The following is a 258,806-nucleotide window of genomic DNA, read 5'->3' as shown; positions in this document are numbered from 1 at the left end:
TTAATAAAAACTCTTACTATAACATCCGAGCTTAAATAAATTTCTAAATTCTTAACGTCAGTTTAAACCGTGACAAATTAATATTTTTATGAATTATTCGAAAAAGACTTTGAGCCGCTTAATAACAAATTTTACCTCGCCGAGAATGCCTCAAAACAAGAACATAGTAACACTCGCACATAACAGAGATCAGCGAACAGCAGGGCTGCTTTGATTTACAAATGCAAAAGCAGTCAAGATGTAATGGCGCGTAGAAGTACTAGAAATTCACGGATCGCCACGTATCTTGAAAAGCCTGGGCCGCCAGGCCCACCGACGCAGCTCCTTGTTTTGAGGAAATCAAGTAGAGTAGTTGTCAACTTACCATTCATGGTAAGATAATTCAAAACCGCCATTAGTAAATTGTAAACCATGGGTATGAGTTCCCAGTTTTATCTCCAGAACTGTGGGCGCCAACATGGCCCTACCGTCTTAGCCGGTAACGCTTTTGCACCTCGTTTTCTTTCTCATCCCACAAACTTGTAGCGGGATATTATAAACAAATAAACAAGTGTCCCTTTCTCAAATCCCACCGTCCCATTTGATAATCGTTTTTTTAATGACAAATCTATGCTTTGGGTTTGTTAGGATTACATCCAAAATTCAAGATTAACATGAGTAACAATATTTTCATATTTGTTTTTAACCTGGGACGCGGCACACACTTTAATATCTTTGTGAAATATAATTGTATAATTTATTTTTAAATTTTTTTTTTGAATTAAAAAATTTAGATGTTAAATTTTATTGAGGAAAAAAATTCTTAAAAACAAGTCACGGAAATATATTTTCTAAGAGCAGTGAAATGTATGTCAATATTTTTCTTGTAAAAAATTATGAATTTTAACTTTTTTTATGATATATTTTTTTATTTTTAAAATAATTTATGTTCTTTTAAGCAGGACCGGACCGAAATTATATTATGGGTTGAACAGAACCGAAATAATTTGGTCCGAACTCAAAAGAACCGAAATTATTGTGGACCAAACCAATAATATTAATTAACTATTAATTTATTATAACTAAATCAATCATTTTTTGTTAGTTGTGTCATATATACTATTGAAGATACTCGATGTAATTAATTAAGTTAAAATCATATAATAATAACACGGACAAAAAAGGAAAAGATATAAGAGGGGGTTTGGAAATTACAAATTATATATTTCAAATAGTATTCTTTTGGTTGTTATTTGAAATCCTTAAGTCTATACTGATAGCTGAATATTTTGAATTACAAATAAATCTAAATTTATATTTTCAAATAAATAATTTGTTTAAATCTAAAATTTCAAATGACAAATTTTAAACAGATTATAAAAGTATTAGTTATATTTGTTCCCACAAAAAAAATTGTGCGTGTGATATTTGGGGAACGATTACCACAATCATTTTCATCATTTATCATCTGTATATTTTATAACATCGATTTAACTCGACGTGTTAGCTTTAATTAATTCGTAACTTCACATGGATAATTTTATAATAATTACTTATCATTTGAATTTATTTAATGTGATAAATGATAGATAAGTTATAAATGAAAAGTGGAAATTTGATATTTATATATGTTTGAATAATTTTTATTGTGACTTATTAAAATTGAAATAATAAAACAAGTGTGATGATTTATTTATGAAAATGATGATATTATTTTTTCATCATATAAAATTATTGAATAAAACAAGTTATTGAAAAAGGTATATATTAGCTCCCGAATATAGGTTATACCTTACAAAAAATAATTTAACTTACACAATAAATATTTTTTAAATTAAACTCAAGAATAATTAAAATCCTTTTTCAGCTCCCGACAATGGGCTTATAGTTATCGGGCTAAAGCGGAGGAGAATACTAAATAATCTGGGCAAGAATGATTGGGCTGAAGTGTGGAGGAAAATACCGAGAAGGCCAGAATTACGGGTTAGAGCGATTCAAATAAGAAAAAGTTTAGACTCTGTTTGACATTATCGTCGAAGATAGTAAGAAAATTTTTCCTATTAAAAAATATGTAAAAGTTTGTTTTTTTTTTTTTTGACAAAATGCGAATTCACTCCATTAAATTAAAACAAATCTAGTTGGGACAGATCCCCAACTGACAATGCAATCAGGTTAATAAACAATAAAACGAGCTAAACAAATAGCCGCATTGTTTCCAGACTGCTTAACACAATGAATCCAATGATTCTTGAAACTGAAAATGAATACAAACGATTCTCGAGTAATCCAGCCTACATCAATCCCGAAAATGGTAGCTTCACAATTGACCTTCACAATAGTTCCATGGCTGTTTCGGTGTTCAGGCGACTCAGTTGTAAAAACTAAGCAATGAGGAACAAGAATCCTCGAATAATGAACAACTATCATTTGTGAAAAGTGAGCACATGCGATCACCACCGTTCCAAGTATACCCCAGCTATCTACATGCCGGGAGCCAGCTATAGACATGCCGAAAGTATTAATGATGCGATAAACCAGATCTCCCAAAACTCCATCCCAATCATTCACATTGATAACGCAGGAAGACATAACAAACCACAAATATAACACCCAAAAATTGGGTACTAATCAACACACGCCAAAAGGCGAGACAGAAAAACACAATCGGACCTTTGATTTCAAAAGATCTGATTTATTCAGAAAACAATCAAGTCCGCGCTCAAATCCGAAACAGATCTGAAAATAAAACTCGATTGGAATCTTCGAGATTTAAGCAACACTCGATTTTATTGAAAAACAAAAAACTGGTAAATAGTGGAGAAGATGGGAGATCGAAAATGATTTGGTGGATGTAGAAGATGAAGGTGAAGAATGGAGAAGTTACGGCTAATTTTGGGAGTCGACTCTCAAAACCCTAATTTGAGAGAGAATGGGGCTTGGAAGCTATGTAAAAGTTTGTTTAATAAATTTGAAGAAAGTCTTTTTGAATTATAATTTTAATTAAGATAGGGAAAATAGATTTTTTTGCCACTCAGCTTATAGTGTTTTTAGAAATTTACCACCAAACTATTTTTTTTCCTTCTTTTAGTCACTAATGTGACAAAAAAAAAAGCTAAATCTAACACTAGTGAGTAAAATAAAAAAATTATAGCTGAGTGGTTAGTTTCTAAAGACGTAATAAGTTTAGTGACAAAAAAAATATCATAATACTAGTAACCCAATCCGAACCTAAGTTGGTGTGGCTAAAAAAAGGAAAATGCTTGGTGCACATAATTGTATACAAAATTGTGTACATAATGACATGTGGGAGGTTTAATTGGAATGGCCCCCTGTATTCACATCAACCACCCCAATTAAAACCCTACACCTCAATTGCCACGTCATTATGTACAAGTTTTATGTACACAATTATGTGCACCTAGCACTACTCCTAAAAAAAACATCAAATCTAACATTAGTGTGTAAAATGAAACAAAATTTAGTTGGGTGATAAGTTTTTAAAAGCACAATAAATTAAGTGGTAAAAAAATCTATTTTCTCGATTAAGATATCATGATGATGGGCCTTTCTCTGTACTATATTAACATGTCCCTACCATACGCACGTACATATACACATTTCCCATATTCACGGATAAAATCTACTTATATATATAATAGCTTAACAGGTTCGTGTTAAGCCTCCCTCCTGAGCAAATAAATTACCTAGCTCCGAACCTGAGCCTAACTCCGAACCTAGCATCTTCTCATATATATAAAAAAAAATATTATTCATAAGACTCGAACTCAGGACCTCTAAGATGCAAATACATCACTCAAACCACTTCAACTACACAAACAATTAGTTTATTATTCAAAAGCATTAACCACATACTTTAAAGTTTTTGTATTTATATTCGTTTTAATATCTTATTTATTTGAGACAAGTTATTATTTCAGTTAAGTCTCATATATTGTTTACATGATAGATTAATATCTATGAATTAATTATTTACGTGAATAAATTTAAAATTGAAAAAGAATATAAATAATCGGGTTCGAGCCATGATTCAGATTTCTAAAAATAGATATAATTCATATTTGAATTAAAATAAACGAATTCAAATCTAACTTAATAGTTTAAACGAGTACCGATACAATATTATAGAATTTTTAAGTCATGAATGTGAGAAATAAGCACACAAACTGAGGTTTAAATTAATTCTAATAAAATATAATTAATTCTGAATCGGATAATCTGACGCGATACGGTGAAAACTAATATCTGATTAAAAGGGACTAGAACAAGAATAGTTTTTTCTTAATTCAAAATATCGGATATATGACTTGATCTTTAACAATTGAAAATGATATGCCACATTGATCACTCCTAATAAATATAAGTATTAAAATATTTAAAAATGTGAGTTTGCACAAAGCTAAAAAAGTAACTACACGACTCATTGAACTAAATAGTTCATGGTTTTATGAACTTCATGATGCCTAACTCATATCTACTCTCTTTTTACTATTTGAAATTCCTAAAAATCATTTGTTTGGGATCTGGTTTATAACGATCACATGAAAAATTATTAAAAGTCTTAATCGACAAGCTCAAAAAACTAATTATAAAAAATTAAAATTTTATAACGAGATAACGTTATAACATACTGTAGCAAAGTAATAATCATCTAATATTTTTAAATTAACAATAAAAATATAATACGTTAAAGTACTATATAATTGATATGAAAAATAAAAGGATAAGACACATCAAAGGTGTCGGAAATTTTTGGGGTGCAATTATATGGTTAGTAGTTCAATTGATGCTTTTATAATAAAATAAGATATGTGTCTTTTTACATTGAACATATGTTTCAATTTCTATTTATACAAAATGTGTGCAACATATACTTTTAATGAGTTTATTATATTTAAAATCTAAAATATCAGTATTAATTTCGAATATAATTTTGAACATAGATAATATGATAATGGTCTCTATATCCTAACGAATTTGAATACAGAAATATCCATTCAAATGTAGTTTTTGATCCATAAATTTTTTTAAAATATACTCCCTTCGTCCCATTTTAAGTGACCTTATTTGACTTTCACGGAGATTAAGAAAAAATTAGTAAAAAAAGAGTAAATTTAGTTGGAAAGTGGGTAAAGTGGTGGAACATATCAAAATTTAATAATAGATTTGAAATAGTGGAGGTAAGTAGTAAGTGTAATAGTGTTTATTTAATAAAAAAGAGTATAAAATAGAGAAGTAGTGGGTGTAATAGTGAAAAGTAGTGTTTAAAAATAGTAAGTATAATAAGTTCATTATTTTAGAGATGTCTCAAAAAGAAATAAGAGTCATATAAAATGGGACGGAGGGAATATTAGTACTTATTATTACTATTAATGCTATTAGGGTGCAAATATTACATTTTTCATATTTACATATTTTGTCAAAAAATAAAATGTAATAGTTACGCTCGAAACAATATGATGACACACGGATATTATTTAAAACACAATACAAATTGAAAGCTCGTACGAGAACAATATAATGACACATGAATATTATTTAAAACACAGCAAAAACTAGAGCCCCGTGCCTCGCACGGGCTTTTATGCTAGTTAATTATGGTACCGGATATACATTTACTAATGTACCAGAGTTCTTTTCCACCTGCATCAACAATCAAGGTACAACTTTTTATATCCAAGTACATGTAGTCTTTTGATCTTTTATCAGAGGTCCTGGAAATCTGAGATTATACACTGTGTACGAATGTATAGTAAGAGGGAGTCACGTTTATCTTTTTGAAATTTTTATTAGATAATCTGAAATTCATAACCAAAAATATAATCAGGGGAAGATTTGAAGTTTGAAATTGTATATTTTCGGGGGGAGTGTTTACAACACTCCGCTCGTTTATATTTTTTTTGGAGTCTGCATATTCATGGCGTTTCTAACTTTTCTTCATGATTTTTCACATGATAACTGATGCATCCCGTTGGAGATGCTCTAATGATACATATCGATTATAGATTTCAGTGAGTTGATAAATATCACCAAGAATATGTTTGAATGTGCATGAGAACCCAAGAACAAAATATATAAACTCAGATAAACCAGAAAATTACATACATTTTCAACTTAAAAACGACAAAAACACACTAGGTAGCTGGACACCAAAATGAACGATAAAATTATTAATTGTGGAGAGGATCTGAACCTGTAGGAACCCTTCTCTTAAAATCTTCAAACCTCCTTCGAGCACTTCCACTGCACCCAGAATCCTCTCTCCCTCGATTCACACCGCTACAATCTCCGAGCTCGCTCGCAGAATTCGTCTCATAAAATATTCGAATCCCGTCAACCATACCGTGACTGCACATCCATATCGGACACACCGATACAACCAGAGCAGCCACCACAAGTACCAAACTCCTTCGACAACCACCCATTGGGCTAATTATTTCCAAGCATTCAAACAAATGTAAATAGAGAAACAAGACAGTGAAATACTATGTTGTTCGTTAGTTGTTGGGGTATTTAAGGTGTAGGGTGGGAGTAGAGTTACGAGAAATCACATGAAGGGTGATAACTGTTGTCAGAGAAATGGTTGAGTGTGGGATGGAGTTTTAGTAGTGTAATTTTGTCCTGTTTTTCTAGCTCTAGCTATCTATGCCCTCCGTTCTCTTGGCGTGTTTCTTGCAGGTTACCCGAATAGAAACTACAGTATTTACTTCTCTCGTTAATACCTGGGTCTAGTAATTTTTTTTTTCCGACTAACCTGGCTTATGAGCCAGAGTCGAACCCGGGAACTGAGCCAACAAGATAAGCCGATAAGTCCTTGACCACTGGACTATCCAATCGGGCTAAGTTAATTTTATTTTATTTTAATCCGAGTTCAACAAATATCATTCTTCTTTCTTTCACATGAAGATCATTTTTAAGTGTAAATTTGTCCTTGAATTAAAAAAAAAAAATCCTCGTAAATATGTAATGCAGATTAATGATCATTTTGTAATTGTTTGTTCTAATTTTGAAAATTCAATAGATACTTCCCCGTATTTATAATAAAATTGTTCTCATTTTAAAACTAAAGCAAATATTTCACTGTATTTAAATTAAAAGACAGAACCATATGCAATTTTCTTATTAACATAATAATTCAAGGTATTTTATGACGAAGCCCCTTGATTCTAATATATAAATGTGTGTTTGAGTTTATAAATTTTAAATCTAATATTTTTGAGATCCAAAAGATACATATATTGTGTCACGGAGGGAGTATATAATATACATAAGCAGCTCTTGTGCTAGTTTCCAAGTTGATTGTATAAATGGTACGAGGTATCAGTTCATCACGGATGAACAAAATGTGTGCCTGTGATGTTGGAAACAAGCAAAGGTTAGATAACGTAGACTAACATTACTCCTTCCATCCCAAGTTAAATGGAGCTCTTTATCTTCGGACACACACTTTAAGATGCATTGATCGCACAGTTCCATTTAAAATTTAATTTTTCTAAACAAAAATTAAAATATGAAATTTTTGTTTACAAAAGAAAAATCATAAAAATAAATTTCAGAATTAGCCGGTCAATGCACCTTAAGTTATGTGCCCAAAGTCAACTAGCTATTGTAATTTGGAACGGAGGGAGTATTTTTTTATAAAAAAACATTATTTTATTTATTAATTAATAAAGACCAAATAGTAGTGTATATATGTTTTTTTTTTTTGAAAATGAGAATAAATCTCAACGAGAATCGGCAATTCACCGTGATAATTCTTTCATTCAACAAAGCTTATTATCTAACCGTCGGACATGCAAGATGACCGGGGAAATTTAGACAATAAAACTTTAATGTCCGAAAAGAAAACCGGCCTTCTTCCAAGAATCCTGAAAATAAAACAAGAGAAACAAAAAGAATATAAGTCGATATATTTGACAGGTTACATCAAAATATTCCCACAATCATGATAACTCATGATTGAGATAATTAAACTCTTAATTAAGGCATAATAATAAAATATTAATATCCTTAATTAAGACACAATTAACGCCCTCAAATAAGGCCCAATTAACGCCCTCAATAAAAAGGCACAATTTACGCCCTCAATAATTGAGGCACAATTTACGCCCTCAATAAAGAGGCATAATTAACAAGGCACAATTACCGCCCTCAATTAAGGCACAATTAGCGCGCTTTCCTTTCTGAAACCGGGTCCCGTCCTGAAACCGTCGTCACCGCCACCATCGGCCACCACAGCTATGCTATCGATCAAATTGCCTCGTTGTATGCGAAGCGAACAACGAAGCGTATCACATGTAACATGAAAAATCGCCAAAAACACCAAAAACCAAACAAAACACAGGGATTAAACAAACAAACAAATACACACAAACAAACAAGATTAAAATCAACACCTTTCGCAATTTCACTCAAAATCATGAGAAAAAGAAAGAATATTGTAAATAATTGTAATAGAAGGGCATACCAGTTGAGCCATGAGGAACCCCATAGGATTTGAAAGCAGCATCATGTGACAAACCCATCTTTTTAATTGCCCCTCTCTCTCGATCTTTTTCTCTTCACGCAGAACAAGATATAAGATGTTATATCAAGCTTTATTAGGCTGGACAATAGTTGCTCGGGTGCCAGAGGATTGAATAAACAGAGACCAAACAGGGGTGAGTGAATGTGGATGAGTATGAGTTTGAGTGAGAGAGAGAGAATTTGAACGCAAGAAATTCTCAATTTGAAATTCTGACCCAGGAGGAGTAGGAGGTTGAAGCGGCAGAGCAAAGGAAGTTCTGACCTAGGAGGAGTAGTGTATATATGTTTAAATGTTCACAAGAATCGTTTAAATGTTGTCATACTTTCCCGAGTTTCGGAAGTGTAAAAAGGACGGGTTCTATATTTCTGGGCCTATGATTGGCATCAGAAGTGCTGAGGCTAGATTTATCATCCATCGACAGTGACAGCCCAGTGGGCTGCCAGGGCTCTTCTAGCTATTGGTTAACTTTATGTACGAATGTAGTAAAGTGTAAAGTGTGTAAAGTGTGTATGGTCTAATAGTTTCCTAGCTTTAGACACGCATGAGAGATCAATTTGCTATATATCAGTATATGAGAACGATGGTCTCTCGTTCAACTTGTGGCTCCTACGGGGTCAACTCATGAGTCATTAGCAAAAATACAATGGTGATAAGTAAGTGTTCGGAATGTTATTTTTCAGGGGGGTTGGGTTGGGTACGAATGTGAGCCGTGAGGTGTTTTGAAAAATAAAAAACCAACCATATAACTACTTAAGCTGACATTTGATCATGTTCATTGTTGTGGGCTTAATCACAACTGATAACATAAAGCCTTCTCTGACATATCCAAGTCCCATGTCTAGATGCCACAACTTCCTCACCCTCCCAAATGGCTTATAAATTCTAAATGGAGTATCATTATTTGTTGCATCATCCTCAGTCAGGTACCTAACCGGACTATACTGACTTTCGACGCTGACTCTCTTCCTTAGCACCATATTTTTAAGACGCTGGTTTAGCTGCTCATCCCCCATGACAACCATCACATTCAGTGGCGGAGGGAGCCATGTGGCTGAGGGGTCAGCTGCCCCTACTTAAAAAATAAAACAAACTGTGTATACATATATAAATTGCAAACTCATTGGTCATTGGTCCTATAGGATGTCTTTTGTGTTCCTTAGTTTCTCTATGGTATGCTTGCCTGTGTTGATCGATATGAAGTCTATTGTACTGGTTCTCTATTAATGGTTTTATTCGATTAATTAAAAAAAAATTATTGGTCATTAGTCTATTAAAACTCAATGAAAAATAAACAATATACTGAAATGTAAAAAGGTTGAGTAATTAGTAGTATAAATTTTCATGTAATGAAGTTAGGTCATTATAATATTATGTTCTCTTCGTCCCACCAGATAGTTTACGTTTATTGTTCGCACGCATTTTGAAACTTCTATAAAGTATAGTTTGATAGCGTTTTTTTAATTTATTTTTTTTAAAATAAAAGTTTAAAAATCAAGCTTTTATTCATGAAAAAAAATCAGAAAAAATATTATAGAACTATACTTTATATAGGAGCCCCAAAATGTGTGTCAAAAAATAACGTAAAGAACCTGCCGGCTGCCGGGACGGAAGGAGTATTTATATGGCGCACCTCCCTGCATGAATTTCTAGTTCCCCCTGACCGCTGATCACATTCCTTTGTCTATTATAGAACTCAAATTCCACCGATAATCATTTATCATGTTTTCCAATAACCTTGCAAAGAGTTCCATGGATTAAAAAACAGGACGATGGGATAACTTATGCAATATCTTGTCTAATTATCAAGCAAAACACGCTGATTTTTTTATTTTTATTTTTTGACAGAAAGCAAAACACGCAGATTGTTATATAATACTCATATAATACACTCCCATGTTTTCAAAAATTAATTTTAACACACAGGTTCTGAATATATTAATATTGAATATTTAGTTAAATTTTATATATTTAATTATGTTTTTATAAATTAAAGTATAGATTTGATGTTTTCATCATAAAAATCGAAATATAAATTTTAATACATGTCAAAATATCAAGTCTTGGTTATTGAAAGTGAGAGCGAATATATATATTTTCCTCCGGATTAGACAAGACGGCAGTCACGGCACTCCAATTTTGAAAATCAAAAGCTTTAACTTAATTTTCAACTGACTTCCGTATTCGGACATCACATCTTTATGAATAAATTAATGTTTCATCTATCAAATCCAACCTAACTTGACATCTTAACTGAATCAAACATACGTACATATATACACAAGCTATTACTCCTCGTATCCCAACTCAATTTCGCCATTAATTGCATTTTCTTAAGCCACCTAGGGTTTAATCGATCAGGAACTCAGAAGCAACAACAATGGGGAAGCAAGCGAAGTTCTCGGAAGTCAGCGAACAAGTTCAGAAGCTTCTAGATGCTGACATGGACAATGTTTCTGCTAGGCGTAGTGCTCGTGAGGCTTTTAAGCAGATTCAACTTTCTATTGATCACTGCTTGTTTAAAGTATGTTGATTCTTCTTAATTTTTTGTTTTGAGATTTGTGTGTTGTAAAGTTTGAATTTTTTGTGTGTTGCGAAGTAAAGTTTGAATCTTTTTGTGTTTTGCTGAATAAAGTTTGAATTTTGTTTTCTTGATTCGATTTGTAGTATTTTGGTGAATTGTTGTGTTGAGTATTTGTATAATTGTGCGTATCAAGGTTTGCTATCGAGTTGTTATGTTCTGCATTTTGTGAATGACAATGGCATGAAATTTTGGAACTAGGGAATATTTGGTTAGAAATGTTATTGTGTAGGAAGAACTGCAGTGAATTTCAATGGAAATTGAGTCGTTAGACAGTTTGTAGAATTTTGTGCATAATTTAGCGCTTGTTCTTCATTGTTCTGCCTTATTGCTTTCTCATTGTTTATGAACTTCGCTTTATTCGCTCATCTTGATTCGTATTGCGTCCCCATGAAATTGAAGTCTGGTTCCTCAGCATCATTTTTGTAGTATAAATTGTCAACTGCCTTTGCACTGTAAGTTTACAATTTATGACTTGGTGGAGCCACATAACAATTTTATATGAAAAGACTGTTTTATTCTAGTTTCTTTTGTTCTGCCATCATCTCGTGTCCTCTGTTCAACTTATAAGTTTCATTTTTGACTCGCTGATCAAGTTATTCAAGTTGGGACATAGGTCACGCCTTGGAGACTAGGCGACGTAAAATGGCTAAGCATCCGACCTGCCTTAGTTTTCAAGGCATAGGTGACGCCTAAAGCTGCCCAAGTCCTCTAGTTCCGCCTAGTTCCCTAATTTCATTTTGACCCAGCCCAATATAATTTTGACGTGGTCCAGCAATAAATTAGTTATAAAAAATATTTCTGTGTTGTAAACATTACTGCACATGTAAAATAGTCCACAACAATCTAAAGGGGTGCCAAAAAATTCATTTAAAAATATTCTATCAGGTTTTTCTGTTATTCTTCTTTTAATCGTTACAAACACATCCACGTACATATATGTATAGTATATACATGTTCCGTTTTTTGTATAGAATATTTCAGGAGTATAACTACAACTTTTCTGTTTAGTATGGCCATTAAATGTATGTACGTGAAAATTAATTAATATATACAGTTAAATGTATAATCCGCCTAATGGCGCCTAACCGCCGAGGCAGTTATAACAATTGTTCTGACAACCCTGTAGCAGCTTTAAATGTATATGAGCTACTTTACAAGCATGCCTGTTCTGAATTATTAGACTTGTATCCTGTGTCGCTTTTTATTCATACAGCTCAGCTGATCTCGGATAGAAGCAATTTGCGGATGGTCAAAGTTCTACCTTCTTCCCACTATATTCAATTTTCTCCTAGGTTATAACATGTTAGTGTAGAGTCTTATGTTATATTTGCACAGAGCTATAGTTGTAACTCTAATTATTGCTAAATCGTATTCATCACATATATTAGCTTGATTATTCTACTGAGATTCTCTCTGATCTTTGAGCGTGTTCTTTTTCTGCATTACTTAATTAGTTAAAAACTTAAAATTGAAGTTCACAATAATATGCTCAATTTTGGGTGTTTCTTGAGACTCTCTTTTGTTGTTTCTTTTTCCAAGTTTAAAAATGCACCAACTATGGGCATAACATGGTCTTCTTTCATTTTTGTTGCAGATTCCTTACGATGGTGTAAAGATGAAAGAGGTATAAAGGACTTGATTATAACATCTATAGTTTCTTTTCTTACTGGTGCCTAAACTTTAGTTTCAAACGTCCGAGCAATAGGTTATTGGTCTCATTAGAAGACCGGTCTACAGGCAAACAGAATGCGCCTGTTCTTTCTATTTTAACAGATAGACGCTCCATATTAAACTTAAATTTTCTGACTCATGTTTGCTGAGATGGAGATCCATACAAGTCATAGCATCTCATTAGCATCTTTCCCAAGTATATTCAGACATCATGCTATTCATGGTTGGCATGTCTATTATCAGGCTTTTTAATTATTAATAGAAACTGAGTACTGAGAAGAAGAAGATGCATTATTGCATCTCTCTTTATCTGTTTTTTAATAGTTATATACTTATATTGCAACCTTTAGTATTGCCAGAAAGCAAATACCTATTATCTTATGCATATTCATAATCTTGGTAAGAAACCATCTCAACTGCAAAGATATATTCTACCACACTAATTATTTACTCATGTTTTAAAATAAAATTAAAAGCAATAAAATAGTATCTATAAGTTTGCATCAGCTTATTGTCTCATGTTGGCAAAAATTTGCTATTGCCTTGATGTGTGTTAAACAAACTTATTTATACCAAATTAATGATGTGAGATTCTTTCATAAACAGTCATATGAGTTGAACTCCAGAGGCTTGGAGATTTTCTCTAAAAGCTGGCTTCCAGGGACAAGTCCTCCCAAAGCATTGATTTGTTTTTGCCATGGTTATGGGGACACTTGCACTTTTTTTGTTGAAGGCATGTAGCTCACTATTATTAAAATTACTCGAATTGAAAGATTGTAAGTTGGAATTAAAGAAACTTACTTCTATAACATATTGCTCATAGGGATTGCTAGGAAGTTGGCTTCCTCTGGGTACGGAGTTTTTGCCATGGATTATGCAGGATTTGGTCTTTCAGAAGGTCTTCATGGTTATATACCAAGTTTCCACAAGCTGGTTGATGATGTTGTTGAGCATTACTCAAAAGTTAGAGGTACTGCTCACCTTGATTATTTTCTTGCATAGCCATTCCATTACCCATTGCAGCTATGTATACTTTTCAAAATTCATTTTATCAATCTGTAACCATATCCGGAGCTTAAACTGAATTTTATCTCTTTCAGTTATCCCCCTCCCCTGGTAAGCAGTTGTTTGTGCTCTTCGCAAACTAGCTTAATGTTCTTGGTTATATGCAGTTAGCACTTCTCTTTTGTAAGATGAAGAGTATGTCTGTTTAGCAGATGATACGAAATAGCATATCTTTTATACGAATAACTACTTCAATGATCATATTTATCCCCCTTTTCTGTTAGTATTCTGATTGTTCGAAATTGGAAGGCCGAATTTGCACGTGCAATCTGTGTAATATTCCTGATAAAATTTTTAAAATATTTGAGTAGAATTAATTGGATGGTCTTTCTGGTTGTAGAAAACCCGGAGTTTCTCACTCTTCCAAGCTTTTTATTCGGGCAATCTATGGGTGGAGCAGTGGCCCTGAAAGTACACTTGAAGCAACCTGATTCATGGGCTGGTGCTATTCTTGTCGCACCAATGTGTAAGGTACTATTATTGATTTTTCTGCTGGCATTCTCATTTAACTTATATATTAAATTGTTTGGAACATTTGTAGATTGCAGACGACATGGCTCCATCATGGTTGGTGACCCAAGTTTTAATTGGTGTAGCAAAAGTTCTTCCAAAGCAGAAGCTCGTTCCCATGAATGATTTTACTGCAATGGCATTCCGAGACAAAAAGAAAATTCCTCTGGTTATTATCTTTCTTTTTACAAAAAACATAACTCTGGAAATAGTTCAAATGATTCTAAAAGTCTATCAGCATAATGATATATTTTCCCATACCTTCCTCTGACTGTTTTAAATATTCTATCACGTGGCTTAATGCAGGCAACCTATAATGTTATTGCTTACAAAGATAAGCCACGTCTAGGTACTGCTTTGGAGTTGCTGCGGACGACCCAAGAGATAGAAAATGAACTTCAAGAAGTATGCCACTACCTTGATTATTTATTCTTGTATTTTGTGACCTGGGCATTACTTAAAACTTTGAGCTCTTTTTATGAGGCCTACTGCTTTTTTGTCAACTATGTCTTATATAAGACAATTTTTGGTTATATATCCCGTAAATGTAATTTGTACTATACCTTGCCTTGTAAATAGAATATGTAACGGCTGATTATGCAAATATACTTGTAGATTGCTCTATTGTTACAGAAATCTAGTAAACTACTAGCTTTATGGTGTCGAATCAGTCAGAGTTCAGTTACATATTAGCATTTTACAGTTTCCGTAACAATATATGAACCTTAGGATACTATGTAGCCTAGGCTGGTTGTCAAGCTTTTTTTACACCAGGAAAGTCAGTACTTAAATCTAGTGTGAGATGTTGTAGATGCAAGCCGAATACAGCACCAATAAATTTCTGACAGAGTCATATTTTTTTCAGATCTCACTTCCGTTATTCATCCTACATGGGAAAGCTGATGTAGTGACTGATCCATCTGTGAGCAAGGCTTTATACGACAAAGCTAAAAGTTCAGACAAGAAACTTAATTTGTACGATGAGGCCTATCACTCCCTTCTTGAAGGCGAACCAGATGAGATGATACTTCGTGTTTTGGGTGATATCATTTCGTGGCTTGATGATCATACTAAAACCACACCTACGGACCTACCTATTCATGATCCAACATTTTGAGGTCTCGTGAATAACTGTTTCAGATCAAGTGGCCCATCTCCAGTGAAATGCTCAATTATTTCTGTACTGAAAGAAAATATTGGCTGCTGCAGTATTCCTTGGTAACTCCTCTCGCTTCTCTATATTCTTAGTTTATGTGCATAAAAACATTCCAAGCTCCGAATGGTCGGCCTTTATTGCTAGTAAATCATTAGAACACTTGTAAAATTTTACAATTAGCTTCAGCCTTCAGAAGAAACTGAAGTTCTTGACATAAAGGTCAAGTCTAAACCCTCATTTGATTGGGGTGAACACCATTTTTACCCCTCTTTTTTTTTTTTTGTAATATAGTAACATGAGTATCTTTTTTCAGTTTTTATTTGTCATTTTCGCCTATGTGATACGGATTTGGCATCGACATTCAGTAGAAATAAAGTTGATCTATCGGAATAGCAATCTTTGGAAACATTGAGGGGTTGGATAGATGGTTTCTTGTTACATGGTTGATTTCTTTTTCTGGTTACCTGCATGGTTGAATTCATTGTCTATACTGTACTGTATGACAATGAAGCAAACATGTTGCCTAATAACATGTTTGTTTTTATTTATGCTAAATTGCCTAATAACATGTTCGTGTTGCATTAAAAAGTTGAAAGTGGGATACATCAGTGATGAGACAAGAAGACAACCTTTTCCTTCCACTAGCACAATTGTATTAGATTTATTTTTTCTTGCTAATTTCTGTCCTACTTTTAACGCATTATTAACTATAATAATATCAATTAATCTGTATCTAAAATTTTCAAGAATTTAATGCAAAAAACCTATCTTGCGAGTTAATATCAGTTCGTGTATATGTCACTGCCGTACCATTTTCTTCCCAAGTTTGGAGATTCAAAACCAAAAAAGTGCACCCAACTAGTAATTACTCCCATGCATTATTTGACATGTATTTTAATATATACACATATAATATAGTTTTATAATTTATTTTTAAATTTTCTTTTTCATAATTATTTAAATATTAAATTTTCATTTAATAAAAATAATTAAAATAAGTTGTAAAATTCTATTTTACCAAAATTTTAAAGTGCGTGTTAAGTCACCGTCCATACTCAATAGAGAGTATTTATTATTACAACTTTTGATAAAGTAGAAAATTTATAGTTTTATGTCATTATAACTTCATGCGGGACACCTCGTAACAAATGATCCATAATTGGCGGAATATAATTGTATAAATACAAAAAAATTCCTATATTATAAGTTTTTATAATGAAAATGGTAACGTAAGGGGCACAAACTAAGAGAAAACAACCAACACAAGCCACTGAGCTATCGAGATGGTCAATATTCATTTGTCCAAGTATCTACTCTAGTATCCTATTAGTACAATTTACAAGAGATTATATATTATTAATTTATTATTTTTTATATTTTATAAACTTTTGATGCTACTATTTAGGAAGTGGCCAGTTGGCAATGAGCTAATGAACATGGCCACCCCAGCTCTTTCCCACTTTGAATCTTCTTGTCTGGTACTCAAATTTCCCACTACACCAGGACTATCTTTACGATTTCTATTAGCGTGAGTACACTCGAGAATAATTACGAGAAGATAATTAAAATTTAAATCTATTATCATTTAGGCATGAGCCTATTTATGTAAGGTGTAACCGAGTGAAAAGACATTGTGATTAAACTTTTTTATTATTGCAATCTTTGTTCACTAATTTAACATTTGACAGCTGATGGCTTCCCTGTCTTGCCTCTGCAGTTCTCCTCTGTTTCTTAAGGTACGTGTTCTGTGTTTGCTGTTCATATAGTCTCAATTCTAATCATGCTTGGAAACTCGTTATGTGTTTGCTGTTCATATAGTTTCTGTTTGTATTCGTTAGATTGTTAGAAGATATAATATAATCCTGATAAGCACTCCTTTCAACATCTCGAGGTTTTGGGAGAACTGATCACTTGACATAAGTGTTTGCATGATTTATTCCCAGGGAGGGCGGCAAAACCCTGATTTAAAGGGAAAACTAACCCAGCAGTACTACAGATCATAGTTATAAATAGGTATCATTCAGTAGAAGAAAATTATGCAATTCAGTTAAGCAATTGGATCATGAATAAAAAAGGACGGTGATGAGTTCACTTTTCATTGTAGTTTAGGTTTTGGCCTTTATATATGTTGTTGTCATAGTTCTTGGTATTGAACTCCAGGTTTCAGAAAAGAATTTCAAATTCTATAAGAATCTTAAACTGAATTAGTTGTACGAGTTATGTGAGAAGTTCAAGTTTGAATCCAGTAGAAGTTCAAGTTTGAATCCAGTAGAGTTTATTCGCTTTGTTAATTGGACATGTTTTTACTAAAGGTAGTCGGCCTTTTGATCAATGATCTATCTCCGTTTATAGTAGAAAATATAACAGACTTGATGTGAAATTTAGCTAATAGTTTAACCTTGCTGTGATTTCTATAATAGTGAATAGTCTTCACTCTTCAGATATCTTGTTGGTGATAACCTTGTTTCTGCTTTAACATTGTAGAACGACGAATCAAGACTGGCTAACAAATCGTTATTAGCCTATACCAGAAAGGACCGGATAACAACTTATTGTCTTAATAGTGTCGAAACTGACCCTTTTAGTCGACATCCACATAGCATAAAGACAAAGAGATGGAGTTTCAAAGGAGGATCGAGGGTGATCACTGGACCCAATATTCAAAGATTTGCTTGTTACAGAAAAAGCTGTGGAGTTTATGCTTTATGTAAATTCCTTTTTCACAAATAACTTTGATTGAGAATTTTAATTTACTATGCATACCCTAAGCTGTTATCCTTGGTATCTTCTATATCGAGAATTCTTCTTATCCTTTAATAAAAAAAATTGCCATGCGCTCAATATTGAACTGCTTTTTGTGACCTTGCAGGGTTGACAAATCCTCAAATTGCAAGTAGTGCTTTCACCCTGGGAACTGCAGCTGTTCTCCCCTACTACACCCTTATGGTTGTAGCTCCAAAATCTGAGCTGGTAAGCCTAATATGGTGACAGCTTTTACTGAATTGCAAATACTACGATCCATTCTGAATCCAAAATGTTTTATTTTCTAATAGTTGAGCTAAATTACTGATATGCCTGATGTTTACATGCTTCGATATTCAGACCAAAAAATCTATTGAAAGTGGCATACCATATGTTGCGCTTGGTCTTTTGTATGGTTACCTACTCTACCTCTCATGGACACCTGATACAATGAAGATGATGTTTGCAAGTGAATATTGGCTCCCCGAGGTGTGTTTGAACTGTGGGAAGAACACGCGGTTTTTCTAATTGCAGAAATACTTTGTTTAAAAAAAATTTAATTAACATATTTACATTCTGACAGTTATCTGGCATAGCAAAGATGTTCTCCAGTGAGATGACACTAGCTTCTGCATGGATTCATTTGTTAGCTGTAGATCTCTTTGCTGCAAGGTCCGTTTCTCTCCCTCATTTCCCGCGAGCCTTAACTCTTATACCATGTTAAGTGACCAATTCTCCCAAAATTTCAAGATGTTGGGGGAGGGGCTTACGAGGATCATATTTTATTCTAACAGTTCTAACATTTGACGTATTGTGATCCTATTAATCAGGCAGGTTTATCAAGATGGACTGGAGAACAAGATCGAGACTCGGCATTCAATTTCCCTCTGCTTACTTTTCTGTCCTATAGGAATTATATCTCATGTAGTCACCAAAGCACTAACCAAAAGTACAGAGTAATCCAGTAAGTAGCAAGATTCACTTGTGCCTAAAGCATGCTTTTCATTTGACTACAGAAGTACAATGTTTGTTACTGCAGATTCCCTGGTTTTGCATTTCACAATTTTAGTCGGCTTTTCCATGATATATTGCTCACAATTGCTAACTTCTGATAACGAATTACAGAAGAAAGTAGATTAAACAGTTGTCAATGGCAAACCAGCTGACCTTGAAATATCATGCATGAAGTTGAACATTACATTTGCTGCAACCACAGCAAAACAACAAGTAACAAAAGACTACAAAGAAGTTGAACATATGAATGCCTCACAAATAGCTCGGATTTTAAAATGAGGGGTCACAAGCAAATTCGGATTGAACTTCCTAATATAAGAATTCTTAAAATTCTACTTTCGTAGATTAAGATGGGCAAAAAAAGATCTCAACCTATCTTGCTAAAAAAAGGTACAGTAAACGTACAAGGATCATGTAACTGTTTGTTATTTCCTTTAGAAAAAAAAAATGACATAGAATTTAAAGGTTTGGAATAAAATTAGAGATTTGGGATATTTTAAAGGTTTGATCATTTCAACCGTTGATGTTAATATATTTGACGGTTAACGCAATTGAATGGAGATTTGGAGTCAAAAGGCTAATTTTTAATAACGTATTTTGAAGAGTTGTTTATTAAACAGTTTTACAAAAAACCGTTAATTCAATCCGCTACTCAAAACATCTATTGAATCAGCTAGTCAAAACACCTAATTCAATCCGCTAATAGTTTAACGCTACTTTCCATACTGGACCAATATTTTATTCAAAAATATTTTCGGCATATATATTAGGGAATTTATCAAAGCTATCACTTTTGTTTTTTTTCTTTTTTGCGATTTTACTATCTTTTGAAAATATTACAGTTACCTTTTAGAAAATATTTATAAAAATTCGATCTCCAACCAGATTCAATTTCGGTTAATTAGCCCCATAGGGAGTATTGTTGAATGCGGTTATAACAGGTTGCATACAGTGTTCTCGTAAATATTCTCAAAAGATTGATATGTTTACAAAATATTTGGAAAAAATATAATATTTTATAAACAATATTTTGAACTTAAACATTTATAAGAATATTCGGCTTCTCTGATTTCACTTACCAATTTACATACAACCACAATACTCCAAAACCTTTGTTGACAAGTCATAAGTATATATATCAATTTCGGCTCAAACTTGTTAATTACCATTTACCAGGTTGTTTCATCAATTGTATCATTATCTAATTTTTATCTATTATTGAAATCATTATATTCTAATGTTTACGTGAATTGATCATCCAGAAATTGTTTTGAAAAAACTAAAATTAAATATGGGTTAAACAAATTCATAGAAATGTCACTAAAACAACTATATATTAATCCTAAAATAAATAACAGAATATGAGACAAATATTATAAGCTACGCCATTTGATGAAAAAATTCAGTCGGAATGAAAATTTTATAAACATTTTAGGACAATGATTTGTATTTCTTTACACAATTTTATAAATGCCGAGTATATATAAAATTACAACCAATCAATCAAATCTAATCAAAAGAGTCCTTTTAGGAAAACAGGCCCAGCCCAGCTGAATCGATAAATTACACAGCACACTGGGCTGGCCCAACTAACTGTGCAAACATCATCTCAGCCGTCTATGTAATTAGGGCTTGATGTACCCAAGTCATTTAAAACCCTAGTCGCCCCAAACTTCTCTCACTCTCTGCAACTTCTTGAGGCCGAAGCTCTAGGGTTTTGTTCATCAGCCGCTTCGCAGAAAGGTGTGAATTTGATTTAATGGGTCGTCTTAATTTGCTTTCTTTTCAATTGGGTTCTCTTTACTTTCTTGAATTTGTTAATATACACAAAATTGTGTTCATTTTATAGTCTTGTTTTCTTGAATTCTTGAATTGTTTATAAGTAATTGAATTTTGTTGTAGATCGAGAAGATTGAATTTTTATGCTATGTCATGTGAGTCTGTATCAAAATTCTTGGCTCTGTTTTTATGTATTTTTTTACATCTGATACATGTGTGTGTTTATCATGTTTTTTGAAGTTTTTATTTAGGCTTGTTAGTTTTGTTATTAGCCTAATGTAAGCGTGAATGTTTGCCACAAATTAGTAGTGTACACAATTGCTGAGTTGAAGCGTTTACATTGTAAATATCTATCTGATTAAATAAGAATTTGATTTATATTTAATGGGTTTCGATTAAAAGGATGCATTTGATACAAACATTTGTTTTATTTATGATTAGGCATCATAGAATGTTACCTGGCCTTTTGTTGTGCTGAATTGAACAGTGTCAACATGTTTGAAAATTCACTTTCGAGTGCTAATTAAATTTAAGGTTTCTGTTAGTCTCTTGTTGTTTATATGTACTGATATGGGATTTCTTGCTGTTTCTGTACTTTAAAGTGTTTTTTTGTTATTGCTCAGAGCTGTCAAAATGTATACTGCCAAGAAGAAGATCTCGAAAGACAATGGGCTTGATCCATCGGAGTTTGAGGAGTCTGTTGCACAGGTGATTTATTTGTAGCACTGTGGATGTTTTTAGCTTGTGAATCAATGTTAACCTCATTAGTAATATCCCTGTTTCAAATGTGTTCTCAGGCATTGTTTGATTTGGAAAACACCAACCAGGATCTTAAAAGTGACTTGAAAGACCTCTACATTAACTCTGCTTCGTAAGCTATTTTGCATTATGCATTGTTTGACTTGTCGTTCCACTTTTTGTCATTAAATTAAATTGAAATGCCTCTACTGTTCTTGCAGCCAAATTGACATTTCGAACCGCAAAGCTGTTGTCATCCATGTGCCCTATAGGCTGAGGAAAGCTTTCCGCAAGATTCATCTTAAGCTGGTTAGGGAACTGGAGAAGAAGTTCAGTGGAAAGGTAATTTTGTTCTTTCTTTCAAATTTGTGCAACCTTAAATTCTGGAGAAGGGAAAAAGGAAAAAGTATAAGGGGTAGGCCTTCTGTGGATAAAATGCAAAAGATGGGTAAAGAAATTGAAGATAGTAGTAGGAATATTTTGTATGCAAATAATTTTCTGTTGTACATTGTTTTGGAATGTCTTGAAAGACTTTGGTTTTCTTTATTTGCCAATCATGTATATTAAAATTTAGTTCAAAGCTTGCCTTTTTAAAAGAAAGAAAACTATAAATGTTATCATGATCAGATAATATATTTTTTCTCATTAATTGGTTTCCTTCAGTAAGGAGATACCCCTCTGCCTTGTTTCCTGTCCTACAATCATATGTTTTATTTACCTGTAAGCTAAATGTATGAGTTACTGACAGGATGTGGTAGTTATTGCCACCCGAAGGATCTTGCGCCCACCAAAGAAGGGCTCTGCTGCTCAGAGGCCTCGCTCCCGTACACTAACAGCTGTGCACGATGCTATGCTTGAGGATGTTGTTTATCCTGCAGAGATCGTTGGAAAGCGCATTAGATACAGAATTGATGGTTCAAAGATTATCAAGGTTTGTGAGATCTTCTATAATTGAATTCTATAGCAATATTCCATGGACATGCTTTGAGTATATGTATTGTGCATGGCAGATCTACTTGGATCCAAAGGCACGTAATGATACCGAGTACAAGCTGGAGACATTTGCTGGTGTTTACAGGAAGCTTTCTGGAAAGGACGTCGTGTTTGAGTACCCGATGAACGAAGCTTAAGAATTATTTTGCTTCTTGTTTGCACTTTCATCAGTTAAAGATTTTATGTATTTGTGATAATTGTTATTTCAAATTTTGACCAAGAGATTTGGATCTTTGATCCTCTTTTGCTTAGGAAATGCAGGAAAACTCGGGTTGAATTGCCTTTTAGACATTATCTAGAACCTTATTCTGGGTTTTGTTGATTTTGAACTGTGCAAATCAAGTTTTTTTAATCTGCTGTTGCTATTGAATTGCTTGTTCTTTCAGTAAAAGGATTAGAATATGTAGAAGTAGGTAGTTTCTTCTAAATAAAATCCAGGGGTTTGTATTCGTTTAGGATTTGTTTGTGTGAGGCAGGCTTGGGTGTCTTCGTAGCTTTTTTTCCGGAATTTGTAGGCACCGCCTTTATTTTGGTAGTGTCTTTATTTTGGTAGTGTCGAACTTTTGTTTTTCTTTGTGCTTCATATCTGTATGCAGTCTGAGAACTCAAACCAAAGATAGAATGAATAAATAGCCAAGCTAAAAGCAAGTTGAACTACGGTTGAAGTGAAGATACGAAAATAATGCTATTTATGTGTTTTGTATGCAACTTTGAAAATGCAGTTTGATATATTCGTATCTATCAAATGGAGTGTTTCTTATGTGAAATTCTCTTGAAGTTTGATATATTCGTATCTATTAAATGGAGTAGGAGTTCCCGGAAGCAGAACCATATGTCTTCTCAGTTTTGTATAAAACGTCTGGAACTACTCCCTCCGTCCCTCTCATTTGCTTAATTTTATTGTTAAATATGAGATAGTAGGGGAAGATAGTGAGTGTAATGATGAGAAAAACTTAGCTTAGTTTTATTGTTAAATATGAGATAGTAGGGGAAGATAGTGAGTGTAATGATGAGAAAAACTTATTATTAATGATGAGAAAAATTTATTATTCATAGTAACGTAACTGTAAAGAAACGAGGGACCGAGGGAGTATGTCTTATGTGTTAACCATTAGTATTTTAAATTGAATACTCACTTTTCACATTGTTTTTTTCGGGAAAAAGTGCTTGTCATTTTTTGAAACATCTTTTTCAAAATATGCCGCTGATACATATAAATACAAAATTTATAACTATTAGAATTTATAATACAAAAGATTTGACTAAATGGGTCTATAGACCTTAATTTATTACATGTTTTGGGTGATTTTTTTGGTTATGAATTAAAACATATTTAAATATTTTCATTGAAAAATATATTTTAAGTGATTATTAATTAATATTTTAATGATTTGATTATTATCAATTTATTTAACATGTTAAATAAAAATTTATTAAACAAATTAAATAAAAATATGCCAAGCCAAACAAGTTTAATAATTACTTAAACACGTTTTTTAATAATGCATATTATTTTAATAAAATAATTTTTTCATAATAAAATTTATATTGAAGAATATATGATAAAATAATAAACATTGTCACAATTTAATATATAATGTTTTTAATTTTTATACATGGATATATTGAATTGGAAGTAAAATACATAGAGTAAGAAGAAAATAAATATCAGGTACAAACTAATAATTATTTTTTGACATGTTAGACAAATTTTTATTGATTTTAACCTTATATTAATAATGATGACGCATGTATAAATATTGTAAATTCTTTCTAAAAAGACTCCTGATGAATTTAATTTTTTTTTATATTTTTTATAAAAAGAAAGAAGAATTTCTTAAATTTCAAAGCATATTGAAAACCGATTACATCAATAATTTTTGACATCTTTATTAGGTTTTTTTAGAATTAGAATTTAGTTTGAAGAGGCGAAGAACTAAGAAGAAGCTCTCAGCGCTGTCACGCTGTGTACAAGTATAACTGCAGCAAACACCCCCCTAAAAACAGATAAACCCTTTTGCAAAACTAGGGTTTTGTTGCCAAAAAGAAAGATCTGAAAATCAAAATTGAAGGAAAATATCATGGCGGAAACAATATGCAGAAGCCTTCGAGACGGAGCTTTGGAAGGCGAACATGCTGCAGCTCTCACTATCAAGGATTCAATCACCTCCCCTTTTGGCCCAGTCGTCTTCAATCACGTTCTCACTCAACTCTCCTCCTTCATTTTGGCGGGAAAATCTCAATCCAGGTCTCTCTCTCTCTCTCTCCCCCTCTCTCTCCCTCTCTCTCTCCCCCCTCCCCCCCTCTCTCTCTCCCCCTCTCTCTCCAGCTTTCCCAGCTCCAGTATTTATCCAATGTATCCTATGTATACCAACCCTCCATTCTGTTCTAATTTGTATTGCATATTTGTAACTTTAGGGGGCTCGTACTGATTGCACTAACACAAAGTCCATCGTTCTATGCCAATTTATTTAAGACCAATGGAATCGAAGTTGCCTCATCGGATAAATGGTTAGATTAATTGATAATGCAGAATTGCAGTGTGTGTGTGTGTATAAACTCATTTTTAACTTTTGAATTGTCCTTATATAATTGGATTATCAGGCTTAGGGTATTGGATTGTTATACTGATCCTCTCGGTTGGAAAGATCAACTTGCCAAGTGTGGGGGCATTTCAAATTCTTCAACCTCAACGGCAGTTAGTTCTAGTCTATGCAAGGATGTTAAGAATTTGGATAAACTTTTCACTCTGCTTCTTGAATTAGGAAGAGGTATTGTAATTGCTCAATTAAGTTCTATGGTGACAAATATAGGATACTATATGATCACTGTTGTGCTGTAATTTTTTTGTGAGTTTATCAGTGAAAAATAGGATGAAGTTAGTATGTTCTATGGATACTCTTCTTATTCTTGTTCTTGGTTCATGTGAGTTTAGGTGTTATTGGAGCAGAAAAATGTCGTTTTTCAGTTGCTATCGACTCGGTAAGTCTACTATATAATCTACTTTATAAGTTTAGTTGGAATGTTGATGACAATGTTGACTGTTGCAAATATACATTTAGTACACAAATACTCAAATAATGTATACCTATGATGATCTTACGGCAAAATAAAAGATAGATGCAGAGCTATCCAAATTGGCAAACTTTGTAGTCAGGAGCTAATTTCTTGGACTGGATTGTTGATGGGGCTACATATGAATCTGATTAAAAAGCTCATTGTAGCAACCATCTAGAATTTTCAGCATGTAATTTTTGTGACTTAGATGGACTCTTAGTTAACTAAAGCTGTTTAGTAAATTAGCCTTTATTTGTGCTGTAAGTATGTAGTCGTGCTGTGTGAAATCTGTCCATTGCTTACTTGTTCATTATTTATTTATACAGATTAGTGTGATGTTGAGGCATGCATCAATGGTTTCAGTTGCTGGATTTTTGAGCAATCTACGGAGCCATGGTATGTTGTATATCTGTATCGTCTCTGTAGTAACAGTTTAATGTATGTGTCCATGAATGATAATTATGTAATCTGTAATTATTAAGCTGTTTGTATATTAGTAACCCGATTTATACATGTGCTTCTATAAGGTGAAGCTACAAAATTTTTACTAGCTTCAAAAATTGCAAAAGAGTAAAATATAAGGTACATCATGTCGTTCTTGAATAGATGGATTAATATTAAATTAGTAAATGTGTATTTATGAGCACATCATATGTTATCCCTTGTACATGATCTGCTGTACACTTTCATCTCTGGTTGGCATATTTGGATGGATTTATCATAGACTTTTTGAAACATTGCCCAGTACGTGTTGCATGATGAAATGTCATGTGAAATTTATACATATGGTTACAAATAGAATCAGCAATCAGCTTTTATATGGACTGTAGCCCTTTCTCCATAGCCATCATCCACGAGCTGTTAAGTCATTTAATCTGTCGAAAGCCTAACTCCGAATTTAAAACCTATCAAGCATCACGAAGAATGAGAAATTTAATGTACCCACAATATTCTTTGTACCTGTAAAGTTGTGAATTTCATATCGTTAACATTTATGCATGTTGCACTGTTAATAATTATTCTCTTCATACAGGCGAAATTTCTAGTGTCTTTTGGTTATTGCATGAGGACCTTCATGAATCCAAGACTTCTGCGGCACTTGAATATATGTCATCTATGTTAGCCACCATAGAACCTATGACTCAACTAGCAAATGGACTAATAAGGGAGAGTACCGAGAGCATTTCATTTACTGAACAAAATTTTGATAGAGGGAAATTCAACACACGTTTTAAGCGCCGAAATGGCCGTGTTAGAGTTGTGGTATGTTGTAATTGTTGTTTTTAGTTTTTCATTCTGAAGTTGCTAGTTTTTATTTGAGACGAGCACATCTAAAATATAGAATACTTTTACCAGTGTGAGGAGTTCAGTGTTGACCAATCTGGCATTAAGTTCAAATCTTTCTCATCTGAAGATGCAGTTGCTCAGAGCATTGTACCCAAGGTTAGGTATCTTAATACAGATTTTGCGTATTAATTAAATGTTTACTTCTCTTTATAAATTATTATTATGGACGGGCACTGCAAAAAGTTGACATTTAGCACCCTACAGTGCCTCATCCGGACATAATACTACGTAACCTGGTAGCCATGAAGAATTAAAGAAACTGATGAGTAACTTAAAGTATTCATGTGAACATATGAGATATACTGTGAAAGCATTTTTTACATTCTTTTGGCAGCTGCAATTCAACCTTCAGCTTTCAGAGAAGGAAAAAAATGACAGGGCAAAGGTTGTACTTCCGTTTGAACACCAAGGTTAGATTGCATTTTGATTTGGACTATATTCATGGAATAGATATTGGAATAAAACGAAGTTACTAGTATAATGGAGTATTAAATGTGCTTATAGTTCCGAATTTTAGTTATTTTTATTGCTTCCCAGGAATAACAGTGAACTATTCTTGGTACTTGAATTGTTATTTACCCCGACTTCCCAATTGATCTGTCACTTCCTTCAGGAACTGGAAAATCAATTGAAATTTATGATGGCCGGAAACCCCTCAATGATGAAAAACTTGGTGTAAAGCCTTCAAATGCCGCGAAAGTTCAAACTAATGTGGCATCAGGAGGAGGCGAGATTATATATTTCCGTGATTCAGATGATGAAATGCCGGATTCTGACGAGGACCCTGATGATGATCTGGACATATGAAGTGCACTGCTGCTTGGATGTTAGGCTGGCAACATAGCACTCTTATTGGAGTGGTTAAAAAAATCGTTTTCGTTGTGTTTTTCAGGCCCGGCACTATCTTTGTTTCAATCTGCCCTCGTGTGACTGGATGCTTTGTCCGAATATAAAGTAGCCGGAACAACCTTTAAGTGTCACCATGATACCAGAGATGGTGGCTAGGGCAGAAGCTTTTGCCAGGAAACGAGGCTCAGAAAAAAGTAGGGATCTGATAAGAGTAGCTTACTAGAGCTGTTAATTGACCATTGGTTCTCTAACTAACAATAATAGCGTTTGTAAGAGAGAACTGCTAGAGGAAAGTTCCATTGACCATTTCTTTAATACGAAAAGATCGGACAATCCACTCTTTCTTAGTTTCTTGCGCCATAGATTATCTCTATCTCTACAACAGAATTTGTAGGTATTTAAATCAACATGTTAAGAAAAATAAATAAATTGTACAACTTTTTCTAATACTTGTTTTCTAGATTAATTTCTTTAAAACTTTAATTAGGCATCAAATACCAAAAAAGCGTGTTTAGAAGTTAAATATTAATTATATGAATAGATAATTAATTATCAAATGACAAGATAAATTTGTGCAAAAATAAACAATAATCAGAAAATGTAAAAAAGAAATACAAACTGAAGTTGTTGAATAAAATAATGATTGTAAAGTCGGAAATCAAAAATAGTCGGTTATCCAATATTATTATAGATTATCAGAGATTTTTATAATTAATCAGAAATTTTAATATAATTAATAGATTGATAAAATATCTTTGAAAAATTAATCAGATGTTTTCAAATAAACCCGATTCACGATTATACCCTTACCCTCTTTGTAAACCCTGGTAGGCGGTAGCAAAGCAATCAGCCCCAGCCTCCTCTTCACTTGTTCCGCGCCAACACTCCCGAGTCTTGTAATTCCTGCCTTAAGCATTCACTTAATCACCGCAAATCCACGGTAATCTCACGCTTTATTTTCCATCTCCACCGCTTTTTTATTAATTTTATGAATATTATTCTTTCGTGATAATTCTTTAATTCGAGGCTCATTTGCTTGATTTCACATATCTGATAGAACAGCGCAATCTGATAGAACAGCGCAAACCCTAGGTTTTAAGTTTTCGATTAGGACTATTACTTATTGAAGATAGTTTAATAATCTCGCAATTCGCTGTTGTACTTAAATTTAGTGTTTAATTTTGGATTGGATAGATATGAATATGGAAGACGACAAAGAGGTGAGCTCGTTTAAGGAGCTTGGAGTATGTGAGCAATTGCTCGAGGCTTGCGATAATCTCGGGTGGAAAACTCCGTCCAAGATACAGGCTTTAGTACTTCCTCATGCTTTTGAAGGTATGCGTTTATATGTTTTTCAGCAATTTGTGTGCTTGTTTCATGTGATTATAGTACCTGGACTATTGGCCGATTAGTAATCCGTTATACGTCCTGGTTCATTTTCGTGTGATTAGTAATGTTAGGGGAATATTGAGGTTAAATATTCTACAACCGGAAGGGACTAGGTAGTGACTAGTGATAAAAAGTGGTCCGTTGTAATGACTGTGTCATGTTTTGGGTTAATATGACTCACTGTTTGTTTAATGCGATAATAACGGTTTGTATATATTTAGGGAAGGACCTGATTGGGCTTGCCCAAACTGGGTCTGGTAAGACTGGAGCTTTTGCAATTCCCATCCTTCAATCACTTCTAGAAAATCCTCAAGCCTTCTATGCCTGTGTGCTTTCACCAACCAGGTTTGTTATGCTATATGTTAATTAAATCTCGTGGGTTGAGGCATCTTTATATGCTCTCTAAATATTGTGCCTTCAATCCAGGGAACTTGCAATCCAGATTGCTGAGCAGTTTGAAGCATTGGGATCCGGTATTGGTGTAAAGTGCACTGTGGTGAGTCTCATGTTAATTGATTGTGTTTATGTATGTCCTGTTAATCTTCCGAAAGCATGTGCAAGCTTGTTTGTTTTTGGCCATTTATTTTATGCTAATAGGCAATAGCAGTTTTTTTGAAATCTTCACATTGCTTAATTGGGTAATGTTTTATTCTGTAATCATCTTCAACTAGCTTTCGTTACCTGCTCATTTCCAATGCCTATATTTCAAGAGTCACTCTTGAAATAACAGCAGCCAGCAGCAGTGTTTTTTTTACTCACAAAATTGCTTAGTTCGGTAATGTGTGATTCTGTCATCCTCATCAGCTATCTTTCACTACCTGCTCATTTTCTATTCCTATATTTCAAAAGTCCAGCCTTATATACAACTATCTGCAGAAATGGGTAGTTATTCCTTAAATCTGAAACTAAATGGTCTTACTAGTTATCGACTTTTAAATGATGCAGCTTGTTGGAGGGGTGGATCAAGTGCAACAGAGCATTTCCCTCGGAAAGCGGCCACACATTATTGTAAGTTTTCAAGTTCTAGTGTGATTACTTTTTGAACTTACTACCTTCTGATTGCAATCGATAAGATCAAAGAATCTTTTCCAAGTAGTGTAATTCTTCTTGTAAAGTAACATGTCAATTGAACAACCGCTCAACTGTATTATCTAAATGAATAGGAAGTAAAAAATGGACAGTTATACAAGGCACGCTATGGATGTAGCTTTATCATAATCAGCCAACTGTATACTAGTTCGTTGTGTATCTGTGTAGTTTTTAGGGTGATGCTGTATGTTTCTAATGCATCTTCTGCAATCTGCATATTATTTAAAGTTCAGGAGAGAATCATGTACTTTTGATAAGTAATGTAGGTTTGTCAGGGACTTAGGGTACCTACTATTGTTTGATCTATTTTATCACCACATCTTATGTCCAGTATTAAATATATGCAGGATTGATTTGCCACTAAAAACATGTGATTCCCCATAATTCCTTAGTAAGCTATTTGAGGATCAAGTCAAATATGGTATTGTCCTTACTGTGTATTGAACTAACAATATTTGCATTTATATACTTCTTTTACACCAAATCCTTGGTCTCGATAAATGCTTTTTACAAAAAGAAAACAATCTTTGCCCTTGGGGCAGAGCATCTCCTGTTGGCCAGGAGAGGATAATGTAATATTACCAAATTAATCTCTGATGTAGTTAACTCCTTAATATCTTCCCCAGAAGCAGGTGTCTTGATAATGACATCCTGCGAATAAATTCTTTTAGCTATTAACCAATAACTTATGTAATTTGGAGTCTCTCTAAATACTCTTTTTTCATTAATGTTGAAGTCTTGCTAAACTAAATAACAGGAATGTAGAAATGAGGGCATAGTATAATTTTTGTTGTCACTTATGTGTCACGTTAATTCTTCATTGCAGGTTGCAACTCCTGGACGCCTTGTAGATCACCTGTCCAATACGAAAGGGTTCTCACTTCGTACATTAAAATACCTGGTAACAATATCTCCTTTTATCATTTAATTCAACGGGACACTAATTTTTTTGATTTTATATGATGAAAAGTTTGAATGAGGTATTTTGTAAGAAGTGCAAGATCCTAATCAGGTTGTCTTTTAAGAAATTATTTCATGTTAGTTACTATACCCCTCTATGATCTCTAGGCCACTAGTTAAATCATGTGGACCATGCAATGAGATGATACCAAGTAGAAAGATATTAACACACGCTTTAGCTGACACACTGAATGGTTTTCGGTGTATCATACTATCATTTATAAAAGAAACTGTTGGAAGAGTTTTTACATGATAAAGAAAAAAATCTGATGGAATTCTTTCTGCCTTGTACATATGTTACTCTCATATTCACATGATAAAGAAAAAAATCTGATGGAATTCTTTCTGCCTTGTACATATGTTACTCTCATATTCACATGGTGAAGGCCTTTTCATTATTACATTATCTTCGGTGACTTCTAAAGATACTGTGTTACAATAGTGTAAGATCTAGTTGTTCCCAGATAACTTATGTGAATGGAATGTATCTCTTAGTGAAAACAGGATAGAACACAAATATATCTGTGCTATTTTATCTTTGCAATTTTAGGTGAACTATATAATTTCACATGTTCTTATTTTTGTGTGTGCTTCAGGTGTTAGATGAGGCAGACAGGTTACTTAATGAGGATTTTGAAAAAGTGCTAGATGATATTTTGAGTGCTATACCTCGGGAGCGAAAGACATACTTGTACTCTGCTACCATGACAAAAAAGGTATGTACCTGCAGGACTCGAATGGTTGTGAAAATATTAGTTGTCCGCAAGGCTTTAGAAGTCATTTTTTGTCTTTCACCTGGATACCATAGCTAATACCTTAATATTTGTCTGAAACTAGGGCTCTATCCTACTTCTAATGATATATTTTATTTAAAATACCATTTACTTTTGAGTTCACTGAATATTGCTAAAGCTATAATTAGCTATAGTCATCTTATAATCATTGAGGTTCTAAGCCTTCTTGGTTTGATTAGAAGAGTGCGTTGGTCACTCGATTTTGGTGCCTATTAGAAGCAGTTTTCTTAGTGTTTCTTTCTGGGTGGAGATGTCTTATTTGATTAGAGTGCCTGGTGAAGTGTTGTGTAAATGATTGGAAAGTGGCTAGTCACTTCAGAGTTCAGATGCAGAGTGGTGACTGGTGACTCGCTAGTTAATCATCTCTCTCAATATGCTGTATAGTTATTCCTACTAATTTACGGGAATGAGCCTAAATGTCTTTAGCAGCCTTGGAGGAGGTGAACGAGTTTGTTATGCTCTTTGTGTGTGAGAGTTGTTTGTACATTGATATATTAAACCTATTTCTTTACATAGAGACTACTAAAAGTCTATTGAACCTATTTGGAAATATATGTTAAACTCATGAAGTATTTCGCCAGCATGAAATAACTTTAGGCTGAATATCTGATCTTCTTACGATATTACTTGATATCTACTAAATTGTACATGAAGGATATTTCTTCTTCCTTCAAGGACCTCATACATAATGCACTATGTATTTGCAGGTTCAGAAGCTCCAAAGGGCCTGTCTGAGGAATCCAGTAAAGGTATGGTAATTTCTTTTTAAACTTTTTTTTTTCAAAGGTTTAGTATGTTCATGACCTACTAAATCAAGTCTGAACTTTTAGATTGAAGCTGCATCCAAGTATTCCACTGTTGATACACTGAAGCAGCAGTATCGGTTTGTTCCTGCCAAGTACAAGGTTTTCTCTCTCTCAATACACTGTATTTATAGTTGTTGCTGATTGCTGAATTATAAGATCCATATGTTGATTTGACATTTTCAGTTGAAATAATAGACATGAAGTTCATGATGGCAGGATCATAACCCCCATACAAAAGTTACTATTATTCAAAACTAGATTTATTACCCAAACACCCACAAGATATATGTGTGTGTGTCTGTTGTAAATCATGTAATATACTCCCTCCGTTTCAAAATACATGTCCACTTAAAAAAAAATATTTGTTTCAAAATACTTGTCCACTTCAACTTTCAATATAAATTTATATTTCCAAAATCAACTCTCCTTCACATATTACTAATTTATATTTCCAAGATCAATCATACACCACATATTATGTTCAATTAATGACTTAAAACACCTCTTTTTTCTCACAATCCACTTTTCTTAAACTATGTGATTTTTTTAAAGTGGACATGTAATTTGAAACGGAGGGAGTATTATATATATGTGTGTGTGTGTGTGTGTTCTTCTACGCTAATTAGAGACTCTTTATTATTTATTTAGCTAAAGTACAGTAACTAAATAATGCAATTTGTTAGTCCTACTTCTGGTATTGTTAAACACTAGCCTGCACTTTTGAGGGTGGGAGTTACTATCCCTTCATCTATTGCGACTTCACTTTTTGATATATGTATGTATCTATATCTGCTGGGGAAAAGGCCTTGATTGATTATCTTCTTCTGTTCATCATTACTATTATATTATTTAACTATTTTTTTGTTCGGAATCATTGTTAGGACCAAAATTTTGATCTGCACTTCTAAATGAATTAATTATTTACAGGACTGCTATCTTATCTACATTCTGACTGAGATGTCTGGGTCTACGTCGATGGTTTTTACTCGGACATGCGAAGCAACACGATTCTTGGCTTTAGTTTTACGGAATCTTGGTTTTAGAGCAATTCCAATTAGTGGGCAAATGACTCAGGTATTTTTATATTTTCTTGAAAATCCTGTGCAATTGCAAGTGATTTCTCTTTCTTTCTTTGTGTACTCTCTTTTTTCTAAGGGTGGGGTGTAGGAACATAATTGGGATATGATTTTAAATTTTTCTTTGTCTTTTGAGTAAAATAACGCTAACATGAACTAATACAATTTGTTTTGATTTGCACAACAGGCAAAAAGACTTGGATCCTTAAACAAGTTCAAGGCTGGGGAGTGTAATATTCTCATCTGCACTGATGTTGCCAGCAGAGGACTTGATATCCCTTCCGTGGATATGGTTATTAACTATGATATCCCGACAAACTCTAAGGTGGAAAATTCTAAGAATAGTTTAATAATAGACTCAAGCTACAGCTGCATAAAATTTGGAATGAAAGTTTTTTGTTAAGAAATGCCATCTATTTTCCATAAGATCACCAGAATTTAAAAATGCAATCAATTGTAGGATTATATACATCGAGTGGGAAGAACTGCTCGTGCTGGACGATCTGGTGTTGCAATCTCGTTAGTGAATCAGTATGAGTTGGAATGGTATTTACAGATAGAAAAGCTTATAGGTGGGTAGCTTGTTTAATGCTTGTTATTCTATTGTAGTTTTCCATATCTTTTGCTGACAGTTATCTTCCAGGCAAGAAATTACCCGAATTTGAAGCTCAAGAGGAAGAAGTCCTTTTACTGTCGGAGCGTGTTTCTGAAGCCAAAAGAATATCCATAATGGTATAGTTCTCTTCTACCTGTGATGACAAAGAATTTCGATAGATTCATGTTGTTAATATACACAAATATCAGATGCCAGCTATTGTGCTAAACTAATATTCTGGTGTGCACATTGGAGAAACTGTTTCCACTTTTCCATTTTATTCATAAATATATCTCTAGTTGTAGTTTTTCTTCTTTTGAAATTCTGTTTGCAAGGAAGACCCAGAATATGCATTTCTTGTTAAGAGGTCATCATGTAACACTCTTCTCTGATTATCTGCAGAAAATTAAGGAGGAAGGAGGGAACAAAAGAAGACGAGGCGGAGACGACGATGAAGAGGAGATACAAAAATTTGTGGGTTCGAACAAGAATGGGAAGTTCTCGAAAAAGACGAAGAGAAAGTAGTGAAGAAAGACCATGAGAAAGTAGTGCAAGTTCCATGTAAACAATTTTGCTTGATCTTGAACGTAGAATTACTGTAGTATCTAATATCTTTTAAATGGATTACCAGAGCAAAACATGAAAAACCTTCTATTGAGCTTTTTTTCAGTATGTTAGTTGAACATTGGAAATTGGAATGTATTTTTCAGAAAAATATTCAAAAAATTACTTTGAATAAAATAAACAGATATTTTGGAATAAATTATTTTTTAGAACGAGACGGGTAAAATGGGATAGAGCCAGTATTATGTAACTATATATAATTATAACTATATCAGTAGTCCGGAGTTGTAAAGGGGATATGTGATAATATAAACTAACTATATTAGAGCAACCCCAACGGTGTAACCTATTTTGAACCCTTAAAATATAATAAATTAATGTTTACTTAAAATATAAGTAATCAAAATGTTGTTTTACTCCAATGGTATCCCCTATAATTATCTTTATATTTGAAAAAATAATATTTTATTAGAACTTTTATTATGATGGGGGAGATAAAAAAAGGAGGGAAAATGAAAAGGGAAAAAAAATGAGAGAGATAGATGAGGTGGAAGAGATAGGGGCTTACTAGGGGTTTTGTTTTCTGTTTTCTCTCACCTAAAAATTTTAGGTAAGGAAAGGAGAGTTGGAGGGGGCAATTTTTACTTGAACCTCTGTTTTTGTCCACATAGACACATTATAGGTGAGGGAGATGTTGCTTTGGAGTTGCTCTTAGTACCCAATCTATCACATTAAATTTATTTTATTACAAATCTGAAATGTTAAATGGAATAGATTAAGGAAGTGCCATTCAAACTGAATACACGTAAAGGTAGTTCAAACCTTTACTTGCATTACCTCTTGTGATTTCTTTATAAGGTTTCCCTAGAACCAGATGATCCATGGCTACTGATCTTTGCTCCAGCGAGCCTCCTCCTGTGACGAGCCCTCGCATTTCATTCTCTCACAATCTCTCGCAATCCGACATCAACCACCAGCGTCTCCTCTCGCGCCCTGCCCCGTCCTCATCCGTTGATTTCGACTTCTGCATTCGCCAGAGCAATGTGGATGAATCATCCTCTGCCGAAGAGCTCTTCTCTGACGGTGTCATTCTTCCTATTGATCCACATTTGAAACACGAAACACCGATAACAGTACCACCAGTGCCGTCACTGCAACCACATGTGAATCAAAGTCATGCCGTGAAATGTGATCAGGACTCGAATGGAACAGTAGTGTCGAATTTGTCAGAGTCACGTGATCAGAAACAGAAGTCCGCGAAATCTTCCTTCTGGCAGGTCAAGCGGAGTAGTAGTCTGAATTGTGGCAGTGGATATGCGCGAACATTGTGTCCAATTCCTCTTTTGTCGCGCAGTCATTCCACTGGTTCGGCCTCAAGTCCAAATAAATCTCAATCTTCTTCAAAAGAACTTCATCCGAATCTCAAGCAGCACGCTCAGAAGAAGAATTCTGTACCACTTGCACCGATAAAACAGTCAAATTCTCCACCAGGTCATCAGAAGATTCCGTCGAAAAAGAGTGGTTATGGTGGAATTGGGAATGGATCATTCCACGGCAATGGCAATAGGGCTCGTGTAAATCACGTATTAAATGTTTCCTCTGGCAATTTATTTGGTTTAGGTTCAATTTTCTCCGGAAACAAAGAGAAGAATAAGAAACAATGATCAGCTCTGATAACCACTCCATGATCATTAGGAAGCTCGATTTCGGTAATTTGTTGCAGTTACTCTGAGATCAAAGCAGTAATAAGTAAAAGGAGAGGAGAGGGGCCAATGTATGTTACACACCACTTGCTGATGATGCAGAACAATCAAACAATCGGGTAACATTTCCTTTCATGGCTGTCACATTCCAATTTCCCCCCTTTTCCTTACTTTTGCGATGTTTTTTTTTTCAACGTTGTTTTAATGTGTTTGTCTAGATAGCAGACATTCATGGTCCATGGATCGTGTGTCTTCGGATAAGATTGTTAACTTTTTACAAGTTGCCGTTGTGGCCTTGTTGCTTTTATATGTTGGACCTGAGATAAAGTTTGTGTTATCATATGGTGTGTTTGAAATACGATACATTTTCGTGTTGGTTGCTTTCTTTTTGTTGGAGGTCAAAGGCTAGAAGACAGATTAGTTTTGTTGTAATGTGAGTGAAGATTTGAAATATTAATGTTTCTGGTTCTGGGGATGGGGACTGAGAGATTGGGTTTTGGTTGCTTATTGTTGGGAGTTTGGAAGATATGTTTGTTTTGTTGTGTTTATTCCGTTATTATCACAAGCTTGTTATTTGATTTGGAATGAGTAATGCCAGATATCCCAATTTGGATCGCGAAATGAATCATGACGTAAATCATTTCAAAGAATAATGAGTGTGTAAAGCTAACGAGATCAGATTAATATTATAAAATGTGATCACTTTGAAGAACTTAATTGAATATACAAAGGACACTGTGCGGACTTGCCAATGTGGGAGACACCATGTTAACTTCGGAGTCTAGTACACTGGATACGATCTCTTATCCGTAGGCCATATATCTGATAAGTTCTTGTGATTTCATGATCAAGCTCTGGTAATTTTGTCTTGAATGATGATAAATGCCATTTATGAAGTAGTGCAGTACTATACTGACAGTAATAATGCAGGACACCTTAAACTTGTCCTATAAAGTATAAGGTCAATCAAAAATAATGCTGGGGAGTTATAATCGGCCGGCAAAAATTTGCTGTTGAGGAAGAATTTGTTAGTGAACATGTATAAAAGTTCGATTCCTTTCTAGGGTTTAATATATATGACCTAACGGATAATAAATAGACATTTGACGATAACCCGATACATACAAGCTGTAAGTATGGAGATAAAAGTAAGAGGCATGGACATCAAACGTTAGTCACATGTAACTTCTAAAGTTCTACTGTACTACTTTGGCAAACAAATGTACTATCCAAGATCCTCACTCTTTAAACACTCATAAGTCATAAGGCATAACAAGAAGCAAAATATAACCGGAAAATAAATAAATAAATAAAGTTCATCCAGAATGTTAAATGGACACCTCTAACGAACAACACTATATATATATGTAGTCTACATCACTGTAACTGCACAGAAATACTGTAACCTTGAACACCAGCAATGAAACCATAAATTTGATAATGGATTTTTATATTCTTTTCGGGTTTAATTCAGCTTACAAAATATTGCAAAATATAAGCTAAACATGTTACCACTTAGTACTCTATATCATGTGCTCCATTGAACTTTTGTCCATTCCTCTGTATAAAATTTGAATATACATATAATTATATTTCGAAAAAAAACAGGTAAATTGTTGCTTGTGACGCCTAGGATTTTGACAAGAACACAAATGTTTGTCATCCTCTCAAGTCTCCCCATGCTAGGCAGGACAGTGCATGTGTAACCAAAAATACCACTAACTTCTTCTACTATACTGTCTGAACTGATTCTTGTTATGTAAGCTTATACTAAGATAGTAAGATTTATTAATATTATGGCAGCTGGCCTCTGACAAGTGATTGTTTGCAAGACTGCAACCATCTTTAACTGTTTTTTTCCCGATCAGAGATGGTTGCATCAATAGCTTGTCAGGGACCCGACCCTTGATATTATTATTTGTACTGGACTCTGAATTCGCACCTATGTAGTCAATGAGCATGATAAAGCTTCATCAGCAATAACAATAGAGAGAGAGTTGTCTGGTCTAGTCCTCTGACCTCTGGTATGTCAGTGCTTAAGCTCTGTACAATATAGTAATAGTACATTCAAGTTCACGTGTCGGTGCAATACTCTAATGTATTTTACCACCATTGTATTTTGGGTCCGGATGTCCGGGTCTCTGTGTTAGTAGCATACGTTCAGCAGAAAAAAAAAATTTGGACAACTTAATCCTAAGTTTTTGATATATACAGAGAGGGTGCTACAGTATCATTCAGCGGAAAATCGTCTCTAGAAGAGTTCTTCACATCCAGCGTTTTTTTCTGTTGGATTCATATGTTCCGGACCATACGCCTTGTATTTTACATCTATAAACAGTGCTTTTCCACTACATTTTTCATCTTTGCAACCTCAGCAGAATGCCCCATGTGACATAAAAATGTGCAGTCATATCTACACTTCTTACTCTTACCATCACTTTATTCCCTCTTTAATTTTACCAAGATGTGTGGTTTAATGTTTTCTGAACATTTGGTAAAGATCTTTAGTAGGACTTTGCTGTTGTGATATCAAACACTATTATTACTGTGTAGTAGCTTCATTCCAAAAAGCTTCCTGTAGACATTATTGCTTGTCATTTTTGGGTGAGTTCGAATTTTGTTTTTTGTCTATAGATATCATTTTTGTTACAGAGATAGGCAGTGTGGATTATTGTGTATGGGGGATTAAATTTTTTAGATTTATTTTTGGATGAAGTCAAAATTGGGTTTTTCGAATTGTGCATAAAGAGAAAGTAGGTTGATTTATTTTCTAGGCTGGAAATTGAATGATCGATCAACGGGCTCCTGGTCCAATGATATCTCTCTCGCGTGCTGCGTATGACTGGTATGAGTGTTCCAGGAGAGTTTTATTTTGGGTTGCTAAGGGGCTTGTGCATGAATAGCTAAGATTTTGGGATGTGTGTGCTTATTGCTTATTAGGGTTTAAGATTGTGGTTTTTCCAGGGAGAAATGAGTGATACCGTGTCTTCCTTAGTAGCCATTACAGAGAAAAAATCTCATAAGCCAAGTAGTTGCACTAGTGTAATCTTTCAGCTCTTTCACTGGAACCGCAGGATCACGAAAAAGAAGAAAATGCTTACCCAAGGTTTGTATTTCTTCGGAAGTTAATACATGTCTGTTATTTTCTTCTTGTGATTAAATATGAAAATAAAGACAATAATGCTTTCTATTCTTTTGGCTTAATATGGTCTTAGCTGGTGCAAAGCAGGCGTCGAAGAAGTTTGGATCTGATGACAAGCTGCCCCGGTTTCCATTGGTATTTATTCACTCAGGAATTTTATTAGTCTATTGTTAATTGTTAGATTAACTGATATATTTGGTTTGCAATATTTGATATATTTTTATATTTGTTAGATTACTGATAAAAGCATTACGGTACCTGATTCCGGAAAGAAGCAGGATATGTTAACTCCAGGCTTAGTTGCTAGGCTTATGGGTTTGGATTCTATGCCCGCTGTACAGAAAACTTCTTGTTCTGAAATCGGAAGTGGTCTGGAAACAGTTGAGGACTGCTTATATGGTAAACATACTGAGAATTCCGAAACTTTCAGCAGTAAGCATGAATTGAGGCCTCAGAAGCTTCAGAAGACTGGATCATCTGGTGCTGGCAAATATGCAGTGACTGGATTTGGAGCTGAGGCTGCACCAGTTAAGAATATTTTGTCAAGATCAAAGAATTATCATCAGAAATTTGCTCCACCGGTAAAGAGTTCAATGAGCTTATCTGGGAGACACGCATCTAGACTGATTGATGCTGCTACTAGAATTTTGGAACCTGGGCTAAAATCGAGGAATAGAGCTAAGTCTGTTCTACATGATAGTAGTAAGAAGCATCATACTTTTGCTAATACAGTTAATACTGAGGCGACCAGAGGTTCAACAGATGGCTTGTTGGAAGGTTCTTACGTCATGAATGATTCCAAGTCAGTCAACAGGTGTCACAATCCGCTTAACATTGTGAACTCTAGGCAAAATTTGGTAGGACAACCATCTGTTTCATATTCTGTTAACCACTCTTCCCATGATTTTAGTAGAGTTAGACCAAGATCACCGATGTCTTCCTTTGAATCGGAAAAGGAAAAAGTGAATCAGGATAATCAAGAAAAAATCACTGCTGCAGATCAAGCTATGCATAATGCGTCATCTTACACTGGATCTATTTCATACCGGATGCCTCTTCACAGGAATGTCCGAAATCGTTGGCAATTGACAAGCCAACAGAGCAAGAGCCAACAGGATTTGAATTGCTTCAATTCCTACAAACAGAAATTTCCCACACAAAATCAGGTGAATGTGGTGAATTTGCCAAGGAGCAATGAGAGCAGGGATTCTGTTGGCTTGAATCGGAGTTCTAGTGGTCTAGCACAGCAACATCTGCCTACTGAAGTGGATATTTTTGAATATGACACAGAGAGGCGTGCAAGGGACAAGGCAGATTCTCATGTACCTTCTGTTCGACAGAAATCTTTGAAGGTCATCAGAAAAGGTGGAGGTTCAGGTTTTCAGCATTCTGGAAATCAAATGCATACAAAATCAGATGCAGTTAGTGGAAATGGTCAATCACGGGTCTGCAGAGAAAGCAAATTTACTTGTAAGCAAGAAAGTAATAAAGCCACTGGCAGGGTCAGCGTGCAGAATGATGTTATATCCTTCACTTTCAGTTCCCCCATGAAGCAAAAAGAAATCCCTGAAGAAACAAGTAAAATGGGAGATGAAGTGTTCTGCAGCAATGATGTCATTGAGCATATACGCTCGAAGAAAACATTACTGCTGAAAGGAGATACTTTAGGTACACTTATAGAAGAAAAACTGCAGGAGCTGACAGATCAAGAGATTGATGAGTTTGCATCAGGGAGCACTCCAGAACGAACATCATCAATGATTCTTCAAGAGCTTATGTCTGCCTTAGATAGTGAAACGCCTTTGTATCATAATAATCTGGTTGTTGAACCATATGGGAGAAATGCTACATCCTGCTCTGGCCATCCACCAAACTTACACGCGAGGTTCCAGGTTTGTTTTCCTCTCAAATAAATATAAACACGTGCCCAAGCCGGACCTTAAGCACCACATACCTGCCAAATCATATCTCCCTATGGATTAAGCGATACTGTTCTTTAGCATTTAGCTAAAAAATCTTCATTCTTCTGCAGCCCAAAGCGAAGAGAATAGGAGATCTGCAGAGCTACTCTAATGACAGCAACTATGGTGTGAGCCCAGTATCTGTTCTTGAAATTAGTGGCCTTTTCAGCTCTACAAATTATACCTCAGGTAAGTGAGTACAAATCACCTGTGATAAATAATTTTTGATGTTAGATTCCAGATAAATAAAGTGAGAATGGTTATGTCTTCTAACAAAGTGAGTTATATCTTATAATTACAGTGCATCAACATCAGGATGGCTTGATAGAGTTGCTCTGCAATAAACCACAAGTACTAGAGCCATATTATCATCCTACAATCTCATTAAGCGAAGGACGACCTGGTCTCCCGCTGGTGACAGATGTTTTCAGCGATGCTTCTGAATTGTTATCCAGGGTTGGCAATATTGGCTCTAGACTAGGAGGAACCGAGCTTGACTATGCAAAGGAAGTCATTTTAAATGCTGAACTATTGCTCGGGAGTTCAGTGCAACGTGATAATGACATGAATAAAGGGTTTTCCGTATCCCGTTTCCTTACTGATGAATTGGACACTCTTGCAAGTGTTTTATGTGCAAATAGCTCTTTCAGATTCGACAACAAAAGAACTTCACTTCAAGGTTTTCTTTTTGACTGCATTATTGAGTACCTGGATTCAAGATACGGTCCTCACTTAAGGTACAAAAACAAAACACCGAGAAACCTGCCATCATGCATTAATGCTGAAGTGCTGATTAATGAGATTGTCAAGGAGATAATGAGTTGGAAAGCCTTGGCTAGCTTGATTCCAGATGGTCATATAGAGAAGGAGATGAGTTCTTTCCTGGACAGATCTTTCGAGACTGAACTATTTGAAACTGGCTCTGCAATTGATGAAGACATATTCCAGATTTTAGTGGATGAAATTGTAATTGACTTTCCACTAACCATATTGAACTTCTCTTATTAATGTAAACCTAATCTCACTCTTTTTTTAGCCCTAATTAGGTGAATACTTCTTATCCTGTAAAAATCCCATCAGTGTTACAAGCCATTGCAGTTTTTTGCTTTTAGAATGTCATTTAAGCTTGCGTTTTACATGTTGCTAAAGTTCTGTCTGAAAATTATTAAGGAAAATGCTAGGTACTCCAAAAATTCTACTCTAAAACATTGTTACACTATTGTAATTTAGCACATAAAAGCAAGTACCATTTACTTATACTATGCTGTTGAAGCTCAGCTAAAAATCTGAATCACCATGATGATTCTATTGGAATTTCAAAGCAATCCAATCAAGAACATCTGAACAAGGCATCCAAAATGGTAAAACTTGCATCAGAGGAAGCAAATTTTTATTGAGATACAATTATACAAACATAAAAAATCAAATCAAATAGTATCTTGCAATATCAACAATCAAACTCAAGCCAAAGCTCAATACCATATAAAACAATTCTCCTAATGCAGAACAAAAAAAAAACTTCACCTATCTGGCTCATTGTTGAAAATTGAAATAAACGAACTTTCGATCTTCATATAATCATATCCCCCCACCCCCTCCCCCTCTAAACCAAAAAAAAAAAAAAAAGCAAAAAAATTATATATAGATAATCATCTGTTTTATAAGTATGCTCAATGTTTATAGCCCAAAATAGTCCTCCTCCCTCCTCTGATTTCGCCACCATTATTAATCGCATTCGCAGCTGCATACGACAACCCCTTCAATTCTTCCATACTTGCATAACTTTTCCTCCCCATTAGGCCTCCACCATTTCTTTTTTCACCCGAATTAACCGACTTGCTCCCACAAGATTTTGATCCAACTCCATACATTCTCCCACTTTTCGAGCCTGCTGGCGGGGTCCTTGCCTTTTCGATCACCGGTGTCATAGGCATCATTGGCTTCCGATTCTCCTTCCTCACTACAGCTGCAAAATCAGGCACTGATTGAGCTAAAACAGAGGAGACTTTTCGCCTGGGAGGGCCTGGAATCAAGCTCCCCTGGAACTTGACTTGTTTTCTTGGTGGAGTAAGTGGAGGTTCTTGATCCAGTGGGGGGAATTTGTTCTTTGATCGGAGCTTTGATTCACGGAGATCAGCGTATGCTTTGTAATTAGGCCCTCTCTCCAGGAAAATGGACTCTGTTTTGAGGTGTAAGAGGTTGTGATCGGACTGGAATTGGGAGAGGATTATTGATGTGGGGTCGATGATTGTGAACTGGGGTTCGAGATTGTGGGATTTTAGCGCTGCCATTGTTGTTGAATTGCAGAGCTTTGGGGGGAGAGAGAGGGGTTTGAGCTTTGTTTATTAAATTGGAGTGTGTGTTTTTAAATGTGTTTTCTGAGGTTCCAACGGTCTAATAAAGAGAGAGAGAGAGAGAGAGAGAGAGAGAGAGAGAGAGAGAGAGAGAGAGAGAGAGAGAGATATTTTAATAATCTGGAGAGAGGCGGGGTATACAAGGTATTTGAGTGATTGTAACGTTGTAATTGAAGGTGGGTCCGGGTTGGATCCGAAAGGGTTGAAAAGAGGCATTAGATTCCAAATGGCATCATAATTTAGGGTTTGATTTGGTCAGATTTGGAAGTTTTGCTTTGTGATAATGATCCTTTTTTGTTTAGGCATAATCACGGTTTATCCCTTATGATCCTATGAAATGGTTATGGTTTTATAATCGGCAGAATTCTTATTTTTTAAAATTGATACCTGAGTTCGGGATAATCACAAAATCGTTCGCATTGTATCATAAAATGTAAATGTGGCTTTTAATTTTCGTGATTTTAATGTTTTCTTTCTGAGATGTCTATAAATCTCGACGTACAAAATAGTTTAATTATAAAAATTGATGAAAAGGACTCCATATAGTTATCACGTATAATTATTAAGAATTTTTTTTAGTCAATTTGTAAACAATGTAAGAGCATCTCGGTAGTATTGGCTATAATATTTGGCGAAGTTGGACTTTTAAGACATTATTATGCCGGTAAGACATTGTGCTTTAATAGTATAACATAGTATAACTGTTTGGCTATATTTTAAAAATAATATGTTATTAACATTTTAGATTGTTATAAAATAAAACATATCAGTTCAAATGATAACAAATGATGTGTAATCTCCCTACAAATTTCTTATCGTTTGTAGATGTTCGACAAATATAGACATTGTCGTTCATAGAATATTGATTGTAATTATAGATAAGAGGAGTGTATGGTTGAAGTGTCAAATTTTCAACAAATTATCTGTATTTTTTATATTTGATATGCTAACTCATTTAACTCATTTTATAGCTAATGTTTTTGATGGTGGAAGTTGCTACAATTAAGAAGGGACAATTTTTTCCTCTTCAATTTTTTTCACATAGTTTTTACCTGTTTTTCAACGGAAAACAAAAAAAGAAAAACCCTTAGTAACAACAATACCAAATGGGGTAAGTACTTGCAGGAAGATCTGGAAAATGGATAGCAAAAATCCAGTTTCCAAGATGTAAAGAAGACTTTTAATAAATAGATAATTTTTTAAAACACGAATAGAAAATAAATAAAAACATTTGAGGTTGCTTATCATCAAAACCATAAAGATTGATGACGGCCCGAGATCAGCGAGTCTTGCTGAAGGGAGCAAGGAAGAGCCTGCGTGAGTTAAAATTCTTTAACAACACTACTTTGTGCCTCTTGTTTCTGTCCTCTTATATTCATGCTATTTCGATAAATTTCCAAAAATGAATATATGTGGTTAAATCTCCGCCAACACTTTTGTACTGTACCGTAGCAACCGTCCCGAGTAGCTGACATAACGAGAATGAGAACACAATCAACCTGGTTCCCTCCTAGGTTTACTAACTTCATTAATTTAATCCCTCGTTAGTTTAGTTTCAAACATTCCTAATTATCGATCGGATTTTCTAGACTAACAACCGTTTTTTAGTTTGGTGGCTTTTTATTGGTTTTCCGCCAATAAAGATCATTTACTTAGATGTGTACACAGGCACGCACTAAAAAGACCCATTGCAATGTTAACTTGCATTTATAACTCATGTTATTGTATATATACCTCCTAGTACTTCCTAGGCTCCTATGATATACATGCGTGCATATGTTGTTTTTGTTAGGGAATTTTCGAAAATGCAGGCATCAAGTTTTGGTCCGAAAGGAAATTTGGGATTTGACTTTGAGCAGCTTGGAGTTCATGTAGAGTCAAGTAAGAGAAGCTCTGTTCTTTGCTTCGTTCAGAGAGACTCTTTACTTGGCGTTGGCTTGCCCCTTCATAGTAGAGGGAGTTCTTCGTTTGTTCTTCCCACAAGAAGTGTTGTAAGTTTGTTCCCAACATGGGTCAAGCCCAGATCGATAAAGGCTCGTGCTGCAGGTTTCTTTTTTCTGCTGATTCCGGTTCATAATCCCTGCTTATTCTTTCTTTGTTGTAGATTTTTTGACTTTAATAGTCCTTATGTGCTAGGGCTTGCATGCTTTTGGTTAAATATATGTGGTATTATATGCTCATTGCATTGCTTTTATTCACATTGTAATTTCACAGCAAGGATCACACTTCTGTTCTTCTCCAGCAGATAATATTTTAAAAAATCCATTTGTGAGCTAACTAGTTTATCAGTTTTCAATTGTAGAAGGAGAATTTGAGGATGTTGCTCCCACAAAATTGCAAGGAAAATCTTTTGGTTCGGTATTGCCTTTTGTTGGAGTTGCTTGTTTGGGGGCCATGCTATTCGGATACCATTTAGGGTAATAACACCTTTCATTTTATTATTTTTTTCAAAATGACATACCTTTCGTTAATAAAATATGATATATTTTCTGAGAAATTTAACATGATATAAGTGCAAACCGCGGTCCTCCCTCACGGGGATTGAACACCTAACCACAAATTCTCCAACAATCTCCACAATCACCAGGCCACCTCTTGGGGTTTTAGTATGACCCCAAGATTCCCATCTAGTAATTGAAATTGTGTACCGGTGATCACCGAAATAGTGATTTTATATCACCTAGTAATTGAAATTGTGTACTAGTGATCAGCGTAATAATTGTTACCGGAGAACTGGTAACTTAACTTTTTACCTTCTTTTGTGTTGCAAGGCTGGAAGGGTTTAAGTTGTATAGAAACTGGTCGTCGCATTTATAACAGCTTGAGGTCATTGATTAATTTTACCTTTGTAACTTGGTTTCTCCAATTATCTATCATCAAACAACATAAGTTTCCTAAGAATGTTCCTGTACATCAACTTCAGGGTAGTCAATGGCGCTCTCGAATACCTTTCCAAGGATCTTGAAATTGTTGAAAATGATTTCTTACAAGGTAAGTCTTCTTCATGGGGTTCTGATGAGATTACTGTATAATTCTGTTTTCCGACAACTTCATTCAGACAAAACATAAGGCACTTCCCTGATTAAATAACACAGGACCTGTATCTCTTTGGTAAAGCTATATAATAAGCGTAATATTAATCCTTGTCAGGCATGCTGTCTACAAGTAAAATACTTGATCAATTGCCATATATTATGTAGAAGTATCAGTTAAAAGGATAATATTTCTGTATTTACGGTGTAATTACAAATAGGATGGGTTGTCAGCATACTTCTTGCTGGTGCTACTGTTGGCTCATTTACTGGACGAGCATTGGCTGACAAATTTGGCAGAAGAAAGACGTTTCAAATAGATGCAATCCCGCTTGCAGCTGGTGCATTTCTGTGGTCTGTTTCTTTTTTCGCTACTGGGCTTCATACTTAATGTTAATCCATTAGTCTGAGACAAGTCCTAATTTTCCAGTGCCACGGCTCATAATGTTCAGACGATAATAATTGGACGCTTACTTGCTGGAATTGGTATTGGCATCTCATCAACCATTGTGCCACTGTACATATCTGAGGTAGTAGCTTTTAAGCACAAATTTCTACTTGAATATATGATTTATTTTTTATATCGATTTGTCAATATTGGGGTCAGATATCACCAGCTGAAATACGTGGCACTCTTGGATTAATCAACCAGCTGTTCATTTGTGTTGGTATTCTTGCAGCATTGGTGGCTGGAGTTCCATTAGAATCAAACCCTCTATGGTATATCCTGATGCACATTTATATTTCAGGAAATAAATAGGAGTATAATTTTTTAGCTACTTAGCTGACTGAATTGTGTTGAAAACATTACGTAATCAAACACTGATCTAGGCCAGCCGTTAAAATATTTCTTCTTCATATGGATATTATGATTCTTTATTTACTTGTGTTAGGTGGAGGACTATGTTTGGGATTGCAGCCATCCCCTCTGTCCTATTGGCAGTAGGAATGACAGTTTCTCCAGAAAGTCCGCGATGGCTCTATCAGGTTTTATTACAATTCCGGGCATGTGCTCTTTTAACATGAAATGTTAAGTGCATATTTATATGCCTTTACCATGTTTGTTGAATGTTACATAGCTAACTGTAATGCTTACTCAAAATCCTTTGATATTGCAGCAAGGAAAACTTTATGAAGCCAAATCAGCTATAGAAAGATTATTTGGAAAAGAAAGAGTCGTGGAAGTTATGAATGATTTAGATGCATATAGTCAAGGTTCTACAAAACCAAAAGCTGGATGGTTTAATCTCTTCAGTAACCGGTACTGGAAAGGTACAAATTCAGAAAATGAAAAATGCACATGTTCGAACTGGTTGGAAAGAATTATATAGAACATTATTAGCGCCCTAATGAATTTAGGGCCTTTTGAATTGTTTCTGAAAGAGAGCTCCTTTTCAATGATGAACTCTATAATGATGCCGCGTTATAAGTAGAATCATGTGACAGTTTGGATGCTGCTTCTAGTCAATTATCACGTTAATTCACCGATTAGTAAGAATACAGCACTCTGACCTCTAAATTTTTCAGTGCAGTTGTCAATGTTGGTGCTGCACTCTTCCTGTTCAAACATTTGGCTGGCATAAACGCTGTTGTATATTACTCCACGTCTGTGTTTTGCAGTGCTGGTAAAGTCTCTGATGTTGCAGCCAGTGCTCTGGTTGGGACATCAAAATTTTTTTGGTTAGTTTATAGAAGTTTTAAATATCTTTTTAAAGAAGGCAATGTTCAAGTGATTGGTTTGCAATTATGTTGCAGGCACAACTGAGGCATCTTTTCCTATGGACAAGCGAGGAAGGAAAAGTCTACTTGTTATAAGCTTCGCGGGAATGGTATCATAGAATTGTAGTGTGCAACTATTTCTCATACTTTTAGGCATGTAGCTCATAGACTTGCTCAAAGAAATTGGATTAAGCCTAAGATCTGTTAAGAATCATCATCTACGCTCTTTCATCCTCAGACAATTATAATATCTTAGTATATGCTCCTTTTTAGCAATCTGGGGAAACCTTTAACCAAGTTTTGTAACACATTTCATCCAACTTTTCCTAATCTTTTTTGAAGGTTGCTTCAGTGTTGCTACTTTCAATCTCCTTTTCCTGGAACGTTCTTGCACCCTATTCTGGCACACTAGCTGTTGTTGGGACTGTTCTGTAAGTTGTATACCGCTCTTATCATTCTCCTTTAAGCTTCTTTATTAACAATGAGCTTTGGTCTCAGTATATACCTGTGTTAGATAATGGACTATTATCTTTCTCTTATTGGTCTGCTTCAGTTATGTGTTGTCCTTCTCTGTTGGTGCTGGTCCTGTCCCTGCTTTATTGCTTCCGGAGATATTTGCCTCCCAGATTAGAGCAGAAGAAGCTGCCTTGTCATTGGGCATGCACTGGGTAGGTCGATACACAAAGATTTCAATATCTAGTTACCGCACAATTTATTGAAGGTCTCATTACATGACCTCGTACTTCAATATCTAGTTACCACACAATTTAGTGAAGGTCTCATTACATGACCTCGTATTTCTTTCTGTCAGGTATCCAACTTTGTCATTGGCCTCTACTTTTTGAGTGTTGTAAACAAGTTCGGGATTAGCAAAGTGTATCTGGGATTTGCGTCCGTCTGTGTGCGATGTCTTGTACATAGCCTCGTAATGCTGTAGAGGCTAAAGATGGATCATTGGAGGAGATTGAACTTGATCTCAGAAAGGCAGCAACAATAGTATAGCCAGAGTCTGCAAGCACATACAGTTTGTGGCTTTGTCCAGCATCTTGGTTTTGGTCCCAGTCTCCTTGTATCTGTTGAAAGTGTTCCATATTGTAATTATGATTTTATTTATTTATAAACTTGAATTTATTATTATAACAAGACATGCAAGACACTAGGTGAACTTGAATTTATTAATATAACAAGACGTGCGAGCACCAAGACCCAAAGACAATCCGTCCCTTCTACATAACCTAACAATTAAATGACCAAATATTGAGAGCGATCGAAATAACCCATATGGTAAAATACTGCTCTATTTGTCCCCCTCATTTCTATACATTTTTTTTCTTTTTGACAATTCAACATGCACTTTCTATAATTTCTTATATTAAATTTTTATTCACGAAAAAGAAAATCTTACAAATAACTTACAAAAACTATACAGGAACATTAAAGTGCGTGCCGTCCATCCTCCAATATATGCAATTCAAGAGGACTAAGGGAATAGTAATTTGCAAGGTTTTAAGCTTGACTACTGAAAAGCAACAAGTATTTATTCACCACTTATTCACCAAATTTGTATTCATGTATAACCTTGAGATTCTTAAAGATACAAATTTTAAGTACTCAAGAAAAAGATTCTAGGACATATATCCTTCTTAAATACATCCATGGGTGATGTATAACATGCAGTTACAGTTTCCTGAGCTCATGTTCGGATTGCTGCAGTACTCCAGACTCCCTCTGACATAACTGAAACATGGTTATCAACATCTTGTAGTGCTCTTTACATGAGCAATGGGCCACGAGGCAGAAGAGACATATATGTGAACGTGTTCAACTGACTGCGCAATTCTGCATTATCTGCAAGAGGAGATGCAGTTACATATTGGATTTCCTCTCCCATCTTTCCTTTGTGTCAAGCCTGCAGTATTGGTGAAACCGAGAGAAATATCAGAATCAGAGAAACAAACAGGCAACTCTTTTCCATTGTTACAGGAGGGCTGAAGGCTGAACGATATAAAAGCACTTGGCACTGGTAACCTAATTTAAACTGAAGCGAAAGTTCAAAGATAAATTATACCCCCAATGTAGCTTCCGGTGCTTTAATGCTAGCTCTTTTGGGATTTCCTGTTGCTGAGTTAAACTATTGTTGAAATTGCTCTCTACAGAAATCGAAGCACAAGAATCCTCAACTGAATCAACTGCACTTTCTTTAACATGGTCTTTCCCTAAATTAAACGACCCCCATCAATCATCAGAGCAAACATGCAGAATAAACTTTACCAACAATCAATTTTATAAATTAAACCATACGAAACCAGCCAACAAACCTTTCGATTTTTTCTTAGTCTTCGGTTTTGATTTTAATTGCAAGCGCCTCCTGTGCAGCTCCTACATATTAAGCCAAAAGAGTTTAAAAACTTAATCATAACACCTAACTCAAAAAAAGGAACAGATGCATAAAACCCTAAACTTTCTGTTAATATACAACAGCACAAAGACACAGTAAGAAAGTTAGTTACAGAAGGTGACGAGTTAGTTACAGAAGGTGGTGTGACAGCTGGAGTACAGCTGGATAGTCTAGATACATAAGTGTGTATATAGTTTCTCTATATAAGTTGTTCAGTATTGTAACTCAGACATATTCATTCTTGTTATGAAAATACAGTTTCTCTGCTCTATTATTCTCTCTACTTCATCTTCATTCTCTAGCTTAACTGTATAGAATTCATAGACTATCATGGTATCAGAGCATCCTCTATTTCCGCAAATCACATTTCTTCGTCAATTTTCGTTAGTTTAGTCTCGATTCTATCCAGTTTTTCTTGCGATTTTGCTGTTCATATCGCAAATTCGCTGTGAAAATACATTTACACAACTCGATCTGATATATTAGGTCAATTGTGTTGCTGTTCATCTGTTCTTGCGAGTTCTTGCTATGGTGTCATACTCGAATGTTACATCTGGATCTGTGATTGATTGCAATCATCCGTACTTCCTCAATGCTTCAGATCATTCAGGTATGATTCTAGTAACAGTTACTCTGACTGATTCCAACTACAATCAGTGGTGTCGCTCTATGCGTATTGCTTTATCAACAAAACTCAAATTAGGTTTTATTGATGGATCCACACCTAAACCTAATTCTACATCTCCTATGCTGATTTACTGGAATCGATGTAATGATATTGTAATCTCCTGGATTCTGAATACTGTTGCTCCTGATATTCGACAAAGCATCATGTATATGGACTCTGCCTTTGATATTTGGCATGATTTTAGCAACTCGCTTCTCTCGTACTAATGTGCCTAAACTGTTCAATTTGCGTACGGAGATCTCGCATCTTACACAAGGCACTTTGTCAATCTCTGCATATTTTACAAAGTTTCATGCTCTTAATGATGAATTGGAGGCAATTTCAGAAATGCCTAAATGCACTTGTGCAAAGTGTACATGTGACATCAACTCAAAACTTGTTGCCTTTGTTAAATCTGTTATGCTGTCTCAGTTTCTTATGGGACTGAATGAGCAATACATGGTTATTCGAGGTCATGTACTGATGATCAATCCACCTCCATCACTGAGTGAGGCGTATGGGATCCTTCTGCAAGAGGAACAACAAAGGAACAGATCAACCTCTGTAATTCCTAGTGAGAACATTGCAATGGCTGTTAAGCAAGTTGATACTGGAAATCGAAACTCCAAGACTACTAGAAAGTCTGCTGTTGACTCTTCTAGCCTATATTGTGATTTTTGTCATACCTCAGGTCACAATCGTGATAAGTGTTTTTGTATACACGGCTATCCGGATTGGCACAAGCTGTTTGGTAAGCCACAGCCTAAACCTAAGTCACAACAGCAGAATGTGAAGAGCAACACTCAGGCTAATCATGTGACTTCACATAAAGGTGCACATACTGGTATTGAACCTCAAGAGTCTGTTTCTTCTACTGTGGAGTCTAAGCCTGCAGGTTTCTCTGATGCACAATGTCAACAAATTATGAATATGATTCAAGCTGGATTCAGAGAATTTACTCCTTCCACCAGTGCTACTTCCTCACCAAGCTGGAACACATCTACTCATAATGTGGTTTCAGGTATAGACTTTCCATTTGTTGCTTATACACAACGGCAACAGGCATCAAAATCAATAATCTGGATCATTGATTCTGGTGCCACAGACCATATCACACCTCACTTACACATGTTAACAAATCCTCAACCCTTACATTCTACACTGCACTTACCTAATGGTGACTCAGCTGCTGTGACACATATTGGCAGCCTAAAATTATGCAATAATCTGGTGCTTGATAAAGTGTTGTGTGTGCCTTCGTTTGTCTATAGCCTTCTGTCTATTACTAAACTTGTTGATACAAATAGTTGTTCAGTACTGTTTGACCCTGTTGCCTGTTACATACAGGACCTTACCTTGAAGCCTGTCAAAGAGATTGGTAGGCAACAGGGGGGTCTCTATCTTCTCCATCAAGCACTTCTTCCTGTAGGATCTTGCAACTCTGTCTCCAGTGCAGCTGATATCTCTCTATGACATGCAAGACTTGGTCATCCATCCTTGTCTTCCTTGAAATTTGTACCTTCTGTTTCTGTGAATTCTAAGTCTTCACTTGCTGAATGTGAGGTGTGTCACCTAGCTAAACAAACTAGAATTGTTTTTCCTGAAAGTACAACTGAATATGCAAACTAGTTTGACTTGATACATGTGGATGTTTGGGGTCCCTACCATGGTTGTCACGTCGATGAGTCGAGTCGAGGCGAGTCGATAGACCTCCTGCTAGTCTCTAGTCGACTAGTCGTGGACTAGTCGTAGACTAGTCGCTAAAAAATATATATATTTATTATAAATTAAAAATATATTATATACATAGAAACACATACATATATTTGTATTATGTACCTTCCATAAAATTTTATTTCAGATTCTAAGGAATTAAGAATCAGAAACTTGAAGAGAATGATGGAAAAGCGAAAATAGTTAACAACAAAGCAAAGTACACACGATCACGTAAAATTTGTATCAAGCTAACAATCGATAAATATCAATTATGTGATACTGACGTGATGTGATGTGGCAGTATAGTAAACAAATAACAAAATTTATGCAGAATTAATTATGCAGAATGCAAATTGTAGAAAAACAGTCGACTAGTCGATGGCCCAAACTCGACTAGTCGACTAGTCGTTGACTAGTCGACCGCTTAGTCGACCAAGCGACCGAAATATTGACATTCACCTAGTCGACATGTTGAGTCGACATCCATTCACCGCTTAGTCGACTAGTCGTCGACTAGTCGCGACTAGTCGACCGACATGACAACCATGGTCCCTACAAGTACAAAACTCATGGTCACTGTGCTTATTTTCTAACTGTAGTTGAAGCTAAGTCCAAAGCTCTTTGGACATACTTGTTTGCTGACAAAAGTCAAGTTGTATCAATACTTATTGCGTTCTTACAATATGTGCACACCCAATTTGCAACTACAGTTAAGATACTTCGTAGTGATAATGGCTCAGAGTTTATTAATCGTACTTTATCCTCTCATCTACAATCTTTGGGTATACTTCATCAAACTACTTCTCCTTACACACCCCAACAAAACGGAGTGGCTGAAAGGAAACACAGAACAATCCTTAACACAGCCAGAGCGCTTAGGACGCAGACTAACCTACCCATTTCTTTTTGGGGAGATTGTGTTTTAACAGCCACGTACCTACTTAATCGAACTCCTCTTGCTTCTCTAAATGGAGTGTCTCCATATGAGATTCTGTTTAAGCAACCACCGTCTTACAATCATCTCAGAACCTTTGGTTCTTTATGCTATGCCACAAATCTTGACCCTCATCGAGACAAGTTCTCTGATCGATCTGTCAAGTGTTTGTTTCTTGGATACTCATTTGGTAAGAAAGCCTATACTGTTATGGACCTTACTACTCGAAAAGTTTACACTTCTCTAGATGTGACGTTTGTTGAAGATGTTTTTCCATTCAAACATCTTACTATGGATACGCCTGTCACTCCTCTGTTTACTACTGTTGAAAGCTTGTTTGAAGAGAGTCCCATCTACACTACTGAGTTGTCTAATGCAAGTAATCCAACGGATCATCACACAGAGCACACTACAACTGATAGTACTACATCTAACAGAATTGATAACTCACCTCCTGCTATTATCAGACCTTCCAGAGTAAAGAAATTACCTGCTAGACTTCGTGACTGTACAGGCTTACCTTCTACGCTTCATCAGTCCGTGTCCTGTACTAGTCCACTTTACCCTCTGTCAATTTCGTACAATCATCTGGCCATACCTTATCAACACTTCTTAGCCAATATCTCTAAAGAATCTGAGTCACATACTTATAAACAGGCTTGTCAAAGTCCTATGTGGTGCCAGGCTATGGCTACAGAACTGGCAGCCCTTGAAGCTAACCATACATGGGATTATGTGCAATTACCACCAAATAAAACAATTGTGAGATGTAAATGGCTGTTCAAAATTAAGAGAAAACCAGATGGTACAGTGGATCGCTACAAGGCTCGACTTGTAGCTAGGGGCTTCACTCAAACAGAGGGGATGGACTTCTTTGGAACTTTTGCTCTTGTGGCCAAGATGGCCACCGTTCGCACTTTATTAGCTTTAGCAGCAGTATTTTGATTGGAATGTTACGCAGCTCGACGTAACTAATGCCTTTCTCCACGGGGAACTTCATGAAGAAGTTTACATGTCCATTCCTCCAGGTGCAATTGTTCCCCCTCATCTTGCTCATCTGCCTAATCTTGTCTGCAAGCTAATTAAATCTTTGTATGGCCTGCGGCAAGCTCCCAGAGAATGGTTCTTGAAATTTTGCACTGTTCTTCTTCAGTATGGCTTTAAGCAAACTCACTCAGATCATAGTTTGTTTGTACTTAATCAGAACAACTCCATGGTGGCTGTTCTGGTGTATGTTGATGACATACTTGTCACTGGCAATGATCTTAACCTCATCAATACTGTTAAGACCCATCTAGCTAAACACTTTCTTATCAAAGATCTTGGAGCTCTTCGCTACTTTCTTGGCATTGAAGCTGCTCGGTCTACTGCTGGTATTTTCCTTAACCAACGCAAATACACAATTAAATACCATCAAAGATTTGAAGTTTGATCAGGCTAAGCCATCTCTTATTCCAATGGAGCAACATCACACACTGCTATCCAATACCACTTCGCCATTTATTGATAATATCAAGACTTATCGACAATTGGTTGGTCGCTTGATTTACCTAACAATTACTCGTCCTGATATTTCATATCCAGTGCACATTTTTTCTCAATTTTTAGTAGCTCCCAGGGCTTGTCATTTGGATGCTGCTTACAAAGTCGTGTGTTACCTAAAACATACTATTGGCCAGGGTATTTTGTTGTCAGCCAACAGCAGTTTGTCCTTGACTGCATTTGCTGATGCAGATTGGGGTGCTTGTCCAGTTACTCGCCAATCTCTTACAGGGTATTGTGTAACGCTTGGCCAATCTTTGTTGTCCTGGAAAGCGAAGAAGCAGCAAACAGTATCACGCTCATCTGCAGAAGCAGAATACCGAGCCATGGCTGATACCTGCTGTGAGATTCAATGGCTCCTTAATTTGTTCAAAGGCCTTGGCTGTGATAAGCTCACTCCAGTCACTCTCTACTGTGATAACAAATCTGCACTCTACATTGCCTCAAATCCGGTTTTCCATGAACGTTCCAAGCACATCGACATTGACTGTCATATTGTGCGTACGAAGCTTCAAAATGGAATTATCCGGACTGCTCATATTTCCACTAGCATGCAACCTGCTGATTTGTTCACCAAGTCATTGTCCTCAGGATCACTTACGTTCTTGTTGTCCAAGATTGGTGTTGCTAACCTGTTTCAACCCTCAATCTTGAGGGGGGATGTTAATATACAACAGCACAAAGACACAGTAAGAAAGTTAGTTACAGAAGGTGACGAGTTAGTTACAGAAGGTGGTGTGACAGCTGGAGTACAGCTGGATAGTCTAGACACTTATGTATATAGTTTCTCTATATAAGTTGTTCGGTATTGTAACTCAAACATATTCATTCTTGTTATGAAAATACAGTTTCTCTGCTCTATTATTCTCTCTACTTCATCTTCATTCTCTAGCTCAACTGTATAGAATTCATAGACTATCACTTTCCAATAACAACAAGTCAATTATCCACTGGAAAAAAAAATTGGTCAATACTTCCTCCTTATTCCCGCCCCAATCACGAATAGATTAACACAACATGTATTCCCCTCTCGAATAAGCTGTGACATGTCTCGGAAGCTTAATTTTGTTTTTTTTCCCTTCAATAATCAAACACGCACACCCGGTCTAGTAAAGGTTTGAACATTAACATCCCATAAACGGAGTAAGAGAGATATCATTGGATCAAGAGGCCGTTGGTCTAAGACGCTTAGTTGAGCAACAACATAAGAAACACATTGTTCCATTGAACAGTGTAATATCAAACACCAAGTTCTAATAATTCAAACAAGTGCAAGAGAATTTCTTTTTTTTTTTTTTGTAAGGTAAGTGCAAGAGAATTTCAAATGTAATAAACTCATCATTTTAGCATGCTAATTAGATACTAAATAAAACAATATTAAACATTTAAACACGAAAAATTAGAGGAATCGAGGCAATTACTTGGAATTTGGCTAGCTGAGATTGGGTGATTTTGGTGTCGTTGGGCTTGAAATCGGGTCGTAAGGAAGGAGTTGATGCAATTGCAGCTTCTCTTCTCGAGTCGTCTTCTTCCATTTTTACCTTTTCAGTGCCCTAGAATCACAAAGGGGGGACTTTTGAATATGGATTCTTTCAAAGTTTTTTTTATCTGTTTTTCTTATATTTCTGGGAAACTTATTTGTTTTGTGATGAGAATTTAGATGGCATATTCGAATTATTATTTAGAAAAATTAATACTATGTTTTATATATGAATACATTTTGTTGTCGATTTTCTGAAGCGACCCATTTTCTTAATATAAATTGTTGTCATGAATTTTTAAAGTGACCCATCTTTCGGTATAAATAGATTAGTCAGAAAAATTGTGTATAAGTTTTTTTGTCTGGATTTTAGACTTTAGTTCTCATTTCCTGTTTTAAACTTAAACATATTTGTTCAATGTCATGAGTCGGAAAATTGATATAAAATTATAAAGAACTCAAATTTAAAATTAGGAATTGATAAAATGTATCTTTCAAAAAAATATTTCTTATTAAGGAATTTTGTATATATATACTTTGATTTTGGATATTTTATAAAGGTATTATTTAATCTCATCACCGACTAAGAAAATCAACAACTAGATAAAAAAGATGTTAGAAAATAATTCAAAAAGGATAAAACGGCACATAAAAAAATTTAAAAGCATTAAAATATTACATAAAAATACTAATTCTCAGAATTAGTATATTCTTCTTACAAATACTCAATTAGTGCATTTCGAAATTTAAGAACAAGGGTCCACATCCCAAACTCGAACATTTGAAGAAGAAATTCTAACGATCTCAAAATAACAATTATTTTATGTATTTTGATTATCTCGGAGGAATATGAAATGATTTAGCCTACGACTAAATCGATAATTTAGTTTTTATTTAGAGTTGTATTATCATTTAATTATCTATGTTGTATTATTTTATTTCATGTTTCTATTTTTTACCTATTTAAAAATTTCAATTTATAATTAATCGTCGTTTTAATTATAATCTAATCTATCATTAATAATATTAACAAAATCATCCAATAATAAGAATAAAATATTTTAATGTTAAAAGATTTGGATAAATAATTAATAGCGATTTAAATTTAGATCAATATTATTCACCAATTCAAATTCAATTCACTCATTCTTTGGTTCACGGTTGAAGCAATCTGACACAAAACTCTTCCAAATCTGCATTTTTGGATCATACGTACCCAGGGGCCAGGACTCCCTCAATTTTAAACCGACATAACACATGCTCTAACACTGCCAACTACCAAGTGGAGTACATAATAGTACTCCAAACCGGTTGACTTGTAGGCTCTAGGTGCTAGTGCGGCTCATTGTTTTGATAGGGACGGGTCACGGGTCATACATCTTTCTTTTGACAGCAGGGAGATGCGTCAACAGGTCATGCCGTCAAATTTTTTTTATAGAAAAAGAAAGTGTTTTCTTTCCGATATTTTTCTCTGAAAGTAAGAATTTTAAAATTTGGATAATTAGCTTTTTTGTATATTTTGAAATTTTAAAAATGATTGTAATCAAGAAAAACAATGTATTGCTCTCAAAAAAAAAAAAAAAACAATGTATAATGAAAAGAAAAATATGCAATATTATTTGATGGTACTTATCTTAGCTTATTTTTTCATATTTTATTATATCAATAATATTTTAACTCTATACTCCCTCCGTCCCTCCCATTTCTTTAGTTAACCTCCGTGCCCAACCCAAACGATAAGAAATGGGAGGGACGGAGGTAATTGCTGTTGTAAATTTCATAACCAAATGGTGGTGCCGATGATGGTACTTGTAAAGTGAAACATAGACAAAGCGGGTCAAGAAGCCAAAACACATGTGCAGAGCATTTCCCAGCTTTAAGCCGAATTTCCCAGCTTGTTTTTACTTTTAGTCACCAGGTATTAAAGTGATCTATAATAAATATTAAATAAGTAGTTTTAAATAAGAAAAATTAAATAATATATATTGAATTTTATATATTATTATCATAATCAAGTATCAAGTTTGTTGAATTATAATATTTTTGAATGATATATTTAAAATCTAAAAGATTACTTATTATTTATTTTTAAATTAAAATAAAGAAAATAATGATTAAATCTAAAATAAATAGTAACTTTCTAATCTAAACATTTCATCTAAAGTATTAGAATTCACAATTGTTTACTCGATTGTCATAAAATTCAAAAGAAGTGTGTAAAATACAATTAAAATTATTACTCAGTGAACACATTATTTAGAGGCATATGTTTAAAATTTATTATGATTTTATTGGTGAATAAAATAGTACATGATTTTCACTTCAACAAGCACCTAAATACACAAAAATTGAATTTAGTTTTCAGTATTCGGACATAAAGTACCCAACACATAAATACATGATGAATTTAGTCCCGAATCCAATTTTTAAAATAAATATACGATCGACACAAAAATACACGAGCTAAATAAATAAATCAAATTTCAAAAATATAGTTGGAGCCTCATGTTCTTCTCGAGTAAAGTTCTATGGAGACTATTTTTATTGGAGATCGTCACTTATGTTCTGCAATCAAAATACTATAAAATACATTATTTTGTAAAATATGTTCAACAAATATTATGTATGCATTAAAGTTGTTGAAGATCGTCTATGTTTCATAAGTATATAATGTATGTTTTGCAAGTTGAACAGTGTTCTGCAAACAAAATATATTTCGTAGAATATAACATTTTGTAATGTTGTACATGCGAAACTTATATGATATTCAAGATTTTAAAGTTAAATAATGATTTTGTACAACATGATGTGCAAAATTATACGTTTTGCAATGTTTTTATGCAATATTTCACTTGTAGAACATAAGTGGTCTCCACGGTCTCCAATAAAAATGGTCTTCATAAAACTTTACTCTTGTGTCATATACGCATCCAAACAAGAATGAAATATTAACTTAAGAGCCCTGAAAAAAAATAAAAAATAATATTAACTTAAAAGCAAGTATAAAGAATAATATTCTTGGAGCTGAGACTCTTAAATTTGTACTAAATTACTAGAAGTCTAATATTTTATACTCCCTCCATCCCAAATTAGATGGCCCTGTTGATTTTGGGCACACAATTTAAGGTTCATTGACCGCTTAGATACGTGACTTATTTTTAAAATTTTATTTTTACAAATAAAAATTAAAATATGAAATTTTCATTTATAAAAGAAAAAATAAAAAAATAAATTTCGGAAGTAGACGGTCAACGCACCTAAAGTTACGTGCCCTAAGTCAACGGGGACATCTAATTTGGGATGGAGGTACTATTATATTTAAGACGAAGATTATCGCAGATGATCTGTATTATTATTATCTGCAGTCGATTCCAAGAAGAAAAAGATATTCTTAAAAAGTTACATCAAAATTCTGAAAAAGACACATACCAACTCCACAACTCAACACCTGCTTTCCCTCGTCTTTCCCCTCTTCCAAAACTCCCTTTCACTTCACTCCCCCCTCCTCCTCTGTCGGCGCCGGACCTCCCGCCGTCTCCCAAATTCCGGCCAAAACATGGACGATTACGGCAAGCTGTTCGTCGCCGAGACGAGTTTCTACAATCGCATTGTTCTCGGAGGGCTCTTGCCGGAGAGACTGTGGACCCCACTTCCCCACTTTCTTCAGGGATGGCTCCGGAACTACATTGCCGGAACCCTGCTTTACTTCATCTCCGGCTTTCTCTGGTGCTTTTATATTTATTACTTGAAAAGAAGCGTTTATATTCCTAAAGGTACGATCTTTACATCTTTTTCTTTTGTAAATCTTGATTTGTCTTTTGATTTAATTTTTTTAAATTTTTTGATTAATATTTGTGGTGTCTTTTTATTTTTTGTGATTTGGGTGTTGATTGTCTTTGATCCTTGTATTTGATTGTTTGATTTAATGAGGTTTGTTTCTGAATTTGCCATTTTCTATCTTTGTATGTAAATGTGTGTGATGTGTTGAATGTTTCTAGAATGTTTGAGTTTGACCCTTTTGGATTTAAGGTTAGATTGCAGTTATGGAGTAGTGAGTTTTTAGTTTGACAAGATGTCTGAACTACATTTAGTAATTCTCTGCACATGATGTATCTACTGATGTTAGATGGCTCTTTACTGTATTCTGGTTGATTCTTGCTTGGTCCCCCTCTCGAATATGTTCCTTAACTCGGTAATGTGGTTATGTCATTCAAGTAATGGTTTTTATTCTATTAGTGGAAATTATATGGATCTGATGGTATTGTTAATGCTTCTTATTTAGGCAGGAACTTGATAGCTAAGATTCATCTAATCACATATAATTGGCACGTTGAATTACTTTCATACGTGTCTATATATTGCATATGCTTCCATATATTATGATAAGGATGAGTATGGTAAGGAAGATAGTGTGGCTCTGTAGGAAGGTAACGTGCGATATGATTGCTATGTATTATTTGTTTTTTATGGAAATCGGGAGGAAACAAAATAGAAGATTTGAAAGATATGTGAAATTGTCACATATTTAAAACTTAAAACATGTGGAGATTAATTATAATATAGCAGATGTATGGTGACCCATCAGCCCTAATAATGATAGCGATAACACATTTATTGTCACTAGACAAATTACGTTAACTATAGTTTAATTGTATTCAGATTTTCCTCATACTAAATGAGGGTGTTGGTGGATATATGGTACTGCTATTACTTAGTTAATTAAATATTTCTCTGCTGCCAAAGTCACCATGCAACCATGCTCTAAATGTCGTTTTCTCCTGAAATCAGTTATCCCTTTTACTTTGTAAAGTGTAAAGGTGAAAACGTGACATTTATAAAGGTCGTAAACGCATGATGTCAGCTTGAAACCACGTAAGAAACTCAAAGGGGCAAATGAGGATGCAAACATTCTTGTTTTGTTATCTGTTACTAAAAGTAAAGTAGAAAATTTAGAGTTACTAAAGCAAAACCAGACTTTCTGAACTCAGGAAAACAAAAGACGATCTACGTAGATAACTCACTCCTTGCAGGATACCTATTGTAATGTCATATGGGGTATTTTTTCTATGTTTGCTCATTAATAATATGAAAGTTTACCATGTTCAATCAAGTGACAATGTTAGTTCGCCATTGATCTTTATGTGCTCCATGAGACTCAGATAAAACTATGTCTGTCAGACTGTCACTTGAGATTCTTGTTTCTCTTGATGCTTACTCATGGACATTTTTTTTTAATATATCGTGGTGTGTTGATGCATTATTACAGAAGCAATCCCTACTAAAAAGGCAATGCTCTTGCAAATAATTGTTGCAATGAAGGCAATGCCATGGTATGTTTCTCTTCCAACAGTTTCTGAGTACATGGTTGAGAACGGATGGACGAGATGCTTTCCGAGTATTAGCAGCATTGGTTGGCTTGACTACATCTGGAACTTGATTGGCTATCTTGTATTCGTGGAGTTTGGTATATACTGGATGCATAGAGAGCTGCATGATATTAAACCCTTATACAAGTATCTTCATGCAACACACCACATCTACAACAAGCAAAATACCCTTTCTCCTTTTGCTGGTTAGTTCTACTAAACTGTGAACACCTTGGTTGTGTCTGCTCATGAAGTTTACCTTATATAGCAGTAAATTATGTCTTCTACTTAAAAACAGTTCATAAGTTTTTTGGTTACATATTCTAATGTATTAAGCATAGTAAGTTTTACTTTAACCAATTAACCGTCCATCCCACCTTTTCCAACTCTGTATTAAAAAACCCAAAACATAATAAGCTTAAAACCTTTACTCATGTATAGCTTGTTGTATCTGGTTGGTTTTTGCAAGTCCAAGTAATTGCCACATCGTCAAATCAGTAAATCACCGACACAGTTATTTCTGTTGTCACTTGTGAGGTCTTGCATAGATAGACATGTGTTAAAATAGTATATAAATATTTATGTAGTTTGTGGGTTGGGTCTATTATAATTACAGTGGATTTATTCAAACAATAAACTGAAAGCTTAAAAACTACGTGTCTCTTTTGATTACAAAATCTTCCACATAGTGTAGGCCTGTCTCTCTATGGGCATGGCCTCTCCCTGGATTCAGTTCGGTGTGGAAATCTCTACACAGACACAGAGCACCACCTTAAATTTTTGAGTTTAAGAAATGATATACATCTTCTTTCCTTTTTAAAATCTGACATCTTCCTGTAAAAAAAAAATAAAAAAAATCTGAATCTTTGCTGCAAGTTCTCTTTATTTTTTAAACTAAAAACTTGTTTCTTTCTTGTTTTCTTTTATTCTCCGAATCTATCCTTTGCTTAGATCCTTCTTGTTAAAGTAAATTTTGTGGCACTTATCAATTTAGATGATATTTCGGTGTGGGACAATTTTTTTTTTTTGGCTGTATATAGGATGCTTAGTTTTAAATAGATGGGTTTTAAACATTCGCAAGAATAACTGGAGAGATTCTGATGACTTGCATTGAAATTCGTATTGTCCTATGCCTATATAACTGAAGAAAAAGCTCTTGTTTGAGATTCTGTGATAGCCTAGTGACAAAGGCTCATTCCCCACCCCTTCCCCAATTAGAAAACCATCGTAGAACTATGGGATGGCACCCTCCCCAACCACGGACAATAAACAAATATTTGTAGGAATCTTATTTATGCCATTGGTTAATTATACAGTTTGTTGTTTCTGTGCCTGTTTCAGGCTTGGCATTCCACCCACTAGATGGGATTCTGCAGGCACTTCCTCATGTCATAGCTCTTTTCCTGGTGCCCATGCATTTCACAACCCATGTAGCCCTCTTATTTATGGAGGCCATCTGGACAGCTAACATTCACGACTGCATCCATGGTAAATTGTGGCCTGTAATGGGAGCTGGTTACCACACTATTCATCACACAACATACCGTCATAACTATGGTCACTACACCATATGGATGGATTGGATGTTTGGGACTCTTCGTGATCCTATTGAGGACGATGCAAAGAAGATATGAACCGAAGTACATAGAATTGTGCTGTCAAGTATTCAGTTGCTTTAATCTTTTGAGCCTGGTGCTGAAGATGACATGTATAACCTTTCTGTAAATTAACTTTCAATTCTACCTATTTCGTTTTGTTGGCGTCAGAATTGTTTTCTTTTTTAGGACGGCCATTTCCTTAACTTTGTATTGGTCTTATGAGTACAGGTGGGATGCAAGTTATCAGCTTCAGGGATACCAAAGAAACTGAAAAGGGCAATATTGAATATAAAATGTTTTCCCTGCAAATTTTATTTGTCATTTCATTTACATGTGTAATTATCTTACAGCGACTACAGGCAGGAGCTTTGGATGCAAAACGTATTGTTTCATCCTTCTCTGATGCCCCACTAGTCTTATTTTCTTGATCACTAGCCCTCTCTCTCTCTCCCTCTCCCTCCCTCTCTCTCCCTCTCCCTCTCTCTCTCTCTCTGGGAAGCAAATAGTCTATGGGACATTTTATTATAAGCTGTACCTGTGTAAGATAAACCTGTGATGGGTAGAGCCGGTCGGGCGTTTCGAGCCGAATTGTGTCGGTTTAATGGTGGGCTCTGTGCTCATTTCTCTGGGCACTTCGCTGGGCACTGAATTGAAGGCGGCCCGGGTCGTTTTAGGTTCGTGTAAGAAATCTGAACTGAATGCGGTCTGTGTCGTTTTAGGTTCGTGTGAGAAATCTGAACTAAAGACGGCTGACCCATGTTGTTTTGAGTTCGTGTGAGAAATCAAAATTGTAATTGATATCGTGAGTTAGGCGGTTCAATATTTTGGTTCGGGTGAGAAATCAAAATCAAAATTGTAATTGATATAGGGAGTTAGGCGGTTTGATTTGACACGTGACAAGTGAGTTGCGCATTTGAGTATAATATTTTTTCCAGTTTTGAGTTGCACAGTTGAGTATAATATTTTATTTTTTTCAGTTTTGAGTTGCGTAGTTGAGTATAATATTTTTTCCAGTTTTTATACAAAACTGTAACGACATTCGATACGTGTCAGGTTGGACGGTTCGGTATAATATTTTTTTTCAATTTTTATACTATTTTAATACCACTTGTACATTTTAACCATCAATTAATAATTATTAATAAGTCAATAAGTTTTGAACTTATTAACATACAACTTACTTAAACATCCAAATTTTTTGCTTAGCAAAGAGGAAAAGGAAAAATATCGGACCAAACTATAATTCCAAGTTTTTAAAATAAACATAATATTTGATTACATTAATCTTTTTATTAAATTTTTATTTGCTGCTTAATTTTAATTAATAGTTTAATAAATTATTATCATTTTGAATTTTTTATTTTTTCAAAAATAAAACAAAATTGGCAAGCCTCCTTATCTTTGCGACTCTTTCTGTGATACCAGCATGAACTGCAGCCAGGGGGATATTTTATGCGACAGAGTGATAGTAAAATCATCACCAGTTCACCTTTTTCTTTCTTCAGTGCCGTCAAGATTAGATTTTCTTTTCTTGGATAGATGCATTTTGCAAAACTCAAAAAGATCAAATCTTTATACATTTCGACTATCAATTAAAAAACTATGACCTCCATTCTTTTTCTTCCTCCATCATCAAGCTCCTCCACTTTTCTTCACAATTGTAGCTCAATTCCACCCAAATTTAGCTTCTCTAGTGGCTTTAATCACAGCAAAAAAGATGATAAAACAAGGGCTAAAGCTTCTGATTCTGATGATTCTTTTTCAGCACAGCCCAATTTGAGTACTAGATTGCCTACACCTCCATGGATGAAGAGAGGCCCTGTTCTTGGTGATGATATAGAACCCTCAAAATTAAGAAAAGATAGGAACTTTAGCAATGATAGAGGTGAAGAAAATGAGGGTGGGCAGTCATTGACTAAAAGGGTTAAGGGTGGGAGAGGAAAGAAAGCAATGGGCAAGATTTTTCGGAGTATCGGAAAGCTTCAAGAAACTTGTTTGGAAGAAAGTGAAGAATTTAGGAAAAGCCCAGATCAAATTAAGTTGGATTTTTTGATGGGAGGGGTTGAGGAGGATGAGTTTTCTGGTTTCGGAGAGCAAATGCCTTGGGAAAGAGATGAGAGAGTGTTTTTTAGGAGGATGAAGAAAGAGAAAGTGGTGACTGCTGCTGAATTGAGTCTCGATAGTGGGTTACTTGAGAGGTTGAGAGGCGAGGCTGCAAAGATGAAAAAGTGGGTCAAGGTGAAGAAAGCTGGGGTGACTTGGGATATTGTTAGTCAGATTCGATTTCTTTGGAAGAATAATGAGCTTGCCATGCTTAAATTTGATATTCCCTTGTGTCGGAATATGGACAGAGCTCGAGAGATTGTAGAGGTTTGGTTTTTCTCTCTATCTGTTTTTTGGCAATGTAGGCTATATAAACTTCTAACTGCTAAATATATTCCATGGATATCTTATATTGTTTCTATGCTCTTGGCGCTGGTAATTCTTAGTTTATTTTTGAACCCTTGATATTTGACTATGAGATGACAAATATGTGCTTTGGTTGTAACCATTATATAGAGTTATCGTCTCACGTTTAACATAGGCATTATAATTTCAAACATTACGTAGAGGCTTGAAGGTTGTGTATAATTGCCACCTTGACTGATACCTTTGGAACAGTTGAAGACTGGAGGTTTAGTTGTGTGGAGTAAGAAAGATGCACTCGTTGTCTACAGAGGATACATATATCAATATCCAAAACCTTTTATCAGGAAGAATGACAACTTAGGTAATCATCTTGAACTTGTTTATCACATATCCTGTATCACAACACTTTTATTCAGCTAATCAACTCTATAACAAAATTATAGGGAAAAATGATACTGAAGAGGAGATCATACCAATAGAAGGATCACTGTATGAAAGGGAAGCAAATAGATTATTGGATGGCTTGGGACCTCGTTTCATTGATTGGTGGAGACCAAAACCTTTGCCAGTGGATGCAGACTTGCTTGCAGAAGTGGTTCCAGGATTTAGACCACCATTCAGACTTTGCCCACCAAAAACTAGATCAAAACTGACTGATGATGAACTTACTTACTTGAGGAAACTTTCTCGCCCTTTACCCACACATTTTGTTTTAGGTATTTTCTTCCCTACATGAGGTTTCTAAGCTATGAAATGTTATGATGCGTGTTCTTTGTAGAGGAATGAATTTCATTAATACAGAAACCTTCTTTATAGCTAATGATATATTTGCTAGATTAACCATTGGTAGATTTACACTAGTACCTTTGAAGATCAAACTGAAGTAGCTTATGGACTGTGATGCCAATTTCCACCACTTCCTGAATCTGACGAGGTGCCTGAGTAACAACAGACACAGAAGTCAGAATCTGGCTAATGACTATAATTATTAGGGCTAAATACATGTAGAGAGTAATTAAAAAAACTTTGATGAAGCCGAATCCTATATTAAAACAGGTTTTTGTTGCATTCACATTATTTGGCAGGGATGACAATTTTTACCAATCCGATGGATACTCAACATGTACCGATCCGATTGGGTTTTACTGAATCAAATTTCGGGTTCGGGTTTTATTTTTGGAACCTGAACTATTTTTTGATTGGGTTTGGGATTTAACCATACCGACCTGAAACCCGTTTTCAACCCGAATCCGAAACCCCAAATAAAAACATTTCAAGTTACAAGCTTATAAACTTTGCTTTACGTGATGTCGAATCTACTTCACTAATCACTATCTGAAAAACAGGAGAGCCTGGTGACTGCTTGTCATGGACATGCAAAGTTCTCATAATTATAATAATGTCCCAAGTTTTGTTGAGAGAATTATGCTGATTCTTCCTTATTTTCTCTGTAGGAAGAAACAGAAATCTCCAAGGCTTGGCTGCAGCCATTTTGAAACTGTGGGAGAAATGTCATATTGCGAAGATCGCTGTGAAGTTGGGAGCTCTTAATACAAACAATGCTGAAATGGCAGATGAGCTCAAGGCAAGTTGAGTATCATAAAACATATATATTATAATCTTATTTAGGTGCTTGCTAGTATGTTTCTCATATGAAATTGCTGTTGATCTGACAACAATGAAGAGGTCCACTATGTAGGAAAATTCTGTATGACTTGGATTCTTATATATTGCTGTGATGTTATTTGATGGACTTACGTGAAGTGTAATTTATCGTGCAGTGTCTGACAGGAGGAGTTCTGTTATTGCGTAATAAATTCATTATAATAATTTACAGAGGCAAGGACTTTCTTCCTTGCAGAGTTGCGAACCTTGTGGTAGAGAGAGAAATAGAGCTTAGAAGCTGCCAACTTCAAGAAGAAGCTGCACGCGCTGAAGCAATTGGAAACATTTGTTTGACTGTTGAGCCATCAAATTATGACAGCACTGTTGGAACCCTGTCAGAGTTCCAGGATATTCGGTCAAACCGTGGGGACCTGGAAGGTGAAGACATGAAGGTGAATGTTCAATTTGAAGCTGAAAAGAGAAAGCTAAAAAAGGAATTGAGAGAGCAAAAACACAAACTCTCAAAGGTATGTATCAACATTAAAACATATCCACTCAAATTGTGTTAATATAAGAACAATTGTTTATGAATTAATAAGGAATTCTACAGCTTAAATTGAAGATAGGGAGGTCAAGTAAAAATCTACGGCAAATAAATTCGGCATGGAGACCTGCTGAACTGGATGCTGACCAAGAAATAGTAACCCCAGAAGAGAGAGAATGTTTAAGGAAGATAGGTCTGAAGATGGATAGCACTCTGGTTCTTGGTAATCTATAACTTTCTCTGTCTTGCTACTACCTTATGTTATGTTTGTTTAAGAATCTGCAAAGAGTTATACTTGTTCTTAAACACAATGGTTACTCATCAATTTTGATTTTGGCTCCTTAATTTATTTATTAATTTGGCTTCGTATTTTCTATCTGGCTGAAAGAATTTACTAGGATGTGAAAATATTTACTTGATGAAAATTGATACTCATTATGTATGCAGTATGCTTGAAGCATGATAATGAGAAGCAGTACGAATAAAGACCTAATTTTTTTGCGAGAAATCTGGGTAATAGCCCCGGGTGCTTGAAATTTGAAGATGTTGTCTTGTTTGATGAAAGCCATCAACAAGACCATCTCCATTACTAAATTTCTTGGCATTCAAATGCAAAAGGGATACCATTCTTTCCTTGAAACAATCATTATTGACTGTAGTCACTTATTTTTTAATGGCTAGTTTTTCTTCATTATAGTTCTTACTTTTGAGGTTTATAAATTTAGGTATGGTAGTTTCTATATTAGTCATTTGGTTAAGTGCGGTAAATTAATTCTTTTCATTTAAAAAACTGATGCTTACCAGGTATTCTTTATTCTTTGTTTTTTCTTCTGGCTGCTGTTTAGCTTATTTACTATGTGCCTTTGGTGGGAATACACATAATTCTTAGTACCTTCAGCTTGATAATGTCTTCAGGAAGGCGAGGGGTGTTTGATGGTGTCATAGAAGGATTGCATCAGCACTGGAAGCACAGAGAACTAGTGAAGGTGATTACAAAGCAGAAAGTGTTCTCCCATATTGTAAATACAGCAAGACTTCTTCAGAGACAAAGTGGTGGAATACTTATTTCAGTAGAGGAGCTGAAAGAAGGCCACGCTATAATTTTGTATCGTGGGAAAAACTATAAACGCCCTTTAAAGTTGGTATCGGAGAATCTTTTAAGTAAAAGAGAAGCACTAGAAAGGTCACTTGAAATGCAGAGAGTTGGAGTAAGTATATTTTCCATTTTTCTGCTTCTTTACCCTACAAATTCCATTTTTTTTTTATATCATTAATTCATCTTGCATCAATGGGAACAAAGCTAATTGTTGTCTCCTTGTATATTCAGTCCTTGAAGTTCTTTGCAAATCAAAGAGAGAAGGCAATTTCAGATTTGAGAAGAGAACTAGTAAGGGATCTAAACTTCTAATTGAGATAGAATTACCTTTGTGCATTAAGTTTCTTCTTTGAACTAAAATTAATCTTTATCAGTCACCATCATATTCCCCCGTAATGGTGGTTACGTACGAATCAGAAATTAACCTTTTCAAGCTGCAAATACCAACTTTTTATTCTTCTTTTAAAACTGTATTGCTTTATCTATCTTATGTTCAGAAGTCTGTTAATATGCAGGCTGAAGTGCCAGAGAAAATAGGATTTCAAAGAGAACCTGAAGAGTAAAGACCTTGTAAGTTGTAAAGTTGTAAAGCCTTATGTACAGATATGTTATGTAAATACTGTTCTTGAATACAAAACCGCTTCCTCCAGAAGTAATACCCATATAAACTAGAATCGATCACACATACAGCAAGCAGTCTTGTTGTGTGAATGCTGTCAGGCTTTGAGAAGTCGAATAGGACTCCTCTGATTGCGGAACTTGTAAGAATCATTTAAAGAAACTAATCCTGCATTTGTCTCTACATCTTTGTATATCTCAAGAACAGACACCAAATTGAATTCTAGCCAACATTGTTGTTTGGACTATGATAAATTCTGGCATTTTTTGCATAGAATTTGACATAATATACATTATTGATAAAAAAAATCATCAATATGCATGAATAATTTTATCAAAACTAATATACATTCACCCAATCCTCCAATATTGTACAAAAGTTACCGCATAATTGCTAGAAGGTACTTCTACCAGACGACACCATGAGTCCATGACCAAGCATAATTAAATAAACAAATCTGTCAGAATGATATGAAGATAACTATGGTTGTTGCAAGCTCTGATAATTACATGTGTATGTACTATAGCTTTATGTCAGCCTTCGATGGGAGTTTCGACTTTTACATCACTCGAACCATCTGATATCGGCTTCATTTGTACCCAGTGTATAACCATATCTTATTCACTATGAATAGATGTAGAGTTGCTAATCCATTTGTCAGCCACTGAATCTGGTGAGAATGAACCTTCCTTACCCTTTAGCGGTGCAACTTCCTCCACCCGAATGTCCAACACTACTGCTTTCTGAGCATCTGAATCTTCACACTGTATCTCCTTCAAGGTGTCCACCACTTCCTGCATTGTAGGTCTTAGATCCTTCTCCTCCTGTAGACATCGGAATGCTAACTCTGCAACCAATGTGGTCATCTTTTCGACTGATGCGTTGCTTTTGAATCCAAGTCTTGGATCAATTAACTCGTTTATTGTCTGGTTCTGGATTTTACTGATAGCCATACTAGCCAAATTTATATCTAATCGGTCCCTGCTGCTGTCCAGAGCTGGTAATGATGATATAAGCTCGACTAAGACCACTCCGAAGCTATAGACATCACTCTTATCAGTGAGCTGGAAAAGCTTGTAATACTCAGGATCAACGTATCCAGGTGTACCTTGTGGAGCTGTCGAAACGTGAGTGGCATTATTTGGATTCAATCTAGACAACCCAAAATCAGCAACTTTTACACAGAAGCTGTTGTCCAGGAGAATGTTGTTACTTTTGACATCACGATGAATGATACCGGAGACATGCAGATAAGCCAAGGCTTCAGCTGTTTCTATAGCAATCTTCAACCGGACAGACCAAGAGAGCAGACCTGAATTCGCTTGTTTACCATGTAGATGATCAGCTACCGTTCCATTTGGTATATATTCATAAACAAGGAGGAGGTCTCGGCTTCGCTTGGAAGTGCATCCATACAACTTTACTAGGTTTTTATGATCCAACTTTGTCAGGATTTCAACTTCATTCATAAACTGCTGTACCCGCTTAAAATTGTTCTCATATAGTCTCTTAACTGCCACTACACGACCATCTTGAAGCGTGCCTAATCAGGATAATTATTTTTAATAAGAGCTCTTACCATAGCATACAGTACCAACTGATATAATAAGAAAGAGGTCTTACCATAGTATACAGTACCAAAGCCTCCATCTCCGAGTTCTCTGGAAGGATTAAAATTATCAGTGGCCTCTTCAAGTTCTGCGTAGTCGAAGACCTGAACTCCAAAGTAGGTGCTTCCCTTTCCCGACCCGAACCCTGAGGAAGTATAGGAAGGAATGCTTTTGGTGAAATGAGTTGATGTTGCGGTAGTAAGAGATTTGGCTGAAGTAGCTGGATGGTCTTTGCTCTCAATGTGTGTTGCAGACTGGGCAGTTTTTTGTTTTCTCCTCTGCCACCAAAAGAAGTATAACCATGTAATGGCAGCGCCAGCAATAACAGCACCTACCACAGAGATGACTGGAAGTGCAAGACCGTATTAATATCTTCTGAAAATATAAATGGCGAAAACAGGATAACAGAGCTCTACTGCAAAATAAGCTTTACCTATGCTTAGTTTTGGAGTTGATTTACCATGTTTTCCTGCACATATAAAAGACATTTTAAGAATTAGCAAAGCATGACTAATATACTCTAAACAAAGTCTATTGACAAGTGTGATTCCAACCAAATGTTTTACAATGAGACCCTTGAATCAAAAATCAAAGACAATGTGAATTAGTTCACTATGTCTTTAACTTTTGCTTATAACAATGTCACAGAAATAGAAAAATCTGGCTCCACTATATCCAGATCGAAATGCTTGGTTCAAATTTTATACTTTACATGCTAATACAGTGACCGCACCAGGGGAATCAATCAGGGTTAATTACATAACCAGATACAATATGTTCACAGACCTTTTCTAATTTAACTAGGTCAGCCAACATAAATTTCGGATTCAGTTAGACTGCTTTCCCCGTTACATTTGTACCAGTGAGCTAAAGAACTAAATCTCAGGCTAGCTATTAAAATGTAGTCTACTCCAACCCATTAGCTATTGATAGTTGATACACTAGGATCCTGGTAAGCCCTGCTCCCAACACCTTGAGATTTTATGAGAATGGGTCACTTTATATAGTCTTAGAGCTTAGGGGCTCGTGGGAGACTCAAATTCGTTTTCCTGTGACCCCAATATTCTCATAATTTATTAAGAACACGAAGGCAAGCTATTCTATAAACTTCCAAGTCATTCTAGATCACGTTCATGTGAAATAAACTGTTCTATCAATTATAATGCGGTAATCTATAGTGTGGCAAGAATGTTTGGTATGATAACAATTAGACTTCTCTAGGTTTATTTGATGAATACGAAGCCTAAGAAAGTACTAACTAATAATTCTAAATACGATCCATCTAAAACACACGATTACAACAAAAAATGATTCAGTATATGAAACGATCAGATACCTGCATCAACACACAGTTTATCTTGACAAATGCAAACAGGTCGGATCGGATTAGCCAAAACCCCACATTGCCCACCCAATTTACTACAATTCAAACACTGATCACTAAAAGGATCACTATACTTCACTCCAAACCCCGACACCAAAACATCGTCCAGAGTAGCTAAATTACTCCTCAATCTCTCTCCCGCTATCCCGAGTATCGGAACCACAACACTGACAGCACACTGAATATAATTGATCACCGGAACCAAGCCAACAAAGTAATAAGCATCACTAGACTCAGCACCATTCACATTACAGCTAAACGCCTTCAGTGACTGAGGAATTATCGATAAAAAACACCCGTAAAACAAATTAAGCTTCACATTGTCGGAATCAAGAGTGAAGATACTGGAATTGAGAGTAGTGTTGATGAGCTTTTGAGGACAGGGGGTGTTGTAAAGATCTGATCTGGCTAGGGTTAGGGTTTGTTGAGTTTGATTGATTGCGAGAACTCGGTAAGTGAGTGAGTTGAGAGTTAACTCGGGGTGAGTGGTGGGGTTGAGACAAGTGAGATGGAATTGAGGTGGGCCGCAGTAAGTGGGCCGACCGCCGCCGGTGAATGGGTAAGTGAGGTTGTGGATTGGGCCGCAGGAGAAGGTGGTGGAGCAATTGGGGTACGAGGCGGCGGTGAGCGACGGCGGAGCGGCCGAGATGAGGAGGAGGAGAATGAAGGGGAGGTGCATTGTGAAGAGTGAGAGTGAGTTTGCACGGTGAGTTTGAGTTTTGTGTGGAGCCCAACGGGTTTTTCGAATAATGACATGGCGGGCTGTCTTTGTTTGACTTTTGTTTGTATGGGCCTTTTCGCGGTCTGCGTGTGAATTCTCAATTCTATATTCATTCGCCGCACACTGTTCTTTACCTTACTTTTTCTCTAAAAATACGTATAAACAATGAATGTAAATTATTTGTTGGGACGGAACGAGTATAATTTTATAAATTATTTATACAGGAAATTTATTTGAAAAAATATGAAATATATTGTATACATATTTTAAATAGGTATCAAATAATGTTAAAAAGTCTGTAAAGAAATAAGAGAGACGGATGAGTGAGTAATATTTTCTAGTAGTTAGGAAATCAAAATAATAATTCAAGCCGAAAAATTAATTTTGAAAGAAACATAAACTTATCAAAACAGTTGATTTTTATTCAAAAGATTGCTATAAGTTAATAGAAAATAGTGAAAACTAATTAAATAATTATTTATCAAAATTCAAAACAGCTTCATAGAAAACAGTTAACTGAAATTAATAGCCAAAAAAACATAAATGAAATTAACAAATCAAGAAAGAGCCGCCTAGGTTCCATATATACACGCGCAGTCGCACACCTGTCTGTATCTTGTCTTTCCTGTTAACAGTACTACTGTACACCAATAAGAAAGCCTTAACCAACACACAACTTTAGAATCGTTAGATTTGAATTTCAAAGGTGTAGATTCAATTTTTTTTTTTTTTGCTTTCCGCGGAAGGGAAGAAGTCCGATCCGTGGAAAATTATAACGGATGGCAAAAAAAAAAATTGCTTGAATCTGGACCTTGAAATATAGATCCAACACCCTTGGATTTGTATGTTATATAAACTCTCTCCAGCAACCAGTTGTCGGGGATCAGGACCCAATAAAAAATTAGACATGAGAATAATGGGAGTGTTCTATATTTCAACTTGCATGACTTGCAACTAGATCTAAAATCCAATACTTTTAATATATACTGTGGATGACATCAAAGACCCGGTCAATTTTGTCACACTTCTGTTCACCCCATCTATGGATATCAAAACTAAAATGAGAAACAAATAAAAATTCCCCTAGTGCACCTTTGACACAGAAAACTGATAAATAAAGACATGTGTTTTGGTTGATTCACATTCACGACAGAGACCCCCGGTTGTTATGGTCTCAACACAGACCAGATCCTGCCAAAATAGTCTAGTAATTTGACAATCAATCGAATGTTCTGGGTTGAATTAGCGGAACTTAGATGAATTGAACTACCAGATAACAAGCAGACACTTAATGGTTTTGCGGATCACAAACTTCAACCGTGTTGCGTAATTATAGTCAAAATAATTGATTGACGGACAAGAGTTGAAACTAATACAAGGTTTACAGAAGTACAGAAAGGGGACTTACCATTACCTGAGTCGATCAAATTGCATTGTCGATCAGAACAATAACAAGCAAAGGACGAGGTACTTGAGTTATAGCCGCATCGTCCACCTGGTCGAGCACATTCATTGCAGATGCTGTCGTTTGCATCCCACTTCAACCTGAAACCAGCTTTCAGAACTTCCTTAAGGTCATTTTCTGACGAACTTGCACTGCTTAACGCGTCAGCTGATGTCTGATTAATAGGAACAGTAATTCGGGTATCGCAGGTTAGCTGGGCTATATTAGGTGCAACTAAAGCTGCGTCTCGTGTAGTGAAATAACTGTCACTGCGGGCACCATTCACCGGGCAATCAAATTTAAACAGTGATTGCTGGCCTAGGACAGAAGCGCAACCATATGACAACGTCAGGTTCTGATCGTCAGAAGGATGACTAAAAAGAGTATAATCCAAGTCTGTGTTGTTGATAGGGCTTGGACAGGTATTGTTCCACAAGTCTTCCCTAGCAACGGTAATAACCTGAGATCTAGTATCTACTCCAAGAACTCGATACTGTTTTGACCGTAAATTTATGAAAGTGACGTTTTCCTGGCAATTTAGCTGGAACGCTGGATGCCCACAGTAGGACTGTCGATCGCCTCCCCAAAAAGGGTAGTCAAGATTTGAGAAGTTGCCACATCGGAAACGCTTGCCGCACTCATTAAATTCTCGGTAAACCTGACAGTAACTCGCGGGCAGATGGCCTAGAGTGAATAGTAAGATGGCAAGGTAGAGAAACGGAGCTGGAAATCTATAGAAAAGCATATCTTATAGAAGAGAAAGATGTATGAACCATATAAAGATTTGGGAGCTAGGAACTCTAATACATAGAGAGGAATTGAAATAATTTTTTAACTAAGGTGTCTCAGAGAGGATATAAAAATTGTTTACTAACTTGGAAGCTTCTGTTGGAAATTGCTACATTCTTGACCAAAGCTAATGCTAAGATCAACTCAATAAATATGTCCAAAGTTGCGGTATTAAATATATAAATATAAACATTGAATTATTGTCTGCTATACCAGCTAAAGTTGAAGATTTTTATTTATTAGTCAAACACACGGAGAAATTCCTATTCAAGGGACTGAACTTCTAGAAAAGGGTCCTTCAGATTTCAAACCATTTACAAACAAATGGTCTCTACATCCCCTCTGGAAATCATGGACTTCCAAGAAAACCAGGAACCTAGAAGAGAGATGGCATGACCTTAGATCTAAGGGTGTCGCTCTGACTGTTCAAGTCGGATCGACTTACAGGTATGACAAATCGCGGAAAGAAAGGTGGTGAATCGACTCTTCAGGTATCCACCTAAGCTTCTAGATACAGAAATTTCACTAGAGAAAGATATACCCCAGCTCTCGCGCATGCACAACAGTTGATCTCAAGCGACTGTTTTCCTTCAAGAATTTGAAGAATGGTAAGAGTCATAGCAATATCAGTCCTGAGATCAATAGCTACTGCCTATACAGATACCCTATTGCAAGGAAAAGTCTGGTCTTGTGTTGTTCCTTAGCAGCACATTCTGCCAAAGAGATTTCTTAGCTTTGAATTGAAGTTATTATATGCGTAACAATGATAAGACTCAAGTTCAAGGTCCAGAAGGCCAGAACCATCACTGGAAGCAGACAAAGGGTTTGATGGTTGTATTAAAGTTGCTGGACAAATCTGTAAGGGCATCTCTCTCTACAAAAATTAACCAAAATGCCTAAACAAGAAGTCATCTAACCGTACTTAATGTCTTTGGCAATCATTTCAAATTTCAGAATACTGTCTATTACCTTGAGCTATGGTGCTTATATAGAAGAATCTCCTACCAGTATATATATTGTTCCTAAAATAACTGTCATATATTCATTGCACCATCAGATCACGATTCATAGATTGGATAGCAATAGCTGTGCTTTTCAACAGTAAATTTATTATTTGGGAATAGTACCATGAAAGTAGTATATTGAAACAAAGGAAAAAAAATTTCTTGACATTATGTCAAACTAAGCAATTCCAGAATATAACATTCTTTGCCTAGTTGCAGCACCTATAAATTATCCAACTCCTATAGGACTCAAATGTACGTACTAGATTTGATAATTTTACACATTGTATCTTTTTACTCGAGCTACAATTATGTACCTATCAACATGCCCATATATATGCACTGCTGAGTTATAGCCAACATGTCTGTAGAAGACCTGAAGTGGGAGAAAATAAGAAGCATTTTTTATTAAAAGCATCAGAAGCAGAGACCAATAACCAAGCCTTACCTGCTACGACTAACTGATCTTAAGTCAGTTAAAATATGCTGTGGCGATAAGCCGATAACAATGCAACCTATAAGGATTATGAATAAAACTTTGGTAGGAAACTTGGCGATTAAAAAGCAATGTGGTAGGTATATATACAACACCATACAATCTGGCATTAGATTAACAACCTTTGACTTGCGCTGGGTTAAACAAGACTTGTTCCAGACAGTTAGAGCACCAGAAAATCATGAAAAGAAAAACACAAAAGTTTATAGCAGATTGCATGTTTTCAGGTCGGGACAGAGGTTATTGCATACCTGGACCAGGCGAAGCTCTATTAGCTGCAGAGCAAGAATCCGAAAGATATGGTTGGCCAGGGCAAAAGCAAGTTGTTTGATTAGTAGAAAAGCTGTATCCACAGCGTCCACCTGTACTGGTGCAGTCGCTGCATGCTTTTCCGTCCATTTTCCATCTGACTTCAAACCCCTCTTGGAGAAGTTGATCCAAATGTGTTAAACTGACTGATCCTTCTGCACCTGCTTTTAGAACTGGAACAACAACACTATACTTGCAGTTTCCAGGGCCATGAGCTCCAGAAACTACATCGACGCTATCGTTCTCTTTACTCCCACAAGAAACACTGCTTGGACTTTGCAATTTGACAGAAACCGGACACCCATAGAGAAATGTAATATTCATATAAGCAGAAGTAAAATCATAGACTGCGTAATTGAAGGTCGTGTTTACTAGCTCCTGTGGACAAGTTACATCCATTACATCCTCTCTAGCTATCTTCATAACCTGGGTAGTTTGATCGATGTTTAATACACGATATGTCACATTCATTAATCGAATAGTAGTCATGTTGTCTTGGTCACATTTAAGCAAAAAACTGGGATATCCACAATACTCGGGATCTCCATTTCCACGAAAAGGATATCCAACTCCAGTTATAGCGCCACAGCTGAATGTGGCACCACAACTTTCGTACCAATCATCTAGGTGACTAGAACATTCAAAAACCAGAGTATTTAGGAACAATAGGACAGAATACAAATGAAACCATGAAACAAATTGAAAATCCATGTAGAAATATCTGGCGAAACTAGAGGAAGCGGCTGACAGAATATTACAAATTAGAAATAGGAAGAATCAGAATTAAAATATAAAATGATACTAGAGGGAACTTGCACTTAACACTATATTCAAAGAAAGCGATAGAAGGATATTAGGTCTTCGCCTTGAATTTCTGTATGTATGATTATTTTAATTTAGCAAATTTATATACCTCAAATTCACTCTTGCTATGTCAAACAAAAAAAACCTACCATCAGCAGAACATGAAGTTGTGGATAGAAAGACGATTAAATGATTTCCCCAGTCTTCAGCTCATACTACCTAATTATATACCAACCAACTACTCCTTGAACATTAAGTCCATATGACATGAATTCAAATGTAGTTCATCTGCAGTTTTACTACAGAGAGCAAGTTCAGGCCCTAGTGTAATCTAGATAATCACACTGTTGACTTGAAATCAACGACTTAGTTCTAGTTCTACATCATTAGCTTAAAAAAAAAAAATTCAGTTGCTCATTTGTGCATGCTGAACATGCTTACGTAGATTTAATCTCAACTTCAATCAATATTCTGACCAGGACTCGCAGTATATTATGAGGATTATATATTTTAAGCATATTTATCAAAACTAAGCTTCTGCTTTTAATCCTAATATTTCCAGCACCATACAAAATCAGAACGGAAGGGAGAAGTGACCACCATATTAACATTTATGGTAGCTCAAGGTGCAAAACAGAGGTCATCTTCATGTGTTTTGGGTCATGGAAGATCATGAGCCTTCAAACAAGTACAGAAATTATCGATTTTATGTTACGTTAAATGTTTTAAATATTTCGACAGAAATTATTAGGTCCCAGCATTGGCACAATTATATTAGATAATGTTGGATAATCACCGCGTTCAATCAAGCAAAAATACAGATCAAGAAGAGAAGGAAAGGATCTAAAATATTGAAATAAACGATACATCATTCAGAGTGATCCTTAATTATTAAGGACATCACAGCAAATGAAAACAAAGCACTTAACCTAGAACACAATCTGAATCAAGAATCAAGGTCGTTGACCACACCATGAAGTTTTCTTTCCAGAACATCAGAACATAACTGTCCCATCATGTGATAAAATGACATGAGATCCGATAACTGTTCAATGGACATTTTCTCTATCACATTTTTTGCTAACCTTTCCCTCTCCGCATTTACCTTCAGTTTCTGGGAGTAGGATGATGCATTTCTCACGGTTGCACCCATCTGCTTTAACCTAGTCTCTTGTTGCAAACTCAGAGCTGTGTTTGACTGCATGTGAAAAACAAACCAATAAGTCCTAATATCTTTCAAATTTTAAGATTTCATTTTTGTTATTAGATAATACTCCATTTCTCTATCTCTGTGTGATACTAGGTTTATACCTCCAGAAAATCAGCCCCGGGTTCAAGTTCAGAGTCTTTGAATGGATTCCTCTCATTTCCAGCTGCGTATAAATCTCGTGCCAGGGAAAAACTTCTGACTATAACTTTCCTTTTCTTTTCCATTTCCTGATCCAGTTTAAGGGATCTTGGCACACTTGTTGTTCCATTAAGCCTCTTCTGATAAGCTACCACTGCTTTGACAAACTCCTGCGAAGTTAATATAATGCACATAATTAGAAGGGGCTTATATATTTGCACTTTCTTATTGAAGTTACATTAGCTTATGCCATCAGCGAAGTCGCTTTCTCTGTTCCACTTGTCACTTGGGGGTTTTGGAATGGAAAGACTTGCATAAATATAATACAAATCGTTTCAATTAGTCAACTAAATAATGAATAAAAATATTGCCCTCGCGAAATGTACCTTGTAAGCAGCAGGGCATCCTGGATAATCAAACTCATCAGAATCAGGCTTCCTCATTCGCTCGGGGTGAAACTGCAGCCCCATGATAAACTTACCCTCTTCCGGATTGTAAGCATCAGGATCATAAAACCCTTCAACCAACCCATCAGGTGCAAATGCCATAGGCATGAAACGCTGAGCCAACTTCTTCACTCCTTGATGGTGATAACTATTAACCCGAATCTCCATTTCCTCATCCTCCAAAGAATCCTTAAACCAATCGCTCAACGGGGTGTTCCTCAGCACCTTAACCACATGCCTATGCCCATCATAATTATCATAATCCATATGCACCACCCTTCGATCCTCAGAACAATTCCTTGTCAATTCCTTACCAATGTCCTGATAAAGTGTGCCCCCACACGCAACATTCAAGACCTGCGAACCCCTACAAATCCCCAAATAAGGGATGTTCCTCTCGAGACAAAGCTTGGCCAGGCTCAACTCAATTGTATCTTTCTCTTTATCAATAGCTGTATCACTAGCATGCACCTTCCTAATCTCTTCCAACTCCTCCAACGACAAGCCACCCGTTTCGGCTTCATAATGTGAAGGATCAATGTCCTCTCCTTCACACAGAAGAACCCCGTGAATCGGCTCGAAGCTGTCCAGTAACATGTGGACCCCAGTCACCCGGGGCACAATCACAGGCACAGCTCCATACCCAACTATAAGATCAAGATGATATTCACCTAACAAATTTTTCAAAAAACCAAACATTGCCAAGTCAATAATAACTCATATCAAAATTTCGATTGAATTTTAATAACACAAAATATTCAACTAAAATCATCATAATAGCACATAATGACTACACATATATAATCATGCTATTCACATCCTATGATGTACACACAATATCATAATTTCAATAGGGCTTTTATCATCTGCGTACATCCTACCCTCCTTGACCAGGAACACACAATACCATAATTTCGATACGGCTCTTATCGTCTCCGTACATCCTACCCTACTCCACCACGATAATAATACCAATATGTAATAATTATATTCTTGCATCATTTAGAAGGTAGGTTTGTGATTTTTATCACAGGGATCATATAATATTCTAACAATCGAAATTTGTCGTATACAAATTTTTAAAAAGGAGGAGAAAATGCATACCAACAAAATCTACGAACTTGTTCTTGCGAAGGCTTCGTCTAGAGACAATTAACACACGAGGCAAAATCACAGACAGGTCCGATGACATCGCGAAGAGCTTTTGGTTTTGTCGATTAAGGAAGAAAGTAGGTTTTGTGTAATATGCGAATATGCGAGTGTGTGTAAAATGTGAGTATGTGTGTGTGTGTTTATATAGCTGTAGAGTGTTCCGGTCCTGATGGAAACGTACATAGGCGCCGCGTATATCATATGATATGTCACATGTATGCCTTGGCTTGTCTATTTTTCAGAAATACTTTATTTTATTTTATTTAATATAATAAAAATATTAGTATAATTTTAAATTATTTCTTAGGATATGACATGTTTGATTCAAATTTTCCTCCAAGAAAATTTAAGTGTAACTAAATTTAATTTTTGTTTTTCGGCAAAAAATTAATTTTTGTTTTCTCGAATAGAGTAGTAATAGGAGTATGGTTGGTGGTGAAGGGTGAGATGGACACGTAGCCGACTTAGAAGTGAGGGAAGCTACGTGTGAGGCGAGTCAAAGCCATTCCAACTGGATATGCATGCATCGCTTATGTGATCTGACGTGTATCATGGGTCTGTTTGTCTGGCCGAAATCACCAATACTAACTTTTTTCTCACAACTTCCACTTCTTTTTCAAACATTTTATGAACTTACTTCTCACTTCTACTTTACTTTTTTAATTTAAACAAAAAGTCAATTTTTTTAAACTATCCCAAACGGCCCCTATATTACTAAATTAAGTGGAGGAGGCTTTTATTTATAACTGGAAAATTTAGAATTTTGCGTCTCTATGTTTTATTTATAATTTATCTGGAGGAGGTTCTACTCAGTAATCTGTACTGGAGGAGGTTATGGCTATTAAATTTAGGTCACTTCTCACGTCAGTTTAAGTCAATACATGAACGCATTCTTTCTTGGATACTTTGATGATGATTTTTTTTTTCTCGCTAATTAGGATACTTTGATTTTGTTCAAGTCTTTCTATATGAATAACTTTGGTAATACTCCCTCCGTCTCTTATGTCCATTTTGTCTTTTGACCAGTCAAATTCACTATATTTTGATTGTAATTTACATGTATTATATAATTAAAAAAAATAATAAAAATTATTCATTAGAAAGTATGTTTTGTCTATTTCAATATACAACTTTCGGATTTTAAAAATAATGAATAGATAATTTGTAATGTTTAGTCAAAAATTAGTCAATTTAACTTATCGAAAAGCAAAATGCACATGTGAAAGGGGACGGAAGGAGTATATCAGATCTATATCACCGAAGTTTCAAATAAATCTCTATTTAATATCACCTATATTTTAAGTATAATTTTAAATTCTAGTCGAATACTACTAGATTTTGTAAGATAATTTAGAATTTTATAATTAATATCTCAAAATTCTAATATATAATTAATAATTTAATATCCAAACTGAATATATAATTTCATTAACGTATAAAAGAATACTTAGAAACTCAACTGAATACACGAGAGACATGACACATCAATCTTTTGATACTTTTAATTCCATAATACGATCCAGATGTATAGTTTAATACGATATACTATATGAGAGGTTTTCTAACTGGCTTATGTTTTTAAAAAAAAACACGAGGTTTGCTTTAAAAAACACACAAGGTTTAATGAGGTGGGAATCTTATCTTGAGATATTAGTAGAAAAATTGTATTGTTCCTCAGAAATTTTAGTTAGCTGTCGAATGTAATATTGATCAAAATGAAGGCGCCCATGTACGTAATGACGCGCATATTATTATACTATTAATGTAGGATAATATAAATGGTTGTAAAACATGCATGTATTATCACAAATTTGACTTATGAGTCATTTGGTAGTAGACGATAATAAGAATTTGAATTCGCTGCTGACTGTAATCAGAACATAATAATCTGAATTTCTGGTAGAAATGTATGATAACTTAATATAGTTATAAAAAACGTACCAAACGAGACTTATCCAAATTAGTGCATAAACATATGATCATGAGTGAATTAGCAGCATCTACAAGCTACAACTAATTAATTAAATTATCACCATGAACTTCCAGCTAGCTTGGAATCAAAGGCAGGATAATATATATAACGTGTACTTAAGTTGTTTAAATCTTTTTTTTTTTTTGAGAAACAAGTTGTTTAGATCTTAATCACGGATATAAAATCGAGAATCAGAATTAAGAATTTTATTAGAGGTTTTTTCTTAATATATAGGAAATTTTAGTAATTACTTGGTAAAATATTTTTCTAAAATTTAATCAGATATTTTTGAATATTTTTCAATAAATTGTTGAGTTTTAAAACAATGTTAATATTATTTCATATGATTTAAAACTGTTTAATAGGGTGTGAGCAGCAGCACTCCACGTACAGTTTGTGTGTAATTGCTGGAGATCAGTAGATTGTAATGTTAACGTGACTCATTTACTTTATACCATGCCCGGCCTTGACGGCAACAAGGCCGACAATTCACGCTTATTAATTAGAACACACGAAATTAACTCATATATTTAATTGAGAAATTCTCAATAGCATTCTTCTGTATATGAACTTTTTAAATACAAATTTGCACATACAATTGGCATCCTTAAAATATGTGATTATATAATGTAGCATTCTTTAATACAAATGTTAATGAAACATTTATCTTTTTAATTTGTGTAAATTAAATGAATTATTTTAGTCTTAGAATAAATATGACCGTTGATCTATTAAAATCAGAAACCAAGCCGTCGATTTATTTGGAAGTTTTAATTTATCTAATTTATCCAATTTTAGTTGATCTATTAAAATTCATGTATTTAGATAACTCATTCATCTGGATCACAATATTTTACCCTTTTTCTAAAACAAATTTATTTGACACCTAACTTCCATTCTTGTGTGATATAGAAAACTTTTTTCTTTGTACAGAATCTGGCCGAAAGAACAAGGCTCTCTGCCGAAAAAGCGACCGTGCTACACTCAAAAATTTATGTGTTCGAAAGAAAAAATCGAATAACATTTTATTAGGATACATATATATTAACTATTTAATAGATATATAGAGATAGAATATTAGAACCCATTGGATCGTATCATTAACTTCGTCTTCGATACTGTTATTAACAATCACAAAAGAATTAATTTTAATCAGCTGAAGTTGTACATATTTGGTGATTTACCATGCAAAATACAATGAGGTTCGATTTACCTTAATCGAGTCATCGACCATACGTAGGCATGTACAAGAGGGTGCGGCTATGCAGCCAAAAAGGACAAAATTGATTATGCAATATTAGGGAGTCATAAATTAATCTATTTGTTATTGCTATTATATGAATATATACATACCTCTTGCTGCTTCCGAAGGGTCATATTTACGGGTCGTCCCCGACGTATGATAAATAAAATTTATAGGATAAGTTTGTGTATTACGAACCCAAAACGGAAAGAAGTTTCGATAACTTTGTATTTTAAAATAAGGAGTTTCAAAAACTTGTTTATTCTTTTTCCTGGAAAAATAACACATGCTTAAAGTACTATTTTTTACTGAATAATGAAAGTTGAAATTATATAATGATATATTTTTTAATAAAAAAAAATTTTCATTCCAAATATTTCTTTATACCTTAATTTCCTTTATCGGAGTGTTATTTATTTACATTTCAATTTTTTAAAATATAATTAGTTTTTATAATATAAAAACTAATCTCACCCACTATTTTTCAATATTTTTCACAATATATCAACTAAAATTCAATTAATATATTAATATATCCCATCAGCCAATAAAACAATATTACCAGCCACGAAACCTTTCTCGCACAAAATATTCGACCGTTGACGCTTGACAGTAAATAACTAAATATACACTATTTTAAAAAAAAAACAAACTAAATATACACTGATTGTATTCTTGTCCGTCTTATATATCTAAATCTCTTTTTTTTTAATTTATATGTTTTTATAGAGTTAATAACTATGGAGACCACTTTTTTTAGAGACGGTGGAGACCGTTTATGTTCTGCAAGTAAAATATGCATAAAAACATTGCAAAACTCATAATTTTGCAAATCATGTACAAAGATCATTATATCATATAAAATCTTGAATATCATGTATGTTTTGCATGTAGAATATTATAAAATATTTTATCCTGCAGAATATGTTTAGTTTGCAGAACATTTGTTCAATTTGCTGAACATAGATGTTCTTCAATAATTTTAATGAATTGTTGATATTTATAAAGCTTACTTCACAAAATAATGTATTTGATTTGCAAAATTATGTGTTTTGCAATGTTTTTATGCAATATTTCACTTGCAGAACATAAGTGGTCTCCACGGTCTCCAAAAAAAATGGTCTCCATATAACTTTACTCTGTTTTTATATCTATAAACTAAACAACATTGACATTTATTTCTGAAAATTGTTTGGATCTGAAATAATCTAGCAAGGAAAAGCTATAGCAATAAGAAAAAAGCCTAAGCATTCCTCTCTAACCAGTAACCACCACAGGGGAAAACATCCTTATTGCTCTGTTTTCCCCCTTAAAATGTCTGTAAAACCACCCCTCATTATTCTTCTAAATCTTGTGTCGTCCGCTGTTTGTGCTGGATCTGGAGCTGCTGGAATTGGCTTTGAAGCCTCAGTTAGCTGGTCTGCCATTGCCGATAAATCCCCACTTTCCTTTTTCCCCAATAAGCCCCCTTCACCGAATAAGCTGGTGATCCCAAGATGTGCACCCATCACCTTGCTAAATGTGTCTAATGATCCCCCAGATCTTTCCCTTACAATAATTTCAAGCGCCTCTTTGTGTGCTGGATCAAGAGCATCCGAGTCCTTTAACAGATTTTGTATGGTTGGTAGCAAATAATCCCTAACACTTGTGGCAGGAAGCTCTGCACCAGAGATGACACAAACACCATATGAAATATCAGCAGATGAGAAACATGTATCAGATTGTTTGAGGATGACTTCAAAAATTAATCATCTTTTTCTAGCACAATAAGTTTATACGATGGTAACACGCAAAGGGCCATGGAGTCTGCATTTTTTTCATGTGTGCCTTGATACAGTACTATTGTATTATCAGAATTCAGAAAGGTAGCTTTATTCATCTGTTTTGGCTTTTCGAAGAATGGAATTTATACAGAGGTGCTGTATTCTCATTCGGAATACTAAACAATTATAACTTAAAACACATGTCCAGGCTTGATAAACATACCTGTAGCATCTACAGCACGAATACATTCACAAAATGCATTGGCTCTGTCACGCCGACGTACCACATCACTTGAAGGAATTGGTGCAGCTGAAAGTACGCAAATCTTGGACAACAGATGTATATTTAGTTAAGAAACAGTTAACATAATTGGGGTAAAAAATTGTTTGGCACCAATAATAAGAGTTAGCAGAGCTACGTCAAGCACTGATAATGTACACGAGATATTTTAAGGATATAATCTCTAAATCTGTCTGTTGAATTCGGGACAGCAACCACCAATGCACGCACAACGGCGATTGCAGTTTCATGTGATCCATCTTCAAGGAAAGCATCCATTTGAACACGTATTTTTTCAATTATCTACAAAGAAAAGAAAGCCATGACCATTGTAAAGAAGCTTCTATAACCGAAATAAAATTAATTTAAAGTTGTCATGAGCAGGGAGTACCGTGTCATTTTTGAAATGCTGTGCTACAGCCCCAAATGCTTCAATGCTTGCATATTTGACATTTAAGTTTTGGTCAGAACCAAGAGTTACAAGAGCAGGCAAAACATGAGTTGATGCAACCTTTACATCAATATATGGAACCTGCCGACACAAAACAAACATGAGTAAAGAGGTATCCAGGTATATGAAACGATAAATAAATACTGTGATTCAGTGATAGTCTTACTATGGCTTTCCAAAGATTAGCAGCACTAATTTTCATATATATGTTGGAGCTTACAACCATTTCCCATAAGATATTAAAAACCATGTTATGATGTTCTTCAAAAGAGCTGTATATCAAAGTGGAAAGTTAGAATGTATATGTTTCAATACCAAAGTGCAAACTCTATACATATATTCATCTCGGCAATAGGGTACGCACCAAAGGAAGCGGACAGAATTAACAATCTCTGCATTCCTCCTCACCGACTGGTTTTCCTGAACGGCATTTTGGACTAACAAATTCCTCAAATACTCTGTTAAATTTTCATGCTTACTTGGACTTCCTAATACACCAGCCAGAAGTATAGGTAGGACACACATGGTAGCCAGTCTCTCAGCTACCGAACTTTTAGGTCTTAAACCTGCAGTTCACAAGAATTGAGATATTTAGTAACATGACATGCATGACAAGAATATTACCAATTCAGAAATCTGAGCACTCAAAACCTTTGATTCTTGTTTGAATTCTGTTAGGTATGAACGTCAAATCAGCTTTATCACCAACTGCTATCAGGAATACTGGTAGCATAATATTTGTTACATAATCATCCCCAAAGAGCTTAGACACGGTCAGCAATAACTGCATCAACCAAGAGCGTCACTATACAAGAATAAATGTTAAGAAACATCAACCATTACACAAGGGAGTGTACCTTTGTAATTCGACTTCGTAACTTATCCTCTTTCTGAGGTAATAATGAGGCTAATTGTATCAAAGTCGGAAAGCAATCACAATGTAGCAACTCAAAAGTAGGCCATTCCACGTGTCCCCTACTCATCACATAATTCAAAAGAAACTGAGACACAATTGCACATTTTAAACAAGAAAGCTAGCATCCACTTGGGAAGACTCAACGGGACTTACCCTGCATACAATTCTAACAAGGAAGTAGAGAACAGTGTTCCTGCAACATCTGAAGCAGAAGGAAATGGGCAAGTTTCAATTGATTTTTGGTGCAAATTTGGAAGCAATTCTGCCAGCAATCGCAATAAAACATCAACAGTCCAACGCTCCCGTTCACCCAAAACACGGAGATATGATTCAAGAGAACCTTCAACCCCTGATACAGGTGGACACCGCTGAAAATAAATTGCATCATTGACATTGTACTGGGGCAAGATTTGGTATGAAAAATGAAGTGTTTTCAGATATATGTTTACCTGAGCGGAGCTCAAGATGTTAGACATTAATACTCGTAACATGTTATCCAATCTGTTAGCCCAGCTCAATAGAGCAGGCACTAATTCTCTGATCGTTGTTTCTACAACCACTCCAGATGGATCACAAACTAACTGAAACATCAACTCCTCCACCTATGACAAGCAAAAGAAGAAAAACTGGAGAAATCTCTAAAATACTAGTTTCATCTTTTTCTTCCTTTCAGCAAACATATTATGATCATGGAATATGATCCATTTCCTAGACCATGTAGCTTACATTTGTAGGCAATCCTGTCTAGTCAGATAATCTTCTCCATGATTGCCTCGAAGCATAATTAGTGAAGCTGACCTTGTAATATTTATCCATGGTTGGAAAGAGTGGAAGCAACAAGGTGAGATTGCGAGCAGCAGCTTCACGTACAACAGTAGCAGAATCCTCTATCAGCTGCTGCACAATAGACAAGATGAGTGAATCACGAATCTCTGGCCGCACAAATCTTGCAAGCTCTCCGCATGATTGAGCAACAAGCAGCCTGCGTTCCTCGTACTTATGATTAATCTGCATAACAGGAATCAACCAATATTGCATACAATCTTTGGTCATATAAAAGAGTGTCATAATTAATCAACATGATCTCACTTGTTCCCAACACTGGGGAAGCAATTCTGTTTCTGTTCTCATCTCTCCCACGTCCTTAGCAAGAGTAACACAGCCCTGGACACAGCATAAAACTCTAGTATTTTATAATGATATACTAACAGATTAAAATAAAACCATGTATTCTAGGTAATGATCAGAAACTTAACATCCATAATGATTCGTCTCTGTTTCTCATCAGGACGTTTAATTAAGTTAAACAGTGTATGTGTCAAGGAATCCCGTGTACTGCTATCTGGATGGCGCTCAATTGCACACATTATAAGGGGAAGAAGCTCCTACAGGTAAAAGAAAACAGACTTTTGAATAAGTAATTATATCATCAAAAATGACATGGAGCAAAAATCAAGATAACTCAGTAAACACACCTCACGATGGTTGATGAGAACATAAGGAACTATCTTAGGTAATGCATCAGACAATATTTGAATGGTTAGAAGACCCTGGTTTCAAAGAAAATAGTGTTGTCATTAAATACATAAATATTCACACATGGGAAGGGGAACAGTTTTGGAGTGAGTGGAAGAGACAAACCATCTTCTCAATATTAGCTTCACCCAGACTATCTGTTTTTAAGAGCAACCCATTTTCATCACGAGGTGATCCAGCATTGTATTTGGGGGTATTTTTAACTTCTTTAGTGAGCGAACTTTCATATAAAGAACTGATTGCCGGCTCTTCCGAAACCTTTTTAGGCGCAATAGAGATTCCAGGACTCATATCAAGTGAAACAGATTGATTATCTTCACGTTCTAAGGATCCGCCTAGAACCTGATCTGAAGATTTTGTGGCATCTCTTTCAGGCAATTTGACAACATCGTCATTGGCCTCCGTCCTCTCATCTTTATGACTAACAGGTATTACAAAATTAGGAACGGATGTTGCAGCTTTTAGCTGTTCTATTTCCTTTTGCAATGCTTCTAACTGTTCCTTGTAGCTCTCTAACGACAGTGATTCAACTTGCTCCACATTACTTTGGACCAAAAACTGTCCAGATTGAGTTCTTTCAATGTGCATTTTGAGTGAAGTAGTTTCAGCTCTGTAGTCGTTAAGCTCTTTTCTTTGGTGATCTAAGGACTGCTTTAAATCTTTCACCTGAAACATGAACAAATCTACAGTTTCATGCCTGAATTCATAGTACAATGCTTGCTCATAGATATAAAGTGATTGAGTATTACCAGAATTTCCTTTTCCTTAATACTATTTTGCAGAGTTTCCAGTGACTTGGTTAATGCCATAACTTGCCCATCGGCCAAATCTTTGTATTTTATTGAAGCCTGCTTTTCAGATTTCAGTCTATCAATTTCTTTCTGCAAGGATTCGTGCTCTCTAAGTATGGCAATTTTCTCCTGCACCAGTAGGAATGCTTCTCATTTATGTGCAATTCAGGACAAGCAACCGCTAACCAATACATTATAATTACATGCATCCTTTTATAAAAGTATACATAATGTGCATCTACGTGATTAATAATCACTGGACTACGAGGTTATTCACTCAAAATTTATAGGCACTTTTTAGTTCATTTCCATGGGATTAGTAACACCTAGGAAGCGGGTACGATTAATGGTCTCTCAATGTGTACTCGAAAGTGATAAAAAGTAACCCAAAACTTATTTTAAAAGTTAAAGAATGACACGAATGTAAACTTAAGCTAGACCAATGCTTAGAGTCCTTGCTTGTGGCATACCGTAATTGTCTTGATAAGAAGATAAGGTTGATGCCAAAGAATAAACAAATAAACATGTATACAAAATATAGAGGAAGAAATTAGAATTTTAATACATCAATTTGTCTCTACACACTAAATGTCGTTTTCTACTGGATTACGCAAAGTAGAACATTGAAGATTGTCTCCTGCCACTTTCTTTAGACAGATACCTTAATAAGGAAATGGTGTCATGGACTACTCTACCAGGAGTTTGTAGCACCAAGCCAACCTTGTAAGTAACGTAAAATAGGAGATAAATAATTGTATTAATAAGTAAATTTAAGAGTGATAGACCCCATGATTACTTCATCTGAAGAACTGACTGAAATCTAGAGATAAACAGTTACTAGTAGTAGTTTAAAAATTGTTTTCTATATAGCTTGATTATTATTAACAAACAACATGCAAAAATTTCCTTCAGAGCACATAAAGAACAAGAACTAGCCTACCCCATGAGTGTCTGAAGAAGTACCTCTGCAGCCTCTGCAGTCGACGAAAGGTACTGGTAATAGTAATGGCGCAAAGCATCTGGAACGCATGCAGATGACTTCGACCATACATCTAGGTTCTGGTCTGTAACCTGAAGTAAACATATAAGAGTACAACAATGCTAGCAATTTTACATCAAACATGTACATGCATTTTAATAAACTAATTAACCCCCACTAAAAGCTATTATAAAAAGATACATAAAATCAGGAAGACAAACCAAATATATTTATGTTTGCGAAAGAATTAAACACCAGATAGTTGCAGCAACTAGTATCATGTGAGATACATATATAACATGCACTGACTTCCAGTTAAAGTATATACAGACCAGGTTTACTTACCAGTTAAAAGTCTTATCTATCCATGTGTACTTGGTCAAAAAAGTAGGAAGGCTTCTCTATTCAAACTTAATACAATTTCTTATAACTAGACCGGCAATTTTGTAAATGACGTGACATCACAGCGACAGCACAGGCACGAAATTTAAGTGTTTGGGTTACTTTTGGTTCACGAAATTTTAAAGTAAACTAATACGACAGTGCACATGAATGATTCACTGTCGTGTTTGGCTCACAAAAGTACACAAAACAAATACATATACTAGTTGCTAGTTATTACCCCGTGCGATGCACTGGTTTCCTTTAGTTTTTTATAACTTTCTTATTTATGCTTAAATTATTATACATGATTTATTTGAAATAATAATACTTATAATAAATGAAGTTTAAGTTATATTTTAGTGTAAATAATAGATTATAATTTCAATAGTGATGAAACATTAAAAATTAGTTATTATATAGTTATAAATTAATTTTCAACGAATAAATTTGTAACTAATAGTATGTAGTTGATGGGATTCAAACCCACTCATTGCATCTTCAGAACAAATAATAAAAATATTTAATTGTAATAGGTTGTTAACAGAAGAGCCTGAGACCTTTATGTAATTGTTTTATTTTTTAAATATAGAATTTTCTTTAAGTTTAGGATAAGATATAACAGTTCTCTTCTATACTTAATGGTCCCAGGGTCATTACTCTGGTTAACGAACCCACCAAACCAAACCAATAACCAACCAATTATACATATGTTCCATTATGATAGTATAGTATAGAAGTATATATATAGAAGATTGTCTAATTTATACAAATTACAACCTCATAATAATTGAAATAGTAGATATTAAAACTCTAAGACTGAAATTATAATATTTCAGTGTTTGAAAATTGTAAAACTAACATTATATCGTCAGAAATTATAATAAAAAAATGATTTTGTATATGTTACATTAACAATATTTGTTTATATATTATATACATAACATGAGACAAGACACGGAACCACAGATATGCATTTAGTGTTGTGTTTTTTGCATTTAGTGCATTTAGACACGGAACCACAGACAAGACACGGAACCACAGATGATGGTAGTGGTTCCGTTGCCCTATTCGTGTACACAGACGATATAAGTCAAATGTTTAACATTTTAAAAATTACCTCTTCGTAAAATGTCATTGCAGTGAGTCGATATCCTGCTAACAACAAATACTCCTTAACAGCACAATTAAGATCTCTGCGTTCATGCTCCTTTAGAGGACCCAACTCAGAAAAGGAAGAGTCACTCTTCCGTAGTTCAGGATTTGGCTCATAATTAGCAGAAGCCTCTGAAGGCGACCCTGCATAAGACATGGATGGAAACTCAAATTGGAACAGGTGTGTTGTTTCTTCCTATGTAGAACACGTAATACTAAATTGGCATTACAGTAAACATCTTATGATCCGTATGACATTTTTGTGATATATCTACAAAGCTTTAAATAAGAAAGTACCAACATCACATATGAAAACGAGTAGAAAACGATGATAGGGTCCGAAAGACAGACTCTTCTGACACCTTATTTGCCAATGTAGCCTCTACTATCAAGGAAACATATCACATTGGGAGTGAAACGGACAACATAAAGCAGCAAAAAATGAGTTTAAAGCTACATAAATGGTCTGGCACCAGACTGCCAGTGGCAAACACGGATTTTGACCAAGAGTAAGGTAGTTTCTGACATAAAATATGCTAAGAAATTACCAGTTTCATAGCACAATAAAATTTTTATAAGAGCTTGTGCATAACAATTCTTCATTGCAACTTCATATCAAGTCCAATCGGGGGAATTCAAAGATTTTTATCTTGGTTAAGGTGTGCTATTCTCTTAAATGCACCTTATGCCTAAGAAAATTCTCTATCGACTAGGTGTCACATCTTCAAAGAAAATAAGAAAAGCATGTGAAGCAGAGTTGAGATGTACCGCTTAGTTCACTTGGTGTGATGTCGGTTTTCTTTTGCAGTTCACCCTTTAATTTTGTAGCATCTTCTTGGGCTAAACGAAGTTCATACTCCGCGATCGCTAGCTTCTCTACCAGTGTTTCTTTTTCCTCTAGCAAAGTTTGGGGGTCTGCAACTGGTGCGACGAATTAAAAAGAAATTACATAAGAATTGAGCATATCAAAAATCAAAAAGATTCAACATAGGGCTTTTAGTATGCAGTGGCAAGAAAGATTGACCAAGTCCCATGCTTCAATCATAAATTGCAGGATGTTAATTAGGAAAATAAGCGAATACTTTAGAACTTACAGACAAATAGAGGCTAAAGTAAACTGAATCATAAGATCAACAACCTCTAAGTGAAGATCAATCCTAGAGCATGTTATATATGCTATTGTATACAGTCCAAACCAAATACAAATATTGCAGACACTACAATTTTACATTGCATTTATCCGCTAAAAAAAAGTAGTAGAAATATCACTAGAGAATCACACATCATCAGCACATCATAAATCTGAAGTCATTCGTAAAACTTAATCTACTTCTGAAGCATAATGAAGCAAACACTCTCGAAAGATTGTGATCCAGTGTTTCGACTTCCAAGTCTAGTTCTATCAAGTGTCGTACAAACAAGTTTAACGATCATTCTTTGATAAGTTGAGCAAATATACCAAAATCAAAGTTGAACAAATTCATACCAAAATCAAAGCAACGACTATTTCATTTCGTCTATACGTGCAACAAACAGTTGATAGCAAGAATAATACTCATAACAACGTTGAAATTAAATACAGATGTATATAACTTCATAATGCTGAGATGAGAGAGAGGGGGGGGAGAGAGAGGGGGAGAGAGCGGGAGAGTGAGCGAGAGAGAGAGGGAGGGAGGGAGGGAGGGAGAGGGAGAGAGAGAGAGCGAGGGAGGGAGGGAGAGAGGGAGAGAGAGACCTCGGAGAGAATTGAAGCGAGAGATCTGATCGGGAGGAAACTGAGACGGATTCTCGAAGAACTCTTTGAGGCGAATGGCGTGAGCATCGCGACCGTCATCGAGAAGCTCGTGAAGAAGCTCGAAAGCCGATAACAAGTAATTCTCCTCCAACAGGAAATTCACTACGCAATTACACAGCGACGCCTTCTCCACGTCCATCTTCGAGTTTGATTTCGATTCAACTTTTCTGTGTTCTTCTCCTCCGCATTGAACTTTCAAATCTCTTAAGATATTATAATTGTAATGCTATTGGAGTTGATGATACTTGTCAAAATTATTTGTGTTAGTTGAATCTCTACCGGACTTGGCTTCTCTGCCCAAACCGACAAATTTCAGATCGGTATCATCTTTCTACATAGTTTTTTATACGTTTTATTTTCAAAAAATCTAATTATTCAATTTTTTTTGGAAAATAACTTAATTAAATAGATTATTTAATGATTTTCAGTTATTTTCATCTTTCTGCATAGTTTTGTTTAATTTTTAAATGAATTATTTTATTTTATTTATTAAAAATACATCTTAAGCAATCAGAAATTCAGCATCTCCAATTCTCCATCAATTCGAGTACAGTCCTAAATATGGTTTACAAATTTTTTCAAACTTTTGTCCTCTATATTTAGATAATATAATAATCACTTATAAATATATGAGATAAATTTATTTTACAATATCGGGTTGGGTGATCAATCTTTAATTATTATTTTTTCCTTTGACACTTATTTATTAGACTTTTGAAAAACAATAATTTTATAAAATTACATCGATTATTCACATATATCAATTGTAGGACAATTTACAGTGATATTTTTTAAATTAGAGAAATTTATTATTTTAAAAAAGTTATTTATAAATAAAAATAACTAATATTCTGTATACAAATATAATAAATATTTTTTTTTTGAAGTTCAAATGAACCAACATTTATGCAAGACATTTTCAAGTTCGAATTAACATATATAGGAGTTGTTTGGGTTAACTTAAAAAATGTGAATTCTTGTTTAAATTACAAAAATTGGAGTAGAAGCGAGAAGTAAATAAGTTAATAAAATGTTGGGAAAAAAAGCTAGACAGAGAAACTACTATTCTCAAGCTTCTTAAAAGTGCTTCTATTTTTTTACACAAACGAGTCAAGAATAGTAGAATCCAGAAGCAGAAGTTGTTTCTGGTTCCCAAACATGCCCATAAATTTGATAACATTCCCTAAACTGATCAAATACAAATAATATGAAATTTACTCCCTAAATCCCATAAATTTGATAACATTCCCTAAACTGATCAAATACAAATAATATGAAATTTACTCCCTAAATCCTAATGTATACCGGAGGGGTCACCAAATGTGTAGTGTATCAATCCATCCGGAAAATAAGCTGTCAAAATGAGTGCAACATGCATAATCTGAGTTGCTGATACAAAAAACATAAGATGTCTACTATAAATACTATGAACAGCCTTGTACCTTCATAAATCTGACTTGAACTTGTAAAAAAAAATAAACAAAATAAACAAATTGATAAACCAATCAAAGAAACGTCAAACTCCAGACTTCATCATCCAGCCAACACTTTTACAAACAAAATAGTATAGGAAAGACAAGTAAATTTGCCCGGCACTACGAAAACTGTCACTACACATTAGGTCTCTTACTTTGCAGTGAGGCCCCATGGAGTGGGGCTGAAGTCTCAGATAACAATACTTTTGAAACATTGGTCATAGCTTCATAGGGGGGAGTCGTTGCAGGTGCTGGAGGTTGACTCTTGTATATCTGAGCATAAGCAAGATCATCTACAACAATTTCAGCATCGCTGTTGGTAGTAACTAATGGATCAGAAACCACAGAGAGTGATGGTTGATATGGTTCCAAGGGATCCAAAAGTTGTTTCTGAATGGAAGGTGAAGTACTCCAATAACTGTCCGGGGTTAGTTCAGGTAGAACTGGAGCTTGTGGTGTGACTTCCCTATAGGATACTTGGTTGCCGAGCAAAGAAGTTTGCGGATGCAAAGGAGGACGGCTTGGTGCATTGGTTGCTGCATTATTCAAGTTATGGGAAGAGGACATGTAAGATTGAGTCGGCCTTATAGGCAATAAGTAAACTGGATAGGGAGGATTAGGTGGATTAGGTGAATAAGGGATGTGTTGTTGTTGATGGACCTGAGGTTGATACACTGGATAGTAAGGTGAGAATGGCAATGGGCCTGTTGGGTATTGAGACACATAATGACCACCTGGGTGAATGTACTGCACCTGCTGATGTAATTTTTCTTCCGGTGCAAGAGGCAACTGGTATGAAGACACCTGAGCCGCATTTTTCATTTGGATCAAAGATGAAGGTTCAAGGATGATACTCTCCGGTTTCAAAGGGCTTGAAGATACTTTAACATCAGCGTTTGAAGATACTTTAGCATCCGAGAAAGAGTTGTGAACTGCTTGATCTTGATGAAAGCCAGTTTTTGGATGAGAAACAGCACTTGCAACACTATTATCACTGGAAACATGAACAATTAGACAATTGATATGAAAATGCATATTATAGGTATACTAAAAGAAAATGCATCTAAGCTTTAAATCCTGGCTACTGCCAAAATGGAGCAGAAGTGGGAAAAAACACGTCAAAATAGTTGGTCCTTATATCCTCTAGCACCAAATAAAAGCAACATATAAGCTCAAACTAAATTTCCTTGAGCTATAGGGCATATAAGCTCATGTGGGAATACTGCCCAAATCTATTTTCTAAATCTGGATTGCTCCAAAATCATTAATGTGTTCTTCTGTTTGGAGATCACACAATTACTACTCCCTTTGTTTCTATATAAATAATGTTTTAGAAGCCATCATTTGTTTTTATATATTAGACGTTCTCCTATTCCAATGCTTCATCAGTGAATTGTTTCCATTATTGCCCCTTATCTAATTAATGTGTGAACTATGTGGTGTTCACGTATTCCACCATGTTGTGAGGTATATATTGGAAACTCTACCAGATATTAATTGCATTTCATCTGTAATTATCACTCTCCATAGTAAATGTGCAAAAACCTTAAATGTCTAATATATAATAACAGAGGGAGTCGACACATTATATTAGTAAAGCAGCTATCCATCCGGTCAAGCCACACACCCTTCTTGTGCATCAAACATGGGCAAAAAAATAATCATAGAAGAAAAAGTTGTTGGCTACTCCAAACTTATCCTTGATAAGAAATAACCTCAGGTAATTAATATTTGATTAATCTTGCCTAATGTGATATGATATGGGTTAATGTGAGGCAATACATGGCACTGAGATGGATATTTACCCAGTAAAATAGAGATAAAAAGCAAAATCATTTGTCGATATACACATAATGTTCTATTAAAAAAAAAACCATAGGTGGGAGTGCGCAATTGGAAGTGCAGTTTGGGGGAGAAAAAACCCTAATCGATCAGCTGTTTACATGTTCCATGCTCAAATCGGTTAAATGTAACAGCATAAACTCAAAACCCTAATTAAGGTACGACAAACTCAGACTCGAAGGTACGACATACATGCACAAACACACCAACAACTCTGTTATCCTTGATAAGATGTGATTCAAGGGAGATAATATTTGATTAATCTGCCCCAATATGAAATAATAAGGTAAACGGGAAATTGATGGGGGGATTTTTATTTTCTGCTTTAAGACTGATGGAGTATCTTGACAGGAATCAAAAAGTATCTCATGCATAATATAAACCTATAGAACACGGCATATGTTTCTAAATACTTTTGTAACATCAATTGACGTCATAGTGAGACGTGTAGCAATAAAGTGCATCTAATTTAACTCCAAAAACATGAGTAACTGAATACGACAAGAAATTGATGTCTATATAGTGAAGAACTCGCCGTCAAAGTTCTTCACTATATTGATGTCTATATTTCTGCTTTAAGACTGATGGAGTATCTTGACAGGAATCAACAAGTATCTCATGCATAATTTAAACCTATCAGAACAAACAAAACGTGATCAATTCTTCAAAATAGAACACTGCATATGTTTCTAAACACTTTGTAACATCACTTTGACTTCATAGTGAGCATACTCATATCACGTGTAGCAATAAAGGCATCTAATTTAACTCCAGAAACATAAGTAACTGAATGCCAGAAGAAATTGATGTCTGTATAGTGCAGAACTTGCCGTCAAAGTCCATCTCACAACATTATAACTTTCAGGCTCCAATAAAATAGTAATAAAAGTAGAACTCAACCAACATGTACCACTATTTACGTCTTCAATTTTCAAAACCTCATTCAACAAATTAAACTTCTGCATACCACGCCAAATATCAATGCTCATACATTTCATCGATATCTCATTTTTAGAAACCATAACTTACGAGTGACAATTTTTTGTATCAATATATGCATTAGATCATCCATATATAGTAATATAACACGAAAAGATCCAATTTTTAACTTCCCTACAATTCCTATAAAAACCAAACTCATATAACACATAACAATTAAACATTCCCGCACACAATGCCAAATAAAATGCTCCTACTTTCCATCAGTACCTCATTTTTGGCAACCATAAACTTCCCGGGCGACAATTTTATGTATCATTATATGCATTAGACTCACTATCCGTGTCTAACACGAAAAGAATTAACCATACAAAGTTATAAACCCTAATCGATCAGTTATTCACATGTTCCATGCTCAAATCGGTTAAATGTAACAGCATAAACTCAAAACCCTAATTAAGGTACGACAAACTCAGACTCTAAGGTACGACATACATGCACACCTATCAGAACAATCAAAACGTGATCAATTCTTCAAAATAGCACACGGCATATGTTTCTAAATACTTTTGTAACATCACTTTGACGTCATAGTGAGCATATTCATATCACGTGTAGCAATAAAGTGCATCTAATTTAACTCCAAAAACATGAGTAACTGAATACGACAAGAAATTGATGGCTATTTAGTGAAGAACTTGCCATCAAAGTCCATCTCACAACATCATAACTTTCAGGCTCCAATAAAATAGTAATAGAAGTAGAACTCGACCAACATGTACCATTATTTACGTCTTCAGTTTTCAAAACCTCATTCAACAAACCAAACTTCTGCATACTATGCCAAATATCAATGCTCATACATTTCATCGATATCTCATTTTTAGAAACCATAAACTTACGAGTGACAATTTTTGTATCAAACCAAACTCATATAACACATAACAATTAAACATTCCTGCACACAATGCCAAATAAAATGCTCCCACTTTTCATCAATACCTCATTTTTGGCAACCATAAACTTCCCGGGCGACAATTTTATGTATCATTATATGCATTAGACTCACTATCAGTGTCTAACACTAAAAGAATTAACCATACAAAATCATAAATCAAATTCATTAAAATCATAACAATTAAACATTAGGAGATATCATAACAATTAAACATTACGAGATACAAAGACATATATGTAAATAGGAATTATACCTATCAAGTGAACCCGAAGAAGCCACTGTAATCACCTTCTTCTTCTCTTCCTCAGCAAAAGCCCCAATGGCAGGCAAAGTCGACATAGAGGTCGAAGAACCCGTAGACCCAAACGAAGAATTATTCTCCAGCACCATAGACTCCGACCCGAAATCCATCAACCCAACCTTCCCATCCCCAGCACCACCACCACCACCCTGCCCATCATCGGAAAGCCCAAGCCCATCAAACCCCAACAACCCATGGCCCACATCCTCACTCTGCCCTCTAATCATCATACTACTCTTCAACGCATCGTTAAACCACGTCTCCGACTTGGCGTCCAGCAGAACCGTCCCCACCGACTCCGGCTTCGTCGGGAAGAGGAACAATCTGATGCGCCCCGGCGCACCGGAGCTCCCTGCGCGCTCATGCTCCTCAATCATGTTCTGCAGATCCTCATCAGTGGTAACAGAGATCAACGAGTCGATATCTTCGCTGGGAATCTGGTACTTGAGACTAAAGGGCCGGTTGTTAAAGAGAGTCCGAGAGAGGTGGGCCATGAAGGTGTTAAGATTCGAGAGAGTGGTGCGGCGATCAACGGCGACGATGCGGGTCTCGCCGGAGGAGTAGAAGAGAGATTTCTTGTCGGCGCGGGGGATGATTTGGCCGCCGTAGCTGCACATGAGGCGGAGCTTGGGGTTGGGTAAGGGCGGGAGAGACGGCGGCGATGACGTGTCCATTGGGATCGGAGATTTAGGAGCGCTGTTGGGTCGGTAAAGAGGTTTAGCGGTAATATATATATTTGTGTGTGTGAGTAGTAGCCTAGTAGGAGTTGTTTATGTTTCAGGGGGTGTAAAGGTGGGTTTTTTTAGTATTTGTTTGGTAGCCAGGTTCTAGCTGTAAATTGGAAGTTAAAATGTGTGGGGGAATATTTTGGTGACGGGCGGGTGAGAGGAACGCTGTGACGGACTCATCGAGGGATTTTGTAACTAAAGTAACGCTTTTGTGCTAATGTATTTTCGATTAACATGTGCTAATGTTCGATTAATTTTATATTATATTTTTATTAGATATTTACCAAGTATACCTCTTTTTAATATTTTAATTGTAATAATATAATCTTCTCCCAAAAATTGCATATTTTTTTTCTTTTTAAACAAAACTACAAAGTATTTGCATATGTACGGTACTTTATTTACCACAGTTTAAACCACTTTCCTGAGCAAGAGAGAAAAAGAAACAAGCGAACCTGTTCTTCATTCTTGCCTCTCCCCTTTCCCTTTCTCGCTCATTCTCTGTCTCTCTCTGCTTCATCTTTCTTCTCCTTCATCTCTTCTTGCTCTCTCTCTATCTATTTCTCTAATCCGATGATTGCTTCGTCGTACTTTTCCCGATCGCAAAACCCTAGACATACTCATAGTGAGTACAATCTTTGCAGTGTTCTTGACGAGCTTTGAATCGGTGATTATAACGACGGTGTTGGATGGACTGACCTTTGCTCCCACCGGTGATAGCTTTTTCTAAACCCTAATCTTCATCCTCCCTCTTCACCACACTTTTATGGTGTGTTTTTGAGTTTTGGTTGGTGTTGGTTGCATTTGGTTACAATACTTGTTGATTTTGCTTTGGCCCCTCAGGGGGACTCATTTTTCTGTCATTACAACGAGTTGCAACTTATTATGCAACTTAATACAATTTTAGCATTTTTTTAAAAAAAATTGCATTCATGGTTGCAAGTATGGTTGATAACAGTTGCAGATATGTTTGCAAATGCAACTTCCGTATTTTCGCAAATATTTCGTGAAACATAATTTTTTTGCAATTTGTTTTGAAAAGAGATAGTATTTTCGCAAAAATTCTTTTTAACCTTGGGTGTTTATGAAAAAAGCCCCTTTTTATTTTATATATGTTATTTAGAAAAAAAATATAAATTTGCGTTGGACTAGATAGACAAAGTTAGAGTTAAAAAAGGTTATACGATAATATATATTATATATTGAAACTATTATATTATTGTCATTTAAATTGTTATAAATAAATGATAATCATATATGATGTGAAAATTTATATACGAATCAATGAGATTTAATAAATATATAGTTAATGCTACGTATTTGATTAAAATTTTATCTTAATTAATTATGATGTCAACTTTGTGTATGTGCAGGTGTTGTTTAAAATAATATAAATTTGTTATATTTGTGAGATATTATATTCTAATAGCATTAGTTTTGATGAGCGGATATATTGTGTTGTAATGTGTTATTAGTATTTTAGTTTTAATTTATTATAAATAAAATATATTATTTTAATTTGGAATTCACCGAGATCAGTCTTCATAAATAATTAGATAGATATAATCAATGCTATACTAAAATTTAGATAACAAGCATTGATCATAAGAAATACCATTTTTTTAAATTTTCCTTGCGATTTTACTGTCTTTTGAAATTTTTTGCAAAAATACTAATTTCTTAAAAAATATTTGCAAAAATACGGTCTACAACTAGATGCAACTTTTGTTAATGGGCCCCGCAGGAGTTGCATCGGGTTGCAAGTATAGTTGCATGTGGTTGTAACGAGTTGCATATAGTATTTTTACAAATATTTTCAAAAGTATGGTATTTTTGCAAAATATTTAAAAAGATATAATATTTTTGCAAAAACAATTTTAAACGTGCAGATATTTTCAAAAGTATGCTTGTAATGATTGAAGGAAGCTCACCCCCATCGTCAAACAATTCTTCAGCATCTTCAAGTATAGTACCAATCTGTGAGTGATCTGTTTAATGACAATATATTTAAAAGGGGGTGTATTTACATGTATATATAAATAAATAATAGATTATAAACAATCATTACATGAATAATGAAAGTACCTATTGTATCATCTTGGTTAATAACAGTGGGATGAAACAATTGTGTGCTAGTACCATCTACATTGTCACCAGAAATCCTGCTCCGTGATTTCTTCCCTCTGAGCTGCTTTATAGAAACAGATTCTGATCCAATCGGAGGTGTATACTCATCTCTCGTAATGTCTGATTGTGTACCTGTGTGTGGATTATAATATTGTTGTCATAAAAGGGATTAATGTATCCACAATTTACAATATGTTTGAATTCCAACTGAGAAGTACTAGAAAATATTCGTGTCTTTGCGCTGGTTGTTTTAGGAGTGTGTTTGTCAACAGTAATGTCTGATTGGGTACCTGTGTGTAGACATATGTCATAAAGGGAAAAATGTATCCACAATTTAAAATGTTTATTTATTCTAATCGTTTACTACCAGAACTTTGTCTCTTCTTTGTGATGGTGGATTTAGGAGTGTGGAGGAAGGTATTGGATATATGAGACAGTGGCTGCCTCTGTGATGAATGGTTGGTGGTTTCTGCTGTATTTGAAATGTGATTAGCTCCTGGATCTGCTATACACACAGCACAAAAAAAACTTGATAAAAGATCCATGGACTACTACATAAATTGCAATGAGCAAGAGAGATTGAGCATAACACAATTAATATAACATGGGTCTTTAATCTAAATTGATCACCTGGAGTAAGATTTTCCTTGTTTCTCTTTCCCTTGTTTGTGTTTTGACAACCCAATACTCCTTTTTGGGAACTGGTACCTGCAGTGTAGATGGATACTCATAATATTTTCTCAGATGCAACAACACTGCAGTTACCTCACACCAAACATTGTCAACATTATTATGAACAGAAAATAGCTAGATTAAGGAAAACACTAACAACAATTAATAAGAACACAATATAATACAAACTTAACAACTAATAAGAACACAATATAATACAAATGATGTATTAACCTGGGATGACATTTTCAAGATTAGGGGAAACATTTTCTCTGTTGCTTCTGAGAAGAACTGATGATCTTCTTCCAGATTTTGAACCTGCAAACAAAAATGAAATTTATTATAGGGTTGTTTACAATTAATTACTACCCAGTTTTGAACAAACATATATTCACTGCCCTTTTTAAGACACATACCAAACTCCGGCGTGAAACTATTGAAATTATCAATACTCAGATGATCGTAATTGAGTTGCGAAAAAAACATATAGCGCAATAATGAGCAGGAGGAGAAAGCTTTTAAGAAAATACAACACAAAACTTGAGTGTATTTCACCTCTTTCATTTTACAGTACACAGTTTCAAAGCAAATGGCATTCAAACATAATGTTTGAATGGCTTTGAATTAAAGCTGGTGTATGAAGTAAGAGACAAAAAAACTAAAGACCAAGGTGGATTGTTACCTATTTCTGCAAGAACCCAGGGTTCCGAGCCTTAGGACAAATGAGCGACTACCATTTCCGTGAAATTACCCAGATAACGCATGTGAAGATAACGCATGTGAAGAAAGTGAATCAAAGCTGAAATAGGGGAGAAAAGGAGATGGTGATGCGGGCACAACAATCAAAGAAGGAGAGGGACATGCAACAAAAGGAAGGGGATATTCGGTATATTATAATGTATCAGCTTTTAAAAGTAGGAAGATGATAGAATATATTTTTGTATATATTCTATATGATTTTATTCCCATATTTAATTATATTTTGCACTGATTTGGATATTTATTTAATATATTTTCATGTTTTATTGTAGGAAATAAAGAATTCCAAGTTGAGAAGGATTTGGAGATAAAATAGCTATTTTGTAGCTAAATTCTATTAAAATTCGGATTTATTGGGTTCTACCCAATTTCTGCACTGTTTGGGCCATATCTTGAGTTCCGGGTGTCAGAATTGGACGATCTTACAGCCCACGCGAAGCTCTTGAAATTTTCTTTAATTTAAAAGTGGCCCAGCAAGAAAAGTCCAACTGGAAAAGCCCGAAAACTGGACAGAACAGAAAGCTACGAATTTTGAGACTAAATCCTACTTGGTTTTGGAGTTGTATTGATATATTAGTTTTAAATATTAAAAGACAGATATTATTAGAGAGAGGTTTTAGTTTTTATCATTGTACACTATTAGATTATAATTAGGGTTAGTTAGAGAGACTTATGAGGAGGCCATGACTTCCATGGATGTGACAACAATGGAGGTTAAAGGTTTTAATCTATAGTTTTCTTCTTTTCTCTTGTTAGCTTTATTATGTCTTTTGATTGTCTTAGTTGTTTTAATTGTTTAATTAGTATCGAGTAGTGTGTTCTAGGGTTTAAGGGGAAGCCATGTTTGCACTATGATATTGGCAACACACTACTCGATACTAATTAAACAAGTAAAACAATTAGGACAATAAAGAGACATAATAAACTAATAAGAGAAAAGAAGAAAACTATAGATTAAAACCTTTAACCTCCATTGTTGTCACATCCATGGAAGTCATGGCCTCCCCATAAGTCTCTAACCCTAAATCTAATCTAATAGTGTATAATGATAAAAACTAATCCTATATCTCTAATAATATATAGTCTTTTAATATTTAAAACTAATATCCAAAATAAATTCCAAAACCAAGTAGGATTATCTCTCAAAATTCGTAGCTGACTTTGCTGCTCTGTTTTTGGGCCTTTTCAGTTGGACTTTGCTTATTGGACCATCTCTGAATTAAAGAAAATCTCCCAAGCTTCGCGTGGGCTGTAAGATCGTCCAATTCTGACACCCGGAACTCAAGATATGGCCCAAACAGTGTCAGTGCAGAAATTGGGTAGAACCCAATAAATCCGAATTTTAATAGAATTTAGCTACAAAATAGCTATTTTATCTCCAAATCCTTCTCAACTTGGAATTCTTTATTTCCTACAATAAAACATGAAAATATATTAAATAAATATCCAAATCAGTGCAAAATATAATTAAATATGGGAATAAAATCATATAGAATATATACAAAAATATATTCTATCAGAAGACTGCGGAGATTAGAATTGACCTCAGTGGCATTGTGTGTAATTTTATATGAAGTCTTGGAGTAGGCCCCGGATGAAATGGCAAAATAAGCAACAAGATTTATTATATAGTCTATAGTCTATTTCCCCCCATATACAGTTACACTATCTAATATCCATATGAGACTCCTATCATTTATCTAAATTTTTAGAGCGGGTCTCACAATTTAAGGGCTTCCTGTGACAGAAGCTGTTTTGGTGCAAGACACAAACATGTCATTACTAAATGCTGAGGCCTCAGAGTTGATATCGTCATTCATATGGGCCTTGGCGCTCCTACAGGCTACAACAAACTACGCTCTTGAATTTGGATTCCGGCCTGTCACAGGCCCAAATATGCAAATAGAGAAATACATAAAAAATGCTTTCGCTTTTAATATTTAGCCATTGACAAGATGTATGTAGAAAATGTGTCTACTGACACAAAACATTTTTATTTCAGATAATAGATCACAAATAAATTAAAGTTTATTTAAAAATATTATGGACGTTTTGCTTATATATTTTGGTATATTGATGAATTTTGGGTGTATTATAAGATTAGTATATACTACTTAATTAAATAAATATATATTATAATCGAGTATCTTTTATTTATAAACTAAATTTAAAAATGAACGTACTCAAATCAACAATATTCACTATTACGCTTGCGATAGCAAAAATGCCACTTGATGGATGACGTAACTGATTATGTATATTGGGAACACATTCAGTTTGTGATTTGAAATACGACCGGAGGTGCAACTTTAATATTAAAAAATCGTATTCGATTAATTTGGGTACGATAACTTATAATAATAAGATAGCTGGAGAGTTTGGATGTGCGACTGGGAGGGGGTCAAATATTTTGTCTGATTTTAATATTGACTTGGGCACCAGAGTTGTTAGAATAATTTAAATGAGGATGAATAATAGTGCTGCTCAAGTGCTCATACATTTGTATTAAAAAAGTTACTCGTGCGTCATAAAAGTAGTAATATATACGCACGGACATAGATATTTTACCAGATTTTTGACATTTTCATATATTTTACAAGTTATCAAATAAGAGAAATAATTTAAACACAGAGACAGACATGATTTATTATAAATATAGCTTCTGAAAGTCGATTACAATTTTATTAACAGCGGCGTATATGACAATCATGTAAGTGTTGTGAATTGTGATGTTCAGTTATAAACCCGTGTAGTGTATGTAACAAATTTATAAGTAGATTTTTTATTTATAAATTAAAATCTGTGAAGTTAAAAATTTTAAATTTTTAGTGATTTATTTTTATTTTAAATTTTTTATATAACTTCCAATATTATACTTCAAGAAGCTGACAGCACTTCTTTGACAAAAAGCTTACAAGTGGGTTGCCAAACATCCACATTAGCTTTTATTTTACAACTTTTACTTTTTTTCCAAACATTTTAATAACTTATAAGATTTTACTTGATTCTTATTTTGACTTCATTTTTTACTTTAAACAATAATCATTTATTTTAAATTCACACAAACGGTCTCATTTATAATCGAAAAAACCTCACGAACTCATCTTATTCTTAATATTAACATTCGTCAATATCGAAAGATGCTAGTGTTATTATTAAGAGGGTGTTTGTTTCCGGCTTAAAAGCCAGACTCCTGATTTATAAGTTAGAAACACTTAATTATATTGTTTGTGTAAAAAGTCAAGAAGCACTTATAAAAAATTAAGAATGCTAGCTTTTGTTTCAGGACTCTGCTTATTTCTCAAACACTTTAATCACTTATAAGTCTTAACTTGCTTCTAACTTCTACTCTACTTTTTTATTTTAAGTAAGAAACACTTATTTTAAACTCACCCAAACGGCCCCTAAAAATCCTTTGATCTTCATTTGTTACTTATTTAAAATTCCACATAATTCTTTTACTTATTCAAAATAGTTTAATTTTATATCATATCATTATACCAGTCGTCACTTTCAATTAAAAGCCTATATATCTATCCTCAATTATAATGTAACTAGGGAAAATAACGCGCTCCGCGCGAGTGAGAAATTGTAGAATATAATTTCTTTTAAAGACATGCATGATTTATAATTTCTGAGACCTTTTATTTTGCGTTTGTTATTAGAATATAAGAAAAAAAAATTATAAAGAGTGCAAGGGTGAATCAAACATTTAATTATATTTCAATTTAATTATTCTTTTAGTAAAATAGTGCAACATCTTGTATAATTTTAAGAAGGGGGGAAAATATACAAACAAATGTTAGAGAGCACATCCCATAAACCGAAACAAATTAAACACACGGCTACTTCCAAAGAGTAAGTTGATTCTAGGTAAAACCATGAGAATTAAGCAGCTCACGCTCATTGTTATTGCACATAAGTGAATAGACAGCCTGTGTGAACTGTATTCAAGCAAGCACCAGTGTGAGTCTTCCAAAATCTAATGCACCTACTCGGCAGCTGTGGCATCCTCTCAATGTCCTTAGGTGCAGATTGATCCTATATACAATTAAACTATTAGACTATGTAATTCGTTATCATATCACTTCTGAGATTGAACCAAAAATACCAAAAGAAACTAACTAACCTGTTGATTGGCAGACCCAAAGCTGAACCTTAGAGTTGTTCATACCAACAGCAATGTGGCACCCATCTGGAGCCCATTTAACACTTGTCAACGGACCAAGTTCCTTGTCAAGTGTAACTAATTAAGATGTAGCACCATTAGAAGCATCACACAGATATACTGTGTTTCCAAGAGCAATTACGAGATTATTCATTGCAGATTAATCCCCAGATGAGACCTAATACACACCTGCATGCTACTAAACTCATGAATTTATAACGCTTCTTAACTAAGGGCAATGGCTTCGCTTTAAGAGGAGAGCAGAATCAGTTTTCGTGATTTAGTCGATGATTACCCTTAATATCCTTCTAATCATAGTCTAAAGAAGAATCAATCACCGAATCCAATTTTTCGATACCTATACATTAGATTTGCGATAACATTTGGTTTTCCTAAAGCTAGACCTCTTCAAATATTCTTTCACAATGTCACTTTATAAGAGCATCACTGCTCCTAAATGTTTGGGTTTTCTCGTATGTGAACTGTGAAGTAAACCCAAACATGGCCAACGTACACTCGATATACAGAACATATTTAGAACCCTAAGTGTCGGGCCAAAAATATTTGCTATGCTACTCTTAAAACTGCTGCCATTGAAGCTTAAAATACAGTAGACATGAGAATTTAAACACACAACTAAAAAAGAGATGACACAGGTAGACCACTTAAAACCACAACTACACAAACCATTAAGTTACAATCAATAAAACAGAGCCGGCAATCATATAAAAATCCTACACAGAAACAACCTCGATTGCCTCATAAATTTTCATTGAACCACAGTAGAAACAGTCATGCTATCCCCGAAACATACAGACAGTAAAAATATAATCTTTCCACTAACAAAAGCATCATTAGCTTGTAATCATGAAATCAATTCCAATCAGCTTAATTAACAAAACTAATGTACATTCAATCACCAAACTGACAATCACACAGCTCCAAAAAAAACCCAGATTCAAAAAATTCACCACAAATAAACTACTTGGTACTTACCATATCTCTCCCCACAAAAGCAGTAAGACAATTGCTATTTGCTAGAATGAAATTACTTGTGGCAATCTTCCCAATTTTACCGAACATAATTAGATATATTCAAACTGGATTCATATACTGAATTTAAGTTTTAAAATAACACTTAAAGGTATCTAAGCACGTGTACCATGCAACACAGACTAAGCACTAAATTATACAGTCATGAACTAACACCAACATTGTAATAACAAAGTCAATATGTTTTTTCCACCTTTTTTTGATCAAATCCATTAACACCAATATACAAATAGGCACATCAAGATATACATGCACAGAGATATAAAGACATCACTGGCCAAAAAAAAAAAAAACACAACAGAGAGAGAGACATGTACCTCCCTGACATTGCCTCGTCGACCACCAATATGAAGCATAGTCCACCCCCTATCATCCCTATCACCACCTCCACCCCTCGAAGCTCGTCCACTCCCACGTCTCGGAATCAAACCCCTAGAACCACTCAAAACACATAACCAACAGACCCTTACCAAATCTTTTTTCTTATCGAGATAAATCACTACAAGCACTAAAGATGCAACTTTTAAGCTAAATAGCAACAAACAAAATTGCTTTTCAAGTTAAACAGACTTTCTTCAAATGATCCCTTCCTTAACCTAAAAAAATCAACATAAGCAATAAAGATGCAATCTTTAAGCTAGAACATAATCAAGAAAGCACACTGAACAATATAAAGACACAATTTTTATAGCAAAATTAGCGAGAAAATAAGTGGTGACAAGTGGGATTCAAGCCAGGGCCAAGAACACGAAGATCCGTGAGGTGATTTGAGCCGGATGGTGATGAGAATTGTAGGAAAAGAAGAGATATTATCATAATATATACCGGGTTTTCTCCATTCATCAAGAAACTTACACAGCCATCAAAATCAGACAAGTAAAATGGAGAGAGGAGGGGGAGGGAGGGAGAGAGTAATACACTGAATACGGGAGGTTTCTTCACCATGATTCATTCCACCGGCTTGTAAATTCTGCTGGGATAACGCTGACTTATCACCTAAATAAAAGCCTAAGATTCAAATAAAGGAGCAAACAAAATTAGATCGAATTAAAAAATGTAGAGAGCGAGAGAGATGGTATATAGAATTGCACACACTGAGAGCCTGGAAGAGAAGCCACTCGAGATCCGAACAACAAAAGGACACGCGAAATAGAAAACCAAAAGCTCGTATCTGATAATAATTAATAAGCTATAAAAATAGTGAATAAATAAAAAAATCAATAAAAAATCAAAAATATCAGACAATTGCTAGGAAAACAGGAATATTAGAGGAAGGATTTTGGGAGCTGCCACGTCATCCACCCCAAGAACCTCCTTTATATAAATATAATAAAGATATCCGGTCATTAATTTCATAATTAAGAATATGTTGACAGCACCTCGAAGCCCTCCCAACCTAAATTCAGATATGGTGATTAGTTTCGCTAACAATTTGGTTTAAATATTATTTCTTTAACAAGTCGATACATAATTTTGATGAATCGATTCCTTCTTGTAAAATTAATAGACTTGGTGTTTTCAAGAGTACTGGCCTTTAACCCGTGCGAAGCACGGGCGGATATATAGTCGTAATTTATTATTTATATTTTAAAATTTAACATCATTTTATTAATATTTTAGTATTAATGGATTGAGTTTTAATTAAATTATATTATTCAACTGACTATATTTTCATATCAGGATATTAGTACATTTTATCCAAATTTAGTACACGTAGATTTAAAAATAAAAAAATCAGAAAATTCAAATCTTTTCCAAACATAACCGATCGTGTAATACTTTTGAAAGATTCAGTAATCTAACCAATCGAATTTCAACATAATTTTGTAATCTTGGTTTTTTTGACAACAATAACTTTTAAGATTAGAGTTAGAAATGGTTATGTAATGGTTCGTGTTTATCTTAAAATATAATACGTTAAAGTTAAAAAGAGTTATATGAAGGTTGTTAAAAAAAAAATTCAAAATTGTATATTTATAATTTTATTTATAACATCATTATAATTTTTTTAATGAAATATTATATGATAATGTATTTTTATCAGTGTTTTTAGTATTTGAAACTATTTAATTATTATATGATAATGTATTGTTATGAGTGTTTTTAGTATTTGAAACTGTTTAACAATATAATACTAATAGACTCCACATTTACAGAGTTATATACAGTACCAAACTAAAAAATATAACTAAAACCTTGGACTACAAATTATACCCATGTTGGCTTATTATAGTATAGTACTTTTGAAAGATTCAGTAATCTAATCAATCGAATTTCAACATAATTTTGTAATCTTGGTTTTTTTGACAACAATAACTTTTAAGATTAGAGTTAGAAATGGTTATGTAATGATTCCTGTTTATCTTGAAATATAATACGTTAAAGTTAAAAAGAGTTATATGAAGGTTGTTAAAAAAATATTCAAAATTGTATATTTATAATTTTATTTATAACATCATTATAATTTTTTTGATGAAATATTATATAATGTATTTTTATCAGTGTTTTCAGTATTTGAAACTGTTTAATTATTATATGATAATGGATTGTTATGAGTGTTTTTAGACTCCACATTTGTAGAGTTATAGTACCAAAAGGACAGTACCAAACCAAAAAATATAACTAAAACCTTGGACTACAAATTATACTCATGTTGGCTTATTATAGTATAGTATAGATTATTATTATTAAAATGGAGTAGATAGGACTGAAAAAATTTCGTATTTTTTAAAAATAACAATGTCAGATTCTCGATCAACCAATCAAGCAAACCGATGTGTGTGTCTATATATATATATTGTTTTAAGTATAAAATAGACTAATGTCACATGTAGAAAATCATTTATAATATTTTATATAAATAACCTACTAATAATTAAAAGGATATATGTCATTCAGTGTTATTCACATGAGAGCTCCATCCTAACTAAAACACGATGGAAAATGTTAATCTCAGAAGATTTTCTCAAAATTTCTTCCAATCTAACTGGAAATGTATTATAGATCTATCTCATATTAATAATAATAGGGGTTATTAATAGTGGGACTTCTATATACACATCAATCATCCAATTAAATTTAATCACATGCTTGTCACGTCATTTGAGAAAAAAAATTTAATACAGCGTTATTTTGAAAAAAATTTGAAAACAAATATTGAGATACATAATAGGGTACTGTTCCCTGACAACTGTGTGTTAGGAAACATTTAATCAACACACTGCTTCCCAGCCAAAAATTTAATCGATCTGCTGTTCTTTTACGCGGATTGACTGAGCTGGGCTTGCTTCCGCGTTTATTTTACACGGTACGGGTCTCTAGATGCGCCGAAAAGAAACGCGGATGGACGGATATTATCACTCAGCACAATCAATTTAAATTAAGAAAACAGTTTTCTATATATTCAACCATTGATTTATCATCTTTTCACTGTTTTGAGCGACCCCAAATTTAAGGGATTGAAACTTTGATTACAAACCTATACATGAAGTCTTTGTTATCACCAAGTGCTTTTCTTGAGTAATACACATGCCTTGAGATGAAGTGGTTGTGTTGGTTATGGTTGATTTGGTTGTTGTTTTGGTTATGAGATCCAGAAAAACCAGCTTCCATGTCAATAAGAAAAGCAAGACTATCGTCTTCTTCAATGAAACAAAGCCTTCTTGGGGTTACAGTTGAGTCCATTCTGAGAGAGAGACCGGAAGAGAGACGTCTGTGAGGATGAGGTGAAGGAGAGTCTGAGGAGTAGGGTTCATTTGTACGTCCGTGTTTCTTTTCAGCGGATCCAGAGACCCGTACCGCGTAAAATAACCGCGGAAAGCAAGTATAGTCCAGTCATTCCACGTAAAAAAATCGCGGATTATTTAATTTTTTTTTTGTGTTGGTTGAATGTTCCTGACACACAGTTGTCAGAGAACAGGACCCTACATAATATTATCCAAATATGATATATTTTATTTGGTGAAATTTTATAACCATTTATATACATGAATGAAGTGTTTTCGAAAAAAATATGTCGCGAAGAGGTGCTCCACGCACGCCAAAGCCAAGCGGCCAACTATACACAAAAATTTGTCCTTCCTTGATCCGACTTTTCTCCAAAAGCCTCTTCAATTAAAGTGCCAAACCGCTTATTTTGACTTCTTCCCCCACAATCATACAGTCGACATATTTTCATTTCATCCCTATATATTCACGCTCCCCCCAATCTGAACACAACACAAACAACCAAAATGGAGCGCTTCTCATCAACCTCCGTGCGAGATAGCTTGCGGGGATCAAAACGAAGCGGCTACAACGGCAACTACTACGACACCTCCGGCTCAACCAGCGGCGGTTCAACACCCACGCGAAAGCACATCAAGAGCGTCCGATTCGGAGACGCCAACAAGAATCACGAAGGCTCCAAGGGTGATCAAACGTCGTCGTTTAAGCTGTGGAGGAAAATGAAGGATGGGTACTATAACATGATGATTAGTCTGGGTGGGAATGGAGCTACGGCTTTCGGCGACAAGAGAACGCCGAAAGCACATGCCGCGTCGGAGTTTGATAAACGGCTTGTTCAGGAGATTTACAAGTCCATGTCTACAACTTCGTGAAGATTTATGTGATTTTTATATATTTACGATTGGATAACTCAAGAGGTTGGGTTTATCCTATGTTGACCTCTATTCTGGCTTATCTCGAAAATATCTTAGAATAGATGATCAAATTATAAGGTTATGGGTCATATTAGTAAAAAAAAACATATTCGGGATTGAAAATTATGTATTGATATTAACAAGATATGTAATCGGAATCGTCTGTTTTCTATAGAATTGTATAAATGCAGATGCAGAACAGTCGTTTCTGGATGAAAGCTACTGTGTAGTTGAATAATTGCATGATGTAGGCCATGTGTTTTGTTAAACTGAGCATCTGAGAATAATGCGAAAGTCTCGGCAATAATGCTACTGTGCCGTATTGCAATAACTTGTTTAAGTACCAGATATTTTTCTATGTTTCAGACCTCTTGTTATCACTATGTCGGTTAGATTATTGCTGTATAGATAACTTTTCTAGAGAGTTTATGAATCCGAGCTGGTTAGTTTAACCCCGTGTCTTGGAGTGATAAAAAGAAGATCTTGTCATCTCTACTACGATTTATGATTTCTAGCGGACCTTTCTGTAGGATTCGGAAATTCTGGCTATCAGAGGGAAAAAACGAACCGATCCTGCAGGAGGAAGAACCGGCAATAGTCACAAAACCATTCATTATGGATTATGGAAACAACAATCAGCTTCAGAGTTTGATAACAAAGTTTTTCTAGAGAGTAAGAGCCTGATCGACGACCTCAAGCCAATGACTGTGGACTGAGTTGTTTCTAATTTTAAATTGTAATTTATTTTATTTTTATAGAAATTATTCATAAATCATAAATTACGTAGATCATTTTTATTTTTTATCATTACATATATTTTAATAATTCAGATAAATTAATATTACTCAAAAAAATATTTTAAGTCAGTCATAAGTCACAATAAGTTCTATGTCCGCAACTTCCTACGATTTGTGATTTTTATATTTGTGCATCATTCATTTGTTTAATAAAGTAAACAATTTATTCTTGGAAAATATTATTTCCGAAACTCTTATCTATCTAATACCTTTTTGTTAGGAAATAATAGTCTTTTGACTTTTTTCATGTACTTTTAAGAGTTTTAATTGTACACCTATAAATATTATTTTTGAAAATATATTTTTGTGAATAAAAATACGACACTAAATTTTTATCCATAAAAAACAAAATTTTAAAGATAATTTTTATAAATAGATGGTTAAAACTTTTAAAAGTACGTGAAAAAATAAATCAAGAGACTATAAGGGAGGGAGTATTTGATTTTGAATACCTCACGCTGAAATCAAATAAAGTAAGATAATATCTTTCAAATTGAATTCGATGTCTTTTCTAGAACTGTTTTATATGTGTGCACATTCGTTTCTGGACGAAAGATAGTTGACTATTAATTGTTTATTGGCCACATGCATGTTTTCATTAAAAATGTGAAATCAATAAATTATACGAAAGTCTTGGCGATATATGCGGACTATTCTGAATGATATTCTATGCACTTAAATCTGGTCAGCACTTTACATCTGCATGGTACAATTATCCAACTTGTTTGCAAAATTTGGAGATCTATAATCTGTTTGTCAAAGTATTCTGACAAAGAAAATGTTTATTTCGTGATAACAGATGCGTGCATGATGTAAAACAATCACATTCTCCATAAGTTTTGTTCATCCATCCTCGTACGTTAAAGCTAAGTTGTTGCAATATCCGCCACCATCTCACATTCTCACCGTGTTCACAAGCTAAGGCATTGTTTGGTGTTGCTGTTGCAGACAGCCACAACAGCTCTTTTTGGTGAAAAGCAGATGAAAGTCTGTTTGGTAAATTTACAATCAGCTTTTCTGAACAACAGCTTTTAACTAAAAAGCTGCTTTTAGAAAAAGAAGGTTTTCCCATACTTTTGGAAAAAACTGTTTTCAGCTTTTGCAGGAAGCTGTTACAAATTTCACTATCAAACCCCACCACAAAAAATATTTTTTTATATTATAACTTAAAATAAATAAATATCAAAAAAATTACCAAACAGTTATCTGATTTCTACAACAGCACTTTTTTTACCAGCACTTTTCCAGACCGCACAGCAATTTTTAACAGCATTCCCAAACAGACGCTAAATAGATGTTTAAATATCTATAAGGCATTTATAAGGCAATGAACTTATTCGTATAATATAGAGAAAATAGATTTTTTCGTCACCCAACTTATTGTTTGTTTAGAAATTTATCATTGAACTATAATTTCTTCCCCTTTTGTCACTAAAGTTAGGTTCAGACTTTTTTTAGTCACTAACCTTAGGTTCAGATTTAATTATTAACAATATGTTATTTTTTTAGTATCATTATAGTGATAGTTTGCAATATATTATGAAGATCCGATATATGTCTATATCCTTGATATAGTACTTCGTATGTCCCTAGATAGTTCACTTTGGAGGACGAGAGTTTGACATATATTTTAAGATTCCTAAAAAATTTAATTTCATAAATTATTTTAATTTTTTTTCTAAGTAACAGTTATGATTGTCTATTGTCTATATTATATATAGTTTCATAAAAAACAATATTAGATGTCATCTACAATTATTTATACTATTGTACAAAAATAAGGACGAATATTATAAAAAAAAGTAGACGATATACAATTAATCCTTATTTTATCCCTCATTTATGTTATTATTATTCTCTCTGTCCTCCTATTTTTTATAGCTCTTTTCCACTGCTTAGCACATATTTTAAGTTTCTTACTTCTTATAAAACATAGTTTCATAATTTAATTTGAGATTTTATTTTTTGTGTATAAAAATTCAAATGTCAAGTTTTTATTCAGAAAAAAAATAAAATAATTTATGAAACTTAATCGATTAGGAGCCTTAAAATATGTGTCAAATTCTCGTCCTGCAAGGTAAACTACTAGGGGCACAGATGGAGTACTACGTATAAAGATTATATAGACACAAATTAGATCACCGTAATATTGCTGATTACCATTATGTTTCAATAATGCTAAAAAAAAATATAATGTTAATAATCAAATCCGAACCTAACGTTAGTGACAAAAAAAAATCTGAACCTAACATTAGTGACAAAAATGAAAAAAAATTTATAGTTCAATGGCAAATTTCTAAACAAACAATAAGTTGGGTGGCGAAAAAATCTATTTTCCCTATAATAAATAATAAATTTATAAATTAATTTTTGATTTATACAAAATAAAAGTGGAAATCTTAATTTTCAATAATTTGTTTTTGTTTTTAAAATTTATTTTTACAAAAATATCCAGGACCATTTTAAAAAACAATAATTTATTATTATATTAATAATTTTTATACACAACAAATTATAAACACCAAAATTTTTATCCAAACAAAAATAAAATAAATTTTTAACTTATAATTAACTTGACCTTGCACTTCATTTAAATTATGTCAACCAACCTTATTATATCTCAAAACATTTATATGCAATTCGCGCCTCTCAAAGAAATCTTTATCTTTGATTTTGGAAAGAAAGTGGACTTACAGGACGCATAAGAGCACTTCTAATCGAATTAATACAAACATGAAAAATTCACGGAAGATAAGAATTCACTTGAATTAATACAAACATGATTTTAAGAATAAATTTGATACGATTAACAGAACATAAGAATTCCCTTGAATTAATACAAACATAATTAAAAAAAACAAACTTTGATACAAACATCTGCGGAACATAAAGATATATTTGAACGCTTTCTTGCAGTGGTCCTCAATCCGAACATGCTGGTTCTGCAAGCCTTTTCAGCTCAATATAAATTTCTGGTCATTCAATAGTTAGCTGAGGTCTCCTCTCAAATACTCTCTTCCTTGCGCTTCTTGCCTGCAATAACCACGCGTTGAAACGTTTAGTCCCTGGGCTAAAAATTCATTTATTATGCTCCGATATACTATTGGAGTATTGGTTACTATATGTCCACACGAACCAATAGTATTGTCAAAATTTCTGTCCTTGTGCATAGTTTAGTGTTAAAGCTAGTTAGATGTGATTCTCTAGGAAGAAATTAAACCTGGTTTTGCCAATCTGTGAAGAATGTTATCATCATAAGCATGCAACTTTGCAGCAATGCAGCAGTAGCTAGACCTATCCAAAGCCCCTTCCCGTTCCAGTGGAAAACAAAAGCCAGGACACATGCCAGTGGAATTCCGCAGAGATAAAATGCTCCGAGGTTCACGTATGCTGCTAGGCGCTGCCACCCGACTCCTCTAGCTACCCCTGATTCACACAAGACAAATTATTTCGGACAAGTATTCTTTGACGAATATAAATAATACTCCCTCCATTTTGAAATATAGGTCGTTTGACTTTTTGACAAACATTTCTAAGTTCTAAGTTCTTTGGCTGTAGTCAAAAAGTCAAACGACTTGTATTTCAAAACAGAGGGAGTAATGCATCATATAATGTAGAGAGAAGACACGTAACCGCTGAACATTGTAGCTAAGCAGTCTGCCATAATTGAAAGACTTAAAATGGGGGCCAATTCTTTGACATAATCCACCACTTCCTTCTCATCACTGAAAGCATATCCCAATATAGACCTGCAGCAAAAGAGAATTGTGCTTGCACAGACCACTTCAATAACTGCAAGAAATGTTGCAAGCCAAGCAGCCAGTCTGGCTGCCTCTGCATGCCCTGCACCCAATTCATTCGAGACTCGAGTGCTATGTCATGTTCAACATACACAGATTAGAATCACAGTATCAGAATACCATCCCTATACAAGTCAGCTGTGTACAAACATTAAGTTCTGAGACCGAGACGTACCTTGCACCAGTACTGAAAGAATATGGTATGTAGTAGTGAAGTGAAGCCACTACAAAACTATAATTCCAAATTCAGTTAGTCAGAAGCCTGGTATATATAGATTCATTTTACAAATTCAAGGTCTTAAATAATAAGTTTTAGTAAAGGGACATACCATATTGTCAAGACTGAAGTCTCAAGTTGCGGATTTGGCAAAAGCCCAGAGAGCAATATAGCCAGCTCATATGACCACCATTGAAGACTATTCATTGCCATTACACACAATTAGACCCTAATGGTTATTGCAATGCATAAACTATAAAGATTGGTGATTAATACTACCATATCATGACGGCTGAAGGGATGCCAAATCGGAAGAACTCTCTGATGCTTGGAAAGACATCCTTTGAGAACACGATCCTAGTCTTTTCACATGATGACGCGTACTTAACATAAATCCCAAGCAAGATTACATTAAGCCAGTATGACAAACCGATGCCTAATGCTGCTCCAGCACTTCCAAATTCAAATTTGTATATTAATATCCAAGATACAGGTATGTGGAAAACCAGAGCTGCAACAGAGCTTAAAAGCATTGGATATATCAAACTCTGTGTCAGCAAGTAGCGAATCAACAATTGAAGAATCGCGTATGGAAATAGCGTTGGAATTAGACATATTGAATAAATGCCAGCTTCGTGTGAGATTAAAGGGTCTTGGCCAATCAGTATAAGAAGTTTTTCCGTGAAGATCCATAGAATAGATATCGGTATACAAACTAAAAGCAGAGATATGATGGCTCCATAGGTATAGCTCCCCATCAGCTGGTATCTTCGTGCTCCATATGCTTGACCACACAGTGTTTCCAGTGCACTTGCCATCCCGAGCTGATAAAATACAAAGCAAGTCGCTGTGTATTAGTCATTATCAAGGTCGTGTTTCACATAATAGTACTCTGTTGCCGCTATGTATTAGTCATTATCAAGGTCGTGTTTTACATAATAGTACTCTGTTGTCGCTATGTATTAGTCATTATTAAGGTCGTGTTTCAGATGATAGTGTACTCTGTTAATCAAGGCACAAACGTAGCAACATTTTGATTCATCAAAGTGCATCTTTCTAATATGAAACGAATTTAATCATGCATGGCCAAATATTTTTATGTGTGAACGTCACAATATTGTCAAAAACATCTAGCAGATTTGACTTTGAGGAAAAGTAAAATTGCTTAACACGAGTTTAAAAAAATAATGACACTTTGTCGTGTAAAAATAGATCATGAACAAGTAACAACCTACCAGAAGACTGAAGCCGGTGACATTGGTGAGAGAAGTGGCGATGGCAGCACCCGAAAGCGAGAGCTCGCCAAGGTGGCCGATCATCATCACAGAAATGACCCTCAACATGTACTGCGAAACAGTGGTGACCACCATTGGCATTGCTATGTAAGCCACCTTCTTGATCTCACTCGAAATCACCTCCCATGTTAGCAACGATGATGATGATGATGAAGTTTCCGCAACCTCGGACGATGAGCCTTGATGATCCAGGCAGTTGTTTGCCGTTGCAAGCAGTGGCTCTTCCATTACTAGTCTCCCCTGAGCCTGAGAGTTCTTGTTTTGGTTTTACTTGTGTACAAGAGTGGCTAATTTGCTGTGAAGGAGTAGCTGGTTTTTATCTATATATAACATAACATAGAATTAATGGCACGCCTGATATTTTTATTGCCTAATTTTCTTGCTGTGTGGTTGCTGATATTCTAGATCTGTTTAAATTATTAGTCATATGTACTCATGTTAATAATTAATATGGGAATTATGTGGGTCATAATCATCATGTCTATCAAAACTACCGGTGATATTAGTCAAATTGTTTAATTTTTGATCAACTATAAAAAAATATTTATTTATTATTTTAGAAAATCAAAAGTTACGTATTAAAATAGGCTAGATTTACTTTTCGATGTTATTTTTTAAAAATTTTATTTCAATTATATATATAATTATATAATATATATAAACTTTAGTCAAAGTGTAATCCATTTGACTAGTCAAAAGATAAAAAGGGCATTTATATTGAGACGAAGGGAGTAAATGACAAAATTCGAATGTCAGAGATCTAAGAGCATCGAGCGGATTAGCCATACGAGATCCTAACTAAAATTTGAGGAATATAGACAAAAATTCACTCAACCAGAATCTCTACTCATTCTTTAGAATCCAATTTTCATTACTCATAAATAGGTAATCCCTACCTCATTCCTCATTTGTTTTCAAATGATTAAATATTCAACTCTCACTTTTGGACACTCTTTCTCACATTTTTCTTATTATCTTTTTGTTAATAGAATTTGAATTTAATACTATAATAATAATAGGGAAGGGATTATTGTTCGAGTTGAATATCAATATAGAATTTTTATTTTTTAAAATTTGAATCGTTCGTTGTATATTTAGGGAATATATTTGAGACACTGTTGGATATGCTCTAACACCATACTCCAGTAGTATGTCACAATATATGTGATAATCTTTTCGAAACAAGTTCTTAATTTTAAATATAAACATATCTAATTTTGTTGGAATATATGTGATAATTTCTTTGAAACAAGTTCTTAATTTAGAATATAAATATGTTTACAATTAGGTTCCAACTTATCTGTGTGATTTTCCTAAAGTTACGAAAAATCTTTATTAAAAGAATATTTGAATGCTCTATAATATATATTCACTTTCCTCATATTCTATATCCAATTTTCTCTTTAGATAAATAACAAAAATAAAATATAAAAAATAATGTTGAAGTTTCCACATTATTCAATATACCAAATTATTACGAATATGATGTTTTTGTATGTTTAGAAGATGTACAAAATTATTGAAAATGCTCTTAAATAAGAGAATATTGCTAATAAGTTACAATCACGGCTGTTCATAAACTTTTAGCATTAATTTATTAATGATCGATATTGAATCAATCCAACGCCTGAATCGAAAGACTGAACTGAACCAAACCGAGTTCGATTCGGATTTTCTAAAAATTCGATAATTTGGTTTGATCTGATTTTTAAAAATTATTTCAGTAAGGACCGAATAGCTCGAATGAAATATTATATAATTTATTTGTTTTTATATATATAATCTTATATGTATAATAATAATATCTAATTCATAAATTTAATTAAGTGAAATTAAAAAAATTAATTAATCTTTTTTTAGTAATTCATAAATTTCAGCTTTATTTATAAAATATTTTTATAAAAATTCTGTTATTTTGATCCGGACTGAACTGAATTATTTCGATCCGGCTCGCTGTATGATGAAATTTCGGTCCGATTCAATCTGGAAAAAATGAAATTTCGACTTTCGATATATTTGATTCTGGTCGGGTTTTGGACCAAAGTGATTGAGTGCTCACCTCTGTCAGGCTCCTAACGCCATACTTGAGTCCTCAGTTGTGGTGCTACAATATGATTTGATACAAACATAAATGGATGAATCATAATCCTTACAATATGAGATCCATAATTTCTCTTTTCAGAAAGTTATTAGAAAGGCTCTGATCATTCTACAGTTAGCTGAGGTTTTCCCTCAAATATCCTCTCCCTTGCCTCTCTAGTCTGCAACCACCATTTTATAAAACCCCATCAGCTTCTGCATTATATACTATTGAAAGCAGGAAATATCGAATGGTAAAAGTAAATTTAGTTATCGCATAACAAACCTGCTTCTTCCAATCTGTGAAGAACGTTATGATCATAAGCATCAAACCTTGCAGCAAAGAAGCAGTAGTTAAGCCTATCCAAAGGCCCTTCCCTCTCCAATGTAGAACGAATGCCAACACGTAGGCCATCGGGTTTCCACAAAGATAGTATGCCCCGAGGTTCACATATGCTCCCAGGTGCTGCCACCCGGTTCCCCTAGCAACCGCTGATTCAAAGAAGATACGTTAAATATCAATGGATATACACTAACAACCACTTTTTAGTTAGGTGACAGATTTTTATTGGCTCCAATCTCATTAATAACGATGCTCCACCTAAGTAAAAAGTTGTTGTTAGGCTGTGACCACAGACACATACTAGAAATACCCTTAAATATTTTATTAGCCTCGAACATCAGCAGAATATGCAATTATTCATAGAAAAGCATGAGTAGAGTAGGGGTTGAGATGAAAACCACAAAACATTGCTGCAAAGCAGTCCACCATAATTGAAAGGCTTAGCAGAGGAGTTAATTCTTTGACATAATCCACCACTTCTTTCACATTCCCGAAAGCAAATCCCAGTACAGACCTGCAGCTAAAGAGAATTGTGCTTGCAACGGCCCCCTCCAGAACTGCAAGGAATGTGGCAACCCAAGCAGCCAGTTTAGCTGCCTGTGCATTCCCAGCACCTAATTCATTCGAGACTCGAGTGCTATGTCATGTTCAATAAACACATGAAAAAACCACATAATCAGAATAATAACCAAATAGATGCCATTGTGCAAGCATTAGGCTCAAAGATTTTACCTTGCACCAGTACCGAAAGAATATGGTATGTTGTAGTGCATTGAAGAGACTGTAAGACTATTGGTCAAAGATCAATCAAACGGCATCAGAGTATAAATCCATCATATACTAATACAAGTTCAGTTGACATACCATATTGACAGAACTGAAGTCTCTAGTTGAGGATTTGGCAAAAGCCCAGATAACAAAATTGCAATCTCATATGACCACCACTCAAGACTGTTAATTACCAGTATCAATAATCAGAATCTAATGGAATCTGTGACAATATTGATAGGAAAAAATGGTGAAATTACTACCATATCATGACGACAGAAGGAATGCCAAATCGGAAAAATTCCCTGATGCTTGGAAAGACATCCCTTGAGAAGGTTATCCTGGTCTTTGCACATGATGAAGAGTACTTAACATAAACTCCTAGCAAGATTACATTAAGGCAGTATGACAAACCAATGCCTAATGCGGCCCCTCCACTTCCAAATTTCAGCTTGAATATTAACACCCAAGATAGAGGTATGTGAAAAACTAGAGCTGCAACAGAACTTAACAGCATTGGATATAACAAACTCTGTGCCAGCAAGAAGCGAACCAACAGTTGAAGAATTGCGTATGGAAATAGTGTGGGAATAAGCCAAATTGTGTAAATGCCAGCTTCGTGTGAGATTAAAGGGTCTTGACCGATCATTATAAGAAGTTCTTCTGTGAAGATCCATAGAATAGATATTGGTATGCAGACTAGAAGGAGAGAAATAATGGCTCCATAAGTATAGGTTCCTAGCATATGGTATTGTCCTGCTCCATAAGCTTGACCGCACAGAGTTTCTAGTGCACTCGCCATCCCAAACTGATTGGCATGCATACAAAGCAAGTTCTATAAGAATCCAAACAGAGTAAGATGACAAATTGTCAATATATCCTCAACCGAATGACATTTATCCTGCAAGTCCTTAATCGAATGAACATTTTATCAGAATTTGAAGTGTGTACAATTTGTTTATGGGAAGATGGGACAGTATAAATTAATGTACGTCGTATTGTATTTTTTGTTTTTGTTTTGGGATCTCATAATTATGGTAATGACAGCTTAGTCAGACACTGGAACCTAGATGAGCAACAATAACGTACTAAGCAATTGTCTGAGGATTCAAGATCCCATAATTACGGTACTGACAGAGCTTAGTCAGACACTGGAACCTAGATGAGCAACAATGACTTCTACTAAGCAATTGTCTAAGGATTTAATTACGACAAAGCTAATGAAACAATGGAAAAAAACAGGCCTGTTAAGATACGATACAGAACTCCAGTAATTAAAGATGTAGATGTTAATAACATACCAGAAGACTAAAGCCTGTGACATTTGTGAGAGAAGTGGCAATGGCAGCACCCGAAAGAGAGAGCTCACCAAGGTGGCCAATCATCATCATGGAAATGACCCTCACCATGTACTGGGAAACAGTAGTGACCACCATAGGCAATGCTATGTAACTCACCTTCTTCGCCTCTTTTGCTATCACCTCCCATCTTCTTGGTACTCGGCTTTTAAGACCATTATTTGCTGTCGCGAGCAGTGGCTCTTCCATTTCTCTTCTCTCCCGCCTCTCTCAGCTCTGAAAATTATTAGTAACTAGCTAACTAGCCAGAGACAACAGACAAAGTGAATAAGGGATTGATGAGCTGCCGCTCTTAGATAAGATTTTAATGTTTTTTTATATTATGCAGCAGGTATATACTATGTTTTACTATAACCGAGTAACACTGTTAAATGAGTGGCTAGTTGCTGATTTTTGTTGATTGGATCGTATATTATTCTAATAAATTTAGTTCAAAATCTACAAGAAATCATGGGCATCAAGTATATGATTATACAGATGACGAAACTGACCAATCTATCATGCTAGAAAATCCAACTGCTGTGCGTCACCAAAGATATGAGATCTGCATTTTGTTGTTATAATTTTCATCACTATATTCACTGAAAACAGACGTGGTAAAGTTTAGATGTTGATCTTGAATACTTAAATCATGTTGAGTTTGAGTATGGTAAAGCAGGTTCAATAACATTCATTTGATACCTTTCTCTACCACCTTGACGTTTTAGATGAATTGATTCTCAACATAATATCATGTTATTAATATAGTATCAAAATGTTGAAAGATATACTTATTTCTCATTTCTCGTTATCCAGATCACCTCACAAACGCAAAACTTGATAGCCATAAGATTAACCATTCAAGTGGAAAGAAAATCATAGAATAGATTAACGACTAACGTGTACATGTTAACTTTTATATGCTCGCTCAACTTTTTTCGGAACCCCAAAAGATTTTCCCAAAAATTGTTACCAAATGATGTGGTAAACAAGTGGAGAGTTATGATTGGGTGATGGATGAATCTACAAGGGGGCCTCGTTATTTTGGAAGTAAATGCAACCAATCAGGATTAGACATCTCATTTGGGAAAAAAATTTGGGACAATTTTTTGGGGTCCCTAGCATTTTCCTTCTAGTTTATTCTGTCAGATCATTGTCAGGAAGTATACATTCGTATATTTTAATGATTGAAAATGAATATTTCATAATGAATTTATTATGTCACCTGTGAAAATTAACGCGAAGTCTGGATGACCGCGAAGTACCGAAAATAGCCCCAAAAAATTATATGGCATTAAAAATTAAAAATGTATTTAAAAGAGGATGCCATCAGATATGTTAATATATAAGGTGAAATCTGTTATATATTTTTTAACTTCGACAATATTTTAGCACTTTTCTAATAAAATTTTAACACTCAAAATTGTCATATATGTTCAAATAAATATAATTATAATCAGGTTTGAAGATGCATACCTTTTCAATGAAAATATATATAGTAGTTTTATTATTTGAAAGAGTGCAACTTTGGTCGACATTCTCTCTATTTTCTTTGCTCCTCCCTCTATTTTCTTTGCGTCTAATTTTTTACATACATTTCAATGTGTTTTGACCGGGTCATAAAATTATTATTATTTTTAAATTTTTTTCAAAAAATTATTATTAGAACCCGGTCAAAACAGATTAAAATGTGAACAAAAAATCAAACGTCATGTAAAAAAATAAAAAAATAAAAAAGAGAGGGAGTTCCTGGTAAATTAACTTGACATAACATTTGGGGAGCTGGAATTTACAGGTAGTACTTGAATCACAGTGCATGGGAAAAACCTAACTAATATATCATTCATTGATTATCATGATTGGTACAATCCACACAAGAATTACGAATAGTTTGTCACTTACACACGACCCACTGAGCGCTTTTGATCACGCTTGTGTTCTCCCTTGTCTGTTAGATTGATTCATTCAAATTCACGTTCCAATCTAGACCCAAGAAAGAGAAGTTGCCGTATACACCTTAGTCACATCCACGAGGGATTTGGAACCCACCCTGATTAGCATTTCAGTCTCGGGGCCTTAAGGTCAGGCAGCTTTTTCTTGCTTCCATATTGTCTTATACTTTGTGCGAATTTCCAGAATGATAATCTTTATCAGAGTTTCTCCGTCTGTACTCACCTGTGGCATCTCCAAATTCGCTGCTTGAAAATTCTTGGCTGTTCATTACCATCTGTTTAAATCTCAACATATCAGCATTGTATGCACTTGTATTGTAGATATCAGTTTCTCCAAGACCCTGGCCTTGTTTTGTTATGTCGTCATCAGCATCTCCTTGCAATGTGCGCACAATCTGTTTTCAAAAGTATATATAACCGCAGATTAGGACATAACTTGTACGTGTTGGATTAATATGTGAAGTAGTGTTTGTTTGTGAGAAGTTGTACCTGGCTCATCTTAGGACGCATTCTAGCAGAATGACGAATGCTAGAATATGCTGCGGATACCATATGTGCCAATTCCTGAGGATCATAATTACCATCTAAACGTGGATCCACTAGTTCACCATAATCACCACTTTCCAAAGCTCTTGACATAAGAGGCCTCGCCTGTAATCCATTAAGTTCCCAAAACAAATGTTTATTTTTAAATTAATACATGACAGTAACATATTCAATACTCTCTAAGAATACATTGGAAAAGTATTACAGTCGATAATTACAAGTAACCACACAATTTTAGAAGACCCAGTGCATCATACCCAATCGACTAGACTGTCTTCCATATAGTTATTGGGATCAATGGGTCTCCTTCCAGTTATGCATTCCAAGAGCATGACACCAAATGAAAAAACATCAGACTTGTCTGTCAGTTTCCCAGTTGATGCATATTCCGGAGCCATGTACCTGCATAATCCCCATTCTAGGTGAAAAATCTCCGATAAACAGAAGTCAACAAATTTCAAAATGCACTATCCTGCACAAACATGGTGATGATACTGCTAATTAACATAACTATAATCAGAATAATTAATTAGTTTATGACTGAATATGTTACCCAAAAGTTCCCATAACGCGCGTGGAGACATGAGTGATATTGTCATTAGTAAATTTAGCCAATCCGAAATCTGCAACCTTTGCGAAAGAATCACTTAAATCAATTATTTTACTTGCACAAAATCTTAACCACTATAATAACTAAAAATTAGCATGGTACAGTTAGGTGTACCAGTTATAAATATTACCATAGCTTCAAAGTTATTATCAAGGAGAATGTTGGCTGCTTTGATGTCGCGATGGATAATTTTAGGGTGGCCTGCAAGAGATCATCAATATGTGTCAAGAAAAAAGAGGAAATATTAGTAAATACTAATAAACGTGCAAAGTTATTAAGTCATACAATCTTCATGAAGATAAGCAAGTCCCTTGGCTGATCCAATGGCGATTCGGAGCCTAGTCTTCCAGTCCATAACTGGCTGGCCTTTCCCTGCATACCCAATATCAGCACTAAGGGTTCACAATACCAAGTATTAGAAAACAAGCAAAAGTCTTTCCATGATGATTAATATTTTATATTTATAAGGATCAATTATAGTTGTCATTAAATGGTTCTAAGCACTACAAGTAATACAAAGCAATATCATAAAAAGGACAATGTTAAGATTTGAGATCACTGTGGTGTAAGCGAGCTTCATAATATATTATAGTACTCAACAAAGCAATGACCATACCTGGAGCAATAATAATAAAATATGATACAAACAAGCTTAGAAATTGCACAGTCGCACTACTAAAGATTGCTTACCATGAAGATGGAATTCCAAGGTGCGATTCGGAACAAATTCATAGACCAACATTCTCTGCTCTTTATAAATACAATATCCAACAAGCGACACAAGGTGACGATGATGGACGCGGCTAATAATTTCAACTTCAGCCTGAAATTCCCTCTCACCTTGCCCACTTCCTGACTTTAAGGTCTTTACCGCTACCTGCTGGCCATTAGGCAACACACCTTTATAGACATGCCCAAATCCCCCTTGTCCTATAATATCCGATTGAGAAAATCCCCCAGTTGCATTGGCTAGCTCGTCATATGTGAACTGGCTCTTACCAAAATTCAATGGAGATATAGGCAACTGGTGTGGGTGATCAGAGAAGCCGGGGCTATTAATATTGCTGGGTGGAGAAGATTGCAGTGGTCCCCATCCAGCACGGGGTGGCACCATAACCCCGGACGGTGGAAGCTTGACAACATGTTCCCCAATACCTTCCCGACGTGCACCACCTGCAAACAAGACATGCGAACTTATAGACTTATCAGTCAGTTGCTCCATATGTAATGGTTGATGATCTGTAGTTTATTAATACTAGAACCGCAAGGGCATTAATTTTTACCATTTGCAACCACTTGCAACTTATTATAAAATTAAATGTAATTTTCAATAGATTTTTTTAAAGTCGTATTTGTGGTTGCATATATATTTGCTAACAGTTGCAGATATTGTTGCAAATGCAACCTCCGTATTTTTGCAAATTTTATTTGAAACATAGTATTTTTACAAATTTTATTTGAAAGATAGTATTTTTGCAATTTTTTGACAAAATTTACAGTATTTTTACAAAAAAAATCTAGACTTGGGTATTTGTGAAAAAACCCCAAGATTTTATGAACTCTCTAATTAAATAATAAAATAGACTATTTTTATATATGCATTACCTCCAGAATAATTTCTTGTAGCAGGATCATAATAAGAAGATTTTCTCCTTCTTCTCAACACGCATAGCAGAGCAACAACCACAACAGCAAGAACTAGTGCACCCCCACTGGCTGCTGCTGCAATAACTGCTGCGTTATAAGATGAGCCACCTGAAGACGATTGCTGAGGTGGTGGTAGACTCGGAGATCCCGGGGTTGATGGCGCATTGAGACTGGCTGGCGGAGTAAAAATACCTGCTGGTGTGGGCGCAGGTTTACTTGAGGAAGGCGGCGTGGGTGTACCATCACTTGCTGAAGGCGGTGTGGGTGTAGCCTTCCCTGTGGAAGGCGGGGGTGAAGCATTGGGAGTTGATGGCGTAGACGGTGGCGGCGGAGAGGCAGCACCCGAAGATGGTGGCGGTGAAGCTGGAGGTGAGTTTTTGGATTCAGATGGCGGAGGAGGTGAATTATTTTCCTTAGATGGCGGTGGTGAAGACGACGATGAAGGTGGAGGAGAGGAAGGAGGTGGCGAGGATGGGGAAGGAGGTGGTGAGGAAGGCGGAGGAGAAGACGGAGGGGATTTGTTGCTAGGCGGGGGAGATGCTGGTGGAGGTGACTTTTGCGCAGGCGGGGAAGGTGGAGGTGACTTTTGAGCAGGCGGGGACGCAGGAGGAGATGATTGCGAAGGAGGGGAAGGAGGAGAGCCTGATTTAGGAGTATTCGAAGGTGGTGATGAACCAGAAGAATCAGCTTTTCCAGAGGGAGATTTCTCTGGGGATGAAGCCATATAAAGGAAAACTCAATCAAGAAAATGACATGAATCAATTCACAACAAAAGCTTCAATTCCTCCTTGAGCCACTTTCTACAATAAAAATTATTCAGCCTCACCCTCTTGGAGAACCCAACCAGCTCTCCCCTAGCTTCTCGCGGACTAATATTTAATCCAGTGCTCCTGTAACATCATTCCATCATTGAGAAATACAATCAAACACTTTGCGTGCATCATAGAAACATAATGAAGAAACATGCATTAGGCATATACTAATTTTAGAAAGGAAAGATAGAAAAGAGGGAGATGCATACCTGAAAGAATTAAGGAAGAAGTAGAGAGCTAGGGTTCTCAAAGAAAAGAAGAGAGAGAAAATGGGAGGAGTGAGAGTTTTGCAAATTCCCATGTTGGGTCCAGCTTCACTTCCCCTACAAACCAGGCCTATGTTCTTTCTTTTCTCTCCCCGTTGATTCGCTTCTTCGCTCGCTTCCCGCCCTTTTCGACCTCCCTTTTTCTATTTCTCACACACGATCCATCTATATATATCTTACTTGCTATTCATTTACCAACCCAAGCAGCCAACCTAACTGCCTCTGGATTTTCCGTTGCGGCCTTCATCCGACACCTTGAGGTTCTGTTCAGCCCTACTGGTGTAAATTATCATAATTTTCATCTCAATTACATGCATATACTATCATTCCTGTAAAAGCGAAAATTGGACTTAATCAGCAAAAACATAAATCAGCTGTTCAACCCGACTAATGTAAGTTATCATAATTTTAATCTCAATCACAAGCGCGGTAATAATTCTAATCTCAATTACAAGCACATACTATCATAGTATCAACATCAGTCCTGTAAAAGTGAAAATCATACTTAATCAACAAAAACACAAAGTAAGAACTAATCAGAGATTAATTGAACTGATCGGAGATTAATGTGAATAATAGGAGATTTAATCGGTTCAACGAGTTACGAAACAAGGATTAATCATGATCATACGTACTATTACACAATTTTTAATAATGTGCCTTAGCTTTGCAGCAGACTGGCTGAGTGCTGACCCTCTGTTCATATGATGCACGCAAGAACCAAGCTGCTGCCCCAACACAGTATAACGGGGTTAATATCACTATAACAGCAAACGGAGCACCACTCGAGATCTGGATAGGGAGTTCTCATATACAATTTATCATTCTATTGACTGAGAACACGAGAGTAGAGTCGTAGAGACACATGCATAAAGTCGCTCTCTATGAAGAACATATTTAGTCCTAGAACAATGCAGAACAAATTTATACAAAAAGTGTTGCACATCGCCAAAACATAATTACAACGGAGGATGACTATCTTTATTAAATAAGAAAAACGATACAAACTTCCAACTCGCAACTGCATATTCAGGTCACAAAATTGCACCTCTAGGCCTTTTCCTATGGTGCCAAATTAGGAATTAGTACAGTAAGTTCCATGAAAACTTTTATTAGAAGCCTTAGAATGAAGTGTTTTATTCAACTGTTAGCTGAGATCTACTCTCAATTGTCCTCTGCCGCGCCTCTCTAGCCTGCCAAAACCATGTTATACAATATTCAGTTCATCAGTTTCTGCATATTTCTATGATCAAAACAACAACATATTTAAAAGCAACAGCTATATGTAATTTTACTAGCAACAAACCTGCTTCTTCCAATCTGTGAATAATGTTATCATCATAAGCATCAAACCTTGCAGCAATGATGCAGTAGTTAAACCTGTCCAAAGCCCCTTCCCTCTCCAATGAAAAACGAAAGCCAACACACATGCCATTGGAATTCCACACACAAAAAATGCTCCGAGATTCACATATGCTCCCAGACGCTGCCACCCAACTCCTCTAGCAACCCCTGATTCAGACAAGATACATTGTCATAAAATTTAGTTACTATAGTAATTAGACAGGTGGTCTTTTTTGTTTACAAGTTGTCACAAGATGCAAAACGACATTAAAATATTTATGAAATGGAGACAAGACAGATGCAAACCAGAAAACAGTGCTGCTAAGCAGTCCATCATAACGGAAAGAGCCAGAAGAGGAACCATATCTTTGACATAATCAACCAATTCTTTCTCTTCCCCGAAAGCATATCCCAGTATAGACCTGCAGCTAAAAAGAATTGCGCTTGCAGTGACCCCTGCTATAACCGCGAGAAATGCTGCAACCCAAGCAGCCAGTCTGGCTGCCTCTGGATGCCCTGCACCTAATTCATTAGAGACTCGAGTGCTATATCATGTTCAATATACACATTAAAGATTTACATGATCAGAATATTAGCCAAATGAAATGAATTCAATGTACAAACATCAAGTTCTGAGACATACCTGGCAGCAGCACCAAAAGAATATGGTATGAAGTAGTAAAGTGAAGAGACTACAAAGCTATTGGTCATATGCCAAATAATCAGAAGCTATTATCGATTTATCACACCAGTTCAAGCTCATACCATATGCTATAATTGAATGGAAAAGAGATTTACCATATTGACAGGACTGAAGTTTCAAGCTGAGCATTTGGCAAAAGCCCAGAAAGCAATATAACAAGCTCATACGACCACCACTCAAGACTGTTTGTTGACAGTATATATAATTAGGCCCTACTGGTCATTTCAAAGTAAAAAGTAACTGTAAGGGTGATTATGACTACCATATCATGATAGCAGAAGGGATGCCCAGTCGAAAAAATTCCCTGATGCTTGGAAAGACATCTTTTGAGAATGAGATCCTAGTCTTTTCACACGATGATGCGTACTTCACATAAATTCCAAGCAAGATGACATTAAGCCAATATGACAAACCGATGCCTAGCGCTGCTCCAGCACTTCCCAAATCAAACTTGAATACTAGCATCCAAGATATAAGTACATGGAAAACAAAAGCTGCAACAGAACTTAGAAGCATTGGATATATCAAACTTTGGGCTAACAAGAAGCGATTCAACAATTGAAGAATTGCGTATGGAAACAGGTTGGGAATAAGCCAAATCGAGTAATTGCCAGCTTCGTGTGAGATTAAAGGGTCTTCACCAATCAAAAGAAGAAGTTTTTCTGTGAAGATCCATAGAATAGATATCGGTATACAGACTAAAAGGAGAGATATGATGGCTCCATAGGTATAGATTCCTAACATCTGGTATCGCTCTGCTCCATAAGCTTGGCCACAGAGTGTTTCCAGTGCACTTGACATCCCAAACTAATTGGCATAAGTGCAAGTTATCATCAATTTACATTATAATCTTCGTGTTCATCTAGTTTATGGTGCAACCATACAATAACCAAACTTAGATTTTTCAAAGTGCATTTCTCCTATGTAAATTAATTTAGTAAACTTATTAAAAAATGTTAATATGACGATAAGGGTATATACCAGAAGACTGAAACCAGTGACGTTGGTAAGAGAAGTGGCGATGGAGGCACCGGACAGAGAGAGCTCACCGAGGTGGCCTATCATCATCATGGAAATCACCCTCAACATGTACTGGGAAACAGTTGTGACCACCATCGGCATTGCTATGTAACTCACCTTCTTCATTTCTCCCATTACCAGTACCTCCCATCTTTTCGCTAATGATGATGATGACGACAATGCTTCCAACGCCTCTCCTCGACTTTCGTGGTGGTCCTGTGTCGTCTCAAGCAGTGGTTGTTCCATCTTCAGTGTCTCAGTTCTCTCTGTATTGTTTTCTTTTCATACAAGTAAGCAAGTGGATAGGGTAGCTACCCGAGACAGCCCAAGAGAATATTCAACAATAATGAGTAGTACTCAGTTGCCACTTTCATTTGCACACAATATCTAACACGACTGCTGCAACATACTTTCGTACTCAATAATAAGTTACAGTACTAAACTCAAAGAAAGTGAACTCTTATTCGATTTTAAATTTTTGCAAGATATTCTAACCAAAATACTGTGATTGCATCTCACCGATGGCCATCGTCACCCAGTGCATCATGTTTAATTATCTAATCACAGATCTGTGGTATTTTTTAGTCGACATTGTTGACTAATGTTGCTATTGTAGAGTGTGAAGCAATAATTGTGTGAACCAATAATTCTCTTGTCGTATGTTCATAAAAGAAGACGCTATCGTTGATCGAAAAATCTTTATGCTTCTTGCAATCGGTGAAGAACCAATTGTGTCTCGTTCCTCTGCTGAGGCAGAATATAGAGCCTTTGGATATGTCTCTCGTGAACTCGCTTGGGTCGTTAATTTACTTGCTGAAACTTGGTCTCAAAAAATTGACACCAGTTCCTCTGTTTTGTTACAATAAGAGTGCGTTAGGCATTGCTTCCAATCCTATCTTTCACAAACAAACCAAACACATACAGATAACAATGGGTGCCAGGAGGGGACGCTATGTGGCATAACGTGCCAAAATACTCTTGTTAGCACTCTATTGAAGTTTAGGATACAGATAAACAATGAGTGTCAAGAAGGGACGCTATGTGGCATGACGTGGCAGAAAACCCTTGTTAGCACTCTGTTGGAGTATAGGGATATCATCGGAGTGCCTAATGAAGTGGCATGGGGTGCCAAGTGCCAACTGCCAACTTGAGATGCCAAAAGTTGGCATCCCACGGAGTAGGGTGCCAACTTCATTTTATGAACCCAATAATGTATAAGACAAGTTAGGTAAAGTTGGCATCTTGGAGTGCCAACCATTGCGGTGTTTTTTAAAAAAGATAATATAATTAAAAATATTATATTTGATTATGTGACAAAGTTGACACCACTTGAAGGATGTAAACCATTGGAGATTCTCTTATCACTCTAAGCAGCAAGATCAAGGGAAGTGCCAAGTCAGCACATAGCTGGCATGACAGCTGGGATCTTCCAGAAGTAATCCACCATAACTGAAAGACTTGGCAGAGGAGTCATTTCTTTGAATGAAATTAATATCAGTTTTGTTACTAATATAAACTACTCTAGATATTCATTTTGTTAACATATTAAAATAAATTTTAAGACTTAGGATAACAAATCTGATTCTGCAGATTTAGAATTTTTTGAGCATTTTTTTAGGTATCGACTTGATTACAAATACAATTGTAGTCTATAACTGCAACCACATACTAATAATCACAGTCAGCTAGGCCGTGAACAACCAACCATCGCACTGTAAAAATTGGATAGGTTCAATCTATCTTGATTATATAAAAGTTTGATAGCTGTAGTGCTATTAACATACGAGGATTGATGATCATGTCATCCGGTCATGATCATTTGAAGGAGGTCCCTCCAGAAAATGAAACTGGAATTTTCTGTGACTGGCTTTTAAGTTCAATGCCCATGATGTGCCTTAACTTTGCACCTGACTGACGATGCACTTAAGAAACCTAACTGCTGCCTCAACATTTATAACGCGGTTAATATTACCATGACAGCAGACGGGGCACCACCGGAGATCTGGACAGTAAATTCTTATATACACTAGCGTAGAGACTCACATATATAAGGTCGCCCTCTATGGAGAACATATTTTAGCCTGAGAACAGTGCAGAACAATGTTATACAAATAGTGTTGAACATAGCGTGAAACAGTTCCAGTGGAGGACGGCCATTTTTATCAAATAAGAAAAACGATACAAACTTCCAACACATTTGCATCCAGCAAAATGTGAATCTATTTCTAATTCAATTCACAACTGCATATTCAGATCATAAAATTTCAGAGAAGGGATTGCTCCTTTAAACCTTTTTTACGGTGCACTGGTGCCATCTTAGGAAATAGGACAGCTTCTTCCAAGAAAACTTTTATTAGAAGCCTTATAATGAAGTGTTTACTTATTCAATTGTTAGCTGAGATCGCCCCTCAATTGTCCTCTGCCTTGCCGCTCTTGCCTACAGAACCATATGTTAGAATATTCAGTTCATCAGCTTCTGCATATTTCTGATATTAAGACGAGAACATATTCCAATAAGCAAAAAAGAATGTAAAAAGCAATAAGTATATGTAATTTTACTAGCAACAAACCTGCTTCTTCCAGTTTGTGAAGAATGTTATCATCATAAGCATCAAACCTTGCAGCAAAGAAGCAGTAGTTAAACCTGTCCAAAGGCCCTTCCCTCTCCAATGAAAAACGAAAGCCAACACACATGCCATCGGAATTCCACACAGAAAAAATGCTCCAAGGTTCACATATGCTCCTAGATGCTGCCACCCAACTCCTCTAGCAACCCCTGATTCAGAGAAGATACATTGCCATCAAATTTAGTTATCTAGTAAAGTAAATTCGCTTTAGCAATCAGACAGGTGGTCTTTGACAAAATTATGTTTACAAGTTGTCAAACAAAAGGCCAAACGACATTAAAATATTTAAGAAACAGAGAGAAGAAAGATGCAAACCAGAAAACAGTGCTGCTAAGCAGTCCATCAGAACAGAAAGACTCAAAAGGGGAACCATATCTTTGACATAATCAACCAATTCTTTCTCTTCCCCGAAAGCATATCCCAGTACAGACCTGCAGCTAAAAAGAATTGCACTTGCAGTGACCCCCTCTATAACCGCAAGAAATGATGCAACCCAAGCAGCCAGGCTAGCTGCCTCTGGATGCCCTGCACCTAATTCATTCGAGACTCGAGTGCTATATCATGTTCAATATACACATTCAAGAATTACATAATTAGAATATTAGCCAAAACAAAAAATTAAAAAAATTTAATGCACAAACATCAAGTTCTGGGATGTACCTTGCAGCAGCACCAAAAGAGTATGGTATGAAGTAGTGAAGTGAAGAGACTACAAGACTATCGGTCAAATGCCAAATAAACAGAAGCTATTATAGAGTTATAGCACAGTTCAAGCTCATATTATATGCTATAGAATGAATAAGAGAATTACCATATTGACAGGACTGATGTTTCAAGTTGAGGATTAGGCAAAAGGCCAGAGAGCAATATAACAAGCTCATACGACCACCACTCAAGACTGTTCGTTAACAGTATGTATAATTAGACCTAATTACAGGATATAATCAGGATATAATGGTGATTATAATTACCATATCATGATAGCAGAAGGTATGCCCAGTCGGAAAAATTCTCTAATGCTTGGAAAGACATGCTGTGAGAATGAGATCCTAGTCTTTTCACATGATGATGCATACTTGACATAAATTCCAAGCAAGACAACATTAAGCCAATATGACAAACCGATGCCTAGTGCTGCCCCGGCACTTCCAATCTTAAACTTGAATACTAGCAGCCATGATATAGGTATGTGGAACACTAAAGCTGCCACAGAACTTAAAAGCATTGGATATATCAAACTTTGAGCTAACAAGAAGCGAATCAACAATTGAAGAATTGCGTATGGAAATAGGGTGGGAATAAGCCAAATTGAATAATTGCCAGCTTCATGTGAGATTAAAGGGTCTTGACCGATCAAAATAAGTAGTCTTTCTGTGAAGATCCATAGAACAGATATTGGTATACAAACTAAAAGTAGAGATATGATGGCTCCATAGGTATAGATTCCTAACATCTGGTATCGTTCTGCTCCATAAGCTTGGCCACAAAGTGTTTCCAGTGCACTTGACATCCCAAACTGATCGGCATATGTGCAAGTTATTTTCAAATTAATTTTGTAAATCACTCTATAGGAAATGTGAATATGATGATAAGGGTATATACCAGAAGACTGAAGCCAGTGACGTTGGTAAGAGAAGTGGCGATGGAGGCACCAGACAGAGAGAGCTCACCCAGGTGGCCAATCATCATCATGGAAATAACCCTTAACATGTACTGGGAAACAGTTGTGACCACCATCGGCATTGCTATGTAACTCACCTTCTTCATTTCTCCCATTACCAGTACCTCCCACCTTTTCGCTAATGATGATGATGATGATGACAACGGTTCCACATCCACCTCAAGCAGTGACTCATCCATCTTTATTGTCTTAGTTCTGTTAAGACTTTCTTCTCATATAAATAAGCAAGTAGCTAGGGTAGCTGATCAGAGACAGTCCAAGAGAACGTTAACAATGAGTTGCCGTTCTGAGAAAGATGTTTGTAGTGCTCTACCCAAAGATGTAATAACCAATTAAATACTCACATATCCAGTAAGAAGTAATGAGACCTGGAAACCAAACCTACTCAGTTGCTACTTTCATCTGCAAATATTATTTTATGGGTTGGGATCCACGAAACGACTGCTGCAACATACTTTACCGCACTCAATCATAAGTGCCGGTCTATTGTCTTATCCTCTTAATAGAAGATACTAGTGTTGATCAAAAATCATTTCATCCATAGACTTTAATTCTGACAGTGAAAAAATGAACAGGGGTCGTTTTTGAAAACGAAGCTGGACCCTGTCATTATTGGATCTGGGAAGTTCAAATTTTATCCATTAAAATTCTTAATAGAAAACTCCGAGTGGTCCGGTTCTCTTTTCCTCTGGGAGTAATGCTAGAGAATCCAAATTCGGCACCCAAAATTCTTCATAAATAACGTGGCGTTGATGATGTGTCAGTTTGTAATATTTTAATTGGTGAGATTATTGTGAACACAGGAGGTTCATTCTATTAAATAAAAGACTTAATTACCAAAAAAACTATTAAACTTATGTGATTTTTTCATTTTAACCATAAAACTGTTTTTGTTGCTGAATCATGCAACTAAGTATACAAAATCAATTTGTAACCCAATTTTAATGAATCTCTAACCATAGTTATTTCATAGCTGACATGAATGCCGCACACAGCACAACACATCAATTTTTTTAATTTAATTTTAAAATTTTACATAATTTATTATACATACATAAAAAGTCAGATATATTTACATTTTCTTTTTGTGTATAAAAATTCAAGTGATAAATTTTTATTTAGAAAAAATAATTTATGAAACTATTTTTTTTATAAGTATTACAATACATGTCAAACTCTCGTTATCAGATCACCAAAATATTGCAAACTACCACAATATTTTAATAATGCTAAAAAGAATAATATAGTGTTAATAATCAAATCCGAATCTAACATTAGTGACAAAAAAAATCCGAACCTAACATCAGTGACAAAAAAATCATAGTTTAATGCTAAATTTCTAAATACACAATAAGTTTGGTGGCGAAAAAATCTATTTTTTCATAAATAAAATTATCAATTCGATATAAATTAATATAAACCGCATGATAAATAATCGATATACAGTACCTGATAGATGGTGGTTTCAAAAAATCACACTAACATCGTCGCCTTCGAACATAAGTTTTAGTACGCTCTGTGTTGATTGTGAATTAGGATTTTGACCCTTAATGAGATAGTAAAAGTATTAATAAAACCCATGTACTAAATAATTTAATTAATAACTTGATAATATATGTGGCACCATCTTAATTTTAACTTAACTATGGTTATGAACTAGTGAGATTGGGTTTTTAAAATAAATTTTTTTAAAGTTACTTGCATTATCCTGCAACAAATATACTATTGTGGTTAAATTGAAAAAAACATGATAGTTATATAGTTTTTTGGGTAATTAAGTCTAAATAAAATTATAGTCAATTAAATCATGAGATGTGTTTTTTGGATTCGTTTTAATGGACAGGCATAAGTTATTTTTAAATCCTGAATGATTATGTAACTCTTTGTTGGTTATCAATGGTTATCAAAGCCCTTAACATATTACAAAAATATTTAAGACTTAGAATAACAGTTCTGACGCTGCAAACTTAGAATTTTGAGTTTTTTCTGAAGAATCAACTTGATTATAAACACAACTTCAGCCCCAAGGCCCCAGCAACAACCACATACTATTAGTCACAGCCAGCTTGATTATAAAAAAGTTTGATAGCTGTAGTGCTATTTATATATGAGGAATCGATGATCATGTCATCAGTGATGGTCATTTAAAAGAGGTCCCTCCAGAAAATGAATCTGGAAGTGTCTGTGACTGGCTTTAATTTCACATGAAACTTTGCCCATAAAATGCACTTTAATGTACCTTAACTTTGCACCTCATTGGCTGAACCTGTCTTAATATGATGCACGTAAGAAACCTAAATGCTGCTTGAACATTTATAACGCGGTTGATATCACTATAACTGCAGCACACGAGAGGAGAGTCGTAAAGACACGCATATATTAAGTCGTCTCAAGCAGTGGCTCTTCCATCTTTAGTGTATTTAACCAGAGACAACCCAAGAACGTTTAAGAACAATGAGTTGAGGTTCTGAGGAAAGATGTTTATCGTGCTCAAAGATGAAAAGAACCCGATAATAAGTACTAATAAGTGACGAGATCACCTGGAAACCAGACCTACTCAGTTGCTACCTTCATCTGCACACGTTATTTAATGAGCTGGGATCGGACTAATGACTGTTGCAACATACTTTGCCGCGCTTAATAAGAATTGCAGTCTATTTTGCATTAATAACATTAACTACATTGTTCATTCATCGTTAAAGTTTGAAACTGGATCTCACCTGTTTATGACCATTGTCACCTCATGCATCACGTTCAATCATCTAATTATAAATTTGCATTATATCATAAACATCTATGGAAGCATTATAGTTCAACTTCCAAATATTAGTTCGGTCAAAACTTCTTATCAGAAAACTTATTATTCATCTTAGCTCATTCGATTGTTAGCTGAGATCTCCCCTCAAATAGCCTCTCCCTTGCTTCTCTTGCCTGCAATACCCATGTTTTCAAAACATTTTCAGTTCAAAGGCGTCTGCATATTCTAATATAGAGCTAAACATTTTAACAGCAAGAAAAGATTGTAAAACTACAGTGGATGTGATTATTTAGTGAGGAACCTGCTTCTTCCAATCGGTGAAGAATGTGATCATCATTAGCATGCAAGTTTGCAGCAATGATCCAATTGTTAAACCGATCCAGAGCCCCTTCCCTCTCCAATTGAAAACGAAAGCCAACATGCATGCAATAGGAATTCCACCCACGTAATATGCTCCGAGGTTCACATAGGCTCCTAGATGCTGCCACCCGGTCCCTCTGGCCACACCTGATTCAAGAAGATATAGTCATTCACGAGCAAACTGTTTGAAGCCAAAATTTATGGAGCGGAGAAAGAGAGATGAGAATAACCACAAAACATTGCTTGGAAGCAGTCCACCACAAGGCAAAGACTTAGCAGAGGAGTCATTTCTCTGACATAATTCGCGATTTCTTTCTCTTCCCCAAAAGCATATCCCACTATAGACCTGCAGCTGAAGAGAATTGTGCTTGCTATGACTACCTCTATAGCTGCAAGAAATGTTGCAACCCAGGCAGCCAGTTTAGCTGCCTCTGGATGCCCTGCACCTAATTCATTCGAGACCCGTGTGCTAAAAAACATTCAACATACACAAGCAAGAATCATATAATCAGAATATCAACCACATACAAACCAATGTACAGACATCAAGTTTTGAGACATACCTTGCACCAGCACCGAAAGAATATGGGATGTAGTAGTGCAGTGCAGCAATCGTAAGACTATTCATCAAAAACGATTTGAACAGCTAATCAGTACAGTTCCTACTACCGATTCAGGTTCATAATATTAAAGGCTACAGTATGGAGACAGGCATACCATATAGACAGCACTGAAGTCTCAAGTTGAGGATCTGGCAAAAGGCCGGAGAGCAATATAACAAGCTCATATGACCACCACTCAAGACTGTTCATTGCCGGTATATATAATCAGATCATACAGAACAAGGCGCGAGTTGAAACTTAAAAAACAATATTGATACGAAAGAATGGAAATCATTTACCATATCATGACAGCAGAAGGGATGCCAAATCGGAAGAATTCTCTGATGCTTGGAAAGACATCCTTGGAGAACAAGATCCTGGTCTTTTCACATGATGGTGTGAACTTCACATAACCCCAGAGCAGGATCACATTAAGCCAGTACGACAAACCAATGCCTAACGCTGCTCCGCCACTTCCAAATTCAAACTTGTATATTAACACCCAAGATAGAGGTATGTGGAATAGTAGAGCAGCAACCGAGCTTAAAAGCATTGGATATAACAAACTTTGGGTCAGCAAGTACCGGACCAGCAATTGGAGAATTGCAAAGGGAAATAGCGCGGGGATCAGCCAAATTGAGTAAATGCCAGCTTCGTGTGAAATTGAAGGGTCTTGACCGATCATTACAAGAAATTCTTCTGTGAAGATCCATAGAATAGATATCGGTACACAAACTAAAAGGAGAGATATGATGGCTCCATAGGTATAGGTTCCTATCATATGGTATTGCCGCGCTCCATAAGCTTGACCACATAGTGTTTCCAGAGCACTTGCCATTCCAAACTAATTGCCATACAAAACAAGTTGATTCACAGATATTATCAACACTGCATTTCTTCTATAATCGCGTTATAAAGTGAAAATTACATCTGCTTTAGAAATGTGAGGAATTCATCCGCTGCTAGAGCACATTAGTATGATATTATCCGTTCTCGTGAGACTTGGATGGACACCCTCTCAACAGTTTAGTGTTCTTTTTCATTGATTTACTTAAAAAGTGATCTCATCTCACGTGGGATCGGAGAAATATAATTGCAGGACAGGGAACACGTTTGGCCTATGATATTATATATGTAGCAGGAGATGGAGGATTAGTTAGATCTTGTTATCAGTAAAAAAATGAATTTATGTCGTATATATATTGTTTCGGAATATCATGAATCGGCAACCATTAGGTTAAGTAGATAAACACTCATACAACCTAGTCATGCAGGGGTGTAAATGAATCAAACATGTCGGTTTCAAATACTTCATCAAATTAAGCTCGAGATTCAAATTACTAGTAACAATATTTGTAAGTCTAGTAAGCCGAATTCTCGAAATTTGCAGCTCGGTCTAACTCGAACTCGAGTCTCTCGTGCTCGACTCGACTGGACTCAATTATCCCTAGCACATAAATTTTGTACTCCAACAAAACCGGGTAGTTTCCAGCACTACTCCCGTCATAGGTCATTAACGTTAAGATTTTGTAACCAATGTTGTGCATGAAGCATTTTCATCACTGGATAGAGCAGCCAGCTAATCAAATACCAGTAGGATTACATAAACAATCTTGTACAGTAATAAATAAATGAAGCAAGAAGGCAAATCTGAATGACATAGATGATACCAGAAGACTGAAGCCCGTGACGTTCGTGAGAGAAGTAGCAATGGCAGCACCCGAAAGCGAGAGCTCCCCGAGGTGCCCAATCATCATCATAGAAATGACCCTCACCATGTTCTGAGAAACAGTGGTGACTATCATAGGCATTGCTATGTAACTCACCTTCTTCATCTCACTCACCGCTCCTCCATTTCTCGGGCCATCAGTGCCCGTCTCAACCAGGAGCTCATCCATTCTAGTACTACTCCGTGACCCTCCTCTCACGTCTCTACTTCCGGGGTCTCGTTTATTTAACTAGCTACCTCGAAAGACATTCCAGGAGACAAACTCAACTACTACCTTATTAAAACTAGTACTTCCAAAACCCTGACAACTGTTTTTTAAAACATCGAACTTCACACTCTGAGTTGCATCTTGCATATACTCCAAGGCAATCTATTTTTAGTAAATTTATATAATTATTGCATTGTTGTTCGTGTTCGTAACGGATTGAGTTTACTAGCTGGAGAAAACCATCGTCAATTTGTCAGTACTGAACAAAGACGTGTCGTAGCCAAGCTGTATCTCAACCTTAGCATATACCAGTCGTTAGTACGATTGAAATTCATGGACGTGTCGCACGTTTTAATAAATGCAGCGAGAAGCTCGAGATTCAAATTACTAGTAACAATATTTGTAAGTCTAGTAAGCCGAATTCTCGAAATTTGCAGCTCGGTCTAACTCGAACTCGAGTCTCTCGTGCTCGACTCGACTGGACTCAATTATCCCTAGCACATAAATTTTGTACTCCAACAAAACCGGGTAGTTTCCAGCACTACTCCCGTCATAGGTCATTAACGTTAAGATTTTGTAACCAATGTTGTGCATGAAGCATTTTCATCACTGGATAGAGCAGCCAGCTAATCAAATACCAGTAGGATTACATAAACAATCTTGTACAGTAATAAATAAATGAAGCAAGAAGGCAAATCTGAATGACATAGATGATACCAGAAGACTGAAGCCCGTGACGTTCGTGAGAGAAGTAGCAATGGCAGCACCCGAAAGCGAGAGCTCCCCGAGGTGCCCAATCATCATCATAGAAATGACCCTCACCATGTTCTGAGAAACAGTGGTGACTATCATAGGCATTGCTATGTAACTCACCTTCTTCATCTCACTCACCGCTCCTCCATTTCTCGGGCCATCAGTGCCCGTCTCAACCAGGAGCTCATCCATTCTAGTACTACTCCGTGACCCTCCTCTCACGTCTCTACTTCCGGGGTCTCGTTTATTTAACTAGCTACCTCGAAAGACATTCCAGGAGACAAACTCAACTACTACCTTATTAAAACTAGTACTTCCAAAACCCTGACAACTGTTTTTTAAAACATCGAACTTCACACTCTGAGTTGCATCTTGCATATACTCCAAGGCAATCTATTTTTAGTAAATTTATATAATTATTGCATTGTTGTTCGTGTTCGTAACGGATTGAGTTTACTAGCTGGAGAAAACCATCGTCAATTTGTCAGTACTGAACAAAGACGTGTCGTAGCCAAGCTGTATCTCAACCTTAGCATATACCAGTCGTTAGTACGATTGAAATTCATGGACGTGTCGCACGTTTTAATAAATGCAGCGAGAAGTGCTGGACCTTCTCCCACGCAAAAGTCCAAATCCAACATTTTCCGGACCCATTTATATGCATAACAGCTTATTTTAAAAAATAAGTCCTTATTTCAAAGAAAATGTATTTTTCAATAATTTTTAGATATAAATGTTAAAGAGGTGTTTTATATTCGTTATTTGACAAATTTAAAGAGCTTATTTCAGAATATAGTAAAGTTTTATGTACTTTTGTCCGGAAATAAGCCCTTATTTCTGAACGCAAGTCTAAAAACTCCCCTGATAAGGCACGCTTCAAGCTCCTGCAAACCATAAAAAAGGAGCAAGATTTTTGCAATAATGATATTTCGAAAGCCGGAGGATTGTTTGAGTTCGTGTGTTTGGATGTTATATAAGAGAGGGGATACCAATATAATTACCATGGTTGTTCATAACTTCATGTAATACGTTGTGTGCAAATAGAGTACTTGTAAAACATTATCACTTTCGCAAATTTTGATCTTATTTCATGACCTGTACATACTAGGTGACCAATGAGCTAGCACTGGAGCTGCATTTTACAAGTACTCCTGTGGTCTGTAGCGTACAAATGTTCTACTGCAACGATGCAGTCTCGAGCATGAAACTACAAGTGATGCTCTCCTATTAGTTCTCAACCCTGGATCCTAATTCAGACATCCTCATTCCTCGTGCTCTCCTCCTCGTTCTCAACCGCGGATCCTACTTTAGACATCCTAACGCTTGCCTTGGTCGCCTGCAAATTTTAAAATAATACAGATTTAAATTCTACTCGATTAGATGAGAGTGTTGATTCAGCTTAGATAGCACTCAAAATGCAGACCTGCTTCTGCCAATTTGTGAAGCTTGTTATCAGAAACAGCACAGTAGACTGTATAATCGATCCAACCACAATTCCGATCCAAAGCCCTTTTGCATTCATATGCTTGGTGAAGCCCAAAACCACAGCTATAGGTATACCAAACAGATAAAATGCACAGATATTCACATACGCGCCAATATGTTGCCATCCGCTCCCCCTAGCAATACCTGATCGCGCATATCTCAAAAACCAAATTTTATGATCTATACATTATAATGTATCCAAAGTCACAGGCGTGGCTTTTATGTATTTAGGGGTGTCAGGGACTAACCGGAAATAACAGCTTGTATGCTGTCAGTGATTACTGAGAGACAAATAAGAGGAGTCATCACCGCAATATAACTCACAATTGCCTGATCATTGCTGTAAGCATATCCCAATATATTGCGGCAGAAGAAAAGTGTTGTGCTTACTATTACAGCCTCCACTGCTGCAAGAGATATCACAGTCCATACAGCCACTCTAGCTGCTTGCGGATTTCCAGCTCCCAGTTCATTTGAAACGCGAGTACTACATGATATAAAGAGTACTTCAATTTAAAAACATACAAAATAGTACTTAATGTAGTCAGAAGAAAGAACAAGAATGTACCTCGCTGCAGCTCCTATTCCATATGGTAAAGTGAAGTGCAATGTAGAAATTGTTAAGCTGATCAATAATTTTTTGCAGAGAGTTAGAACGATTTGATAGCATACTAATGTAGAATATTATAGTTATGAAAATCAAAGATATATACCATATTGTAAGAACTGAAGTTTCGAGCTTTGGGTTATGCAGAAGGCCAGACAGCAAAACAAGCACTTCAAGTGACCACCATTTCAGACTTCATATGATTCAGCATTGTCCGAAAAAAACAGGGAACATATGCTGTTAGTTGAAAAGGATTATAAATCTCTACATGTTCTTAATTGGATCAGTAGAGAAATTAGAATGAATACTTACCAGACCATTACTGCAGATGGGACAGCAAACCTAAAGAATTGCCCGATAACAAGGAAGGCCTCACTGGTAAAAGAAATTCTTGTGGTCTCACAAGAGGCCGAGTATTTTACATATAACACAAGCAAAATTAGATATAACCAATTAGACATGCTAAAAGCTAGAGCTGCACCAACAGTTCCGAGCTTGAACTTGAAAATCAGAGCCCAACACAGAGGAACATGGAAGCATAAAACAACGAAAGAACTTGCGAGCAGGGGTCGAGTCAGACTCTGGGACTGCAGATATCTAACTACAGGCTTAAGAATTGCACTGCTGAATAATGCAGGGATCACCCAAATGGCATACTTGCGCGCCTCATGAGAGATCGAATGATCTTGGCCAATTAAAATCAAGAATTTGTCTATGAAAATCCAAAATACACATACAGGGATGCAAACCAGAAGCAGAGATATTATGGCACTGCAAGTGTATACACCAACTTTATCATATTGCCTTGCTCCATAAGCTTGGCCGCATAGAGTTTCCAATCCACCAACCAGTCCTGACTGTTTAATATCGTTCAATTGTTAATTTTTCAGTGATACTAATTCAGCAAAAATAACATCAAGTTTTTAAAAGGAAAGCGCAATATGCATATAATGTTAAATGCACTGATTTATTCTTCAACATTCTTGAGTAGAGTTAATTACAAATGAATGTCAGTGCCAGTAACACAAATGCCTGTATTGCGCCATTCTATAAACATCTCGAGGCCTTGTCCGAGTAATATTAGGATATCATGTTTATAATTTAGAATATACGGAACATAAATTATACAACCTCCGTCCCACCATATTTTATAAGAGTCTTGAAATGCGTGTCAAACCCTCCGTCCCAAACGGAGGGAGTACCAAAGACGGCGAGATAGAGTAATATTAGTACTTACCAGAAGGCTGAAGCCGGTGACATTAGTCATAGAAGTAGCAATGGCGACGCCAGCAAGGGTGAGCTGATTGACATGACCCACCATCACCACCGAAATCACCTGCAACAGGTACTGCAGCACTGAAACCGCAACCATAGGCCCCGCGATACGACTCGTTTTCTTCAGCTCTTCACCATACTTGAACAATGTTCCCCTCCAGCTTGCAACTCCATCCTTCTCTGACACCTCCACCTCCATATCTCTCACCGGCACAGCCATCTTTTCGATAACAATAAATAGTCAAACACTCTGCAGAACACTACTATATATCTCCTCGAAACCTAATCCACCTTGCTAATATAACGAGCTAGGGGTCCATAACACCATGGCACTGGTCATGACGTTACAATAAACAATAGTTCTGTCAAGCACCGTAGTTCAGACGAAACATGCATGAATCAACTCCGTTGATCAGTTTCCAAAATCTGCATAATCTTAATTATCTCCTAGTTGTTGTTTGATTTGTCGTTTAAAGTATTGCTATTATAGCAGTGCCTTACTGATTTATATTACATTTTCAATAGAAATAAGTGGAAACAAGGCATGAGGATCAGATTGTAGATTGTTAAGTAATCTGTGTCAATATATTTTATATGCACTTGCATGGTTACAAGCAAGTAATCCTGATTTAAATATGGTCAAAGTTTAATCAGCGTTATTATTGCATGAATCCCGCACTTTAAATACTTAATTAAGCCCACTAATAGTGCTACCAAACAAAAACACAGTAGGGGTCAATACTTGAAAAGTTGCCACATTTGGGATGGACACAGCATCTAATAAGAGAATCTCCGATATTTGGTTTCTACATTTTTTGACTTATTCCAGATGAAAAAAATTTTAAATACCTGGAAATAAGAGCATCTCCAACGGTGTTGGTTATAATCGTTGGCTAAATTGTACCTATAATACGTTATGTAAAATTTGCTGAACCTGTAAGATTCAATGGTATTGGCTATATTGGTTGGCTATAATTTAAAAATAGGATGTTATTAATATTTTAAATTGTTAAAATAGAATATATCAGTTCAATATGGTAATAAATGATGTGCTATCTTCCTACAGATTTCTTACAGACTTGTAGAGGTTCGACAAATTTAACCATCCATAGGAGGTTGGACAAATTTATAGACAACAAGTCACCATGGTACAACTCACCTTTTAGTTAAGGGGTCTTCATGGTTGGAGATGCTATAATATCTTGAAATTAGAAGTTTACGGATATTGATCATCTTCAAAACAATTAATTACATATTTGACCAAAATAATAAATTTGAAGAATTTGACGCGATGTAGATAATAAATATTTGCATTAGGGGCTCAGTCTACTCACTACTGAAGCAATAAATATTTGCATCATCAATGATAACATTAAATTTATTTTAAAATTCTCATTTTGTAACTGCATTTTATAGAAAGATATATATAAAAATTGTTTTGATGGCACAACATACAAGAGTTTGTTACTATTACAGTTAATTAAAAGACAAGAGACCCTATCTCACTGAGAATATCTTAGTACAGATACTTAAAATATTCGGGTTTTTAAAACCCACGGCACGAGATTGGCATAGAAGGATGACTGTCATTTTTTAATGTTATTTTATAATTCTTTTAAAAAATATTAATAATAATAATAAATGTTTATAAGTATAAACATATGTTATTTATGATAAAAAAAACAATTTTTCTAATGTGTGCCCATGAGCGCACACTAAGCACCAAATTTTATGAGTTTGATGCATTTTGATTGGTTTCTATTTCTTTATAATGGTGGACCCCCTGCAAATTCACCAACCACACCAATAAAAATCTACCAAACTTATAGAATTTGGTGTTTAGCATGTGCTCATGTGCACACACCAGACAAACCCTAAAAAAATACCTATAATTTTTATCAATTAAAATATATTAATTTAATTAATCACATAATACTCCCTCCGTCCCTTTTTATCTGTCCATTTTGGAAAAAAAAACACGTACCAAGGAATAATTGATTGTATGAACTTTTTCATTAAATACCTCTAATTAATATCTTGAAAATAGTGGAATACCCTTACTTTATGTCTTGAAAACATGAATTCAACCAAGTTTTAAATAAGTCAAGCCTTGAAAATTGAAATTATGGAGATATATTTGAAAAACTATCATTAAATTAGTTTTGAAAGTATAAATGGACAGATAAATAGGGACAAATTTTTACTTCCAAAGTGGACAGATAAATAGGGACAGAGGGAGTAATATTTAAAATCAAACAAATTCATTCCAATACTCAAAAAATGATATTTAACCCCGTACCATCGGCCCGATTCCTAATTCTAACTGATTCACAAAGCAAACTGACTCCTTAGGAATCTGCCATTTTTCCGGTCTTAGAATATCTTCTGCTTACCAAATGACCCCTTAAAAATCAGACATTTTTCCTTTCATAAAAATCTGTCATTTTTCCTTTCATAAAAATCCTTCCATGCTCCGTTTACAGGACGAAATTTTTAAATAAGGTCCGGTCCCGAAAAATTCCATAATTTGATGACACCCTGATTGACTATCAGGCAGACCATATATGACAAACATAAGAACTCATAGTCTCATATCACTATAGATACTTGTATCACGTGAAAAGGACACCACAGTTAAGTCGACTAAAGCAAAAAGAGTGATATAGACACTCGTGACAATCATTTATCTGGAATTGGTAAAAGTAACACTTGGTATAGTTTATAACATGGAGTAGTTAAGTATTCAACAGAGAAAGAGTTATTCAGACGCTTAAAAATGACAATCATATATCTAAAATTGGTAAAAGTAACGCTTCGTATAGTTCACAACGGTTGCAAAAACATGTGGACTCCTCCATTAACTACAAAACATATTCGACATACTGTAATCTATGTGCTCAAAAGTGGCACGAGAGCCCACCATGAAACCCATCAAGCTGATTAACATACAAGGTCACACTCCCAAACAGCCTGCAACTTACCTCAGTTTTTGTGTTGCATCCTGCCACTTTCTGCACCAGCATATGGATCAATTGTGACATTTATGACAGCAGGCTTCCGTGCAGAAAAAGATTCAGCAAGGGCTGATTTGAGTTCATCAGGCGTCCCGACCAGATAACCTTTTCCCCCAAATGCTTCAATTAGAAGATGATATGCAGCACCAGGTACAAAAGAAGTGGGAGCTGGGTCATCTTTGAAAGGCCCAGTGATCTCCTCGGGGTTTCTCCGATCACCACCATATACACCACCATTGTTAAAGACTATCACAACTACTGGCAACTGATAGCGAACCAGAGTCTGCACAAGCGTTCACACAGTCTCATCATTTAGCTTTGCATAAAACATTTTATTAGTAGGTTATTAAATAAAGATACAAGTCAATACTCAATAGTACTAGCAGGATATAAATGTACAGTAAATATTCTTTGGAGCCTCCCACGTATTCAGAAAAAAATTGTGTATTACAAAACTAGTATAACAAGGGAGGTAGCTAGAGATAAAACAGGCAAGTAACATTATAGTCTTTTGTATCCCCTCAATGTCTTTCATAACTTGTTTTTTACTAGTTGATAACCCGTGCCAAGCACGGGTTTAAATAAAAATTTTAAAATTTCTTATTTATTGGAAGAATAATGTCTTTTTTTAATAACATTATCATATTTTTATTAAATCTATTTAAATTATTGTTTTTAAATGATATTTAAATTATTGTTATCTAATATAGGACTTTCTATATATTAAAATTTGATCCTACTTTAAATTTATATCATAACGATATGGGTCCCCGTTCTATGAAGTCCACAAAATAAGAGTATTGGAGTCCAAAATTATTTAAAAATAATCTACTCGTTTAAATTTTAATTTTTTTAGTCTACAATATTTGTAAACATTTGACAATCTGCAGGTTATGTTCCACAATATAATCGTTGCAATCAAAAGATAAAACAATTATTTTATAAATCACATAATCGTTTTAATCAAAAGATAAAACAATTATTTTATAAATCACTAAACACTATATATGTTCTAAAATATAACTCAAAAGTAGAATAATGATCTTAATGATTGTTAATGTTGAAAAATGTCAATGATTAATTGATAATTATATATTTAAAACTACTTAAAGATGGTAAATTATATATAAATTTGAATAATTAAGGATATTATTCATGATTAAACTAAAAGATTATGAGTGGTACTTACCACGGCTTAAATGCAGATTTTATGGAACTTAACTCTAAAAGTATGTTTTATTTTAGTAAAATTACTATGTTGTTTGATGATTTTTAAATTGTGAAAATAATATGCAAGATCAACACATATAAGTTCGTTTATAGCATCTTTAATCTTGAACAAAAACTCAAAATTTTAAGTCGCAATTATTTTATTCATTTAATAGGCAAACATTATATATAATTCTAGTTGGTGTTTTTGTAGATCTAACAGTTGTTGTAGTTGTTTGATAAATTAATATTGTAGTTTGACAAAATTAATTAACTTTCCAAAAGTAATTTGATATCAAATATTTTGACGTATGTCTAGAGTTTCGGTTCTTTTATTATATGTTGCAATATGGAAAATGACTTCATTTTCTTTGAGTTTCTATTTGTCAAGTCAGTGTTACCACCGCCTTATTCGTCTTTATCGCAATCTTCTGAAAAACACTGAATGATAATAATAATTATTATTAAAATATATATGACCAAGTTTTTAGGTACTTTGGTATCAATATTGAATCTTGTTTATTTTAATTCTGAAATATGATAGAAATTTTATAATTTTGTTTCGTAAATTAAATTGTATGAGTTTTAAAAATTAAAACGAATATCTGACGTATGTCTAGAGTTTCAGTTCTTTTATTATATGTTGCAATATGGACAATGACTTCATTTTCTTTGAGTTTCCATTTGTCAAGTCAGTGTTACCACCGTCTTATTCGTCTTTATCGCAATCTTCTGAAAAACACTGAATGATAATAATAATAATTATTATTAAAAATATAGAGTTAAGTTCAACGGAGACCACATTTTTTTCGGAGACCCGGAGACCACATATGTTCTGCAAGTAAAATATTTCATAAAAACATTGCAAAACGTATAGTTTTGCAAATCATGTTCTATGAAATCATTATTTCATTTAAAATCTTAAATATCATATAAGTTTTACATGTGGAACATTACAAAATGTTTTGTTCTATGAAATATATTTAGTTTGCAGAACATTTGTTAAACTTGCAGAACATACATTATCTATTTATTAAACATAAATGATCTTCAACAATTTTAATGAATACATGATATTTGTAGAACATATTTTACAAAATAATTTATTTTATAGTGTTTTGATTGCAGATTATACGTGGTCTCCGAGGTCTTCGATGAAATAGCGGTCTCCATAGAACTTTCCTCTAAAAATATATATGACCAAGTTTTTTGGTACTTTAGTATCAATATTTAATCTTGTTTATTTAATTTTGAAATATGATAGAAATTTTATAAATTAAATTATATTGTATGATTTTTAAAAATTAAAGTGAATAATTTCGTTGACATTATTATTCTATTGATAAGATATTATATTAATATCAATATGAATTCCTTATTTATTTGAACTCTGAAGCATGCTAAAAGATTTATAAAGTTGTTCCGTATATTAAATTATGTGAGTTTTAAATAATTAAAACAAATAATTTTGTTGGTAATATATTTTTATTAGTGAGATCATTGTTATAATACAAAATCCTGTCAAATATAGAGGTTTTTTGATAATAGTAATAATTGTTAAATAAAAAATAATATGATGATAGCCAAATTTTGATATGAATTTTATAGAACTGTTTCATAAGTTAAATTGTTGGCGATTTAACTGTGCGGATAGAATAAATGTTATATTACAAAATCCTAATCACCATAAAAGTCTTTTTATATAGTAGTATAATAATCTTAACCAATATTGAAATTTTTAATAATAAAATCCGAATCAATATAGAAGTCTTTTCATAAAATTCTAATCAATATATATATAAGTCTTTCACTGTCCTAATTAATATTAAGGTCTTTAATAATAAAATTATATTCAATATAGAAGTCTTTTGATAATAGTATAATAATAACTATAAAATTCCAATATCCGAATCAATATAGAAGTCTTTTCATAAAATTCTAGTCAATATAAAAGTGTTTCACTGTCCTAATGAATATTGAGGTCTTTAATAATAAAATTATATTCAATATAGAAGTGTTTTGATAATAGTATAATAATAACTATAAAATTCTAATATCCGAATCAATATAGAAGTCTTTTCATAAAATTCTAATCAATATAAAAGTGTTTCACTGTCCTAATGAATATTGAGGTCTTTAATAGTAAAATTATATTCAATATAGAAGTCTTTTGATGATAGTATATTCAATATAGAAGTCTTTTGATGATAGTATAACAATGACTATAAAATTCTAATCAATAGGAAAGTGACCAAATTTTGGTACTTTTGGTACCGATGTTCCACTGAAATGTGGTTTCGCTTATCAATAAAGGGTATTGATATGCACTATGTCCACAAGGAAAAGTAGCAGTTATAAAGTTACCAAGCATTGGTATATTTTGTCAAGAAAAGTAGAAGAAGATAAATTATCTTAACCACTGAACGTTAATTGAACGAAATGGTAATTTAGTCCTCTCAATGCTCCAGTGCCACTGAATAAGATGAATTTATCTAAACGACTGAATGTTCCAATTCAGACCTCTCCATAAACATTTTCTTTTCTTTTTTTTGTGTATGGGTTGAACATTTGGTTATTTTATTTCGCTCACAAATCTAATTTCGCCTCCTTATTTCAAAGTCCGTTCCCAAAAAATATTAGAATGTTATACTTGGCAAGTTGGAGGAAAAAATATGGTATTACAATAATCTCTTTTATATATTTACATCACGTCTAGTTAAGAGAACACTAAATTCTCCAAATGAAATAATAATCCATTTTAACACCAAATTCTTGAAATTCAATAGTAATTTAGATTTACGGGGCTTGAGACTTAAGGATCGGTCGAATATATTTTCAATCGATACAAACCCATGATCTGTATAATAGAAATTAATTTTATTTTTTCTTAATTTTAATTAGCAAAACTAGAAGATCTACTATTGGAGAGGATATAAGTATACAGCCCATAATATATGAGTAATATATGGTTAAAAAACATGAACTATTAAGTTAGTGGACTTGGCCTACACAAAATAAAGGATTTGGGCTAGACCGAAAATATTGAGACAAGGGACAAATTTCACGAGAGAACATGAAGATGCCGATGCAAGGTATTTGCAGTAAAATGGAAGGAAATTTGACAAACATTGAGGACATGGTGTAAATTCTTTTACCTTCTAGAGCTAAAAGTTTGAGAATGTGTCATTACTGGGTTGTTTTTAGTCATTTGTGAGTTTTCTATAAATTGTGTTGTTAATAGTCGTGTTTCAGTGGTGTCAAATTTTGCCACCCGCAAATCCCATGTAATATTTCAGTATGAGCACCAGTGATATATTGCTTGATTAAGGAACATAATGCACCAGCTATACAGTAGATGCAAGAATTATTGCATCTTAATATAATTGAAAAAAGGAAACAAACCTCGACTTCCATGGCACTAAATCCAAATCCAGAATCCCCTTCAACTGCAACTACCAGCCGATCAGGTGAAGCTACTGCTGCAGCAATGCAATAACCAAGACCAACCCCCATGGTCCCCCAAGTCCCTGCATCCAGTCTAGTCCTTGGCTCCGTCTGAATCAATACACCCCGACCAACATCCATGGTATTTGCCCCTTCAGAAACCAATATCGGAGCTGGACTCCCTACCCCAAGAATTGCATCCCTAATAATCCTCATAGGTGTCATAAAATTAAACGGAACCACATCCTTGGCAAGCTGAACCTCCATTTTTGCAACATTGTCCTTGGCCTTCTTTGTAATTCCTTCAATCCAAGGATGAGACTTCCCCAAACAAAAAGGATCATCCTTAATCTCCTTGCTAAGAATCTCCAACACCCTTTTAGCATCCCCAACTAATCCCAAAGCCGGTTTCCTCAACTCAATCTCCTCCTTACAAATATCAACAAGTATAAATTTCACATCTTTATCCCACTTGGGTGGCTCCCCGAAATGCAACAACCAGTTAAGCCTTGCACCAACAACAAGTGCAACATCACATTTCCCAATAGCGAGTGACCTAGCTGCAGTAGCAGCCAGCTCATGAGTATCGGGCAACAAACCCTTCCCCATCGGGGTAGGCAAGAACGGAATTCCAGTAGCTTCCACAAGCTTCTTCAACACACCTTCCGCTTTTGATATAGCAGCCCCTTTACCAAACACAATCAAAGGCCTCTCAGCTTTCCTCAACAACTCAACAGCTTTCGCAATATCGGCACTCTTAACCTCCTCAACAACCTCCCCACTCACACATTTCTCGGCAGCATCCAACAATTCCTCAGCTTCTGACTCACTAACACTCTGATGAAGCACATCAGCTGGAATATCCAAGTAACACCCACCGGGGCGACCCGACCCGGCCCGATCAAGAACCCGAAAAACAGCATTAGGTACTTCCCTAACATCCTTAACTCTAATCGAAAGTTTCGAAAAGGGCTTAACAGCTTCAACCTGATCAAGCTCCTGAAAATCGCCTCGGCCGACGTCGTTTTGATCACAAGAACCGGAGATCATGACCATAGGCCAGCAATTGGCAGCGGCGTTGGACATTCCGGCGAGGCCGTGAACGCATCCGGGGCCGGAGACGGTGAGAAGCACGCCGGGGCGGCCGGTGAGGTAACCGTAGGCGGAGGCGGCGTAACCGGCGGATTGTTCGTTGTGAAAAGCGATGAAGCGGATGCCAATAGCTAGAGCGCGATTAGCAAGTGAAGTCACCGGAATTCCTACGACGCCGAACATACGGTCAATACCGGCGCGTGAGAGAGATTTTGCTACTAGTTGGTTGCAATCGACTAAAGGTGAAATCTTTTGATCAAACTCAGCCATTTCTAATTACGAGAGAGAGAGAGAGACTGGGAGAGATTTTTAAAAAGTGGTAGAGAGACTGGGAGAGATTTTTCAGAAGTGGTATGTAAATTTCTAATTACAAGAGAGAGAGAGAGAGAGAGAGAGAGAGAGAGAGATTTATAAGGGGGTACGAGGAAGAAAGAGCCTGTCCAGATGATGAATAAAGGAGAGAAGGAAGAACCGAATTTGTTGATTGATTGCTGCAACAGAACTAAAGAGTGATGGGCTGTACAAGAAGTGTGTGTGTTTGTTTTTGTTACTCTATGTGAATTGTGATGACCCACAGGTGGATAATTATTGACTTTATTCTTGTTAATGTAAATACGGTCTTTCTAATGTGTGCCCAAGGGCACACAATAAACACTAAATTCTATACAAATGGGCTAGTTTGATTGGTGGAGTTGATGTAAATGCAGGGGGGCCATTCACATTTATTATTCACACACCAATCAAAATGAACTATTTTTATTGGAGTTAGGGACTATTGTGTGCCCTTGGGCACACCATAGAAAATCCCATGTAAATATAGTGTCATTTTCGACTGTTCTTGATAGGGTTTCTGCAATTTGATTGCTTCGATGTTGGTGACTCCGCGTACCTTGAACTTTTAGAACTCGTTTTTTTATCTTCTACATCGACCGTGGTTTGTGTGTAATATACTCCCCACAAATCTTGGTGGTGGCTTTGGTGACCAAGATCTTGATTTTTCTTGATTTTGTTCTCTATTTTAGTAGCTTTTAGTCCGGCTCTTCATAACTTCACGTAGGATAACAGACGAATTAGCTTAGAGCAACTCCAATGACTTAACTATTTTGAGTGTTAAACCAAAATATAAGAAATCTGAGCACGATTGGATAGCCCGGTGGTGGGTTTATCCTCTGTTGTCCCGGGACACCAGGTTCGACTCTGGCTCATCCCGAAAATTATTAGAACAGATGCTAATTTGTAAGGCATATAAGTCCGCATTGTCAAAAAAAATATAAGAAATCTGGGAAAAAAATCCACTCCAATAGGCAATAGTGATTCCCTAAATTACTAAGATCCATTAGACATGCCTTATCTTTAGCTAACTTTACTCTTCTCCTAACTTTTACTCCCTCCGTTCCTAAATAATAGTCGCTTTGACTTTGTGCACGTAATTTGAGGTGTACAAAAAATACACTTCTACGTATTATTTTTCAAAAAAAAAAATTCTGAATAAAAATTTAACATCTACGTATCAAGCATCCAGGAGGTTATTAGCCTTGTGTCTTTCACACTTATCTGTAAAATTACATCAGTGTGATGATTACGTATTGCTTGGATATTGGTGTTGTTGTCTTGGTCGGTTGTTTATTGATCGGAGAAGGCTCGTAAAGAAGTCCGGCGTTGGTGTGTAGCCGGAGTGGTGGTGAAGAGGGTGACAATGACGCTGCATCTGGTGGTCGAGGGGAGCTATGGGAGAGATGAAGAAGGTTGGGCTCGGTGGTTTCTAACGCCGCGACAGGGCTGTTGGCCGGAATTGATTCTAGCAGCGGCGCCGTGATCTGATGGGAAGGGCAGATGCATTGTTGGCTGAGGCAGAAGTGTACAATTAGATTAGGGTTATGTTCTGTATCTGATTATTCTGTTAACTATTTCTATATTATTATATGTATATTATAATTTAAAAATAATATATATATATATATATATATAATTTGGTTATTTCGGTTATAACCGTATTTATAATTTTAATAACCGAACCAAACCGAATTATTATTCGGTTAACAACCTAATTAACCGGAATTTTCAGAAAAATAAAAACCGAACCTAACCAAAATTGCACGGTTCGGTTCGGTTTTGCTCAGCCCTAATTAGGGGTTATAATTTGCACGGAGATGTTAAGTGTGGAGTGTATATTGTCATGTTTTAAACTTCAGGTACTAAATTTCGTTTGGAGCAAACTTAGGGATTATAAACTTTTGGAGCAAACTTAGGGATTATAAAGTGTAATTAACTGTATAAATTAAATAAAACTTGTATACTTGTGTATCAATCGATTCCTGGGTTTTAAGCAGCAAAAACCCTAGTAACCTAGTCCCTCACTCCTCGTTCGCCGTTTCCTCGCTTCTCAGGTTTGCTGTCCGAACCACCCATCTATCCATTCTTGCAAAATTTTGTCAGTTTAGTCTCTTTCATTCACTTCTTTTTATTAAAATTTGTCTCAATTTCAATTGCCAAGGTTAAGAAGAAATGATAAAGAGAAGGTTCTTTAAGCACGAACACGGCGATAAAGACGCCCCATCTGATTCCTCTTCCTCCTCGTCCGATGATGACTCAGAGTCCGAGGTTGAGTTACAGTCAGACAATGAAGAGATAGAAAGTGATGACAACGTAGCTGCTCAAGTGAAGCAGAGCAATGGTCCTGGCTCTTCTTCTTCTGGTCTGTCTTTTTCCATCTTTTATTCCTTTTTTTTTAATTTAATGTGTATTTATTATCCGAATGTTATAATTCATTTAGTTTGTTACATTTAACTTATACTGTTGTTCGATTGGTAAGTTTCATAGTTTTTGTATCTGTAATGATAAACTTGTATAGTTGTATTGAGGATGATGTTGTTCGATTATGTATGTTGGTGGGATGATTGGATTATTTGCTCACCAACTCTGAATCTTTTTTTCCAGGATACGAGAGTGAGGACAGTTCTGCACATGAAGTTGATCTTGACTCGCCAGGTTGAGTATTGTTTTGAATTCTTGAGCTATATACTTGTGCTCATTTTCTACCCTAGTTTGGACAAGTTTGGTTACATAAGATATAAATATATAGATCTTTAATGAGGATGTCCTGCTATATTTGATTTTACTCCACCTTGAGTTTATAATCACTTAAAAAGGTGTATAAGTTTTATTTTGTCCTGCCCACAGAAAGTTTTGTAGCTTTAAGGCAATATATTGATTCATTTCACATAGATTTTTGGTTTATTGCAACATATCTAACTACACTGTTTAGAGTATCAGTCACAAGTGATAACAAGTTCAGTCTTCCTTGAATGCTGTATAGTTCATCGTTGGTATATACTTACACAAGTGATGAATTTTGGAATTATATTATTGCTATGAAGTGTTATGGTGTAATATTTGCACCTCCACTAGATCTTAAATTACACTTCACTTGAAGTGCTTCATTGTAAACATTCTTAAACAGAACCAGATTTAATGGAAATGATGTTATGATGTAAAGGTTTTAAATTTTTAATACTCCCTCCGTCCCCTTTTATTTGTCCCTTTTGAAAAAATAACGCATCATGTTAGTTGGATATCTTGTTTTCATACATATCCCTAATAAATGTAATGAATTAAATAGAGTTGTATATATATGTATGCTAGTCAAACACTGGAAGCTGTTACTTTTTGAAAAAACATACAAAAAGTTGCTTTGAAAAGAGAAGTGGACAAGTAATTTGGGACAAATTTTTTTTTCAAAGTGGACATGTAAAAGGGGACGGAGGGAGTAGTTCACCACTGCCAACATCAGTTTCGACTTCTTGGGATATTAAATTTAGTTCTACCTCATACATGTTATTTCAATTATGAGATATAGTGGCAAATACATACTGTATGAATCTAGTTGCATTTGCTTCCTTTATATGAATAATGAAAAATATTTTACAAATTATGCATATAATCAATTCATTCATTGACCTACATAAACATATCAATTGACAGGTATACTGTCCTCCGAGGATGACGTGGACCCTGCGGAGAAAGGGGAAGATGCCGGTGTAACTCATTTGCTTGAGAAAAGAAAGTCTGGCATAAAGGATAAATTGTATAATGCCAAGACTGAGAAAGATGAGATTCAGTCAGACTTGCCATCATGTGTTTTGAAGTCTAAATCAGTTTTTAAGTGCAAGATATGCCCCCGAATAATCTGTCTGACAGAGGAGACGTTGAGGACTCATCTTACATCTAAGGTAAAAATTACGGAAAATGCATAATTAATAATTTCACTTACAGAGGGTCTATGGAGTTGCTTATGTTCTTCTCTTTTAATGCATTCACAATATTAAGTGTGATTGGGCTTAAGCTTAGGAAAAGATGTGACATGCCTAAATCCTTGATAACTGATTGCTATACCTCTCTACATATTTATCAATTGTGATTTGTAGACATGTTAATCCTTTGTGCTTCCTTCTTGGGTCACACTTATATTTGGGAAGTCTACCCCTAGGATCTTTATTTCCTTGTATGTTTTAATTTATAAGATTTCTAATAGATGCAAGTAACAATTCAGAAACAGCTTTGGTGAGGCGAAGTCCCCCTGAATCTGTTCATCGACCATTGATCATTCTTTTCTCTAGGTCCAACTATATGCTTATACAGGGTTTTGTGTACTCTTGTGTATATCAAATGATCATTTTTTTTCTTTAATCGTTAGACTGCTAAACAGGCAATAAAAGCCGACCTTGGTGTTGATTCTTTGGATTTTTTTTATCATCTTTTAATTTTTAATATCTTTTTGTCGGTACCAAGACCATCTCCCACCCAACTCTGTTATTGTACTTTTACACCCAAATGAAGTTAAAATCAACTCGAACCCAACTCTAAATGTTACATGGTTTTGGCTTGACATGCTGACACCTTGGTATAACTTTTGGAGTTCCTTATTTGAATCCCAACACTACCCTTGTCCTCATTAACTAACACAAATATGTTCCTTTTCTACCAACCTAGGAAGCAGAGATTCAGATGCAAGACTCGGGGTTCATCAATTATCAAAGAGTCCTACATAAGGGACTTGGCAAAATAACCATAACAATAGTAAAACAGGATTTATATATGTCAAACATTAAATAACTTAATTTGTAATAGTAGTAAAATTGTCTGTCTTTCACATCAAGTGATAACCAAACATAAGATTCATTCTACTGCATTTTCATTCCTTGAAAAATGTCCATCTTGTGTAAAAAGAACCCTAGCAACATATATATATATATATATATATATATATATATATATATATATATATATATATATATGAAGGCACCGATATGTAATTATAAGAGATAAAGTTTTATATAAGAAGTAATTAGAGAAAAGAGACGAGATCTGAGATACGAGAAAGTGGCTCTGTAATTAGGTTAAAAACAGGCTATATTGGGCCTTTTTTAGGTGGGCCGAGTCAGTCATGTGTAGAAGCCGAGTCTACTGTCGTTTGCGTGTTGACATGTCACATGGTGAGTCGGACACGTACTCAGCCGAGTCGTTGCTGAGACGGGTGAGTCGGACACGCATATCATATGGCACCCAAACTGAAGAGTCCGTGCTTCCTAGATTAAACAATAAAATAACCTTTGTGGTACAAAAATGATTTCTTTTAATGTAAGGTTAGTTGTAGTTGGGTTGAATTTATTAGAACATGATTCTGTGGAAAATCTGTGAATGATCCATTTGCCTTAGGTAGTACTTCACTATTTCTTTTAAAATCCTTGCATCTTCTTAATTTTTCCAACCATTTTCTTTAGAGTGTTTGATACACACTCCTTAAAAAAGCAAGTCTGACATAAACTTTACGTTTTCAAATGACAGAGACATTCCCGATCTGAAAAATTATATAGTGAAGGAAGGTTAAAGATTATGCTTAACAGTGATGGAGAACTTGAAGCTCCATTCGAGGAAGAGGAGACCCACCAAGAACGACATGCTGCAACTCTAGCAGCAGCAGCTGCTGCTGCACAGGTGGGCCCATTTTATAAACTTTTCTAAATTAATTGAATGTCTGATAATAACACATTTGAAGAGCTAACGTAATTCCGTTGTGCTAGTCATCTGAAAATTCAAACAAGGCTAAGAAAAAAAATAGAGGGAGACAGAGACAAAGGATGAGAGCAAAGAAGGTGAATATGACATGATATTTTAGTTTTAATAGTGGAAATTATATATTTATGATACTAAAGTTGGCATTTCTCGTGGCAAATTGCAGAAAACAGGTGAGGATGTCCCCTCAACCAATACAAAAGCTACAAAGAGATCACCCAAGAAAACAGGTGAGGATGTCCCCTCAACCAATACAAAAGCTACAAAGAGACCACCCAAGAAGAGACGTCAAACTTGAAAATGCAAGAGCATGTTCTGCCTTGCTCTCCGCACTGAAAATGAAGAATAGAATATTGGTTATTTGAGAATTAAGAACTAACTAGCATTTGATTTGCTAGTTCAAGAGCTATATCCTGTAATGGATTGACATTTTAAAGTTGAGAAGGATTTTATATTCCCTATAATTTTTACCTAGTCCTAAGGAACTTAAAGGAAAACTTGTTCAAGTTTAGACAAGTCATTAGTCTTTTGGACTTAATGTTTGATTAGTGGAATTTAATTGTTCTTTATAGCCATATTAAGTTTTGTATGTAAATGAATTCATGCAAAATTTGAATTACGACTCTAGCAGCCACTGTCCTGAGCTTGCACTACTGGAATTTTGTGAAAGCTGACAAATTGTGTTTTTGGAAGGATCCAAAAACCAGGCAAAAATCTCCTATTAACGACTTTTAAAACACTACGTATATTTTAAGGCATACAAAAGGTATATACTGGCAAGTGGCCACTAACTATGAAGGCTTCATCTCACTAAACATGAAGGCTGGTTAAACGCGCTTTGCTGTGTTATATTATGTACCGACAACAAATCAAGCTGCACATTGTGTTGGTATTTGGTCGATCTACAAGTCTGCTGATTCACACCAACTTCCTATCCTGCCTCAAGGCTGAAATGTATGATACTTATTCTACCATTGTGAGTAATACTACATGTGGACAGCAACAATTTGTTCAGCATTTTATAAGTGAAGCCATTTCTAATTATAATAGTTTTACCTGAAAGTGCTTCGAGGGAGAAACTATAAAGCAGACATAGGAAATCTGTAACGACTCTCACTTGCTCAGTATCTTGACCCATTATAAATATATACAATATATCATCTAAAATTATAAACAAGTCTCATATCAAAACTCTCGGTCTTCCAAACTTACGCCTTCTCTATGGAAAACACATCATCTGGGTGTTGTATCAATACTACTTTTATTGCTTGAATCAATACTCATAGCTATTAACTTCATTCTCAACGGTAAAAAAAATCATTATGGGGCCAAATTTTTTTATATAGCACAGGGCCCTCAAATGTTTAAGACAGGCCTGCACTTACTGGTATCAACTTTCAACATCCAGAAACAAACACTGCAAAACATGCAGGACTGACAAGTGATGAGGACTCAGGGTAGCCAAAAATATTACCACATATTTGTAAACTTGACAACCCAAAGTAAAACTAAAACCTCCCTTCTGTCAATTGATAATCTTGAAAAGATATACAGCAAAAAAATTCAAGGATAATAGAGAAGGTTGACTGGCTGAGTTGGCAAAAGAAAGAAAATGATGAAAAGGTATAACAATTTTAAACTAGGGAGAGTTTTATCACCAAGTATCAGGAGATGGCATAACAAACAAATTTGAAGATTTTTGTGATTTAATTAAGGACACTCCCCAAAGTATTCTACACATGGCTGTCACTGGACCGATGCACTGAACAGAACACTAGCAATGACCAAAAACTGTTTCTAGAAACATCACAAAATTTCAATTCATAGACAACCTAAACATGACTCCACGTTTAACATCAACTAATTCTCTAGTGATGGAAATTACCAAAATTTTAAACTTTGTTGGCATTCACTTGAGCTGAGTCAGGTACCCATACAAACCATCTACTCTATTGTTTTCTCTTTATCTGCAGGTGGTTCAAGTAAAGTAGGTGTTTGTTCTTCAACTGCATCTGCTTCTGCTGGATGACTGGGAGAGGCTTGTTCAGCTTGTTCTCCACCCTCATTATTTTCTGGGTGAAAATTGATGGGAAACTTTGTCACCCTTGGTTTGTCGGTCAATATATTTCTTTGGACCTTGTCTATCAGTACTTTCTGGGGAGGTTCCTCTTTGAGCTTTTCATCATCATAGTCATTATTCACATAGTAGCCCACTCGAACAAATTCTTGACCCAGATAAGAGCAAGTTAGCAGGAGGACTGTCACTCCAATGATATCTTCTTCACGAATTTTTGATGGATTGGGAGGGTCCGCCTAGCATAAGGCAACAATGGATACAATGAACAAGGTTAACACTATGGTTATAATATACGTTACTGAAGAGATTTGTTGTGAACGTAGTATACCTGAAAAACAAAACGATAATTCCCAACGTTGACAGGCCCCACAAGAACACTTTCCAAAAGCTGGTCATAGGTCTCATCTTCAGCTGATCCAACATATATAAGCTTCCACTCCAGATCTGCACATGTACAGATTGACAAGTAAACTTCATTAGAATTTGGCAAAAGGTCTTCAACTAGAAGTTCAACAAAAACTCCCCAACAGCATAATTACAAATCATACATGACTTCTCTCCTAGTACAATGTATTATCCAGACCCGGATATTATCCATCGGATTCGGATTATTTTTTCAAACTATTTTCAGATTTGGATACGGATGTGAATTTTCGGATTCAGATATAGGCGGATCCTTATCCGAATTATCCGTTTGACAGCCCTAGTTTCCTACACTTCACTGGAAGTGCATAAAATCATGTGTCAGTTCCGAGTGTCAAGTATTCAACTGGAAGTGTATAAAATCACATGTGTCAGTTTCGAGTGTCAAATATCCGACACACGTACTCCAGGTGTAATAAAAGGACAAGTACTCTAGGTGAATTGGTGAAATAGGGCGTTCGGGAACATAGCATGAAACTTCACACACACTTTACAGTTATATTTTTGTAATATATAGGGTGTACTGATTACATACTGAATATATATTACAGTTTAACAGCACTTTTATTCAGCCCACTTAATTGTAGGAGGAGAACCTTTACCAGTCACAGGGGCAAAAACATGTAAAATTTTCTAACATTCCGGCACTTGGCTAGCGCCTAGCGCTATAAGCTTAAGAAAATGTTCAACTGGCTGTAAGCCCAATAAGATAATACACAGCACTATACAAATCTTATGAGACTGCAATATTAGAACAGAAACATCTGCTCACCTGAATAAGATGATTAATATCCGTAATATAGCAAGTTCGATTAGGTATGAACTCAATACTATCAGCACTTAAATTCACATATACATAAGCAAAATCGCAAGCAAAATAAAATCAATGTTATTGCTAAGAAATGTTAATCTAAACTACTTGCAACAAAACTCGACTTCCAAATTAATTTAAACTGTTAATACATTACATGTTACCCCAACAACACAAGTTGATCAGAATACATATCTCAGCGCGAACAACAAATCATAGCTTGTTATTGATTATATTTCCCTTAAATTTTACCCCAACTGTAATAATCCTCTTCAAACCGATAAGTTGAGAGTTTCGAGAACCTAATAACAATACATACACAGAGTATCCTCACCGACTTAATTTGAACTAAATACAACAAACTTGTACCAATTATCATTAATTTAAATGTCTTCTAATCTATAAGTTACTAATATTCTGCATTGATTATCGTTTAAATATTTATATTTCTTTATCTTTGAAGAATCCACACGTCGGGCATAGCATTTGCGCTTCATGTGCATATCATGTTACATAACACTGTTATAGTTTAGCCCCATTATTTATAGGAGGCCAATATCTTACAGTCACAGGGGCAAAAACATGCAGGCACTCCCGGAAATGGTTAGCACTATAGGCTTAAGAAAATGTTCAACCGACTTGAACCCAATATAAAAAATACTCGGCACTTTACAAAACCTATTAGACTGCAATATTAGGACAGGAACATCTGCTTGCGTGAATAAGATGTTTAATATCTGAAATATAGCAAGGCCAATTTAATATGAACTCAATACTATCAGCACTTAAAAATTCACATATACACAGGCAAAATCACAAGCCAAATAAAATCCGTACTGCTAAGAAATGAAGTAAAGAGTTTTGTTAATCTAAACTACTTGCAATAAAACTCAACTTCCATATACGTTTAAACTGTCATACGTTACATGTTGCCCCCACAACACAAGTTGATCAGCATAGTCTGTTATAATTCCCTTCAATTTTACCGAACCGTCGTCATTCTTTTCAAACCAATAGGTTTCGAGTTTCGAGAACCTAATAGCAATACATAAGCTGAGTATCCTCACCTCCTCACCGACTAACTTTTAACTTAACACAACAAACTTATATCATTTACCACTAATATTATACTCAGCTTAATTAAAACCCTAATCAACCAATTAAAAACCCAAAACAAACCCTAATTCAACAAAACTAACATAATTAACATCCAAAAAAATCGACAAATAATTAAGTAGACAGACGTACCGTCTTTGAGAGAGCTAACACACTCGTACGAGATCTCGAACTGGAAGGGAGTGAGAAACGACGCCGGATTGTCCAACACAGTCACGTTAGTGATGTTCACAGCACTCATTTCGATTATCAATTCGAGATATATGTATTAAACACTTTGTATTGAAGAGGTGTGCACACAATTCTAGGGTTTTGAAACACTCATCAGAAACCCTAAATGCTAGAATTAGAGGAAACGAGAAGAGAGACAAGGAGGAAGAACAAGAATTATGAGGAAGAGTAGAGGAGAAGAGTAAGAGTAGTGGGTTCAGGTATTTATATGAGTTACCGGCTGTTTGGGTGGTGACCGGGTATAGCCGGTTGGCGGGAGTTTCTAAATATTGTCGGAGCTTGAAATCCAGATGGTATGTTACCGGCGGGAAATGTTAATTAAACATGGACCGACCCGCTAGCCCATTTATGTATTCGGATATTAAATTTGAGTTAAACAAGCCCAGTTTTTATATATATAAAATAATCTCATTTAATTGAAAATTTCCTTAAAATTTATTATATTTAAGTTTCCTATTTTTGCTATATGTTCATAAACCTGGACCTGGTTATATTGTGTTGTTTTGTTTTGTTTTTGCAGGCGTAGCTGAAAATATAAAAATTTTGTTATTGCAAAGTGCCTTCAGGTTTATTTTTCTGTTGTGAAGGGGGATCTCGACAGTATCCAATTTTTTCTATTCCTTTTTTTTGTGTGGAAAAGAGTGAGAAAGAGGTAAAAGTATATATATACACAAATTATTCTGCAACATTAACATCCATCTTTCTGGTTTGAGAATTGAACATTTCAGCTATATCCATGGCTGTGCTACACTCTTCTGGCTTTCTATCTGGCCTGGAGCGAACAAATCTGGGAAAGCGGATGGAAAGGCCGCGTGATGGATGGACCAGGCCGATAGCAGCATGATGAACTGGTGATATGCTGAACTCAGCACCCCTTATTTCCCATACAAGCTCCGGGTTGAACCACATATCAGGCTTCTCTCCGGTTTGATAATATGGTGGTTTCTTGTCTAGTATCTTGTCTTCTGAGTAAAATTCTTTCATCTGATAAACACAAATCAAAGCATGATGTATTGGTCAGCTCACAGCAAGTTGTAAGGGAAGCAGGTAGCATACAACAGATCTGACAGTATATCTGAGATGATTGATAATATGACTAAAATATAAGGGATAGAGGGAGCCTATAGCAGATATGCCAGTATATCTAAGAAGATTGACACTACATAGAGAAGCTAACCTACTGCCGACGGGCTTCTATGCTCAAACCAGAGATATCAACCAGTTACATCTCAAACAGATAGTTCCAGACTTATATACTATATTAGACAATAAGAGAATTTGATTACCTCTATGTAGAATGGATCGGAAAACCCAGACATTACACGACAAACAGACTGAAATTCCTCGAGATCAGGATTGTAGCATGCCACAAGGAAGGGACTGTACCTGACATGTAAAAGAATGGAACGTTATACATGCAACATTTAAGTATTAAGCAATAGGACCATACATTATATTTTTATTTAAAACAAATTTTCAACTTTACGACATTTTCCAATGAAAAAGTCATAGATTCTTTAGTCCTTGATAGTCTGTATGCTACAATGGTCATGGATATAAGCAAACGAAAACAGAATGCAAAGAAATCGGTAAATGCACTAGATCATCCTCAAAAATGTCCTTCCAAGAAAGAAACCAGGATGATTGTAGTATTATATTTGTTATTACCATCCTGCCTTTCTTCCATTCCCATGCCAAGCACCAATTGGAACTAAATCAAGGGTATCATTCAAACCTTCTACGTAATCTCGCTTAACCTGCAAGGAGGAGCTACTAAAATAATTTCTAATAACGATTACAATATTCAATGCTATCATTTAAAGCCTACAAGACCTTTAACCAAGTATCAGAACGCTTAGATGGAGTATATCCAGCTTCAACATCAAGAGATTTGACCATAATGCCTTCACAAGAAGAACGCAGAGCATCATCAAGAAAAGAGTTCATCTTAGTCAGTGTCTCATCATTGGTCATGACAGCATCATCAGCTTCCACCTGAAACAAATGGTTGAATAGTATTTGATGCTGCTAATTCACTAGAAACACTGTGACCGTATCTACAGTGACATTTAAAGGTAAAATGAATATTTCTCAAGCCAATGCTAGACCACTCACAATTAGTCCTCGTGCATATTCAAAATAACCAGCTCTCTCATTTCCAAAAAGTTTCTTCAAATCTGAAGTTTAGGTACAAAAGGCAGATTGAAAAATTATATATAAGATTTTTAGTACTGTATAAAACATCTCATTGCAAGTTCATAATAATTCATATCAAGATTAGAAAAGCAGATATTAACATACATGTTTGTCGTTGACGAAGTGGAATGCTCAAAAGCCTGTCAAAAATAATATTTTATGAGTCCTGAACACTGTCAAAAAGTTACCCATGATGCTACATGCTCAGACAAATTAAAGATAGTGCATTTAAGAGCAAGTTGCCTGCTCTTTTTTTCTTTCTTTTTTCTTTCTCAATAAGTAGTGATGGATCAATACAGTACCCTGTAACTATGCTGTTCCCATTCCTATCCATAACTAGAAAAGTTTCATTAGATATGAAATTCCGAATGTCCTTGACACTGTATAAATAATCAACATTGCTGTAACTAGATTTATCATGGCTGCCCCAGCTATGGCTAATTTTCTTCAGATCTTCACTATCACTAGTATTTTCAATAAGACCAAGACCCCGTTGATTTACTTAGACCACACATTGGTTCAAACCCTTTTTTTGTAAGTTTGACTTTAACATTCAATTTAATCAGGAGCAACCCACAATTCTAATGTAAAATAATATCTAAACTACAAAATTGAGGCATGCTCGAGACGTGCCCATCATTCGGGAACAAAAAAGAAGAGGAAACATAGGAATTTCAGTAGAGTAAAAATATTTTACAAAAGCATATATGCATCCAGGGAACACTTGGACGTGATTATGAACCACAAAAGCACCTAAAGCATGAAAATTGAGAGGAAAACTGTAGAGTGATTATAGTTTGTTCTGCTGATCTTGAAATCGTATCTGATGCGGTATGAAATATGAATATGGGACAGAGCAAGGATACAGGACCTATGTCGCAGGAAGTGGTAGAAACACAATTAATCCACATGTTTATTAACAAATCTTCATCAAATCACATAAAAATCTAATCTTATTGCTTATTGAACTAAGATGATTACATCAACATATATAGGACTAGGAACCGAAGTTGGATTAAAAAAAGAAAATTCCTACGTATCATCCAGATTTCTAGTTGACAACTACTGCCACACATAGCTAGGAATGACGCCTATTGCCACTCTACTCCAGAACTGACGGCAACTGCTTCTCAATTAAAGACAAACAACTACAACTGCTAAAATGCTAATGATTAGACTCGTAAAATTACAAAGCAAACAAACAAGAGCACTCTCTAATGTAATAATATGTTGACATGGAATGATTATGCATGTATCGTCTGAAAAATAATATCAGAGCAGCAACCCGAATATTTTGCTTGATACAAACAATGCAAAGAAATATTAAAGGAAATGTTCAAGAAAATTACTGCTCTCCGTTGGCAAACATAATATCAAAAGCAAAGACACAAATGTCAACCTGCATAAAGAACATCAAATAAGAACCCAGCTCAACTATGATAACAGCTAGAACTAATTTTTCACAAACGAAAAAAATTGGAGAACAAAATCTCTACAAGAAAACAGTAACAATGTTGATGAAACTGATAACCATCAAATAAAGCAAATAATAAACCAGAGAGTTTAAGTCTAGGTCTTGCATTAAGCTCCATTAAATTAGTACTTTGCGACTTCATGTACTTCAGTAAAAAAGGGTGGTTTGATGTGAAAAAATGACTGCTGGTGTATTTGACCCTCATATCCCGTAAAACTTTAGACTTCTGTTATCAACTGTATAGGATTACAAAAGTAGGCACTCTTCTGGACATCATGTTAATACAATATTCTCAAGAGATACACATACTTGGATCTTATAACTTCATTCATTTTACCACCATTCTTCAAATGCATAACTATGACATACTTAGAACTTGTCAAGCTTTGCTACAAGTTCTTGGACATATCAAACCTGTGATTTTACACAAGTCCTAAAATAAAGATGTGCAGCATTATCTCTATCTTTTCCCGAGCTAATCATATTGACACGCATTGTAACCCCCACAGAAAGAAGCAACTCTATATTATTACAAGGAGACCCAGACTCAACCTACTTGATATGACACGGTTTGTGTCTTGTGTGTTCATTAGCATAGACTACCAAGATTATAGGAGGCAAATAGTACACTAACAAACTGTGATGAATGTAGAACTATATATTGTGTCCAATCCAGCTATTACATACCAGACCTTTCTTTGATTGCTATCTACTGATCTGAATAACTATTAATTAAAACTGTAGCCGGTTAACTTTTAGTTGGTAATTGTTTCTTTTACCAAATTTAGACTGAATACCTTCACGGCCTCTCAATTAAAGTCCTCAACTACTAAGATCTTTTAGAGATTTTAAATTAGCCGCACAGTTAGCACAACTAGAGAAGATTAATTCAATTAATTGAGCATTAACTAAGCTCTGGTACGTACAAATTAAATATTCCTAATGGCCTGTTCGAGAACATGTATTTCATTTAAAATTCTCGATTTGATGAATTGACATATTTGGATAAACAAAAGAATTTGGTTTTCATATGAAATTCAAAAACATTCAAGTACTACTATAAACTTGAGAATTTGGATGACAACTCAAATCATGTCATTTGAAATGAATTACATGTTCCCAAACACAATCTAACTGAATTTTGTAGAGAATAAATTACAGAGAAAGCACACTCGGAGGACAAAGTGAAATTCCTTCTGTCCCTCTGACGATGTTGTTACAATCTCTTAAAGAATTAGCCTTATATTTCATTTAGTTTAATATAATATCATCAATACTACATTCTCAAACACAGATATTATCATAAATATAATAAAACTGGGACTTTTAACGTTAGTATCAAAGTTGAGTCAGCTCTGGGATAGTTCATTGGAAATGCTTTAACTGAACCACAATATATTTAAAACCTAATAATGATATCAAACCTTTATGTTATCAACAGCAATTAAGGAATCTTTTCCACCTCTCTCCCGGGAAGAAAGTTCTTGGAAAGACATAAGTTTGCATCCATTTTTCCTATCTACAGCAACAACCTAAACCACAATATATTATAAAATCGGAAATCAGAATGAAGATCAACACAAAGTAATAACTAGTAATCCAGCCCGGCCAACAAAATTATTTATTGGATCTCCAAGAAACATGTGCATATCCTGGCAAATAATTATACCTCTGCATCCAAAACAAAACTTGAAGCCTCAGAGCTACAAGACTCCTTAATTATGTTTACTAAATCTGGAAATCTCGATGTTGTTTCATCCCCATTTCGTGAAAAGACACGCACGGATCCATCACCTAACTTGTGAATTTGTGCTCTCTGACCATCATATCTGCAGAAGCCCAAGTAAACACAAACAAAAGTTAAAGAGTGTTTCTTACAAACTGTAAAAACTTATAGAAAAGATAAAGTTTCTTACGTAGGTCATATTCCTTTTTAAGGTCATAATAAAAAACTAAGTAAGAATAAGGATGACGTAAAAATGCGAAGTCCTCCAAGAAGAAAAAGAAACAAGTTGAGAACTGTATAAAGAAACAAGTTGAGAACTGTATGGTGTTTCAGTCGAACATATAAGATAACTTATTATTTATAACTGTAGACACAATGCACATAAACACCGCATGCCTGGCAGTGTTTGGATTAACTCATATAATGGTAACTTTCTCAAAGACCATCATGCAATCGATGATAGACTAGTAAGTAGTACCAACTGGACTATGTTCTTCCCAAAAATTCTAAAGTCTTTGGTCTATTCGTTGATTGACACAGACACACACACACACAACTACCTTCATACTGGATGAATTCTGTACCTGAAAAAGCTGTCCCATTAAACAATAATATTGCATAACAATTTCTAAGAAATAACTAATTAGACAAGCGTGCACCTGCACGCACACACACACACAGAGATTCAGAGGGAAAAGAAAACAGCATACTTGTATTCACATGAAAATGCTTTACAGGAAAAGAGCTTTAACACTTGAGGGATCCCATTAGTGATTCTATCACAAAAACAGAGCAAGCAGTATAAGGTATTGCAAGTATGTATATCCTCAAACTTAAAATAATTGTGGCAACAACAGCAAAAGTACTTTGCAAGCATAGGTTTGATTGGTGTGCCTGGAACCATTGACAAGGTTGTTGACGAAAATTTAATTCCGTGGTCCATAAGAGAAGGAATGAGCAAATCCTGCTCACCAAAACTAATGACATGAGTTGACATTTTAATTTGCAGATAAAGCAAGGAAAATGAGACACATCCTATATATAAATACATATAGGAATAATAATTTCGATGTCGTGGAAGTTTACATCTAAATCAATAAGAAACTACTTAATTTACTGGAAAAACAGACAATCAAATGAATGGACGATATTATATCCTTCAATTAACTATGTAAACTATAGCCATAGTTCATTAAATAGAATTGGATATATATTTCATCCTCGAGTCATTATGAAGTTTTCACAAAAACTCTACTACTTAAATTTACATCCTCATGTTTTAAGTTGGACTGAATGGAAGCTAAATTTCAAATCTTATGACCAGTTTCCTGTGCACCCAAATATACAATAACTGCAATAGATTGATGCAAATGCTACCACATCTATGGACTTCTGTTTTTTTTTAAACATTATGTCTAAAAAGGACAGATGCATATACAATCTTCTCGCTGAGCATCAATTATAATTACATTGGAGATAACCTATACCTATTCTACAAGTAAGCTGTAATCATGTGTTTGTTTAGGCAAATAAGTGTGCAAAGAAACGTTCTCTTTTCCCCCAAACAGTGTCCCTTTTATGTTGGAAAACTGCCTAATTTGGTCGCACCATTACACCAACCCCGATTGAAGCAGATCTAGCTCTCCGAAGAGCTAGGATATTTGTTGTAATTTGTTCCGGAAAAAAATATTTCCTATACATGAGACAAGATTATAGTAGAGCAAGATAGGAGTAACATCATGAATACCGAAGATCTAATACATAAATGCCTAAAGGAAAATTTTACCAAATTGGGAAGAACATTATATGCTTCAAGTACCACCGCAGAAAGTGCCTGACAGAATATAAAGATTAAAAATCAGTTAAATATGTTATCAGAGCAATGAGTTATGGTAATACAAAGAACTAATATGAGCTCTATATACATATAAATTCCCACTGCAGCTCATGTTGTAACTTAAATCCCAATATACCATGTGCAGAGACAGAAAGTAAAATAATCAAATATGGAATCTTTCACTTGTCGCACAAACACAATTAATTGATGTAGACACCATAAAATAAGTAAACCTGGTATTGCTGTTTGGTATTTTCAGTTGATCGTTCAGCAGGAGATGAGCTCATAGCAACAGCTTGAGCTAATGCTGGCAAAACAGTTCTCATCATTGCCCCAATACGTAAATTCCTAACCTAAAATAACATAATATCAGGGTAAACTATATGATTCAAAAAAAAAATAAAAAATCTATGCTCTCCAGTAAAATAACATAGAGCTGAAATCAAAATAACTCTCCAGAGATGCCATTGAGACATAAAAGTTCAATTGTAGATTCCAAAATCGAACATTACTGTTGTTCTGTATATTTCAAGTATCTTATGATATAATGCTTGAAGAATTGTAAGGAAAATACAAATACAACAATAATAACTCACAGCTTCAGACTTTTTCTCGGATCTAGAGATGAGTCTAGGGTTAATAGAATTACAATTATACTTCATATGTTCCATCATAATCTTACTACCTCAATGCCATCAGGATCAGATCCGAAAACCTCTTCTGAGTTATGTTACTCTCAACTGTGCCTCGCTTTCTGGTCTATCTAAATCAATTCCATAACAGATTGCATCTTAATTGTCCTAGTCTTGTATTCTTCGTCTTTTTCTTATTCAGGGAATTTTACACTAAAGGATGAATGAACAACGCTCAACAGGCTGCAGACAATGAAGTCTCGAGGACACATTATCCTTTGTGGAAATGGTATACCTCAAGATAGAAAATTGAAAAACAAGATCGTCAAAGAGCAATCAGATTTTAAATTATTTATTAGTGATAACCTACTATTGGCAAACATATGAAACGTATGATCCTAAGCAAATCATTTCTTTTTTGTTTGTGTATTTATTTATAATACATTATAAAAAGGAGCAAAGAAAAAGATCAACTGCAAAGACAATTTAATTTCCAACAATTCTTTGCCTTGCCATGTAACAAAGTAACTCAGTGATCTAGAAGTTCATGCAAAACCGTCCATATAAATTTATTACAAACTTACCAAGGTTCTAACAAGATACTTCATTTCCTTCTCTCTACATGACCTCATAAGATTCATGATGAGGCCTTTCTTTCGACTAGTACTTCCATTACCTGTTTGTATACTGACAAAATCCAACTTTAGGCAATAATATAGTAGAGCAGTGTGGTAACATGTGTCAATCAATATATACTACAAAGATGATGTGTATACACGTACATACATACATACAGACAAGTGTATGGCCTGCGAAAAGTACAGGCTACTCATTAATTAATTAATATACGTTCTTATTTAATTGTATAAAAATATCTTCACATTAAGATAATAAGTTTGTTATAAATTGCTGTTAAGTAAATAGTTGTGCATGATTTTAGGAACATGAAGGCATTAAAATGTCATTAAACATGCAAGATTCATATTACCTACACTGGTCTATGACAAACAGCTGCTCTGGACTAGCTTTCCAAACATAAGAAATCACTCGAAACAGAAATAAGCAACTGACTGTGCCAACGGCCCAACACATAAGAGGCTCAGCGTCACAAGATTAAGAGGTACAGAATCAACAATATTCGAACTTCTCAACTCCTTGTAGAAAATCACTGATTCATCATCATTCCTTAGACGGTGGCCAGTATTAAATTGCTAGGAAAGTTTTTAAAATTTTCAAGAGTACTATATACAGTATTTTTTCCTTCAATTTTCTAATAAAAGGTTTAAAAAAATAAAAGATGCATAAATACCTTCTTTACGTGCCCAGTTCTCTGTGCCATCCATTTGATTTGGGATGTACAGATTATTAGTATAAAATTTTGATAATAATCAGAAAAAGAGATGAAGACACAGACACAGAGAAGTGTGGGAACCAAAAGTAGAATTTCTAACACCCTTTGGTATTCTGTTCCTTTATGAAATCAAGACATTGTAATCCTATATAAGTATATTTAAACAGACACAAATTGTTAAGCCTGCAAAAATTGCCTCTAAAATGTACCTTCTTCTAAGATAATGCACACATCATGTATAGTAAAAAGTTTAAATCGATTCAGTTGCTAGTAAAACATAAAGGTACATATGTTAAGCAACAACATATTTAATTTTGGTTAACAGGGAAATATTTCCAGGGTGCAGCTACTGGATAGAATATATTAGGGAACCAATCTTGAGCAGCATTCTTGCATTTACCTTATTCTGAAATAGTGTGGGACCAATTTAATACCTATAATATCATTTTATTCTTAGATTTAATTTCTTAGCACATTAAGAGATTTTGCATCTATACCTAATCTTGTGGAGCGCTTGAAATACACCTCGGATTGAGAGTGGCGCAGGAGTAGCAAGCAATGACTGTGTCTGTCGGCAAAGTTGAGCAACATCACCTAACATAAATAAACCAATTAGTGAATTTAAGAATTCAAGTCTTAGTTGGAAGAATTTTTGAACGGCAGACATCAATTCTTACCAAGATCACCCAAGTTATTGTACATTGTCCGAATTTTAGATTTATTTGCTCCACAGGTCTCTTCAAGTGCTGATACAATAATACTCCCCCCTATATTTAATTCCTAAGTGCAGTAGATATTAATTAGATTTTCAGGTAACCAAGCAGACGTTTAGAAAAATATCCACTGTAAGCAGATGTACATTAGATATGCCATTTAATTTTTTTGCTAAATACTAGGTATAGCTGAATGCGTTGAGGTGAAGTTCTGGATATTGTCAAAGTCTTAAGCAAAACACATATTGGAAGCAAGTGCCTTCCCGGCACTAAAGCAAAGTGTGAATTCAATGTAATTAGCGGCTTTTCAAAAAAAAAAAATATTTAAAAAAATGCCACTAGAGTTATGTACTTATTTGTAAGCAGCTGCACCTTATCACATAACTAACAATGAGAGGGAGCAAAAGTCACCAGCAGAAGATAGAAAAATGAAAAAAGGAACAGCTATTTTTCCACAGAGAGATTGGAGGAAGCTCACTAGTTGACCCTCCCGCTACGCACTACCTAACACTCAAACAACAACACTCCACTCTCAACGACCACATGCAGTTGAATATGGATTAATTGATTTCAGACATCCACAGATCAGGAGTGGCAAAAAAAAAAAGGAACATTAATTTGCAATTATTTCTATGATATTTAAAATGAGGCAATTTATTAGTTTAATAGTACATAAATTTATCACTGAACTTTAGGACAAAAAAAAAACATTGGGAATAATTAGTTTGTGTAGGAGATAAAATACACAAACCATGTTTTCATGATCAGGAGCAATCTTGTTTGTGCACAAGTAAACAGCAGGTAGAACATCCTCAGGAGACAAAGCCAATAAACTACAAAAATTAATCATACATGTGATGTTATTACTTCTAGTAAATAATTCTTTTAGTACAGCAAGTTTTCACTGGAGGGTTGTACCCTCACTGACTTGAGCTTTACTACAAAACTACATATTAAGAAAGAAAAACAAGGAAAAAATCCAGAGAAGAGGAACCTCCTAAACATATTGCACAGCATTAATGTAGCTTTAATCTTTCCCTTTTCTTCCTCGACCAAGTCAAAAGTTCGTGCGAGATGTAGATATGGAGCTGGTTGTCCACCTTTCCAGCAGGCTGCACATATTGCCATGCATAGTAAATATCCAAGGCAAGAGAGTACATAATAATGCTAACTTATTTTCGAAATTAGAAGAACTTAATGTGGTTACTAAGCTTTTTAGAAATATACCAACCATGTTCTATTGGTGAATAATCCTGAGGGGGTAACGATACAAGACATGAAGCAACATCAGTTGGTTGTTCGCGGGGAGATATATGAACCTTGTCTTTTTCAGGTACTAGTGATACAGCTTTATTTAATGGCTGGATAACTGCAGATACATCATCCATTTTCAGCAGATTCTCTGTCTCCTTCGGTGCTTGGACCGAAGAGCAACATCCAGTGTGATTCTGGACTGTGCCTGATTTGCTACTCTCTGTCAATTTTCCCTTATTCTCGTCAAGGCTACAATCACGATCACTATAATAAATGTCCAGTGCCTTACTAATATCTCCCTTTGACTTATCTAATATGTGAGAAGCATAATTTCGTAAAGATGGACTGCCATCTACTATTTGCATAAATTGCTCCAACTCCTCTTTGTATGGTGAGGGGCAATCCATTTGTGACATAATGTTTTCTTCATCAGATTTTGCACAAACATTTACAAGTTTATCAGCTCCGGGATCTGGACACACGAGCTTACTGAAGAACTTTGTAATTGTGTGTTGTGTTGGTACAGTAGCTTCTTTACTTGAACCTGTCCGTGCTCTTTTACTAGGTTTATTTTTTATATTTCTTTTCTTTTTGGCAGGAGAAATGTCATGCTTAATTGCAGGTTTTGTACCAAGTGAATTGAATCTCAGGCTCAAAGGACTCTTCTCAGCTCTAGTGTCATGTGCCTTGGTATCAGGGGTCAAAGGGAACAAAGAGTCGGATTCAGAACCTGGCTGAGATTTACAGAGAGATGATGTACTAGCAGCAGCCTGCTCATGAAACTCGATTTCGTGTTCGTAAAAGTAAGAAACTGCTTCGACAACATCTTTATTGGAACTCTGAAGCAGATCCAACATCTGATCTCGTGTAACCCAAGCAGGAAGGCAATCATGAAGTTCTTGTACCAATTCCTCTATATCATTATCATTTACTAGTAAAATATCCTGTGGAACAGGAGCTTGATCATGAAGTTCAGAATCAATATTCTCGAAAGTCTGGACTTCATCAGAAGCTAAATCTTTCTCTTCAATCCCAGCTGTATTAACATTTGTCGGCTTATCACTTGAATTCCTTGCCCCCCTATGGAAACTCTTTAGGAAATCTTGCTTGACGGCCATTTCATCAACCAAGCCAGCAAAATGCTTCTGCATTGCAAGAGCATGCTTGCTGTCAAGTTTCTCCACATCTACTCCAACAGTGGGAATAACACGCTTGGGTTTCAAGAACTTCACATATTCTCTAAGCTCTTCATAATTTGAATGTTCACTATACGGTACAAGATGTATCTCAAACGAGTCCTTTGTCCTAACAGCAAATTTATTACGTTTCACTTCATACGTCCAACCAGTCGGTACAAAACCAACTACCTTACTATACCCTTTGGCAGCCATAATCTCATTCATCATTACAAAATTAGGCCGAAAATACGGCCAAGTCTCACCCAACACATTCCAGCCAACAACATGAACATCACTCTCTGATTCATCCTCCGTAAACACCTCATCCTCGCCAAACCCCAAAACCCCCAAAATATCCATTTTCCTCCTATCAACATGTATTTTCCTATTACACCTCCTCGCAATCTCAACCAAAATCCTCTCCTTCCCGATAACATAAGTAGCAACAAGAAACAAAACTGACTTCGACTTGTCCACATTCTCCACACCAATCCTATTAATAGCCTCAACAATATAATCAACAGACTCATCTTGCACCGGAAACACAAACTTCGGATTACAATATGTAGTATCCAAATAAACAACATCAGCACCAACAAATTCACACAGCGCATCGTCTAATTTCATATCATCACAATACCGAAAATCGCCAGTATGCACATACCTCTCGAATCCGCCATCCGAAACCCTAACCTTAAACAAAAACTGCACAGCACCGGGACAGTGATTAGCATCCACCAGCCTCACTTCACAATCATCCACCACGACAATCTCGGACATCGGCAACGAGACTACGAAAGCAGCCGGAACTTTCAGCACTTCGACGAGAAGACGAGCGGTGATTTGAGAGCAGTAGATGATGCCTTTGGACCAATTGGGAGAGAGGCCGGTGTAGTGATCGGAGTGGAAGTGGGAGAGGAAGTAGGAAACGGAGTGATCGCCGGCGTGTCGGAAGCCATCGACGATGAAACGTGAATTGGGGATGCGTTTTGATTGGGGGAAGTCTGTGGGGAATGGAGTGAGGGGTGATGGAGTGGAATTGAGTGAATTGAGGAAGAGAGATGAGGAGTCTAGGGTTAGGGTTTTGGAAGCCATGAATGAATGCTGTCTGATTTTAACGGTTATATTTCATGTGGTGGTGGTGTATATAAGTGACGTGAACGGACGGTTAGGGTTTTGCAGGTTAGCTACTGGAAGAAGAGAAGATGGCGCGCAGATGTTTAAGAGGCTAATCGTGGGTATAAATTTTCGTTTGGGCTACTAGTTTGCAGTTGAGGTGTGAGTTGTGATCATGGACGATTTATACCCGGCCTTTTAAGTTTTCAAATCAAAGTGAATTAGCATAAAAGCATGTGCGAGGCACGGGTCTCTAGTTTTTCCTGTGTTTTAAATAATATTCATGTGTCATTATATTGTTCTCGTACGGGTCTTGAGTTTGTATTGTGTTTTAAATCAATATACTTATATAAAAGAGAAGCGAGGGGCGTGTATGTGACGCCTTTCACATCGCTCCGTTCTATTTTTCTAATTTTTTGGAATTTTTGAATGAAAAATATCAAAAATTAGAACTACCTTCTTTAGTTTCGGGTATATTAGAAACAAGTTTCAGAATTTGATTTTGTTTCAGATTATTTATGGAATATAGTATTTTGAAAGTTTTAATCTGATTTTGTTTCAGATTATTTAATTATGGGAAAGAGTAGCACACAAGTTTCTCTGCACCTATAAATACTCTCATAGATCGTAGGGTTTTGGATCATCTAAACACAACTTCCACTCTCTCAATGCCACAACTCCACCTCTCTCTGGTGATAGTTCGTTGCTTGATTCCTAACTCAGTGGTGCCATTTTTCTGCAACGATAAGTGAAGGCTGTTTATATAGTATTAAAAAATAAAGGTTGTTACAAGCAAAGGCAGTTATAGATCGCTATGTGGGAGTCGACAAATTTAAACATGGGAAAAAATATAGTCTTGACATGATATTGATGGATGATATTAACTATTAGTGATGTACGTTTGTTAGTTATTCTTTTATAATATTTGTTTGTTCATCGGACATGTTTGTTGTTGTTAATTTTTATATGATTTATTTTGTATACAGGAAAATATGGTCGAGAAGCGAGGGGCGTGTAGGTGGCGCCTCTCACATCGTTCCGTTCTATTTTTTTTAATTTTCTGGAATTTTTGGATGAAAAATATCAAAACTTAGAACTACCTTTTTTAGTTTCGGGTATATTAGAAGTAAGTTTCAGATTTTGATTTCGTTTCAGATTGTTTACGGAATTCGGATTATTTAATTATGGGAAAGAGTAACACACAAGTCTCTTTGTACTTATAAATACCCCAACCTCTTATCTCTCAATACTACAACCTCACGGATACCATAATTAAATAATCTGAAACAAAATCAGATTAAAACTTTCAAAATACTATATTCTAATAAATAATCTGAAACAAAATCAAATTCTGAAACTTGCTTATAATATACCCGAAACTAAAAAATGTAGTTCTAATTTTTGATATTTTTCATTCAAAAATTCCAAAAAATTAGAAAAATAGAACGGAGCGATGTGAAAGGCGCCACATACACGCCCCTCGCTTCTCCTTTATATAAGTATATTGATTGGTATTACATCAAAATTTTTATAATATAAAATTTATTTTATCTTACAAATATTAATTTTAAAACGTTAATATAGTTTTTATAGACAGTCACAAAATTATTTTATGGTACAAATATTAATATTGAATCGTTAATATAATGTTTATAGGCCGCCGCAACGCGCGGATTCTCAACTAGTAATATCTGTGTGTCATCATATTGTTTCGAGCGTAATTATTACGTTTTATTTTTTGACAAAATATGTAAATATGAAAAATGTAATATTTGCAACCTAATAGCATTAACATTAATAATAAGTACTATTCCCTCCGTCCCATTTCATATGACATTTATTCTTTTTTGGAACATCTCTAAAATAATGAACTTATTATACTTACTATTTTTAAACACTACTTTTCACTGTCACACCCACTACGTCTCTATTTTATACTCCTTTATATTAAATAAACATTATTACACTCACTACTTACCACCACTATCTCAAATCTATTATTAAATTTTGATATGTTCCACCACTTTACCCACTTTCCAACTAAATTTACTCTTTTTTTGCTACATTTTTCTTAATCTCCGTGAAAGTCAAATAAGGTCACTTAAAATAGGACGAATGGAGTATATTTCAAAAAAAATAAAAAATTATGGATCAAAAACTACATTTGAACTGATATTTCTCCATTAAAATTCGTTAGGATACAGAGACCATTATCATATTATCTATGTTCAAAATTATATTCGAAATTAATACTGAAATTTTAGATTTTAAATATATTATACCTCATTAAAAGTATCTGTAATTTATTGTTGAAATTATTAAATTATTTCAACTAATATACCATAATTTTGATGAAAACTTGTTCATGATATGTGAATTACGATATCCAAAATTATGATTCAATGAAGATGTGTGGTCCGCGTTGTCTTACATTTATTTCTTCTTTTTTGAGCGTACTTTTGCATAATTGTTAAAGTTATACATGATGAAGCAGATTATCAACACATTTTTTATAGTATATGTTGCACACATTTTGTATAAATAGAAATTGAAACATATGTTGTATGTAAAAAGATACATACCTTATTTTATTATAAAAGCATCAATTGAACTACTAACCGTATAATTGCACCCCAAAAATTTCTAACACCTTTGATGTGTCTTATCCTTCTATTTTTCATATCAATTATATAGTACTTCAACGTATTATATTTTTATTGTTAATTTAAAAATATTAGATGATTATTGCTTTGATACAGTATGTTATAACAATATCTTGTTATAAAATTTTAATTTTTTATAATTAATTTTTTGAGCTTGTCGATTAAGACTTTTAATGATTTTTCATGTAATCGTTATAAACCAGATCCCAAACAAATGATATTCTGGAATTTCAAATAGCAAAAAGAGAGTAGATATGAGTTAGGCCTCATGAAGTTCATAAAACCATGAAATATTTAGTTCAATTAGTCGTGTAGTTACTTTTTTAGCTTTGTGCAAACTCACATTTTTAAATATTTTGATACTCGTATTTATTAGGAGTGATCAATGTGGCATATCATGTTCAATTGTTAAAAATATATCCCGTTTAATCAGATATTAGTTTTCACCGTATCGCCTCATATTATCCTGTTCAGAATTAATTATATTTTATTAGTTTAATTTGCAAATGATTAATTTAATTGTAGTTTGACTCATTTTATTTAACTGGTATGTTATATATCGAATGATGGCATATTAAAAATTATAGTTTTAAGACTTTAATATATATAATTTATTTCTCTGTGTTATTTTATTTAATCAAGTAAAATTTATAATTCAAATCTTTTTAGTAGTTCTTTTAAACGCGTTTTATTATTATATGGTTGATTTTTGATTAACAATATAGGATTTCCTTAAATTCACCTTCATATCACAAGTTATAGTATTTCAAATACATATATCATCAAAATTACCTCATTTAGATATATTTTCTGACACCAAATTTGATGTATTGTCACTATTCTTAAATCTATAATTTTTTTAAAAAACGATTTAGTTACACATCAAATTCTGAATTCATAACTTTAAAATTAAAAAATATTCTAAATAGGAATATTCTTTCCATCACCTTATTTCGTGTTCTCCAAAATATTATAATCTCTTTATAAATCGCCTTTTATAATAAAAGAAATTAATATGACATAGTCCATGTTGAAAGCCCATCAATTTTTCCTTTCAAAGATGCTCGCTTAAACCTCAGTTTTTGTGCTTATTTCTCACATTCATGACTTAAAATTTCAATAATATTGTATCGGTGCTCGTTTAAACTATTAAGTTAGATTCGAATTCGTTCTTTTTTATTCGAATATAAATTATATCTATTTTTAGAAATCTGAATCATGGCTCGAACCCGATTATTCATATTCTTTTTCAATTTTAAATTTATTTACGTAAATAATTAATTTATAGATATTAATCTATCATGTAAACAATATATGAGACTTAACTGAAATAACAACTTATCTCAAATAAATAAGATATTGAAACGAATATAAATACAAAGTCTTAAAGTATGTGGTTAATGCTTTTGAGTAACAAACTAATTGTTTGTCCAGTTCAAGTGGTTTGAGTGATGTGTTTGTATCGGAGAGGTCCTGAGTTCGAGTCTTATGAATAACATCTTTTTTTATATATATGAGATGAGATTAGGTTCGGAGTTAGGCTCAGGTTCGGAGCTAGGTAATTTATTTGCTCAGGAGGTAGGCTTGACACGAACCTGTTGGGCTACTATTACCTACTTATATATAATAAGCGTAAGAGAGATAATTTGGTCGCATGGTCCTTTGGTCTAAAAGTTTATCATCCGTTGGATCGTATATTGAATAAATAAGCACCGTTAGATTAGAACAAAATTAATTTCTGTTTTATAAGGCAACTGATATCTACTTGCATTTTAATTCCTTTTCTGAATCCAAAACAAATTCTGTCTTTCAAGTGTTTTTGATTTTTTTTATTAAATCGCATTATAATAATTCTAAAATACATTTATATTAGAACACATATTTTTAACCCATTTTCCTAATCCAAGACAAATTATGCCTTCTACTTGCATGCATGTTTATGATTTATTTTTTTAGTCAAAAACAAATTACAACCAAAATCTTCGAAACATAAAATTTGTCGAGATCTTCTATATAAACTACCTCATATGAGCCTCATCTTAACCCCATTCTTGCGTCTTCTTCTTCAAAGATTTTAACTTGGAAATCTCCCGATGTTTCTTTTGGCCTCAATCTTAACAAAGTTTGCAACAGTTCTTTCTTCCCCAAACTTCTCCACCAAACTCACAAAGGTAATTAGCTTCTCTTTTTTTTTTACTGCTATTTGATAAATTGCTATGTATTTGTTTTATTATTTTTTTCTGTTTGTCTAAATTATATTGATTTATTCAATTTTTCATAGATAACGACATGGATTTGCATGACGAATCAAATAATATGAATGAAAAACGGAGAATTGAACGTAACAAGGGTCGTAGAGAACGGTACAGACTACGTCAAGAACAAAACAAGCAACAACAGGAACCATGTAAGTAAAGTTTAGCGTGTGATATGTGCATTAAATATGTGTGACATCAAAATTATTGATCTCTGACATGAGAACAATACAGGTAGAGCAGTAGAACAATCAATACACCAATTCTTAATGAAATTAGGTACTTACTCATCAATCAGTAAATTACTCCAGATGATAGTGTATTGTGTAAATTTCATTTGAAAACCTATGGTCAGTGTATTCTTAATGCAAATGTGTTTTTGAGTTTTTAGTTGGCAAATTAACTTTCCAGTAGGAATATTACCGATCAAATATAAGTGAACTTAAAAAAAAAATTAAATTATGAAAAACTTATATTTTGGATTCAATTCAACTAAAATTTAAGATAAATTCTAAACTATACGAACATCATATAAAAATTATATAATTTACAACAGTTCTGATTATGTTTATTGGGTTGTTTATATATGGATTTATAGGCCTCCTTTAATTATAATATGTAAAAAAATATATATTTTAACATTCTCATTAAAACATATATATTTGACCTAATTTAAAATTAACTATTTGAAGAATTTATTCAGCTGCTAAATAATTTTTTTATTTAATCACGTTATTCTATCATAATTTTACTTTCAATAAAAATTAGTTAAATCTAAAATATAAATCTTTATTTGACTGAAAAATTTTAGTTTATTCTTTGTAAATTAAATTATTTCACACCATCTAAAATATATTCAAAAATTCATAACTAATTAAAAAGCACCCGTGTCTTGCACGGGCTATAAGCTAGTATATATAAGTAGAGTAGAAGTACGAGAGACAAGTAAGTAAGTAACTGAGCCTGTTTGGAAAAAACACACAGTACACTCTCCCCCTCCTCTTGGTCTTGGATAAGGTAAAAGCGTCGTTGATACTTCGACTCTCCCAAGATAAGCGTTCCTTTTGACCTTTTGCGGGTAAGTTGAGATGTAAAAAATTTATGGCTTCGCATATTATTTTTTAATATCTTTTTGAATAAATATATGGATGTAATTTTTTATTTGAAAATTAATATATGGAATTATAATTTTTTTCAACTCAAAGCACGTGCAAAAAAGGGACACAAATTTTGAGACATATCCAATTCTTTACATCTCAAAACTTATAAAAAATAGTTGATGAGTCGCACAATTTCCTCGTGTGTCTTACACGTGACTATTTGTTCTAATACTTTCCGTCGTTTCTCCTTACAAATGAATATCTGTTCTAATACTTCTCCGAATGAGCGAGTATGTGTTTTAATACTTCCCATCATTTTCACTCACAAATGAATATTCGTTCAAATACTTTTTTTGAGAGTCGGAGTTGAACCCGGGTGATCTGGGACAACAAAGGATAAACCCTTGGTCTATCCAATCGTACTCTCCTTTTTCGCACTCGTTTTACTCGATTATCTCTCTTTTATACATTAAAATGAATCTCACCACTTTATCCACTTTTTTTTCCCTTTACTTATACTATTTTCCTAAATTCCGTGTTCAAACCATATGTAAACAAATAGCTGGGCTAAGGGAGTATTAGTTATTTATTTACAAAAAAAGTATATATTATCTCATAAATTTTGCAATTATTCATATTTAAAGAAATATAGTAATTTATCTTTAATAAAATTATTAAATATATTTCTATTAAGAAAAATTTTCAAAAATTAATCGAATTTTAAAAATCAAATCGTTGGTGACTAATATTATTAAATATACTTCAATTAAGAAAAATTTATAAAAAGTAATTGGATTTTTAAAATCGAATCGTTCAATCACCAAGAATTATTTATCGGTAATTATTTTAATTATTTTTTTCTGAAATTTGATGAATATATCTTTTAAGAAGCTTAACATATATCATGTCATAATCTTGCCTTCCTGGTTAAATTAAACTTAAATATTTGTGATTATGAATTTTGAATTTTTTTCCTTCAAATTTAATATAGATAAATTATATATCCTTTTTTTAAAAAAAGTACCCAATCTCACACACATGTATATGATAAGGGATAGCAGTAAATTAAGATAATTTTATACGAGAATAGGAAAAAAAAAAGATAGATTTGTATAGGATTTTCATTTACTTAAAATATCAGCTCCCTTCGATACGTATATTAATTTATCAAACAATCTAACAATTTCAAAAAAAATATAAAAGTATTTATTAGAAAAACATTACACGATGAAACATGAAAAAAAAAAGGATTTTGAAGGAAAAAGAATAAGATGATAAGGAAGAAGAGCGGCAAAATAGCGGGGATGACAAGTTCATTTGAATCTGTCAAACGCAAAACACTGTGTTGATCGTTACAAACGAAAGAGATCCAAATATTATGGTAACTACTTTTCTTATATACTCAACACTCTCTCTGCACTCCCCTACTGTCACTCTATTCTCAATGTACACTCATTAAACAAACCTAACAAACATTTATTCATCCATGGCTTCACGGAGACTGTTATCATCTTTTCTCCGTTCCTCCACGCGTCGTTCTCTCAGGCCCTCATTCTCGAACCCTAGGCCTTCTTTTCTAACCTCTTATCAATCCTCGTCTGCCAGCATTTTGCGACGCTATGCTACAGCAGCTCCAGCGAAGGAGCCAGCTGCGGCGAAGCCAGCAGGGACAGCGGGGGCAGGGAAGGGGACTATTACTGATGAGAAGACGGGAGCTGGCGCGATAGGGCAGGTGTGCCAGATTATTGGTGCAGTTGTGGATGTTAAATTTGAAGATGGATTGCCACCGATTATGACGGCGTTGGAGGTGATTGATTTCGAGATCAGGCTGGTGCTTGAGGTGGCGCAGCATTTGGGGGAGAATACGGTCAGGACTATTGCTATGGATGGTACTGAAGGCCTTGTTCGCGGCCAGAAAGTTCTTAATACTGGCGCTCCTATCACTGTAATGCACTTTTCTCTCTGAATCCGCATTTGCATTACATAAAATTTGCATTACATAAAATGTATTCGTGTTTAATATTATGTACATCAGTGACGGATCCAGTTTCAAAAGTCTCACCCTGAAAAAGTTATGATAGTGTCAATTTTAAATTGCAGAAATGTGATCAATTTGAATTTTAATGATTTTGCTGTGCTATTTCATATTTGCTAAAAGATTCTAATCATAGGCGCTTTATGTTGCATTCTTAGTGTACTCACAAACTTATTGCGAATCTTTGTCTTTGCAATCGCGTGTGTCCAGATACCTGTTGGCAGGGCAACACTTGGTCGTATTATAAACGTTATCGGAGAACCTATTGATCATAGGGGCGAAATAAGTAAGATTCAATTGTTGTTTTATTAGTACCTCTAAAACGTTACCAGTATACTTTTAGCTGTACTGATTGAATATAACTTGGCATATTGTTCCGAAATGCAGAAACTGAACATTATCTTCCCATCCATCGTGAAGCTCCCACTTTTGTCGATCAAGCAACAGAACAACAGATCCTTGTCACTGGAATCAAGGTGATTTATAACAACTTGAACATTTTATATACTATTAGCATCTTTGTTATAGTGTTTCAACTTTCAAGCCACTCTGTTGAAACTTGAAATGGGGCAGGGTATGTTGAATTTTTGTATATGATATTTACATTTTTTTCTTAATTACAATCCTATAAATATCCATGTCGCATCGCAGGTTGTAGATTTACTTGCTCCATACCAGAAAGGAGGAAAGATTGGCCTATTTGGTGGTGCTGGTGTGGGGAAGACGGTTCTTATTATGGAACTTATTAACAATGTGGCCAAGGCTCATGGTTTGTACTGATTCCATTGGCCTCTATCATCTGCATGTTTAATGTTATCTAAGACTCTAATAAGTGGTTCTGTTTCTATACTCAGGTGGTTTCTCCGTGTTTGCTGGTGTTGGTGAGCGTACTCGAGAGGGCAATGACTTGTACAAGGAAATGATGGAGAGTGGTGTTATAAAACTTGGTGATCAGCAGGTTTGTAAGTTGTAGATGTGACCGAATGATTTGGAATTGAAGTTGCTCTAAAATGGTTGCTTGTTTACCATTTCTAAACATTTTGCATCAACTTTTAGGCTGAAAGTAAGTGTGCCCTTGTGTATGGTCAAATGAATGAACCCCCTGGTTCTCGTGCTCGTGTTGGACTTACTGGTCTAACAGTAGCTGAGCACTTCCGAGATGCTGAGGGGCAAGATGTCCTTTTGTTCGTTGACAACATTTTCCGCTTTACTCAGGTAAGGGTGGCTATAAAATTTGCTGTGAGTAATCATTCGTTTACTAAACTGTACTTGGCTAACTGTGAATCTCATGTCTTTTGTTATCCATCTTGCCTTTTTTCTAGGCCAATTCTGAGGTGTCTGCCTTGTTGGGTCGTATCCCTTCTGCTGTTGGTTACCAACCGACTTTAGCCACGGATCTTGGAGGCCTTCAAGAGCGTATTACAACAACAAAGAAAGGATCCATCACATCTGTTCAAGCTATATATGTGCCAGCTGATGACTTGACGGATCCTGCACCTGCCACCACATTTGCCCATTTGGATGCCACCACTGTGTTGTCTCGACAGGTCTGTTAGAATTTAGTAATACAAGACAAAATAATGCACTCCCTGAAATAAATAGTTCTCAATTGTTTATTTTTATTGCTTGCAGATTTCTGAGCTTGGTATCTATCCTGCTGTGGATCCCCTCGATTCAACATCACGTATGCTTACTCCCCGAATCTTGGGTGAAGAGCACTACAATACTGCCCGTGGTGTACAAAAGGTCCTCCAAAATTACAAGAATCTTCAGGACATTATCGCCATTTTGGGGATGGACGAGCTTAGTGAAGATGACAAACTCACTGTTGCCCGAGCTCGTAAAATCCAAAGATTCTTGAGCCAACCTTTCCATGTTGCAGAAATTTTCACTGGGGCGCCTGGAAAGTACGTCGAGTTGAAGGAGTGCGTCACTAGTTTTCAGGTAATCAAGATGTCCTTAATTTGTTATATTAGAAATGTTGTTTAACATCTCTGACTCTAAAACGCTGATCGATAAATTGCTAAAATCATGACAGGGAGTTTTGGATGGGAAGTATGATGACCTTCCGGAGCAGTCATTTTATATGCTTGGTGGAATTGAAGAAGTGATTGCGAAGGCTGAGAAAATGGCTAAAGAGAACCCCCAGTAGAAGCCAAGGTTCAGAAGTTTGGCTTCCTAATTAGCTGCGGCTTTGTAATCTTCTTTTTTCTCTTTTACATCTGACATTTTTAAGGGCTTCGGCTGTAGGATGGATAGAATGAACTATAGTAATCTTTTCTTCTGTTCTGTCAAATTCCTCGCACGTAAATAAGAGTAACAAACTTATCGATAAAAACAAAAAATAAATTTAAGTAACACACTAGTTTCTGTCTGTTGTCTGAATGTCTGCAAATAAAAAAGTATGATATCTAGTTGCATACTTGCATGGCTCCGTCTCAAAAGAAATCCCTTGACATATTTTAGCATCATAAGTTGAACCTCGGGATCCAGTTTCATAGAATCTGCTGGAAATACTTTTTGAATGTTTCTTTTATACATCTGTTGTATAATTACAACTTGTTCAAATACATCAAACATAATATGAGTTTTTGGGGTGTGCAATTTGAAGAAGTTATGAAAAGTGTGGATCCTAGAACAAGAAATGAAGCTGCTTAGAGTTGCTGCTAACTAGATGATGGTCTCGAGCCTAAATTCACTTTGAGGTGCATAAGGATATAGATAGTACACGCATCTTATTCACTGCAGCAGAGGAAACCAAATTCACTTTGAGGAGTTGTTCTCGAAAATAAGCTTGTGAATTGTGATTTCCTTTAAAGAAGTGCTATCACAACTTTTACTGAATCTCTTAATGATCAGGACACCAGAACATAGTCGATGTTAAGGTTAAGCATACTGCAGTCTGTTCTTATAAATTGACTCTTCTGTTTGTATAACAATGGAGCCATTAAGGGAAGTCACTAGAAAATCCAGATTGCATAAATCATATGGTAGAATATGCAATTGTGCTAATCTTAGGACGCTAATATTGCTAAATCATAAAAAAATACTAATCCCCGTGTCCCAAAGGGCTCTAGGATCACACATCACACTTTCACATTTTTTTGGCACCTCCGGTTGCTCCAGGATAACCAATACATTTCTGAAGTATGTTTTTTTGATAAAGTTTCGATCATAAAAATGTGTATAATTGGTAGCACGTTCAAATATACGTGGTAAATTTCTCAAGAATACGTAAATAAGCTACGATAGAAAAAAAAAACACGTTTTCTCAATTGACAAAATAAGTTAAAACATCATTATAATAAGAGAATCAACTATAATTTTTCTCTAACTTGTCTTTTGTTTTCCAAATTCTTATTACACGGTAATTTTTCTTTTTTGAAATGGGAGCCTAGATTATGATAAAAATACTAATAACCTCCTGTCGGAAAATTATTATTCTTGTTTCGTCACTCAAAAATTGAAATGACAAATCAAACCTATATTATAAGTACAAAATCAAAACATTAAGAATTTGGCCGGTCGGTATTTAAACTTAACGGATCTTTTTATTATAATTAAATCATATATAAACATTATTAAAATATATCACTTCAGATCATTTTCTTAGTTAGTCTTTTTACGGGTTTCACGATAAAAAACTTTTCTAACATATTAAATAACATACTTATAAAAAATATATTAAAACAAATACGTTTCAATCATACAACTACTTACAAGTTACAAGTAACTACAAGCCAGTGTAATTTCATAGACAGAGCCCAGAGGTAAGAAAGCCCATGAACGGGTATCAAATTATCTAAAACCCTAGATAAACCTCACACTCTATCCCATCCTCTTTATATAAATCACCCTCCCCTACCCATCAATTTAATTTCATGTTTAAAGCATCACGTCTCCACTGTTTCTCTTCTTATAATTCATTCTAGTTTATGCTGTATCTGATAAGTACAACATAGTTTTAGTACAATTTCTTATGATTATGTTTATGTTTTAAATTAATTAACGTATGCATTGACGAGGCTTATGTGGACTAGAGTTTCTGAATCTGGTGGGTTTAATTTTAATCCCCCAGTTTCTGAAGACAACCCCTTGGCTGTCTGAGCATAACTTGTCTGAATTTGTGTGTGTAATTTTTTTTGTTTAAAATTAGTGGCTTATGATGATAAATTATAAATATCTTAGCGGATTTCAGTGAGATTATTACATCTATGATCTGATTGTTACACACACTGAAGCCCCTCTTGCGAATTTTTATATTAACATGTATTTGAATTTTGATCAGAATAGCTGCTGTGATGAGGCTAAGCACCTATTTGGTGTGTTAGGGTAGTGGACAAGGCTTGATGGTCTTGCCGTGATCCCGCTATTAAACGACTTCTCCTTCCACTGAGCGGATTATTCGAATTTAAGTTGTGTTTGTTGTTGGTGTTTTGGGCGTCCTTTACCAATTCTAGGGAATGAATTTTGTTTCCTTAGGTATAATGGCTTGGACGCGAGAGTTAAGAGTGGTCATCCTGATGAATGTACGATATCGATGTCATTTTATCCTGGAAATGCCACCTATATCATCTTAATTACATGTGGATTTTAGTTGTTTTATAACTATTAACAAATTGTGATCAATTTTCTATGATTGTTAAAGAATTTAAAATTAAATGTCCTGCACTGTGACATTGGTAACATACCAGGATTTTTGGGAAAAAATTGTGTAATTTGAAGTAGTCTGTGCTTTTGGGGAAATGTGTTTACCTCTCACGTTAATTTTTCGGGCTGGTTTGATTTGTTTTTACTACAGATTTGGGTAGAATTAACAGTGCAAGACATGCATTCGATAAAAGATCTGAAATAGATGTGCTAGGATGACCAGTTGATCACCATTCTAGTGCCTATTGCAGATTGGGACTTGGGCTATGCAAGGAGGTTCTTTGGTGAGATATTAGAGAGGATTATATTACTTGGAATGCCTAATTGATGGACTAATATACTTTTTTCGAACTTGAGCTGCTCATTGATTCTATAAAGAAATTAGCACGACTTCGCCTCACACAGACCACAACAACTTTTGTTGTTCAGACTATTGTTGTACCCACAAGTGTCTGAGCCTCAGCAATCTTTGTCACTGATCCTATGTTATCGCCAAACGCTCAGATTATAATGAATTGGAGCTGGTGATGATGATCTGAATGAGGGATTGGAAGTGGCTGTATGCTTTTTGCTGAAAGCTATAGAAGATCGACCTAAGAACTGTATGTTAGTTGAGAAGCTGTGATGGAACAAGTTACTTATGGCAGCCTGTGTAAGAAAAATCTCGATGAGAAAATTGAAGAAATGAATCTCACTTGTGAACCAATTTTTTTATGGTAATTGAAAATTGTGGCGAGTTCTTTTCCATACGTGACAGCACGCGTGGCACTAAAGGTTTATCTTCTCCTGTTGATTTTGCTTCTCGGGTAAATACAGTTGCTGTTTTTTTGTTTCTTTTGTTTTAGTTGAGTTTTAGTGTATTTTGCAAGTGTTTAACAGTCTTACATATCATGTTTTAGTGTTTAGAGATTTATTGATGCACTGATGAGGCTTATGTGGACCACGGTTTCTGATCTGGGTTTAATTCCCAGATCTAAAACACATGTCACATATCTGCTTTTTCTGTAGGAAATTTGGGCTTGTGATGATAATTTTCAAATATCTTAGCGGATTTCAGTGAGATAATTACATCCATGATCTGATTGTTACACACACTGAAGCCCTTGTTCATTATATATGTAAGTCGTCAATTATATGGTTGCAGTTGTATAGGGTTTGTGACCTACATTTTCTAGCAGAATGGCCTCTCCCATGTTTTGGTCAAAAGTGTATATCAGTCCCTGACTCCCTGTACATCTGCTGATGTTGATAGATTTCTCTACGTATATGGCAGTGGACGGAACTCAATGGTCTTGCCACAATCTCAGATATAAACTTCTCCTTCCACTGAGCATTCCTTCAGTTTAATTGGTATTAATAATTTATAGTTATGCGTCCTTTACCAATTCTGGGGAATAAAATTGGTTTCCCTAGGTATAATGGCTTGGACGCAAAAGCGAAGAGTGGTCATCCTGATAAATGTCTATTTCAATGTCATTTCATCCTGGAAACACCACCTATATCATCCACTTGTGTGCTCTATATGATTTTCTGATGATAATCTTAGTCTTGCTTTATATATTTTTGCTTTTAAATCTTTTAAAAGGAAAATGGTAATTGAAGGTTGTAATTGTAGCAAGCAATTTTGACTCCTGTGTCCTGCTTATTTGTGGGGTAGTTCCAAGGATTATCTGCTTTAAAGAAATGTTGAACTTGCAAAACTATCTCTTTGTGGTGGCGAGAATCTGAATTGGAGTTCATGTGCTGATGTTCAGACTGCTTTGAATATTTTTTTCTAGATTCCGTGGAATTGGTGATACAATGCGATTGATAATTTTACTCGAAAGATGTATTTGTCTACAAAAAATGATGAGCTGCAGGACATGTGTTATGCAGGAGGATGATTTGATGATGTGGTTAAGAGCAATATCCTTATTTTCTTTGATGAGGAGTATCATTATGTTTGTAGTCTGTAGATGCTTGCAAATGCTGGATGGAAAGAAGCGGAACAATAGCTGTTGAGCATGACTTGGCATTGCACTGAGCTTCTGGCTCAATGGCCATTTTTGTTTCCCGACCCTACATGTTCAAAAAATTTGAAAGATGGATGAGAAGATTTAAAACGGACATTTGTTAGGACATTATTGAACTTCCCGTAATATGTAGTGTTGTTTTAGTGATTCTCTCCTATCAAACGAGAAAATGTTGTTGCAGAACACAAGTGGTATTTGCATTCTGAACGAAATGAAATTCTGTTCTCTCTGACTTATTTATTGTTTAAATATTTGACTTGTTTAGTTGTTTTCTTATTGACAAATTAAGCAAAAGTGTAAAATTAACGAAACGTTCCACTTCCACCCAACCAAATAAAGGCAGACAAAATGTAATGCACTAACTTTTACTCAACTATGACATCCTGCCCATTGTTTCTTTACTTCTAACTTCCCCATCATGCCATACCACCAATTGTGTTTTTCTTTGACCTAAGTTTGTTACAATCGTTTCCTCGATTGTTTTTTTGCTGAATCTACTCGTTACGTGTTTAGTCATTTACGAGGAGCAAGATTGTTTTTGTGAATAATCACTAGTAGTTTGGACTCATAAATAAGCTTATCCAAACAATGCAGTTTCGTATATGGAACTACTAACAAATTTTGGTCCATGGTCGAGGAACTAAATTACGAGTTACTTCTTTCGTTTAATAATATAGGTTGTTTGATTTTTGGCACACAATTTTAATTTTTTTGACCACAATTTTAAAAATGAAATCCTTTAAATTAAAGTATCAATCATATATTTTTATTAAAAAATAAAAATAATGATTTTAACTATGTTGTCAAACGATTTAGAATTATGTGTGAAAAAGTCAAACGACTTACTCATATTTCAAAATAAGGGGAGTAATAGTTGAAGATTCGACCTACGAGCAAAATCAAATATTTGCTTCTTTCTTAAAGAAATTCAAACATCTTCATGATTATTGGCCTTATCGAAAGCTTGACAAATAATTCTTAGAGCATCTCCAACGGCGTTGGTTATAATCGTTGGCTAAATTGAACCTGTATGATATTATGTAAAATTTGCCGAACCTGTAAGATATTGTACTTCAATGATATTGGCTATATTGGTTGCCTATAATTTAAAAATAGAATGTTATTAATATTTTAGTTTGTTAAAATAGAATATATCAGTTTAATATGATAATAAATAATGTGCAATCATCCTACATATTTCTTACAGACCTGTAGAGGTTCGACAAATATAGCCATCCATAGGAGGTTGGCTAAAATTATAGACAACAGGTTCACGTGGTTGGAGTATGATTTTTTCAACAGGTTCGCTAAATTTTTTATATTTGGAATATCAACTCACTTTTTAGCCAAAAGATTTGTATGGTTGGAGATGCTCACTCATTTTTAATCTTTTAAAAGTTTATATATGGCAATAATATGAGAAGCCTTCCTACGATAGAGAAAAATATGATCAGACCGGAATTCTACGAGAAGTTTTGCCACGTAAAAGAGAAGAATGATGAGACCTAATCAAGTAATAGTTGGGCTGTGTCTTGACAATGAATTTAGCACTGACTTGTTCATAATTGTTTATTACCAAACGAGCAATCTTCTTGAGCTTCCTTACCAGACGCGGACTCAACTGCATTTGATTCGTTAAACCATGCCACATACTATATATGCATACTGCATATATACTTCGAATCAACTTCATCATTCTTTCATTCTCTCCGTCCAACTGCTTTCAACTGTTTCATCTATCTCGCAGAAACTCAGATTGATAATTCATGGGGAACTACATTTCCTGCACTCTGACAACATCGACAGCCATCAAAAACTTCCAGTCTACGACAAAGGTGATATTCCCCACAGGAGAAGTTCGACATTACTGTGAACCTGTCAAAGCAGCAGAGGTAATGCTGGAATCCCCAAACTTCTTCGTCGTCAACAGCAAGTCTCTCCAAATTGGTCGGAGATTCGTGGCCCTCACTGCCGATCAAAACCTCGAAGTGGCAAATGCTTATGTCATGTTCCCAATGAAGAGAGTCAACTCAGTCATCACAGCTGCAGATATGGGTGCTCTGTTTCTCAAGGCCAAAAGAGTCACCACGGGAAATCAAACAAGAATCTTGCCTGAGGTGATTAATCATCCGGAAGCTGTAACTAAAGAAGAAGAAGCTGCCCCTAAGTTGAATATAGAGGACACTGATGATTTTTTATTCCATGAGTTTAATCATAGGCTTTCAATGTGCAGGTCCAAAAAGCCATTATTGGAAACCATAGAAGAAGAACCAATATTTTCAAGATAATCACCATAGTGCATGTTATGTTAAGAATATATAAAGAACTATATTTTGCCACTATTTTTGAAGTTTAGATTGAAGTTCTGAATCAATTTTCTTTTATATAACAAAGATGCCTTTTAGTTCTAAAGCCAATCTCTACAATCAAAGCAACAACTGGTATTTGAAGTAAAATTCTTCCACAACAGACAGACACAAATGGAATCTGGCTTTAAATCACTTTTTGTTTGAGCCATTTCAGAAGTTGCTGTAAAATTTATTCATAAAACAGCGAAAGATGTCTCACATTTATGACTATCTGAATATCAATGGACAAACAATGTATATCCCTGATAAGCTCACAGAGCAGAATTGGCCTCTCATCCATTTGTGGTTGTGTCCTCAGATGGATCATTACTTGCCTCTAAAACATAAACACATACAAACAATAAAAACAATCCGAGTTAATACCCTCTCCAAGACAATTAGATCAAGAGACAGCTTATGCAATTAAAACAAGGAATGGTATCATGGAGCATACCTTCTCCTTCCGAGGGAGCACAAGGAGATTTACGATATCGCGTTGGTTGCTGTGTTGGCTAGAATAACAAAAAAAAATTATAAAAAAAAGTTATAAACAACTGATCCGTGGTTATGATATAGCCTAGTCATGAAGAAGACCGGGACGGGGCATGTGTCTGATACTAATGAACATGCAACCATACATCTGTTCATCTAAAGAGATACATAATATTGCAGACATTTTTTGTTAAAAATTTTACATTGCACACACTCGGCAAAAAGAAAAAAATTGCACACTTAGAAAGCCTTGTAGTTGTGGCAAAAAAAGAAAAGAAAGCCTTGTAGTCAGAGACAACAATTACTGTCAACAGGGATGCATCTAGGGTATGAAAACCAGCAGAAGAAAAATAATTTAAAGTGCTTATGTAAGTGCTTTTTTGAAAAGATCGGGCTCGGGGTTATAGGAAGATCTTCTAAATCACACCCTTCAATAGGCCATTAGTGTTTTATATTAGTAGCTGATGGTTATAGATACATATTCTACTTAAAGAAATAGACCAAAAAAGAAAGCCCTGGCGGTATGAATCAAACCGCATTTAGCTTGTTTATTCAAAAAACCAGTGCCTTATTCATGAGGTAGATAACCATATAAGAAATCTATACAAACTATTAAGAAATCAGTGGGGGTAAAATATCCCATTACCCTACTATTGGCTTTGAAGCTAACTGCCTAGATCCGACTCCCCCACTTGTCTCATGTGAATCAAGCAGTCTACTACTAAGCTACATCCCAGTTAAGCATAATTCCAATTATGATTTAAAATATGGGTTAATTATCAACTAGGTCACTTATTACACTAGAAAATATCAAGTGGATCACTCGGAAATTTTTGGTCTCATTTGAATCATTAAAGTCATAAAAAATATCAAATAGATACCCTTAATATCTTTTCGAGAAGTAAACTTTATTTTTCATTGAGTTCCACACATTTTTCTTTGATGTTAGTATAATCAAACGAAACGATATGAATTCTAGTATTTATGATAGTATATTTAGCTTTTAAGAAATTTATTTATTTGATATAAATCAAACAAAATAATTTTAAAATTAAAAATAAATAGTAAATAAATTTCTTAAAATCTGAAGATATTATAATAAATACTAAAATTCATAACCTTTCATTTGATTATAAAAACAACCAAGAAAAATGTGTGGAATTCAATGAAAAATAAAGTTTACTTCTCGAAAAGATATTAGAGGTATCTATTTGATATTTTTTACTCCCTCTGTCCCTCTCATTTCTTTACGGTTACTATTTTGGGATGTCCCCCTCATTTCTTTACCTTACTATAAATAGTAAGTTTTCCCCATCATTACACCCACTATCTTTCCCTACTATCTCATATTTAACAATAAAAACTACTATTACACCCACTACTTTCCTACACTATCTCAAATCTATTATTAAATATTGATAGGTCCCACCACTTTACCCACTTTTCATCTAACTTTACTCATTTTTTATACTTTGTCTTGGTCTCCGTGTCCCCCTCCAATGTAAACAATTGAGGGGGACGGAGGGAGTATGACTTTAGTGATTCAAATGAGACCAAAAATTTCCGAGTGATCCACTTGATATTTTCTGGTGTATAAAGTGACCTAGTTGATAATTAACCCTTTAAAATATTCTTACTGGACAGGTCAGGCACCACCCTGCCACGTGCCACCCCTTGGACCCACCGCTGAATATAATCAGCATCATGTCTAACAGAAAATTTTTAACTGCATCTATATGATCTAAATGCATTAGCTAAATGAAATGAGTCATGTTACTGGTTGTACCCGCAACTTGGGCCGAAGTGCCTCCAGGGGTCCTTTAGGTTTCTCTGCACCTTGCTGTTAAAAATTTAAAAGCATAAGACTTATAGTAAGCAGACACAAAGAATTTCCAAGCTTCAAAAACAGAGGAACGAGAGTGGTACCTTTCCCAAAGCCCAATCAGCAGAATCAAAATAGGCACGTTCATGATCCTGACAATAAAAGCAGAAACTTAGAATGTGAACATGTGGATACCATTTTTTTTATTATGAGGTGACAAGCACACCCATAACTTTCTACAACAAATCCTTGATATTACCTTAGAAATGAGTGGTGCCTTCTTAGGTACGATTCCCCCATATTTCCTTTTTATTACCTCCTCCTGCATAACAGAAAGTTTAATTGGATCACAGCATTCCACAAGTGCCGAAATATTCAGTTGGCAAATCAGATATAATTTAAATCTATCATGCATTACAATGCTATTAAAGAGATACTGAAGGAAGTATAACCTCTTTCTGATTTGATGAGTTATCACAGTCCATCGACACATCTCCACCGACTTGTTTAACATCATCAGGGTTTGACATTGCACTCTGGTGAACACGAGCATTTCATGCCAGTCAGTCCATTTACCACAACAAAAATTTCTACTGATACATTAGCACAGACATAACATAGAAAATGAATAATCATGACACAGAAAACAGCTACTCTCCTAACAAAATTTACCGTGATATAACCTAATTATGTTCAAGGAGACTATTACTATTAACAAGAAGTTTAAATATACGGTAAATAGCATCCCAAAACTTGCAACAGCAACGTAACTCCAACAGAATTCCACCACGTAAGAACCGCGATTCATTCGTGAGTTTTACGCCCTTTCATATCATCCTCAAAACACACCAATCACATGTCAAAAAAGTCATTCAATTAAAACTGAAACGAACGAGTGAACGACAATTATCATCGAGATTCTATAGCTTAAACTAAAATCAAAGTCTAAATGCTCGACATCTCATATCAATTACGCAAACAGAAAACATCGAAAACATGATCAATTAAACGACTCTCCGTTCTAAATTCAGAATCAAAATCAAATAACTCTCCGTTTTCAATTCGAATCAAAATGTATAACAACTTCATACTAATGTTTTATTTAAAACATACGCATAATTAACAAAATTAGCTTGCATTAGTTTAGGCGTCAAGTGTGTGTTTGTGTGTGAAGGAAGGAAAAGAGCGAACCTTGACTTTGAACGACGAATTGATGGAGAGTGAGCTAGGGTTTTCAACGATTGAAGATGAGAAGAGTAGAAGAAAGGTATCATACAGAATTACAGACCCGGGAATTGCAGCACTATTTGGCTATTTGCCATGTGGCGATGAATGGATCAGGTCGTGGTTTTTAATTATTTTTAAGCGAGGCCCGGATCCGGCTGGCAGTGGTAAGGTTCGGATCATAATCCAAATAGCTTTCGGATCTTAAAATTCAATTCAAATTCAAATTAATTGAATTAGGGATTGTTAGGATTTTATTTTCTTGATATTTTTTGGATTTTCATTTTTTCCTGAATAAAAATTAAGCATTTATTTTTATTCAGAATCTTTTTTGAAAAAAAACATGTTTTTTACACCTCAAATTACGTGTGAAAAGTCAAAATGACTCTTATTTTGGGACGGAGAAAATAATTTTATTCGGAGGGAAGTATATCTGAACATAATATCCGTATGAATATTTTTTTTCCAAATTAGAAGGTATGTTGAAAATAATTTGAATTTTTTGAATTGTTCTTAAAGTTATGTGAATTTATTATTACTAGCCTTTAACCCGTGCGAAGCACGGGTGGGTATAGAATTCGTAATTTATTAATTATAATTTAAATTTTAACATCATCTTATTAGTATTTTAGTATTAATGAATTAGATTTTAACCAGATTATATTTACCAACTTATTACATTATTTGGAGTTTATTATAATATAGTATATAAATAATATATAAATTATATTTAAAAGAAAAATGGTGGAGTTTTTTATCTTGTATTACATCACAAGTGTTTGTAATTTGAATGGTATAAAACTCTTTAATATTGTAAGAGGAAGAGAAGTCTACACGCAACAGACTTATAGTATATAAAGGAGATGACCAAACCAAAATTTTATACGACTACAAATTAAACCTATGTTGCCTTATTATATTATACTAGCCTTTAACCCGTGCGAAGCACGGACGGGTATAGAATTCGTAATTTAGTAATTATAATTTAAATTTTAACATCATCTTATTAGTAGTATAATGAATTAATTTTAACCAGATTATATTTACCAATTGATTACAATTTTAGGACGATTACAAATTATACCAATATCGGTTTATTATAATATAGTATTATAAATAATATATAAATTATATCTAAAAGAATAATGGTGGAGTTTTTTTATCTTGTATTACATCACAAGTGTTTGTAATTTGAACGGTATAAAACTCTTTAATATTGTAAGAGTAAAAGAAGTCTACATGTGACCGACTTGTAGTTATAAAAGAGATGACCAAACCAAAATTTTGTACGACTACCAATTAAACCTATGTTGGCTTATTATATTATAGTATAGATATATAGTATAGTATTTGTCTCCATTTGAGAGTAGTTTTGAATAAATATATATTAGTGACAATTATATTTATATATACAAAGTTATCAATAATATTTAGCTGGCAATAAAGACAAATGATATGCTGAAATATATATAACATAGAATTGTTTGAGTATACAACTTTCTTTTCCTCGCAAAAAGCAAACAAACAAGGGCCACACAGATCTTAAAATCATTTCAACCAAGGAAATGTGACTAGTTGTTCTCGAGCATGTTTTATGGATTTTAAGTCATGGATTTAATTTTAAGCTAAAATATTTGTTTGTTTAATAAATCTGAAATAAGATGATCGAGTCGGCTCGGCTTGATTTGTCTAAAAATTCGTTTGCAAATTGATACGGGACGAGACAAATTTAACTCGGCACATATCATTTAGTTAGACAAAGCGTTCACTAATAGTCATGTTGCAGCATCTCCCTGTTTCATGTCTCAGACCCGTGAAATGAAAGTCCCCAGCTGAATTTAAGCTAGGTACATAGCGATTAATCTGATACATCTTTATTTAAGAGACAGATAAATGAATCATAACCTTCATGAATCACAACTCAGGATATAGCATCAGCAAGTAAACTGGAAACCACTCCATTTGTCACAGAAGTGAGGATATGAAAAATTTCGCGGCCTAGTCTGCGACGTCCTTGACCTTGAGCCGGGGCAGCCTCAGCTTGTGCCGGAGCTTGGTGAATATGCGTGTGCTGTGAATTCGAGTGAAAAGGTGCCTGGTTGCACGTACTACACGTATTTGTATTGCAAGGCACTCCATTAAAAGGATGGTCCGGATTGTACACGATAGATGAATTCATATTTAAAGGTGCGCCAACAGGCATTTGGCCGTACAAGTTGTTCGGCTGATGTGCATATATGCCATGGGGGACTCCGCCATACGGTGAAGTTGTTTGAACATTTGCAAAAAGGGGCCTATAAGGCGGTTGAGGCCTGGTGATTTTATTATGTGGTTTTGCCAGACACTGCAGATGGACATCGAAACCATCACAGTGTCCGCACCTATACCTCCAATTCCAGGAGTTGCAGACGGCTCCACAGACGTGACAGGGAGCGTCTTTATAAGGCTTTTGGAACATCAGATGGTGGAGAGAATGAACTGCATGAGGACGAGGTAAAGACCGGGGAAACTGAGTGCAGAGTGGATGCACATTGAAATGACAAGTCTGACAGCAGTAATATAAACCCTCAACAGTATCTTCACACACATCACAAATCCCAGGAGGCGCGGTATTTTGAGGGCTACTAATCGTGAGGCTTAAAGGGTGTCCTGGGTGCAAAAAGGAGGATAGTATTTTCGGGCAATTGCTGCAAAATTCGTGCATATGAAAATTGCAGGGCGTGCACCCGAAATTCAGACCATAGCCACTGGTTTTGCAGCCACCACAAAGGTATCCTTCGGTGTTAATACCTTGTAGCAGGGGATGACCCTGATGCATGAAGTGGCTCCTTGGGAACATGTTAATTTTGTGCCTGCAGAAAAGTTTCAGCTAATAATTGTGTGAGGTAAGAATGGAAGGTATGTTCTTATGAAGGTGTTAGCTAATGTATGCAACACCAGTATATATTGAGCCATGTCCGTGGCCTAGTCGTGTCAGTGGGAAACGAGTTGTTGAATGAGCATACTTCCCAGTTCAAGGAAGTTAAGAGGACTTCACTTGGAAATATCCGTGTTCATTTTCATTATGTTCATCACCATATACTGATATACAGATGTTCTATGATGATTGGGCGATTAGATTGACATCGCTATCAAGATTCAAGTTGCAAGGAAAAGTATAAGTGAAGAACTGCTCTAGAGGTGTCTTGGCTGAAATGATTCTGTTGAATATTCCGCAGTTTCCAGTTTTTTGTCTTAGCATTCAGTTACTGATGGCCAGATTCTATAACTTGCTTTGTCTATTTAGTAGTTGACTGCATCACTTTTTTTTTTTTTTTGATTTAATTACAAAATTAACAGGAAATAGCTGTCAGTCCATCTGAGGCTATATAGTAAAGAAACCATTTGTGAGTTGTGACACTGACTGATAAGTTTGTGTGTGCAGCAAATTTTCTTAGCAAATATGTGTGTGAGGTAAGAACGGAAGGTATGTTCTTGTGAAGATATTTGCTAACATAAGCGTAATACATAGGAGCTATGTCCGAGGCCTATACGTGTCAGTGAAAACGCTACCCTGACAGCTGCCAACCAAGGAACTTATATCTGCAGTCGGAAGGAAAATTCCTTCTACAGATTATAACTGGGGCTTAAATGTAAAATTTAATCTCAACTTGGGCTATATTTTTATTAAATATGTTATACATAAGATATAAACAAACATTTTGTATTTACATTTGACAGTAGTAGTTAGCTAGTTGTTTCTGCAATCAGTAGTGGTGTGTACAAGTAGTTCTGCAGTTGCAAATTTTGATCCTGACTAGAGATGTGTTTTAGCAAGAGCAAAAGAATCAGGAGCAATTTGTGTGGCATGCTCTTCGTATTGATACAGAAACAGGAGCCGAAGAAGTTGCTTGCTTGACAACCTCCTGTTTGCTCCTCTTCTCAAATTTGCAAGAGTCACAGAACTTGAATAAGATGTGGTGATGGCTGCTGCTGCAAGTGGGGCAGCTCGCTTTCTTCATCTGATGTGGCAGGCAAGAAGTCACGGATATCCTGCCCATAAAAAGAATTTGTTAGATGTGGCTAAGAATGATGAGTGGTGTCCACTCCATTCACTGAAATGATTTTGTTAAATCCGCAGTTTCCATCTTAACATTCAGTTTCTGATGGCTAAGCAGCTGCTACCAGAGGTTAGTTGCCTTAGTAGCCATTTCTTTATAATGGCAGCATGATTGTTAACAATTGTCAAATTGGTAATGAAACAAATGCAATTGAAAAGTGCTACAGGGATCTTAATCTACAATTAGCCTATGATGAAGTAAGAAAGATTCTTTGTAGCCAAATTAAATCTCTGTTTACCTGAAGATGCCTACGGCGCTGGACAGCAGCAAATGCTCTGAACATGACAAAGATTGGTAAAAGTATCCCGATAGTTCTTAACATTAGTAACTGCAAAGAAAAGCCAGTGTATCAACAGTGTAAGATGAGACATTATCATTTTTCTGAAAAAATGAACTGCAAGCTTTCTCACTGTGAACAATGTAAGTGAGTATTCTCCTGATCCTCTGACGATGAATGGTAAAGTATGACGTAACACTAGAAGCAGCATAAACTGCATGCATGGAAACAAGAATAAGCATTGGCTTTGACATTTATCCACTGAAAATAACAATTTGGGTCAAAATCCCTAAGATTAATATCCGTAAAAATGATTTGCTAAACACATGATCACACAGAGTTTTAATCTATAATTTGCCTCGTCTACTTAGCAGCTGAGTGCATCACATACAGGGATACCACACAAACAAAATCATTTGTTACAGCAAGAATCCTGAATTTTCTAGATTTAAAACAAACTTAAAAGGCAATGGCTGTGAAATCAATTGAAGCTTAACCTATTTGTGGCATTGACTGAAAAAAAAACCCCAAGCATTAGGGCTTTTAAAGATTTATCAGGTGATAAAGGGCTCTTTTTCACCAATCAGCCCCTAAAATTAACCGCAACATCTCTTTTGAATGTGTGCTAATACTCTGGCTAGTTGTAACTTGCATAAAAACTAATCACAAAAATGTAAGAACATGAAAGTGGGTAGAGAGAGGGATTACAATTATAGCAACTAGACGACAACATATCAGGCCTCTTGAAGTTGATTGTGCATATTCATCAAAGTCAGTATCGGAAGAACTGTGATCCCTGGAAACCATTGCTATAAGTTGCGAATTATGCAGATCCCTCCTAGAGATTTCCCAGCTCCCCCTGAAACAGCCCCGTCGAATCCCAGTTGAAATGTTATTCTGAGTTGTAAGATTCAGTGCAGTAAGTTAACTGGTAACAACATCTTACAGCATAGAATTAAATACCTGAAGTCCATGGGGATAGCACCATAATGAAACAAAGGGGGGAGTGTGGGTGCTGTATAGTCTGGCTTAAATTGCTGAACCTCGCACCCAAAACAAATAGAAAAAACAAAGCCAATAATGCCCTCCTCTCAGTATCATGTAAATTAGCTTGAGTATGGTGCAATAATATTTGAACTAACATGCCAATTTGGATGCATATCGAAAATTTAAGATCCTGGATCATTTTGACAGACCTGGAGACAAATTTCACATGTTGTGTCACCCTTCTCGTTGCACCACTTCTGGACACATCCGCGGTGAGCATACTATAATAAAGATTAAATAGTAAGAACTTGAATCATATCTGACCCACTCAAACATATCTGCAGTCATGCTATACAGATCAGTATCTGAAATCATCATCAATTTTTTATATATATAAGTTAATTAAAGAGATAACCACAGTAAACAACACAGACAAAAACTGTGATTCCAAAAACAATGTCTTGACAAATTGACATTGTCCTAACACATAAAACACATAATCCCTCTTAGAAACTATAATACGTACCTAATATGGTTTACTGAAAGTAACACTAATACCAAGTTTCCAGGAGTTTGATATGTCTTCCAAATGATAAATCCAAATACAGAAGAATTACCTTCAAGCTACCACTGCATGAACAAGGTACTTCCATATTTGAGTCTTCATCTTCATCGTGACAAATCCTACAGTCTGCTAATTTTCTTGGCGATGATTCAATATCAAGTTCTTTTCTAGCTGATGAAAAGTTCCTCACCATGTCCTCAATTTTTTAAGATTGTGCATGCTGCAAAGTATTAAAAGACCTACGATATCAGCCTCAATGATGGACTCGGTAAGCAACTGATCCGCCACTAACACAAAATGATCCCTCATCCTCTATACATCATACCATATTACTTTTAAATATATTGAATTATGAGTTTAGTGACACATACAGTGCTGTTGGTCCATGCAGTAAGTTGTAACTCTTCACAGGGATGTCTGAAATGAAATCTTAATAGTAGTCACCTGCAGCATGAACAATTTAAACTCATTATTAAAAAAAATTAACAAATTTATGTCATTTTCCAAATGAATTATATGGTTGGTTGATCTGCAACAAGTAAGATGATTTAAAGTATGATAAGAAAGAAAGGGAGTTGTATGGTAAAGCAAATTCATAATGAAGAGGGCATGCCATTTCTTAAAAGCACAGTGTGAAATCAAGGGGTGAATCAGAAAGTGGAGCATTAAAAGAAAAAGAGAATTGAAGATCCAAAAATGAGAAACTTGTAAGCCTAAAAGACTTGTAGAAAGTGAAGGGCACCTTTATTTCTAAGAAAAGGAAAGTGCTTTAATCATCTGTAATAAAAAATTTATTGTGGAAGAAAAGGTTCACATAACAATTCCCAGAAAAAAAAAATATAAGCAGAAAAGAATCAGATAGAGTAAAAAGAAGAAAGATACAATTCTTGGAAAAGCACAATGAGATCAAATTTTCAGAAAAATTATTATCACAAAGGATAGCTATATAAAAAGTTGCCACCTTCAAAAAATTTATTAACAAAGGCATTAAAGTTGAGAAAGAAATAGAAAGCTTGCAATGCTAATTATACTACAATGGGATGCCTTAAGCAAAGAAAACTAAAACCACAAACATTATCAACTGATTCTTACAATGTGGGTTTTCTATAATTATAACCATAGAGTTTGGAATGAAGCAAGAGATTGAGTGTGGGGTTTTGGTATCCTTCTTGCCAAGACAAGTACATTACTACTGCTCCGGTATTACTTTTTTTTGGTCTTAGAAGTTCATTTTCCCGGTTGGTTAGGTATGTCGGGTTTGTGTTGAAATACGAGTTTTTGTTGATAAAATTTTCAAGTCGTAATGGCTGTAATTTTTTTATCATTCGAAAATTCAGATAAAAAACTTTGGGCGGTGAATCATCCGAGAGCCGGATGAATCATCAGAGTGAAAGAATGATCAAGTGGTGATTGACGAGTCTCTTTCAAATAATGAGTTCCTTGAAAATAAGCACTCTTTGGTGTGACACTGTTTGTGTTCCTTTAGTTTGGTCACTCTCCAGATTCTACCCCGTGATCCTTTGAATGCATACCCTCCACTACATTCTGTTACTTTTTGGTTTTCTAAGGGTTTGTGATTGATATTATGGGTCCGGTGTAGTGTATTATCAGCAGTTTATTACTCTCTCCGTCCCTTCCATTTCTTTACACTTTCCTTTTTGGGGTGTCCCATCCAATTCTTTACATTTCAAAACTTACCAAATAAGGTCAATGGGTCCCACCACTTCTCCACTTTTCTTTCCATTTCACACTACTTTTACTCCACTATCTCCTTTTTATACATTAAAAATCAGTGGGTCCCACCACTTCACCCACTTTTCTTTCTCTTTTCAACTACTTTATTCATATTTTTTAACCTCCGTGCCCAACCCATTCGATAAGAAATGGGAGGGACGGAGGGAGTACTATGTTGGAAGACAATAATCTAAATTTTGATGAATTTAAGGGAGGGTTCCGGGGCCTTTCAGCAAAAAATTCACTTATCTTGGAATTTTTACCATCCACCGGTCTTTCAGTTTTTTCAGCTAAAAGACAATAACCCTAATTTTGATGAAAATACAAGGGGACTCCGGTGCTTTTCGACAAAAAAATCACTCATCCTGGAATTTTTACCATCCACCGGTCTTTTTCCCACTGAAATTATGTTACTTGTGATCGATTTTTTTTTGAACCATTACCATGATGTTATTAGCCAAAGATAATTCCGGAAACTGCAAAATATATACTTTTTTCTAAATGATCAAATTGGAGCATGAAGATGTTTTTCTCATGAACTATATGGAAGAAGAAATATTTTGAATGTTTAGATGTAAAGAATATTGAGCGGATGGATCTCAATGGGGCCGTTTAGGTTAGCTTAAAAGAAGTGACTTCTTGCTTATAGTAAAGAAGTGGAGTAGATATGAGAAATAAATAAGTTGATAAAGTGTTTTAAAAAGAAGTAGAAGCTGTGAAGTTAGCATTCTCAGCTTCTACTTCTTTACACAAACGGGTCAAGAAAAGCAGAAGCCAGAAGCAGCTCCTGCTTCTCGCAAACAAACACCACCAATAACACAGTTTCTCAATGAGATGTAGTTATGTCGAGCACAGAAAGAAAAATGAGCAGATATTGAAGCTCTGTTACCTTCATAATATATGAATACTTAGTTGCGAACTTGCAATATGAAAACGAAGAACTGGCATAACTGCATAAATGAACTCCATAATTCGATACTTGAATAGCATAATTCATCATATTTACTAGTGGATCACTGCTCTACACATCATATTTACTAGTACATTAATATTATTCATATAGGCTTCATCCCGGAGGATGGCTTATTTGTCTAAAGTTTTAATGCCATATCCCATCTCCTTGCTAGTTCATAAATCTCACTTCTATTCAAACAGATAGTGCTTGTCCACAGTTTCTGAGACATCCCAAGTGCAGCTCATTCCTTTCGGAAATACAACCATGTCCCCAGCTCCAAACTCAACAGCCTCGTTAGACCCATCAGGATAAACCTTCACCTTCCCCTTCAGCAGATAACATGTTTCTTTTGCAGAGTATGTCCATGGGAATTTGCTAGGAGGACATCCCCACCTAGTCACTCACAATCAAGTATATAGACATCAAAGAGCGGACCAGCCAATTAAAAAGTACAGGGTACTTGACGCATACAATTTAGGTTTTTTAAGTTCTAGCTATAAGACATTCACAACATAGAATAGTCAAGCCATCAAGAGTAAATGGGTAACAAAACCAATTCTGATCATTTCAAAACAGCATTTTCAGTTTCCCGTTTCACAAATATGTCCTCTCTACACTATATAGATTCAGGTACGAATACTACGAGTGACAGTCACTATAATAGTGCGATTTGTTGATTATTTAACACTGTTCTAATCAAAAGTCTGGTGGGATTCAACAGAAATGTCTGCAAAATCCAACACTCAAATTGTGTGGTACAAATTCATCGCATTTCAAATCTACTTCATCTAATTATTAATACTACCATATGATTCCAAATTATCATATCACGTAAATGTGGGGGAAAGTAATCTGCTTCGCATCAAGCCACGCAAGAAACACAATAGCTACGTATATCTCTTCCAAATTTTATGCTAGATGCATACAATATAAGCGATTAATAAATTTTGGGCTACAATTTTAGTACAAATCGAAACCAATTTCACTTCTTGTTCCAGCAATTCACTAATACACTACATAGATCTAACTTTCAAGTATTATATTTAGGGATTTTATCAAAAATACCCAAGTTACAAATTCTTTTTTTGAAAATACGGTGCAACCATTAAGGTTTTCAAAGAGCGTTCCAACCTCATTAACAATTTCGACCGTATTTTTTAAAATAAGTTTGAAATAGATATTTCTGCAAATTTCCTTTGATATTGAACACAGCATTTATACAGAAAATTATATACACAGAGAGAAAAAGAGACATACTTGGGCCATGATCTGACGCCAAGTTCAGACAGCTTCGACTCAGGTGGGTTGTTTGTAATCTTGATACCCAGTTTCTCAGTGGTCATGATGTCTGCTTCTGCTGCTCTAACAACAAGTCTTCTCTGTCTGCTGTAAGAATTGTAGCTCAACTCCACTTTGCCACTATGAGATGTTTTAGGGAATGATATAAGGGCGTGTTTGGATGTGGTTTTTGAGATGGGGGCAATAGAGATGAGGCCAGTGTTGAGTGTACTAGACTACTAGTGGTGTTCGCGAGGAGTGCCATTTTTCTTTTTTACAGAATTCAGGACTATTTTTCAATTTTCTTGCCAGAGGGGACTATTACTTTTGTTGTATATATCTTTTTATTTTGAGGACTAGAATAAATCTTGGTTTATTATCTTCCACTCATATTTTTCACTTGTTATCCTCGGGATATTGGTAGTTTGGTACTATTTCTTGTTTGTTCTTATCTTTTAAGTGGTTACCCAATTGAAATAATTTCAATTAATCAGTATTAAATATCAATTTCAGTTTCTACAAACCAAATTTAAGCCCTAAAAATAACTAGATCTTACCACGACCCGAACATGGATATCAGACTCGAACATAAGTATCATAATTTTAGAATAATTAGGATTTGTTAACATGAATCCGAAATTAAACATGCATACAAGAACTTAGAACTTAGGCACTTAAACTACACGCGCAAGACTGATTCATTATACATCAATTATATATTATTATTATTATTATTATTATTATTATATATATCAAGCATAAAATTAATAAAATAGTATAAAATAAGTCATTCATCAACCTCAACCTCAACCTCAACCAACAGGTTAGAACAAGACCAGAAATTCATATTGGTAGTAAAATATCCGGTCGTAACAAGAAGGATTCGACTCAATACCGTACTCACACCCATCTCATGTCCGATGGACACGAATATAGACACAAAAATGGAGAGCCCGGTAACATAGATCATACATAAACCACAGATCTGTCAAAACAAGAGTTTACAAGTGCATCCAAAAAATTACTACATATATACTCCTGATGCTAATGTATACAAGCATCAGCATTACAAGAGCTAAAAATGGCCGTTGTATTCATCAACTATAATTGCACAAGTCTGCAACTTCACAGATACAAATATCAGAATGCTACTGCTTCTCCCAATGCATCCATTCTCTAAGAGATTTGTACTATCAGAATTCAGAGAGTCTGGATCACATTCATATTATACCTATTCTTATAACATTTATGTTTTCATCATCAAGTTGGCTCCTGCAATCCAGACTCAACAAAAATCTGATATCTTTTTGGTATATATATATACTCCATTTAATTCTTTTCAAGCTAAAGAGTTGCATTTTCGATCTTTTATATATGCCTAATGAGAAGGACGTATTGAATAACAAAAGAGCATGACGATTCCATGGATAAGTTGTTTCACCAACTAAACAAAATAAACAAGGAGTTAGTTTCATGGATGAGTAATTTTACCAAGTACATAAAAAAAACAGATGAAGATATACAGTAGAATAAACCAAGCACTGTTGAAACTTCCAGCAAACATGTACAACATTTGATGGATTTGATAGCAACTTCACAGCAACCAGATTTTTATTTGCACTAATCCTTAATTCGATATCACGAATGTTGATTTACAAAAATGGCAGATCCTTAAATAATATTGTATGTTTTCTAGAGTATTAATTGATCAACTGTTAGCTATCAGGTTGTCCACAAATCGTAATGCAGAATTACAACAAAATGCATCAACTGGTAGTCTAGGTGCTTAACCGAAAAGATCAGTTTAGGCTGCATAAACATGCTGATATAATATAACATAACATCAGTTCATTAATATTACTCACTGATATGAGTGTCAAACCCAAGGAAAAATGATGAAGAAATATAAGAAAGTGTAAAAACACTAAAAATCATATTCATTTTCCACAAAATGACTGTATCTTGAAACAGGCATCATACTAATTTATCAGAGAGCATTCCCTCGTGAAAAATAGGAATTTTTGGAATCTTGAAAATCGTATATATCCACTGGATGGCATCATCAATTATGAACCCTTTTTGTGTTGACCGGGGATATCTGTTTGGACATTCCACAGTAACTGCACTAACTGGTAAGTGTGTTACAAAACTAAACATCACCTGGCACCTCATACAGGAGCAGGTGCTTCTGCTTCCTGTTCAGTGCCTTTTTCATCATTCCCTTGACTGCTTGCATGTCCATTTTGCAGTATTCTTTCTTCTGACGGTAGATTATTCTTGGATTTTTTTGTTCCCTCGACCTTCCACATATCCCACACGCGGGTTTTAGGTGGAGCCAATGAATCCCCTATAGGTGCAACTAATCCTGGCTTCCCATCATCGATAACTGCATCCACCAACCCATACTCCACTGCTTCCCACGGGTTCATAAAATTGTCACGATCTGTATCCACTTCAACCTGAAAATGAATCATTATTAGAATTATACATGCTATGTACTGTGTTTTTACAGAAATAAATCATCATAAGAATTATTTCCGGTTGACCAACCTGTGATTCAGGCTTTCCAGTAACTCTTGATAATATTTTGTTCAGCTTAACCTTATGGTACGCCATTTCCCTTATTCTGATGCTCATTTCTGATGCCTGTAATCAAGTATTCCATCAGAGTAGAACCAATAAGATATATTTTGTAGAGATAAACTTCATACTCTTAAAAAAAAACTGTCCACAAGGGAACATTATTTTTTCAAGCATATGTTTATAATAATATTGTTTGCCATCTTCCAAAAATATAATACAATATTCCCTACTCAATAAATCAGTCATCTTATAAATTAAGGTGCATTGTTGCTCAACCAAAGTATGGTTCATTAACCAGGCACATATTTCCTCGATGCTACCACAAAGTCCTAGTGCAAGTCAAATTAGAATACGAAGTAGTGAGGGGTAATTGTTCTTCAATAGATGTTGCACTCTGCAGAGTTATTTTATTTCATTGCACACATAACTCACATATGCATACGGCATTCTAGTGCGAGTATAATGTAGTTGATATTAACTTTATCACTTTACTTTAATAGGCTGAATCTACACACTTAAGTAGTGTCCCTAGTAAGTCAACAGTTACTGTCTAAGTAAACCCATCCATCACTCTACTTTGCAGCCCTACGCCTCTGTGCAGCCTGCCTCTGTCTTCCATGTCACTCCGGCAACATTAATAACCAAACGACAGTTCTGATAGAATCAAATAAGAGACGTGCAATCAACCAACATAGTACTTCCGTACTATGTTACATATATCACTATTAAATTAGGAGGGGATTAAAAGAAAGCGTTAAGATATATATAATAACTGAAACTTCTAATAAAAACTCGTATATCCTTGCGGAGCATTCATGATGCAGGTACCAATTATGTCCACATGAAACATACAGAGATGGAAATAATAAGAGAAAATCTTAAATTGACGATCAATTCAATAAATGCTGAAACTTACCTTTCCTCCAGAAGTTCCAAGTGGTTGATGAATCATCACCCTAGCATTTGGCATGCAATACCGTTTCCCTTTAGTACCAGAAGCAAGGAGAAATGCACCCATAGATGCTGCGAGGCCCAGGCAGATGGTAGAAACATCTGCCTTGCATAACTTCATAGCATCGTATATCCCCATTCCTGCATGCAAAAGCAAAAGAATGACAAAGGAAAAAGTTATATATATCAACATCAATTTTTCACATTTAAACAGGATGGAGTAACTTAGTGGAGTCCACAAGAAAAAAATCCAAGTGCTACAAGAGTTTGACATCTAACTTCCTAATCCCTAAAGATTGGACAAGGGGTAAGCAAGCTGTGAAAATCTCAATACTATCAATAAAGAGAAAACATACAATCTTCTGCATATGATCATTTCTACAATAACTATCCAGTATCCAATGTAATGTATAACACAAATAACTTTGCAAACGACAACAATTTGTATCATAACAGAACCCGACAAGCAACAAATAGATAGAGATAGTAGCAAGTCATAAATATACCGGCTGTAACAGAACCACCAGGCGAATTAATGAACAATTTGATGTCCTTCTTTTGATCTTCGGCATCAAGAAACAACAGCTGACTTATAATGTAATCCGCCGACACATCATCTACCTGCCCCATTCCAATCAAATCAATCAGACAAGTACCAAACTACCAATAACAACAAACTTCTACAAAAATTTCGATAAAAATCCAATCAACACAAAACCCATTTACCAAAATCACCAATTTACTCGATATCGAAAACCCCATCTCAAAAACACAACATAACATCCCCAATTGAGCATACACAAACCTGAGAGCCCAAGAAAATGATGCGCTGGCGAAGAAGCATATTGGTGGTATCGAGCTCCTCGAATCTCGGCATCCAAGAAGCAGAAGATTCATTACACACATCCCAATTCTCCGAAAGTGTCGCGCTTGCAGCTCTACTGTTTCTTGAGTAATTCAAAAGGGGCTTTGTTGTTTTTCTTGCTCGTCTTTCGAGACCACTGCTACAACTATGATGAGCAGCAAGATTGCTGAGCTGGAGCTTGGTGGAACAGAAGCTTCTAGAAGGAATTAGAGAAGGAACTGCTGCTGGGGTTGTGAAGGTTAGGCATCCGCTCTCCATTGTTGTTTGAGGTTCTGGTGTTTGTGACTTGCAAGTTACATATGTTCTGTCTGCGGGGTTTTGGTCACGTGGAACGATGTCGTTTGCTTATCTTGTTCGGTTTGGCTTGGTGGATTCGGGTCGGCTGGCTAATCATATTGGAGCCCCAGCCCCTCTTGTACGTTGATTTGAAAGCAAAAATTCGAAAAAAGGTTACAAACCGAGCCGTGATAAGTGAATATTAGAGCCGTAAACGAACCGAACTCGGACGAACTCTTACCGAACTCGAACAAAATCTTAACGAACTGAACAATGTTCGATAATTTTATCGAACAAATTTTTATGTCCGAACTCGAGTTCGGTAACGAACCGAACCGAACCGAACCGAACACGAACTGTTCACGAACATGTCGAACCGAACACGAACAGTTCGCGAACAATGGATATTTTAAAATAATATTCAGGCTATTTTCAAATTAATTTAATAAAAAAATTACCTCAAATATTTTATTTATATATTTACAACATATACAATATCAATTTTAAATTAATGTACAATTATAAAATAATATTATTACCTAAATTATGAATATTATATATTATATTTACATATAATATTATAAATATTTTTATATATTGTCGAACGAACACGAGCATAACGAACCGAACACGAGCACGAGCTTAACGAACCGAACACAAACCGAGCACCCTAAAAATTCGGTTCGGTTCGTTAAGCTTATCGGACGGAAAATGTTGTTCGAACTCGTGTTCGGTAAGCTTATCGGACGAGCTTACCGAACTCGAACACGAACCGAACCGAGCGAGCTTACCGAACAGTTCGGTTCGTTTACAACTCTAGTGAAAATAGTAAAATTCGAGCTGAAAATAATTGAATTGAAATTGAAATCAAAAATTAAAAATCAAGCTAAATTGAATCGATTATTTAAATAAATAAATATATAAATATACATTTTATTTAAGGATATACGGTTTAGTCACACTAAACATCGATTATTTTGAGTGATTTCATAATTAGCAATATAGAAAATATGTGGTCATTTAAAATTGATTCAGAGACCAGAGAGCTAGGAAGTGCATGTGAAATTTTATGACTTTATAATATATAAGTTTTAAATTCATATCATATCTTATGTGCCAAACGTAAACGTAAACAATGAAATGAAAGGAAATATATAATATTATTTACGTATTGTGTCAATCGATATTCATAATTTTAACAAATAAATAATTTTATTCAACACAAAAATTTAGTTATATAAATAAATTAAAGTATAGAAATTCAAAATTTTATTTTATATTTAATGATCATATTTAAATACTTATTAATTATATAAGATGAGCATATAATAAGAGGTTCATGTAAAGTTATCACATAATATTCTAGATCACTGAGGATTAGTGATGTTTTTGGCCACGAATGTAAAGATTTTATTACTAGATCAAATCTTTACATAGAACAGGATAAAAATATGAGTAGACATCGCCCGCCTCTTATTTGAGATGAGTTATTGAACAACTATATCTCATGAGTAATTCTCAACTATATCTCATGAGTAATTCTATTCGCACACCGGCACACAAATTTTAACATAATATTTTGATTCCTTAAACCTAATAAAAAATTCCTGGACGCCTCAATCACTTTTTCTAGATATGAAAAGTCGTAAGCGATCTGCTTCCAGTACCATATCTTTATACACTATTGTTAGATGTAGCTTGGATTGGAACTGATTTTAGCAGTAACTATTGGGGTAGTACATACCTTTAAAAATATGACTCATCAGCTTGTTAGGGCAAGTTACCAACCTCCAGGCTTGATTTCCAAGAATTGCAATATTAAAATTACGGAGGCTTCGAAATCCCATCCCATCTTTTGCTTTTGTCAAGTACAATCTACACCAATACATCCAATATATTCTCTTTATCTTTTGAAGTATCAAATTTCCACCAAAACTTGGTCATCAACATTTACAGATCTTCACAAGCTTCTGTCGGCAATAAGAAAACACTCATTGAATAAAATCAAATTCAGCATAAATGAAATCACAATTGATCTGAATCATTTGATAATCATAATTTTAAGTTTAGACGGTTTGTAATGATTGGTGAGAGTGGGTTCAAATTATTTTGCTCACCCATACTCTCACGAAACAAACGTTACAACATACAAGAACAAATCCAAATTAACAAGTTCAAGTTGCAGACCTGATTTGGTGAGTAAAAAAAATTCAAGATCAATCAATATCGAACCCCGTAATTGAAACTTCTCAGCAGATCGATAACAGAAGAAAGGTCGGGAAGATAACAGACTGGATTCTCCAACCATTTCTTTTTATCATCCGTTAAATATTGTAATCATGCTGACATATTTTTTTCTAGTTATTCATGTTTGGTAGTTGTCTCATTGCAAAAATTCCATTTAACCTAATTGAACTCATGCATGTTGAAACGACTCATCTAATAGTATTTATAATCACTGCATGTATCATTTTCAAAGAGTTCATTTTTAAACCCTAGTCAGGCGCTCTGGGAAAATAATATATATACATATATATTATTACTTTCTCCTCTATCATTACTTGATTTCTTTAACCTAATAGAAGTTCTCTCAGAAGTACATATTCATTACTTTCTCCTCCATCTTTATTTGATTTTTAACCCTAAAGAGATGCTCTCCGATTAGTTTCTCATATGTCCTTTTATATGGTGTTTCAAATAGTTCCAACTTGCCTTACAAAAAAGATGATAACATTCATCTAAATATTGACTGTTATTCGAAACCCTAATAACCGTTGAGCAAAACTCTAATGATGTTGTGAGACATCATGTCTGGTTTATAAAATCAGATTCCTGAACAATCTATAATCTATATCTTTCTCAGTCGTTCAATAATAAATATAATCATTCAATCTAAATCGATAACACGAAAAATTTTACAGTGATTTGTCATGTTATTAAATTTAAATATTAAACTTTCAAACAAATATTAAAATTACTTCACCTGCTAAAACAGAAAATTATACAAAATCAATCTTTTTGCAATACGAGTAACCCCGCATTTGTAATTTCAGAAGGGTAAAATATTTGTTTCTATAAACAAAAAAAGAAGGAAGTAGAAGCGAGTAATATATAACCGTGTGTGTGAGCTCTCCGCAACAACCCCATCTCGCCGAGATTACAATCACAACTTCACTCATCATGCCCCGTTTCACAATCGGCGAGAATTCATCATCCTCATCGGATTCCGATGACATAGATTTGAGGGTCCCCAAACGACGTCGTATGCCTTTCCCTTCTCGCGTTCTCTACCGTCACGGCGGCAGCAGTAATCCCCCCGCCGCCGGCCCCTCCGGCATCCGCCGTGAAGGCGCCACCACCACCACCCCCGCCTCCAACGCTACAACCGCCGTTGCAACCGTCGCCGCGTCGGCATCTCAGGCGGATTCCGATGATTCATTTATATCTTCCGCCAGTGAAGGTGAAGATGAAGAAGTTGAAATTGATGAATTAGATGAGTCTGAGGAAGAGGAAGTGACACCGAGACCGGCAGTTACTCCGAGGCCGCTTTTGGTAAACAATTCTTCGAAGAATTTGGTGAAAGCTGCTTCCAAAGACGTCGTGCCATCGGGGAGTGGAGGGAGAACTAGTGGACGCGGTCCTGCAATTCTGGCTGATACCGATGTGTTGGATTGCGCTATTTGTTTCGAGCCTTTCACCAGTCCTGTTTACCAGGTTTCGACAGTCTACTCCCCATATTACCGCTTGTCGTTTTATTTATATACGTGTGCATTTTAGTTTTGGATTGTTGTGCTGTGACTTTATGCTAGTTAAGTAGTCGGGTCAGGTGAGGGCGTTATGATTGGGTGAAAAGACAATTAATTGCTCTACAAAATCGGAGATTCAATGTGTTTGATTTGAAATCTGAATTTACTAGGATAAAGTTCTTGGTGCTGTTTGATTGATAAATTTCTTGGCATATGGCTATTGTTTTGGTGCTGTTTGACTGATAAATTTCTTGGCATATGGCTATTGTTTTAGTGCTGTTTGATTGATAAATTTCTTGGCATATGGCTATTGTTTTGTGAATGAGTAATAAATTAGGGTCCTTACCGACTGCTATATTTTGTGGCCGAGTATGAATAAAATTAGGGTCCTTATCTGCTCTTTGTTGTCCTTTGTACTCCTTCAATTTTCGGTTGTTTTGAGGGTTGTGATGAGTGGATCATTTGCCCTCACTCCGTTCAAGTCTTGCAATGACATATTGTTGTGGATTTTGTTATAACGTGATTATGGCAAACAAGATTAAACAATTAAACAAACTAGTAATGGAGATTGATGGCAGAAAAAACGGACTTATATATGAGTTTAGTAATTAATATAAGAATGATGGAAGAAATGTAGTAATATACTAATGATATTAATAATTTCACATATTAAAAATAGAAAAAAGAATACAAAATAAAATATTTTAAAACATATGATTAACCCCACATTTGTAATTTAAAAAGGGCGAATATGTTCCTATAAACGATAAAAAGGCCCAGTATCACCGAGTAATAGATAACCCTCTGTGCTGGGCTTCACACAAACACCCCATCGCCGAGATCACAATCACAATTACACTTACAATCATGGCCAGATCCTTAACTGACGAGAATTCATCCTCATCGGAAGATGAATCGGAATATGACGTAGATGCGAGGTTCCCCAAACGACGTTGTATGCCTTTCCCCTCTGCCGTTCTCTACTATCGCAGAAGCAACAGCAATCCCCCCGCCATCGGCCCCTCCCGCCTCCGCCATGAAGGCACCAGCAGCGATACCCCCGCCGTTGCGACCATCGGTACAACCTCCGCTGCAATTACTGGCGCATCGACATCTCAGACAGAGTCTGATGAAACTCCTGATGATACTTCTGATGATTTATCTACATCGTCTGCCAGTGAAGGTGAAGATGATCAAATTGATGATGAAGATGATGACTCTGAGGAAGAAGAAGCGACACTGAGTCCGAGTCCGCCAGTTACTCCAAGACCGCTTATGATGAACAATCCTTCTGAGAATTTGGCGAATGTTGTTTCTAACGACGTCGTTCCATCCGGGAGTGGAGGGAGAACTAGTGAACACGGTCCTGCAATTTTGACCGATACCGATGTGTTGGATTGCCCTATTTGTTTTGATGCTTTCACCAGTCCTGTTTACCAGGTTTCGACTGTCTTTTTCCCCAAATTACTGCCTCCCAGTTTATTTATAAATGTGTGCATTTCTGTTTTTGATTGCTGTGCTGTGTTTTATGCTAGTTAAGTAGTCGGGTCGGGTCGGGTGACAGCTTTATGATTTGGGTGAAAAGACAATTAATTGCTTTACAAAATTGGAGATTCAATGTGTTTGATTTGAAATCTAAAAATTATGTAGTTACTAGGATAAAGTTCTTGTTGCTGTTTGATTGATAAATTTCTTGGCATATGGCTATTGTTTTGTGGATGAGTATTAAATTAGGGTCCTTACCGACTGCCATATTTTTGTGGCTGAGTACTAATAACATTAGGGTCCTCGTCTACTCTTTGTTGTCCTTTGTTCTCCCTTATAATTTTAGGTTGTGATGAGTAAAATTATTTGCGTGCACTGTGCTAAAGTCTTGCAATGACATATTGCTGTGTATTTGGTTATAACGTGACCATGGCAAACAAGATATACAATTAAACCAAAACTATTAATGGAGCTTGATGGCAGAAAATACGAACTTATATATGAGTGTAGAAATATAAGAATGACGGAAGAAATCATTTAGTAATATGCTAATGATATTAATAAAAGAAAATTGTATTTCTCTAGAAACTAAAAGCTAGTCAATTCTAGGCTTTTTTTCAAACAGAAGAGAGGAACATATGTTCACAAGTGAAAAAAAATAGGGCTTTGGACTCTCTCGCTCCTTTTCTTTTTCCCCTCAAAATTTTCTCCACCTTTTTATTCTACCGTTATCTAATTCTTTATTTCTGAAAAACAAAACAATCAATTAGTTGAGAAATATTACGGAAATGAAATAGGTATGTAATATATTTGTGTAATATATATGTTTGTAATTATGCACCTATAGTCTGTGTGGTTTCATGGTAGTCATCTACACCATGGTATTTAAAGTGTGAAGTCTAGTTGGAAATAGGTTTCTGATTTGGATAAAAGACAGTCTACTACACCAGATCAGAATCAGATGTGTGTCAGTTGAAATCTTGAAAATGGTGATTTACTAGGGTACCAACCTTTTTGAAATTTAGAAATGATGAATTACTAGGATGCAGCTTCTGTGATTGCTAAACAAAAAACAAAAATTAAGGTCCTGGGGAGGACACGCAGGAGAAGTAATGATGTAGCATACAGGCTTAGTTTTCTCCTAATATATATTTTTTATAACAATATAATTATGCAAGCGAAGAATTTACTTGGTTACCTGTCGACGTCAGTCATTTTCAAGTAGAACTAGCACCTGTATTAAAAGGCCGGCAATTTGTCAATATGTATATAAATCACATCACATCCACACCACACAAGTTTGCCATCGCTGAAGCCTGAGTTAGATAGGTACAACTGAGTAACGGCAAGTTGCTTAAGGACGCTTCATTTGTATCATCCTGTAAAAGATTATGTGACAACAACCATCTATTATAATGTCTTGTCTCCATCCCATCTGCCAAAAGTTTGAAATCCGAGGATGTGGGAGCAACTCCTATGTAACCCTAGGAAGAAGTGTCCGAACCTGGGGAGGAGTTTTGACAGAGCAGGATTCCGGACTCGAGGAATCCTAACTCTTAGACCCACACGTGGCGGATCACTGATGCGACTTAAAGTGATTTTGGATTCATATCTGTCTAAGATGATAAACAAAACCGCTTCTGGGGAGTATGAAGTACAGAGCCTTACCTTCACTCAAAAGAATGAAGAGGCCGTTTTCATAAAGACCCGCAGCTTGTGTGTGTACCTGTGTGGTATTTTGTAAAAAGTGAAAATGACAACATATAAGAAAACAAGATATATCTTACATGCACAAACATAAATTTGATCATATGATTCGTAAAGTGATCAAAACAGTATCTGAGCCCATGATTCTCTTCACATGAACTTACTAGTAATTTGAATTGAACCATCACATTTGCAGATTTTTCAATCCACCACCAAAAATCTCCGACTTCTTCAATTATTTCCTTGTTCTTCTTCATCTTTTAATAATTATAACCCTAATTTCCCTGATAATGTTGCTGTGCCCTGTGATTGTCATTATGCCTGCATCGAAGAAGGACTTGAACATTAAATTTGCGATTACAATTCCAGTCAATAGTGCCTCTGGGATCTTCAACGTGTTTTCGATTGAGATGGGGGTAAGGAAAGGAAGTCGGATGGAGCTACAATGCCCAGTCCCACTTTTCGCTGATCTGGTGTTCGCAACATAATAGCACCTTCTTCATATACAAACCTTTATCTTCTTAATGGATTATATTTGTCGCTGAGTGGAGATGATGGAGAAGGTTGTGGAGAGAGGGAGGGGTTAATATATGAATGTTTTGAGTCCATACAACTAACTACAAATCTTCGTAAATTAATTCCTCTAATAAAATATGCTTTGCAGCGTTTTCGGGCCGAGACTTGTTGTGCATCTCTGGTTTGCGGACGAAGAAACCTCGTTTTCGTTCTAGTGGAGTAAAACATGTCATCCTTGAGTCTGAACCACACCATTTTGCTGATCCTTTTGGCAGATCGGAGCCTTACCCTGATGACTTTTTTGATCCTGAAGAAAGATTTTTTGATTTTTTCTGAAAAAGACTGTTTTCTTGAGAAATGGTAACTTATGAGAAATGATGATTTGTCTAAATTGTTCTCTTATAGAAGAAGTTGAGGAAGAAGGGAATGGGAGACAAGTATGAGTAAGAGGACTACTGAGGACATTGACGTAACACCAATTAAGCTATTTTTATTATTTGGTTTTTCTTTTGTGATGTCATGCTAGTTAACCTTGAAGTATTTGAATGGTCAAGTCTAGGTGTTCTTAGGGAAAAGTCACAAAGACAATCTACTTTAGGTTTGAAAATAACTTTAGGCATGATGAGTTACTATGGTATGGCTCCTTGATGCAGTATTATTTGCCACCAAAGATAAAAAAAAATTAAGGTCCCTAAAAACATAGGTTAGATATAAAAATTTCATACTGGCCAGTGTTTGATTTGTGCTGAACTGCTCTTACCACATTTCTGTGTAGAATTTTGTTGGTGTGCCAGTTATAGATAGAACTGCCAATAAGAGGTCCACAATCTGTTTTTGTTGTTAATTACATGGGATACACTTGAGAAAGTTTAAAGAAGTTATAACAAAAGGCGGATTAGTTGACAGCACAATCTTTTTGCGTAGAAACAGTAATAGCTAATAGCATAGGACTCCTTTCTCTGATCATGTTGGATATCTGTTTTTGTCGGGAATACTTTCTTGATAGTAAACTAATGACTGAGGTGTAAATTATATTTACGTTTACCTTCCTTTGGATGTCTATTTTTGTCTGGCATACCTTATCTTGATAGTAAACTAAAGACGGAGGTGTAAATTATAATATTATATTTATGTTACCTGAAATCCTTACTCTCTTTATTTATTGCAGTTTGGTAATTGCGATGTTCTTTTGTGCTGTGAATATTAAAATTTCCATTCCTCATATCTAGTTGTGGAAAATGTTACTCCCTCCGTCTCAATATATAAGTCCCTTTTGACTTTTGACTAGTCAAATTGACTATACTTTGACTGAAAATTATAGATATTATATAATTGAAAAAAAATAAAAAAAAATATCATCAAAAGATAAATCAAGTCTATTTTATGTAACCTTTTATTTTGTAAAACAACAAATAAATATTTTTTAATAATTGGTAAAAAATTAGTCAATTTGACCCTTGGAAAAGCAAAAGAGACTTATAAATTGAGACGGAGGGAGTACATGTCTTAGTTTATATGGAGCGGAGTATTCTATGTATTTGAAGATGATAAATCTTAGATGGATCTCACATATTAAGCAATACAATAATACATTTACTTTACTTTTGTGGAACTTGGTAGATTCATTATTTATATTTGCAGCTATTACAGAGCACATGTTAGTTTTGTATGCATGGCTTTAGCATGTATATATCTAGTGTTTACATAGTTTGTAAAAATTGCATATATTGTGACAAACCTTGGGTTTTTTTATTGACAAGTGGCAAACCTTGTTTAGCTTTTCAAAAACTTTCAAAATTTTTAAAATCATTTTTATTATAATTTTCAACATTTTCCGAAACTTTTCAAGAATTTTCTTTTTTTAAAAGCTGGGTGTCTTTATGGAAAGTCTCTATATTCCTAAAAGTAGGGTAAAGGTTGAGACTTAAGTACACCTCGCCCTACTCAATCCATTGAAGGTTCTGAGACTAACCTGTTTGGCTGTGCTCAATTCCCAACTTGTCGTGAAAGGATGACACAAGTAGCAAACTTTACTTACACCAACATATAAGCAGAGCTGAAGAGTATCTTTCTGTAGACATTTTGCACTTAATGCATCGTCCTATCTCTTAATATTGCATTCAAGTAAAGAAAAGAAATAGCGGTAATTTAAAACTTGATCAAGCCAAATTTATATCTGCAAGATTGGATTTCATTGTTGATATTCTTTTATACTTGATATATGTTTTTAAGGTTCTATTGGATTTGTGGCACATGCTTCAAGAAATTTTAGTATTTTGAAATGATATTATAAGTTCTTTATAGGTGTTTATATAACAAAGTGATTGAAGTCTTAAAGGTGTACCTCTTTCTTGTTGGAAATATGCTTTATAAATGTATAATTACAATTACTTTGCTAAAGCCTAAACCCCCTTCTTCTATGGATGATGAACCATCCAATGTTTAAGTAGTTTTTTTATGGATGCATGACTAAACACAGAGAAAAACAAGTCCACGACGCTTTCTAACTAATATGGAGGTGGTAGTTGGTAAATTTGACTGTGTTCCTAGTTCAGGTGAAACAAATTTAATATTTGTGTATACCTAGAACACAGAAGTACTTGCAAAAGTATCTTTTGATCTGGGGTACACGTTCCTACTACTGACAAGTATAATTAGTCCTTTGCAGTCTATACCTGGGTTGGATTCGTTAGCTTTATGTGTTAAAATGAAACACATAGGAAAAATCCTTTAGGATGTAACAAATGGCAATACTTTAGCGTGAAACTTGTAAGTTGCTTCTCTGGCAATGAATACAATATGACTTCCAAGTATGAAATATACCACTTTAGCATAATGCTACACAAGGTAAATTTGTTTAGTCCTTAAATGTTTGACAAGTTTAGTTCCAAAAAGCTGTCACATGTTTTTTTTCTCTACTTGTTTATCAGTCTCCGAGTAGTTCACTTGATTTTTCTGGCTTTAAATCATCAGTCTTGTTTCCTTTACTCTTGTGATTCTTTTTTTTTTTGCTAATGACTTCTCTGTCCTGAAGACAACTCTCTAAGACTAATATTTTAATATTTCGCTAGCCTCTAACTAGTAATACAGTATTACAACATATTGATAGCTTTTAACCCTGTTATACATTCGTAACCTGATTTTATTTTTTATATAATGTTAGTAATATGTAAGAGCTTACAGAAACTCACAATTTCTTCTAAACTAAGCCTTATTTATTGCAGTTTGTAAATGAGCAATTTCGGTGTTTACTTATTACATTACTACTACATCTTAAGTTTTTTTTGCTTGTCAATTTTCATTGTAGTGTGATAATGGGCACACTGCTTGTGCCAGCTGCTGTGGCAAACTTCGAAACAAGTGCCCTTCTTGCTGTTCGTCGATCGGTTATAATCGCTGCCGTGCCTTAGAGAAAGTTCTTGAAGCAGTAAAAATCACCTGTTTGAACAGCAAGTATGGGTGTAAAGAAAAAGTAAGCTACAATATGAAACGTGAGCATGAGCGATCTTGCAGCTATGAACCATGTTGTTGTCCCCATCCTGGCTGTAATTTTGAAGGTTCCTACAAGGATATATATCTGCACTTCGCCGGCAAGCACTCAGCTTCAGCCACTCGCTTCAAGTTTGATGCTTCTTTTCCTGTTCATATAGGTGCAAATATGAAGTACAAATTCCTTCAAGAACATGACCACTCGCTTTTCATCCTGAATTATGGTGTCCAAACTGTTGGAAATGTAGCCAATATAATTTGTATTGGCCCGAGCTCTTTACAGAACAAGTACTCATATGAACTGGAAGCAAGTTACGCAGATAGCTCCGTCAAGTTAACTTCATCGACACAGAGCCAACCAAAATGGATGGCTGGCCTGCCTCAGAGATCCTTTCTCGTGGTTCCAAAATGTTTCATTGACTCTTCTGGGATGCACAAGATCAACATTTGCATCCGCAGAAAAGGTTAAAAACCGACTTGAAAGCAGTTCTTTAGTTAATAATATAGTGGGCACCTGCCGAATCCAAACTCATTACATTGAGCATTGAGGTCAGGAACCACTGGAGAGTTGTTGCGTTCTTTTTAAAAATTTATTAGTTTTCCCTAAAAGTTGGCATTTTTTTTCCTTTCAAACCCCTTTAAAAAAATTTAAGAATATTGTATTTGCAAATTATTTATATGTTGTGATTGTAGACTTCTTTGACTTGATATGTTGTTTCTGACTTTTACTATTTGGGATCTGCTGCTGTATTTGTTTGTCCGTTTTTGTTTAGGGCAGCGGTCCACAGCAATCGATTGCTGTGGACGAGTTAAACAGCTCACAGTTTCTGGACCGTTGGATGCATATCCAGCAGCCAGGATCATATTAAAATTTTAATATGTCCGGCGCTAAATTTTAGCGCTGGACGGGGATTCCCATGTCTAGCGCTAAAAAGCGCCGGACATATTAAAATTTTAATATGATCCTGGCCGCTGGATATGCATCCAACGGCCAAGAAACTGTGAGTTGCCAAGAAACTGTGAGTTGTATAACCAGTCCCTGGCATACGGCTGTCAGGGACCTGGACCCTTTTGTTTAATTAAGGTTGACACAAAGGAAACGAAATGTGAAAAATATTAGGTGTTGGGTAAACTCTCTCATCCTCTTTTTTTCTTTGCTTAGCATCCATCGGATGTATACCGGTGTAAAGCCGCAAAATCTTTTATTTCGTTTGTGTCTTTTTCTTCTTTTAATAAACCTTATTTAAAGTTTTGATTTCCCTAAAAATCTTCCTCTGTGCTCTTTGAATTTTGGCATTAGTTTGTTTTTTCGGATTTAGGGATTCAAAGCCTTTTCTGATTTGGCTTTTTTTTTTCTCAAATCCCAGTTCCACGGAACTACGGATTTCTCGTTCTTTCCGGTGATTTTGTTGTCGAAAATGGTTCGAGTTATTTTGTTTTTGTAGGTTTGTTTCCTAGGTCTGAGGATCGTCTTGATTTAGCTAGTATTTTATTTAAGCATTTCTAAGTCTAAGGTTGCTAGTTTGCATTTGTAAGTCTAAGGTTGCTAGTTTGTCATGTTTATTTCGCGTTTGGTTTTATTTTTTTGTTGCCTCAGTGTCTGCGTGAGTTCTGTTATTTTTTCACTGTTTGTGTGAGTAAGGTGCTTGATTTAGTAATAATAGTTGTTAGAGATTGCATTCTCAGTCGATATCAAACTGGTTATGACGAAAGCGACAGTGACGAAACATGTGTAAATATCTTTTTCAACAAATCATGTGATTTTATCTCGAACAAGAATGGATTAGAGCATGTATAAATGTCTTCTTCAACAAATCAAGTGATTTTATCTCCAATAAGAATGGATTAATCAGTGATTATTTTGTGTTTTGTTTGTTCGACGCGACTATTTATGTAGATTTCGTATGACTTTTTATTATTGAATTAACTAATTTATCAAAAAGGTCGACACAAATGAAAATGCCCGTTCGGGTAATTTTTTGATTCTAAATAATTTTTTAATTTCTTTGTAATAACATTATTTTTTGGATAATTATATATCCTACACGTGAATGTTTATATATGTTATAAATGAGCGTCCGTCACATATTTTGGACTCTCTAAGTTAACCATTTAGCTTATTTTACTGATATAATTTTATGCTTCTTGCAAACATCTTAAGGATTATCAGAAAATTAAGATGTTATACAAACACCATCAATGTTGTAAAATTCCAGACAATTTGAGATTTAGGCCTTAATTCGGATTGAAATGGCCAAGTCTCGATCAGGTCGGATTAAATTCAAATTTTATTGGTTAAGTTTTGGTGGAGCCACGGTACGGTGCATAGCAAGTCGGATGGATAATTAAGAATTAACCATATTTAATATAATATTGTTATTAGCTTATGATTTGTAGGTGAGCTATAAATTTAATTTAACTATCTAAGAGATAAATTTTATGTTAGAATAATCTATGTTTTTAGTGAAAATAGATTTCTAAATAATTGATAATTGATAAACATATTTGAATAATATATTTTTCTTGGCTGTTAAATAAGTATTTTTGCTGGACACATGAAGTTCTGATAACTAAAATTATCTAAAAAATTATAAATAAATAGGTAAAGATATGTTTTAATTATAAATCAAGGACTCTTTAGAATTTGTTATTCTTATTATTATATAATTTTAACCGTTCATCGAATAATAAAAAATAACGACTTATTTTTCGACATTTAAGTATAAGATATAATAGTCATATTTAACTATAAACTTACTTTTCACTTATTTTTTATAAATCATCCTTTTGTTTTGTTTACAACTTAAAAAGAGTAAACATATGCTATTTGCAAGACCTACTTCTATTTAATTTTAAACATAATAAATATAAATTTTGTTTTATATAATATATTATTATATTTATACAGTTCTGACTTTATCAAACAATAAAATTTATGATTTGTATGTGTTCGACGGTTTTGTACCAAACAATCAAATTATCCTATTATATATAGAAGGATATAGTTAAACATTAACCAGCTCATATTAGTATTTGAAAAGATTTATTAAATAATTTTTCAGATATTTAATATTTTTTATTTCTTGATTTTTATGCTCGACATATTTGTATATAGATGAAAGAGATGGATCCGAAAATTTAACTCTTTTTAGGTATATATGTGAATAAGAGATAACACCTGATTTCTTTCTTTATTCAAATAGCATACTTATGACTTCTCGATTGAACATATCGACCTACATGTTAATAAAATATTGAATTGAGATATGCTATTATATGCAAATATGATATTTGTGCGTTGGATCAATTAAAAATCATGGTTCTTCCGTTTGTGGATCATCTTTTAGGTGTCCATTAACCTATTTTAAATAATACTAGAAATGCAAAATTTTATATAAAATTTATTATAAAATGACATGACACTGGTGATTTGACACTTTGAAATGATTTAATTAAAAATTTTAATACACATACGAGATTTCATTTTATACCATATTTCACTGAATTGGATACTTCAAATTTCATTTTATACCATATTTCACCGAACTGGATACTTCTAACATTTTCTTAACCATTCGGGAAAATTCTAATGGGATGTCAAAAGAGTGCTAAAGTGTCATATGTCATGGCATGTCACTTTCTTGTTGGCTCTCCATTGGCGCTCTCCATTGGTACTCTCCTAAAATAGAAAAAAAAATGATATATAGTTTCTTATCTTATAATACTCGTACTTGTTTAAATATATATATGTGGCAAGTTTAGGTGTGAATCATTGGAACAAAATTTTATGTAAAAGTTGCCAAAAGTACAAATGAAAAAAGTGAAAATAAAATAATAATATTTTTGATGATTTGTCATTTTAAGCAATTTTATTTAGCATCCGCATTGAAAATGCTGTTATATACCAGTGATTTCATCTATCTTTGATGCCGGTAAAGGTTACAACTAATAACAAAATATTACATTCCTTATGGTGCTGTGGTTCTTTTTGGACTAAATAGTTATGACAATCCTCGTCAAAAAAGAAAAAAAAGTTATGACAATTAATGCATGGTTTGTTTGCTCACTATATAACTCACACCCATTGAAGCTTAAGCTGAATAATGGAAAGATCATCCAATGATTTATATACACAATTTGGGGAAGAAAGAAACACCCATGAAACCCAAGCCCTAGCTGGAGAGGTGCGAACATGCAATGGATTGCAAGAACCATGCGGAGAAGTCCAAGTCCCGGAAAGATTCGAGAAGGGAGGCCGAACTCTGAGAAATAGGCGTAGCCGTGACGCAATTCAAGATGCATTCGGGTGGACTGAGGATTTGTCGGATAATACGTATACACCGTATGAGGAGGAGGAAGATGATGAGAGAGAAGGAACAAGAGGGCATTCCCAGGGACGTGGACGTGGACGTAGTCGTGGACGAGGGCGTGGTCGTGGGCGTGGACGTGGATATGGACGTGGACGTGGTTCATTTTCAGAAGGTGGTACTTCAAGGCCTGGAATTGGCAACTCCAGTGCCACGAGTAAGCCTGGAATTGGCACCTCTTATGCTACTGATGCCACTGGAATAAGGCCTGGAATTGACATCTCTTTTGGTGCCGAAATTGCTGAGATGCCTGAGATTGATAACTCGCGTGCTACGAATGGTCTTGGAGGTTTCAGCTCCCTTTTGCAACCGCAAATGAATGAGGGAGGAATAAGAAGTGGAAATATTGTGAGCATCGAGAACATTGATATGTTGAAGTGCTCCATTTGTTTCAAAACCTTTTACATCCCTATCTTCGAGGTCTGTTTCTTACTATATATCTCCCCTTTTCCCTAAATTTTTGAATTGGAAAATTTTTACACGGTTTTACTATTGTGACGGTTTTACTATTGTGGAGTCAATCACTAAAAAAAGTCCAAAAAAAAGCTAGCATTTTTGATTTCCAGCTTCTGACTTAAAAAACCCAAAAGAAGTACTTCTGTCTTTGTCAAACAGTACGTAGAAATAATTTAAAGTGTTAAAAGAAACGCATAAGCACTTAAAAGAAATTCCGCCAAACAGCCCTATATCTTATGTTTTTGCTTGTTGAATTACATTGTAGTGCGTCAATGGGCACACGACTTGTTCAACCTGCTACTACGGAGTTCAAAACACGTGCCCTTCTTGCAGCTCCATCGGTTACACTTGTAGCCGTGTCCTAGAGGAGCTTCTCAAAGCAATCAAAATCACTTGTTTCAACAGCAAGTACGGGTGCCAAGAAGCCGTGAGCTACACTATGAAACGCGAGTTACACGAGCATCAGCAATCTTGCACCTACGAACCATGTCACTGTCCTCTTCCTGGCTGTGGCTTCGATGGTTCCTGCAGGGACTTGTATCTGCACTTTGCAGGAATGCACTCAGCTTCCGCCATACGCTTCACGTTTGATTCGTCTTTTCCTGTTCATATAGGTGCTAATACGAAGTACAAGTTCCTTCAGGAAGCAGGAGACCACACACTTTTCATCCTTAACTACGGTGTCGATGCATTAGGCAATGTGGCTGATGTGATCTGCGTGGGCTCGAGGTCTGTGCAGAATGAGTATTCGTATGATCTGGAAGCAGGGAACGTGCAGAGATCCGCGAGAGTTACTTCAGTGACACAGAGCCTGCCAAGATGGACGGGGGGCCTTGCTCCAAAACCTATTCTTGTGGTTACAAAAGATCTCATTGATTCTCCATGGGATCACAAGATTCAGGTTTGCATCCGCAGCAAAGGTGAAAATTGAATTAGAAGCGTTCAGTTCCATAGAATTGCCCAGTTTCTGTTAAACATTTTATTAATAGAATTTTGAGATTTTGCAATTCAAAAGCATTTATTTCTGTTGTATTACGAACTTCCAGTAATATTGTTTTCCCAAACTAGTTTCTTGTGAAGCTTTCAGCCTTTCACATTAATAAAAACACCTTCAGAAAAACCAAGAAAGATCATTATTTTCTATCAATGTCGAGACATTCAAAACATCACTAGTAAATCAGTTTATGTGGTCTCGCATCTAAAACAGGGTGCAATAACAATTTATGAAAAAAATTCGGATGTGATTTGTAGGATTGTCAGTCACATCATAAGTTCTGGTATTGGATATCTAAAACTTGTGTAACATGTGAGCATCGTTACCTTCTTTGTAAAGGACAGAGTTGGATCATCCAGATCTTCGGGGAGTGATGCCGAAATTAGAAGTCTTGGTCTTCTCTGACGAGTGTCACTTGTTCTTCTCGAGAGAGACCTTTGGAAGTATCTTATTCGGTTTAGAGAAAAGGCCTGCGTTTCGCAAAACTCATTATTGATATTCAAAATCATAGAGTTTGGACAAGTAATCCAACGTTTTAATTTTTAGAAGAAAAGTTAGATTGTGTTGACGTAAAATGATCTGACATTTTAGAAGTAAACTGTTACATAAAATAGCGTTTATAATTTCAAAAATATAAAATCGTGTAACATTAAAAAAAAAAGAGTATAAACAACTTATGATCTAGTGTTTTGGATTGTGAAATAAGGTCGGGACCATCTTATTCAACATTGATATGCGGTGACATTTTTTTAAAAATTGTGATAACCGGGATCAACACCCTTTCATTCCAGATTTAGACGAGATTAATTCCGCTCTTAGTTTTGTAAGATATGCTTTTTATATAGAGATTTTTTTAGTGTGTATACATTTTATTGACTCGAATATCTTAATCATAAATCTTCATGGATAAATTTTTTAAAAAATAATTATCACTGTATCAGTAGAAGGCAGCTCTAATCTTTTTGTATCCTTCATTTTTTAAATTTAGCTGTTGAAAGATCATTCCGTTTTATAGCAAACTTATGTTAAGTCGAATCTTTGTCTGTCTTATTCAAAATTTGAATATATTTTTTGCAAGAACTAATAAATAAAAAGTATTTTATAATAAATAATAATTTTGGGGAATAAAACATATTTTGGGGAAAAACGGAGGTCTGTGTTTGAATGTTGATAAACCAACCAGCACCCTATCAGTTAAATTTACAGGCAGCCCTTCTTGCTTACTTGTTCACACATATACACACATTTATACTCTGTTATGATTATTTTTTTTTAATCCGAACCCAAATTTAATCTAATAAAAAGCCCCCAAAATCCCATAAATCAAAATGCTTGCATCATCGCAAATGCTTAGGCGTTTCTGTTGTAGTTCATCATCTTCTTGCTGTGTGAGTCAATCTACTAAAAAGAAGCAACTTGTGTTCTTGGGTTCTCCTCAGGTACATATTTTATTATTAAAAATCAAGTATTTTTTTTTTTCTTCAAGGTAATTGTTAATTGTGTGATGAATGTTTTTTAGGTATCTGCTTCTGTTCTTGATGCTCTTTTTAATGCTTCCTCTGCTCCAGACTCTTTATTTCAGGTACCCAACTGGTCAAAACAGTGATTCAATAGATTATATTATCTCGAATCTTTGCATATTGATGTATAAAATAAGCTCAATTTTGCAGTATACTAGTTTTATGTGTTCCTGGTAATCTGGGTCTTTGATTTCGATTACAATTTACATTATGCCATTTTTAGTTATCAATGACGGGTAAAGCTTGGGATGTTAATTTCATGAAGTCGACAACTTTAGTGTGAATTGATTATGTTTGGACAGACCACTGGAGTGTAAGTACTTCAAATATGATCTTTAGCATTTTAGCCTAGTGCATAGTGTATACCCCTTACCCTTGGTAACAAGAGGTTGAGTTTCGGTGGAGACAAATGTGTGTGACTGTTTAAATTTCTTGTAATTGAAATCATCCAAAGGTTTAGTTCTTAAACCAAAATTGTTTGTTATGGCATTTTCTAGATCGACCAAAAATTTACCTATTTGACGTTGGTGCTTTTTCCAAACCTAATCCTTTCAATGCTTTACAATCAGTGATTTTTTTTGAATGCATATGCAGTATAAATTAAGGAGCACTGAGATTTTATGGACGCCACTTATATGCTGCTTTAAATTAAAAGGACAAGTGGATGTGATTATAGTTGCTATTTTTTTTGATTTTAGATTGCAGCAGTAGTTACTCAGCCACCTTCAGGAAGAAATAGGGGGCGAAAAGTGATGCCATCTCCTGTTGCTCAACACGCCCTTGACAGAGATTTCCCTTCTGATCTTATTTTCACACCTGCAAAAGCTGGCGAGGTAATTCTGCTATCTATTATCATAATACTACATAGTTAATATAGTTATTTATGTAAAGGCGCCCGTGTTTTTCGTCTCATAGGGTTGAACTTTTGCATAATAATTGAAAGGGATAAAGATCATATACAGATAAATAGATTACAATAGCTGATTGTTTCAGACTTCTTATGAAAGTTCTATTTGTAGAAATAGCAACCTATGTTACTCCGACTCTTCTGTTTAGGTAGTCGTACCCGTGTCTGACACTTGGACACTCGAACACAACACTTATTCCGTGTCGGATCCTTTGACTGACATGTGGACACTTTGACCAACTAAAAGACCACATTTAAGTAAAATAGAAAAGCAATAAAGAAAGAAGCATAAATAAAATAACAAGCACAGAAGATCCTGAATTTGCAAATTTTCTTACAAATTTGTGTTTGATGTTTGATCATAACATGATAGTTATTTTTTGTTAAGGTATCTATTTTACATGCTTGTTCATTAATGTATTATGCCGTGTCCTGTACCCGTGTCCAAAAAATAGGAACGTGTCCCCAATTTTAAGATTTTTCGAGTCCGACACTCGGATATGTATTTGACACTTCATACCTGAGTCGGAGTAACATAGATAGCAACAGAAATTTATCGCTGGCAGTATATTAGAGATGCTAAGCACGTATGAATTTTTTTTAAGAGTTTATAATGGCTTACAGAAATATAGCCTTTAGTTCTTTGTAGAAGTGAAAAAAAATTGTCAATCTATATAGAGTATAGACACTGAAACTCTTTGAAGCATGAGGATAGGTTTCAGGTTACTGTGCATAAAAGGGTCCGTCAGATTGGTGCTACAACAAGGATGAACTGTTTTAGTGAGTATGCTATAGTTTGTCATTGAGTCTGTTGATAGAATATCTGAACTCATCTTGGTTCCGTAGAAATTCACTTATGAATTTTGTTCTCCTAACTACTGTAAACAAATGTTAGTGTGAATTCTAATTTTCTCATTGTTTCATATGAGAACAATCGGAGACTACATAAACAAAAGATTGTTTTGCATTTACTGTCATGCAGGATGTGTTTATAGCCAACCTTAAAGCTTTGGAGCCTGAGCTTTGCATTACTGCGGCGTATGGAAATATTTTACCTAGCAAGTTTCTAAAAATACCTTCTCTTGGTTAGTCAGAACTCTATTTGTTTTTATTATTCCTAAGATTCTTTGGCAGGTGCATGATAAAGCTTGGTATTGAAGTATAATGTTCACCAAGGACTATCTTGGAATCTGCCATGAAAATTTGTAGAACACTTTTCAAACCTCACAGTCTTTGGAAATCTGTAGGAGGAAGAATTTGCACAAGTGGCCCCAGATACATAAGATATGACTTGGGCAGTCATGCTCCGTTGTCCTGATAGGAACTATGACAGTCGAGACCTTTGTCATTACACGCACCATTGATTTATACGTTTATGCTATCTATGTACGTGACATATTTGTTCAAGTCAAAAGTCTGATTCGTGACCGTCTAGCTATGTTTCTTGTGGTGTCTATTGTGTCTTATTTTCTAATTTCTTGCTCTGACTATTCATCACTGCATAAGTTGGATTATTAGTATTGGTAATTGACTTCATTTCCAGATTGATCCTTGAGTAAAAGATGTTCTTTTTTAAGAGCATTATATTTGCGAAGTTGCACTATGTAATTCTGCTGATATGATGGTCATTCCTTCTAAGTTGAAACTACTTGTTTTTCAGGGACAGTTAATATACACCCAAGTCTGCTGCCTCTGTATCGCGGTGCAGCTCCTGTTCAAAGAGCATTGCAGGTGCAATATCAACTAATCATGTTACTATATCTGTCATTATGAAATTCAACCTCATCTTTGAGTGCTCTACATCAGGATGGTGCAAAAGAAACTGGAGTATCATTAGCATTCACTGTCCGTGCACTGGATGCCGGACCCATTATTTCTTGTGAAAGAATGGAAGTTGATGATCATATTAAGGTAAGCACAACACCTGACACTTGACAGGTACCATTTTATAGAAAGATTAATGAGTAAACATGCCAATGAATGAAAGAATTAGTATATGATCAAATCGGCACTGGTCAATATTGTGATTTATGTTTGTTGATCAAGTCAAGTTGGTCATTATTATCATCATTTGCTGCTTCCAGTAAATAATAATCTCTTCCTACTACATGCTCTTTATAGAAGACTATCACCTAATTTTTGAAGAGTTAACCTTTGCGTTAACTACTGCTAGCTTCATTTTTTCAACGGCATCCACTAACCCTTATTTTTTTAATGTATGTGCAGGCACCAGAGTTACTTGAGTTGTTATTTAATAGAGGTATGTTGTTTCCATTATTTTCACGCTTAAAGTATGCCAATTTATTAATCTTATTTTTTCTGTGACTCAGTTATAACTTATAAATATCTGACTGGGATGTGCAAAGTGATCACTGCCCATAGTTATTAGGACAGTGTATATATTCTTGGGGACTCCTCATTGAGATCTTCCTCCTATAAAATTGGGGCCTAAAAATCTGCCATCAGAAAAGCTGTTTTTAGATTTACCAAACAGATTTTTACCTGCTTTTCGGAAATAAGTTATAACAACAATACCAAACATGGATTCAGCTATTAATTCCCTAGTCAATATGCATCACTTATCCCCTCGCCCACCCCATGGCGCCAATATGTAAATATATTTTTGGGGGGATCATGATCTTTCTAAACGAGGATTGCGATTCTTTCTAAATGAGGATTGCAATTGTCTCATATTATTGTTTCTAGTTAGGAGTGTTCCTTATCTAGAGATCCCAATAAGAACATCTTCAACCTCGTAGAACCCTTAGCTAAAAATAATTAATACATATTATAAATAAAAATTATAGAGATTATGTGAAAAAAATCAACTTCAATGGGACAATGCTGTTGTCTATAATTTTAGCCAACCTCCTGATGTTGGCTATATATAGCCAACCTCTAGAGACCCTTGGCAAGATTCCACATCATCAGTTACCATATCCAAGTGATATTTTATATTTATAACGATCTAAAATAATTACATACTATTTTTAAAATATAGCGAGTACCATCGAAGCAAAATATCTTACAAGTTCAATAAATTTTACACAATATCTTACAAGTCCAATTTAGCCAACCATTTTTAGCCAACACCGTTGGAGATGCTCTAATAGACTAATAGAGTTATCTTATTGATATGCTGCGTATATGCTAGATAGCATTAGCTTCTATTTGCTAGATAGCATTAGCTTATTGATTCCCTTGTTAATATGCATCAATTATATGCCCCTCCCCCCCATCTCCCCCCCCCCCTATGCAGGATCGGAGCTTCTGATCCGTGAGCTACCCTCGATATTTGATGGATCAGCAATGGTTAATGCAAAACCTCAAGATGAGTCTGCAGTTACCTTAGCCCCAAAGGTATGATTTCATCTTAGTTTTTGACTATAAAAATTGATCAGCTTTCTGCAATAGATCACACTTTCATATCACTAGCATCAATACAAAAATGCACCTCTATTATATAATCCACAATTATTTGATTTTTGCCACTTGTTCGAAGATATACTCTGTTCTTAATTTTGGCAGCTGAATTAGACAATGTAAACATGCTATTCAGTGATTATATAATGATGCGAAGTGTTTGGATATTTATATATTCTGGAATCAGCTGCTTAGAATAAAAGTAAAAAGTAAGATTTTCCAAGATAATCCAAACGGGATAAATATCAAGTAGGTCACTCGTTTCGTCCAAATGTATCAATTGAGTCACTGATTCCCAAATTGACTCAAATGAGACACTCATTAGAGAAATTTGTATCGAAAATATCACTCTATCGTTAGTTGTAATTTTGAAAGTATTATATATTGAGTTTCACACATTTTTTATGAATGGTATTACATCCAAATGAAAGATTCCGAGTTCTACTATTTTCGCTAATATTTTTCGATTTTTAAAATTTTATCAACTATTTATTTTTAATTTTTTGGTTGTTTTATTTGATTTAAATAAAAATAAATAGGAGATAAATTTTTAAAAATCTAAAAATATTATCTAAAATGCTAGAACTCAAAATCTTTCATTTGGATGTAATACCATTTATAAAAAATGTGCGAAACTCAATATATAATACTCTCAAAATTTCGACTAATGATAGAGTGATATTTTTGATACAAATTTTTCTAATGAGTGTCTCATTTAAGTCAATTTGGGAATCAGTGACTCAATTGATACATTTGGACGAAATGAGTGACCTACTTGATATTTATCCCTAATCCAAACAGGCTCCAATTGTGAGCCTAAAAGTTGTATTGAGTTACCCTTGAGTAATTACTTTTAGTGCACTGCTTTACATCAAATTAGTACTTGATGTGCGCTCTTTTCACCAATTTTTTCTTGAAATGAACTACCATTCTGAATTTTTATGGAATTATAATATCCATCTAGTAGTTTTAGGCATCTTGGTGAATTACCCATAGTACAAACTACTGGGGTACTAATTGGAGACCGTATGTTCTGCAATATGTGTTACAATATTTAGTAAACAGAACACATAGTCCTCGAATTAGTACTCTATTTAAGGGTACTCCATTGAACTGAACCCTATTCATTTTATTTCTAAGATTTAAAAATAAAAACTTGTGTGTGTGTGTGTGTGTGCAAACAGTCGCTAGCTTTTGCATTCAGCACTTCTCCAAGACGGAGCCTTAATTTGCGTCTGACCATTGAGAACCCCAAGTATATTGCATATATGGCAGTTCCTTTGCAAGCAATAGTGTAAATGAAACGGGAACAGGGATTGAATCTGAATTGACTCGTGCATGAGCCCTTATATATCCAAGTCTGTTGTATTATAGTTGAGACCACCGTATCTTATCAGTATGTTAACAATAACACTTGTAGCTTTTTGGCAGATAACACCTGAGGAGTCTTGGCTATCTTTTGATGAAGCAGCTTCGGTCCTGCATAATAAAGTATGCACTTACTTCTCTAGAACTGATTAGAGATAAACCTCGATAAACGAATAACCCAATAATTAATGAACGTCAATAAATTAAAATTACTCTCGGTCCCAACATGGTATTCACAATGTATTTTAAACCACGATAAGGGAATAAAATTCTATAGTCCCTAGGGTATTCATTTATCGAGGTTTAAGTTTATGTAGCCTTAAGTCGTGACATACATTTCTAGGTTCGGGCATTTGCAGGGTGGCCAGGGACCCGAGCAAAGGTTGTAGTATGGGACCAGAAAAGTGGCCAGCAGAGTGTTATTGAGCTCAAAATCATTACTACCAGAATCTACAGCACTAACAATAATCAGAGTTACGAAACTGATGAAGTGATTTATACAAAAGGTTCTCTGCTGATTCCGTGTGGTGGAGGCACAACACTTGAGGTACAAAATATTCACATGGAGAGTAGAATCCATAACTAAGCTTTGGAATGTGAAGAAGATCAAAATCTCTAACTTATTGATTATGACTTTTTACTCGATTATGCCTTTAATGTTAAATCGATTTACCTTTCGGAGAATTTTGAGGCTTGACCATCTTCTCATAAACCGGCGTAAAGTACAGCCACCAGAACATAACTGGCACTTTATTTTATAGTGCTGGATATGTTTCTGTCAGAAAGTATTATTTTGTGTTAAATTTGACACGAGGTGATTGTAAGCTTCTTGTAATTTTTATCAAGTTATTACTCTGCAAACATTGCCAGGTGACCGAAGTTCAGCCTCCCAGCAAAAAGGTGATGAGTGCAGCTGCATTTTGGAATGGATTGAGAGGTCAGAAGCTGAAGAAATATAGTCAGGCTGGCGCTGTTCTTGCATAGTAATGCTCGGTATATATGGGAAACCTTAACTATCCTATTTATAGTCCAGGCATTATGAATTTATGATATGCTATCTGGATTTTAGACGCAGTGAATTAAATTCTAGAAAGAAAGTCTGTAACATGCTTTTCATCTTCATAATGCTTGAGTACTCTGGAATCCCGTTAATGTCCTACTAATATCTAATTAGCCTATTTAAATACTGAAAAACTTAAAAAATAAATAAAAGCATCATGTATTGGCAATTTTGGTTACTCTTCTCACCATTCTGTTCTTATTTCTACTTTTAACAGGTTTCAGGGACGAATGTCATTAAGTACAGGCAGACCTAAGTTTGATTCAAGCATTGTGAAGCTTTGCAGAGACCATTAGGAGCCGAGAAATTCTCCACTTAATAAGCATACAGGTACATATGCTCAAATATTTCTACCGCCCAATGCTTGTTGATTTTGGACTATCACTGCCTATTTTGTAAAATCATTTCAAGGATTATGCTGTGTGATATATGGACCACCACTTTTCGGGATTCCTAGGCTGCACCAGCAAACGAATTGTGACCATGTGAGTTAATTTTGTAGGATTAAATCTGTTTTTAGCGAAACTTTATGATGGCCTTTGTAAGAAGCAATCTTTCTTCACTAGCAAGGAATTGTGAATGTTCCTGCTCATCTTTTGAGCAAGTTATTCCAATTTATAAGGTGCACCTAACCGTGCCAAACCTTCTTATTTAGCTGTCGAATTTTATAAATGGCTTTACCTACAAAGATAAAAAGTTGCCAAAAGTTTTTTAATTTATTTCTTTTTGGAATCATTTTATTCATTTCAAAAGTTTATGTGTGGGTCTTTTAATATACCGTGGCACAGTTTTAATCCATGCTTGTGAATAGCATAGAATTGAAATTCCTCAGGCAATGTACCAATCGAGCATCATGCTACTACATGATTGATACAATTAAGGTTGCAATCTCATGCCAAGAATATGTACATGCATATCTTCATGCACCCTTGAAAACTGAAGAAACGCGTTACGACTTTGCACGTTGCTTGACACGCATTTTAAAATTTTATAAGAATTTTAAAATATGTGACGAACGTTCTCTCCGAATCATATACTATTAATCAACAGGACTGAGGAAGCAATTATACCAAATAATTAGATCGATCGGATTAATTTATAAATAAAATTTAGTTTTTATAAATATACAAATTTTTTCTGATTCGAGCGTTTAAACTTTCGCTTCTTGCAATTAAGGAATCGAGATATTCATTAGTATAAACTTTTTTCCAAATATTTATTGATTATGTTAGAGTGGATGACATTTAAACCAAAGATTATGAAGAGGAAAAATTCGAAATAGAATCTGATCACGACCATCCAATATGTACACATATACCAACTGCTTTATGTTTGAAGCTCAAAGCAAAACATATTCTTCTTCTCCATCTCTTCTTGGCCCCGCCATTGATGAATCGAAAGCTAAGTAGGTGCAAGAATAGGAAGTTAAAAAGAGATTCTTTTTGGGTTTTTTTTAAAGAGAAAGCTATGTACGTGAGAACGAATAAGCGTTATATGAACGGCAAAAAACTAAAGGAGATATAGGTCAACTAAGAGATCTTTCAAATTTTTTGACCTGTATAGTAAGAATCTATTTACTTGCACGTACATTGTAAGCAGAAATTTGTTCACAGTATCCTAATTTAAAAATGTAGGAAACTAATTTATTTTTGTTTTAATGCATTTTTTCCAATGATGAAAAGTATAAATCATGTTGTATATTTTCGCCATCTGAATATTTGTTTGGGATTTATGATGAAAGTATGTTAAATAAGAAAAATTACACATACATGAGGTGATATTTAAGTAAGCAAATTTAGATTAACCTAAACATGTCTAATAATTATTTAAAAATCTATTTTAGATTTTTAGTTAAAAATTCAAATATTATTCATAATATAAATGAAACTTTTAAAAAATTAAATATATAAACATCAAAACTCACTTAAACATCACACAGATAAAAAGCTATAAGCTAGCCCTAATTTATTCGGACATAAATATATAAGTTTACCTGTCAAAAAAGCCAAACTCATGCTGAATTTATACAGTGTTTTTGGTCTTTTTTTTTTTTTTTAGTTGAATAGTGTCTATATGAAAATTGCATTTGCCCAACAACCCATTATAAATTCTAAAAAATTATTCTGTTTTTTAAAGTTGATGTGAGTGGAAGAACTCCGTAAGCTATGTTTGCATTAATCAGCATTAAGCTGCGTACAAATTATTGAACGTTTTAATCAATTTTGTCGATGAATATCTGCAGGCGAACATCTACGACAATGATTGAGAATAATATGAGAGGATAAGAGCCAATGAAAATCTCAGTACTTCTGGTCATATTAATCTTCGATACCAGAATTCTTTAGATAGAATCGAAGTGTGGAGATCATAATTGAGGGTGTTTAGATTATTTAATTAATTAAAAAGGAAAAGCTAGCCACAGCCAATGGAAGAAAATGAAAGCAAATGTAAAAGCACTTTACGACATGGTTTGCCATTAACTAATCTGATCTGATTAATTAAATAAATTACTTACCAAATTCTAAAGCTTTAGCTAGTATTGCTGAGCCTGTTCATAAATTCAAGGAGTGTGGGCTTTATTTTTATTTAATAATTATTATAATTTTTAATTTAAATGATTTAAAAGGAATTTTCTAGACAAAGGAGAGTGCTAGTTCGATCATCACACGTCTCTTTAATTCTATGTCCTACTGCACAGTAAAACCCTACCCTACAAGGCCTGCACTACTTTACAATAATATTTCTTGCGAGCTCCTTGTATATATAGAAGTGTTCATACACAAGTGTTCCAGGTGTATTCATATACTACTTGCAATTTTACAAACATATATCCTTTCTTGCTGTAACTTTCTTTCGAAATTAAAGAATGGGCGCTCTTGACTATCTCTCCAACTTCTGTACTGTCACCAGCACCAGAGGCAAACGGAAGGCAATGCAGGTACTACTCTCATCATCTTCCATCTAGCTCCCTTCAGAATTCGGTAGTCCAGGCTGCAGTTCCGACTGAATTTCAAAATTTTACGGAAATGTTTTTTCCCAAACTCTTGTTTTTAGATGGAAGTTGGTGGAAAATATATATTAAGCCCAACTTACATCCAAAAATTAGTGATAATAAATTTAGCTTTGGTTTTGTAGAAATTCTGGTTCCGTCACTGTGTAAACTGAACGAGTTGTTTTTTCTTTCTCAGACAGTTGAGATCAAGGTGAAAATGGACTGTGATGGCTGCGAAAGAAGAGTTAAGAACGCTGTCAAAACCATGAAAGGTAGACTATTACTGTGTGTGTGTAAGATTGTTTGTCATGCATTAGATAAATTTTGCGTTCTAAGAGGCCGGAGAAAAAAAAGTCAGGCAAATGAATATACCTGAAATAATACATCATGCAGAGCCTGCAGATTCTTCTGTACCGGTATATTTGAATTTTGATGATTAGTTAATACTATTTCTACTTATACGATTTTTTTTCACTTTGAGCTAGGCAATTATAGAAAATCTTTCTTTTCATGCAAATTTTGCATCATGATCTTCCAAGAAGAATAAGATAAAGGCTTAACCTTTTTTCCATATTTTAACATGAGTCAAATAGAGAACTTGTTCTTCAAGTTGTATCCCTCAATTTTTCTTCCTTCTTGTGGAAGACTCGATTGTATAATAACTTGTCGCAGTATCTAGGAAGGGCAAGATGTACACAGTCTTTCAAATATATGATAAATTGCAAACGAGTATTTAAATTTCTGTGACTGACCATCGAAACATTTGAATGTCGTGTAGGGGTAAAAAATCTGGATGTCAACCGGAAGCAGAGCCGAGTGACAGTGAGCGGATACGTTGATCCGAACAAAGTGTTGAAGAGAGTAAAGAGCACAGGGAAGAGAGCAGAGTTCTGGCCATATATACCATACAACTTAGTATCATATCCCTATGTTGCTGGAGCTTATGACAAGAGGGCTCCTGCTGGCTTTGTCAGAAACGTGACTCAGGCTGTTCCTCCTTCGAATGCTACAGACGAGAAGATTACTCATATGTTTAGTGATGATAACCCTAATGCTTGTTCCATTATGTGATGACTTGAGCTTTACCAGTATGCTTATTGTAATTAAGTAATTAAACATGCATCCTCTGATATTTTCCCTTATATTCAGTTTTTTTCATGTCAAGTGAAGTGACACGGTTTCAGGGGAATGAAACTTAAGTATTCAAGACTAGTCATGTTGTGTTCTCCTCTCATTAATAGTATTATAGTATGAACTATGAGGTACGCTTATCTTATTTAAATCGTTTTTTTTCCCAGAAAAGCTCTTTCATTGATCAGAATAAAATATAGTCAGGATGAACTCTCAATTGTCCATACAAACTTGGAAAACAAATAACATATTAAAAATAATTAGTTGTTTTGTTTTTTGATCATTTGATTTAAAGAATTTAAGAAAAATGAAATCAAAGATACTCCAAGCGATCCAAATTGCACCAACAAAAACCAGCAACATCACACTTGACCTTATCACATAAAAATCATTACTAAACCAGTATTCGAAAATCGTTACCGCTTAAACTGAGATCGAAGGAGCGGCACCCAGCTATGTACATGCCAGATACTAGTTATAGCTATGTCGAACGTGTAAACCTTTGACGGATGAACAATCTTTAGCTGTGAAAGGTGAGCTCTTGTCATAATTAACACTGGCTCGGATTTAACACAGGCTTTCTGAATCCCAAAAACATCAATAAAATCATTCTCAACATATTCAACATTAAATAAATCCAAGTATAAATAAACAAAAATATAACGAAACATTAAAAAAGGAGAGAAAACAACCAACTCCAAAAAAATGGAAACATGAACATCCAAAAAAATTAGGTTTTCTCTAAAGAAAATCAACAAAACTAAAAAAAACAAATGGGTTTGGGATTTCCCACTGGAGAAAAACTAGTAGAAGCCCCTCAACTAATTTGAAAAAGAACAAACACATAATTTTTGGCTATTTAATATTTTCGACCATTCATAACCGGTCGAAGATAGATTAGTCGAAAAATATATTGAAAATAAATTATTTTCGACTATCTAAATTCGTTTTTCTTGTCAAAAATTATTTTCAACCAGAATCATATTATGTGCAACCGAACTCATGATAATCATTACTTCTAATATTTTAAGATTTTAGAGGAATTTTGCTAAGTTGTACCTAAGTGATAAGGTAACTATATTCAACGATCCTTTGGCTGTAGACTTATAAGGTCGGTTAATGACTTAAGTTGAAAATCAGTTTAGGTTATACTCCATAAAGTAACAATGAGCTGCACAGCTGAGTTAAAACTAATTCACCTTCCAGGCTTCCATATATATAAATGTAAAATGTTTGTCCTGCATATAATGATACACTACAAGAAAAGCGGGCATTTCCGACCGCCAAAATCGGTCGGAAATAAGCAAAATCGGTCGGTTTTGAGGTCATTTCCGACCACCGACCGACCGACCACGTCGGTCCCTTTAAACCGAGTCGGAAATGACGTATCGGTCCGAAATGAGTTATAAAACCGACCGATTGTGTCGGTCGGAAATGTGTTTCCATGTCCATATACACGTGGATTGTATCAGATAAATCTGGCCCACCGTTGACGTGTCATACACGTGGATTGTCTCAAAACCGACCAATGACGGTCGGAAATGTGTTGGTCGGTAAAGAAGTTCAGGGCTCAGTTGTGGGGCCCAGTTGTAAAAACGACCACATTGTGGTCGGAAATGAGTCGGTCGGAAATGCCTTTTCAGGACCCATTGGATGAGCTTCTGGTCTAAAACCGACCACATAGTGGTCGGAAATGAATTGGTCGGAAATGGCTTTCAGGGACCATTAGGGGAGCTTCTGTTCTAAAACCGACCACACAGTGGTCGGAAATAAGTTGGTCGGAAATGGCTTTCAGGGTCCATTGGGGGAGCTTCTGGTCTAAAACCGACCACCCAAATTACATACACATGGTCGGAAATGAGTTGGTCAGAAATGAGTTGGTCGTTTTTCTGGGTTTTAAGATATGAATTTGGTCGGAAATGTATACATCTAGTCGGTTTTCTGGGTTTTTTTTACCATTCTTGGTCGGAAATGAGCAAATTTGGTCGGTTTTCTGGAGATAAAATTTCAAAAAAATGCAGTATTTACATTGTAAACTATACCATATCCCTGTTATTTTACCAAACCAACAATGCACATACAATATCCAATTTGAAAACCAAAATCAAGAATCAGATCCATCAAAATTCAGTACGACACAATTTAAAAGCCAACAAGCATTCATATATTTAAACAAGAACAGTTATAAAATTCAGTACGACATAAATGTTACAGCTGAACAATCACCCAAAAGCCAACAAAAACCAACAATCATATACGTTACAGCTGAACAATCAAAAGCCAAAAGCAATGTTTTAACAAAATAAGCATCCCTACCAATAATGCATCTAGCTAGGTAGCTTCACTTCAATCTTCCTCATCGCCATCACCATCATCATCCCCATCAATGTCATTCTCCGAACTCTCACCATCGGTGATATCCTTAGTTGCCTCCGCAATTGCCTGCAATAATTAAAAATTTATATGCCATCACCATATATGTCGATCTATATGCACATTAAATTAGAAAATTTAGTACTATAATACTTATACAGACATGAAACATATACATACACTGCACACACACAGATATATATATATATATATATATATATATATATATATATATATATATATATATATATATATATATATATAAACACACAAAAAAGTTTCATTTTCATTGCCATTTATATCCACAAACCATCAATAACTTATAAATTGCAAATTACAATCTTAATTCAGTTCAAAACAAATTATACAATATCAAGTAACATATATATATTTGTTGCAAATTTGTTGCAAATATCAAGTATCAAGTATCAAGTAACAATATCAAGTAACATATATATTTTTGTTGCAAATATCAAGTATCAAGTAACAATATCAAGTAACATATATATATTTGTTGCAAATTTTACACTTATCTACTTACAGCTTGGGTTCCAGCCTCGTATTTGTTGCAAATGTCGGTCATGATTGTCGTGACAACGTTCACAACCTCCCTGAAGAAAATAGAGTTGAAGGTGCCTTGACTCTCCGGATTAGAAACCTCGAGAAGGTTCCTAGCAAGACCTTCCAACTCTGCATTATCCAATTGTTGTTGGAAATGACTCGGGTTTGCTTGTGCATTAGTGAGAGCATGGCGAACAACTTGCACAAAAAGCGGGTCAGGTATGTTTGTGCGGTTGGGGACAGAGGATGAGGAGCTTGCACCTCCCCTAGTTGCTTCTCTGAAACGGTGAGCCAAATTCGGCAACAATGTGTTTGCACATGTTGCAGGTTCTACGGTTAACTATAAGACTTGAAATGTAATAACTGCGCTCACAAAATGAAACACATCCATATGATATCATTTATATAATGCAGAAGAACAAGTATACCAGCTTATAATCATACCTTCAAACAATGAAACAATACTGAGTGCTAGTGCCACAGTTATACATCTGGGCAGAACTGAAATAGTCAAAGATGGAATATACTAATCCTTTTAAGAAATCCTATGTCTGTAATTCTGTTCAGTGTAAAATGCAGCATATTTATTGATTCATACTATACGCTTATGAGGAAAATAAATGAAGCTGAATCATATGGTTCAAGAGAGAGTCGAGACTAACGCTATCCTACCAATGTCCGAAGTTACCAAAACAGAGAGTCCTTTATGAGGATCATAACACTGTCTTGTCCTATAAAACGTGTAAACAAATATGCGAGATACTCAGGAGGACAATAGACTCGAGACAGAAGTGAAATGTATATTCTGAAACTGGTTTACGAGCAACTTGCAAGAGCATAAAACAACTCTCAACTATATATATGCAACCCATACCCAAATGCCCTCTGCACCAACACAAACTAAATCCTAACTGATACACCCAGAAAATCTAAACCCTAACTGATACACCCAGAAAATCCATGCATAGGCATTTTACAAACACAAAAACAAACTAATTTGCTATACTTTACACAAACAAAAACAGAAACACAAACTAATTTACACAAAATCTCATAAAACAGATCAAACAACTAAGACAACTAAAATAGAGCTGGATTAAAGGACATATAAACATATATAAACCACATTAAAGCAGCTTTGAACAAATTTGAGACATAAAAAATCAAAACCCTAACTGATGATATACAGAGAGATATAAAACCCTAAAATGAGCATAGTACAGAGAGAGAGAGCGAGAAAGGGAGAGAGAGAGGGAGAGGGAGAGAGAGGGAGAGGGAGAGAGAGGGAGAGAGAGGGAGGGGGAGAGAGAGGGAGAGAGAGAGAGAGAGAGAGGGAGACGGAGATAGAGAGACGGAGATAGAGAGACGGAGAATCGAGAGAGGGAGAGAAGCACTTACAGAGAGAGAGATTCGAGAGAGTGTTGAGAGAGAGCAGGAGAGATCAAAAGCACGTACAAGGGAGAGAGTTATGGGAGAGTTGAGAGAGATGAACGTTGTGATTGAGATAATGCTGAAAATTGAGAAAACGACGTCGTGCAAGGAGTGAAACGCTGCGTTTTCAGAGAGCGCGTGTTTTAACTTCTTCCAAAAGTGAACCCGGGAAAGTATAAAAGGTGTTGAAAAAAAAGACACATCTCGGGTATCGAACACACAACCTCAGCCTTACGAGGTAAAGTGTTCAACCACCAGACCAACTACAACATTGTTATAAAATTAAAGGAACTTAAATATAAACCTACATCTATTTTACAAAATTAAGTAACTAGAAAATCAATTTTTTATTATAATATTCCTTCAACTAATGTTCAAAATTATTGATTTTAAGGACCAATATAAAATGAGTAATTATATTTATATCCGTACGGTTGGATTATTTATATAAGTTATTTATTTATTTTTTTAAAAATAACCCTCCGTCAATACTTAAGTATCGTAACCTAATATTTTCGCAATAATATGTAAAACAATAAAATCCTATTGACTTGATTTTTTGTATATAACTACAATGAGTACTCAATTTACGATCCGTACGGTTGGATCGCCTAAAAAACAAATTTATTTTTTTGTAAAGAAAATAACCCTACATTCATATTTAAGAATAACATAACATTTTCGCTATAATATCTCAACAGATTAAATCCCATTGACTTGATTTTTGGTATATAACTACAATGAGTACTTAATTTACGATCCGTTCGGTTGGATCGCCTAAAAAACAAATTTATTTTTTTGTAAAAAAATAACCCTACGTCTATATTAAAGTATAACATAATATTTTCGTTATAATATCTCAACGGATAAAATTCTATTGATTTGATTTTTGGTATACAACTACTATGACTACTTAATATACGATCCGTACGGTTGGATCGCCTAAAAAACAAATTGATATTTCGAAAGTATACACCCTAGGATAACTTCTGATAAAATCCAAACCCTGAACTCCGACATTCAATGCAATGCATGATTCGTAACATAATAGTGTCTTTATAATTTTTTTATATTTTTCTTCTTTTGCTATCATGATTAGTACCTTAAATTAGACCATATCACAAAGATTCTACATTTTTCTGTTGTTTGAATAATTAATTTAAAATCAGTTAGTTAGTATTTATACTTTGTTATGGAAATAAAAAAATTAAAAATCAAATTTTAAGTGATGAATAATTTTTTATTAATTTATTAATTTACTAAAAGCTAGTTTCAATTTTTTTAAAATTTTTTTTAGAAGTTTACCTGGCCGAATAATTTTTGTTGTTTTTCTCACAAGTCAAAACCGACCGCCAGGGTTTTAAATCGGTCAGAAATGACAGAACGAAATGGTCGGTTTTCTGCACTTGAGTTTGTGGTCGGAAATGAGTTAAATTTGGTCGGTTTTCCGTGTTAAAATTATGAGTTTGGTCGGAAATGTGTTGCATGTGGTCGGTTTTCTGTGTTAAAATTATGAGTTTGGTCGGAAATATATTGAATGTGGTCGGTTTTCCGGATGTACAATGTTTTTAGTTTTTTTTAAATAGTTTACTTAGTCGAATAGAATTTATTGTTTTTTTAAGAAGTCAAAACCGACCGCCCGAGCTTCAATTCGGTCGGAAACAAAGCAGGCCATTTCCGACCGCCAAAATCGGTCGGAAATAATCTGGGCTCCACCTCGTCTCCACTCAGCCAATCACATCCGTACAAACATCTAGCGATACAAAGATGGAGATTCGATCCTTCCAATTGAAACGAACGCTAAAATAAAAAAATGATGTTGAAAACCTCATGAGGCTACCAAAGGCTCTTTGTTGAAGAGCGTAAAGGTAACAATGATGGGAAGCACTGCTGGAGAAGAGGTCAGTTCAGCATATACATATACATTGAGAATTGTGCATGGTCGGGACAGTCTTCTTTGGTGGTAGAATCAGGTTCTTGTCTCCCATAATAATGAACAATCTAGTGATCATGTTATCATCATGGGATCATATTGAGGAGGCTCGTACACTTCAATCACTCAAACAACCATATGTTTCGTCATGTTTGTAACACGGATTTTCAAATCTACACACTAATACTCTCTCCATCCCAAATTAGATGACCCTTTTGACAAAAAAAATTATCCCAAAATAATTGAGCCTCTCTCTTTTCAATACACATTTATCAATAATTTAGATGAAAAAAGAAGAATCATTTAATACTCCTTAACATGTGTGAAATGAGCAAATGGCTCATTCTAAATTGGGATAGAGGAAGTAACTATTTTTTGCTAGACGACGGGTTTTTATCAATTTTAATCTTATTGATAATAATAACATTTCATGTGCATAAAACTTTTTACCAAGTCTTTTCGCGTAATCAAAATATATTGTTGTTATGGATCGGCACATATTAGAAAGACGCTTATCCTAAGGAGTCTCTTTTTCATTTTGTATATTTATTAATTAAGAACATATATCAGGCGTGAATTCTGGCTTTACGAGTTTAATGGAGTGACGTTGTAGCCGTAAATTTATAATATTATCACACAAATACTCCGGCCGTATAATTAAACAAGAGCTTTAGAAATTTTGCAAATAAAAATGAGCACTTTAGAAGATAGTGACAACCGGTTTGGATTTCTAATATTATAAGCGATCCCTCGCTAAGGGGACAATTTCAACAAATAGTTTCATTTGTTTATATCTCTACAAGGCATCTGGCGTTTGTTTATATTTCTATCTTTGTCTTAACGATTAGATTTGTATGATTATGTTCATAACACATATCACTTAAATATGGCATTTCAGGTTTCATATCTCTTCAGAAATCCAGAAGTTTTGGACATGGTTACATTCAAGGTGCCACTTATTCTTCAGCTGTTAGTGGAAGAGTGAAGATATTTTGTTTATTGAAAGAAAAATGAAGTGTTGTGCAAAGTTGTGAGTGACTAAAGTTGTGAGGCGATAAACTGATTTGGTAGCTGCTTTGATTTGATTCCATTTGGTAGTTACTTTTGTTTGTATCAAAGAATAGTTTATTGAGATGTTTAACATTTAAAGTGTATATTTTCAACTCCTTTCGGTAAATAATGTTGCTTTCGATTAATAAAATGGGGCAGCTGCTGTAGTAAAATGTTTGAAAGTTATATTTAATGTTGCAATAGTACATACTCATATATGTTGCTATGGGACTGACACATGGCAGTCAGTAGGCGACACGTGGCACTTTGGGCTCACATGTGGGATCCACGTGGACCCTAAAAATGGGACTTACAAGAGGGACCCACATGTGGGTCCCACTATTTTTTTAAAATCAAAAGGTCTAATGTAACATAATATATTTGTTCCTATAGGGTCGTCAGATGTTGCAATAGCACGTTTATTGTAACATAAAAAGCCGTGTTGCAGTAGCTTACCTAAATGTTGCAATAGAAGCCTAAGGCAGCATGCAAAAGTGCAACTTAAATTTTATGTTGCAATAGCCCTTTTTCGGGCTATGGCAACATATTTTGGGGTTATGGCATCATTTTTTTGATGTTGTCGTAGGCCATATATGGCGTAGTGAAATGGCTCATTCTAAATTGGGATAGAGGAAGTAACTATTTTTTGCTAGACGACGGGTTTTTATCAATTTTAATCTTATTGATAATAATAACATTTCATGTGCATAAAACTTTTTACCAAGTCTTTTCGCGTAATCAAAATATATTGTTGTTATGGATCGGCACATATTAGAAAGACGCTTATCCTAAGGAGTCTCTTTTTCATTTTGTATATTTATTAATTAAGAACATATATCAGGCGTGAATTCTGGCTTTACGAGTTTAATGGAGTGACGTTGTAGCCGTAAATTTATAATATTATCACACAAATACTCCGGCCGTATAATTAAACAAGAGCTTTAGAAATTTTGCAAATAAAAATGAGCACTTTAGAAGATAGTGACAACCGGTTTGGATTTCTAATATTATAAGCGATCCCTCGCTAAGGGGACAATTTCAACAAATTAAACCAACGCTGCTTATTATATTAATTAACTAAGAGACTAATTATTAATCACTAACATATTATAACCCAGTGGCCAGTAGATTAAACAAATTATGTGTAATAATATAATTATTATATAAAATGCTTATTAAAAGTAATTGGCTAAGTTATGAATTAGCTTGTAAGATATTATGCTCCGAGAGTATTATTAGCTATATTGATTTATTGTTTTTTGAGAAAAACTATATTGGTTGATCATATTCTAAATATGGTATATTATTTGTTTCACATTGTTATAATTAAAATATATTATTTTCATATTAGAATAGATGATTGGAAATCTTACTACACATATAATTTGCGGTTAAAATCTAGTCAATTTGACTCTTCAATAGTCAAAACAAAACACATAATATGAGATGGAAGGAGTAATTATGAAGAGATTGACTATAATTATAGATAAATACTTTATACGACTAGAATAGTGAACCTAATATACAATATTTATAAATTTTATTTTTAATATATCATATAAATTTTTAGATAAAAATTTCAAGATACTCCGATCGGACATTGGTGTTGATGGAATTACAAATCATATAAAAATTGAGATGTTGATGTTAATCGTAACATACGCGCATGGTTGACAACATGGCATATTTTTATCACAAAGTTAAGCATGATTTTGGTGTCTTTAGGCCCCAACTTCCATCACTTGAAGCCGAAAGAAAACCGTTTCATTAAAATAACATCTCAATTCAAAATACCGTCATAGATTTTCCGGTACAACAATATTCCGAATCTCTGACTAAAATATTGATACGAGGAATTCAAATTATTAGTCTGTGAAACCTAAATTTTAATAAACAAAATTATAAGTTTATGCTATTATATAATTGCTGTTTTTTTTTAATATTATTATCTCTTTGGATAAATAAGATTTAGACCTTTTTCCAAAAATATCAAAATTATTAAAAAAAATCGAAAATACGGTGAACCAATATATACAGTCTCATTTATAAGTTATAACTGTCATAATCTGAAAGGCAACTTGTTTCGACCGGTGTTGGATCTCATTTTTCATTTCGATCGTTTCTAAAATAAAATATTCCCTCTGTTTTCTATTATTTGACGTTTTGACTTTTGGCACACACTTTTAAGTGCTTTGACCGGATAGTTAAAAATATTATTTTTGATTGATTTTTTTGAGTTAAAATTTTGATTATATATTTTTATTCAGAAAAAAAAATTTAAAAAATAAAAAATAATATCTTAAACTACCCTGTCAAGGATTTAAAAGTGTGTGCCAAAAATAAAAACGTCAAATAATAAAAAATAGGAATATGAATATGGATAAGTTTGCATTTTTTTTGTAAGGGTTGGTGTGCTTTCTTGTGTGTAGAACTGAAAATATATAATCCATGTAGGGAATAGAAAATGATATGTGGAGTTTGGACCATCAATTTCTGCTTTCGGCAGTCTTCCCGATGTTCGGAGGAGTTGTTTAATTGAGAAGATAATGATTTTCTAATGACCTTTTTCTTTGTTTAACTTATGTTAATCTCGAAAACTGGCCCAGCCAACTAATCCGCTCCGATAAATATCCAGTAAAGCTAAACAATTTGAAATGACCCCTCCATAGTCCATTCTGAGAAATATGCATTACTTCTTTTCACTTTTAAATTGTTTAATTAATGTGAACAGCTCGCACATCACCAGCAATGCAACACAAGTTAAAATTCAAAGAAATAAAATATTAATAAAATTTAATTGTTATTTTAAACAAACAATGTTTATTCTTTCGGTTTAACACGGTTTTAGATTACTTGTCCATCTTTGATGGCAAGTTTTGGATATTTATGAAACTTACCTAAGAAGAATTCAGAAGTTGCCAGATAAAATCTGAACTTCAAATAATGTTGGTATTTGTATTGATTTTGTAAGTCTTTGCAATTCACAAACAAGACTACTGTATAATTATGGATGAGTAATGGATTTAAGAGTTTACAAATTGAGTAGGTTATTATCCCACCCAGATAAAAAAGCTGCTTTCTGTGTGAGATCAGCAGCAAAAGATAGTTCTGTAGCCTATGCTAAAACTTTTCAGCTGTATCTCTCAGCTTTGTATTTAACTTCTGGGCTGCGAATGTCATCCTGACTCTGGATCAGCCGAATTTCCAAACTGCTTGACTGCGGATCATATCCAACTCTTCTGTAATCATCTAAAGTCCTGGCTAGGAGTGACTGAGAAATATAGAACAATGCCGGTTGTCAACATTTATAGCAATAAGATCTTAATGGAAAGATTTCATATAAGATAGACATTTGTATCATGCCTAACAGGTAAAAGATAGCAGATCTAGACTCGAAATCCCACCACTCTTCCAAAAATTACACAACTGTAACATGTAACGTGTCACAATTTACAATCGAGTAATCTGAAGATAGTGGCAGTGTGTGTGTGTGTGTTGTTATTTGGAACAGGAGTTGGTTCGGTTATAGCATCCAAATTTGGAGTTATGACCAAACTATTGCTGAAGCTAAGTCCTTCATACAGAATAATGTAACTCGGACAAAAAATTACCTGCACGCTTGATACAGCAAGCTCTGCTGCTTTGTCAAGATTATCAGGATATTTCTGTACAAAAAGAAAGATCTGGTTGGTCAAGATATTTAGGGTCAAGATATTTAGGATGATAACTTAATATTCGTCTGATGACCAAATTATTAATTTCATTACATTGCTCCAACCAAGTAATAATGCAGTTGTTAGATCTCCTGTTCCCTGCAAAAATGTACATACCTTTATTAGGTGATGCTTACTAAGAAGATCTTAAGAGCAACATATTTATGCTCAAGAAAAATACTTATACATTCTACATTTATGATAGCATATTACAGAATGCCCATAAAAATTGCCCCTCCGTCTCTCTCATTTCTTTACGGTTATTTGCACTGCTTGGCACACATACACATTTTAAGGTGTATATAAAATATAGTTTCAACACTTATTTTCAATTTTCTATTTTTGTATAAAAATTTAAACCAGAAGGAAAAAAAAAAATTTAAAATAATTTATGAAACTATACTTTATAGGAGTCTTAAAATGTCTGTCAAGCCGTCTGTCCCCATGTAAAGAACCTAGGACATAGGGAGTAGTATTTAAGTGCATTATTTCTCGGTTGGGGAAATCATAAGTGAACTGGCTAGTAATTTTCATCAACACCATATTACTTTTTATAATTTTAGAAGTGGTTTTTTGCTTCAAACGGAAGGACATGCAAATATATGGGGCTCTAAAAGAATTTCAATAGTACATCCTTTACCTGTCATTCTGTGTAACATATTCTACAGTGGGTTTCATATCAGAGCGGTCTTCATTCCTGTCAAAATTACCTCACCTAGCCACCCGATCTCCATGGGAACTCATTCAAAGCACTCAGATCACTATACATTTCACTCTTGTTAAATTTTGGAAACTAATCAACAGAATTGGGGATTTTTTTTAGATATAGGCAATTCGGGATATTTGGTTTAATGTTCATTAAATCAAGTACAAGATCAAATTAGGGTTGAAGGTGTCAAGAAAAATTTTCAAAAATAAACATATTATCTATGTTCATATATGGGTTTTAACGTGCCTCTGTGTACAATTGTAATTTATCATTATTATATGAATCGAATGTAGTACACTTCACCTTGTGACTAGAATTATGTTAAGTTTTCTTCTTACTTTTTCTTAATTTAAAGTAGTGATATTTACACAGATTTGAGTGTGAAAAATGAGTCCACATGAGGATCGGTAGCTAGGTGAGATATTTTAACGAGAACAATGGCCACTTCGATATTAAACCCAATTTACTACCGTAAATGTAAAACAGATCAATTTTATACAA

General features: G+C 34.9%; 40 protein-coding genes, 2 long non-coding RNA genes and 5 other non-coding genes across 58 annotated transcripts in view; 22 read left to right on the top strand and 25 right to left on the bottom strand.

Moving 5' to 3' along the window:
* Positions 1-10,707: 10,707 nt before the first annotated feature.
* LOC108193407 (caffeoylshikimate esterase) lies at positions 10,708-15,913 on the top strand. Its single transcript, XM_017360041.2, has 8 exons — positions 10,708-11,045; positions 12,700-12,729; positions 13,383-13,509; positions 13,600-13,746; positions 14,182-14,312; positions 14,383-14,520; positions 14,658-14,756; positions 15,217-15,913. The coding sequence occupies exons 1-8, from the start codon at positions 10,902-10,904 to the stop codon at positions 15,466-15,468; spliced, it is 1,068 nt and encodes a 355-aa protein (XP_017215530.2). The 5' UTR covers positions 10,708-10,901; the 3' UTR covers positions 15,469-15,913.
* A 976-nt stretch (positions 15,914-16,889) lies between these two features.
* LOC108196739 (protein ABA DEFICIENT 4, chloroplastic) lies at positions 16,890-19,333 on the top strand. Of its 2 annotated transcripts, none has more exons than XM_017364161.2 (7): positions 16,890-16,985; positions 17,196-17,243; positions 17,992-18,214; positions 18,377-18,477; positions 18,610-18,738; positions 18,833-18,921; positions 19,080-19,333. In XM_017364161.2, the coding sequence occupies exons 1-7, from the start codon at positions 16,899-16,901 to the stop codon at positions 19,207-19,209; spliced, it is 807 nt and encodes a 268-aa protein (XP_017219650.1). In that variant the 5' UTR covers positions 16,890-16,898; the 3' UTR covers positions 19,210-19,333. The 2 variants fall into 2 exon arrangements, with proteins under 2 accessions (XP_017219650.1, XP_017219651.1); XM_017364162.2 differs by having other exon boundaries at positions 16,923-17,035.
* A 1,532-nt stretch (positions 19,334-20,865) lies between these two features.
* LOC108196740 (small ribosomal subunit protein eS7) lies at positions 20,866-23,143 on the top strand. Its single transcript, XM_017364163.2, has 6 exons — positions 20,866-21,006; positions 21,666-21,750; positions 21,840-21,913; positions 22,002-22,122; positions 22,529-22,711; positions 22,791-23,143. Exons 2-6 carry the CDS (start codon positions 21,676-21,678, stop codon positions 22,908-22,910), a joined length of 573 nt encoding a protein of 190 aa, XP_017219652.1. The 5' UTR covers positions 20,866-21,006; positions 21,666-21,675; the 3' UTR covers positions 22,911-23,143.
* Positions 23,144-24,671: 1,528 nt separating this feature from the next.
* On the top strand, positions 24,672-28,349 carry LOC108193696 (elongator complex protein 5). Its single transcript, XM_017360476.2, has 9 exons — positions 24,672-25,021; positions 25,192-25,284; positions 25,378-25,544; positions 25,709-25,755; positions 26,157-26,226; positions 26,864-27,093; positions 27,187-27,273; positions 27,512-27,587; positions 27,791-28,349. Exons 1-9 carry the CDS (start codon positions 24,855-24,857, stop codon positions 27,982-27,984), a joined length of 1,131 nt encoding a protein of 376 aa, XP_017215965.1. The 5' UTR covers positions 24,672-24,854; the 3' UTR covers positions 27,985-28,349.
* Positions 28,350-28,805: 456 nt separating this feature from the next.
* On the top strand, positions 28,806-35,407 carry LOC108196313 (DEAD-box ATP-dependent RNA helicase 10). Its single transcript, XM_017363546.2, has 14 exons — positions 28,806-28,966; positions 29,221-29,361; positions 29,637-29,760; positions 29,842-29,911; positions 30,361-30,423; positions 31,331-31,405; positions 32,061-32,180; positions 32,966-33,007; positions 33,089-33,163; positions 33,992-34,138; positions 34,328-34,465; positions 34,601-34,712; positions 34,784-34,872; positions 35,138-35,407. The coding sequence occupies exons 2-14, from the start codon at positions 29,223-29,225 to the stop codon at positions 35,258-35,260; spliced, it is 1,317 nt and encodes a 438-aa protein (XP_017219035.1). The 5' UTR covers positions 28,806-28,966; positions 29,221-29,222; the 3' UTR covers positions 35,261-35,407.
* Positions 35,408-36,058: 651 nt separating this feature from the next.
* On the top strand, positions 36,059-37,101 carry LOC108196314 (uncharacterized). The gene has a single exon (XM_017363547.2). The coding sequence runs from the start codon at positions 36,181-36,183 to the stop codon at positions 36,961-36,963; it is 783 nt and encodes a 260-aa protein (XP_017219036.1). The 5' UTR covers positions 36,059-36,180; the 3' UTR covers positions 36,964-37,101.
* Positions 37,102-39,833: 2,732 nt separating this feature from the next.
* LOC108196312 (uncharacterized) lies at positions 39,834-43,140 on the top strand. Its single transcript, XM_017363543.2, has 5 exons — positions 39,834-40,108; positions 40,218-40,279; positions 40,378-42,036; positions 42,177-42,294; positions 42,407-43,140. Exons 1-5 carry the CDS (start codon positions 39,973-39,975, stop codon positions 43,111-43,113), a joined length of 2,682 nt encoding a protein of 893 aa, XP_017219032.1. The 5' UTR covers positions 39,834-39,972; the 3' UTR covers positions 43,114-43,140.
* A 635-nt stretch (positions 43,141-43,775) lies between these two features.
* On the bottom strand, positions 43,776-44,396 carry LOC108195307 (uncharacterized). Its single transcript, XM_017362263.2, has one exon. It carries the CDS (start codon positions 44,394-44,396, stop codon positions 43,776-43,778), a length of 621 nt encoding a protein of 206 aa, XP_017217752.1.
* A 1,151-nt stretch (positions 44,397-45,547) lies between these two features.
* Positions 45,548-50,393, top strand: LOC108194307 (plastidic glucose transporter 4). Its single transcript, XM_017361257.2, has 13 exons — positions 45,548-46,505; positions 46,762-46,876; positions 47,383-47,450; positions 47,713-47,845; positions 47,922-48,021; positions 48,099-48,211; positions 48,385-48,478; positions 48,610-48,763; positions 49,024-49,116; positions 49,247-49,320; positions 49,553-49,641; positions 49,764-49,878; positions 50,022-50,393. The coding sequence occupies exons 1-13, from the start codon at positions 46,217-46,219 to the stop codon at positions 50,145-50,147; spliced, it is 1,563 nt and encodes a 520-aa protein (XP_017216746.1). The 5' UTR covers positions 45,548-46,216; the 3' UTR covers positions 50,148-50,393.
* Positions 50,394-50,722: 329 nt separating this feature from the next.
* On the bottom strand, positions 50,723-58,071 carry LOC108196708 (uncharacterized). Its single transcript, XM_017364114.2, has 4 exons — positions 57,889-58,071; positions 51,529-51,589; positions 51,279-51,426; positions 50,723-51,119 (listed from the first exon to the last, which is right to left on the bottom strand). Exons 1-4 carry the CDS (start codon positions 58,000-58,002, stop codon positions 51,077-51,079), a joined length of 366 nt encoding a protein of 121 aa, XP_017219603.1. The 5' UTR covers positions 58,003-58,071; the 3' UTR covers positions 50,723-51,076.
* A 3,289-nt stretch (positions 58,072-61,360) lies between these two features.
* LOC108193711 (delta(7)-sterol-C5(6)-desaturase) lies at positions 61,361-65,220 on the top strand. The gene is made up of 3 exons (XM_017360497.2): positions 61,361-61,720; positions 63,214-63,519; positions 64,655-65,220. Exons 1-3 carry the CDS (start codon positions 61,504-61,506, stop codon positions 64,945-64,947), a joined length of 816 nt encoding a protein of 271 aa, XP_017215986.1. The 5' UTR covers positions 61,361-61,503; the 3' UTR covers positions 64,948-65,220.
* A 1,100-nt stretch (positions 65,221-66,320) lies between these two features.
* On the top strand, positions 66,321-71,424 carry LOC108195116 (chloroplastic group IIA intron splicing facilitator CRS1, chloroplastic). Of its 2 annotated transcripts, none has more exons than XM_064080826.1 (9): positions 66,321-67,281; positions 67,573-67,681; positions 67,764-68,036; positions 68,775-68,905; positions 69,102-69,452; positions 69,536-69,692; positions 70,385-70,677; positions 70,797-70,856; positions 71,081-71,424. In XM_064080826.1, the coding sequence occupies exons 1-9, from the start codon at positions 66,514-66,516 to the stop codon at positions 71,126-71,128; spliced, it is 2,190 nt and encodes a 729-aa protein (XP_063936896.1). In that variant the 5' UTR covers positions 66,321-66,513; the 3' UTR covers positions 71,129-71,424. The 2 variants fall into 2 exon arrangements, with proteins under 2 accessions (XP_063936896.1, XP_017217553.1); XM_017362064.2 differs by having other exon boundaries at positions 66,322-67,281; positions 71,066-71,424.
* A 190-nt stretch (positions 71,425-71,614) lies between these two features.
* On the bottom strand, positions 71,615-77,262 carry LOC108195117 (LEAF RUST 10 DISEASE-RESISTANCE LOCUS RECEPTOR-LIKE PROTEIN KINASE-like 1.2). 3 transcript variants are annotated; one of them, XM_017362065.2, is made up of 4 exons: positions 76,308-77,262; positions 73,228-73,263; positions 72,808-73,140; positions 71,615-72,727 (listed from the first exon to the last, which is right to left on the bottom strand). In XM_017362065.2, the coding sequence occupies exons 1-4, from the start codon at positions 77,086-77,088 to the stop codon at positions 71,802-71,804; spliced, it is 2,076 nt and encodes a 691-aa protein (XP_017217554.1). In that variant the 5' UTR covers positions 77,089-77,262; the 3' UTR covers positions 71,615-71,801. The 3 variants fall into 3 exon arrangements, with proteins under 3 accessions (XP_017217554.1, XP_017217555.1, XP_017217556.1); XM_017362066.2 differs by having other exon boundaries at positions 76,314-77,262; XM_017362067.2 differs by lacking the exon at positions 76,308-77,262 and adding an exon at positions 74,131-75,012.
* Positions 77,263-78,802: 1,540 nt separating this feature from the next.
* Positions 78,803-79,881, bottom strand: LOC108195126 (LEAF RUST 10 DISEASE-RESISTANCE LOCUS RECEPTOR-LIKE PROTEIN KINASE-like 1.3). Its single transcript, XM_017362078.2, has one exon. It carries the CDS (start codon positions 79,650-79,652, stop codon positions 78,873-78,875), a length of 780 nt encoding a protein of 259 aa, XP_017217567.2. The 5' UTR covers positions 79,653-79,881; the 3' UTR covers positions 78,803-78,872.
* Positions 79,882-80,565: 684 nt separating this feature from the next.
* On the bottom strand, positions 80,566-82,820 carry LOC108195124 (putative glutamine amidotransferase GAT1_2.1). Its single transcript, XM_017362075.2, has 4 exons — positions 82,644-82,820; positions 81,480-82,210; positions 81,057-81,263; positions 80,566-80,943 (listed from the first exon to the last, which is right to left on the bottom strand). The coding sequence occupies exons 1-4, from the start codon at positions 82,729-82,731 to the stop codon at positions 80,692-80,694; spliced, it is 1,278 nt and encodes a 425-aa protein (XP_017217564.1). The 5' UTR covers positions 82,732-82,820; the 3' UTR covers positions 80,566-80,691.
* A 4,226-nt stretch (positions 82,821-87,046) lies between these two features.
* Positions 87,047-96,272, bottom strand: LOC108195127 (uncharacterized). Its single transcript, XM_064080825.1, has 20 exons — positions 95,894-96,272; positions 94,927-95,079; positions 94,124-94,302; positions 92,607-92,714; positions 91,602-91,772; positions 90,958-91,518; positions 90,792-90,866; positions 90,573-90,701; positions 90,406-90,480; positions 90,115-90,324; positions 89,766-89,918; positions 89,470-89,684; positions 89,258-89,375; positions 89,052-89,184; positions 88,765-88,966; positions 88,567-88,672; positions 88,341-88,481; positions 88,129-88,252; positions 87,893-88,009; positions 87,047-87,566 (listed from the first exon to the last, which is right to left on the bottom strand). Exons 1-20 carry the CDS (start codon positions 96,090-96,092, stop codon positions 87,196-87,198), a joined length of 3,540 nt encoding a protein of 1,179 aa, XP_063936895.1. The 5' UTR covers positions 96,093-96,272; the 3' UTR covers positions 87,047-87,195.
* Positions 96,273-97,264: 992 nt separating this feature from the next.
* LOC108195119 (protein PAL OF QUIRKY) lies at positions 97,265-102,281 on the bottom strand. The gene is made up of 2 exons (XM_017362070.2): positions 101,421-102,281; positions 97,265-98,422 (listed from the first exon to the last, which is right to left on the bottom strand). The coding sequence occupies exons 1-2, from the start codon at positions 102,140-102,142 to the stop codon at positions 97,564-97,566; spliced, it is 1,581 nt and encodes a 526-aa protein (XP_017217559.1). The 5' UTR covers positions 102,143-102,281; the 3' UTR covers positions 97,265-97,563.
* A 1,274-nt stretch (positions 102,282-103,555) lies between these two features.
* Positions 103,556-105,627, bottom strand: LOC108195125 (uncharacterized). The gene is made up of 7 exons (XM_017362077.2): positions 105,412-105,627; positions 105,230-105,313; positions 104,954-105,031; positions 104,691-104,825; positions 104,542-104,613; positions 104,282-104,455; positions 103,556-104,184 (listed from the first exon to the last, which is right to left on the bottom strand). Exons 1-7 carry the CDS (start codon positions 105,557-105,559, stop codon positions 103,925-103,927), a joined length of 951 nt encoding a protein of 316 aa, XP_017217566.1. The 5' UTR covers positions 105,560-105,627; the 3' UTR covers positions 103,556-103,924.
* Positions 105,628-109,454: 3,827 nt separating this feature from the next.
* On the bottom strand, positions 109,455-110,136 carry LOC108195129 (uncharacterized). Its single transcript, XR_001801444.2, has 2 exons — positions 109,884-110,136; positions 109,455-109,795 (listed from the first exon to the last, which is right to left on the bottom strand). It is a non-coding gene; the product is annotated as an uncharacterized LOC108195129 (long non-coding RNA).
* Positions 110,137-119,218: 9,082 nt separating this feature from the next.
* On the bottom strand, positions 119,219-122,072 carry LOC108195120 (protein DETOXIFICATION 14). Its single transcript, XM_017362071.2, has 7 exons — positions 121,665-122,072; positions 120,709-121,253; positions 120,542-120,628; positions 120,388-120,444; positions 120,046-120,284; positions 119,633-119,838; positions 119,219-119,445 (listed from the first exon to the last, which is right to left on the bottom strand). The coding sequence occupies exons 1-7, from the start codon at positions 121,950-121,952 to the stop codon at positions 119,389-119,391; spliced, it is 1,479 nt and encodes a 492-aa protein (XP_017217560.1). The 5' UTR covers positions 121,953-122,072; the 3' UTR covers positions 119,219-119,388.
* A 1,641-nt stretch (positions 122,073-123,713) lies between these two features.
* LOC108195123 (protein DETOXIFICATION 14) lies at positions 123,714-126,583 on the bottom strand. Its single transcript, XM_017362074.2, has 7 exons — positions 126,216-126,583; positions 125,178-125,722; positions 125,011-125,097; positions 124,879-124,935; positions 124,545-124,783; positions 124,090-124,295; positions 123,714-123,985 (listed from the first exon to the last, which is right to left on the bottom strand). Exons 1-7 carry the CDS (start codon positions 126,459-126,461, stop codon positions 123,929-123,931), a joined length of 1,437 nt encoding a protein of 478 aa, XP_017217563.1. The 5' UTR covers positions 126,462-126,583; the 3' UTR covers positions 123,714-123,928.
* Positions 126,584-127,997: 1,414 nt separating this feature from the next.
* Positions 127,998-132,804, bottom strand: LOC108195118 (proline-rich receptor-like protein kinase PERK4). The gene is made up of 9 exons (XM_064080827.1): positions 132,028-132,804; positions 130,965-131,896; positions 130,050-130,532; positions 129,645-129,731; positions 129,490-129,560; positions 129,303-129,379; positions 129,007-129,151; positions 128,693-128,854; positions 127,998-128,598 (listed from the first exon to the last, which is right to left on the bottom strand). The coding sequence occupies exons 2-9, from the start codon at positions 131,728-131,730 to the stop codon at positions 128,365-128,367; spliced, it is 2,025 nt and encodes a 674-aa protein (XP_063936897.1). The 5' UTR covers positions 131,731-131,896; positions 132,028-132,804; the 3' UTR covers positions 127,998-128,364.
* A 176-nt stretch (positions 132,805-132,980) lies between these two features.
* Positions 132,981-135,660, bottom strand: LOC108195128 (protein DETOXIFICATION 14). The gene is made up of 7 exons (XM_017362080.2): positions 135,113-135,660; positions 134,394-134,938; positions 134,227-134,313; positions 134,072-134,128; positions 133,735-133,973; positions 133,391-133,596; positions 132,981-133,277 (listed from the first exon to the last, which is right to left on the bottom strand). The coding sequence occupies exons 1-7, from the start codon at positions 135,395-135,397 to the stop codon at positions 133,221-133,223; spliced, it is 1,476 nt and encodes a 491-aa protein (XP_017217569.1). The 5' UTR covers positions 135,398-135,660; the 3' UTR covers positions 132,981-133,220.
* A 1,565-nt stretch (positions 135,661-137,225) lies between these two features.
* Positions 137,226-140,028, bottom strand: LOC108195122 (protein DETOXIFICATION 14). 3 transcript variants are annotated; one of them, XM_017362073.2, is made up of 7 exons: positions 139,381-140,028; positions 138,750-139,294; positions 138,590-138,676; positions 138,439-138,495; positions 138,094-138,332; positions 137,722-137,927; positions 137,226-137,588 (listed from the first exon to the last, which is right to left on the bottom strand). In XM_017362073.2, exons 1-7 carry the CDS (start codon positions 139,636-139,638, stop codon positions 137,532-137,534), a joined length of 1,449 nt encoding a protein of 482 aa, XP_017217562.1. In that variant the 5' UTR covers positions 139,639-140,028; the 3' UTR covers positions 137,226-137,531. The 3 variants fall into 3 exon arrangements, with proteins under 3 accessions (XP_017217562.1, XP_063936898.1, XP_063936899.1); XM_064080828.1 differs by lacking the exon at positions 138,439-138,495 and having other exon boundaries at positions 138,094-138,215; XM_064080829.1 differs by lacking the exons at positions 138,439-138,495; positions 138,590-138,676 and having other exon boundaries at positions 138,094-138,215; positions 139,381-140,026.
* Positions 140,029-142,096: 2,068 nt separating this feature from the next.
* On the bottom strand, positions 142,097-145,245 carry LOC108195452 (protein DETOXIFICATION 8). Its single transcript, XM_017362415.2, has 7 exons — positions 144,850-145,245; positions 143,479-144,023; positions 143,295-143,381; positions 143,141-143,197; positions 142,808-143,046; positions 142,519-142,724; positions 142,097-142,390 (listed from the first exon to the last, which is right to left on the bottom strand). The coding sequence occupies exons 1-7, from the start codon at positions 145,075-145,077 to the stop codon at positions 142,334-142,336; spliced, it is 1,419 nt and encodes a 472-aa protein (XP_017217904.1). The 5' UTR covers positions 145,078-145,245; the 3' UTR covers positions 142,097-142,333.
* Positions 145,246-146,855: 1,610 nt separating this feature from the next.
* Positions 146,856-149,713, bottom strand: LOC108195400 (protein DETOXIFICATION 3). The gene is made up of 7 exons (XM_017362358.2): positions 149,199-149,713; positions 148,274-148,818; positions 148,068-148,154; positions 147,923-147,979; positions 147,603-147,841; positions 147,293-147,498; positions 146,856-147,205 (listed from the first exon to the last, which is right to left on the bottom strand). Exons 1-7 carry the CDS (start codon positions 149,454-149,456, stop codon positions 147,122-147,124), a joined length of 1,476 nt encoding a protein of 491 aa, XP_017217847.1. The 5' UTR covers positions 149,457-149,713; the 3' UTR covers positions 146,856-147,121.
* A 2,220-nt stretch (positions 149,714-151,933) lies between these two features.
* LOC108196317 (2-hydroxyacyl-CoA lyase) lies at positions 151,934-158,530 on the bottom strand. The gene is made up of 2 exons (XM_017363549.2): positions 156,862-158,530; positions 151,934-152,533 (listed from the first exon to the last, which is right to left on the bottom strand). The coding sequence occupies exons 1-2, from the start codon at positions 158,263-158,265 to the stop codon at positions 152,219-152,221; spliced, it is 1,719 nt and encodes a 572-aa protein (XP_017219038.1). The 5' UTR covers positions 158,266-158,530; the 3' UTR covers positions 151,934-152,218.
* Positions 158,531-160,248: 1,718 nt separating this feature from the next.
* LOC108193950 (uncharacterized) lies at positions 160,249-164,642 on the top strand. The gene is made up of 7 exons (XM_017360810.2): positions 160,249-160,382; positions 160,490-160,690; positions 160,933-160,983; positions 161,977-162,224; positions 163,840-163,989; positions 164,076-164,147; positions 164,234-164,642. Exons 2-7 carry the CDS (start codon positions 160,501-160,503, stop codon positions 164,363-164,365), a joined length of 843 nt encoding a protein of 280 aa, XP_017216299.2. The 5' UTR covers positions 160,249-160,382; positions 160,490-160,500; the 3' UTR covers positions 164,366-164,642.
* Positions 164,643-165,744: 1,102 nt separating this feature from the next.
* Positions 165,745-168,911, bottom strand: LOC108194244 (histone chaperone ASF1B). Its single transcript, XM_017361179.2, has 3 exons — positions 168,627-168,911; positions 166,473-166,588; positions 165,745-166,380 (listed from the first exon to the last, which is right to left on the bottom strand). Exons 1-3 carry the CDS (start codon positions 168,733-168,735, stop codon positions 166,012-166,014), a joined length of 594 nt encoding a protein of 197 aa, XP_017216668.1. The 5' UTR covers positions 168,736-168,911; the 3' UTR covers positions 165,745-166,011.
* A 376-nt stretch (positions 168,912-169,287) lies between these two features.
* On the bottom strand, positions 169,288-182,417 carry LOC108196143 (DNA ligase 6). Of its 3 annotated transcripts, XM_017363276.2 has the most exons (19): positions 179,886-182,417; positions 179,649-179,766; positions 179,406-179,487; positions 178,619-178,721; positions 178,439-178,535; positions 177,175-177,277; positions 176,192-176,311; positions 175,908-175,955; positions 174,988-175,085; positions 174,832-174,897; positions 174,065-174,224; positions 173,820-173,927; positions 172,271-172,320; positions 171,027-171,061; positions 170,841-170,902; positions 170,559-170,720; positions 170,394-170,482; positions 170,012-170,111; positions 169,289-169,709 (listed from the first exon to the last, which is right to left on the bottom strand). In XM_017363276.2, exons 1-19 carry the CDS (start codon positions 182,179-182,181, stop codon positions 169,401-169,403), a joined length of 4,206 nt encoding a protein of 1,401 aa, XP_017218765.1. In that variant the 5' UTR covers positions 182,182-182,417; the 3' UTR covers positions 169,289-169,400. The 3 variants fall into 3 exon arrangements, with proteins under 3 accessions (XP_063938351.1, XP_017218765.1, XP_017218766.1); XM_064082281.1 differs by lacking the exon at positions 178,619-178,721 and having other exon boundaries at positions 169,288-169,709; positions 177,175-177,266; XM_017363277.2 differs by lacking the exons at positions 169,289-169,709; positions 170,012-170,111; positions 170,394-170,482; positions 172,271-172,320.
* A 7,176-nt stretch (positions 182,418-189,593) lies between these two features.
* On the top strand, positions 189,594-192,629 carry LOC108195506 (ATP synthase subunit beta, mitochondrial). The gene is made up of 9 exons (XM_017362471.2): positions 189,594-190,165; positions 190,466-190,541; positions 190,643-190,731; positions 190,907-191,024; positions 191,110-191,213; positions 191,312-191,470; positions 191,578-191,802; positions 191,888-192,199; positions 192,294-192,629. Exons 1-9 carry the CDS (start codon positions 189,707-189,709, stop codon positions 192,405-192,407), a joined length of 1,656 nt encoding a protein of 551 aa, XP_017217960.1. The 5' UTR covers positions 189,594-189,706; the 3' UTR covers positions 192,408-192,629.
* A 1,361-nt stretch (positions 192,630-193,990) lies between these two features.
* On the top strand, positions 193,991-197,149 carry LOC108194094 (uncharacterized). Its single transcript, XR_001801339.2, has 2 exons — positions 193,991-195,711; positions 195,814-197,149. It is a non-coding gene; the product is annotated as an uncharacterized LOC108194094 (long non-coding RNA).
* Positions 194,412-194,499, top strand: LOC135148122 (small nucleolar RNA R11/Z151). Its single transcript, XR_010286015.1, has one exon. It is a non-coding gene; the product is annotated as a small nucleolar RNA R11/Z151 (small nucleolar RNA).
* Positions 194,548-194,656, top strand: LOC135148123 (small nucleolar RNA Z152/R70/R12). The gene has a single exon (XR_010286016.1). It is a non-coding gene; the product is annotated as a small nucleolar RNA Z152/R70/R12 (small nucleolar RNA).
* LOC135148129 (small nucleolar RNA snoR80) lies at positions 194,705-194,829 on the top strand. The gene has a single exon (XR_010286022.1). It is a non-coding gene; the product is annotated as a small nucleolar RNA snoR80 (small nucleolar RNA).
* LOC135148121 (small nucleolar RNA R11/Z151) lies at positions 195,921-196,008 on the top strand. The gene has a single exon (XR_010286014.1). It is a non-coding gene; the product is annotated as a small nucleolar RNA R11/Z151 (small nucleolar RNA).
* Positions 196,286-196,409, top strand: LOC135148130 (small nucleolar RNA snoR80). The gene has a single exon (XR_010286023.1). It is a non-coding gene; the product is annotated as a small nucleolar RNA snoR80 (small nucleolar RNA).
* A 1,534-nt stretch (positions 197,150-198,683) lies between the features above and the next one.
* LOC108194993 (uncharacterized) lies at positions 198,684-199,205 on the top strand. Its single transcript, XM_017361927.1, has one exon. The coding sequence runs from the start codon at positions 198,684-198,686 to the stop codon at positions 199,203-199,205; it is 522 nt and encodes a 173-aa protein (XP_017217416.1).
* Positions 199,206-199,274: 69 nt separating this feature from the next.
* LOC108193962 (uncharacterized) lies at positions 199,275-202,913 on the bottom strand. The gene is made up of 7 exons (XM_017360824.2): positions 202,771-202,913; positions 202,032-202,115; positions 201,839-201,901; positions 201,684-201,731; positions 201,544-201,597; positions 199,720-199,777; positions 199,275-199,602 (listed from the first exon to the last, which is right to left on the bottom strand). The coding sequence occupies exons 2-7, from the start codon at positions 202,107-202,109 to the stop codon at positions 199,559-199,561; spliced, it is 345 nt and encodes a 114-aa protein (XP_017216313.1). The 5' UTR covers positions 202,110-202,115; positions 202,771-202,913; the 3' UTR covers positions 199,275-199,558.
* Positions 202,914-204,259: 1,346 nt separating this feature from the next.
* LOC108196452 (uncharacterized) lies at positions 204,260-205,830 on the bottom strand. Its single transcript, XM_017363748.2, has one exon. It carries the CDS (start codon positions 205,640-205,642, stop codon positions 204,725-204,727), a length of 918 nt encoding a protein of 305 aa, XP_017219237.1. The 5' UTR covers positions 205,643-205,830; the 3' UTR covers positions 204,260-204,724.
* A 606-nt stretch (positions 205,831-206,436) lies between these two features.
* LOC108196453 (uncharacterized) lies at positions 206,437-209,641 on the bottom strand. Of its 2 annotated transcripts, none has more exons than XM_017363749.2 (9): positions 209,475-209,641; positions 209,104-209,176; positions 208,785-208,952; positions 208,377-208,448; positions 208,144-208,217; positions 207,889-208,039; positions 207,314-207,394; positions 207,142-207,231; positions 206,437-206,835 (listed from the first exon to the last, which is right to left on the bottom strand). In XM_017363749.2, exons 3-9 carry the CDS (start codon positions 208,923-208,925, stop codon positions 206,740-206,742), a joined length of 705 nt encoding a protein of 234 aa, XP_017219238.1. In that variant the 5' UTR covers positions 208,926-208,952; positions 209,104-209,176; positions 209,475-209,641; the 3' UTR covers positions 206,437-206,739. The 2 variants fall into 2 exon arrangements, with proteins under 2 accessions (XP_017219238.1, XP_063937557.1); XM_064081487.1 differs by lacking the exon at positions 209,475-209,641 and adding an exon at positions 209,346-209,468.
* A 1,753-nt stretch (positions 209,642-211,394) lies between these two features.
* On the bottom strand, positions 211,395-212,929 carry LOC108196454 (uncharacterized). The gene is made up of 2 exons (XM_017363751.2): positions 212,679-212,929; positions 211,395-211,814 (listed from the first exon to the last, which is right to left on the bottom strand). The coding sequence occupies exons 1-2, from the start codon at positions 212,762-212,764 to the stop codon at positions 211,610-211,612; spliced, it is 291 nt and encodes a 96-aa protein (XP_017219240.1). The 5' UTR covers positions 212,765-212,929; the 3' UTR covers positions 211,395-211,609.
* A 1,674-nt stretch (positions 212,930-214,603) lies between these two features.
* On the bottom strand, positions 214,604-217,422 carry LOC108193154 (ATP-dependent Clp protease proteolytic subunit 3, chloroplastic). Its single transcript, XM_017359684.2, has 5 exons — positions 217,039-217,422; positions 216,740-216,854; positions 216,199-216,374; positions 215,250-215,345; positions 214,604-215,158 (listed from the first exon to the last, which is right to left on the bottom strand). Exons 1-5 carry the CDS (start codon positions 217,354-217,356, stop codon positions 214,868-214,870), a joined length of 996 nt encoding a protein of 331 aa, XP_017215173.1. The 5' UTR covers positions 217,357-217,422; the 3' UTR covers positions 214,604-214,867.
* A 3,016-nt stretch (positions 217,423-220,438) lies between these two features.
* Positions 220,439-229,025, top strand: LOC108196273 (E3 ubiquitin-protein ligase SINA-like 7). 2 transcript variants are annotated; one of them, XM_017363488.2, is made up of 2 exons: positions 220,439-221,088; positions 228,136-229,025. In XM_017363488.2, exons 1-2 carry the CDS (start codon positions 220,555-220,557, stop codon positions 228,784-228,786), a joined length of 1,185 nt encoding a protein of 394 aa, XP_017218977.1. In that variant the 5' UTR covers positions 220,439-220,554; the 3' UTR covers positions 228,787-229,025. The 2 variants fall into 2 exon arrangements, with proteins under 2 accessions (XP_017218977.1, XP_017218976.1); XM_017363487.2 differs by lacking the exon at positions 220,439-221,088 and adding an exon at positions 221,109-222,560.
* A 6,275-nt stretch (positions 229,026-235,300) lies between these two features.
* LOC108193150 (uncharacterized) lies at positions 235,301-243,127 on the top strand. 2 transcript variants are annotated; one of them, XR_001801100.2, is made up of 13 exons: positions 235,301-235,573; positions 235,654-235,716; positions 236,353-236,487; positions 237,544-237,646; positions 238,222-238,292; positions 238,368-238,472; positions 238,788-238,821; positions 239,821-239,921; positions 241,416-241,475; positions 241,696-241,899; positions 242,223-242,345; positions 242,630-242,742; positions 242,824-243,127. XR_001801100.2 is itself a non-coding variant. In XM_017359679.2 (12 exons), the coding sequence occupies exons 1-11, from the start codon at positions 235,463-235,465 to the stop codon at positions 242,334-242,336; spliced, it is 1,101 nt and encodes a 366-aa protein (XP_017215168.1). In that variant the 5' UTR covers positions 235,301-235,462; the 3' UTR covers positions 242,337-242,345; positions 242,630-243,127. The 2 variants fall into 2 exon arrangements, 1 of the variants encoding a protein (XP_017215168.1); XM_017359679.2 differs by having other exon boundaries at positions 242,630-243,127.
* A 2,063-nt stretch (positions 243,128-245,190) lies between these two features.
* On the top strand, positions 245,191-246,616 carry LOC108195289 (heavy metal-associated isoprenylated plant protein 21). Its single transcript, XM_017362246.2, has 3 exons — positions 245,191-245,350; positions 245,601-245,676; positions 246,183-246,616. The coding sequence occupies exons 1-3, from the start codon at positions 245,279-245,281 to the stop codon at positions 246,473-246,475; spliced, it is 441 nt and encodes a 146-aa protein (XP_017217735.1). The 5' UTR covers positions 245,191-245,278; the 3' UTR covers positions 246,476-246,616.
* A 10,197-nt stretch (positions 246,617-256,813) lies between these two features.
* LOC108195893 (pyridoxal kinase) overlaps positions 256,814-258,806 on the bottom strand; it is an 8,995-nt gene continuing 7,002 nt past the window's right edge. The window contains exons 10-12 of the mRNA XM_017362905.1: positions 257,651-257,695; positions 257,495-257,548; positions 256,814-257,154 (exon numbers count right to left, since the gene is read on the bottom strand). Of these exons, the coding sequence (XP_017218394.1) occupies positions 257,014-257,154; positions 257,495-257,548; positions 257,651-257,695 (240 nt within the window). The 3' untranslated portion in view covers positions 256,814-257,013. The remainder of the gene's footprint in view (positions 257,155-257,494; positions 257,549-257,650; positions 257,696-258,806) is intronic.

This window comes from Daucus carota, chromosome 7, assembly GCF_001625215.2.
Source record: "Daucus carota subsp. sativus chromosome 7, DH1 v3.0, whole genome shotgun sequence".
Classification (NCBI taxonomy): domain Eukaryota; kingdom Viridiplantae; phylum Streptophyta; class Magnoliopsida; order Apiales; family Apiaceae; genus Daucus; species Daucus carota.
This window is presented reverse-complemented; position numbering and strand designations above follow the sequence as displayed.

Excerpts from the sequence above, each read along its gene's own strand:
- LOC108193407 (XM_017360041.2), top strand. The coding sequence starts at position 10,902 with ATGGGGAAGCAAGCGAAGTTCTCGGAAGTCAGCGAACAAGTTCAGAAG. Across the intron at positions 14,313-14,382 it reads TTGTCGCACCAATGTGTAAG|ATTGCAGACGACATGGCTCC; the intron begins GTACTATTATTG and ends GAACATTTGTAG. Across the intron at positions 14,521-14,657 it reads ACAAAAAGAAAATTCCTCTG|GCAACCTATAATGTTATTGC; the intron begins GTTATTATCTTT and ends GGCTTAATGCAG.
- LOC108196739 (XM_017364161.2), top strand. The coding sequence starts at position 16,899 with ATGCTACTATTTAGGAAGTGGCCAGTTGGCAATGAGCTAATGAACATG. Across the intron at positions 17,244-17,991 it reads GTTCTCCTCTGTTTCTTAAG|AACGACGAATCAAGACTGGC; the intron begins GTACGTGTTCTG and ends TTAACATTGTAG. Across the intron at positions 18,215-18,376 it reads CTGTGGAGTTTATGCTTTAT|GGTTGACAAATCCTCAAATT; the intron begins GTAAATTCCTTT and ends GTGACCTTGCAG.
- LOC108196740 (XM_017364163.2), top strand. The coding sequence starts at position 21,676 with ATGTATACTGCCAAGAAGAAGATCTCGAAAGACAATGGGCTTGATCCA. Across the intron at positions 21,751-21,839 it reads TTGAGGAGTCTGTTGCACAG|GCATTGTTTGATTTGGAAAA; the intron begins GTGATTTATTTG and ends ATGTGTTCTCAG. Across the intron at positions 21,914-22,001 it reads CTCTACATTAACTCTGCTTC|CCAAATTGACATTTCGAACC; the intron begins GTAAGCTATTTT and ends CTGTTCTTGCAG.
- LOC108193696 (XM_017360476.2), top strand. The coding sequence starts at position 24,855 with ATGGCGGAAACAATATGCAGAAGCCTTCGAGACGGAGCTTTGGAAGGC. Across the intron at positions 25,756-26,156 it reads TTTCAGTTGCTATCGACTCG|ATTAGTGTGATGTTGAGGCA; the intron begins GTAAGTCTACTA and ends TTATTTATACAG. Across the intron at positions 27,274-27,511 it reads CTCAGAGCATTGTACCCAAG|CTGCAATTCAACCTTCAGCT; the intron begins GTTAGGTATCTT and ends TTCTTTTGGCAG.
- LOC108196313 (XM_017363546.2), top strand. The coding sequence starts at position 29,223 with ATGAATATGGAAGACGACAAAGAGGTGAGCTCGTTTAAGGAGCTTGGA. Across the intron at positions 33,008-33,088 it reads GTCTGAGGAATCCAGTAAAG|ATTGAAGCTGCATCCAAGTA; the intron begins GTATGGTAATTT and ends CTGAACTTTTAG. Across the intron at positions 34,466-34,600 it reads ATATCCCGACAAACTCTAAG|GATTATATACATCGAGTGGG; the intron begins GTGGAAAATTCT and ends AATCAATTGTAG.
- LOC108196314 (XM_017363547.2), top strand. The coding sequence starts at position 36,181 with ATGGCTACTGATCTTTGCTCCAGCGAGCCTCCTCCTGTGACGAGCCCT.
- LOC108196312 (XM_017363543.2), top strand. The coding sequence starts at position 39,973 with ATGAGTGATACCGTGTCTTCCTTAGTAGCCATTACAGAGAAAAAATCT. Across the intron at positions 40,109-40,217 it reads GAAGAAAATGCTTACCCAAG|CTGGTGCAAAGCAGGCGTCG; the intron begins GTTTGTATTTCT and ends ATATGGTCTTAG. Across the intron at positions 42,037-42,176 it reads ACTTACACGCGAGGTTCCAG|CCCAAAGCGAAGAGAATAGG; the intron begins GTTTGTTTTCCT and ends ATTCTTCTGCAG.
- LOC108195307 (XM_017362263.2), bottom strand. The coding sequence starts at position 44,396 with ATGGCAGCGCTAAAATCCCACAATCTCGAACCCCAGTTCACAATCATC.
- LOC108194307 (XM_017361257.2), top strand. The coding sequence starts at position 46,217 with ATGATATACATGCGTGCATATGTTGTTTTTGTTAGGGAATTTTCGAAA. Across the intron at positions 47,846-47,921 it reads GCAGCTGGTGCATTTCTGTG|TGCCACGGCTCATAATGTTC; the intron begins GTCTGTTTCTTT and ends CTAATTTTCCAG. Across the intron at positions 48,212-48,384 it reads TTAGAATCAAACCCTCTATG|GTGGAGGACTATGTTTGGGA; the intron begins GTATATCCTGAT and ends TACTTGTGTTAG.
- LOC108196708 (XM_017364114.2), bottom strand. The coding sequence starts at position 58,002 with ATGGAAGAAGACGACTCGAGAAGAGAAGCTGCAATTGCATCAACTCCT. Across the intron at positions 51,590-57,888 it reads CTCAGCTAGCCAAATTCCAA|GAGCTGCACAGGAGGCGCTT; the intron begins GTAATTGCCTCG and ends CTTAATATGTAG. Across the intron at positions 51,427-51,528 it reads GACTAAGAAAAAATCGAAAG|GGAAAGACCATGTTAAAGAA; the intron begins GTTTGTTGGCTG and ends CGTTTAATTTAG.
- LOC108193711 (XM_017360497.2), top strand. The coding sequence starts at position 61,504 with ATGGACGATTACGGCAAGCTGTTCGTCGCCGAGACGAGTTTCTACAAT. Across the intron at positions 61,721-63,213 it reads AAGCGTTTATATTCCTAAAG|AAGCAATCCCTACTAAAAAG; the intron begins GTACGATCTTTA and ends GCATTATTACAG. Across the intron at positions 63,520-64,654 it reads TACCCTTTCTCCTTTTGCTG|GCTTGGCATTCCACCCACTA; the intron begins GTTAGTTCTACT and ends TGCCTGTTTCAG.
- LOC108195116 (XM_017362064.2), top strand. The coding sequence starts at position 66,514 with ATGACCTCCATTCTTTTTCTTCCTCCATCATCAAGCTCCTCCACTTTT. Across the intron at positions 67,682-67,763 it reads CAGGAAGAATGACAACTTAG|GGAAAAATGATACTGAAGAG; the intron begins GTAATCATCTTG and ends ACAAAATTATAG. Across the intron at positions 69,453-69,535 it reads AAAAACACAAACTCTCAAAG|CTTAAATTGAAGATAGGGAG; the intron begins GTATGTATCAAC and ends GGAATTCTACAG.
- LOC108195117 (XM_017362065.2), bottom strand. The coding sequence starts at position 77,088 with ATGCTTTTCTATAGATTTCCAGCTCCGTTTCTCTACCTTGCCATCTTA. Across the intron at positions 73,264-76,307 it reads TTTGATCGACTCAGGTAATG|GAAAACATGGTAAATCAACT; the intron begins GTAAGTCCCCTT and ends TTATATGTGCAG. Across the intron at positions 72,728-72,807 it reads CTTTGGTACTGTATACTATG|GCACGCTTCAAGATGGTCGT; the intron begins GTAAGACCTCTT and ends TATCCTGATTAG.
- LOC108195126 (XM_017362078.2), bottom strand. The coding sequence starts at position 79,652 with ATGGATTTTCAATTTGTTTCATGGTTTCATTTGTATTCTGTCCTATTG.
- LOC108195124 (XM_017362075.2), bottom strand. The coding sequence starts at position 82,731 with ATGTCATCGGACCTGTCTGTGATTTTGCCTCGTGTGTTAATTGTCTCT. Across the intron at positions 82,211-82,643 it reads CAAGTTCGTAGATTTTGTTG|GTGAATATCATCTTGATCTT; the intron begins GTATGCATTTTC and ends AAAATTTGTTAG. Across the intron at positions 81,264-81,479 it reads GATGCCCTGCTGCTTACAAG|GAGTTTGTCAAAGCAGTGGT; the intron begins GTACATTTCGCG and ends TTAACTTCGCAG.
- LOC108195127 (XM_064080825.1), bottom strand. The coding sequence starts at position 96,092 with ATGGACGTGGAGAAGGCGTCGCTGTGTAATTGCGTAGTGAATTTCCTG. Across the intron at positions 90,702-90,791 it reads TTCTCATCAACCATCGTGAG|GAGCTTCTTCCCCTTATAAT; the intron begins GTGTGTTTACTG and ends TTTTACCTGTAG. Across the intron at positions 88,010-88,128 it reads AACAGACAGATTTAGAGATT|ATCTGTTGTCCAAGATTTGC; the intron begins ATATCCTTAAAA and ends AACTAAATATAC.
- LOC108195119 (XM_017362070.2), bottom strand. The coding sequence starts at position 102,142 with ATGGACACGTCATCGCCGCCGTCTCTCCCGCCCTTACCCAACCCCAAG. Across the intron at positions 98,423-101,420 it reads TCTTCGGGTTCACTTGATAG|TGATAATAGTGTTGCAAGTG; the intron begins GTATAATTCCTA and ends TCATGTTTCCAG.
- LOC108195125 (XM_017362077.2), bottom strand. The coding sequence starts at position 105,559 with ATGAAAGAGGTGAAATACACTCAAGTTTTGTGTTGTATTTTCTTAAAA. Across the intron at positions 105,032-105,229 it reads TCTTGAAAATGTCATCCCAG|GTACCAGTTCCCAAAAAGGA; the intron begins GTTAATACATCA and ends TCTACACTGCAG. Across the intron at positions 104,456-104,541 it reads AAAGACACGAATATTTTCTA|GTACACAATCAGACATTACG; the intron begins GTACTTCTCAGT and ends ATCCACACACAG.
- LOC108195120 (XM_017362071.2), bottom strand. The coding sequence starts at position 121,952 with ATGGAAGAGCCACTGCTTGCAACGGCAAACAACTGCCTGGATCATCAA. Across the intron at positions 121,254-121,664 it reads TCACCGGCTTCAGTCTTCTG|CTCGGGATGGCAAGTGCACT; the intron begins GTAGGTTGTTAC and ends GTATTTTATCAG. Across the intron at positions 120,445-120,541 it reads ACTTCAGTCTTGACAATATG|TTTTGTAGTGGCTTCACTTC; the intron begins GTATGTCCCTTT and ends TTGGAATTATAG.
- LOC108195123 (XM_017362074.2), bottom strand. The coding sequence starts at position 126,461 with ATGGAAGAGCCACTGCTCGCGACAGCAAATAATGGTCTTAAAAGCCGA. Across the intron at positions 125,723-126,215 it reads TCACAGGCTTTAGTCTTCTG|TTTGGGATGGCGAGTGCACT; the intron begins GTATGTTATTAA and ends CATGCCAATCAG. Across the intron at positions 123,986-124,089 it reads TCACAGATTGGAAGAAGCAG|ACTAGAGAGGCAAGGGAGAG; the intron begins GTTTGTTATGCG and ends TGGTGGTTGCAG.
- LOC108195118 (XM_064080827.1), bottom strand. The coding sequence starts at position 131,730 with ATGGCTTCATCCCCAGAGAAATCTCCCTCTGGAAAAGCTGATTCTTCT. Across the intron at positions 128,855-129,006 it reads AAGACAGTCTAGTCGATTGG|GCGAGGCCTCTTATGTCAAG; the intron begins GTATGATGCACT and ends AATGGATTACAG. Across the intron at positions 128,599-128,692 it reads TGCGTCCTAAGATGAGCCAG|ATTGTGCGCACATTGCAAGG; the intron begins GTACAACTTCTC and ends TTTTGAAAACAG.
- LOC108195128 (XM_017362080.2), bottom strand. The coding sequence starts at position 135,397 with ATGGAACAACCACTGCTTGAGACGACACAGGACCACCACGAAAGTCGA. Across the intron at positions 134,939-135,112 it reads TCACTGGTTTCAGTCTTCTG|TTTGGGATGTCAAGTGCACT; the intron begins GTATATACCCTT and ends TATGCCAATTAG. Across the intron at positions 134,314-134,393 it reads CCTTCTGCTATCATGATATG|TCTTGAGTGGTGGTCGTATG; the intron begins GTAGTCATAATC and ends GTCAACAAACAG.
- LOC108195122 (XM_017362073.2), bottom strand. The coding sequence starts at position 139,638 with ATGGATGAGTCACTGCTTGAGGTGGATGTGGAACCGTTGTCATCATCA. Across the intron at positions 138,677-138,749 it reads CCTTCTGCTATCATGATATG|TCTTGAGTGGTGGTCGTATG; the intron begins GTAATTATAATC and ends GTTAACGAACAG. Across the intron at positions 138,333-138,438 it reads TCTTTTGGTGCTGCTGCAAG|CACTCGAGTCTCGAATGAAT; the intron begins GTACATCCCAGA and ends AACATGATATAG.
- LOC108195452 (XM_017362415.2), bottom strand. The coding sequence starts at position 145,077 with ATGGATGAGCTCCTGGTTGAGACGGGCACTGATGGCCCGAGAAATGGA. Across the intron at positions 144,024-144,849 it reads TCACGGGCTTCAGTCTTCTG|TTTGGAATGGCAAGTGCTCT; the intron begins GTATCATCTATG and ends TATGGCAATTAG. Across the intron at positions 142,725-142,807 it reads CTTCCAAGCAATGTTTTGTG|GTGTGGCCAGAGGGACCGGG; the intron begins GTTATTCTCATC and ends TTCTTGAATCAG.
- LOC108195400 (XM_017362358.2), bottom strand. The coding sequence starts at position 149,456 with ATGGCTGTGCCGGTGAGAGATATGGAGGTGGAGGTGTCAGAGAAGGAT. Across the intron at positions 147,980-148,067 it reads ACTTCAGTTCTTACAATATG|CTTAACAATTTCTACATTGC; the intron begins GTATATATCTTT and ends ATTATTGATCAG. Across the intron at positions 147,499-147,602 it reads CATACAAGCTGTTATTTCCG|GTATTGCTAGGGGGAGCGGA; the intron begins GTTAGTCCCTGA and ends ATGCGCGATCAG.
- LOC108196317 (XM_017363549.2), bottom strand. The coding sequence starts at position 158,265 with ATGGCTGAGTTTGATCAAAAGATTTCACCTTTAGTCGATTGCAACCAA. Across the intron at positions 152,534-156,861 it reads TTAGTGCCATGGAAGTCGAG|ACTCTGGTTCGCTATCAGTT; the intron begins GTTTGTTTCCTT and ends ACGCTTGTGCAG.
- LOC108193950 (XM_017360810.2), top strand. The coding sequence starts at position 160,501 with ATGATAAAGAGAAGGTTCTTTAAGCACGAACACGGCGATAAAGACGCC. Across the intron at positions 162,225-163,839 it reads GGACTCATCTTACATCTAAG|AGACATTCCCGATCTGAAAA; the intron begins GTAAAAATTACG and ends TTCAAATGACAG. Across the intron at positions 163,990-164,075 it reads CAGCAGCTGCTGCTGCACAG|TCATCTGAAAATTCAAACAA; the intron begins GTGGGCCCATTT and ends CCGTTGTGCTAG.
- LOC108194244 (XM_017361179.2), bottom strand. The coding sequence starts at position 168,735 with ATGAGTGCTGTGAACATCACTAACGTGACTGTGTTGGACAATCCGGCG. Across the intron at positions 166,589-168,626 it reads TGTTAGCTCTCTCAAAGACG|ATCTGGAGTGGAAGCTTATA; the intron begins GTACGTCTGTCT and ends GTACATGTGCAG. Across the intron at positions 166,381-166,472 it reads ATTATCGTTTTGTTTTTCAG|GCGGACCCTCCCAATCCATC; the intron begins GTATACTACGTT and ends GCCTTATGCTAG.
- LOC108196143 (XM_017363276.2), bottom strand. The coding sequence starts at position 182,181 with ATGGCTTCCAAAACCCTAACCCTAGACTCCTCATCTCTCTTCCTCAAT. Across the intron at positions 178,722-179,405 it reads CTCCTGATCATGAAAACATG|GAATTAAATATAGGGGGGAG; the intron begins GTTTGTGTATTT and ends TACTGCACTTAG. Across the intron at positions 170,903-171,026 it reads ACTTCGTCAACGACAAACAT|ATTTGAAGAAACTTTTTGGA; the intron begins GTATGTTAATAT and ends CCTAAACTTCAG.
- LOC108195506 (XM_017362471.2), top strand. The coding sequence starts at position 189,707 with ATGGCTTCACGGAGACTGTTATCATCTTTTCTCCGTTCCTCCACGCGT. Across the intron at positions 190,542-190,642 it reads TGATCATAGGGGCGAAATAA|AAACTGAACATTATCTTCCC; the intron begins GTAAGATTCAAT and ends TCCGAAATGCAG. Across the intron at positions 191,214-191,311 it reads TAAAACTTGGTGATCAGCAG|GCTGAAAGTAAGTGTGCCCT; the intron begins GTTTGTAAGTTG and ends ATCAACTTTTAG.
- LOC108194993 (XM_017361927.1), top strand. The coding sequence starts at position 198,684 with ATGGGGAACTACATTTCCTGCACTCTGACAACATCGACAGCCATCAAA.
- LOC108193962 (XM_017360824.2), bottom strand. The coding sequence starts at position 202,109 with ATGTCAAACCCTGATGATGTTAAACAAGTCGGTGGAGATGTGTCGATG. Across the intron at positions 201,598-201,683 it reads CTGATTGGGCTTTGGGAAAG|CAAGGTGCAGAGAAACCTAA; the intron begins GTACCACTCTCG and ends AATTTTTAACAG. Across the intron at positions 199,778-201,543 it reads CACTTCGGCCCAAGTTGCGG|CCAACACAGCAACCAACGCG; the intron begins GTACAACCAGTA and ends TTGTTATTCTAG.
- LOC108196452 (XM_017363748.2), bottom strand. The coding sequence starts at position 205,642 with ATGTTCCCAAGGAGCCACTTCATGCATCAGGGTCATCCCCTGCTACAA.
- LOC108196453 (XM_017363749.2), bottom strand. The coding sequence starts at position 208,925 with ATGGTGAGGAACTTTTCATCAGCTAGAAAAGAACTTGATATTGAATCA. Across the intron at positions 208,040-208,143 it reads GCTATCCCCATGGACTTCAG|GGGGAGCTGGGAAATCTCTA; the intron begins GTATTTAATTCT and ends GGGCTGTTTCAG. Across the intron at positions 207,395-207,888 it reads GTCGTCTAGTTGCTATAATT|TTTATGCTGCTTCTAGTGTT; the intron begins GTAATCCCTCTC and ends CCATGCATGCAG.
- LOC108196454 (XM_017363751.2), bottom strand. The coding sequence starts at position 212,764 with ATGACCACTGAGAAACTGGGTATCAAGATTACAAACAACCCACCTGAG. Across the intron at positions 211,815-212,678 it reads GGCGTCAGATCATGGCCCAA|GTGGGGATGTCCTCCTAGCA; the intron begins GTATGTCTCTTT and ends GTGAGTGACTAG.
- LOC108193154 (XM_017359684.2), bottom strand. The coding sequence starts at position 217,356 with ATGGAGAGCGGATGCCTAACCTTCACAACCCCAGCAGCAGTTCCTTCT. Across the intron at positions 216,855-217,038 it reads TCATTTTCTTGGGCTCTCAG|GTAGATGATGTGTCGGCGGA; the intron begins GTTTGTGTATGC and ends GGAATGGGGCAG. Across the intron at positions 216,375-216,739 it reads TGGTGGTTCTGTTACAGCCG|GAATGGGGATATACGATGCT; the intron begins GTATATTTATGA and ends TTTTGCATGCAG.
- LOC108196273 (XM_017363487.2), top strand. The coding sequence starts at position 221,988 with ATGGCCAGATCCTTAACTGACGAGAATTCATCCTCATCGGAAGATGAA. Across the intron at positions 222,561-228,135 it reads TCACCAGTCCTGTTTACCAG|TGTGATAATGGGCACACTGC; the intron begins GTTTCGACTGTC and ends TTTTCATTGTAG.
- LOC108193150 (XM_017359679.2), top strand. The coding sequence starts at position 235,463 with ATGCTTGCATCATCGCAAATGCTTAGGCGTTTCTGTTGTAGTTCATCA. Across the intron at positions 238,473-238,787 it reads AAGTTGATGATCATATTAAG|GCACCAGAGTTACTTGAGTT; the intron begins GTAAGCACAACA and ends ATGTATGTGCAG. Across the intron at positions 241,900-242,222 it reads GTGGAGGCACAACACTTGAG|GTGACCGAAGTTCAGCCTCC; the intron begins GTACAAAATATT and ends AAACATTGCCAG.
- LOC108195289 (XM_017362246.2), top strand. The coding sequence starts at position 245,279 with ATGGGCGCTCTTGACTATCTCTCCAACTTCTGTACTGTCACCAGCACC. Across the intron at positions 245,351-245,600 it reads GCAAACGGAAGGCAATGCAG|ACAGTTGAGATCAAGGTGAA; the intron begins GTACTACTCTCA and ends TTTCTTTCTCAG. Across the intron at positions 245,677-246,182 it reads CGCTGTCAAAACCATGAAAG|GGGTAAAAAATCTGGATGTC; the intron begins GTAGACTATTAC and ends AATGTCGTGTAG.